Source organism: Salmo salar, chromosome ssa02, assembly GCF_905237065.1.
Source record: "Salmo salar chromosome ssa02, Ssal_v3.1, whole genome shotgun sequence".
In the NCBI taxonomy this organism is placed as follows: Eukaryota; Metazoa; Chordata; class Actinopteri; order Salmoniformes; family Salmonidae; genus Salmo; species Salmo salar.
Window position 1 is genome coordinate 35919589 of NC_059443.1, and position 206092 is coordinate 36125680.

The 206092-nt window shown below is 42.9% G+C and overlaps 7 protein-coding genes and 1 long non-coding RNA gene across 13 annotated transcripts in view; 3 read left to right on the forward strand and 5 right to left on the reverse strand.

Moving 5' to 3' along the window:
• LOC106581810 (synaptic vesicle glycoprotein 2A) overlaps positions 1-47226 on the reverse strand; it is a 60990-nt gene extending 13764 nt beyond the window's left edge. The window contains exons 1-2 of one of the 3 annotated variants that reach the window (XM_014164165.2): positions 47177-47226; positions 12322-13089 (exon numbers count right to left, since the gene is read on the reverse strand). In XM_014164165.2, the coding sequence (XP_014019640.1) occupies positions 12322-12928 (607 nt within the window). In that variant the 5' untranslated portion in view covers positions 12929-13089; positions 47177-47226. The other 2 variants (XM_014164155.2, XM_014164176.2) reach the window with 2 other exon arrangements.
• Positions 47227-51861: 4635 nt separating this feature from the next.
• Positions 51862-55789, forward strand: LOC106581815 (uncharacterized). The gene is made up of 2 exons (XM_014164190.2): positions 51862-52428; positions 54901-55789. The coding sequence occupies exons 1-2, from the start codon at positions 52343-52345 to the stop codon at positions 55256-55258; spliced, it is 444 nt and encodes a 147-aa protein (XP_014019665.1). The 5' UTR covers positions 51862-52342; the 3' UTR covers positions 55259-55789.
• A 9702-nt stretch (positions 55790-65491) lies between these two features.
• On the reverse strand, positions 65492-93119 carry LOC106581821 (myotubularin-related protein 11). Of its 3 annotated transcripts, none has more exons than XM_014164211.2 (18): positions 92642-93119; positions 88476-88573; positions 87254-87323; positions 81528-81664; positions 81218-81287; positions 80886-81025; positions 76097-76181; positions 74909-75056; positions 74594-74681; positions 74288-74376; positions 73803-73927; positions 72126-72204; positions 71572-71642; positions 69729-69901; positions 69393-69563; positions 68859-69077; positions 68178-68504; positions 65492-67836 (listed from the first exon to the last, which is right to left on the reverse strand). In XM_014164211.2, the coding sequence occupies exons 2-18, from the start codon at positions 88506-88508 to the stop codon at positions 67414-67416; spliced, it is 2448 nt and encodes an 815-aa protein (XP_014019686.1). In that variant the 5' UTR covers positions 88509-88573; positions 92642-93119; the 3' UTR covers positions 65492-67413. The 3 variants fall into 3 exon arrangements, with proteins under 3 accessions (XP_014019686.1, XP_045559092.1, XP_014019678.1); XM_045703136.1 differs by lacking the exon at positions 92642-93119 and adding an exon at positions 89413-89427; XM_014164203.2 differs by lacking the exon at positions 88476-88573.
• A 1801-nt stretch (positions 93120-94920) lies between these two features.
• Positions 94921-130744, reverse strand: LOC106581836 (OTU domain-containing protein 7B). Its single transcript, XM_014164243.2, has 12 exons — positions 130510-130744; positions 107610-107811; positions 107003-107185; positions 106527-106754; positions 106234-106335; positions 105689-105816; positions 105481-105587; positions 105137-105264; positions 104854-105003; positions 103888-104002; positions 100944-101022; positions 94921-100047 (listed from the first exon to the last, which is right to left on the reverse strand). The coding sequence occupies exons 2-12, from the start codon at positions 107692-107694 to the stop codon at positions 98602-98604; spliced, it is 2751 nt and encodes a 916-aa protein (XP_014019718.2). The 5' UTR covers positions 107695-107811; positions 130510-130744; the 3' UTR covers positions 94921-98601.
• A 7707-nt stretch (positions 130745-138451) lies between these two features.
• Positions 138452-142234, reverse strand: LOC106581844 (RNA-binding protein 8A-like). Of its 2 annotated transcripts, none has more exons than XM_014164255.2 (6): positions 142081-142234; positions 141199-141258; positions 140988-141065; positions 140635-140771; positions 139305-139441; positions 138452-139016 (listed from the first exon to the last, which is right to left on the reverse strand). In XM_014164255.2, the coding sequence occupies exons 1-6, from the start codon at positions 142145-142147 to the stop codon at positions 138968-138970; spliced, it is 528 nt and encodes a 175-aa protein (XP_014019730.2). In that variant the 5' UTR covers positions 142148-142234; the 3' UTR covers positions 138452-138967. The 2 variants fall into 2 exon arrangements, with proteins under 2 accessions (XP_014019730.2, XP_014019739.2); XM_014164264.2 differs by having other exon boundaries at positions 142087-142230.
• Positions 142235-144452: 2218 nt separating this feature from the next.
• On the forward strand, positions 144453-146218 carry LOC106581855 (type-4 ice-structuring protein LS-12). Its single transcript, XM_014164277.2, has 4 exons — positions 144453-144632; positions 144985-145053; positions 145366-145483; positions 145806-146218. Exons 2-4 carry the CDS (start codon positions 145008-145010, stop codon positions 146077-146079), a joined length of 438 nt encoding a protein of 145 aa, XP_014019752.1. The 5' UTR covers positions 144453-144632; positions 144985-145007; the 3' UTR covers positions 146080-146218.
• Positions 146219-146426: 208 nt separating this feature from the next.
• Positions 146427-151919, reverse strand: LOC106581861 (uncharacterized). The gene is made up of 4 exons (XR_001323179.2): positions 151368-151919; positions 149403-149455; positions 148350-148476; positions 146427-147483 (listed from the first exon to the last, which is right to left on the reverse strand). It is a non-coding gene; the product is annotated as an uncharacterized lncRNA (long non-coding RNA).
• A 21395-nt stretch (positions 151920-173314) lies between these two features.
• Positions 173315-204570, forward strand: LOC106581868 (high affinity nerve growth factor receptor-like). Its single transcript, XM_014164305.2, has 17 exons — positions 173315-173760; positions 177438-177512; positions 178070-178141; positions 183744-183812; positions 184178-184332; positions 184566-184708; positions 185025-185163; positions 190899-191231; positions 191428-191448; positions 191703-191761; positions 191890-191992; positions 192899-193051; positions 198518-198648; positions 198764-198936; positions 200406-200655; positions 200901-201059; positions 203411-204570. The coding sequence occupies exons 1-17, from the start codon at positions 173561-173563 to the stop codon at positions 203594-203596; spliced, it is 2421 nt and encodes an 806-aa protein (XP_014019780.1). The 5' UTR covers positions 173315-173560; the 3' UTR covers positions 203597-204570.
• The last annotated feature ends 1522 nt before the right edge of the window (positions 204571-206092 follow it).

Consider the following 206092-nt stretch of genomic DNA (forward strand, 5'->3'; position numbering starts at 1 on the left):
CCTGTTGTAGGAGAACTTTGCAGGGGGAAAAAACTCGTAGATTAGAATTTCATTTTCCACTTTAAAAGACTTTCAGACTTGATTTTCCCTTCCTTAAAATGTATCAACCCCTACAAAAATGTGCATTCATTATAATCCACATAATAATTCACTTTTCCTATTGCTGCAGGATGCCACAGAAAACTGGTTCAAATTAAGATCCTACACCTGAATGGGTGTTTCATCTATATAGAGTTTTCATCTATATTCTTTGTAGCTGTTTACATACCACCACAGTCCGAGGCTGGCACTAAGATAGAATTGAATGAGTTGTATTCCGCCATAAGCAAACAAGAAAACGCTCACCCAGAGGCGGCGCTCCTAGTAGCCGGGGACTTTAATGCAGGGAAACTTAAATCAGTTTTACCAAATTTCTATCAGCATGTTAAATGTGCAACCAGAGGGGAAAGAACTCTGGACCACCTATACTCCACACGCAGAGATGCATACAAAGCTCTCCCTCGCCCTCCATTTGGCAAATCTGACCATAATTCCATCCTCCTGATTCCTGCTTACAAGCAAAAATTAAAGCAGGAAGCACCAATGACTAGATGAATAAAAAAGTGGTCAGATGAAGCAGAAGCTAAGCTACAGGACTATTTTGCTAGCACAGACTGGAATATGCTCCAGGATTCCTCCGATGGCATTGAGTCAGTAGTACACCACATCAGTCATTGGCTTGACACAACAGTGGTAGGCCTGATCACCGACAACAACGAGGCAGCCTATAGCGAGGAGGTCAGAGACCTGGCCGTGTGGTGCCAGGACACCAACCTCTCCCTCAACGTGATCAAGACAAAGGAGATGATTGTGGACTACAGGAAAAAGAGGACTGAGCACTCCCCCATTATCATCGACAGGGCTGCAGTGGAGCAGGTTGAGAGCTTCAAGTTCCTTGGTGTCCACATCACCAACAAAATAACATGGTCCAAGCACCCCATGACAGTCGTGAAGCGCGCACGACAAAACCTATTCCCCCGAAGGAGACTGAAAAGATTTGGCATGGGTCCTCAGATCCTCAAAAGGTTCTACAGCTGCACCATCGAGAGCATCCTGACTGGTTGCATCACTGCCTGGTATGGCAACTGCTCTGCTCCGACCGCAAGGCACTACAGAGGGTAGTGCTAATGGCCCAGTACATTACTGGGCCAAGCTTCCTAGCATCCAGGACCTCTCTACCAGGCGGTGTCAGAGGAAGGCCCTAAAAATTGTCAAAGACTCCAGCCACGCTAGTCATAGACTGTTCTCTCTACTACCGCACGGCCAGCAGTACCGGAGCGCCAAGTCTAGGTCCAAGAAGCTTCTAAACAGCTTCTACCCCCAAGACATAAGACTCCTGAACATCTAGTCAAATGGCAACCCAGACTACTTGCAGTGCCCCCCCCTTTACACCACTGCTACTCTCTGTTGACATCTATGCATAGTCACTTTAATAAATCTAACTACATTTATATACTACCTCAAATAACCAGTGCCCCTGCACATTGACTCTGTTTCGGTACCCCCCCTGTATAGTCGTGGCCAAAAGTTTTGAGAATGACACAAATATTAATTTCCACAAAGTTTGCTGCTTCAGTGTCTTTAGATATTTTTGTCAGATGTTACTATGGAATACTGAAGGAATAATTACACGCATTTCATAAGGCTTTTATTGACAATTTCACGAAGTTGATGCAAAGAGTCAATATTTGCAGTGATGACCCTTCTTTTTCAAGACCTCTGCAATCTGCCCTGACATGCTGTCAATTAACTTCTGGGCCACATCCTGACTGATGGCAGCCCATTCTTGCATAATCAATGGTTGGAGTTGGTCAGAATTTGTGGGTTTTTGTTTGTCCACCCGCCTCTTGAGGATTGACCACAAGTTCTCAATGGGATTAAGGTCTGGGAAGTTTCCTGGCCATGGACCCAAAATATCGATGTTTTGTTCCCCGAGCCACTTAGTTATCAATTTTTCCCTTATGGCAAGGTGCTCCATCATGCTGGAAAAGGCATTCTTCATCACCAAACTGTTCCTGGATGGTTGAGAGAAGTTGCTCTCGGAGGATGTGTTGGTACCATTCTTTATTCATGGCTGGTCTTAGGCAACATTTTGAGTGAGCCTACTCCCTTGGCTGAGAAGCAACCCCGCACATGAATGGTCTCAGGATGCTTTACTGTTGGCATGACACAGGACTGATGGTAGCGCTCACCTTGTCTTCTCCGGACAAACTTTTTCCGGATGCCCCAAACAATCGGAAAAAGGGGATTCATCAGAGAAAATGACTTTACCCCAGTCCTCAGCAGTCCAATCCCTGTACCTTTTGCAGAATATCAGTCTGTCCCTGATGTTTTTCCTGGAGAGAAGTGGCTTCTTTGCTGCCCTTCTTGACACCAGGCCATCCTCCAAAAGTCTTCACCTCACTGTGCGTGCAGATGCACTCACACCTGCCTGCTGCCATTCCTGAGCAAGCTCTGTACTGGTGGTGCCCCGATCCTGCAGCTGAATCAACTTTAGGAGACGGTCCTGGTGCTTGCTGGACTTTCTTGGGCGCCCTGAAGCCTTATTCACACCAATTGAACCGCTCTCCTTAAGTTCTTGATGATCCGATAAATGGTTGATTTAGGTGCAATCTTACTGGCAGTAATATCCTTGCCTGTGAAGCCCTTTTTGTGCAAAGCAATTATGACGGCACATGTTTCCTTGCAGGTAACCATGGTTGACAGAGGAAGAACAATGATTCCAAGCACCACCCTCCTTTTGAAGCGTCCAGTCTGTTATTCGAACTCAATCAGCATGACAGAGTGATCTCCAGCCTTGTCCTCGTCAACACTCACACCTGTGTTAACGAGAGAATCACTGACATGATGTCAGCTGGTCCTTTTGTGGCAGGGCCGAAATGCAGTGGAAATGTTTTTTGGGGATTCAGTTCATTTGCATGGCAAATAGGGACTTTGCAATTAATCGCAATTCATCTGATCACTCTTCATAACATTCTGGAGTATATGCAAATTGCCATCATACAAACTGAGGCAGCAGACTTTGTGAAAATTAATATTTATGTCATTCTCAAAACGTTTGGCCACGACTGCACAGTACCAGTCAAAAGTTTGGACACACCTACTCATTCCAGGGTTTTTCTTTATTTTTACTATTTTCTACATTGTAGAGTAATAGTGAAGACATCAAAACTATGAAATAACACATATGGAATAATTTAGAAACCAAAAAAGTGTTAAACAAATCAAAATATATGTAACCACCCTTTCACTTGATGACAGCGTTGCACACTCTTGGCATTCTCTCAACCAGCTTTTTATAAAAAATGTATTTAACCTTTATTTAACTAGGCAAGTCAGTTAAGAACAAATTCTTATTTACAATGATGGCCTACCAAAAGGCAAAAGGCCTCCTGCGGGGACTGGGGTCTGGGATTAAAAATAAAAAATAAATACAATATAAATAAGAGACATCACGACAATAGAGACAACACAACACTACATAAAGAGAGACCTACAACATAGTAAGGCAGCAACACATGACAACACAGCATGGTAGCAACACAACATGACAACAACATGGTAGAAACACAATATGGTAGCAGCACAAAGCATGGTACAAACATTATTGGGCGCAGACAACAGCACAAAGGGCAAGAAGGTAGAGACAACAATACATCACGCAAAGCAGCCACAACTGTCAGTAAGAGTGTCCATGATTTAGTCTTTGAATGAAGATATTGAGATAAAACTGTCGAATTTGAGTGTTTGTTGCAGATCGTTCCAGTCACTAGCTGCAGCGAACTGAAAAGAGGAGCGACCCAGGGATTTGTGTGCTTTGGGGACCTTTAACAGAATGTGACTGGCAGAACGGGTGTTGTATGTGGAGGATGAGGGCTGCAGTAGATATCTCAGATAGGGGGGAGTGAGGTCAAAGAGGGTTTTATAAATAAGCATCAACCAGTGGGTCTTGCGACAGGTATACAGAGATGACCAGTTTACAGAGGAGTATAGAGTGCAGTGATGTGTCCTATAAGGAGCATTGGTGGCAAATCTGATGGCCGAATGGTAAAGAACATCTAGCCGCTCGAGAGCACCCTTACCTGCTTATCTATAAATGATGTCTCCGTAATCTAGCATGAGTAGGATGGTCAGCTGAATCAGGGTTAGTTTCAGCTTCATGTGGTAGTCACCTGGAATGCATTTCAATTAACACGTGTACCTTGATAAAAGTTCATTTGTTGAATTTCTTTCCTTCCAAATAAATGCTTCACAGAGTTCAAGTAACAGACACATCTCACATCTGTTCAGAGGAGACTGCGTGAATCAGTCCTTCATGGTTGAATTGCTGCAAAGAAACCACCACTAAAGGAAACTAATAATTAGAAGAGACTTGTTTGGGCCAAGAAACACGAGCAATGGACATTAGACCGGTAGAAATCTGTCCTTTGGTCTGATGAATCCAAATCTGAGATTGTTGATTCCAACCTCCGTGTCTTTGTGAAATACAGAATAGGTGAATGGATGATCTCCGCATGTGTGGTTCCCACCGTGAAGCATAGAGGAGGAGGTGTGATGGTGTGTGGGTGCTTTGTTGGTGACACTGTCTGTAATTTATTTAGAATTCAATGCACAATTTTACAGCATGGCTACCACAGCAATGTGCAGCGATACGCCATCCCATCTGGTTTGCACTTAGTGGGACTATCATTTGTTTTTCAACAGGACAATGACCCAACACACCTCCAGGCTGTGTAAGGGCTATTTGACCAAGAAGGAGAGTGATGGAGTGCTGCATCAGATGACCTGCCCTCCACAATCACCTGACCTCAACCCAACTGAGATGGTTTGGGATGAGTTAGACCGCAGAGTGAAGGAAAAGCAGCCAACAAGTGCTCAACATATGTGGGAATGCCTTCAAGACTGTTGGAAAAGCATTCCTCATGAAGCTGGTTGAGAGAATGCCAAGAGTGTGCAAAGCTGTCATCAAGGCAAAAGGTGGCTACTTTGAAGAATCTAAAATCTAAAATATATTTTAACTTGTTTAACACTTTTTTGGTTACTACATGATTCCATATGTGTTATTTCATAATTGTAATGTCTTCACTAATATCCTATAATGTAGAAAATAGTAAATGAAATCCCTTGAATGAGTAGGTGTGTCCAAACTTTTGATTGGTACTGTATATAAAAATTATATTTGAAGACATCCACACACACTCCTACATAACATAAGCAAATCCAATGTAAGTCACTGGTGAGTGAGATCTGCTAAAGGATTCTCCTTCTTTTTACATTTTAGTCATTTAGCAGATGCTCTTATCCAGAGCGACTTACAGGAGCAATTAGGGCTAAGTGCCTTGCTCAAGGGCACCTGGACAGATTTTTCACCTAGTCATCTAGGGGACTCAAACCAGCGACCTTTTCAGTAACTGGCCCAACACTCTTAATCGCTTTCTCACAAGCACAAGTGTGAACACACATACCACAGACATCAATGCAGACCCGCTTGTGTGTACTGTATGTCTGTAGTATGTGTGTACTGTATGTCTGTAGTATGTGTGTACTGTATGTCTGTAGTATGTGTGTATACCACAGACATACAGTCTCAAGTTCTTTTTATACCTCAGTGGTGTAAATACACCAACACGATGACTCACACACACCAGCCTGTTGGCGAGAACAAAGCTAGTCTGTCTCTGTCTCTCTCTCTCATGATCATGTTTTAATGGTTATTGGACTTACCATGTCACTGAGAATGAATTTAAGACATATAGCATTCTCACTATGTCTCAAAGTGCTTTAGCTGTACATTGTATGAGGATGACGGATGGCAGCCATTTTGAACTCACCAAATCACAATAGAACAGTAACACAGCCCTAATGTTGCTAAGTAGCACAGCCAGTGTTGGCCTGGCAGATAATAACACACTATGGGCCCAATGCAGGGTCAGTGCTGGCTAATGTTGAAATAGCGCTTTCATGGTACCAAGGCTAACAGTACAGAAGCACTGTGTTGTTGGTGAGAAAGAGACCTGTGTGATGTTGTGTGTCCCACCGCCTTCCCCTTCAGCTGTGTGTGTGTGTGTGTGTGTGTGTGTGTGTGTGTGTGTGTGTGTGTGTGTGTGTGTGTGTGTGTGTGTGTGTGTGTGTGTGTGTGTGTGTGTGTGTGTGTGTGTGAAGGTGACTTTCTTCCTCTTGCTAGGAGGTGTGTACGAGACCTCTCTATCTCTGTGTGTGCAGCGACGGTGTAGAGAGCCAGCTGTCAACGCCGTTGTGTGTCCCCCGCCTTAACAATAGGCCTGAGCGGCAGGAGGGAGCTGGTGATGATGACTGAGCTTGAAAGCCATCGCCGCAATGCAGTAGCAGTGGCAGCCAGTGGCCTGGGTGTCTGTGCCTCGCTCCCTCTCTTCCCTGGCCTATAGGGGGAGCAGAGCTCTGCTGGGGGAGCTGTCTGTTGTGCTGATCCTCAATCTACCCTAGCGCTCTCTGTATCGCTCAGTGCTTCCCAAATGGTATCCTACTTCCTGTATAGTGCACTTATTTTGACCAGGGCCATTAGGGCTTTGGTCATAGGGCCCTGGTCAAAAGTAGCCTCAATCTCTGTATCTGTATTTCTGTCGTCAAGTTAGCCACCAAGGCTATCGCAGCCACAGTCAGCAGCACATCCCAGGGACTGGCCGGAATGCAATAGCCCATCCACAGAGGAAATCACATAGGGTGTGATAAATGCTTTATCTTTTAATGTTGTGAGAGATTGTTCCTGGTGAATTGAGTCAGTCTGACACAGCCTGAAAAATACATCTACAGGCCTTTTATTACTAATACAGCGGGAGAATATTAAAAATGCCAACAGGTCTAAAATAGAAGACCTGACAAAATAAATGATTTGCAATTTTAAAATAATGGTTGCCAATGGCAACTGTATAAAATATCCACACTCACCAAAACAAATGCTATAGTTGAGGAGATATTCACAGATGGCTTGTGAATTCTGCCATGATACCCCTTCCATACTTCATATTAGGCATTTTACAAATTGTGGCATATTGGCTACGGATCCCATGATGAAACATACAGTAGCCTAAAGTAGCACTCATAAACATCGCTAATGTTTATTTTTCATTCATGCATAATTGAGTGAGTTTGTTACAATATTCATTCTGTAGTTCCGGCTTGCATCCAATGGTGGTCTGTTATCATTCTGCCAACTCTGAGTGCTGTTGTTAACCAAAGTTGAATCTGTTTACTGTACCCAAGGATCACGGAAACAGTAGGGGAGACTCCCATGGGAGGCAGTTAGAGAGAGAGAGAGAAAGATGGGAGAGAGAGAGAGGTAGGGAGGAGCCTTCCAGACAGCTGAGCTCCACATGATTCAAAAGAGAAAATAGGATGTGGGGAGGGGAGAGGAGGAGAAGAGAGAGAGTGATGAGAGGAGGGAGTCCACAATCTGTGAGCTGCAGCGCGGTGACAGAGCTCACTGAGGCTGCAGGGCTATGGAGGAGTGTGTGTGTGTGTGTGTGTGTGTGTGTGTGTGTGTGTGTGTGTGTGTGTGTGTGTGTGTGTGTGTGTGTGTGTGTGTGTGTGTGTGTGTGTGAGAGAGAGAGAGATTCACCTATTTACTGATGATGAAAAGCAGCTTTAATGTACATAGATTGTTATTGATTCCATGTGATTCTGATGATAGCAAAGTGCATACCATATAACATGAATGTAATAGCATTTGTAAGAATGAGACGATTGCATTTCTGTTCCAATCACCGGTAATAGACCCAAATTATGGCATTACAATGCAGTCATACACAGTTTACTTTCTCACAGTTGAAGGGGACCTGAATATCTGGTAGGATACTCATTGTGGGTGCTATTAATAGCCATTTTCCCCTTTCTGCGAGAGCGCACAGGGCTTTTTTGAGTGAGCCTGGGGCAGAGGATCCTTCATAGAGTAGAGAGCATTGTGCCAGTTGATTTAGTTGACCATCACCATTACAGTCAAAATGCTACTGCTCTCACAAATTCTGTCCCCTCATGTAAAAAAGCAGTATAAATCTACCATGGTGTTACTGTTTCTATGCCAAAGCTAAAATGCTTCCTACTTTGCTGTACATTGTTAAAATGCTGATGTTGCACACTGAACATAGGACATTCTGTTCCCTAAAATATCCCAAATGCTAATATAATACTACCAATGCTAAGATCGTTTTCTAATACACTACTACATCCATCACGCATCACTAAATGCTAACATGACTCTACCCTTGCTAAAAAGCTCTACATCTTCCATTGCTAATATGCTAACACACTGCCATCACAGTTCCTTAAATGCTAACCATGTTCCTCCTTGCTTTGCTGAGTAAAACAGACACACACCTCTGCTCTGCTGTCACGGTCTAGCCCTTTTTTAATCATCCCTCTCTCCCTCCTTCCATCTCTGCCATGTTTATCTAAAGGCCAAGGAGACACCGGGAGAGAAAGGTTCTCTTTACCCTCAGGGCTACCAGCCGAGCTATCTGAAAACAAGAGACAAGCACACAACGAAAAGACCAAAGGGGACAATGTGAATTTTCCCAAGGTTATGGCTAAGTTTACATCCACCTTGAAAACATCACCACGGTAAAGAGAAAAGGCACCATGACTAGCGGTTTGAATATAACCACACTGTCAACAAGACACAATGGTATCATTTTAGAAAATGGAGTCTTGATATTGCTTGTCAGTAGAAATGAAGTGCATCTGCTCAACTGTGTTAAATCTGTCTGACAGTGACATCGTACAGCTACATCTCCAGCAGTTCCCCAGAAATCTCTTGTTGAGCGGCAGACAGTACTATTGCAAAATGGCAACCAAAGATTCTCCATTTGCGTTCTACAAAGAGAAATGTAACAATGCATCTGTAGCTATGTACCTTTCTGTCTTTCGTGAAAAAATGGATGTTCCAAGCACAGTGTCACGATTTCCAAATTCACCTCTATTGTGGATGCTTACTGCTGCTGGACGGGTGCACCAGGGATGGATATATTATGGTCATTATCGCACACACACACACACACACACACACACACACACACACACACACACACACACACACACACACACACACACACACACACACACACACACACACACACACACACTGTGTGGTTCCGCCAGGGTGCGTCAGGTTAAAGAGACTGGCTCCTTGACAACACTAACAGCGGTCTATTCTGACTACTAATACAATGGCAGGCAGGGTAACACAATGGCAGGCAGGGAGGAGGGAACAGCGAGGACACTAGGACCCATGGGCGGCACAGCGGCATACATGAGTGAAGCACTCCAGCATGAGTCAGGCATGTTGTGTAACAGGGGAGAGACCAAGGGCCTTGTTTCCATACTGGCTCCCCCAACACAGCACGTACAGAGACCCAGTGAGGGACACAGAGAGAGAGAGAGAGCGAGAGAGGGCGAGAGAGATACACATGCAAGCCAGTCTTCAGCCAGAGACCACACATACAGTTCACACAGACACAAACACAAACATATTCGTCTGCCAGAGCACATGCGGGGGAGTGTCGCTGCTGGGTCCATACCTACACATCCATTACATACGAAAGCATGCACACATGCCATATGTCGACTAGAAAACAACCCACACATGCATGACTGGATGTCAAATGAGTCATCTCTATGTCAGTGTTATGTGGAGTGTATGTGATCATTCACTGAATCAATCTAAATATGAGCAAAAACTGCCATTGGCAAAATAATCAATATGGATCAGTATGACTTTTGGCCGAACAACAATAGAGGAGAACGTAATGGTGATGGAGAGAGGTTGTTTGAATCCATTCTCAATTCTGCTATGCTATAAAAACATGACCCTTCGAACACGCCATTCAATACGCTTACCTCACTCCCCACATCAAACAAAAAGCAACAAGACAAACAAAACGAATCGATAAAAAACAACATGCACAACACAGCCTGCCAGTACAAATGGAGAATGAGTTGAATGTGTTAGGACCATAGCCCTCGTTCATTGTGTCCTTGCTGAATGGCCAAAGACAGATGGTGTGTTAGGCATGGAATGGACATTGTCCCCCAGGAAGGGAAATGGTCACATGAGTAGCTTCACACTGCACACACCATTCTCTTAATGGGCCTATGCTATGGTCTCCAGTGTGCAGTATATTCTGCTATAAAACACCTGAACCAAAGCATGTATAGGATTTGGCTTGGATTTGGCTTGGATTTCAGAGATGGTTTGAGAATTAAAGGGGGCGTTCAGTAGTTACATGGGCAGTGAATCCTAAAGGCCTTTAGATACTGTAAACCCATATAAAGTGTGTTAAAATAATAAGAGTATGGGGAAAATGTGGCATGGGGAACATTTTATATTAAAGTGATACTTCAGGATTTTGGCAATGCGGCCCTTTATCTACTTCCCCAGCATCAGATTAATTTCTGGATACTATTTTTATGTCTCGTTTGCCGAATACATCTTCTGAAATTGTTTTTCTTGAGAGTGCTATATATTTTATTATAGGTGAGGATATAAGAAGGTTATAAGAAGTTAAGAACAAATTCTTATTTACAATGACGGCCTGCCCCGGCCAAACCCGGACAACTGTGCACCGCTCTATGGGAATCCCAATCACGGCCGGATGTGATACAGCCTGGAATCAAACCAGGGACTGTAGCGATGCCTCTTGCACTGAGATGCAATGCCCTAGACCACTGCGCCACTCGGGAGCCCGGTATGAAGGACATTAGAGATAGTTTCTCGAGCCAATGCTAACTAGTGTTAGCGCAATGACTGGAAGTCTATGGGTATCTACTAGCATGCATGCCTCATTGCCAAAATCCCGAAGAATCCCTTGATTAAGCTACCTCTTTGAACTCAAGCTTGCTTTTGTAGGGAATAAAGACATGCAGACAAAAACTGATAAAGACCGTGAGAGGACTAAATAGAGTGAGAGGACTAAATAGAGTGAGAGGACTAAATAGAGTGAGAGGACTAAATAGAGTGAGAGGGCTAAATAGAGTGAGAGGACTAAATAGAGTGAGAGGGCTAAATAGAGTGAGAGGACTAAATAGAGTGAGGGGGATAAATAGAGTGAGAGGAGTAAATAGAGTGAGAGGACTAAATAGAGTGAGAAGGATAAATAAAGTGAGAGGGCTAAAGAGAGTGAGAGGGCTAAAGAGAGTGAGAGGCCTAAGAGAGTGAGTGGGCTAAATAGAGTGAGAGGGATAAAGAGAGTGAGAGGACTAAGAGAGTGAGAGGGCTAAAGAGAGTGAGAGGACTAAAGAGAGTGAGAGGACTAAATAGAGTGAGAGGACTAAATAGAGTGAGAGGGCTAAATAGAGTGAGAGGGCTAAAGATAGTGAGAGGGCTAAAGATAGTGAGAGGGATAAAGAGAGTGAGAGGACGAAATAGAGCGAGAGGGCTAAAGAGAGTGAGAGGGGTAAAGAGAGTGAGAGGACTAAATAGAGTGAGAGGACTAAAGAGAGTGAGAGGTCTAAATAGAGTGAGAGGGAAAAAGAGAGTGAGCATGCTAAATAGAGTGAGAGGACTAAATAGAGTGAGAGGGCTAAAGAGAGTGAGAGGGCTAAAGAGAGTGAGAGGGCTAAATAGAGTGAGAGGGCTAAAGAGAGTGAGAGGACTAAATAGAGTGAGAGGACTAAAGAGAGTGAGAGGGCTAAAGAGAGTGAGAGGACTAAATAGAGTGAGAGGACTAAAGATAGTGACAGGGATAAAGAGAGTGAGAGGACGAAATAGACTGAGAGGACTAAAGAGAGTGAGAGGTCTAAATAGAGTGAGAGGGATAAAGAGAGTGAGAGGAATAAAGAGAGTGAGCGTGCTAAAGAGAGTGAGAGGACTAAATAGAGTGAGAGCACTAAATAGAGTGAGAGGGATAAATAGAGTGAGAGAGATAAAGAGAGTGAGAGGGCTAAAGAGAGTGAGAGGGAAAAAGAGAGTTAGAGGACTAAAGAGAGTGAGAGGACTAAAGAGAGTGAGAGGTCTAAATAGAGTGAGAGGGATAAAGAGAGTGACGTGCTAAAGAGAGTGAGCGTGCTAAAGAGAGTGAGAGCACTAAATAGAGTGAGAGCACTAAATAGAGTGAGAGGGATAAATAGAGTGAGAGAGCTAAAGAGAGTTAGAGGACTAAAGAGTGTGAGAGGGAAAAAGAGAGTGAGAGGGAAAAAGAGAGTGAGGGCTAAAGAGCGAATAAACAAGGTGGGAAAGAGGAATAAGGGAACCAGAATAGAGATAGAGTAATACAGTTAGAATAATCAATATTAGGCTGGCCATTAGCATCTTACCCAACATGCCCTTGCTTTCCTCTGACAGACACATGTCCTTCTCTGCGCTGGGCAGCACAAAGCCCACCACGAAGATCTCCACACCGTCTGCCATGAGGGCCAGCCCCAGCACAAAGTACAGCGTCCACTGGAACTTCCCATGGCCACACTCCTGCAGGATGGTCTCGTACTGCTGGGCCAGCTCCTCCTGATCCTTCCTCCTCTCCGCCTCGAACTGGGCCAGGTCCCTGATCTGAGCTTGGGGGGCCATCCCGTCCACCGGACCCGTTTTGCCGGAATCCGCCCGGGGGATCCCCTGGTACTCGCCCTCGTAGATCTCATCGTCTTCGTCGTGACCTTCCGTGGAGTCGCTGTGGCCACCCTCGTCGTCGTTGGCCCGGCTGTCGTTGCGGTAGTAGCCGTCGCCATCTTGGCTCTGCTGAACGGGGTAGTCGTCATCATCGTCCTCTTCCTCGAAGCGCTTGTATGAGCGCTTGGTGTACTCGTCGGCCATTTTGTCCACACTGCGGCCCACCTTCTTGCCCGCCTGCTTCTTCACCACCTTAGCGATGTCTTTGGCGCCGCGGATGAAGTCCTGCCGTCCGTCTCGTCCGTAGCCGTCATCCATCTTGGCTCTGGCGGTGAGGTTGGTTGCTGCTAGGAACGGGAGATATCAGGAGTGGCACAAGGGCATGGGTGTGCACTGGGGATATCTGTGGATCTGGAATTCAGCGCCACGGACAGCTCCTTTATCAGCTACAGACAGAATATTTTCCTCCAAATTGAGAGCTGGAATGAAAGAGAGGACTGTGTCAGAACGGCACCTCCAACACTGTGGAAAGAAACTACGCAGCATCAACTGTCCATCACAATTCTCACTCATTCTCACTCCAACTTTCAATCAAGAAAAACAAACTATGGTGTTTCCATACTGTTGTAATTTTCATAAGAGTATACACCTGCGTCTGTACTTGACAGATGGCCGGTGGCACCTTAATTGGGAGGACGGGCTCATAGTAATGGCTTGAACGGAATAAATGGAACGGTATCGAACACATCAAACACGTGTTTGACACCATTCCATTTCCTCCATTCCAGCCATTATTATGATCCGTCCTGCCTCCTGTGCTGCACATGCCACAGAAAGCCAAACTCAAGTGAAGCCAGTAACCGCATGGAGGTTCTCAATACCTGTATTCATGATTCTCAACAAATGGCCTTATTCCTATGGCTGAGCCCAGTCAGCCCACCTTATCTGACCCAATGTAATGTCCTTAATAAGTGGAAATGACAGCTTTAAGTAGAAAATGACAGAAGAGCTCCTGTTCTACCTCAGTGGCCTGCATTGATTGAGCACCAGTTATCTCATAGCTCTCTCCCAGCCCATCCACAAGTCACAGCATGGCATTTCCAATGGCTCTCGGCTTGAATCAAACCTTCAAGGGAACATACCGCGACACTGACGGCCCAGTTAGGAGCACTGCAATTACATTTGTTCCCAGGAAGTCTACAAAGATACATTAGTATTTCCTGTCTGACAATCTGGAGAATGGGGTGATGTAAGCCTACATGTCTAGCAGACAAATGCATTAATCTGATGAGCAACTGTAGGCAATTAGGTAACACTACCAGTTTCTGTTGGGAGATAGCTTAGTCCTTCAGCTATATCAAATTAAAAATCATCTTGTGGTATTCAGTGAACTGATGTGGAAATAATGTTTTCTAAGTTTCCCTAGTGTGTGTCTAGTGAGTGTCTAGTGTGGTCTAGTGTGGTCTAGTGTGTGTCTAGTGAGTGTCTAGTGTGTGTCTAGTGTGGTCTAGTGAGTGTCTAGTATGGTCTAGTGTGTGTCTAGTGAGTGTCTAGTGTGGTCTAGTGTGTGTCTAGTGAGTGTCTAGTTTGGTCTAGTGTGGTCTAGTGTGTGTCTAGTGTGGTCTAGTGTGTGTCTAGTGTGGTCTAGTGAGTGTCTAGTGTGGTCTAGTGTGGGTCTAGTGAGTGTCTAGTGTGGTCTAGTGAGTGTCTAGTGTGGTCTAGTAAGTGTCTAGTGTGGTCTAGTGAGTGTCTAGTGTGGTCTAGTGTGGTCTAGTGTGGTCTAGTGTGGTCTAGTGAGTGTCTAGTGTGGTCTAGTGTGGGTCTAGTGCGTGTCTAGTGTGGTCTAGTGTGTGTCTAGTGTGGTCTAGTGTGGTCTAGTAAGTGTCTAGTGTGGTCTAGTGTAGTCTAGTGTGGTCTAGTGTGGTCTAGTGTGGTCTAGTGAGTGTCTAGTGTGGTCTAGTGAGTGTCTATTGTGGTATAGTAAGTGTCTAGTGTGGTCTAGTGTAGTCTAGTGAGTGACTAGTGTGGACTAGTGTGGTCTAGTGTGGTCTAGTGTGGTCTAGTGTGGTCTAGTGTAGTCTAGTGAGTGTCTAGTGTGGTCTAGTGAGTGTCTAGTGTGGGTCTAGTGAGTGTCTAGTGTGGTCTAGTGTAGTCTAGTGAGTGTCTAGTGTGGTCTAGTGAGTGTCTAGTGTGGTCTAGAGAGTGTCTAGTGTGGTCTAGTGTGGTCTAGTGTGGTCTAGTAAGTGTGTAGTGTGGTCTAGTGTGGTCTAGTAAGTGTCTAGTGTGGTCTAGTGAGTGTCTAGTGTGGTCTAGTGTGGTCTAGTAAGTGTGTAGTGTGGTCTAGTGTGGTCTAGTAAGTGTCTAGTGTGGTCTAGTGTAGTCTAGTGAGTGTCTAGTGTGGTCTAGTGTGGTCTAGTAAGTGTCTAGTGTGGTCTAGTGTGGTCTAGTGTGGTCTAGTGAGTGTCTAGTGAGTATCTAGTGTGGTCTAGTGAGTGTCTAGTGTGGTCTAGTGTGGTCTAGTAAGTGTCTAGTGAGGTCTAGTGAGTGTCTAGTGTGGTCTAGTGTAGTCTAGTAAGTATCTAGTGTGGTCTAGTGAGTGTCTAGTGTGGTCTAGTGTGGTCTAGTAAGTGTCTAGTGAGTGTCTAGTGTGGTCTAGTGAGTATCTAGTGTGGTCTAGTGTAGTCTAGTGAGTGTCTGGTGTGGTCTAATGTGTGTCTAGTGTGGTCTAGTGTGTGTCTGGTGTGGTCTAATGTGTGTCTAGTGTGGTCTAGTGTGGTCTAGTTTGGTCTAGTGTGGGTCTAGTGAGTGTCTAGTGTGGTCTAGTGAGTATCTAGTGTGGTCTAGTGTGTGTCTGGTGTGGTCTAGTGTGGTCTAGTGTTAGTCTAGTGTGGTCTAGTGTGGTCTAGTGTGGTCTAGTGTGGTCTAATGTGTGTCTAGTGTGGTCTAGTGAGTGTCTAGTGTGGTCTAGTGTGTGTCTAGTGTGGTCTAGTGTTGTCTAGTGTGTGTCTAGTGAGTGTCTAATGTGGTCTAGTGTGTGTCTAGTGAGTGTCTAGTGTGGTCTAGTGAGTGTCTAGTGTGGTCTAGTGTGGTCTAGTGTGGTCTAGTGTGAGTCTAGTGTGGTCTAGTGTGGTCTAGTGTGGTCTAGTGAGTGTCTAGTGTGGTCTAGTGTGGTCTAGTGAGTGTCTAGTGTGGTCTAGTGTGGGTCTAGTGAGTGTCTAGTGTGGTCTAGTGTGGTCTAGTGTGGTCTAGTGTGGGTCTAGTGAGTGTCTAGTGTGGTCTAGTGTGGTCTAGTGTGTGTCTAGTGTGTTCTAGTGTCTGTCTAGTGTGGTCTAGTGTGAGTCTAGTGTGGTCTAGTGTGTGTCTAGTGTGGTCTAGTGTGAGTCTAGTGTGGTCTAGTGTGTGCCTAGTGTGGTCTAGTGTGGTCTAGTGTGAGTCTAGTATGGTCTAGTGTGTGTCTAGTGTGGTCTAGTGATTGTCTAGTGTGGTCTAGTGAGTGTCTAGTGTGGTCTAGTGTGGTCTAGTGTGGTCTAGTGAGTGTCTAGTGTGTGTCTAGTGAGTGTCTAGTGTGGTCTAGTGATTGTCTAGTGTGGTCTAGTGAGTATCTAGTGTGGTCTAGTGTGTGTCTGGTGTGGTCTAGTGTGGTCTAGTGTTAGTCTAGTGTGGTCTAGTGTTGTCTAGTGTGGTCTAGTGTGGTCTAATGTGTGTCTAGTGTGGTCTAGTGAGTGTCTAGTGTGGTCTAGTGTGTGTCTAGTGTGGTCTAGTGTTGTCTAGTGTGTGTCTAGTGAGTGTCTAGTGTGGTCTAGTGTGTGTTTAGTGTGTGTCTAGTGAGTGTCTAGTGTGGTCTAGTGAGTGTCTAGTGAGTGTCTAGTGTGGTCTAGTGTGGGTCTAGTGAGTGTCTAGTGTGGTCTAGTGTGGTCTAGTGGGTATCTAGTGTGGTCTAGTGTGGTCTAGTGAGTGTCTAGTGTGGTCTAGTGTGTGTCTAGTGTGGTCTAGTGTCTGTCTAGTGAGTGTCTAATGTGGTCTAGTGCGTGTCTAGTGAGTGTCTAGTGTGTGTCTAGTGAGTGTCTAGTGAGTGTCTAGTGTGGTCTAGTGTGTGTCTAGTGAGTGTCTAGTGTGTGTCTAGCGAGTGTCTAGTGTTGTCTAGTGTGTGTCTAGTGTGTGTCTAGTGAGTGTCTAGTGAGTGTCTAGTGTGGTCTAGTGTGGGTCTAGTGAGTGTCTAGTGTGGTCTAGTGAGTGTCTAGTGTGGTCAGGTGTGGTCTAGTGTGGTCTAGTGTGAGTCTAGTGTGGTCTAGTGTGTGTCTAGTGTGGTCTAGTGAGTGTCTAGTGTGGTCTAGTGAGTGTCTAGTGTGGTCTAGTGTGGTCTAGTGTGGGTCTAGTGTGGTCTAGTGTGGTCTAGTGTGAGTCTAGTGTGTTCTAGTGTATGTCTAGTGAGTGTCTAGTGTGGTCTAGTGTGGTCTAGTGAGTGTCTAGTGTGGTCTAGTGCGGTCTAGTGTGGGTCTAGTGAGTGTCTAGTGTGGTCTAGTGTGGGTCTAGTGAGTGTCTAGTGTGGTCTAGTGTGTGTCTAGTGTGTTCTAGTGTCTGTCTAGTGTGGTCTATTGTGAGTCTAGTGTGGTCTAGTGTGTGTCTAGTGTGGTCTAGTGTGAGTCTAGTGTGGTCTAGTGTTTGTCTAGTGTGGTCTAGTGTGGTCTAGTGTGAGTCTAGTATGGTCTAGTGTGTGTCTAGCGTGGTCTAGTGATTGTCTAGCGTGGTCTAGTGAGTGTCTAGTGTGGTCTAGTGTGGTCTAGTGAGTGTCTAGTGTGGTCTAGTGTGTGTCTAGTGAGTGTCTAGTGTGGTCTAGTGATTGTCTAGTGTGGTCTAGTGAGTATCTAGTGTGGTCTAGTGTGTGTCTGGTGTGGTCTAGTGTTAGTCTAGTGTGGTCTAGTGTGGTCTAATGTGTGTCTAGTGTGGTCTAGTGAGTGTCTAGTGTGGTCTAGTGTGTGTCTAGTGTGGTCTAGTGAGTGTCTAATGTGATCTAGTGTGTGTCTAGTGAGTGTCTAGTGTGGTCCAGTGAGTGTCTAGTGTGGTCTAGTGAGTGTCTAGTGTGGTCTAGTGAGTGTCTAGTGGGTGTCTAGTGAGTGTCTAGTGTGGTCTAGTGTGGTCTAGTGTGTGTCTAGTGAGTGTCTATTGTCGTCTAGTGTGGTCTAGTGAGTGTCTAGTGTGGTCTAGTGTGGGTCTAGTGTGGTCAGGTGTGGTCTAGTGTGGTCTAGTGTGAGTCTAGTGTGTTCTAGTGAGTGTCTAGTGTGGTCTAGTGTGGTCTAGTGAGTGTCTAGTGTGGTCTAGTGTGGTCTAGTGTGGGTCTAGTGAGTGTCTAGTGTGGTCTAGTGTGGTCTAGTGTGGTCTAGTGTGGATCTAGTGAGTGTCTAGTGTGGTCTAGTGTGTGTCTAGTGTGTTCTAGTGTCTGTCTAGTGTGGTCTATTGTGAGTCTAGTGTGGTCTAGTGTGTGTCTAGTGTGGTCTAGTGTTAGTCTAGTGTGCTCTAGTGTTTGTCTAGTGTGGTCTCGTGTGGTCTAGTGTGTGTCTAGTGAGTGTCTAGTGTGTGTCTAGCGAGTGTCTAGTGTGGTCTAGTGTGTGTCTAGTGTGTGTCTAGTGTGTGTCTAGTGAGTGTCTAGTGAGTGTCTAGTGTGGTCTAGTGTGGGTCTAGTGTGGTCTAGTGTGATCTAGTGTGGGTCTAGTGAGTCTCTAGTGTGGTCAGGTGTGGTCTAGTGTGGTCTAGTGTGAGTCTAGTGTGGTCTAGTGTGTGTCTAGTGTGGTCTAGTGAGTGTCTAGTGTGGTCTAGTGAGTGTCTAGTGTGGTCTAGTGTGGTCTAGTGTGGGTCTAGTGAGTGTCTAGTGTGGTCAGGTGTGGTCTAGTGTGGTCTAGTGTGAGTCTAGTGTGTTCTAGTGTATGTCTAGTGAGTGTCTAGTGTGGTCTAGTGTGGTCTAGTGAGTGTCTAGTGTGGTCTAGTGTGGTCTAGTGTGGGTCTAGTGAGTGTCTAGTGTGGTCTAGTGTGGTCTAGTGTGGGTCTAGTGAGTGTCTAGTGTGGTCTAGTGTGGTCTAGTGTGTGTCTAGTGTGTTCTAGTGTCTGTCTAGTGTGGTCTAGTGTGTGTCTAGTGTGGTCTAGTGTGAGTCTAGTGTGGTCTAGTGTGTGTCTAGTGTGATCTAGTGTGGTCTAGTGTGAGTCTAGTATGGTCTAGTGTGTGTCTAGTGTGGTCTAGTGATTGTCTAGTGTGGTCTAGTGAGTGTCTAGTGTGGTCTAGTGTGGTCTAGTGTGGTCTAGTGAGTGTCTAGTGTGTGTCTAGTGAGTGTCTAGTGTGGTCTAGTGATTGTCTAGTGTGGTCTAGTGAGTATCTAGTGTGGTCTAGTGTGTGTCTGGTGTGGTCTAGTGTTAGTCTAGTGTGGTCTAGTGTGGTCTAGTGTGGTCTAATGTGTGTCTAGTGTGGTCTAGTGAGTGTCTAGTTTGGTCTAGTGTGTGTCTAGTGTGGTCTAGTGTTGTCTAGTGTGTGTCTAGTGAGTGTCTAGTGTGGTCTAGTGTGTGTTTAGTGTGTGTCTAGTGAGTGTCTAGTGTGGTCTAGTGAGTGTCTAGTGAGTGTCTAGTGTGGTCTAGTGTGGGTCTAGTGAGTGTCTAGTGTGGTCTAGTGTTAGTCTACTGTGGTCTAGTGAGTGTCTAGTGTGTGTCTAGTGAGTGTCTAGTGTGGTCTAGTGAGTGTCTAGTGTGGTCTAGTGAGTGTCTACTGTGGTCTAGTGTGTGTCTAGTGTGGTCTAGTGTGTGTCTAGTGAGTGTCTAGTGTGGTCTAGTGTGTGTCTAGTGAGTGTCTATTGTGTGTCTAGCGAGTGTCTAGTGTGGTCTAGTGTGTGTCGAGTGTGTGTCTAGTGAGTGTCTAGTGAGTGTCTAGTGTGGTCTAGTGTGGGTCTAGTGAGTGTCTAGTGTGGTCTAGTGTGATCTAGTGAGTGCCTAGTGTGGTCAGGTGTGGTCTAGTGTGGTCTAGTGTGAGTCTAGTGTGGTCTAGTGTGTGTCTAGTGAGTGTCTAGTGTGGTCTAGTGTGGTCTAGTGTGATCTAGTGTGGGTCTAGTGAGTGTCTAGTGTGGTCAGGTGTGGTCTAGTGTGGTCTAGTGTGAGTCTAGTGTGGTATAGTGTGTGTCTAGTGAGTGTCTAGTGAGTGTCTAGTGTGGTCTAGTGTGGGTCTAGTGTGGTCTAGTGTGATCTAGTGTGGGTCTAGTGAGTCTCTAGTGTGGTCAGGTGTGGTCTAGTGTGGTCTAGTGTGAGTCTAGTGTGGTCTAGTGTGTGTCTAGTGTGGTCTAGTGAGTGTCTAGTGTGGTCTAGTGTGGTCTAGTGTGGGTCTAGTGAGTGTCTAGTGTGGTCTAGTGTGGTCTAGTGTGTGTCTAGTGTGTTCTAGTGTCTGTCTAGTGTGGTCTAGTGAGTGTCTAGTGTGGTCTAGTGAGTGTCTAGTGTGGTCTAGTGTGTGTCTAGTGTGGTCTAGTGTTGTCTAGTGTGTGTCTAGTGAGTGTCTAATGTGGTCTAGTGTGTGTCTAGTGAGTGTCTAGTGTGGTCCAGTGAGTGTCTAGTGTGGTCTAGTGAGTGTCTAGTGTGGTCTAGTGAGTGTCTAGTGGGTGTCTAGTGAGTGTCTAGTGTGGTCTAGTGTGGTCTAGTGTGTGTCTAGTGAGTGTCTAGTGTGGTCTAGTGTGGTCTAGTGAGTGTCTAGTGTGGTCTAGTGTGGTCTAGTGTGGGTCTAGTGTGGTCAGGTTTGGTCTAGTGTGAGTCTAGTGTGTTCTAGTGTATGTCTAGTGAGTGTCTAGTGTGGTCTAGTGTGGTCTAGTGAGTGTCTAGTGTGGTCTAGTGTGGTCTAGTGTGGGTCTAGTGAGTGTCTAGTGTGGTCTAGTGTGGTCTAGTGTGGGTCTAGTGAGTGTCTAGTGTGGTCTAGTGTGTGTCTAGTGTGTTCTAGTGTCTGTCTAGTGTGGTCTATTGTGAGTCTAGTGTGGTCTAGTGTGTGTCTAGTGTGGTCTAGTGTGAGTCTAGTGTGGTCTAGTGTTTGTCTAGTGTGGTCTAGTGTGGTCTAGTGTGAGTCTAGTATGGTCTAGTGTGTGTCTAGTGTGGTCTAGTGATTGTCTAGTGTGGTCTAGTGAGTGTCTAGTGTGGTCTAGTGTGGTCTAGTGTGGTCTAGTGAGTGTCTAGTGTGGTCTAGTGTGTGTCTAGTGAGTGTCTAGTGTGGTCTAGTGATTGTCTAGTGTGGTCTAGTGAGTATCTAGTGTGGTCTAGTGTGTGTCTGGTGTGGTCTAGTGTGGTCTAGTGTTAGTCTAGTGTGGTCTAGTGTGGTCTAGTGTGGTCTAATGTGTGTCTAGTGCGGTCTAGTGAGTGTCTAGTGTGGTCTAGTGTGTGTCTAGTGTGGTCTAGTGTTGTCTAGTGAGTGTCTAATGTGGTCTAGTGTGTGTCTAGTGAGTGCCTAGTGTGGTCCAGTGAGTGTCTAGTGTGGTCTAGTGAGTGTCTAGTGTGGTCTAGTGAGTGTCTAGTGGGTGTCTAGTGAGTGTCTAGTGTGGTCTAGTGTGGTCTAGTGTGTGTCTAGTGAGTGTCTAGTGTGGTCTAGTGTGTGTTTAGTGTGTGTCTAGTGTGGTCTAGTGAGTGTCTAGTGTGGTCTAGTGTGGGTCTAGTGAGTGTCTAGTGTGGTCTAGTGTTAGTCTACTGTGGTCTAGTGAGTGTCTAGTGTGGGTCTAGTGAGTGTCTAGTGTGGTCTAGTGTGGGTCTAGTGAGTGTCTAGTGTGGTCTAGTGTGGTCTAGTGAGTATCTAGTGTGGTCTAGTGTGGTCTAGTGAGTGTCTAGTGTGGTCTAGTGTGTGTCTAGTGTGGTCTAGTGTCTGTCTAGTGAGTGTCTAATGTGGTCTAGTGTGTGTCTAGTGTGTGTCTAGTGAGTGTCTAGTGTGGTCTAGTGTGGGTCTAGTGAGTGTCTAGTGTGGTCTAGTGTTAGTCTACTGTGGTCTAGTGAGTGTCTAGTGTGTGTCTAGTGAGTGTCTAGTGTGGTCTAGTGTGGGTCTAGTGAGTGTCTAGTGTGGTCTAGTGAGTGTCTAGTGTGGTCAAGTGTGTGTCTAGTGTGGTCTAGTGTCTGTCTAGTGAGTGTCTAATGTGGTCTAGTGTGTGTCTAGTGAGTGTCTAGTGTGTGTCTAGTGTGGTCTAGTGTGTGTCTAGTGTGGTCTAGTGTGTGTCTAGTGAGTGTCTAGTGTGGTCTAGTGTGTGTCTAGTGAGTGTCTAGTGTGTGTCTAGCGAGTGTCTAGTGTGGTCTAGTGTGTGTCTAGTGTGTGTCTAGTGTGTGTCTAGTGAGTGTCTAGTGAGTGTCTAGTGTGGTCTAGTGTGGGTCTAGTGAGTGTCTAGTGTGGTCTAGTGTGATCTAGTGTGGGTCTAGTGAGTGTCTAGTGTGGTCAGGTGTGGTCTAGTGTTGTCTAGTGTGAGTCTAGTGTGGTCTAGCGTGTGTCTAGTGTGGTCTAGTGAGTGTCTAGTGTGGTCTAGTGTGGTCTAGTGAGTGTCTAGTGTGGTCTAGTGTGGTCTAGTGTGGGTCTAGTGAGTGTCTAGTGTGGTCAGGTGTGGTCTAGTGTGGTCTACTGTGAGTCTAGTGTGGTCTAGTGTGTGTCTAGTGTGGTCTAGTGAGTGTCTAGTGTGGTCTAGTGTGGTCTAGTGTGGTCTAGTGAGTGTCTAGTGTGGTCTAGTGTGGTCTAGTGATTGTCTAGTGTGGTCTAGTGAGTGTCTAGTGTGGTCTAGTGTGGTCTAGTGAGTGTCTAGTGTGGTCTAGTGTGTGTCTAGTGAGTGTCTAGTGTGGTCTCGTGATTGTCTAGTGTGGTCTAGTGAGTGTCTAGTGTGGTCTAGTGAGTGTCTAGTGTGGTCTAGTGTGTGTCTAGTGTGGTCTAGTGTGTGTCTAGTGTGGTCTAGTGAGTGTCTAGTGTGGTCTAGTGTGGGTCTAGTGAGTGTCTAGTGTGGTCAGGTGTCGTCTAGTGTGGTCTAGTGTGTGTCTAGTGTGGTCTAGTGTGGTCTAGTGAGTGTCTAGTGTGGTCTAGTGTGGTCTAGTGAGTATCTAGTGTGGTCTAGTGAGTGTCTAGTGTGGTCTAGTGAGTGTCTAGTGAGTGTCTAGTGTGGTCTAGTGTGAGTCTAGTGTGTGTCTAGTGTGGTCTAGTGAGTGTCTAGTGTGGTCTAGTGAGTGTCTAGTGTGGTCTAGTGTGGTCTAGTGTGTGTCTAGTGTTGTCTAGTGTGGTCTAGTGAGTGTCTAGTGTGGTCTAGTGTGGTCTAGTGAGTGTCTAGTGTGGTCTAGTGTTAGTCTAGTGTGGTCTAGTGTGTGTCTAGTGTGGTCTAGTGAGTGTCTAGTGTGTGTCTAGTGTGAGTCTAGTGTGGTCTAGTGTGTGTCTAGTGTGGTCTAGTTAGTGTCTAGTGTATGTCTAGTGTGGTCTAGTGTGAGTCTAGTGTGGTCTAGTGTGAGTCTAGTGTGGTCTAGTGTGAGTCTAGTGTGGTCTAGTGTGAGTCTAGTGTGGTCTAGTGTGGTCTAGTGTGTGTCTAGTGTGGTCTAGTGTTGTCTAGTGTGTGTCTAGTGAGTGTCTAATGTGGTCTAGTGTGTGTCTAGTGAGTGTCTAGTGTGGTCCAGTGAGTGTCTAGTGTGGTCTAGTGAGTGTCTAGTGTGGTCTAGTGAGTGTCTAGTGGGTGTCTAGTGAGTGTCTAGTGTGGTCTAGTGTGGTCTAGTGTGTGTCTAGTGAGTGTCTAGTGTGGTCTAGTGTGGTCTAGTGAGTGTCTAGTGTGGTCTAGTGTGGTCTAGTGTGGGTCTAGTGTGGTCAGGTTTGGTCTAGTGTGAGTCTAGTGTGTTCTAGTGTATGTCTAGTGAGTGTCTAGTGTGGTCTAGTGTGGTCTAGTGAGTGTCTAGTGTGGTCTAGTGTGGTCTAGTGTGGGTCTAGTGAGTGTCTAGTGTGGTCTAGTGTGGTCTAGTGTGGGTCTAGTGAGTGTCTAGTGTGGTCTAGTGTGTGTCTAGTGTGTTCTAGTGTCTGTCTAGTGTGGTCTATTGTGAGTCTAGTGTGGTCTAGTGTGTGTCTAGTGTGGTCTAGTGTGAGTCTAGTGTGGTCTAGTGTTTGTCTAGTGTGGTCTAGTGTGGTCTAGTGTGAGTCTAGTATGGTCTAGTGTGTGTCTAGTGTGGTCTAGTGATTGTCTAGTGTGGTCTAGTGAGTGTCTAGTGTGGTCTAGTGTGGTCTAGTGTGGTCTAGTGAGTGTCTAGTGTGGTCTAGTGTGTGTCTAGTGAGTGTCTAGTGTGGTCTAGTGATTGTCTAGTGTGGTCTAGTGAGTATCTAGTGTGGTCTAGTGTGTGTCTGGTGTGGTCTAGTGTGGTCTAGTGTTAGTCTAGTGTGGTCTAGTGTGGTCTAGTGTGGTCTAATGTGTGTCTAGTGCGGTCTAGTGAGTGTCTAGTGTGGTCTAGTGTGTGTCTAGTGTGGTCTAGTGTTGTCTAGTGAGTGTCTAATGTGGTCTAGTGTGTGTCTAGTGAGTGCCTAGTGTGGTCCAGTGAGTGTCTAGTGTGGTCTAGTGAGTGTCTAGTGTGGTCTAGTGAGTGTCTAGTGGGTGTCTAGTGAGTGTCTAGTGTGGTCTAGTGTGGTCTAGTGTGTGTCTAGTGAGTGTCTAGTGTGGTCTAGTGTGTGTTTAGTGTGTGTCTAGTGTGGTCTAGTGAGTGTCTAGTGTGGTCTAGTGTGGGTCTAGTGAGTGTCTAGTGTGGTCTAGTGTTAGTCTACTGTGGTCTAGTGAGTGTCTAGTGTGGGTCTAGTGAGTGTCTAGTGTGGTCTAGTGTGGGTCTAGTGAGTGTCTAGTGTGGTCTAGTGTGGTCTAGTGAGTATCTAGTGTGGTCTAGTGTGGTCTAGTGAGTGTCTAGTGTGGTCTAGTGTGTGTCTAGTGTGGTCTAGTGTCTGTCTAGTGAGTGTCTAATGTGGTCTAGTGTGTGTCTAGTGTGTGTCTAGTGAGTGTCTAGTGTGGTCTAGTGTGGGTCTAGTGAGTGTCTAGTGTGGTCTAGTGTTAGTCTACTGTGGTCTAGTGAGTGTCTAGTGTGTGTCTAGTGAGTGTCTAGTGTGGTCTAGTGTGGGTCTAGTGAGTGTCTAGTGTGGTCTAGTGAGTGTCTAGTGTGGTCAAGTGTGTGTCTAGTGTGGTCTAGTGTCTGTCTAGTGAGTGTCTAATGTGGTCTAGTGTGTGTCTAGTGAGTGTCTAGTGTGTGTCTAGTGTGGTCTAGTGTGTGTCTAGTGTGGTCTAGTGTGTGTCTAGTGAGTGTCTAGTGTGGTCTAGTGTGTGTCTAGTGAGTGTCTAGTGTGTGTCTAGCGAGTGTCTAGTGTGGTCTAGTGTGTGTCTAGTGTGTGTCTAGTGTGTGTCTAGTGAGTGTCTAGTGAGTGTCTAGTGTGGTCTAGTGTGGGTCTAGTGAGTGTCTAGTGTGGTCTAGTGTGATCTAGTGTGGGTCTAGTGAGTGTCTAGTGTGGTCAGGTGTGGTCTAGTGTTGTCTAGTGTGAGTCTAGTGTGGTCTAGCGTGTGTCTAGTGTGGTCTAGTGAGTGTCTAGTGTGGTCTAGTGTGGTCTAGTGAGTGTCTAGTGTGGTCTAGTGTGGTCTAGTGTGGGTCTAGTGAGTGTCTAGTGTGGTCAGGTGTGGTCTAGTGTGGTCTACTGTGAGTCTAGTGTGGTCTAGTGTGTGTCTAGTGTGGTCTAGTGAGTGTCTAGTGTGGTCTAGTGTGGTCTAGTGTGGTCTAGTGAGTGTCTAGTGTGGTCTAGTGTGGTCTAGTGATTGTCTAGTGTGGTCTAGTGAGTGTCTAGTGTGGTCTAGTGTGGTCTAGTGAGTGTCTAGTGTGGTCTAGTGTGTGTCTAGTGAGTGTCTAGTGATTGTCTAGTGTGGTCTAGTGAGTGTCTAGTGTGGTCTAGTGAGTGTCTAGTGTGGTCTAGTGTGTGTCTAGTGTGGTCTAGTGTGTGTCTAGTGTGGTCTAGTGAGTGTCTAGTGTGGTCTAGTGTGGGTCTAGTGAGTGTCTAGTGTGGTCAGGTGTCGTCTAGTGTGGTCTAGTGTGTGTCTAGTGTGGTCTAGTGTGGTCTAGTGAGTGTCTAGTGTGGTCTAGTGTGGTCTAGTGAGTATCTAGTGTGGTCTAGTGAGTGTCTAGTGTGGTCTAGTGAGTGTCTAGTGAGTGTCTAGTGTGGTCTAGTGTGAGTCTAGTGTGTGTCTAGTGTGGTCTAGTGAGTGTCTAGTGTGGTCTAGTGAGTGTCTAGTGTGGTCTAGTGTGGTCTAGTGTGTGTCTAGTGTTGTCTAGTGTGGTCTAGTGAGTGTCTAGTGTGGTCTAGTGTGGTCTAGTGAGTGTCTAGTGTGGTCTAGTGTTAGTCTAGTGTGGTCTAGTGTGTGTCTAGTGTGGTCTAGTGAGTGTCTAGTGTGTGTCTAGTGTGAGTCTAGTGTGGTCTAGTGTGTGTCTAGTGTGGTCTAGTTAGTGTCTAGTGTATGTCTAGTGTGGTCTAGTGTGAGTCTAGTGTGGTCTAGTGTGAGTCTAGTGTGGTCTAGTGTGAGTCTAGTGTGGTCTAGTGTGAGTCTAGTGAGTGTCTAGTGTGAGTCTAGTGAGTGTCTAGTGAGTGTCTAGTGTGGTCTAGTGTGGTCTAGTGAGTGTCTAGTGTGGTCTCTCCCTCTCCTCTTGCTCATTCTCTGTCCCTCCTTCCCTATCTCTGTTTCTCTCTCTTCCTCCGCTGGCTCTCTCTCTCTATCTCTGTTATTTGTGGGTAAGGATAATTGGTTCTCAGCTTCACTCTGTTCTTTCTGTTGTGTATTCCTCTCCTCGTGGCCCTATCCGCAACGCTAACCTGCCTGGGCTGTGCTGTTTAACCTCCCAGAGTCTCTCTCTCCTGCTAGAGTCTCCAGAGATAGCAGGCAGGTTAAACATTGACCCGGAGAACAAGGCCGACAGAAAAATGGGCAGCCGAGTGGCCTGCACCTCTGTCACCATAACACACACAGGCCCGTCTAATTTGTCTCACAGAGGAATACAGCAATACAGCAAAGGGAAACAGATGCAGTCAGATTGTCAGATTAATATACAGTATCTTTAGAGAGAAAGTGGGCACACTGTTCATTGAAATCCATGCACAATATATAGCCTAGCCTACTATACAACCTTAAAATATGATGTTTCTTTCGTGAATATTAATTTGATTATGTCAGAAATGTGACTGTATGCTGTTAGTTTGAGAATAACACCAATCCCAAATGGTGGTGTGTAGGAGACAGTGTGAAGCTGATCCCTTGATGGAGTGGTGTTGGTGCCCACTGTGGCTGCCTAATGCTATTGGATTCTCTGGCCCTTTGAAGAGGAGGAGACACAGCAGGAGAAGAGAACAGGCCTCAGGGAGGATCCATAGACCATAGCTGAACCCAATGACCATGCACACACTCTGAAATACTGTAACAGTCCCCACCCTTCTTTGGTTAGTGGCCCCCCTTTTATCTGTTAACACTTTATTTTACAGTCCTATTTCAGTTAGTACCTGTTGGACAAGGGATACTCTCTGGTGCTGTGATTCAGTACCTGGTACCTAAAAGGCACATACGCAATTACCAAGTCAACTGTGTAACAGGCGGCTACTATTACAGCCTTACCAAACTGACTACTTCCTGTACTGTGTTAGGAGTGTCCTGGCACAGTAGCATGAGATCAGATGGGATAGAAACTGGAGGAGAGGAGAGGGGAGGAGAGGAGAGGAGATGAGAGTGGAGGAGAGGAGAGGAGAGGAGAGGAGAGGAGAGGAGAGGAGAGGAGAGGAGAGGAGAGGAGAGGAGAGGAGAGGAGAGGAGAGGAGAGGAGAGGAGAGGAGAGGAGAGGAGAGGAGAGAAGGACAGAAACTGGAGAAGAGGATGGAGGGCTGGGGAGCTGCTCAGACAACAGACTGGCAGAGATCACTGAACCCAAAGGTCTTCTGGGAAGACTGTGTTTCCAAGAAACACTCACTTAGACTGAAAATGAACCCCGGAAACAACAGCAGCTATATCAGTCATCTCTGACCTCTGTCTTTTCTACCAAGGTAAGGAGCGCTAATGTGCCACACATATAAAGGTGACATTGGTGATGTCTATGCGTTGAGAATAATATGAATACAATGGATGAATAGAATGGATGGAAATGATTAAATTCATATGAATATGACATATTATCCCAGCTTTGTGTCCTATGTATGACCAATTCCTCCAAACATGCACTGTATTAGCAGATACTGTGACACTGAAACATGATTGCATGTCAATGTAAATTAATTAGATTGCATTGAATTGCATGTTAAAATTCTCTACATATCATGTCCTCTCCTTGTTCGCTGCTGGGCTAATATAGGCTAGTATACTGTATGTGGATTTGCTTCATCCACTTCACACGGTAAAGTGCACATTAGGTGCCACCAGAGTGGTACATAGAAGCCTGATTTCCATATAAATGGCAGTGAGTGAGATGGCCCCTACTAGCCCTTGAAATCCCTGCCTCTGAGTCAGACCCCATCTGCTAGCTACAGATGTAGGATCTTAATCTGATCACTTTTTTGTTGCTGAGAATTTTCATGCACAGCAGGAAATGCAAACTTTTAGTGTATTTGAGTTTTAAAAAGGCTTCTAAAGTTTGTAATTTTCACTTTGAAATTTCAGACTTGATTTGCCCTAACGAAAAATGTATCAACCCCTACAAAAATGTCCATGAATTATTATCCACATAATAATTCACATTGCCTGTTGCTGTAAAGTTATTTTCCTGTTGTAGAAAACTGGCGCAAATTAAGATCCTACATCTGTATTGCTCGAGAATCCTGAAGCCATTGCATTTAAACCTGGCTCCATTGTACCACAAGTATCTTTCAGGGAAGAGAAATCACAAGAGAGACAATCTTCCATTCCTACTGTACAGAGCTTGTTGTGCAGGTGGGAATATGAATTATATTAAAGCCAAAAGGCTGAAATACTTGAAAAACATATGGAGGTAAATATGAAATTGAAATCCTCCTGCAGGACCTTTGGCAGGTGAACAAGAGCAGACATATAGTATGTATTAAACATGAGGCTTGCAGTAACAAGCAGGTTTCCCAGGAAGGGAACAACCTTGTGGTTGCATTATACATGGAGTTAGTGCATAAAGAGGCGGAAGCGCAAGAATAGTTCTATATGCTGATTTGTATGCCAGCAGCCTCTCTAAGAAAACAACATTGAATAATTGAATACTTTGACAACAGTATTTTAATTGGAAATGAGATTGGAAATGTGGGCTGAGAGCGAATCCAAAGAATCCATGTTGATATAAATTCCATTCAAAGAAGAGAAAATTATATAATTTGAAACAGACAGATAATGTATCAGAATATGTCACTATGCAAAAAACCTTTTGTCCTTGTGCCTACTTGTATTGGTGCAGGAGTTTCCATTCCTCCTGACAGAGCTGGTGTAACTGAGTCAGGTTTGTAGGCCTCCTTGCTCGCACACACTTTTTCAGTTCTGCCCACAATTTCTATAGGATTGAGGTCAGGGCTTTGTGACGGCCACTCCAATACCTTGACTTTGATGTCCTTAAGCCATTTTGCAACAACTTTGGAAGTATGCTTGGGGTCATTGTCCATTTGGATGACCCATTTGTGACCAAGCTTTAATTTCCTGACATATGTTTTGAGATGTTGCTTCAATATATCCACATAATTTTCCTCCCTTATGATGCCATCTATTTTGTGATGTGCACCAGTCCCTCCTGCAGCAAAGCACCCCTACTGTCACGCTCTGACCTATGAGAGCTGTTTTTTTCTCTGTGTAGTTAGGTCAGGGTGTGATATGGGTGGGCAGTCTATGTTTGTTTCTATGTTTAGTTCTTGTTTTTCTATTTCTATGTTGAGTTTTGGGATGATCTCCAATTAGAGGCAGCTGGTTCGTGTTGTCTCTAATTGGAGATCATATTTAAGTTGGGGTTTTCCTATGGGGTTTTGTGGGTAGTTGTTTTCCGTTTTGTGGTTGTTGCCTGATGGAACTGTTTGCTGTCGTTTTTGTTCCTTTGTAAAGTGTTTAATTTTTTTATTAAATAATAATCATGAGCACTCAACACGCCGCGCCTTGGTCCCCTCTATACGACTGCCATTACACCCACAACATGATGCTGCCACCCCCGTGCTTCACGGTTGGCATGGTGTTCTTCGGCTTGCAAGCCTTCCCCTTTTCCTCCAAACATAACGATGGTCATTATGGCCAAACAATTCTATTTTTGTTTCATCAGACCAAAATACATTTCTCCAAAAAGTACAATCTTTGTCCCCATGTGCAGTTGCAAACCATAGTCTGGCTTTTTTGTGGCGGTTTTGGAGCAGTGGCTTCTTTCTTGCTGAGCGGCCTTTCAGGTTATTTCGATATAGGACTGGTTTTACTGTGGATATAGATACTTTCAAACCTGTTTCCTCCAGCATCTTCACAAGGTCCTTTGCTGTTGTTCTGGGATTGATTTGCACTTTTCGCACCAAAGTACGTTCATCTCTAGGAGACAGAATCCGTCTCCTTCCTGAGTGGTATGACGGCTGCGTGGTCCCATGGTGTTAATACTTGCATACTATTGTTTGTACAGATGAACGAGGTGCCTTCAGGCATTTGGAAATTGCTCCCAAGGATGAACCAGACTTGTGGAGGTCTACAATTTTTTTCTGAGGTCTTGGCTGATTTCTTTAGATTTTCCTATGATGTCAAGCAAAGACGCACTGAGTTTGAAGATAGGCCTTGAAATACATCCACAGGTACACCTCCAATTGACTCAAATTATGTCAATTATCCTATCAGAAGCTCCTAAAGCCATGACATAATTTTCCAAGCTGTTTAAGGACACAGTCAACTTAGTGTATGTAAACTTCTGACGCACTGGAATTGTGATACAGTGAATTATAAGTGAAATAATCTGTCTGTAAACAATTGTTGGAAAAATTACTTGTGTCATGCACAAAGTAGATGTCCTAACCAACTCGCCAAAACTATAGTTTGTTAACAAGAATTTGTTGAGTGGTTGAAAAACGAGTTTTAATGACTCCAACGTAAGTGTATGTAAACTTCCGACTTCAACTGTATTTCATGTGTAGTCAGAGAAGATGAATGAGGCCCTCCCATAGGACATATTTAGTTATATGTTTGGATAAGAAAATGTGACAATAAAACAGAAGAGTAAAAGCTGTATTAAACCACCCCACCTACTGAAATATAGTTACTCCTTACTCCCTAAAAGGTCTAACCTCCTGATCTTTAATAGTTTAAGAGGGCTCACCTACTCCATTCTAGAGACCCTGGTGTACCTTACTTTAATGGCCCACTGAGTTAAGCTATTCTGTAAAATAGCTGCTCCAAAACCAAAGCATATTGTATCATCTCTTAGCAATCCAAGATCTTCAGGGCACATAAAACCGCCCACCTTGGCTCTTGGTCTGGAAATCTTGATCTTCGCTCAGCGCCTCAATCAATCTTCAATCCCTCTCGGAGGCGCCAGCCAATTGGCTTGCCATTCTTTGTCTCCATGGACACGACCTTCACACCAGTAGACACTCACTACTCCATCTAAATGCAATGAGCTAGCCATCACCATCAGATTACCCTTTTACCATCCCCACTACTGATAGATATGAGTAGGTACAGATAGGCTCTTTAGCCTGGAATAATAAACCATTCTCTACTTAAGAGTTATGCTGCTGAAAGTACGCGGTTGTTAGCACAAAAAAATATAGCTGAGAATATTTAATTTCCCTTAACTAATCTGTGAGTCATGATATGGACATTTGGCCGCAACAAGACAGCAAATCCTTCTAGAAATATGCAACAACAAAAGGCTTAATATATGGGATAAGCGTCAGGAAAGTCGATAAGATAACAACATAATGAGTTATTCCAAAGTAAATCACATCTCCTATTAGGCCTGGCATCTTTAATGAAGTGTAAATTGATAATAAATTAAGTGTCCGAGAGGAGCCGGACCAAAACCCTAGCTGTCGTTTGCCAGTGATGAAAGACTTAATTATGTAAACCTATTTCCTTCTAGTGAGCTGAGAGGATGCCAGGGGGTCAGTGGAGCTCCTCTCTACACCACACACAATACTGGAACAGAGCAGCAAAGAGAAACAGGAAATAAGATAACGCTAGCTAGCACGTTAAAACTGAGGCAGTGCACTACAGTCTTTTGCTCTGGCTGAAGCTACTTTATTTGCTTATCTTAACAGGCCCTACCACAGCTAAAGTACAGCTAGTAAATTTAGACTCAAGCACTGGGCTAGGCAACTGTCAACAGCTGAAATTGTGTGGGTCAATTTCCAATCAAAATCATTGTTAATGCTAACAGGAGCAACCATTTGCTAAATGTTATACAACACTGTCAATTTCCACCCTAAAACCATTGTGCTAATAGTAATGGAGGAATATATGCTGAGGTTAAAGACAACAACAAGTTCAGACAGTTCTGTGACAGAAGGGTACATCACCGTGGCTTAAAACAACTCTAGCATGTTTCAGACTTAGCTTAGTGCTAATGCTACCAAGGCTATTAATCCAGCCAAGAAAGTTTATGAGAGTGGAAAAACTATATGTATGTTTAAAGAGAATTGTAGAGACACAGGCCCAACTTTATGTAATGCGGTATAAGGTGTGAGACAATCAATAAAAGTCACAAATCAATGAAAACAGATACAGTGGAGTAGGCCCTATAACTCAATAGAAGGTTTGTTTGCACAGTACAGTTGTCTGGCCGGCTGTCCAAAAGCCTTGTTTGTTTAATCACAGCACATGAGACCCTACATACCTTTCAGTGTATAAATTCGTACCGTAAGCAGTATTGACTTTGTGCACAGTGTCTCCCTCTGTTCAAACGGTGGAGTAAGGAGAAAATATGATGTCATATCCCCTACCAGCAAGAAAACCCTTCCACAGAAAACCACAAAGATCCACAACTGTGCTGAATAGGGACACTTCAATTTAGCCTTTGGCTACACTTGGATAAGCTAGGTGAATGTGCATATAAATCGGTCATTTAAATCCACTTCAAACAGATCTCCATTTGACAAAGTGGGGTATATACCCACCAAAGAGAGAAATGCACATGATAAAGGAGTGACATTTTATTCAGCGGAGGCTTTATAAACGTTTAGCAGGAGACAGGGTTGCCGGGGAGAAGTCAGCCAGTAATGGAGTAAGAAGATGGATGACAGTAGGACTAAAAACACCAAACAGATAGATAGTGCACTGTGTAGACAGGAGGTCTACTCTCCCACTCAAATCATATCCTCTCGACTAAACTGTGGTTTGATGAAATCCTACAGATACTGTATGGGGATGGACAACTAAATGTACTTCCACGAGAGCACAGTTTGCCTCAACAATATAGTATTGTTTGGCTGTCCAATACAGTAGTCTGGCGAGTGCTTACGTGAACTAGCTAATCAGGAAGATTATCCATAATGCTCAAGATGGAGTTTACAGTAAAGTATTATTTGAGGACAGAAGAGTGAATGAGATAGGCTCTTTATGGATGTGTTCATCTATGGGGTTTTGGTGACAGGGTACAAACAGTAGGGCTTTAGCATTGTGTTAAGGTTAAATCTCTCTAGGGATGCATATACCTCCACTTCTAATCACACACACACATCTCTCCCCAACACCTCCATGTTGGCCCTCTGCCACCTCATCCAACTGCAGATGTCTGTAATAACTCCCCCGTGTAAGTATGTGCTCCACTGTCATCACTCTAAATCCCATTTCTTTTAAATGTATTTTTATTTCAACTTTATTTAACCAGGTAGGCCAGTTGAGAACAAGTTCTCATTTACAACTGCGACCTGGCCAAGTTAAAGCAAAGCAGTGTGACACAAACAACAACACAGAGTTACACATGGAACAAACAAGCGTACAGTCAATAACACAATAGAAAAAAAGGGAAGTCTATATACAGTGTGTGCAAATGGCATGAGGAGGTAAGGCAATCAATAGGCCATAGTAGCGGAGTAATTACAATTTAGCAAATTAACACTGGAGTGATAGATGAGCAGATGATGATGTGCAAGTAGAAATACTGGTGTGCAAGAGCAGAAAAGTAAATAAAAACAATATGGGGATGAGGTCAGTAGATTGGGTGGGCTATGACCAGTGAGATATACCTGTTGGAGCGCGTGCTATGGGTGGGTGTTGTTATCGTGACCAGTGAGCTGAGATAAGGCAGAGCTTTACCTAGCATAGACTTATAGATGACCTGGAGCCAGTGGGTCTGGCGACGAATATGTAGCGAGGGCCAGCCGACTAGAGCATTCAGGTCGCAGTGGTGGGTGGTATAAGTGGCTTTGGTGACAAAACGGATGGCACTGTGATAGACTGCATCCAGTTAGCTGAGTAGAGCATTGGAAGTTATTTTGTAAATGACATCGCTGAAGTCGAGGATCGGTAGGATAGTCAGTTTTACGAAGGTATGTTTGGCAGCGTGAGTGAAGGGGACTTTGTTGCAAAATAGGATGCCGATTCTAGATTTAATTTTGGATTGGAGATGTTTAATATGAGTCTTGAAAGAGAGTTTACAGTCTAGCCAGACACCTAGGTATTTGTAGTTGTCCACATATTCTAAGTCAGAACCGTCCAGAGTAGTGACGCTAGTCGGGTGGGTGCAGGCAGCGAACGGTTGAAAAGCATGCATTTGGTTTTACTAGCGTTTAAGAGCAGTTGGAGGCCACGGAAGGACTGTTGTATGGCATTGAAGCTCGTTTGGAGGTTAGTTAACACAGTGTCCAAAGAAGGGCCAGATGTATACAGAATGGTATCGTCTGCATAGAGGTGGATCAGGGACTCACCAGCAGCAAGAGCGACATCATTGATATATAAAGAGAAAAGTCGACCCGAGAATTGAACCCTGTGGTACCCAATAGAGGCTGCCAGAGGTCCAGACAACAGGCCCTCCGATTTGACACACTGAACTCTGTCTGAGATGTAGTTGGTGAACCAGGCGAGGCAGTCATTTGAGAAACCAAGGCTGTTGAGTCTGCCGATAAGAATACGGTGATTGGCAGAGTCGAAATCCTTGTCCAGGTCGATGAAGACGGCTGCACAGTACTGTCTTTTATCAATGGCAGTTATGATATCGGTTAGCACCTTGAGCATGGCTGAGGTACACCCGTGACCAGCGCGGAAACCGGATTGTACAGCGGAGAAGGTATGGTGGGATTCGAAATGGTCAGTGATCTGTATATTAACTTGGATTTCGAAGACTTTAGAAAGGCAGGGCAGGATGGATATAGGTCTATAACAGTTTGGGTCTAGAGTGTCACCCCTTTTGAAGAGGGGGATGACCGCGGCAGCTTTCCAATCTTTAGGGATCTCTGTCGATACGAAAGAGAGGTTGAACAGACTGGTAATAGGGGTTGCAACAATGGCGGCAGATAATTTTAGAAAGAGGGTCCAGATTGTCTAGCCCAGCTTATTTGTACGGGTCCAGGTTTTGCAGCTCTTTCAGAACATCTGCTATCTGGATTTGGGTGAAGGAGAAGCGGGGGAGGCTTGGGCAAGTAGCTGCGGGGGGTGCGGAGCTATTGGCCGGGGTTGGGGTAGCCAGGAGGAACGCATGGCCAGCCGTAGAGAAATGCTTATTGAAATTCTCGATTATCGTGGATTTATTGGTGGTTACAGTGTTACCTAGCCTCAGTGCAGTGGGCAGCTGGGAGGAGGTGCTCTTATTTTCCATGGACTTTAGAGCTACAGGATGCACATTTCTGTTTGAAAAAGCTAGTCTTTGCTTTCCTGACTGATTGCGTGTATTGGTTTCTGACTTCCTGAAAAGTTGCATATCGCTGGGACTATATGATGCTAGTGCAGTCCGCCACAGGATGTTTTTGTGCTGGTCGAGGGCAGTCAGGTCTGGAGTGAACCAAGGGCAATATCTGTTGTTAGTTCAAAAAAAATTGAAAGGGGCATGCTTATTTAAGATGGTGAGGAAATTACTTTTAAAGAACGACCAGGCATCCTCGACTGACGGGATGAGGTCAATATCCTTCCAGGATACCCGGGCCAGGTCGATTAGAAAGGCCTGCTCGAAGAAGTGTTTTAGGGAACGTTTGACAGTGATGACAAGGCAATGAGGCAGTGATCGCTGAGATCCTGATTGAAAACAGCATAGGTGTATTTGGAGGGCAAGTTGGTCAGGATAATATCTATGAGGGTGCCCATGTTTACGGATTTAGGGTTGTACCTGGTGGGTTCCTTGATCATTTGTGTGAGATTGAGGGCATCTATCTTAGATTGTAGGACTGCCAGGGTGTTAAGCATATCCCAGTTTAGGTCACCTAACAGAACAAACTCTAAAGATAGATGGGGGGAAATCAATTCACATATGGTGTCCAGGGCACAGCTGGGAGCTGAGGGGGTCTATAACAGTGAGAGACTTATTTCTGGAGAGATTCATTTTTTTAATTAGAAGCTCGAACTATTTGGGCATAGACCTGGAAAGTATGACAGAACTTTGCAGGCTATCTCTGGAGTAGATTGCAACTCCTCCCCCTTTGGCAGTTCTATCTTGAAGGAAAATGTTGTAGTTGGATATGGAAATCTCCAAATTTTTGGTGGCCTTCCTAAGCCAGGATTCAGACACGGCAAGGACATCAGGGTTGGCGGAGTGTGCTAAAGCAGTGAGTAAAACAAACTTAGGGAGGAGGCTTCTGATGTTAACATGCATGAAACCAAGGCTTTTTCAGTTACAGAAGTCAACAAATGAGAGTGCTTGGGGACATTTAGAAGCTGACCGCCTTCATAAAAGGACATGTTTGTCTCATTGATTATATACTAGACCTATAGGCTGTTCCTTCCCAAGCATAAATCCTCAGTGCGAATACTGTGCAAACAGTACCATCTGCCCATTATAGAACAGGTATTTTCCGATGATGAGGTTTCAGATGATAGATGCCTTTATTAATAAGATAAGAAGTGTCTTTAGTTACAACCCAAAACAGATCAGGTCACCACCGATTACAAAGCCACAATCAACTCTCATTGGCTGTGTTTACACAGGCAGCCCAATTCTGATATTTTTTTAATAATATTTCGTCTTTTGAGCAATCACATCTGATGTTTTCACATCAGATCTTTTTCAGAGCCCAATATAACAATAATGTGCAATTGAAAAGCCACTTATTCTTACATTGGTTCAAAATACTGCTTTCAACAAGGCAAAAGGAAGTGTCCTCTCCAGCTGTGGATTAAGAAGGACAGCTGTCGGTTGGTATGATCACATATCTTCCCTTAAACTATGCTATTCTGGTGAGAAGACATGCTAAACCAGTGTTACAATGTTACAGCATATTAACTAGAGCTTCCGAAAGGATTGAATGAAATTAGCAGAACAACATAATAAAAAACAGATCAGAATTGGCCTGCCTGTGTAAATGCAGACATTGAAGCTGACTAAGAGGTAACATAATAGAACCTTTAATGGAAAACCTCATCAGCACCAAGTTACAATACAATACTGCAGAGAGAGAGTGTCTTGGAGTCATCAGCAGCCTTGCGATATTCATCAGAAGTGTAGCTAAAGCAGCTCTTCTAAACTGCAGCTCCAGTGCATTATGACTCATGCCTGATAAACCCAACTGAAATACAGTGGAACATGCCAGTAATTGCCTGCTGATGTCCAAAATAGTTTTCTTACTATTAATAAACACACAGTCAAATGTGAATTAAGTTGCTGGGAATTTCCACATATATGATTTGATGTGTTATAGTCCAAATTAATATAAATTGGCTTCAGATTTACATGGTGAGGAGATAAGACGCATGGCCATGATTAGTTATGGGGAAAACCATCAATATCTTTATAGGTAACTGCAGTAATCTTCATCCCTGTTTCTTCACTACCTGGGTAGGCCTACAGTATATGTAATTATAAACTGGGTGGTTCGAGCCCTGAATGCTGATTGGCTGACAGCCATGGTATATCAGATTGTATACCATGGGTATGACAAACATTTATTTTTACTGCTCTAATAGCAATAAGGCACCTCAGGGGTTTGTGGGTTATGGCCAACATACTACGGCTAAGGGCTGTTTCCAGGCACTCCGCGTTGCGTCGTTCTTAAGAACAGCCTTTAGCCGTTGTATATTGGCCATATACCAAACCCTCTCGTGCCTTATTGCTTAAATATACCTCAAACAGTATCTAATGTATCACATTTCTGGTTGAGCCATATTTTCACACCATACTCCCACTTGTGGTTTTGCTAACAAAACCTTGGCTTGACTCAATGTCATGTGTGCAGAGCATTGCATGCTGGGCCGTGTCAGTGCGGCCCACTCACTGCGGGCACACGTCCGGTCTGTTTAAAGTGATCCCCATAGGGTCCAGTCAACAAACACCTATGCTGGTACCATTCTGTCCACCATGGTGAAACACATACACACTGAGGAGGATGTGTATCTAGTCAAGTCTATTTGATTGGGAGTATGTTTCTGTTCAACAGGGAGCAAATAACACTTTGATAGATATTACTCATTTCCAGTGTACACATCGAGCGAGAAACCAAATTCACACAAAAATTGGTTCCCCTTGGAGCGGATGAGGTGCCACTTTGAAAGACCAGAGGTTAAACCAATACCATTTCACTTCAACTAACTTGAAGCGAAAGTTGCATGAGTTGCAGTTAGGAGAATACTCAACAACATGATAGACTAGATAGAGTCTGTCTAGTCTATCAGCCGGGCTAGATAATCAGGACCCTTTCTTTCTAAAATTATCTGCCGAAATTGTAGCAACCCCTATTACTAGCCTGTTCAACCTCTCTTTCGTGTCGTCTGAGATTCCCAAAGATTAGAAAGCAGCTGCGGTCATCCCCCTCTTCAAAGGGGGGGACTCTCTTGACCCAAACTGCTACAGACCTATATCTATCCTACCCTGCCTTTCTAAGGTCTTCGAAAGCCAAGTCAACAAACAGATTACCGACCATTTCGAATCCCACCGCACCTTCTCCGCTATGCAATCTGGTTTCAGAGCTGGTCATGGGTGCACCTCAGCCACGCTCAAGGTCCTAAACGATATCTTAAACGCCATCGATAAGAAGCAATACTGTGCAGCCGTATTCATTGACCTGGCCAAGGCTTTCGACTCTGTCAATCACCACATCCTCATCGGCAGACTCAATAGCCTTGGTTTCTCAAATGACTGCCTCGCCTGGTTCACCAACTACTTCTCTGATAGAGTTCAGTGTGTCAAATCGGAGGGCCTGTTGTCTGGACCTCTGGCAGTCTCTATGGGGGTGCCACAGGGTTCAGTTCTTGGGCCGACTCTCTTCTCTGCATACATCAATGATGTCGCTCTTGCTGCTGGTGAGTCTCTGATTCACCTCTACGCAGACAACACCCTTCTGTATACATCTGGCCCTTCTTTGGACACTGTGTTAACAATCCTCCAGACAAGCTTCAATGACATACAACTCTCCTTCCGTGGCCTCCAACTGCTCTTAAATACAAGTAAAACTAAATGCATGCTCTTCAACCGATCGCTGCCTGCACCTGGCCGCCCGTCCAGCATCACTACTCTGGACGGTTCTGACTTAGAATATGTGGACAACTACAAATACCTAGGTGTCTGGTTAGACTGTAAACTCTCCTTCCAGACTCACATCAAGCATCTCCAATCCAAAGTTAAATCTAGAATTGGCTTCCTATTTTGCAACAAAGCATCCTTCACTCATGCTGCCAAACATACCCTTGTAAAACTGACCATCCTACTGATCCTCAACTTCGGCGATGTCATTTACAAAATAGCCTCCAACACTCTACTCAATAAATTGGATGCAGTCTATCACAGTGCCATCCGCTTTGTCACCAAAGCCCCATATACTACCCACCACTGCGACCTGTACGCTCTTGTTGGCTGGCCCTCGCTTCATACTCGTCGCCAAACCCACTGGCTCCAGGTCATCGACAAGACCCTGTTAGGTAAAGTCCCCCCTTATCTCAGCTCGCTGGTCACCATAGCAGCACCCACCTGTAGCACGAGCTCCAGTATGTATATCTCTCTGGTCACCCCCAAAGCCAATTCCTCCTTCGGCCGCCTCTCCTTCCAGTTCTCTGCTGCCAATGACTGGAACGAACTACAAAAATCTCTGAAACTAGAAACACTTATCTCCCTCACAAGCTTTAAGCACCAGCTGTCAGAGCAGCTCACAGATTACTGCACCTGTACATAGCCCATCTATAATTTAGCCCAAACAACTACCTCTTCCCCTACTGTATTTATTTATTTTGCTCCTTTGCACCCCATTATTTATATTTCTACTTTGCACTTTATCCACTGCAAATCTACCATTCCAGTGTTTTACTTGCTATATTGTATGTCCTTGCCACCAGGGCCTTTTTTTGCCTTTACCTCCCTTATCTCACCTCATTTGCTCACATTGTATATAGACTTATTTTTCTACTGTATTATTGACTGTATGTTTGTTTTACTCCATGTGTAACTCTGTGTTGTTGTATGTCGAACTGCTTTGCTTTATCTTGGCCAGGTTGCAATTGTAAATGAGAACTTGTTCTCAACTTGCCTACCTGGTTAAATAAAGGTGAAATAAAAAATGTAATAAAAGGTAATAAAGTCATTGAATTGCCCTCAAGAAATAAGTCTAGGTAGACATTTTAGTGCTCTGTTGAGGTAAGGCAGACAGATAGAGAGCCTTGGGACTCCCCTGAGGACATGCATACAAGCTTGCACGCACGCACGCACTCACACACAAACACACTATTTTATTTCATGTCAATCTGCCCCAAACTGCAAAGAAAGGAGAGAAAAGAGTATCATTTGAAAAAGAAAGTTGTGGAAAATAGGAAAGGGTGAGGTGAGGTTATTACAGTAACAGCTAAGTTATGACTCAGTTCCTTTTTCTCTCTCCCATTATTCAGATATCTGCTGCTCTGGTTTAACCATCCAGGGGTGGCCTGGGCTGGTCGAAACATCCATCAGTTATTGACAGCTCTGGTCTGAGCGTCCAGGGGGGGCCTGGACCGATCGAAACATCCTTCCATTATTCATGCCTGGTTTTCTGGGCACAAGGACAGAGGTGCAGCGGCCAAGTCATCCCTAAGTGGTGATGTATGGGTGCGTGAGGTGATAAACTCCCACCAACAGGATATTGGTCAAATGTATTCAGCTTACAGTAGTCTACAACGATGTGGGCAATATACAATACCCGTCAAACATTTGGACACACCTACTCATTCAAGGGTTTTCTTTATTTTTTCTATTTTCTACATTGTAGAATAATAGTGAAGACATCAAAACTATGAAATAACACATATGGAATCATGTAGTAACCAAAAAAGTGTTAAACAAATCCAAATATATTTGAGATTTGAGATTCTTCAAAGTAGCCACCCATTGCCTTGATGACAGCTTTGCACACGCTTGTCATTCTCTCAACCAGGTTCATGAGGTAGTCACCTGGAATGCATTTCAATTAATAGGTGTGCCTTGTTAAAAGTTAATTTGTGGAATTTCTTTCCTTCCTAATGCATTTGAGCCAATCAATTGTGTTGTGACAAGGTAGGGGTGGTATACAGAAGATAGCCCTATTTCGTAAAAGACCAAGTCCATATTATGGTAAGCACAGCTCAAATAATCAAAGAGAAGTGACAGTTCATCATTACTTTAACCTCTACAGGATCGGTGTTCCCACCCGCGGGACGGTTGAGCTAACATAGGCTAATGTGATTAGCGTGAGGTTGTAAGTAACAAGAACATTTCCCAGGACAAAGACATATCTGATATGGGCAGAAAGCTTAAATTCTTGTTAATCTAACTGCACTGTCCAATTTACAGTAGCTGTTACAGTGAAAGAATACCATGCTATTGTTTGAGGAGAGTGCACAGTTATGAACTTGAAAATGTATTACTAAACCAATTAGGCACATTTGGGCAGCCTTGATACAACATTTTGAACAGATATGCAAAGGTTCATTGAATCAGTCTAAAACTTTGCACATACACTGCTGCCATCAAGTGGCCAAAATCTAAATTGCGCCTAACCTGGAATATTACATTTAGGCCTTTCTCTTGCATTTCAAAGATGATAAAATAAAAAATGTAAAACATGTTTTTTTATTTGTATTATCTTTTACCAGATCAAAGGTGTTATATTCTCCTACATTAATTTTGCATTTCCACCAACTTCAAAGTGTTTCCTTTCAAATGGAATCAAGAATGTGCATATCCTTGCTTCAGGTCCTGAGCTACAGCAGTTAGATTTGGGTATGTAATTTTAGGCGAAAATTGAAAAAAAGGGTCCGATACTTTAAGACATGAAGGTCAGTCAATCCGGAACATTTCAAGTTTATTCAAGTGTAGTCGCAAAAACCATCAAGCGCTATGATGAAACCGGCCCTCGTGAGGACCGCCACAGGAAAGGAAGACCCATACCTCCGCTGCAGAGGATATGTTCACTAGAGTTAACTGCACCTCAGATTGCAGCCCAAATAAATGCTTCACAGAATTCAAGTAACAGACACATCTCAACATCAACTGTTCAGAGGAGACTGCGTGAATCAGGCCTTCATGGTCAAATTGCTGCAAAGAAACCACTACTAAAGGACACCAATAATAAGAAGAGACTTGCTTGGGCCAAAAAACACGAGCAATGGACATTAGACCAGTGGAAATCTGTCCTTTGGTCTGATGAGTCCAAATTTGAGATTTTTGCATCCAATCGCCTTATCCACTTATCCATTCACCTACGCAGAGTAGGTGAATGGATGATCTCTGCATGTGTGATTCCCACCGTGAAGCATGTAGGAGGAGGTGTGGGGGTGCTTATTTAGAATTCAAGGCACACTTAACCAGCATGGCTACCACAGCATTATGCAGCAATACACCATCCCATCTGGTTTGTGCTTAGTGGGATTATCGTTTGTTTTTTAACAATGACCTAAAATACACATCCAGGCTGTGTAAGGGCTACCTGGCCTCCACAATCACCCAACCTCAACCCAATTGAGATGGTTTGGGATGAGTTGTACCACAGACAGAACCTAGACAGTATGCATGGTTCTGCAGAGAAAGAGAGAGAGAGGTCCCCTCTGGAAAGGGCACAGCCCAACATGAGTCACGTCATCATTGTCATCATTCCCTGGGTGGAACCTCTCAGTGTGCGTAGTCAACCTGGGCTCACTACAGCAGTTAGCAACACCACGTCAAACAGCATGTCATCCCAGCATCCATTTTAGTTCCCTTCACTGCTATATGGATATTCAAAGAAAAAAAACTGCTGTGGATGCATTCGCAGTACCTATAATGAAAACGTTAATTGTAAGCATCTGTGGCAGTTGCCCTTGCTACAGAAAAGTTGAATATACAAAATATTGTACTATTTGAGAGGGCTTCTTCATGTCAGTTTTGAGAGGTAACAAGGGAATGAAATGGGTGGTATATGCAGAGGGAGACAACTCAATGAGCTTGTTATACCCTTCAATGATGTAACGGTCCATAGGTTTTAACAGTCCAGTACTTGAATTTGATGTTGGTGGTATCCATGTCAAGGGGAACTACTTTGTACCACTCCTGTCCACCTTTAAACGGAGGCTCTGATTCTCTAATAGAAGCTATTGGCATTTGATTATACCTACTGTAATGCCTGAGTTGTAATGCCTACGTATGAAATAATAGATATGTAGAGGGTTTTTACAATTTTCATGGTCGTTTCATGACTCATAACAACAATGTTGCAGTTAATCTACTGTTTCAAATGTAGCAGTCGGTGTAGATGCTAACACAATAATGCCAGGCTTTGAACTGAAATACGAGAAGACAGTGACTATGTGTGCTGTATTGTGAAAACTTGGAGAGGAAAGTATAAAGCGTCCTTGCTGGAGAAAAGGAATATTACCAACAGGAAATTGTACACTGCAGTGAAATACCAGAGAGGAGAAGGTAATTTCTCTAACAGAACCCAAGAATATACTGCAGGGATTATGGGAGGAGAAGATGATGATGCTGGGGACTGGGGTACTCTCTATGCAGATATCCTCACCACTGCATTATGTAGAAACTATGGCAAGCTCTCCATGCTCAGTGTTATGCATTGGATTAATACCATTTGTTGTTGTTGGACTCTTACGAATTTAGCCAATGTGAAGCGTTTGAAATGGCTGCTATACAGCTACAATGCTTGCTCTTGTTTTCCTACTGCGTGCACTGAGGCTTTTTGTTTTGCTATTGTGCAGCTACACTGTGTTGTTTACTACCGCTTTACCGTTTGGTTTACAACATCACGTTCCTCTGAGGTAGATACCCCATATGGCAGATTAAAAGCAAATGTGCTGTCAGTGGAAGACTGATGGTAATGTGCTTTGAGAACTCCGTCGAGAGAGAGAAAAAAGGCATTGATTATCTCTCAGCTGTACGGTAAATCTATAAGAGAGTAGAAATGTAAAACACGTAAGTATGTAATTGACCGATGGCCTGTGTTTCTGGGTTGCTAGGTGGTGATGGAAGTGGACTGTCTAAATTTAGCAGCACCTGCACTGATCAAGTGAGCTCAACGATATGTATTGGATACTGGTGGATGGGAATGAGAATGAGTTGAATGTCTGTGTTGCTGGTCCACAGGCTATTTCAGCCTGTTTTAGGATGTGTTATGGTAATGCAGTGCTCACAGTGCGCAGAGTCAAGTTGTAACTTGTGACAAGGCTAACCTTTGAGGACAGCCCAGAGCACACCCTAATCAGCAGAGGTAGCAGGCAGAAAACAAAAGCACCAAACAGCCCAGCTCCCTTCTCTGACGTCTGGCTAACTGTGGAGGCTGGAGCTGCTGTCTCATATCCACGATACTCTCTCTCTTCAATGGATAACCTCCATTATATTGTTATTGTATCGATTAGATCAACTCTCCCTTAGTATAACCACCCAGAGCTTGATGTCGCAATACTTCCCCAGTTTGCTGGTACTTGATGTACTTGATTGTACTTCTGTGCCACATCACAGCTCAAGGAGACCAAATAGCCACTGTATTTAATGAATACTGCCTTTAACACCACTTTGGCAACGGCTCATCTGGCTTCAAAGGGTTGTTGAACAAGCACAAACAACAGAGGGAGTAATATCAAAACTCCAATGAAGATTATGCATTGAAGAGGAGTGTATCATCATGGGCATGACTGTAGCTCTCACCAACCTGAGCTGCCACGCCATTCTCAATGTGTTCTGTTTTACCCTGTACTCTACAGTACACACACCTTTCAGAACTAATCTCTTAAGGTTACACTACAATGAGTATTGCAGCATCAAAAGAGTAGTGAATCAGCCAAGAGACTGACGGAGGAATCACTGCAAGGTTAGAGAAAAACAGACATTTTTATATCTGAGTCACCAACAGGCTTTGCAAGTAGCTACAGCAGGACTTGAATGACAACAAGCATAACAAATGAAAGGGAGGGTAGTAAATACTGTGTCACTATTTGGCAAGCACTGTAATCCAATCCATAGGCTTAGTCAATTAGATTATGAACTGATGTAAATCACAAAGCATCTTCCAATCACATTTTGATCTTAATAAATAGTGTGTTAACCAAATAAAATGAACATTTATAGGCTATCATTCTATTGGTAAAGGCCATATTGTAGTTGATCCCTTCCAAGGTGAAAACACATGGACATTGTAACAACATTCTACGGCTATAGCCTAGTAAACAAAATGTAACAGTGATTGGGAATAAAGGATTGTAAAAGAGATAGGTGTCAATTGTTGTCAAATTATTTTACAATCGGATCGAATATTTTTCCCTGAAGGCCCTTTCTATCAGGCCAACATGTCAATCAGTAACCGTAGCCTATCCATTCTAGACGCTGGGACAAAGTTGTCTTCAGAAATCGACTGTATAGGCCTATGTGTCATGTTTTTTAATGGCGAGGTCATTGTAGCAGAACTAACGCGACACTGCACTGACAAAGAAAAAAAGTTCTAAGCAAGATTCGTTCATCTTCAGGTTCACAGATCGCAAGGTCATTTATCGTGTTCTACGCGTAATGAATAGGACGCAGGCGTTTAGCCGCTTATCTTAAAAATAAAAATAAACAGTCTACATATAGCCTATGGTAAATACATTCACTGATGCTCAACAGTGTGTGTAGCCTATACCGTATGGTTCAGGGTGAATATATCCAATCATCAAATCAAATGAAAGCAGTCCAGACTGGTGAAGGGGCGAGGCGATAAGGTGAGTCATTATTTAAATCAACGAAATTTAACCATAAACTAAACTATGGAAGAGTCTTCACCACTATACGTACACGTACTGGAGCCTATATTTAACCAGGTTATGTCATGCTTGAGAAGAACTCAGCTTTCAATAGTAATAATGGCTAAAATATGATGGCACAGGGATCACTAGCGGTTTTGGGGAGGAGGGGGGGGGGCAGTGCCCCTGTGACAACAATTTTGGACCCCCTTGTGGCCCCCCTAAATGTGGAGTATGAAATAATTTTTACATAACTAATTTTTTCTATCGTTCTTGTTTTACATCCGTTATTAGACAGTGGCAACGCGGAACACTAATGATTATGAACATGGTCTTTTGCCTGCTAATGCCTGCAATGCAGTGAAGAAAACGATATGACAACAATAACGTGTAATGTAACTGGCCCCTCTAACAGTACAACTGGCCCCAGCTTGGCCCCCCCAGTTGAAATGGTCTAGAACCGCCACTGACAGGGATGGAGCAGGGATGCAGGTTTACATTATTACGCACGAGACCACCGGGCCAAATTTGGTGGCTTTAGAAATGCTATTCGTTCTTTGGAGATATGTTGTTTTTGTTGTAGAAACATATGTATATCACTTGTATTTTACACACAGACGTTGACTTCTCCTCTGGCTCTTTCACTAACAGGCTATTTAGGGAAGGGGTGGGGGGTCATTTTCTATCGGTTGTGCGTTCTTGCTATCGCTCAAAATAACCTCGGCAGCTCGGCGTGGACAGCGGTGGAAAACTATTGACTAGGCTATTTAACACAATTATTGCAATACTACCCTAAATGCTCTCGATAAACATCGAGTATGACGAAATATACGGCAAATAAATGTAACCGAGACTTATACTCTTCCTTACCTTTGGTAGAGAAGGTTGGCGTTTTCCCAGTTGACCTCAACTGTATTTATTTGTTAATAAGGTTGTGACCGTGTTAAAAAAAAAAAGAATCAAAAGGTGTTAAATCCGGTCTATGAAAATTGTTCTGTGGTCACCTACCCAGTTTAGAATACAACCTAACCCTGTTATGTGCACAAGGCTAACGTGGTACGACAGCGCTACCCTACCACACAGCATCCTTCTTGGAGCATCCCCCTCCTATCGAGCATCCCCCTCCTCTCGAGCATCCATCCCTCTAGTCTCGCGTACACCATTCTCTTCGGAGAGGGTGTTCTTTTGGAGCCGTACACTGTTTGTGATGTGGCATTCATTCATTCTTCAAACCACGGGAGCATTTGAAGACATATTTGGCAATATTATAGACGCTGTAGATTTCTGCCCAAACTGATATGGATTCGACCGTCTTTCTCACCATACTCACCAAATTGTTGGTGCATTGAGCTGTGCACGAGATGCCTCTGCCGACACGTGCTGCAGCTCGTGGCTATAATTGGACATGAGAAATTATACTGTTTGATACTGTGTTTGTAAAAGACTGATAAATCTTTTGGGAGAAGTAAAAGGTGTAAAATCTTTCGGAAAGGTATTGCTGTAAATTCATCTGGTATTCACAGTCTGCGCAAACCATGTTGTAACACCAAAATATACTAACATACACTACCAAACTGTACACTGCACCATACATCTAACCCTAATAAGCCTACATATTGCCATGCCAACTGCAAACCCTCTCCATCATGATCTCATCAGACCAGATGAGTTCCTGGCCTTTAGCTTCAAGCCTTACTATAGTCGCCAGCCACAGTCTATTTCAGAGATGGATAGCTGCCATTTGGACAGGTCCTACAGGCTGGTATCTATTGACCACAGCAGTTATACTCCTATCTTTTCCCCAATTTCTGCGCTGATTCCACATTAGATAAGTCTATACCCATTCATTCACAAAAAGTGAGAAGAGTGATTGATTGAAGCTGTCAAAGTAACAGGTCACATGACCGTGATGATGATGGGAACAGGACGGACATCAGGACACCCCATAGTACTCCTGACCTCTGATGCTCTGCACTCAGTCCCAGTGGGATGCTTAGTGCATGCCTAGCATTATGTTACAATAGCTATATGGCTTCTCTTACACTCTTCCCCCCACCCTGGCTGACATATGGGAGTAGTACAGTGCAACTTCGGCACTGTTCCAATAATTTCCAGCAACGCGTCACTGTCTTCCAATCATTTCCAGCACGGTTTGTTGGTGAGAGATCTGATTGGTTGGGGTCAAAAGTCGACAGATTAAAGCTGCCTTGTTATTTAATCAGCATTGATGTGAGAGATCTGCATTAGAGTTCCAAGTGACTTCTCACTCGTAGCACGATCCAACTTGGAAAGCGTACAATTAAGATCAGAACAGAAGTCAGGAAATGGAACTCTCATGGTGCTGTGATACCATCTCAGAATTCATTAGGGAGGCCATGCTGGTTTTAATGATAAACATTAAAAGATATTTGGGGAAGTTGTGTTGCCTATTGCTACAGTAAACAAAACATGTTTCTATATGATTTTCATGTTATGAAATTACATGATAACAATACTGTTATGAACAGAGACCAACATCTTATTTCCGTTAATCTATAATACTTAAACTAAATTCATATTAATATAATACTATACTCCCTATAATCACTGTGTCACTGCAACCACACACAACCCTGAGTAAAATGATAATCCCGTATTGCAGTAGGTGCTTATAATGCTGTACTGTATCTCAACTAGACATCATTCCCACAGGTGGTCCAGACTCCAGTGGAGGGAGGAGCAACAGCTATCCATGCATCACCCTCAGAGGAACCTGTTAGAAAACTGACAGACCTGATCAACACTCCCACACAGCTGCACAAATTGCCCCCAAACCAGTCAGCAGATGGGCTGGCTGGTGTGAGACCCACATAACTGACAGAAAAGATTACAATCTTAACAAACAAATGTGTCTGAAAGTAAACACTGCCCAGACTAGCTAGCATCTCATGTGGCCTACAATAGAATGGTCTATTTGACTATTATTTGCCTGTTATTACATTTCATTTAGAAAAATATAGGACTGTGTCATATCTTTGTACTATAACAAAAGTGAGCCTAGCCAGTGCTGGTTTACCAAGAACACCTAATTTAATTACAAAGAGATCCAATTTCCTGAGCACAATAGTGACATCATGAGCTAATCTTACGGTGCATTTCCTTCCCTGCCTTATAATTTCATACTTTATGATAACAATATAAGACAAATAATAGAACACTTGCATTGGAACAACAATATTTTTCAAACGTAAAGTTAAAACCATTGACTGACTATATAATTAAAAACGTATTGATTGTAGCCCATAGCTGACATTACAGTTATTCTCAATTGCTAAAACACAATCTCTGAAACCTTGCTCCATTTCCTGAAAACATTAAACACAAAACCTCATCTTCAAGCACTATTTACATAACCTCTGACTCCTCTCGCAAAATGAAACAGTCGCCTCAAAACAGTTTTACCTGTGTTCAAAATCAAACACTGCTCTCAAATCATAAACAAAGTGATCAAAATGATATACACTCTCAAGCAGTCAGTAAACAATACACCGAAAAATAGAAAACACATTGTTCAAAACATACAATTCTCAGGGAGAAGTACATTTTTAATCTAAAAAAAATATTCATATTTTTCCGTCATTGTATTTTGATGAACGAAAACATGTTCTATCATAGTAGCTCAAAATTGATCAGAAATTACTACTCTGCTTTGCCCTTTGCAATTTTGTTTTTTGTTCTTCCTCCTGCTTGTACCCCTATTTTTACAGTACTGTACCCTGCATCTCACAAACTTGTCCTTTGTCTCTGTGATACTGTAATTCTTGTTCTTTGTTGATATGACCCTGCAACCAGTCAAAATCTATTGAGCAGTCAGTACTGTTAGTAAATGGAAAGCACAATGTTCAGGGCCATACAATTTGTCCATTGTACAGTATACAGCTTACAATGCACTGTACTACAGTATACAATACTAAAAGGGACAAAAATCAAAGGAGTAAACATGTGATCAATGTGCTTCTTCTTGTCTTTGGGCTGGGTCAGGCCAGAGCACTTCGTCGACATCACAAGCAATATTGTCCCTCCTGAGGCTAAATCCATGGCTTGCAGCAGATTTACTCTGGTGTAGGGTTGTCTGTCATACACTTTCCATCTCCAAGAGGAGAAAAACTCCTCAATTGGATTCAGGAAAGGCAAGTATGGAGGGAGGTACAAGTTCATAAACTGCCCATTGATGTTAAACCATTCCCTTACCTGAGCAGCTCGGTGGAAACTGACATTGTCCCACACTATCACATAAGTGGGAATGGGATTCTCATTTAGCTCTTGACCCTGCTGCTCTTGAACCTGCTGCTCAAATAAAATATATCTTAGATTGGCAATAAATGTTAGAAGGTGCTGGGTGTTATATGGCCCGAGTGTAACATGGTGATGTAGAACACCATGGTTGCTGATAGCAGCACAGATTGTGACATTGCCACCTCGTTGACCAGGGACTTCAACAATGGCCCGCTGTCCAATCATGTTTCGGCCTCTCCTTCTCCACTTTGTTAGATTGAAGCCTGCTTCATCGACAAAGATGAAGTCATGGGGTCTGTCCAAGGATTCCAAGTCAAATATTGTCTGTGTAGAAATACAATATACTGTATGTAGGATTTTGTAAGTCTTACAGAGACAGTGCTATACTGTAGAGTACAATTAGGCCTACTGTATGCACTTCTGATTCACATACATTGTATGTACTGAAGAGTAATGTCATTCACGTAGTATGTGTTAGTACTGTAGACAATCTGGATTACAGTAAATGTTTCTGAATGTACACTTACTTGCACATACTGAGCTTGCAGTTCTTTCACCCTTGGTGAGTTGCGCTCAAAAGGTACTTTGTATACTTGTTTCATTCGCATCCTATTACGATGGAGGACACGGTCAATTGTGGAAATGCTCACACTGTCGATCCCCCGGAAGTGTGTGTTGTCTTGTATCACTCGTTCCTGGATTTCTCTGAGTCGTATTGCATTATCTTGCAGGACCATGCCAACTATAACGGCCTCTTGCTCCCGAGTGAATATAGCTGTCCTTCCACCTGCATGTGGCAGCCTTGCAATTCTACAAAAAGTAGTTGTGCAGTTACAAAACATATTCATGCAGTACAATACATATAGTGATTAACTTTACAAATGTCTATTGAAACAGCTGCATATAGTGTAGTACAGTAAATTTGCAATTACAAAAATACAGTAGTATACTGTACCTGTTCTCTTCTCTGAATGTCCTTACTATGGTGGACACAGAAAATCGTCTCAAATTGGGTTGCACTCTAAATCCTGCTTCCCTCATTGTCAGTCCATGGACAAGAACATGGTCTATAACTGTTGCTCGAATTTCATCAGATATTTCCACTCTTTGTCTTCCTCTTCCTTTTCGTCCTCCTCTTCCTCTTTCTCGCCCTCCTCCTCCTCTTCCTCCTCCTCCTCGTATACGCACTCGTCCTCTCACATTGTTTCTTCTATCCATTCTCAGACTTTCTCCTTCCCACCTTCAACAACCTGTTTGCTCTCTGAACTGGCTTATATTGGTTGTGTCGCATCATTTGAAACAGGTTAAATCAATTTTGAGTGGTTGTGTTCAATCAATGACATGTGTTCTCTATTTGTATTTGATTGTTGCCAGTTGTGTTTACCAGTATGGATGACGTGCATTAGAGTGCAGAATGTGTTTTGAGAATGAGAATGTGTTTAGAGTTTTGCTGAAAAGTCTAAGTGAGATCTGCAAATTGTGTTTTACCATGTGAAATGGTTTAAGGTATTGACAACAGACTGCATAATTAGCTAAATGAGACCAGGCAACTGAGATCTTTGTTCAGCCAATGGGTTTTAGTGTTTTAGCAATTGAGAAAAACTGTAAAACTCGGTGGGCCAGTAAGTTTAGTCAAAGAATGCTCAGGTATGTATCGCCACCATGTGGCTACCTTGTGAAGTTATGCCTTCATGTAGCGATCGCCGCATCCTAATGACCCCGATATACCACAAGAACACATGAACATGGCCCATAAAGAGAAAAACCCTATGCGTGTTTGGAGTCACACCATTTCATTCATTTGTTGCTATATGCCGAAACGCCAAGTGTAGCCTATAGACTTTCCATGTATGTTAATAAATAACGTAAAGGTCAATCTCAACTGTCCCGTTTTCATCGCATTGGTCAAATCTAGTCTACGTCGTGTGCGCTTTTAGTCTGTCCTGATTACTTCAGCTGCTCCACTTCGTATTCGGTTTCTGTTCGCGTGCCGTGTATACTTGGTGTCAATGTAACCTACTGTATGTAGAGGAAACATCGCCATTGTAACGTTATTCATTTTCTCTCGACTGGAACAACGATACTGCTTTGTTATGCTTTTTGGATTTGCCTAATTTTCATAGGGTGGTTTTAAGGACTACAGAGATTGTAACATATGAAATAAGACCGACGCAAAGAGGATGTGGCCCAGAAACCAGGTCGATGAAGTATTGGCGCTATCATGAAAGGAAATGGTATGGACCTTTTATGGAGAATCTTAGCGGCTCTGAGCTTCGATTGTTTTAAGGATTCGGCGTCTTCACAGAGGTGAGTGTGAGAAAATTCCATCAAATTTCCCCAATGACCATAATTGTTTGTTTAATATTGTACGATATCCCACAGTTTTTATGCCATTATATATTACACTGAACAAAAATGTAAAGGCAACATGCAACAATTTCAAAGATTTTACTGATTTATAGTTCATATAAGGATATAATTCAATTTAAATAAATTATTTAGGCCCAAATCTATGGATTTCATGACTGGGAATACAGATATGCATCTGTTGTGCACAGATGTTTTAAAAAAAAAGGTAGGGGCATGGATCAGAACCAGTCAGTATCTAGTGTGACCATCCATTTTCAAGTGCCTCAGGCAGCACAACACATCTCCTTCGCATAAAGGGGATCAGGCTGTTGATTGTGGTCTGTGGAATGTTGTCCCACTTCTCTTCAATGGCTGGGTGAAGTTGCTAGATATTGGTGGGAACTGGAACACTCTGTCATACACGTTGATCCAGAGCATCCCACACATGCTCAATGGGTGTCATGTTAGGTGAGTATGCTGGCCATGGAAGAACTGGGACATCTTCAGCTTCCAAGAATTGTGTACAGATCCTTGCGACATGTGGCCATGCATTATCATGGTGAAACATGAGGGGATGGTGGCAGATTAATGGTACGACAATGGGCCTCAGGATCTAGTCACGGTATCTTTGTGTATTCAAATTGCCATCGATCAAATGCAATTGCATGCGTTGTCCGTAGCTTATGCCTGCCAATACCATAACCCTACCGCCACCATGGGGCACTCTGTTCACAACATTGACATCAGCAAACCGCTCACCCACACAACGCCATACACGCTGTCTGCCATCTGCCCGGTACACTTGAAACCAGGATTAATCCGTGAAGAACACACTTCTCCAGCGTGCCAGTGGCCATCGAAAGTGAGCATTCGCCCACTAAAGTCGCTTACGACGTCGAACTGCAGTTAGATCAAGACCCTGGTGAGCACGACGAGCATGTAGATGAGCTTCCCTGAGAAGGTTTCTGACAATTTGTGGATAAATTCTTCGGTTGTGCAAACCCATAGTTTTATCAGCTTTCTGATGGCTTGTCTCAAACGATCCTGCAGGTGAATAAGCCGGATGTGGAGGTCCTGGACTGGCGTGGTTGCATGTGGTCTGCGGTTGTGAGGCCAGTTGGACATAATGCTAAATTCTCTAAAATGACATTGGAGGCGGTTTATGGTAGAGAAATGAACATTCAGTTCTCTGGAAACAGCTCTGGTGGACATTCCTGCAGTCAGCATGCCAATTGCACGCTCCCTCAACTTGAGACATCTGTGGCATTGAGTTGTGACAACTGCACATTTTAGTGGCCTTTTGTCCCCAGCACAAGGTGCACCTGTGTAATGATCATGCTGTTTAATCCGCTCCTTGATATGCCACACCTGTCAGGTGGATGGATTATCTTGGCAAAGGATAAATGCTCACTAACAGGGATCTAAACAAATTTGTGCACAGAATTGGAGAGAAATAAGCTTTTTGTGAGTATGGAATATTTCTGGAATCTTTTATTTCAGCTCATGAAACATGGGACCAACACTTTACATGTTGCGTTTTTATATTTTTGTTCGGTATATTATGGAGTCAGAGCCGAAGTGTCAATATCCTAGTAAGTAATGTTTCATTTCAGTTTTAAGACTAGATTAATAGCATATGGATAATCTATTTGATCCCCCCTCTATAAGAGTTTGTGAAATGTAACAATATATTAGCAATGAAGAAAAAATCCATCCTTTAGTTGTTATGACAAAAGGTTTGTGAAGCAAAAAGTTTTGCCTCCATTCTCCAGCATTGTCTTCATGAGACAAATTATGAAAGGGATGAAATAATGTGTTACATGACCACAAATGTAGCCAGAAATGCATCTGACTTTTTTGGATATCCTTTGTTAAACCAAAACATATCATACAGTGTATATCTTGCAGATGTCATTGCATTTTCAGTATGTATTATATATGTTTTCTATTCAGGATTGATGAATGATAGGATCATCTAAGTATAGAAACTATTACATACCATTTTGCCCCACAGCATTTGTTTGGGATAAATTAATTTTAAAAGATTGACAGAGTACTACACTGTATAGTCTATACCATTGCACTTCAGCAAACACCTTGTCACGCCTACTCCTGCTCCCTCCCTCGGGCGCTCAACGTCAACGGTCTACTAACTACCAGTCCTGGCAACCCACATTGCGTAAACCTGGCAACCATCATGGCGCACACCTGGACTTCATCACCACCCTGATTACTTTCCCTTCATATAGCCCTCAGTAATCCTCAGTCATCAGGCAGTATTGGGTTTTGGTCACTTTCAGTACGCGTATCCTGTTTTGTATTTTCTTAATGTTTATTATTATTAAACTCACCTTCTGCATCTGCTCCCTGTGTATACATTACATACCTCTTACCAAGAGTCCAACCCCTAACTTCTCATCCCCTCTGTAGGTCTCCAGGCAAGCTGAGCTCCAGCCAGGCAGGTAGTCTGGAAAGCAGCTCCCTGACTGGCTCTCTCTCCCTGGGGCCAGACCTGCCTCACTGCCAGTGCTGCATCTCCTACGAAGCCCGCCTGAAACGCCTGTCCTGCGGCCACCTTTACTGTGACCCCTGCACAGACCAGATCGTTAACCTGGCCTTCGAGGACATCGAGGGCCTCTCTGATTACCCCTGCCCCATGTGCAAGTCCCTCCGCCAGCTAGGGGACCTGGGCCCCCCTTCTTATGGGTACCTGGGGACCCCTTCTTTTGGGCCATGTGGGACCCTGCAGCAGCAGGTGGCTAAAGAGCATGGGAGCAGGTGGGGGTAAAACTGAGGCAGTTTATACTGTACATCAAGGGGTGTGGTTAAAAAAATGCATGTTGTCCCCTCTCAAGATGAAATACTGTAGGAACCATTTTGTCTTTTCAGTTATGTCTTTAGTGTTTTGATTTTAATATTTTAATGCACTGCCTTACACTGAGATTGTGATCTGGTAACGTGTGATGGATAGTGGCTCTGTGTTTCTTCTTTGTGTAATATGGAGGTGGAAGTGCATAACATTACAGATAATGTCCATTGGTGTGCCATAACTTACTGTAAGTGGATATTGCAGGGTGATTAAGCCAGAGCTAAGATAAGTATTAGATGTTTGTGTCAGACAGTTCTTTACATTTATGTGTACTGATTATTATTAGTAGACATTTGCACCTTATTTTAAAAATATTTATATTTTGAGTGTACTTACTGCTTATGCATTTTAATTTAACTTAATTGTACAGTGCCATGCTACTTTTAAAGTGTTCAATATCATATTGTAAATATTTATTTTGCTAAAAAATAAAGTTTGTGAATTGTATTACTCTGTTGGAAGACTTGAATGATTGCAGCACATCATTATCTGGTCGTCTGGGGTCCATGGCATGCCCTCCATTGTGATCTCTGGCCTGACTCTTCTGCAGACTGGAATATGTTCTGGGATTCATCCGATGGCATTGAGAAGTGTACTACCACATCCGTCACCGCCTTCATTAACTTCATCGATGATGTCGTTCCCCACAGTGACCGTACATACATATCCCAACCAGATGCCATGGATTACAGTCAACATCCACACTGAGCTAAAGGCTAGAGCTGCTGCTTTCAAGGAGCAGGAGACTAATCCGGTCACTTAAGAAATCCCGCTACATCCTCCAATGAACCATCAAACAGGGAAAGCGTTAATACAGGACTAAGATCAAATTTTACTACACCGGCTCTGACGCTCGTCGGATGTGGCAGGGCTTGCAAACTATTACGGATTACAAAGGGAACTCCATCCGCGACCTGCCCTGTGATGTGAGCATACCAGACGAGCTAAATGCCTTCTGTGCTCGCTTCGAGGCAAGCAACACTGAACCATGCATGAGCGCACCAGCTGTTCCGGACGACTGTGTGATCATAGATGATGTGAGTAAGACCTCTTTTAAACAGGTTATCATTCAGATTACCAGGAAAAAATACTCAGAGCATGCGCTGACCAGCAGGCAAGTGTTTTCACTGACATTTTCAATCTCTCCCTGACTCAGTCTGTAATACATGTTTCAAGCAGACCACCATAGTCCCTGTGCTCAAGAACGCAAAGGTAACCTGCCTAAATGACTACTGCCCTGTAGCACTCACATCTGTAGCCATGAAATGTTTTGAAAGGCTAGACATGGCTAACATCATCATCCCAGAAACCCTGGACCGGCTCCGATTCGCATACTGCCCAACAGATCCACAGATGATGCAATCTCTATTGCACTCCACACTGCCCTTGACAAAAGGATCACCTAAGTGAGAATGCTGTTCATTGACTACAGCTCAGCGTTCAACACCATAGTGCCCTCCAAGCTCATCACTAAGCTAAGGATCCTGGGACTGAACACTTCCCTCTGCAATTGGATCCTGGACTTCCTGATAGGCCGCCTCCAGGTGGTGAGGTGTTACGAGAATTATGTTCTCAATGTTCTTAAACTGAACTACAATTAAACTACTCAGTCCCAGAGTTTGTAAGATTCTGGTTGAATGAAACAGAGTCCCAGCTTACAATAGTCAAAATGTTTATTCACGAACGCTCTAAATATCATACAATGCACATAACCAAACGTGTGAGGTATAAAAGGCTATGATATACACTTTATGAATGCCCCTCCCCTCCTCTCATCTGACTCTGTCACAATGTTCAACTTCGATAGCTCCTTCGATCTACCCGGGTTCCTCAATCTTTATGTCTGCAACTGACAAGTCAAGCTCAGAAACAGGAAACCTCTGTGGTTTCCCAGCGCCTGACTTACTTCTCCTCTCGGAACACAGTCTAGTCTATAAGGTCAGAGTAATATAACACAATTGTTTCCTGCAAATCCTCACAGACATGTTCCATCCTAGAATTGTTAGTATTTCTGTAACCTATTGTAACACACACACGTTAAATGTCTTCTATTATTTGGCATTAACTCAATAAATGAATACTATAAGTCTTCTCCAAACGGTCATTGCTTATCCTATTCTGCAACATGTTTCCTAATCTACTGCAAGTCTAACGGTTTTCTCCCCTCCCTGGGTTGGGAGACCTTCCTGTTATCAGTTTCACAGTTGTCACAATACATTGAGTGCTTGTTTTAACTTTTAGCCTTTAACTTATATAATTTCTATATCATGAGGGTAGGCAACAACACATCCACCACGCTGACCCTCAACACGGAGGCCCCTCCGGTGCATGCTTAGTCCCCTCCTGTACTCCCTGTTCACCCATGACTGCGTGGCCACGCACGACTCCAACACCATCATTAAGTTTGCAGACGACACAACGGTGTTAGGCCTGATCACCGACAACGATGAGACAGCCTATAGGGAGAAGGTAATGGATGTTATGTTACATTACGGTTGTCCATCGTATCTGATGATGACTTCTAAGTTAACAGTGAGTACTTTGGTGACTGTAGAATCCAATTCGAGATCCACAAACTGTATTGCAGGTGGGGCATATGCAGTCTGTGTTGGCGGGGCATGGTTGTATGTCTCCTGAGCTATTTTTGCAGTTTTGTTGTGCTCCTCTCCTCCCAACTATGGACACCGCTATGGCAGAGCTGCCGCCAGGTGGAACGGTCGGCAGCAGCATCCTCCAGGTCTGTGGGTTTGATGCTGCACTTCTTCAGCAACGTTTGCAGCATATCGCCGGACAAGATGTAGCTGGCCATACGGCATCTTCCGCGTCAAGAGCTTCTGAGACATTCTAATGACATGCTCAAGCCAGCGCAGTTGGTGTTGTGTGACCATGGCATCCATACTCTTGCAGTTGGTCTTAGCAAATATTTCTGTATGGGGCACACGGTCGCACCAGGTGATTCCCAGGATGCGCTTCAGGCATCTTATGTGACCCATGCTTCACAGCTGTAAAGAAGTGTGGTGATACAGACTGCTTGATAGACGGCAACTTTGGTGTGGATGTGGAGATCCCTGTTTTGGAAGACCCTGCGTCTTGAGTTTCCCGAAGGCAATTGATGCTTGCTTGATCCTATATTTAATTTAGAGGTCGATGCTGCAGTCCTCCGAGAGGATGCTGTCCAGGTATTTGAAGGATGGGACTATTGCCAGTGATTTGTGTTCAATGGTGAAGACAGGCATGGTGGGTGGAGGGCTGGATCTCCATTAGTAGACCACCTCTGTCTTGGTGGTGTTGATATGCGGTCTCATCCTGCTATAGACACTCACAGCCGCTACAAGGACGGACAGAAGGTCTTCCAGAGTCATCAGCATACTGCAGCTCAAGAACCCGCGCCGTCAAAACCTTGGTGGTTGCTTGGAGCCTCCTGATGTTGAATAGGTTTCCATCCAGCCTGAAGTCCACTGCAAACCCGCTGCTGTCCTCAAGCTTCTTATGGAGAGGCTGGGTGACACATAGGAGGAAGATGTTAGAGTACAGATGCCAGCACACGCCCCTGCCTCTCAGCGATGATTACTCCAAAGGGCACTGACTCCTGCCCTCCTATGGCCACCCAAGACATCATCCCATCATGGAACTGGCAAAGGATGTTGACAAATTTGTCTGGACAGCCAAATTTGAGTAGAATGCCCCATAGTAGTTCCCTGTTCAGTGTTGAAGGCCTTGGAGAGGTTGACAAAGGCAATGAAAAGGTCCTGATGTTGTTCACAGCACTTCTCCTGGAGATGCCATGCGGTGAATATCGTGTCGACTGTACTCCTGTTCTTTCTGAAGCTGCATTGAACTGCTGCCAGAGTCACCTCTGTTGTTTACCAGCCAGTGTAGCATCACCTAGGCCAGGACCTTGCTGGCAACAACCAGAAGGGATATTCCCCAGCTGTTGCCGCAGATGGACTTGTCACCCTTGTTCTTATAGATGGTGCAATGTTTGCATCCCACCACTGTTTGGGGACGATCTCCCAGTCCCAAACCTCAGTGATGTACTGGTGGAGTGTTCTGGTGCAGAAGTAACCCCCCCTTAAGTAGCTCTGCCAGGATGTTGTCAGCACCAGGAGCTGTGTTGTTCTTGAGGGAATGGATAGCTGATAACACCTCTTGGAAGGTTGGCGAATGGTTGATGTCTTGAATTGTGTGGACGGATTGGCAGTTCTTCCAGGATGGAGTGGTCAGTAGGAGAGCGCTGATTGAGTAGTGCTTCAAAGTGGTCAGCCCACCTCATCAGGATCTGGTTTTGGTCCTTCAAGAGATCAGACCATCAGTTGTTTTCAGGGGGGTGATGGAGCGACTTCTAGGGCCATAGATAAAAATTGTGCATGTTGTTTTTGTCAGCATAAATTTTGATTTCCTGAGCCTTATTCATCCACCATTCATTCTGCAGTGCACACAATGTTTGCACTTCCTTGTGTGATGCATTTTAACCTTTATTTAACTAGGCAAGTCAGTTAAGAACAAATTCTTATTTACAATGACGGCCTACTCCGGCCAAACCCTCCCCTAACCCGGGCCATGCTGGGCCAATTGTGCGCCGCCTTATGGGACTCCCGATCACGGCTGGTTGTGATACAGCCCGGATCGAACCAGGGTCTGTAGTGACGCCTCTAGCATGCCATTGATGGTGGAGGGTAGCAGATGTGTGGCTGTTGAAAATAGCCCTGTGTGCTTTGTGCATATTGTCTAGTATGGTTGTGATGGTGTCAGAGTTCTCATCGAACCAGTCCTGATGTTTCCTACCTCTGTAGCCAATTAAGTGGGCCACTTCCTGATAGAGCACTGAGCTAATAGATGTCCACTTCTGGTCCATGGGGTCCTCTGCGCTCAGAAGAGGCTAAATCTCCCTCAGCCTTTTAGTGAGAGGGCGACGGAACTCGTACCTTACTGCAGCTTTCTCAAGCCGGGTACAGTGCAGAGGCTTCTTACTGGACTTCTGCAGGTGTTGGGGGGACGTATTCTCACCTGGAGTTTAGCCAGTATCATACAGTGATCTGTCCAGCATTCAGCACCCTTCATGGCATGTGTCAGCAGGACGTCATTTGTGTCAGAACGTCTCACTATGGCGTAGTCAATCAGGTGCCAGTGTTTGGAATGTGGGTGCATCCATGATGTTTTATATTTGTTCTTCTGCTGGAACAAGGTGTTAGTGAAAAATGAGATCGTGCTCGGCACATAGTTGGCAGTCTCATGCCGTTCTCATTGACCTGGCCAACACCATGCCTACCCAGTACTCCACTCTATATCCTGTTGTTCTGTCCCACCCTAGCATTGAAGTCACCCAGCAGAAAGATCTTGTCATTCCTGGGGATGCGGTGAAAGGCCTCATGTAGTGACTGGTAGAAGCAGTCCTTTGCCTCATTTTCAGATGGTAAAGTTGGTGCGTATGCACTGAGAGGAGTAGCATAACACATCTTGGCTAGGGGGATATGGAGATACATGAGTCTTTCACTTATGCCGACAGGTAATTGCCAGTCCTACACCGTGCTGATGTTGTCCACCCGGAGGGTAACCTTTCCAGAAGAAGGTGTAGCCTTCTTCCTCCTCTTTCAGGGAACCTTCATCCAGGAACCTGGTCTCACTCAGGGCAGCAATGTCAATGTTGTAGCGCCTTAGTTCTGCAGCAATCAAAGCTCTTCTCCGATGGGGTCTATCACCATTATCAACAGTGTCCAAAAGAGTTCTGATGTTCCATGTCGCCAGTTTCGGGGGAATTATTATCATTAGCATTTTTCGACCTCTGAGTGGAACTCCGATAGGAGCGGTAGCCAATCCAGGATAGAGTGAGTGGGTAATTTTTTGGCCACCTTTTCTAGGCCTCTCCTCAGCTGGGGTGAGCAGTGTGGCTCCTAAATAGGGCTGCTCAGTCACACAAGGGTCTGCCAAGAGCAGCCTCCACTCAAGTCCCAACTGCTGGCGACCATAATAGTCCTGTGCCGCTGGCGTGCAGTGGTCTGATTTTAAGGGTGCATTCACTCCTGCCCCCGTCACCAGACACCCCAACACCGCCAGACTTTAGTCCGCTTTCCGGTCGATGGCTTCACTGAGGTCAGAAGTGGATACCTGCGCAAAGGAAGTTACTTAAAGTGCCACAGCGGGTGTGCAATCCCCAACAGAACTACTTCACTGTAGGACGGTGAATTCCTGTGGCAAGGAGGGAAACCCAGGATGACCGGTATCTTCCACAGCTGCAGGAGGCTGCTGGATCCCCAGACTGTCGGCGTCCGCCTTCCGCCAGCACCATACTTTTCTCTCAGGGTGTGCTCCCCTTGCCTTTGTCGTACCAGACTAACACACAAGGCAGCAGGGCAGTGGTTGATGGCTGCCAGGATGTGTCCATCTGTACAGTGGGCCTGTACAGATGCATCTCTGGGGCCCACTGCTGCTCTGAGATCCCCTGCCGGTTAGCCTGGAGTTTCAAGACAACCAGTTAACTGGGAGGAGGTCAAGAGACCTGGCAGTGTGGTGCCGGGACAAAAACCTCTCCCTCAATGTCAGCAAGACAAAGCACCTGATCGTAGACTACAGGAAAAGGAAGGCAAAGCATGCCCCCATTCACATCGACAGGGCTGTAGTGGAGTGGATTGAGTGCTTCACATTCCTTGGTGTCAACATCACCAACAAACGAACATGGTCCAAACACACCAACACAGTCATGAAGAGGGCACGACAATGTCTATTCCCCCGCAGGAGACTGAAAAGATTTGGTATGGGACCTCAGATTCTCAAAATGTTCTACAGCTGCACCATCAAGTGCATCCTGACTGGTTGAATCACCACTTGGAATGGCAACTGCATGGCATCCGACCGCAAGACGCTACAGAGGGTAGTGCGTATGGCCCAGTACATCACTCAGGCCGAGCTTGCTGCCATCCAGGACCTCTATACCAGGCGGTGTCATAGGAAGGCCCTAAAAATTGTCAAAGACTCCAGCCACCCAAGTCATAGACTGTTCTCTTTGCTACCGCATGGCAAGCGATACTGGAGCGCCAAGTCTGGGACCAAAAAGCTCGTTAACAGCTTCTATCCCCAAGCCATATGACTGCTGAACAGTTAGTCTGCGTAGCCATTTGATTATTTGCATTGACCCCCTTGTTTTATTCTTATTTATTAGAATATTTTGCACTCAATCTTGCACAGGCTCGTTGTACACTCACTGGACTCTAACTACACACACACACACATACTACACTGACATTCCAACACAGACGCACAAGGACACACATGCATATTGACGCCACACACATACATTCACACTCTTCACATACGCTGCTGCTACTCTGTTTATTATTTATGCATAGTCACTACCCCTACCTGCATGTACATATTACCTTGACTAGCCCGTACCCCTGCACATTGACTTGGTAACTGTACACCTTGTGTATATATCCTAATTATTGTTATTTTGTGTTACTATTTTTCTTTTAGTTTATTTAGCACAACTCTGCATTGTTGGTTAAGGGTTCGTAAGTAAGCATTTCACGGTAATGTCTACACCTGTTGTATAATTTGGTTGCCAGAGGATCAGTTCACTAGCAGGGGTGTCCTTCTGCCTGTAGACATGGCCGACACAAACAGATGACACAGCAAAAGCAAGACTGCTTCCCCAATCAAAAGCCCTGGATTAACACAGAGGTATGCGCTAAAATAAAGGACAGAGCTACAGCAGTCAACCCAGAGGCGATGACTAAGGACACAAACGTGTACAAGAAGTCCCACTACGACCTCTGCAGAGTCATCAAACAGGCAAAAGGACAATATAGGAACAAGGTGGAATCCTATAACACCGGCTCCGACGCATGTGGCAGGGGCTACAGTCCATTACAGATTACAAAGGGAGACCTAGCCGTGATCTATCCAATGGTGCCTTTCTACCAGACGGGTGTTCTCAGAGCATGCGCAGACCAGCTGGCAGGCATGTTCATGTTCAACCTCTCCAGTCTGTAATCCCCACGTCTCAAGCTGAACAACATCATTCCTGTTTCCAAGAACTCGGAGGTTAACTTCCACAATGACTGCTGCTCTGTAGCACTAACATCTGTAATCATGTGAAGTGCTTTGGAAGGCTGGTCATGGCGCACATCACCTCCATCATCCCAGACACCCTAGACCCACTCCAATTTGCATACCGCCCAGACAGATCTACAGACAATGCAATCTCAATTGCACTTGTAGGTGAAAAATTCATGACCATGCTTGATTTTCCAGTATCCAGACTGACCACCTTGAAGCATTGAGACAGAAAACATAGGGCTAACGAATAAGACATGTGTAAACAGAATATAGGCTGAGCTCAGTTAAATGGAAAGAGCTGGATAAACAGAGTTAAACATTGGACTGCAGTAAAAACACAATGTAGGCAGAATCCATAAGAATGTACAGACTGGGTCAACATGAAGTTAATCACCAGACATGTAAAAACAGAACGTAAGCAGAAAATGTAACAAGGAACCCATGGTTGTACTAATCAAGGATCATTAGAAAAGCACTTATACTGGGAACATATATATGCAATAAATGTATTATTTGTTGTGTTACAACTAGGGCCCCGCCACCATTATAATCTAAACCGATGTGGGTGTTAACAAGCAAGAACTGAGACTGGAAGATAATGGTGGTGCAAGGCCAAGGGAAGTTATTAATCTACATAGAGGGGAGTGACTCTGTGTGTTATGAAAAGAAGGAAAACTATAAAGCCTGAGCTCTGTGGCAAGAAAGGCAGTTGTTCCATGGAATTGCTCGACTCTGTTACTTTGTAACAAAGTCTAATTGAATTTACAAGTTCCGGTATCCGTGAAATAATTGATTCAATATTTCCACAACACACTCCAAACAGCCCTCTCCCACCTGGACAAGAGGAATACTTGTGAGAATGCTGTTCATAGACTACAGCTCAGCGTTCAACACCATAGTGCCCTCTAAGCTCGGGATCCTGGGAATGAACACCTCACTCTTCAACTGGATCCTGGACTTCCTGATGCGCTGACCCCAGGTGGTGCGAGTAGGCAAAAATACCATCTGCCCCGCTGACCCTTAACACGTGGGCCCCCCACGTGTGTGCTTAGCCCCCTTCCTGTACTCCCTGTTTACCCACGAATGTGTGGCCACGCACAACCAAGTCCAAGTTTGCTGACGACACGAAGATGGTAGGCCTGATCACCAACGGCGATGAGACAACCTACAGGGTCAGAGAACTGGCAGTGTGGTGCCAAGGCAACAACCTCAACAAGACCAAGGAGCTGATTGTGGACTACAGGAAACAGGAGGGTGCACACACCCATACACATCAACGTGGCCACAGTAGAGAGGGTCAAGAGCTTAAATTTCCTCTGTATCCAAATCACTGAGGACTTAACATGGTCAGCAACGCCTTTTCTCCCTCAGGAGGCTGAAATGATTTGGCATGGCCCCTCAAACTTTTACAGCTGCACCATTTGAGAGCATCCTGACTATCACCGTCTGGTATGGCAATTGCACTGCCCGCGACTGGAAGGCACTACAGAGGGTGGTGCGGATAGCCCAGCGCATCACTGGGGGCGAGCTCCCATCCATCCATCCAGGACGCACATGCCAAGTGGTATCTGAGAAAGGCCTGAAAAATTGCCAAAGTCTCCAGCCACCCGAGACATGGACTGTTCTCCATGCTCCTGTCTGGCAGGCGGTACAGGTGCATCAAGGCTCAGACAGCTTCTATCCCCTGGCCATAAGGCTTAATGGCTAACTAACTGCTCTCCCTCTCCCACAGGTCTCTACTCTACCCAGACACAACCTATGCTAAAATGAGAATTGATATGATTTATTACTCCATTACGCTGCTGTCCATTGACTAGTGATTGCTTTTACCATTAGTATTTATATATTTATCCTACTACCAGTCACTTTTCATGTTTAAATCCACCTCAACCACTCCAGCACATTGAATAAGGTAAATACTTGCATTCTCGTGTTCTTCAGTTCTCGTCATAGTTTGAGGTTTTTATTCCATTATCTACTGTATATTACTTTCATTGCATTGTTGGAAAGAGCTCTCAAGGTAAGAATTTATCTGTACTGTTTTACACCTTTTGTATCCTGTGCACGTGGCGAATAAACTTTGAAACTTGAAAGCAATGATTTTATGAACTTATAATAGTTTATTAATCAGGATCCTAACATGCTGATACAAAAAATATGTACATCTGGCAAATCATTGTCATTCGTACCAAAACATTTAAATATATAATGGTGTATAGAAATAGGAAGTGGGGTTGCATGCTGAAAGGGACCTTTCATTTTCTCTTTGTATAGCCAATGCCATTAGGGAATGTGATGACCTTGTTTTTTCCATGGAAGACGAGAGCAAAAGTACTGGCATCAAATCCAAAAACTCAAACAACCTGATATTCAGTAACTGATATCAAACAGTGTGCTGTGATATTCAACAATGAATATTTACAGCCATTGAATAATTCAAAATGCTTTCGTACTGAGGCATAGGAATGACTGTAGGTAATACAGACCAATGTAAGTCACATACATTACCACCTTCTGCCTTTATATTTCATAATAAACATAATGAGACATTTCAGTGAGAAATACATTGTATGCCAGCCAGAAACCCTTTCATCCTATGTTACACAATACAAATACTTCTCTGCATGGAAATGCTAGTTTTGTATAAACATACAGTACATCCCTGTAGTCTTGAGTGTTACAGTATATGGAAATCATGCCAATGTATTTGCTGCTTAATATCCACATCATGCAAACAACGATCTGGCTGGACTGAGTGGCCCAGTCCCAATACCTCACTGGGCTTTGAATGAAATGACGCATTTAGAAGTCCTTGACCTGAATGCTAGCTGCATACGAATCTAGCAGTCAGGACAAGTAATGAAGAAATACACTATTGAAAAAAAAGAGTTGCTTACCTTAAAGCTACATCTAGAAGTACCAAATAAAAGTAAATTATAAATATGAACCATCAGAACTTATGGTTTGCACAATGACAACATAAGGGGGGAAAAGGGTAATACTCATCTTGGTCACAATCACTTAAAAATGTACCGTTACAATTTCTGAAATTCATACGCAACCAAAGTTGGTCAATAATACTTAGAACTCTCAATAGAGATGCACAGACCATAGAAATAATAGCACTTTTACCTCAATCATGCAATATTAACTGACCATGGCCATATTCTGAAAAACAGGGTTATGATACAGAGTTCACTACTAGCATGCATGCAAGTATAAAGATATGGGAACAGCACCAAAATAGCTCCAGTGCCCTAAATTCCAGGTCGAATTTGCTGGACAAAATGCCTGGAGTTCAAACTGCATGTTTTTTGTCTCTCCCTAGTGTTTACTTGGTGAACAGCTCTCTGTATTTTTCCTCTCAAGGCTGAGTTGGTTTTGGAATTGGAGGTTATAGTCACTCAAAAGGACTAAGAGACCGAGTCTGGACAACAGTCCTGTTATAGCCGTCTGGTCAAGAATGAAGGTTGTCACTCCGTTGAAATCATGATTCTAAAAACAGCTGAAGTCTTATCAATAGAAGTATTTGAGTCCATATTTCAGCCAACAGCTCATTATTTGTGCTCTTATGTCATTAGCTTATCAATCATCATCAGCCCTTATTCATTTTGGGTATTAGCTTGCTGCTTTTAGAAACACCAATACGTTCTCAGGGAATGCTGACCATAACCTTCAGTTTGAGTGGCATATTCGGTAAAACAGACAATTTGTTACAAGTTAAACAATCTTTCAGAAACATTTCAAATACTATTTGTGCTTTGCACCGCTCAATGCATTATTACTGCAGTTTAGACTCTCCTCCCTGCTCAGTACAGGACTCTCCTCGTCTTGTTATGGCCTCAAAGCCACTCAAACAGGCCTTGACAGGAAAATCACATCTGGTTCCACCCAGAGATCAGGTGTCAGGGAAGGAAATAGAGTCTTGGAGGGTGTGTATAGGTGATCTCATTCTAGAGTTCAGAGCCAGGGGGAACAGTTTGTACCATTTGTGCTGACTGACAGGGGACACCCAGAGCTCAGGAACCCAGTGAAGGACCGTTGCTCTTGGGCAGCTTGGCATTATTATTGGGCGTAGGCAAGTAACGCTGGTCTGGACGGGACTCTGAAGAGGATGGGTGGCCAAATAGGAATGTGTGCTTGCTGCTGTCTCTGTGGCCAGGTCTAGAACGAGCTGGAGGAACCCTGGGTTGGAGGTTCGAGATAGGGGGCGTGGTTCTGGAGGCAACCGGCCCAGGGGGTCTGGAGGCTGGGAAGAGGAAGGTGCTATTGTTGGTGTTCTGGTTGAGGTTGGAGTCTGCCCGATGGGGCTCCTGTGTCTTTGCTGGGACTGTGTTAGTGGGGCTGGAGGCCAACGTCAGCTTGTCTCTGAGCTGCTGGACCTCCCAGGCTAGCTGTTCCACTGGGTGCTGGGTAGACAGGGAGATGGGGTGGGAGAAAGCCTGAGGACACAACATGACCAGGGTTTCTGTTAGTTTATAACACCATCATGACTACAGCCATCCATGAGCAACTAATTGTAGTTTCTGATGTGACCAGCAAAAATTAGAAGCTTGTCCTGTACAACGTTGCACTATTCAGTTGAATAAAAATATGAATTTCAACTTCTTACTACATTTTTTATGCAATACCTCTAGTTGAAATCCTTTTTCAGTTACCGAGTTCAAAGTTCATTTTGATCACCCACCCACATACCAGTAGAGTAGACTATTATAAACATCCCCATGGCAACAGTGTTTTAGGCTCTGTATAGTAGTGAGAATGATAATCCTTCCCTATATACCTGCGCATGAAGAGCCCCGCGGAGGTAGCAGTCCCTCCACACACCTACGCAGGGCCCCAGGAGCAGGGGCAGCAGAGGCTCGTAGGGGTCCAGGGGCCCCTGGAGACCGGCTGTGGTGGTGGTGTGGCCCTGAGGGAGCTCTGTGAGGGCCCAGGCCTTCAGAAGCCTCTCCAGGCCCGGCAGGTTCTCTGAAGAGGACCCCCCTCTCCGGTGGCTCTTCCGGTAGACGCCTGAGCCCCCTCCGCTGCGCCAGGGCAGGAGGTTAGCAGAGCAGGAGAAGGAGCCCCTGGAGAGCAGGAACACAGAGCCTGGTGCGCTGTCACTCAGCTGAGAGAGGGATGGAGAGAAGAGAGGAAGAGAGAGATTAATACGTTTGAATATCCCTTTTGTGCCTTAAGCATGTTGCAATTCTGAGACCTACCACACGGAGGTGCAGTGGGCCTGTGTTCATCCCTCATCATGGTCGTTAATATTTAGTAAATGTATTTATGTGTGTGTGTGTGTGTGTGTGTGTGTGTGTGAGCGGGGTGGCATTTGTAAGACAAGAGCTCATTGAAATAGTATTTGAATTACTAAGTACCCTAACATGAATGATCAAATGCACGATTTGAATTTATATATTGCTTTTCACACTCCTTGCGCCTGACTGTATCCCCCATAATATTATCCTCTCACTCCTACCCTGTGTGCCTCGGGGTTGGTGTTGAGGTTGCCATTGAGTAGAGGCTGTGGCAGGGTGGGCGGCGGCACTGGCTGGGTGAAATGTTCCCGTCTCTGGCTGCTGTACTGCAGAGCCCAGTCCCACACAGGGGGCAGAGGGGGGTCTGAGGGGCCCGGGAAGGAGCCCCTGGGTACCAGGTCTCTCCAGCCGTTCACTGGTGTGTAACTCTGGGATAGGTTCTGGGAGAGACAGGAAGGGATGGAGGAAGAAGAGGTGAGAGAACAGTGATTCGTCTGATTTAATCTGAGCTCATTCAAGAGTTATCGTTGAAGACAATATGAGCTGATGCATGTGTGGGATTAAAAATGACGTGGACTCGCCTCGCAAATCAACCCGCTTTAATCTAAGATGGTTTACAGAATTTACGACTTTCAAACTTTGATACAGGTATTTCCAACATTTTCCATGTTAGCCTACAGTAGCATACCTACAGTGTATCTTATCTAGTACTACAGCTTCAGCATTAGTGGTGGTGTTGCTGAACAGTGGCCTACCTGTGAACGTTTGCACCTCTCCCTGTGGCAGTTGGCCAGGAAGCTGCTGAAGAGGGGCAGGTGGAAACTGTCATGGAGGGCCAGCAGGAAGTCCCCTGTCAGCTGGAAGCGGCACGGGTACTGGACCCACAGCTGCCACACACAGTCCAGGAAGAGCAGGAACACTGGCGCCTAGTGGGGAGAAAAACACAGGGTTAAGAAAGATGGGAGAAAGATCCCCAAAGACTTATGACTGGCATTAAACACCCTGTCCTAACACAAATAGTTTCCTTTCCTTTTCCCCCCCATGACCACTGATAGGTGAGTTTACTGATAGGTGGCAGCTTATCATCTCACCTCTTCCTTATCGCTGTCCCTGTGGTAGTTGATGCGGCTGAGGAAGCGGTGTCCAGCCATCACCCACTCCTTCTGCACCAGACCCTGGAAGCCCACCCTGGTCCTGCAGTGGGGGTCACACATCACCTGGACTAGACTGGACACCACACAGGTCATGTCCCGGTCCTCTGCCTCTGCACACAACAGGAGGAAATAGACCATCAATAATCAATTGTAATTGAATACAGTAACAGTATGCATATTCAAGGCTCAGAGGATAAGAGACGTGTCCTTGAGTTTATCATCTACCCCAAACACACATAAAATAAAAGATTTGAGAAGGGTAACGCCTTGTATAAAAAAACAACGCAACATGACAATCCAAATGCCACAGTCTCACATCAGCCCTTTCATTCTCTCAAAATGTGCCCCTCTCTGTGGACTTGAATAGAACTTCTCCCGAATCCCCACATCTGGTTGGCAGGTTTTTTCTAACCATAGGCAGTAGGGAGTGTTGGCTGGGCCTGTCTGAAAATGCCATTGGGTCATTTCTCCAGTCATTTACTTATGTTTAGGACACAGTCAGCTCTGTGGTTTTAGGGGGGGGTGATATACAACCCTCTTCTCCAAAAAGCCCACTTGAGGCTGGCCTGGCAACACAACTCATACGGGGGAAGGGAAAAGCACAGGGCAGTAGCAGCCATTGTTCATGTGACACAGATTTCTGTTGACTTTTCAGTCTGTGGTAGCTACCATAGTATCAACAGACTAGGACTGACTCTCACAGCCCAATTATGTGTCAGTACATGGAGTCATGTAATAATAATGTATGAACATAGTTGTATTTAGTCAAGAACATCTGTAGCTTTGCCATAAGACTGTTCTCTCTCATAATAGACTGTAATATTACACTTATCTCTCCAAGGCCGTGGTCTCCAGCCTGGGTGCCAGACTATTTATGTTCAACATCGCTAGTTCGCTACGTTCTTGCCTTGTGTGGCAAGACAACCACAAGCTGGCTAAAACAGAAACAGACAGACTGGCACCCACCTTGAACTTCCAACACACTACTGTAAACTTCCACAACTAAGTGAGCCAGTCATCATAACACGATCTCAACAGACACAATAGACTACCACCTGCTGTATTAGCTGTGGTGTAAAGTACTTAAGTAAAAATAATTTTAAGTACTACTTAAGTAGTTTTTTGGGGTATCTGTACTCTACTATTTATATTTTTGACAACTTTTACTTTTACTCCACTACATTCTTAAAGAAAATATTGTACTTTCTACTCCTTACATTTTCCCTGACACCCAAAAGTACTCATTACATTTTGAATGCTTAGCAGGACAGGAAAATTGCCTAATTCTTGCACTTAACAAGAGAACATCCCTGGTCATCTCTACTGCCTCTGATCTGGCAGACTCACTAAACCCAAATGCTTCATTTGTAAATTATGTTTGAGTGTTGAACTGTGACCCTGGCTATCTGTAAATTTAAAAAACAAGAATATCGTGTTGTCTGGTTTGCTTAATATAAGACATTTTAAATAATTTATACTTTTACTTTTGATACTTAAGTACATTTAAAACCAAATACTTAAAAACTTTTACTCAAGTAATATTTTACTGGGTGACTTTTACTTGAGTCATTTCCTTTTAAGGTGTCTTTACTTTTACTCAAGTTGGAAAATTGGGTATTTTTTCCACCACTGTGTATTGGTGTCCTAGTAGAGTAGTGCTTCTACAGTAGGAGTCTCCTTCAGGGTAAGCCCTAATGCCGCTTTAATGAGGGACGCAGCGTGAATAATAAATGAACGGATTGAATTTTCTGTGCTTCTTGGCCCTCGTCATGTGACTCACCTTGCAGCACCACGGTCAGGTGACCTCCGCTGAGCAGGCAGGCCACCTCTGCAGCTTTCCTCAGACAGCACCTGGAGAGGGAGCAGAGCAGCATGCGAATCAGGCTAATGCTATGCTACTATCACAGTTCTAGCTCGTTTCAGCACATAGATGCTTCAACATCCATGTGTGTAAGCCTGTAAAAAAGCTATGCACTAGGTCTTGGTCTACTGTGTAGATATAACAAGCTCCCACACGTGTTGAATATATGAGAGCTACAATCAACATCCATGTGTGTAGAACTATTATAGCCTCATGCTAAAGGTATGTTCTGTAACAGTATGTTAGAGCATTCTAAATCTGCTTACAGCTAATGTAACACAATAAAGCCACATATTCAACCAGGGATAGGCTAATGTGCTATAATGTGTATAATGTGCTAATGTGCTATAACTACATCAACATTGCGCTACAGGCAATACACTATCACTACTAGGTAGACATTAAAAAAAGGCCTGGCACATTTATTACAGAGGATTTATTGCTTTGATGAGAAGCCAATCAGGACCTCTAACCTGGTGTAGTCCAGCCAATGGGTGCTCTCCAGCGTAGACAGCCATTTGTCATCTGGCACTGACACAGATGTGGAAATGTCTGTGGACCAACACAGAAGACAAAGAAACCTTGTTCATGTTTTTGTCGAAGGAGCCTTATTGTACATAAATTAGAGTGGGGATTTGACAAGTTTTAAGATATACTATTGCACCTGAAATCTTTAAATAAGATCCATAGCTCTACATATCAAATGAGTTTGGTTTTAAATAAATATCTTCTGAAAACATATTGTTTTAGTCTTAAAAAAATATGTCACAATTGTTAAGGTAGTTCAGGCATGACATGATGAGTGAGGCCCATAGATTTGTGTGGTTGTTGTCTATCTAAATCCCTCGGCCTTGTGTAGAGGTATCACACAATAAACCAAACATTGTGAGCATTGTGTTGGCAATGTGTGAGCCATGGGAGTCAGTGGCCTGTGGTGTGCCCTGCCCTGTCCCTGTGAACTTCACATCAGCACAACAGAGACAGTGTTGTCTAGGAAACTAGTTGTCTCTCAAAGCTTTTTTGACTTCTCACAGCATTAGAGGAAGAAGCGTCAGGAAAAACACACCACATGGTGCTCACATATCGTACAATATGAGTAGTGTACGCCAGTGGTGGAAAAAGGACCCAATTTTCATACTTGTAAAGATACCGTAAAAGTGAAAATCCCCCAGTAAAATACTACTTGAGTAAAGTCTAAAAGCATTTGGTTTGAAATGTACTTAAGTATCAAAGGTAAAAGTATAAATCATTAAACATTTCTTATATTAAGCAAACCAGACGACATAATTACATTTTTTATTTACGGATAGCCAGGGTCACAGTTCAACACTCAAACATAATTTACAAATGAAGCATTTGGGTTTAGTGAGTCTGCCAGATCAAAGGCAGTAGAGATGACCAGGGATGTTCTCTTGATAAGTGCAAGAATTAGGCAATTTTCCTGTCCTGCTAAGCGTTCAAAATGTAATGAGTACTTTTGGGTGTCAGAGAAAATATAAGGAGGAAAAAGTAAATTATTCTATTTAGGAATGTAGTGGAGTAAAAGTAAAAGTTGTCAAAAATATAAATAGTAACTACTTAAGTAGTCCTTTAAAGTATTTTTACTTTAAAGTGTACATTTGTACACTTATATGAGGGGGTATACATTGATTAATTGGGGATTTTGTCTTCAATCCAAATCCGTAATTTCAGGAGGTAAATTGGTGTCTGGGGTCTTGTCATCTGGATGTGATCTCTACTAACCTACCATCTCTGTCCCAGTAGCATTGTAATGGGAAGCACATGGAAATAGATTAACACCACTTTATGTCCTCTATAAAATCTGCATGCCCACTGTCCCTCAGGGCTAGAGTGCTCCTCCAGAGATGCGGTGTAAAACCTGTGCTAAAGCGAATTCATTTGTCAACAAATAAAAAAGACGGCACGGGAGAGGCAAGGGGAGGGCTTTTTCCAATGAAACTGGCAACCCCTCCCAAATGTCACTGGTTACAGGCTGTCATTTGAAACGGAAACGGAATACACTCCTATGTTTAAATGCACTGTAGCAACATTTTGACCAACATTTTATCCAATGTGGGTCTTTATCAGATACATTAAAACACAGACTAATACACTTGACTTTCCAAAAGGTGCAGAAGGTTTGTACTGACCTCCCAGACACAGAGCCCGTAGGCGGGTGTGTGCCAGCTGTATGTCTGTAGGTGAAGGCATCTCGTCTCCCAGCTCCACCACCACACATAAAGACTGGCCCCCAAACAGGATCAACTCCAGGTTCCTACAGTAACACCCCCACAGGACAGACAGACAGGGAGCCCTTAGCATTATTCTCTGTGATTAAACATGGCACATTCCATTACTTTGTAACCATAGCCCAGGGCTAGTAAACTGTCTTTGCCCCAGGCTAAGCGCTGTCTCAGACATGCACTAGGAATAGCATTTCACAAAAGCCTGCTAACCTGTCCCATCTCAAGACTGGCCGGGTAACATGTACATGATTACAGCTTGGTTTTGATTTAAACATTCTGCTGTGAAGCAATAGCCTTTGCCATAAAAGCAATCAACAACAGTATGACTATGTTCATCTCTCTCTATCTTCCTCTGTCTCTCACACACACACACAAACACACACACACACCTGATGTCATCCTTCTCATGGTAGATGTTGTTCTGGAAGCTGGCCATCCGTAGCAGGTCACTGCCCCGAGGATGTCGCCAACACCAGCGCTGGAGGACAACAGTCACACAGATTTAGACACAACGTGGTCTCAATAGTAATGGTTTTTGGATATGTTCTGAAATCCCTGTATGACTTCTTAGTGACCAGGGCATGAGATTTTAACTGAGTTTTCTGACCTGACTGATATTGAGGGGTCATATGATGAGTGGTAAAGTTCTATTTACAGGAATGACTGATATTGATGAGTGGTAAAGTTCTACTTACAGGAATGCGTCCCTCGTTGAAGTGGGCAAAGGTCTTCTTCAGCTCAGTGTCTAGAACTTTCTGAGGGACCACGTTGAACTTGGGCAGACTGACATGAAATAGGATAAAATTACATTAACCATTGCAAATTGAATGGGCATTTGGCCAAGGACACTGACTTTACACTAGGAGCACAGTGTGCACAGGCTTCTGTTCCAGCCCAACACTAACAGGACCAGAGTTGGCAACTATATAATATATTTTATATTTTCCACTAATAAAGTTCCAAACAGGTTAACCACCAAGAAAGTTTCAGATGGTGGGTGTAGAGGCTACCTGGTGGACATCTCAAAGCGGTCATTGACAGAGCTGACCCTCCAGCCGCAGGCCCCGGTCCTCTCCAGCTCCTGCTCCCAGTCCGAAGAGCTATCAAACCAGTTCATGTGGGAGTCACGCCTACGGTTGCTTAGGAACTGCTTCATCTCTGAGGGGGAAGAGAGAGAGGGGGTGGTGGAGACATTTAACTTTCCTTGAGAAAAGCCACACTGAAACATTGGTTATGCTGATTTGATGTGTATCACCATTATTACATTTTTATATCACACTTAAAGCTGCATTATGTAACTTTTTAGGCAACCTGACCAAATTCACATAGAAATGTGTGTTATAGATCTGTCATTCTCATTAAAAGCAAGTCTAACAAACAGTATATCTGTTTTATGTGTGCTATTTCTATGGTTCCCGTTCTTAAGTTTAGTTTTTGGGTCTTTTACTTTTGGTTTTGTGCATCAGCTTCCAACAGCTGAAAATACTATATTTTTGCTTATGTAAAATATATTTCACAGCGGTTTACATGGTACAATATTTTCTACACTATACTTGCTTGTTTTGTCAGTACTGGCAGGTTCATTAAATACTACCCGCAAAACACCAGTCTCAACGTCAACAGTGAAGAGGCAACTCAGGGGTGCTGGCCTTCTAGGCCGAGTTCCTCTGTCCAGTGTCTGTGTTATTTTGCCCATCTTAATCTTTTCTTTTTATTGGCCAGTCTGAGATATGGCTTTTTCTTTGCAACTCGGCCTAGAAGGCCAGCATCCCGGAGTCACCTCTTCACTGTTGAAAAGGTCCAACCTTTTTACCATTTATTACCAAAAAAATACAGTAATTCAGTTTCTAACTTGTCTGTCTAACAAACCCCTCTAATGCTTTCAATATGTGAAGAGCTTCAGTGCACTGTATTAAAAACAGTATGTTCTTTATTTGGGGGGGGGGGGGAGAATACCTGTAAGCTTGAGATCTTATCAAGGGCCTGCATGCAATAGCAATTATTTCTAGCCCCATAACCCTTCAGACAAAAACAGATGTGTGTGTGTATTTGTTTGTGTGTGGATGTATGAATGACTCATAATGAAACGATTCCAAGTCTCCGTATGACCTTTAAAATACTTTAGTTCTTTGTACTCAGAATGTAATCTCGTCAATGTGACTTTTTTAATAAAGTATTCCAGCGTGTGTGTGACTCACCAACACTCCCCAGGGCTGCATTCTGGAAGGAGAGGACAGTCCCTGGCTTCAGAGGCTGGTAGGTCTTGGCAATGGTGTACGTTATCTGAGGAGGAGGAACAAGACTCAGTCTGCTGATCAGCATGACAAAGTGCATCGGCTTTCAAAATGGAGGGAGACCCTGTATGCATGATCACAATGACCTACAAGACACATCAGGTTCTCTACTCACAGGATACATGCTGCATAATAGCCATTTGAAACTCAAATCACAACCGTCTGAAGTCAACCTTCAAATAAGAAGACGCTGGGCATGCTACATGGTAACTATTATAAAGGTGCTAAATATGCTTTCAAGGTCCTTTTGTATTTAATCACAAGGACTCAGTATACTAAAATATACACACACTTGCTGACAGAGTACAGTGAATTTGGAAAGTATTCAGATCCCTTGACTTTTTCCATATTTTCTTACGTTACAGCTTTATTCTAAAATTGATTAAATTAAATGTTTTCCTCATCAATCTACACACACTACCCCATAATAACAAAGGGAAATCAATCTATCTATCTATATCTATATAAATAAATAAAAACTTATTTACATAAGTATTCAGACCCATTGCTATGAGACTCGAAGTTGAGCTCAAGTGCATCCTGTTTCTATTGATCATCCTTGAGATGTTTCTACCACTTGATTGGAGTCCACCTGTGGTAAATTCAATTGATTGGACATGATTTGGAAAGGCATACACCTGTCTATATATGGTCCCACAGTTGACAGTGCATGTCAGAGCAAAAACCAAGCCATGAGGTCGAAGGAATTGCCTGAGGAGCTCCGAGACAGGATTGTGTCGAGGCACAGATCTGGGGAAGGGTACCAAAATATTTCTGCAGCATTGAAGGTCCCCAAGAACACAGTGGCCTCCATCATTCTTAAATGGAAAAAGTTTGGAACCACCAAGACTCTTCATAGAGCTGGCCTCTCAGCCAAACTGAGCAATCGGGAGAGAAGGGCCTTGGTCAGGGATGTGACCAAGAAGCCGATTGATCACTCTGACAGAGCTCCAGAGTTCCTCTGTGGAGATGGGAGAACCTTCCAGAAGGAAAACCATCTCTGCAGCACTCAACCAATCAGGCCTTTATGGTAGAGTGGCCAGACGGAAGCCACTCCTCAGTAAAAGGCACATGACAGTCCCTTGGAGTTTGCCAAAAGGCACCTAAAGGGCTCTCAGACCATGAGACAGAAGTTACTCTGTTCTGATTAAACTAAGATTGAACTCTTTGGTCTAAATGCCAAGCGTCACATCTGGAGGAAACCTGGCACCATCCCTACGGTGAATCATGGTGGTGGCAGCATCATGCTGTGGAGATCTTTTTCAGCGGCAGGGACTGGAAGACTTGTCAGGATTGAGGGAAAGGTGAATGGAGCAAAATATAGAGAGTTGGGAATTGGGTTTCTCCAAGCGCTGATGCACCCAAACTTGCTAACTGCCTGGTACTCAGCACTCGATTGTCCCTCTAATTACTCTGACATCAATGTAAATGTAATCGAAAATCTAATCAAACACTTCATGAGAGCCCATGAGCTTATGTTTATGCAATTGCATGAGAAAACAAGGTGATGGCATCTATTAAAAAGAGGAGGATCACATCAGCTTTCTATAGGTTAGGCCTACTATATTTATTTCTCAACTTTCCTAATATGAAGCACATTGCTTCTCTTTACAACAGGAGTATAGCCTACCTAACTGGCATGAAAACGAACTGTGGGAAAAGCGGCTCCCTTCGCTATTTAAGTGCATAGATTACATGTATTTTTTCCCCCTGCCACTGTTTCAAGACAGGTGCAGGATAATGTTCCATTCTAAATCAAAACAAATTTCACACATATATGTAAAGACAAGATTCAAATCAAGAACAGTCTGATGGGTGACAATATTAGCCAATAATATCACTTGTGAATTATATATTATCACTTGTGAATGATGCCCAGCTTAAGGCAAGTGTAACGTGTGCACTGAGAGTTGGGAAGCAAGTTCAGGGAATTCGTTTTTTAATAAATAAACAAACATACTCCAAAACACGAACAATGCACAGACATGAAACTGAAACAGAAACAATGACGCCTATGGAAGGTAATCAGGGAAGTGATGGAGTCCAGGTGAGTGTGACGACACGCAGGTGTGCGCCATAATGAGCAGCCTAGTGACCTAGAGGTCGGAGAGGGAGCACGTGACAGTACCCCCTCCGTAACGTGCGGCTCCAGCCGCAGGACGCTGACCTAAATGACGATCCCGGGGATCAGGAGCGGACCAGTCACCTCTGCTGAGGTACGGGAAACCTGGCGCATGGCGACCTAGAGCGCCGGAGAGGGGGCATACGTGACGGTACCCCTCCCCGGCGCGTTCGGCTCCAGCCGCAGGACGCCAACCAAAGGGACAATCCCGGTGATCAGGAGCAGACCGGTCACCCCTGCGTGGGAACTTGTCGCCGGCTGGGACGCAGGAACCTGACAGACTGGTGATCCGGCTGAGGCATGAGAGCCTGTCGAGCCAGTTGAAGCAGGGCAGCCTGAGTCCAGGTGAGTCTGATGACACACAGGTGCACGTAATGATGGTGACAGGTGTGCGCCATAATGAGCAGCCTGGTGACCTAGAGGCCGGAGAGGGAGCAGGTGACAGCAAGAGACAAAGCCTTTTCTTTCAACTTTTTCAAATCATAGTCCCACATGTAGCTTAGCCCATAGGCCTATATGTTCTGAAAAGGTTTGTGCCAAATAACATCTTAAAATTAAGCATATTAATCCGCTTTACAAAGGGTGTAGAGCCTAACTGGCATACATAAGCAGCGTGTGAGTTTCAAGTTTGGGGAAGATAATTTTCACCATAAAAATGCACCTTTATAATAAAAGCATTACATGCATAATCACATTTGCGGTCTCTTTGGATAATGGTGTTTTCCCACTAATGGAACATTCGCGCTTATAGCCTACTGCCATGTGCACATTTCTGTGCTCATAAATAATAGTTTATCAACATTTTTAAACTAAAAGTTCTGATCTGTTGCATCAGCCTCATTGCATAAAAAAGCTTTTTTTGATACTAGTGGTTGTATTAATTTGGGATCTATCGCATCCCACAACTGTCCAAGACTATGTTTGGAATATTTATTTCTCTCACAGAATAGGTCAACTTTTGTACTATGGGGGATAGTAGATTGACATAGCCTAATGCTTTTGCTGTTCGTTAGGCCTACTCATCTTGTAGGCTGACGAAACGTAAATGTGGACAGTTCTTCCAATATCTTCAATATGGAACTCGGAATTGGATAAGAACGCCCGCAGTTGCGTCTGTCTTCACTTGTAGCCTGTGAGGAAGACCCAATCATGTGATGAGAGAAATGTGAGTGAGAGGTGCTACGAAGCTCGCAGCACTCAGGGAGAAGGGGATTAGAATGATTATATTTAGCCCAAGAGCACAACGGCCACTGGCTGTAAAAGGCATGGATTTCTTTAGGGGGCATTACGGCCACACAAAGGGGATGCCGCTGGGAAATTCTAGGCATTATCAAGTGCTTGTCAAATTGAATGAGAGACTGATGAAGTGTGTACAGCCTGAGCAAAAAACAAAGCAGAGCTCATGCCTTTCAAGCAACTTTTTAAAAATCATCATTAGAGTCGAGTCAGGTAGCCTTACAATTAATACAATTTCTAAATATATAGCCCAACATTTGTAGAACAACTGAAGTTAAATTAATAACTCTAAATTAGGCATATAGGAGTACCAATTTCTTTGTTAACCGCTCAACACAGAATAGCCGCATGTGCGCACTTCCTCAAATAGTTTGGAGAAAATATCCTTTCTATTTTATTCAGCTTTGTTCAATTGTATTCTTCATACTATAAATGAATATAAAATAATGGCACGGAATTCTAAGCAAATCTTGTCTGCTAAATGATTTACTGTAGCCCACAGCCATATGGCATAGCCAGATCAGAACCTAACATAAGGACATTCATGGATTTATTGTGAAGGTGTAGGCTATATTACATGGATTTATTAGACTTTATAAAATGTAGATGTTCCAAAAGTCTGCATCAGTAGCTTGTAGGCTGTGTGTGGAAGCCAGGAGTTGCTAAATGTGTTTATGTTAATTAACAGTAAATTACCGTGAAACCGGCAGTTATTTGCTTGACAATCACCGGATGACTAAATTCCGTGACCTCCACAGTGCAGAGCGCTCAGGACTTCAGACTGGGGTGAAGGTTCACCTTCCAACAGGACAACGACCCTAAGCACACAGCCAAGACAACACAGGAGTAGCTTCGGGACAGTCTCTGAATGTCCTTGAGTGGCCCTGCCAGAGCCCGGACTTGAACCCGATCAAACATCTCTTGAAAGACCTGAAAATAGCTGTGCAACGATGCTCCCCATCCAACCTGACAGAGCTTGAGAGGATCTGCAGAGAAGAATGGGAGAAACTCCCTAAATACAGGTGCCAAGCTTGTAGCGTCATACCCAAGAAGACCCGAAGCTGTAATCACTGCCAAAGGTGCTTCAACAAAGTACTGAGTAAAGGGTCTGAATACTTATGTAAATGTGATATTTACATTTTAAAAACCTGGTTTTGCTTCGTCAATTCAGGGTATTGTGTGTAGATTGATGAGGAGTTTTAGAATAAGGCTGTAACGTAACAAAATGTGGAAAAAGTCAAGGGGTCTGAATACTTTCTGAATGAACTGTATACACGCCAGCACTCACACACACATGCATGCACACACACACACACACGCAGACACACACACTACCTCCACAGCCTGTGTGTCGGGGGTGAGGCGGTCGAAGAGGAAGCAGAGAACACGCAGATCCCGGCAGTACAACACCAGCTCCTCAGGAGTGAACTTCAGAGAGGAGCTAGCCGTCACCAGCTTGGTCCGGGATGGGCCCACTGCAGCACAGATGTTACACAACCATCTTACAGTCAAAACCAGGTACACAGAACACACTACACCACTGATGGTTCACAGCTTCCTGTGTCAAGCCCAGACTTGAATTGGGTTTAGGATATTACGATTGTTTCTCATAGAACAAAGGACTTTGGGACCACTACAGCCTAGTAGAGTTGTAGAAGAAGCCTTACCAGCTACAACCTTCTCAATGGAGGCCAGGGCCACGTCATGATCCCCCAGGAGCACAGGGTCTGCGTTGTCCTACATACGGAGGGTTAGAGGTATGGTTCAAATATAGGTCAGTTTGTCTGATCAGGATTTTTGTACACCAATGAATGGATGGTCTGAAAACATTCTATATGATGTTGTTGATTGTGATGATGATGATTATGCCCACAAGCCTTCTTCTAGCAATAATAGGGCATCATTACTATTTTCCTACTACAATACCAGGTGAGCGGTCCTTCAACAGTCCATACTCAGAGCTAGTCCAGCACTCACGTCAGGTTTGGGGCTGTCCTGAGGCACAAAGGCCACTCTGAAGTGGGTACAGAAGAGAGTGCCAGACAGCCATCCGCCCCCCTCCTTGGCAGTTAGCTTCTTCCTCACCAACACAGCACTCTGCAGCACACATTCTCCTGGGGAACAGACAGGGCGTTTAGGCTGGAGCTTACTGAATAGAATACAAACAACTTTATTGTCCACAGAGTGTTTTAAATGTGCTTGATATTGAAAACAATAAAAAAGTAGACAATTTTAGAACATCATGAGAGTTTCATCGTCAAGACTGAGCATTCCAAGGTAAAGTGATAAATTGTGCAAAATACCAGAATGATTGTGTGTTTGAGGGAAGGGAGATGGTAACGTTGAGTGTTATGTATAACAGAAATGTGAATGAAAGTAAACTTCAGCATGGAGTTTATCAAGGGTCTGGGAGGTGCAATTTTCTCAGCTATGTCAGCCACTGAACGATTGAGTCAAACAGATGTAGTTGTCTGGCATCCGGGTCCAGCTTGGCATTCGCCTCATATTTCCGATCACATTGACATTTCACATACACATAATGAAATACGGTGTGTGCAACGAATGTGATGACAGTTCTACTGTACATAACATTTAGCTATGTTGTAAATAACAGCCCTTACATATAAGACCTCTCTCGTGTACTTTGATCCGCAATCACAATTCATCAGCTTGTGATAAACTCAAAATGACTGAAAGAGGGTTTCAGAAAAAGGAACTCGGACACTCATTCTCTCTCCAAGACGACACGCAACATTCAACTCTCTTTTGTCCTTCCAGACTCTGAATTAGTATCTATTTCTTTACCTTCATACAAATATTTTAGCTCAGTCTGTCTACGTATCAAAATGGCAGCTGCTAATGTCTCAGTAGAGAAGGACCAGTTCTCCTGTCCGATCAGGTCTGGATCTACTGAAAGATCCAGTGACAACTGCCTGGGGACACAGCTACTGCAAGGACTGTATTGAGAGCTACTGTTGATCAGGATGATGAGAAGGGGGTCTACAGCAGCCCCCAGTGCAGACAGACCTTTATCCCCAAGGCATTTTCTAAACAGAAATACCATCCTGGCTGATATGGTGGAGAAACTGAACGGAGAATTCCAAAGTGTTTTCTTTTATGCTAGACCCGGAGATATGCAGAGTGACGTCTGCTCGGGGAGAAACCGCAAAGCGCATACTTCCTGTCTGGTGTGTATGGTCAGCTACTGTAGGACTGCCCTCCAGCATCACTATGAATCTTCTGCATCTAAGATGTACACGCTAGTCAAAGCCTTGCCAAAACTGCAGGAGAAGGTCTGCTATCGTCATAACAAACTGCTGGACGAGTACTGCGAAGAACAGCAATGTTTCTGTTATCTGCGTAGATGAACATAAAGGCCATGATACAGTCTCAGCTGCAGCAGAAAGGAGTGTGAAAGAGATTCGGGTGAAAATGCGGTGGAAACATTCCAACTGAAGAGAAAAGACATGGGAGATAGAACAGCTCAGAGAAGCTATGGCGTCACTCAAGAGCTCTGCACAGGCAGCAGCAGAGGACAGTGAGAGGATGTTTACTGAGCCGATCCACTCCATTGAGAGAAGGTGCTCTGAGGTGAAGGAGTCGATCAGAGCCCAGGAGAAGCCTGAAGTGAGTCGGGCTGAACTGCTCCTGAAGCGACTGGAGCAGGAGGTGGGTAAGCTCTGGATGAGAGAAGCTGAGCTGGAACAGCTCTCACAAAATATCAAATCTATGGTTTTGGGGCGGTGAGGAAATCAGTCACTGAACTCAAGAAAAAGTTGAAGAGCTACTAGAAGGGAAGGGTGGTAATAATACCATGGCAGTGAAAGCTGTCCAAACGCTAGTGCTACACAAACATATTTAAAGCAAGTGAGGAATCATTCCGTCATCGCAATTGTTGATATCAGTGCAAACATTGTTGCAAATACAAAAAGCAGCATGATAACAGAGGCATGTCTGTGTCAATGAATGAATTGTCCTATTTAGATTAACGAACAGTCCCCTGCCTTTTCTCACTGTGGTGTTTTGGCCTTAAATGAAGCCGCTTGTATCAACGCCAGTCATATACTATGCCATCTCATTCTCCAACTTTTTCTCATCAATATACTGTAGTTATGTATCCTCATTACACTTCAAGATGCATTTTCCAATCCAAAAGCATGACTTCCCTTCTGGGCAGGATGTATTGGTGCATATTTACAGCGCCTTTTTTATGTCAATAAAACGTGCAACTTAACCTGCTCTTGTCTAGTCCCATGGGATACAGGGCCAATATATTGTCCAGATTGATACAGCTTGGGCTCAACAGCTATCAATTAGTCTATTACCATGTTATTTTGCCATAAATATGTTTAAATGCTTTGTTGGGAATAATGAATTTATGCAACATATTTTGAAATGTTTGTAATATTTTATTCATGCTTGAAAATAAAAATTGGATTCCAGAACTCTAGAACAAAGCTTCCAAAAACAAGCCCATTCACCATACAGCTCTCTCACATCTAAACACACTGAGCACACAGACACACCTTCTTTCACACAGCAGTGAGACAGCACATTTGTAATGCTCTCTCCCAGCAAAACAAAGCCTTTGCCAGCTAGACTTGGGTTTCCATGGCAACAGAGTCCAGGAGAGAGTAGAGGGGGAAAATGGCCTTTTTGTCTCTTGCAAGGGAAGTGTTAGGCCAGACACCATCATGGTGGAGAGAATGTTTTAATTTTCAGTTTTTAGAACAACAAAAAGGATTTGGTGGGTTGTTAACAGGGCCGAATTCCTTCAAAACTAATTTTAAGGAACAACTGAATTCCTTCAAAATAACGTTTAAGGAAAACAAAAAAGAAAGTCAAAAACATAACTGCACAAAGCATGCCATTTCTGGTACAGCTCAACCTCCTCAGATTAGACCTCAAACTCGGTTAAGAGAAGATTTTCAGGGATACCGAATTGCATAAAAAGAGAATAACAGGAAATCTTCATTTAACACATCAAATGCTTGTTTATCCTATAAGAAAGGGAAGTGTGGTTGTAATCACGGTCATCACAGCTAACACTCCAATACTTTGCCCATTGCGCAAGATTAACACAAAAGCCTGGCAAAAGCTACAAAGAAATCTTCAAAAGGGTCCCTCAGCGAAGCCACAAGATCTTTGGGGTGTGTGAGCTGAAGACTGGAATCAAGCAAGGCACTGTGATTAGGCTATGTTTACGCCGACTTCGGTCTCACGACGCCGGATCAAAGTCACAAACCCTCAGCACAAGTATTCCCTTTCTAAAGTCCCGGACATATAGCTACGAATTCAATTCTTGAACCAGGCTCCCTATGGACAATTTAGGTTTTAAACACAACTGGGCCCTTGTTTCTAGGATTGCCTGTTACTCTGTGGCCAATCGGGCTCAGCGGGATTTGCGTGCTCCTTTTAACGGCTCCCCGGGTGCAACAGTGCTGAAGACATTTCTCAGGCATTGTGGCTCACAGATGTGTGAGAGGGGACAGGAAGTGTCTGTTTCTGGTTTGAGTTCTGGACTGGAGAGTCTGCAGGTAGTTTACATTCCCACAACATGGGAAGCTGAGGCTTGAGTCACTCAATACTCTGTATACAGTGAAGCTGTTTATGAGACGACACTGGTAATTTAACAGTTTAAACAGTTTTACTTTCGTCCTACAGAGTGCAGGCCCCACCCCCACCCCACACACAACGCTCAAGTGCCTTTGTCTCCCTCTCTAACCCTCTCTCGCACACAACAATACATGTACACACAGACTCACATATGCACTCAGACAAACACATACACATGCACAGACACTCATGCAAACACACATAAACACTGGAAAATCCCCACTGTGGCGATCTTTCTCTTTGTCCATTGGTGTTCTGCCAGTGGATTGAACAACCTGAGAAATCGGCCAGAGAGAACACAGCTGAATGTGATATGAACCAAATGCTCCATTTTCAATTTCATTTGTGTCCAACTATTTGTTCTCCATTTTGTTCCGATGTGTGTGCAGAGGAGACGTTTCTGGCCCTCTGCTAACCGATGGGAGAGAATTATACAAAAAGGTTGTACCAGAGCAGTGTCATGAGACGTCTGATGAAACAACACACAGCTTTGTTTTCGTGAATTTACAGGACGTTTTGGGGAATAGAAATGTATTCCCATTCAAAATCCTATTTTCCCTAACCCCCGAAACCTAAATATAACCCTAACTTCAACCCCAAACCTAACACTTAAGCCTAAAATAGCATTTTAACAAAATTCAGGACATGAAAGTCCTGACTTTTCAAAATGTTTCTTGTTTTCCTACCTTGTCAGGTCGTTCTGGTGACTTGTCAAGACATTGTGGTCGTGATAATGTAGGAAAACATGTATACACATGCACACAGAATGCAGAGCTCTTTGCTACTTCTTTAGGTAGTTAGTGTGCTATCCAAATTGAGCTCATAAAGCATACAGTTGTATATTCTTCAGAGATGTTGACCTGCTCTTCTCTTGTCACTCAGCAAGGCCAGCAGTGACAGTCCAATGATTGACACCAACCCAAATCTGTGGATCTATAGTAGGCCCCTCACATTCAAAAGGTACACGATCTATCCACCCACCCATAGCTGTTTGCGCTGCCCTGACCCATTCACCCCCTGGAACCCGTTCTGGTTTCCCCTGTCCTGTGTCTGAGTGTTATCTGAGAATGTGATGAATGTCACGCAGGGTTGTATAGTATACAGTACACTGAGGCCTGGGACTGTTCCGACTGGCTGTGTGTCTGTGGGATGCTGCAACGTCAGCCCTTTCACCCAGTTTGCTTCCACAGATTCCCCATTCCCTTGCCTGGTGCCTCTGTGAAAGTGTGTGTAGCACATGTTTCAGAGTTGAAAGTCTGTTTCCAACATGAGAGAACTCCTTCGCAGAAACTATGACGGTGTTTCCCATTCGGATGAATCCTTTCTGCCTTAATGTGAGGCAGGTTTCCATGACCAGCTGTGTTTCAAATCTGCCATGACATAGAAAATTGGTCAGAGAAAGGGAAGAAGAGGAATGTGAGAGCCGGAGAGAGAGAAAGAAAGACAGACGGACAGCATGTCACAGTCACACGCTAAAAAATAAAAACAACTCAGAATGGGACCACAGTGATCCTCAGACAGACTGGGAGAGTCTGGAACGAATGAGATAAAAACAGGTTCTGAATCAGACAGAAAAAGTGAATGAAGTGGAAAGTGAGAGAGGAGGGACGGGGAGGGCTGTGTCTAGGTCAGCGGTACAAGGTGGAAGTGAGAGCTGAAAGTGAAAGGGACAAGGAAACACACACACACACACACACACACACACACACACACACACACAGAGGTGCTGTGAATAACTGCTGATATGAAACGGTTGAGATTAGCGTGGCTCTGGAGGGGCCCTGGCCTGCCAACATTCCTGTTGGAAAGCTCATGCCGCGCGGCGTGCTGCTGAAACTGAGATTATGACCAGGGGCATAGGCCTACAGCACTGCTCTCCACGGCACACAGACACACCGTTCTCACAGAGGCTACATTACAGTAGGTTAGCACTAGGATTTAGTAAGAAAACAGAGATACAGATGGGTGCAGTTTCAAAAGATGGACTTGTGTTTTCAGACCCAGATGTTATGATACGCGTATAGCTACTGTATTTCTCACATGGAAATAGCATCATATTCATTAGCGCTCTGCAGTCTGGGTCTTACCTGGTAAGCAGCGTAGTCCAAACATATCTCTCCCCCGTGCGTTGACACCACTGTGACTCAGCATCCTCTCCTGCGGGGGGGGGGGGGGGAACAGAAAACAGACCTGGTGTTATTACTGCACCCTTTCAAAAAGAATTAGAGAACAAACACTCATGTGATTTTGCTTCAACTCAAGATCTTCTTATTGACCACATTCCCCAAAACCATAGCCAATCCCACAATGCTCCACGATGACTCTCAGTTTCCATGTTTTATTAGTTGATTTGCTCTGTACTGTATGATTTGATGCGGTCTCGAAGTACTCCAGGCTGTTCTGCTAGCGGCATAATCCAATCCCATAGAACCACAGGTTGCTATTACCGGACTACTGGCTAGCTGCTAGCACATATGGACCCATTTAGCCTGAGCTCCCACCCCCCACAGAAGACCATTTACATAGGGTAGAAATCACACAATGCACAAGACATAGGCCTAGGCATTGAAAAAGGAACTGTTTGTTCTGGTAATGACCACTCAGGCGGTCCAGTATAGAAACATGGAAATTGCTTTGGACTGAGGTTAAAGTATACAATGAATCTTTATGGTACTGACGACTCACTCAGCAATTCTTCACTGCCTACAAGGCCGCTATTCACAATCATGTTACATTTTTGCGCTAGTTTAGTCACATATTTCTTGGTAGAGCGAACTAAAAACAACTTACTATAATGTGTGACAAATACTCTTAGGCTACTATAACTCTTGTGACACACACACAATGTAGGGGTGAAGTGAACTGCGTGCTAACATGCTAATGGAAAACATATGGCACTCTTCTGGTTAACTTTAGATTGACAGTGGCTATAACCTCACGAGAGCGTTAAAACAAAGACAACCTTTGCTCCTTAAACAGGTTGTAAGTTCCACTGATTCATAGCGTAGCCGTTTGCCTTGTCTGTGAAACGCATATGCCCAACCGACCATATCAACAGAGGCCTAAACTCAAGAGCACTCCGCTAACATTAGCATGATGCTAGCATCATTTGGTTTTCAGCTTCTTTCCCATCATCAAATCACACAGCTTTTAAATTCTTGCCTCAGAAAGCAAGTGCCAATTCTCAAGTGAAGTCATGCGGCTAATCAATTTTCCAAATTCATTGGCTGCAGTTAGTGAGAGAAACCCCAACCCCAAACTGCCAACCCCCCCTAACATAAACCTCAGAAATGGGCTAACAGTCCTTACTTTCTCAAAACAGAAGATGAAGTCCTGGGTCATACCAAGACATCCTGGACAGGGTTATTGTTCCACCAATTTTATTGACTCAATCCTCCACCCAAGACCTGAGTTAGCAGAAGGGAATGGTGGAAAAACAAGCCTGTTTTTAAATTACAAGGGAGAACAGTAAAACTTTACAAGGTTCTTGGTTTCTGCTCACCAGCAGACCATTGTTAATTTTTGTTTTCATCTGGCTTTTCAACTCATATGTTTATCCATTGGTTTCACCACCAATTCCCCATTTATAACTAAAACATTCTGCATTCCTTGCTCTTTTTCAGAACGTATCTTAGATATTTAGATCCCGTTTAATTTTTTAATCTGAAACTCAGTTCCTTGTATCAACAACATTAACAAACTCTGTGTCTGTGCCTTGGGGTTGTGTTACATTCCGAAAGTTCAGTAAACATATTTGGATTCCAACAGTAGAAATTCTCCAAACTGCTCCACCAGCTAAAACTACATTGGAGGCTAAGGAAGAATTGAGTGAAAGCCCATCAAATAAACTACAACAAAATGTGTCATAACAGGAAGAGGAATTGCACTAGACAACGGTATAGAACAAGTCAGCAGGTAGACTAGATAGGAGAGAAGGGCGAGGTGAAGTTGTCTAGACGAAAATGACTGGAACTCTAAAAAAAATCCCAAATTAGAGTCCTAAATCCAATTCACTCCCCAAAATGAATAACCACATGTCCAGGCTCTCTTTCTGCTGATGTTTCACTCCTTGACTTCTGCGTGTGTACTACTCGATCAACTCTTTCCCTCCCTCCCTTTCTCCTCAGGGAGTGCAGCCAAGGCCCATTGCAGTTTCCATTGCTCATGGCTTCCCCTTGCTACTGCGACCAGACTTCTTCTGCAGAGGAGAACATACCTCCTCTGCCCTGAAATAGACCAAACTTACCGGAGGGAGGAAAGTGGCCGTCCAACAACACATAAACCTCACACTGTAGGGTTGAACAACGTCCCTCGCCAACAAGCACAACAAGGGGCCTGTGTGTAGCTCAGGTAGTTACATTTTTACTAGTTAGATCATTAAAACACAGTTTTAACATGTGGTGCTGCTGTAGAGGGAGGTAAGCCTGTTGGTTTATGTGGTATTGTCCATTTCCGTACATCAATAAGCAGGTTTGTGGCATTGTCGTAGGGGCTCTTAAAAATATAAACAAGGATGTGGGGTCTTTTCTCTAAACATGGACTCACTTTGATGTGTTTTACCTCTTGCCCTATTTGGAGCAACTCCTGAAACATAAACCAGATGAAAGTCGTCCTGAAACCCAAAACCGTTTCTGTCTAGCAGTGAGTCGTGGCTTTGCTTTAATGCCGCCTTTCTTTTGCTTTCAAGGAGCGTCTACGACAGTGTAATACATTTCCCACAACAGAAATAGTCACATCAAACACTTTATTATACAGAGCGAACAAAACCCCAAAGACAAAACAACGAAAGAGAACCCACAATAGAATAGACTACTGAGAATTCCACCTCGGAATGTGCAAAAAACAAGGAAGGAAAGTGATTTAAACATATAGGAGAAAATATGAATGTTTTTAACGAATCGTGAATTCATATGCCATTATCCACTTGCCCTGCTTAAAATGCAGCTTTGAACCACTAGCTTACTCCACAGCCTGCAGAAGCAGTACTATAACTCTCCCTATGGAATCTAATGTGCCCACTACTCTCCATATAAATGAAGGTAGAGGGACTATTTATAGTAGTGCCTATGGTGTCTTGGCCTTATATCATTATAACGACCTCAGTATAGACTTGGTCTGCAACAAACACTCATTAACTACCCTTAACGATAGTCAAAATGCGTCATCTAGTCCGAAGGAAACTCTTTGTATACTCAGTGATGCACTCGCTGTGAAAGTAAGGTTCAAAGTTAAATCAGAGGGTGTGTGTGTGGCACGTGTGTCAGAGGGTGTATCTGCTGGTACGTAGTTCAAGCTTCTATTTGTCACTGTGCATGTGCATGTGTCAGTACGTAGCTTAAGTATGCCTATTTGTAGACTGTAAAAACAGGACAAGCTTCAATAACTCATGTTTTAAATGTGCTTCTTGTTTAACAAAAATGTGTGACTCTAGCAACTCATAAACATACCACTCCCACATTGGGTGTTGCCAAAAACAATCTAGACACTTGAAATGGACAGAAATAAATTTGATTTGATTTGAAATAGGCTACTAGCCTTATTTCACGCTTTCCCTAGGGGACAGCAGTATCGGTTAATAATCACCCAATGTACGATCAATAAACCTTTGAAAACATGCCTACATCTTGTTTACTAATGAGAGACGGCATTGTTTTGTTCAGTTTCCGCATGGGAAGCACTGCCAGTTCCATAGCTTATTTCAGGATCTAAGTTCTTGGCCCTATGGGACTGGGTGTGTGAATACCATTTTGGCTCTCTTTTATGAGCCCTCCTGGATCTCCAGCCACTCTGAATAGAGCTGAGCCCGCCTCTTACATTTTCACTACTGTGGCACTTGCATTGTGTTGTGTGGCTGACTGACTGCTTCCAGATTCCACCCCATAGACTTATGTTCTAGCTAGCTGAGGAGCCAGCATGTGAACAATTCAGGGGAGGGGAAAGTCACAGTGTGGGAAAACAACAAGCCTGGACTGTAATTATGAAAAGTAACATGCAAACCTTCTTATAACCCAATCAGTCTGCATGTGATGTGAAATGTATGGCAGGATTTCTCTTAACCTTAAGTAATTTCTCAATGGTAAGTAATTTCTCAATGGTAACTAATTTGGTATCACTGTAAATAGCCTACATACACAAGAGTTACAACACTATTCCACAAATGTAATTTAGTTCAGTATTGGGACCAACTGTAGCCTACTTATTAAATACAAAATGAGAGCGCCAAAGGTTTCAGATCCATAGTCAACTCATTCATCATTTCTATTCAGTGCGTTTCTAAACCTCAACACGTTAGTGGAACCAGTGTGTGTAGGTGTATAATATTCAGGACATCACCATATGTTTCTCTACAGCCACATTGCAAACTTTTATGGCTAAAATAAACTGCCGTCTCTGTTAGCCACTTATATTCAGAAATCAAATTAAAAACCTCCTGCTCCTCAGGCTGCCGTTTCCATGGCAACAGTCAGATGTTGCACTAATCACCCCAACTCCACATGTGAGCAGAAATGCCTGAGGGTGGAGTTGAGGCATCTGTTATCGTTTCCCCCTGCGGGTTCTCAGAATAACCGTGGAGGAAGAGCTAAGCAGCACAGAGCGCACCAGCATAAAATTGAAAATTCGAAAGAAATATCTAGGCTATGACATAAACCATCACTGTAATAATCAGTCCACCAATTTTCCCCAAGGTTCTTCGATTTAGATGGTTATTAATTGTATTGGGTTTATAGACATGTCCCTCACCCCGAATGTGGTGTGGTGTAACAGAGTTGAAGGCATCAACAGTGTAGACCTGTGCAGACAGACCCATCCAGAGCTACACCACAATGTGGTGCGCAACAACAAAAAAATTCAAGGCCACAACACATGATGAAAGATCTCAGAGATAAACCGGAATGTTAAGAAACCACAGGTCTCTCTGCGGTTATATATATATATATATATATATATGATGTCTTTAGTGATAAACTGTGTGATGGTAGCAGCTTCCTGGATGATTGCTTCCTGGCCACCCAAGCTTAGAATCACATGAGGTGCTGCTGAAGAATAGTCTTTACCATATAGAAACATTGTACATAAAACAAAGAATGCTACGATGAACAGCTTGTATTTGTTGCTATATTAAAAAGGAAAACAACCCCCTCAGTCCCAGACAGTAAGAATAAAAGGCCTTCAGTCTTGTCTGTGGAATGTAGGTTATCGAACCATTAAACTGTTTCCACAAGTAATACCTCTTACACTGTTTCATAGAATTCGATACATTGTGGAATTAGTTGGACACATTGTAACTAACCATTCTGTACACAGCAAGATATCTCGGTGGAATCTAAATCTGTGTATATAGTCCACCAATGATGGAACAAAGTATTTCAGTTTATTATTCTCATTGGTACCTAAAAGGTTCAGCCAGGGCAAGCTACCTTCCAGAATATGAAGAAAATAAAACAGAATATTAAAACATTGCGTCGAAAGCCTACCTTTATATCTGGGACCATTTGTCTCACTTTGAACGTGGTTTTGGATCCCGTTAACATTTTGACGTCCAATATCCAACTCTCTCGGCACGAAATACAGAAAGTAAGCTATCAGACTTGAGTTAATTTACGTTTTTTCCGATGGCGAGAAGAAAAAATGCCTTTAATCGCTCCATGTCTTTATCAGGAAAACATAAGAAACGGTCCACTTTCTTCGAATGTCAGCGATACCATGCATCACCGGTTTCGAGAACAGAGGTGGTCTCTGAATTAGAAACTCATTTCGTTTCTTTCACGTTTATCATTGCCGAAAGCATCCATGTGTGTATGCTACTGTGTAGAGCACGCCCCGCATAAATTTACCGCCTGTCAGGAATATATGCTTATACTTGTTAGTCACTGGTAAGGGGAAGAAATGTATACCTCTGCTTGTCCCTTTTGCGTTCCATTTGTTGATTCCCTCGCCAGAGTTAAAATGACACACCAGTGAAAAAAAGCAAGCGCAGTAGAGCCTCTTAAAGGGCCAGCAGTGTAAAAAGCATCTAATAGGAATCCAATTTTTTTTTAACCAGTCGTTTGTTTTTCACTAATGGTCCTACAAATTAAGCCACAAGGTGTTCATGTTCAGTTCCTTCCTGCACTACCACAACTTATTCAGGTAATTAAGGTCTTGGTTAGTTGAATGAGGTGTCAAGAGCCCTGGGTCTAAAGCAGTTCAGTTCTTCAGGACTATGAAGAACGCTGTGGTGACATTTTGAATTTGGGGTTTAGGAAAGGTGACAGTATGCAGAGCTTTTGAAGTAAGCCGAGTTTTATGGAAATGGTGACGGTTCAAATGGGCCATTTAATAGGTTGTTGAATACAGGCCTATACACAGATGCACATATTTCTAAATACAAGTGTTTTGCCTCCAGTGCTACACTGTCATTAGTAATTGACAAACTGATTCGCTGAAATTAGAACTTTCGAAGAAACCGCCTGAAGCTCAGAAATAAAAACGTGATATCTTGGGACTAGACTGATAGTCTATCATTAACTCATATATACTTAACATCATTTTACAGGATCTTACATGCTTATAAAATAGTTGTAAATCATTATACCCATGTTACTAATGCAGAATGAGTTGGATGCTGCATTTGTAGTATTCTGTAAATGGCATTGTCACTAAGTGTTCATCTTCTCGTCTACCTTGAGAATTTCAAACAAGAATGGAAGCAATGATGTAAACATAAGAAAATGCCATGAGGATGACTAAGCTTAAAGAGCACAGAAGCAATAAAAAAACATTATTTCAAAATCTACATAAATTACCAGTAGTTTCAACCAGCATACTACATACAAAATAAAAGCCCCCCCCCCCCAAAAAAAAGGTACACATTTGTAGGCGTTGGTCTTATTAGTCTTACCAAAGGCAAGTGATGGATGAGTGATACAGTACCTGCAGTTGATCCTTTGATAAATGATGAGCGTCTGAGGAATGGCTGCTCTGTCATCGGAACTGACCATGTAGAAAGGTAGTTCTGCAGTAATGCAGACAGATGCTATTGGAAGAATATTCCAGTGGGAATGTACTGCATCAATTCTTTTTGATGAGCAAATAGAAATTCTAAATGGATGAAGTACAGTCTGTCCCTCCTAACAGCCAGGTTGGGAGACCGTGTCCTTGTGAACAAGCTATAAATCCAAACCTCTTTCTACCACATGGGACCCTATTCAATATTACATAAGGGTCTCCAATTTCTCTAATACATAGAACAGCTTCAGACACTGCCAGCTGCATCATCTGGGTGAAAGTTACTTCTAATGTGTAACGCTTTAATAAGTTGTTTCTAATATATAAAAACAGCTTTTGCTGTTAAGTCTCTCTCTTGCTTGGTTGATTTGAGTGTTTCAACACAATTGATAATTGGACAATATAATACAATAGTTTTTAACATTTATATCCACTGGCTGGCATCAAATTGTTAAGAGTCGATGTAATCTCAGTTAACCCAGAACTAAAATCTGGTGCCATTTGGTCAGATGATCAATAAATGTACTGGACTACAGTACCATTTACATTTACCTAGTCTGGCCACGAATGATTAGAAATCATACATCATCCTTAGACCAAGATAATACCAATTCTCTCCTTTCATCCAACATTATTGTACATCCAATGTGCACATTGAAAAACAGACAAGACCTTTTCTGTACATCTCTGGAATACCTACCATACATTTGTAACCCCCCACCAAAAAACAGTCAGAAACGGAGTAAAACTTTTGGGACTGCCACCATGTTGTTGAAATACAATGAGAATTTATTCAAACAGAGAAAAAAAACAAAAAAACAGATGTTCTTTCCATCCAGATTGCACTGTCACAGCCCATCCTCTCCAAACATGAAAATATATTTTTCTTTTTTTAAGTCAGAAAACCAGGACCGCCCAAATCAGCTCAAAATAATGCACAAATTTGGTAAAATGGAGTCAATTATATGCAACAATTCCAGTCCCATGCAACTAAAGTATCCCATGTTCATGTTGCTGATGACTATTCTGTCCCATAGAAATGAGAGAAAATGTACAATATAAAAATAATGGGTCAGTTACTTCGTAAAACAAATTCAAAGCCATCTTATTCCGAGAGAGGGATTGCAGCAAGAGCATAGGTTGAAAACACCAACAATCAAGTATTGAATCATTGCCGTAATGTGTTAGCATTGCATGGATTGGTGGTGAGAAAAATAAAAAAAAAAAAAATGAACACTTAAAATTCAAATTAAAAACAAACAAATAAAAGCTTGACACGTAAGAAAGAACATACTAAAAGTTTCTCAACTAAACATTCCAAAAGGAAACTTCTGAAAAAAAGAAAATCTCACTATAAATATATATTCTCAAATCATATCATCAGGTCAGCAAAGAGGAAACTAGTTTGCTAATGAGAAACCTTTGAGTTTAGGAGGCTCTTTTGTGATCAACCATTCTGGTGAATACTGACTCCTCCAGAAACCTAGGCTATTACAAGCTTATCTTCCACACATTTTAGCATCCGTCAATATAGATTATCTTTAAAAACATTGTAAAACTTTGGGTTTACAAAAATAACTTGAACATATACAACCTCAATGTCATTTGTTTTTTATACAAAAATGTTTGCAGCCTCAAATGTCAAATGTTCAAGATGTCTGTAAGCCATCCAATTCTTTTTAAAAAATGGAGTTGTTGATGTAAGCAAATATTATTACATTGGAAGGAGAGGAGAAAGCACACATACACCCATTTCTTAGTTAGCCATCATCCGTCCATTAAAGATGACCTGTTTGTGCCTTATGAGCTGCAAGTTTTTGTTGCAAAATGGTTTCATACAGCGTAAGCGCACAAACACACACACACCCCACGTCTCACAGAAATATTGTTTGGGATATAGCTTAATGGTATTGTGGGGAATGGTTGGTTCCAATTCAAGATGCACATGCCACCTTGAAGTCATGGAGCATCCCTTGAAGGGTGACTATTTTGAGCCGCATGTTTGAACTACCTCTCAAAAGACAAATGTTACTTAAAAAGAGAGCGAAGAGTCCCTCATACCCATGGCAACTTTTTTTATATTTTTTAAATAAGCTAAAATCTTAGTACCCTTAAAATTGTTCTCTTTTGTATTTTTGGTTAAGTAGGGCATGGCAACTTCCAGGAACATTGAATACAAATACAAGAGCGCCATCCATTGGGCAAGGCAGTGAATTGCATACAGATATTCTCTCGCCATTGTGCTTCAAGTGAAAAGATGTTTATAGAGTCAGGAAGATTGGTCTTCCTCATAAGTCTACATGGCTCATTGGTAATAACACGGCTTGGATGAGAAAGTGTTAATAAATTGGTGATGAGAAAAACAAATTAATTCCTAATCTGCAAATCATTGAGTGTAACACGAGACCAAAACGGTATCTAAAAGATGTGATATGTTCCTAACTCCAGAATTATTATTTAGATATATATTTTTTTACATTTGATCTCTAAATCGCTTTGTTATGATCTTTGAACAATGACTCCATGTCTGGGTGCAAAATGAAAATAATTAAAAACAGGGGCTTTACACTGAGTAGGGTACAAAAATACCAGAAGAGAAACTGCAGCAAAAACGAGTATTGTACACCTGATGCACATTTTGTAAAACATACAAATAAGATTGTAATGCCACAAGGACAAGAGACTGAAAAAGGCAACTAGGAAATAGAGTTAAACCACAACACTGGCACCAAAAAGCTGTTCCCATGGTAACTGAATCCTTAGAGAAGGGGTTCTAGCCCATGCATCTGCCCTACCGCAAGTAGAGGTGGCAGTGTCTACAGTTCTGACATGACCTAAGGACAACATAACAGTCAGATACCTTCAAAACGGTAACAAAATGTCTACGGACATTAGGAAAGTGCTTGAATTTGTGCAGAAAGAGGTTAAGCGACGGGGGTCAGTCACTTGTTTGGAATCAACACAATGCCCTCAATTAGGACTTGAAGGGGAGTTGGGTTAAACAATCCAACTTGTTTTTAATCGTATCAATGGGGTGTCCATGTCAGGAATTTGGAGTTTGCCATAAGTAGGTATTCACGAAACGTTACAAATATTTAGACTAAAGTAACACAGCCCTACGGACAAGATTCCATAAAATACCTGTTACCTTTCTCAGCCACAAGAGAAGCAGAGACTAATTGACAGTTACAATGTAAGTGGACAATGTTACAATGGACAGTGTCTTTTTCAACCAAAATGTGAACGTTCATCAGTTTAGCGTGTACTGATCACCTTGAGGTCTTGAGCTGAAAATGCGAGGGGAGTTGGTTTTGAATGCCGGTTTAGTAGTGTTGGACGACCCTAAATGTACCAGCGTATTATTGAAACGCCTCATTTTCATGATAGATATAAAATGACAAAAACAAGCCAGGAACAGTAAGATTCTAGCAACCTTATTAAAAACGGTATATTAGCCATTCGGGAATATCTACCACAGAATTCCGCCATGTATGTTCTATAACTGATACTGGGAGACATCTACAAATAGTAGAAGTTTAAAAAATGTACTTGACTGACATCTGGACACAATGGTGAATTTAGATTGGATGGCTACTTTGCCAAAAAAGGCATCTTAAGGGTGGATAGGGCTATCTGTCTTGCATGTTATATTTGAGATGAACTTGTATAGAGGGGGTCTGTTGCATTCTGGAACGTTAGCAGCACCATAGAAGCCCACAGAACAGCAACTACTGTAACATAATACTGTAGTTTCAATTTGCATTACAAGAGCGAGGACCAACGCAAAAGAAACCCAACTACTCATCAGGAAAGAGTACTGTTCATTCCCAAGTCATACATGAGCACCCGGTAACAGTAACGCCCGAGGCTAATCCGTCTGCATACATCTCTAACCCTCTGGTTGAATAGACAACAAGACATCGAAGGGCTGATTCATATGTTAAAATAACACCAATTTACAGGGCCAAATATAGGTCGTCTCCACATACGGAGAAGAGTGATAATCAAGAAGTTTATGGTTGTGCTTGTGCAGTGCTAGTTTGTGTGTGTGTAATGTGGATGTAAGTGTGCGTGTATTGCCTGCAGTATACATTCTCTCCACCAGGAGGAGACAGTTGCAAGGCGACAAGGGGACAAAGTGGAGGAGAGCCTGCAGTTCTCTCACACACACACACACTGCATAAGAGCCACAGCAAATGTAAGATGTGCACAGTCCTATTGTCTAACGCTCGGCGCAGCGGCCGCCAGCCACAGCCCCCTTCTCTCCAGTCTCTGAAGTCACTGTACTGATCCTGTCCAGGACGCTCTCCACACACAGTGTTGCCTTTAGAGAAGGAAGTGATGCGATGAGAGGGCCAGGCTCTGTATCGTCCTATAGCAGGAAACCTCATCCATCAGTTTCCTTGTGGTTGGTGGCCACAAATCCAGTTCTGGTCAGTCCGTCTGTTCAGAACCTGTGGATGGCTGGCTCCGTCTCCCTCCTCTTCAGCTCCTCTCGGTAGCAGCAGGAGCAGTAGTTGCCCGTCTCGGGGTGTCCGTAGTAGTTGCAGCTGGGCGTCCGGCAGCGGCTGGACAGGCCTCCGGCGCTGCCCAGGGAGTAGTGTCTGACCGGGAGAGGCCCGCTGCGAGGAACATCCAGGCCGGAGCGCATGTCCCGGAATCCGTTAGTGTAGCCCCCGCCTACAGGCTCTGAGGTGGGGTAGTCTGGAGGGTCGTGCTCGGGGAGGTATGAGGGTGTGAAAGAGGAGGGGATGAGGCGAAAGGGGCTGAGGGGTACTGGTGCCTGCGGGGGGTGGTACTGGGGGTGAGGGGGGCCCTGCGCCATGGGGCAGTGCCGGGGGAGGGTGGCGTAGGAGGGCAGACCGGGATAAGACGAGGCTGGAGAGCCACCTGCAAGCTGGCGCCGCGTTTCCATGTAGCCGTGCATGTGTGGGTGCTGAGTGAGCGTGGCCGGGGAGGGCGGCCGGGGGATGGGCACCACGCCGGAGTAGAGCGAGGGGTTGAATGAGGACGACTTGAGGTGGCTGAAGGTGGGCGGTGAGCTCTCAGCCGGCTCCTCTTTCGGTTCATAGGTGCGGTAGCCCACCTCTGTGCCTGCCGTTCCCTCCTTCTTGGGCTGCTGGATGCCGTTGGTGCTTCCTTTCCGCTCAGCCTCTCTCCGCTGCTGCTCCTGCTCTACCCGGAAGCGCTCCCCAGCGTCAGACAGGTAGCGCTGGATCATCTCCTCCTGGAAGGGCTGGCGGTTGCTGGTGGTGAGCAGGCCAGCGAAGATGAACTTCCTCTCGCCCTGCATGGCCGCCCGCAGGATGCCTAGGCTCGCCTTCACGTCGGCACTGTACTTATACGGGTCATTCTCGCTGCTTCTGCTGCTGCTGCCGCCGCCCGTGCCATTCTGACACTCGCTGCCCGACGACGGCGAGCCCTTCCCAGAGTCCTCAGAGGCGTGGGCCGAAGGCGAGCTGTCCTTGCTGCTCTTCCGCCCCCTCAGCGAACTTTTCTTCTTCTCTGTGCCCTCCTGCTTGGCCCCGCCTCCTCCTGCATTCTTCCCCGTCATCAGCCCGCCCACGTTCTTTTTAAGCTTGCTGCCCAGGCTCTTGCCGAAGCTGCCCAGCTTGTTGGCCACAGAGTCAGCCCTCTTCTTGTCTTTGTCCTTCTCTGTCTTTTCCTTTCCCCCCGTACCCGTCGTCAATGTTGCCGAGCTGTTACTGGACGAGCTGGAGGAGGAGGAGCTGTTCTTAGTCGACACAGCGCTGGCCGCCCCTGGTGCCGTCATTGCATCACCGTTGGAGTTGCTGCTGACCGACTCCTTGTCGGATTCTCCTGAGTCGGGAGGAGTGCGGACGTCCTCTCCTGCAGAGGCGGTGGGGGACTCGGGCTGGGCCAAAGGTGCCTGCTGAAAGAAAAAAAGACACCGATGATGAATTATAGAGAAATAAAAAAGAAACAGGGAGCAGGTGTGAGTGATGCAGAGAGCAACAGAGAGATTAAGAGCAGGAGTGAGAGGTGCAGATGACTTGGTTCAGAAAGCTTTTTTGCCATTTCTATAGATTCTATTGGAAAATATACATGCTATAATTGGAGAGGGTGGGACCTACAATGAAGATAATGATGACACGCTAGTTCACACATTGGACAGTTATAAAAACAGTCCTCTCTGCCAAGCCCCATAACCATGACAACCGAAGAGCTAAAGGAAACACCAACGTCCTCGTTTTTATTGGAAAGTCAGAGAAAACCTCAGCTCTTCAACAGCGATCCTTCTATTGCTACTTCTCACTAGAGGTTAACGGTGAAATTGCCATGAGGTTGATATCCTTTCTAACTCCCAGCATTAGATTGGAATGCACAAAAAGGCCATTCAAACCATTTAGTGTGATGTCATTTTATGTGTGGTTTGTTTTCAACATGGGGTTTGTGAAGCAGAGGGAATGGCTACAGACTAGAACAACCCACATAATAACAGAAACCCACACAGTTATGTAACACAGTAAATAGCTTATCTAGATTTTATATCTCTCAAATAATCTGTTTCCATTTCAATTTAAACATCCATTACAACATGCTAAAAACATAACCAGGTAGGTAACATATGATCTAAGCTTCACATTCGCAAACAATTTGGAGGGGGTGTTCAGGTATGCTATTGTTACAAAATGATCTGCAACCAGGGCTGAATCCAAACCGACAACTCAAATGGTCACTTAGTCTCCCATTGACATCAATGCATGACTGAGGGAAGTGTGTTAGGAGTTAGGATTTCCCCTTAGTGAATGAGAACACGAAAGATACCTCACAGGGCAGGGGCAGCCAGGTGACAGTCATGTAGCTGTGTAGCAGCTGGAGCTTTGCCTCCAGGGACAGGGTCACACTGAGGGAGGAAGACAGACAGGTCAAAGTTCAAAACGGAGGGTGAAATCGCCTCGTCGTGCCCCTAACAGTAACACCATGTTGGGTGAAACATTTAGAGAAAAGGCTGCTTCCCAGAATATTACATGCATCATTTAGAGAAAGGGAAATAAGAACTAGGCTACATAAGTGATGTCTGGTAACATGACAGTTATTCAAAATAGGCTAATGGCGTGGCATCTGTTCAAGTCTTGAGGCCCAAACGGCTCACTTAAAACTATGTAACCTTTGATAATGGATAAATACTGTGTCAGAAATGTAGCCAACATGAATGCATAATTGTGTAGAGCTGAAATTCTAATTCCCCCATACAAATGTTTCTATAATCCATTTTCAGACAAACTATTTACAGTGCCTTCAGAAAGTATTCATACCCCTTGACTTATTCCACATTTTGTTGTGTTTCAGCCTGAATTCAAAATGGACTAAATAATCTCACCCATCCACACACAATACCTCAATGGTATACCCCACGTTTTTAGAAATGTTTGCTAATTTATTGAAAACGAAATACAGAAATATCCAATTTACGTCAAGTATTCACACCCGAGTCAATACATGTTAGAATCACCTTTGGCTGTGAGTCTTTCTGGGTATGTCTCTAAGAGCTTTGCACACCTGGATTGTACAATATTTGCACATTTTATTTTTTTATTATTCAAGCTCTGTCAAGTTGGTTGTTGATCATTGATAGACAGCCTTTTTTAACTCTTGCCATAGATAGTCAAGCTGATTTAAGTTAAAACTGTAACTAGGCCACTCAGGAACATTCAATGTCATCTTGGTAACCAGCACCAGTGTATATTTGGCCTTGTGTTTTAGGTTATTGTCCTGCTAAAAGGTGAATTTGTCTCCCAGTGTCTGCTGGAAAGCAAACTGAAGCAGGTTTTCCTGTAGGATTTTGCCTGTGCTTAGCTCTATTCTGTTTCTTTTTATCCTAAAAAACTCAATAGTCCTTACTGAATACAAGCATACCCATAACAGGATGCAGCCACCACCATGCTTGAAAATATGAAGAGCGGTACTCAGTGATATGTTTGGGGCAAATCCAACAACACAACGCTTCGAATTCAGGACATAAAGTTCATTTCTTTGCAGTTTTACTTTAGTGCCTTATTGCAAACAGGATGCATGTTTTGGAATATTTGTATTCTATATAGGCATCCTTCTTTTCACTCTGCCATTTAGTTTAGGGAGTAGTGCTGAGAAATTAAATGCAAGTTATTTTTAGTTTTTTAAAAGAACTAATCGTGTTGTTGGTTCAATATTTGAAATCCATTTTTCCCCGTGAGCTCAATGCGTACATTGCAGTTTCTCTAGAAATAAATCCGATCCAGCCTGAACTGTGCGATGTAGTAGTGAGTTGTAGTTTCCAGCAGACAAATATTTTACATATTTTGGCACTTAAAATGTGGTAATTAACTACAATGACCATAATCCATTGGACATCTACTTTCCGGTCTGTTTCTTTTACACCTGCTACAGAAGAGACACGAATGTTTGATTGTGATGGGACATAGAAAGCAGCTGTTGCTTCGCTAGTCATCTCTACCTGAAAATACAGCAGTCATAAAAGTATGGCTTTGAAGAAATAAAACAAATTGGGATTTTGTCAAACAGCAGCACTACCGAGATGAGGACTTGTAATAAAATAAAGCCATAAAACGTGTAATATACACAACTGAAATATTATTAAAGTAATGTGAATAAATGATAAGCAGTAATGGACAGTCCACTACCATCATGGGACTTTAATTCAATGTTTTATTCTGTGTTACAGCATTCAACCCAAATAATCAAAATGTGATTCTTTTTTATAATCAAACCAAAATGACCTAAAAAGCACCAATCGCTCAGCACTATTGAGGAGTAAGTACAATGTTGTTGATCCATCCTCAGTTCTATCACAGCCATTAAACTTGAACTGTTTTAAGGTCACCATTGGCCTCCTAGTGAAATCCCTGAGCGGTTTCCTTCTTCTCTGGCAACAGAGTTAGGAAGGCTGCATGTATCTTAGTCACTGGGTGTATTGACACACCATCCGAAATGTAATTAATAACTTCACCATGCTCAAAAGGGGTATTCAATGTCTGCTTATTTTTTAATAAAATAATGTATCTACCATTAGGTGCTCTTCTTTGCGAGGCATTGGAAAACCTCCCTGGTCTTTGTGGTTGAATCTGTGTTTGAAATTCACCGCTTGACTAAGAGACCTTAAAGATAATTGTATGTGTGGGGTACAGAGATGAGGTGGTCATTCAAAAATCACGTTAAACACTATTAGTGCAACTTATCATGTGACTTCAGCACATTTTCCTCCTGAACTTATTTAGGCTTGCCATAACAAAGGGGTTGAATACTTACTGGCCGAAGACATTTCAGCTTTTCAAAAACATAATTCCACTTTGACATTATGGGGGTATTGTGTGTAGGCCAGAGACAAAATCTCAATTTAATCCATTTTAAATTCAGGCTGTAACTACAAAATGTGGAAAAAGTCAAGGAGTGTGAATGCTTTCTGAAGGCACTGTATTAATTCAATTGAAGTTATTTTTGTACACCATTCCAGTTGAAACACAACAGCAAATCTTAATCCTGTGGAATAAATATCCAGTTATTTTTTGATTTCAGGCTATTTCTGTATTCCCCCTTGTTCCAATCATAGAAGGCATTTAGAGCTAATCTCACTCTCACTGACGAGCATTTCTCTAATCTGGAGCAGGGGTCAATACAGGATATTAGGTCCTACGAGGACATAGTGACTGCGTGTGTGTTTTTGGAGGGGGTAATGCAGACCCAATTTGAAGTGCAATGAGTAGGATCATACCTTGCCAACATGACATTGTCCGTGTCATCCTTGCCCCATTCCCAGTCCTTCCCAGGGTCCACTGCAAAGTGTACAGGCAGCATTTTGTGTTCTGAGTCAGTGAGAGGGATCACAACTGTGGGGGAGAGGGAGCAAAAATGTTCAAAGTAAAATTAAAAGCATTCTTTCATCCAGCAATTGTCATTCAACTGATGCAAAGTAGTAATTAAAGAGGGACCGTAATGGCCAATTTCTCCTCAGTCTTCCTATGCCTCATTAAGAATGCAACTGTAAAGACTAGATCCGCGTCTTGGAGGCGCACTTTGATGTTGGTCATGGGGTGAGTTCGTAAACACTGGCAATCTACTCCGATTAGTACTCTGGTTTGAGAGACCCAGAGTGCAGAATAATTGATGAATTTACAAATGACATACACTCAGTTGACATGTTTCAGTAAAGACTGGCTAAAAATGTTTTGTTTTTATTGTTACAGTCATTAACCTTTCTAGATAAGAGAACAGTCTAACCAGCTCTTCTAGGGGGAGTAAAATGTTCAGAGGGAGGTGTTCTCTCATTTGTGTCTGGAAGTAGCTAACAAGCTAGCCAACTTCTGCGTCAGTGTTTGACTGATGTTGTGAGATCAGAATGCTCTTCAGTCGGAGCGTCAAGTGAGTGATACTTTACAAACAAACACACACCGTGTCAGTCAAGGGAATTACTTGAAACCAAAACCGAACCTTCAAATATTACAAAGAAATCAGATGTCACAGGTACCCCTAATCTCAGACTTTTTCATTTGAGAAAAACACAGAAGTCCAAAATAATTGTTTTTACACGTTAGTCAATTTTGGGACTATGATTGATGTGCAGTTCCTCTAATTTCCACTTTGGTGAGGTGTAGTCTATTCAAGTGGTCCACTTCACTATGGAGACGTGTTGGTTGTGTTGTAATAGGTAGTTAAGAGGATGATGGGCACGTAACATTACCTTGCTCTTTCGAGCCGTCCTTCTGCTCCATGGAGACGAGGGCAGAGAAGTGGGCCTGGTCGTACGCCAGCACTAAGGGCGAGCGATGGCACTTGGCAGCTGGCACCTCTAGGGGCAGATAGATCCCTCCGAATGGGATGGGGGCAAAAGCTGGTGAGGGAAGGAAGGAGGAAGAGAACGTTCAACATAAAACATCACAATCAGTTACAACACTAAAGTTCATAAAACACAGCTTATGGATGTAAGGCAGCCAAATTGGTAAAATCAAAATGTGTCACCTTACCCTCTCCTCCAGAGTCCCTGAGCATGGTGTCTGCCACCACTACTATGGGCCTCCTCAGGACATGGGCCAGGACAAACACGTGGAACTCCTCCAGACTCTCGTACACAGGCTCCTCTGATGACTCCGTCCTGCACATAGGAAACAAACGGGTCAGATCAGGAAACACGCAGGAAGTGACATAGGTAGCCACTATCTAACATTTTCCTCTTACTATCTTAGTCTTTGTTCCAAAACAGAGGCTCGTGATGGGCCGTAACTCCATGTGGCATGCCTCAAACTTAATATAATAGTATACATACTTAACATAAATAATGCGTGTGAGAGGTGCCCGAGACAGGTCTTACCCATTGCTGCCATTGGTGCTGTAGTGTATCCTAGGTTCACTGGAGGCCAGTTTTAGCAGCTCATTCCACTCCTTCTGCCACTCCTCCTCCGTGTACACCAGGCCAGACTGTGGACACACACACTTCAATTCACTGAAATGGAAGTTGTGACTGTAAACAATCCCTTGGGACTAAGTTTCACATGGATCCATCCTAGTGAATCCCCCACCTCTTTGTTCTGCAGGGTCTGCTGCCACCTCCACCTGCGTCTCAGTGACTCCCTCTCCTGGCCGTGGTCCATCAGTGCATACAGAGACTTCCGCAGCATCAGGTCGCGGTCATGAAAGCCCCACATACCTGCAACGCCATACAGGCACATAGTATAAACAACACCATCCCAAAGAAAGGAAAACCAGTGGTTACATCCAAACCTTACTCCAGGCAAAAGGGCAAGTTGTTTGATGTGTTGTGATGTGTTGTGTTCTTAATTAGCCTAGTGTGCCATTATGGGCTGTAGCTTCAGGAATATCACAAATAAAGCCCAATTTCTAAGGATGGATTACAAGGCATTTTAGCTACAATGCTTACACCTCAATTGGGTCCTAATTAATTGCTCTGGGCTAAGCCTCTCCAGTAGGACACTGCCGCTTAGCTATAATGTGTACCACAATTATTCAAGGGCTTACTTCAGCCAACAGTGAAGCTCTCATCATTGATTGACATAGCAGAGTATGACCTTACACGTTAGATTTGGATCTTGGCTATGACACTCACCCAATGACGCTGCATGTAACAGGCAGTTTCCGTCCCCACTCGTCGCCAATGGCAATAGACTCTGACAGTTAGGTCCCACCCGTGTCCACCAATTGAGTCGGCCTTAATGTAAACAGAACAGGCACTCGCGGTTTCATTCACACTAAAAACAATTCAGCACACACTTCTAGTACTGGGAAACTATGGTGTAGACGGTCATCTACACGACACAATTAACAAGATTGCCTCAGAAGTGAATAAAGTCATTTATTTGTAATTGGTGGCAGCATTGGGACCCGTGCAGTTAAACTCACCGGCGTGCTCTAGGGCCACCATCATAGATTGCTCGATGAGGTCCCTCTCGATGAAGCCGCGAAAGTCGTCCCGGTACACAGTGAGGTCGGGCAGCTGGAATGTGCACAGAGGCGTGTCCAGAAGGGGCTCACTACTACAGTTGCCCGTACTGGAGACGTGTGACCGCGCCAGGGACACGATGGTAGAGCTGGCATGGGAGATGCCTCTCGATAGACGCTTCTCTGTGGCTGCGGAGGGAGGTATCACAAAAGAGAAAGAGGAGTTTAGGTTAGTTGTGGGAAGGGGTGGGAAAGAGAAATTGGACAAGGGGAGAGTGGACAACGAAGGCTGACTTGAGAGAATTGACAAAAAATGTAAAGTGAACTAACAAAACAAAAGGAGAGGGTTCTAGTTTATCACAATGAGGAGAACAAGAGGACAACAGATAAGTGGTTGTAAGTGACATTATGCCCAAAATATCTATTTTTTTACTTACCATTGTTCTCACCTTGCAGCACCTCCTCTTGACGGTGCAGAAGGGGCCGCCCGACCCTGGCCATCTCCTTCTCCGGGGCTGGGTACGTCCTCTCCTCAGCAAAAGAGTACGACAGGTTCCCAGCATGCACTTGTCGCAGCTGTTCAAAGTCACTGAGGGCAGCGGTGAGATCCCAGTTCTTCCCTGCAAATGGAAAGGACAAGTCAAACCTAACCGAAAAAGCCAACGCATTCTATGAAAGTCAGATCCGCTCAACAGTCATTAGTATAAATATTTACCGTATGTCAACACAACCATAGCAACTTATGTAAAAGGCCACTGACACATTCCGTTGCTTGAGTAAATATTTGAATTTTGAGCACGTCTTGTCTCTCACCACCATATAGCTACTGCAGCGCATTACATTTTGAACCCATATTCTTACCTGCAACTTGTGCTGCTGCTAGGCAACAAGAGTTGAGTCTCTTCTGGATTTAACTTCCTCCTTTTACATGATAGCTTACTTAACCAACAGCTCTAACTGGGAGGTGCACTGCTCAATTTAGACCCCTCACTAGCAGTTTACCATAAAATCATCTATTTTACCCCAGAATGCCTTGCAACTCACCCTCTAGCAGGTCTCTGGCTAGACCTGGTTCGGCTCCAGTGGAACGGACAAAGTCGGACAGGACTGCGTCCATATCCAAGGTCATGTGATCATGAATTTACGGGGCGGCATCAGGGAAGGAAAAAAACAGGGGATCCGCCCTCCCCGACAAGACCACTGGACCAGGGGAACTCTTCAACTGGCCTTACACGTCCAGCCAAACCTAAATAGAAGCAAAAAGAAGCAAAACGGATGAAAATGTAAACCTGAATTGGCATCAAACTATGATCCATTTGTACAGCATGCAGGTACTGTGGAATGTAACGTTATTGGGCCAGGAAAAATGATTCAAGTGTGTTAAATGTAATCTTAACAGCTAACACACACAAAAAAAGATGGAACATAACCCCACTGACCCTTTCATAGTGCCCATGTGTAAGCCTGTTTTGGTAAAGGGCAACATCTCTGTGGAAAATCATTTTCCAGTTGACCCCTCTGCCTGGCCACGTCTCACTCACCCATGACCACTGTTGTGGTAGGCTGCTCACAGAGCCGTTGAGCAAATTAAACAAAAGGTGTTCACATTTGCATTGAATCATGGTAACAAGATAACATGTTGGGATGAGCAGATGGCCCTGTTTTCTACCTACACAGCACACTCCTAATAGCAAATCTTTACTTGTGCTGATTCAGTTAACTGGCCATCACTCCTATCACGATGGGCAAAAAAGTACGCTTTACAAAAAGCATCACAGAAAAATGCTCATTGCAAAAAGTACTAGCATTGAATTAGGGAACCTTGACAACTCAATTATAAAGTTGGCAAACATTTAAGGCCAGACATAAGACAGAAAAGCTCTACACAAGGACATTATTGAACTCCCCTTCAGTTGGAGGCGAGCCTTCCCTTTAAGAAACCATTCTATTCTGACATTAAACATGACTCAGTCAGTGCACTCCCAAACTACAGGGCACAAAGAAATCTCAAACAATGACCAGGGTTTAGAAAACGTCCAAAACTACAGCAATCCATGGGCAATAGAAATCACATTACTGAAAAGAGGCATAGCTGGATCAGGCAAAATGTGATGTTACTATGGTAACAGTGATAGGTTTTCAGTGTAGCAAATAGCAATGATGACCCCCAATCGAGACTGGGGAACAATACAATTTCTACAGATGGGCTATTGAAAGGAGAGATGCAGAGGGCAATCGATACATTTGCAAGGATGACTGGAAATGTCCCTGACAGAAATAAGATAGGCTTCTAGTGTCAACATCTCAGTCCATAAGGTAGCCTAGTGTTTGGCTGTAGCACTGTGCCAATATGTGACCTATAATACATTTAGCAATTATATAAACACAACATGCAAACTGTTGATCCCATGTTTCATGGGCTGAAATAAAAATCCCAGAAAGGTTCCATACAAAAACCTTATTTCTCTTAAGATTTGATGCACAAATTTGTTTACTTCGCTGTTTGTGAGCATTTCCCCTTAGCCAAGATAACCCATCCACCCGACAGGTGTAGCATATGAAGAACATAATGACACACACTCAAGTTGAGGGAGCGTGCAATTAGCATGCTGACTGAAGGAATGTCCACAAGAGCTGTTGCCTGAGATTTGAATGTTAATTTCTCTACCATAAGCTGCCTCCAATGTCATTTTATAAAATTTGGCAGTATGTCCAGCCAGCTTAACAGCAGCAGGACCTCCACATTTGGCTTCTTCACCTACGGGATCACCTGAGGGGGGTGCTGAAGAGTATTTCTGGCTGTAATAAAGCCATTTTGTGGGGAGAAACACATTTTGATTGACTGGGCCTGGCTTCCCCCATGGCTGCACCCCTGCCCAGTCATGTGAAATCCATAGATTAGGGCCAAATGTACTTATTTTCAATTGACTGATTTCCTTATATGAACTGTAACTCTGTAAAACCGTTGACATTTTTGCATGTTGCGTTTATATTTTTGTTCAGTATAGATATCTGAATTGAGATTAAGCTCTTTGAGCATACACTGCATAAAGCAGTAATTCAAATTCCTTTGGTACCCTAGTGTACATCTTAGAGTCTAAAACCACATTTCCCTTCCATCCTCCTAAATGATTAAATGTTCCACCTCTCATGTTATGACTTTGAGATACTGAAGTTCAAGCTTCAAGCTGTGACTGGACTACTATCCTTGTTACCTGCATTCATCTAGCCCCACCCATGCCTCAGTGAACTCTTCACCACCGCACCTGATGAATCATGAGCTCTCTTCTATTTTTTTTTACACCCATCCCTCTCTCGCTCTCTTGACCCACCCTCACAACAAAAGGCACACCGGCAGGCAAGATAAGGCAACAGGACAAAAGGTCTTTCTAAACCAGAGAATTTCCAGTGCCCTTGTTCCAAAGTTGGCAACAAAAATTTTTAATAAAAAGACTTCCCTCTGCAGGGTCTCCAACACACTTGCTGTGTAGCAATTCACTGATGTTCACATACACACATCACGGCTATGTTCACATCTCTTGTAATAGTCTTCTCCCAAAGCCGCTGTAACACACAGCTACATTACAGCCTTACTCTAAAATCGATTAAACTTTTATTTTACTCAATCTACACACAATACCCAATAATGACAAACCAAAACCAGGTTTTTAGAAATGTTTGCTAATTTATAAAAAAATATGTTAATGTGATATTTCAGTTTAATAAGTATTCAGACCCTTTACTCAGTACTTTGTTGAAGAACCTTTGGCAGCGATTCCAGCATTGAGTCTTCTTGGGTATGATGCTACAAGCTTGGCACACAAGTATTTTGGGAGTTCCTACCATTCTTCTCTGCAGATCCTCTCAAGCTCTATCAGATTGAATGGGGAGAGTTGCTGCACAGTTATTTTCAGCTCTCTCCAGAGATGTTCGATCGGGTTCAAGTCTAGGCTCTGGCTACTCAAGCCACTTCTGCATTGTCTTGGCTGTGTGCTTAGGGTCGTTGCCCTGTTGGAAGGTGGTCAGAGGTCCTGAGCGCTCTGGAGCAGGTTTTCATCAAGGATCTCTGTACTTTGCTCGGTTCATCTTTGCCTTGATCCTGACTCGATCTCCCAGTCCGTGCCACTAAAAAATATCCCCACAGCATGATGCTGCCACCACCATGGTGCACTGTAGGGATGGTGCCATGTTTCCTCCAGACGTGACGCTTGGCATTCAGGACAAAGAGTTCAATCTTGACTTCATCAAACCAGAGAATGTTGTTTCTCATGGTCTGAGAGTCTTTAGGTGCCTTTTGGCAAACTCGAAGCGGGTTTTCATGTGCCTTTTAGAGCAGGGTGGCTTCCATCTGGCCACCACCATAAAGGCCCGATTTGTGGAAGGCTACAGAGATGGTTGTTCTTCTGGAAGGTTCTCCCATCTTCACCGAGGAACTCTGGAGCTCTGTCAGAATGACCATCGGATTCTTGGTCACCTCTCTGACCAAGGCCCTTCTCCCCTGACTGCTCAGTTTGGCCGGGCGCCCCGCTCTAAGAAGAGTCTTGGTAGTTCCAAACTTTTTCCATTTAAGAATGATGGAGGCCACTGTGTTCTTGTGGACCTTCAATGCTGCAGACATTTTTTGGTACGCTTCCCCAGATCTGTGCCTCGACACAATCCTGGCTCAGCGCTCTATGGACAATTTCTTCAGCATCATGGCTTGGTTTTTGCTCTGACATGCACTGTCAACTTTGGGACCTTATATAAAGACAGGTGTGTGCCTTTCCAAATCAATAGAATGTATCACAGGTGGACTCCGTTGTAGAAACATCTCAAGGATGATCAATGGAAACAGGATGCACCTGAGCTCAATTTTGAGTCTCATAGCAAAGGGGCTGAATACTTATGTATATAAAGTATTCTAAAAACCTGTCTTCACTTTGTCATCATGGGGTATTTTGAGTAGATTGCTGAGGATTTGGTTTTATTTGATCAATTTTAGAATAAGGCTTTAACGTAACAAAATGTGGAAAAAGGGGTCTGAATACTTTCCGAAGGCAGTGTTGACAAGAGGCTGTGTGAGTATACTCAGCATTCAAAACAGACAGGTGTTGAGTTGAGTGGACAAGAACTTCTGGCCCTGGAGGTAGGTGTGTTTACACTATTGAGAGAAGCAGAAGCCAGCAACACAATATCTTCCTAGGGTCTGGCCTCCATACAAAGCCTCTTGTTGTGTTGACTTTACTGCATCTCATAAAGATCATTTTAGGACCTGATTGGTGTGAGACACTATTACACATACTGCTGGGAGTTGAGCAAACTAAGTCCTACACATAATGATGTATCAACGGACAAGCTAGTGCCAATGCCTGCTGGTAATGTGCTGCTCTGTGGACAGAATGTACACTAACAGACCAGTGAAAGGACTTTGTTATTCCCAGCCTCTAACATCAGCCATTCCTGTGGACGCACTCAGCTTCTGACGCATCAACCAGCAGGAGTTCCTGACAATGGGGTGAGGTGAGGGCCACAAAACTAGGGAAGGGTCCCACTAAATTATTAGTTGACGGCTGCTAGGGGTGATAAATCGACAAAAACAACAAATTAATGTCAATGTTGTGTCTGCAAATATTGACAGCAACGTAAGCAATCCGGGGTTGAAACTGTCAGATTTTCCCGAAAATAGTTTCCATCAAGTTTAGGTTTTGTGAGAGACACACCTAAGCGATGGCCTGACTAGCATAATGTCCCTGTTGCCAGCACAGAGCAGTCAGTTATGCGTGTGCAGGCCGGCCAGGCTTTTGTGTGAGAGGTTACATAAAGGGAGCTGCTGCTAGCACGTGGGTGCTGAGCCTGGGAGAGGCCTGGATCACTGAAGCAGACATGGAGGTCACCACGGCCTGCTGCAGCCATTGTGTGGGCCCGTGGAAGATTCATGGAGGTAAACGAGAGATGGAGAGACAACCTCCATTACAGTATAGGCTTCCAGCAGTGAAACAACTGCAGGCTAACCAAAACAGAGACTTCCACGAGACTGAGAGAAGTGTAATTTAAGCATGTGAAGAACAGGCCTACTGCAAGTGATTTAGGAGAAAAGAGAGTTGAGTGTAAGCACAGTCAATGCGGTGCTAATCTGACTTGGGCTAACAGGTCAGTACAAAGTTAATGTCAGCAACCCAGAACCTCTGGCCAGCTACTCCATTAGGTTCCGAAATTCTAAATAATGTATGGTCTTGGTGTAGGTGAACCCCCTCAGAAATCGTGATTCTCCCAAATAAACCGTTTCACAAAACAAGCTCAACAGAATAATTGTTCCACACTATCCGTCATATCCCAGTTTCCTGACAGACATTTTAATGTTTTCTGTTGTCACAAGAGACTAGTAGAAACCTAAAAATCAAACACTGAATCAATTGAACATAGAAAAAAAGGATAGTGCTGCCTGCCACAATTTGAATGATAAATTGGACCCAAAAGGGGCATGGCCTGAAATCATGACACTAACATATTAGTCACTGAAACAGCGGAGACCTCCTTGGCATGTAGTTTGGGGCCATGTTGGTCTAACACATAGCTACAGAACCTGGGGTGGTGAGCCAGCTAAAACCAGAGAGCTGCTACCACAGCAGCTGAGAGAGCCACAGAAGAATACTAGTGATATCATTCTGAACAGGAATAGGTATATAGAAGCACTGCTTTAAACTGAGCCAGATATGATAGGAAGTAATCTAGCCTAAGATAAATGTTTAGCACAACAAGACCGAGAGACTAGGCTATAGCCTACTTATTAAGGGCGGGACTGCTCCAAATGCTTTGTCATGTCACATTGTGCATTCATGTAAGGTCAGTCAGTATGACCTACATTACTTAAGTAGGCTTACACCAAGCCCTAGATGTGTTTTTTTGCACTTGCTCCACTATAGGCCCAGCACTTAGAAAACCTTGCCTATCGAGGCCTACAAGGCATCCTGCTCAAACTTCCATCAAGCCTGGACAATAAATAAGGTCCAGCTGTACCAGGCACTCTTTCATGATAAATCTGCATAGCCTGTGGTAGTGCACAGGGGGAGTATCAAGTCCACAAGGCAGTCAAACTGCCAACCCTTTACATAGCCATAGTCAGAACCTCATTAAGCAAAAAGACCCCATTTTGAGGCTACTATTAAAGGGAGTTCAACTTCCTGATTTGGCTTTGTTTAGCGACTTGGTCATTACATGCAATGGCCACGACTGAAGCCAAAGTAGAGTTGTCTTGGGGGGTGGTTTAATGTGGGTGTTTTCTCACGTGGCAAGCGTTTGTACATAATTTGAAACAGTTTAACCAGGTCGTGTCTTGAAGTTGCCTAGGCTAGTTAGTGCTAGCCAACTTCTTTAGCCAATTAGCAGGATGGTGTGAATTGTGGCAATGTTGGTTTGACATTGGATAGCCCATCTCTGGGGCTAGTTAGGCACCGTCAATAGATTACACAATGTAAATGGGACAATATTTTCATGTTGCACATCTTTTAGTTGTCTCATTAAATGCCTCAATATTTGTATATGCATTTTTATACAAAGTTCATTTGAGGTTAAGTCATTGAAATTGGTAGCTACTGACATTTTTTTAAATAATTGTCCCATGTAGGCCTAAGTTGTATAATTTACTGATATCCCTATGGTGCTAGTTGGGGACTATCGAATGTCAAACCAAATTGACCATGGGCATTACGAAGGGGGCTCGTGCAGCTACACGTTCCTAACTGATGATTGCTTGGGTGCTGCCAGCTGTGTACAGGATTGAAATAAACTCAACCCAAGGAAAACTGTTACAGTACCCTTTATTCCATGACATACCATTTTTTCCTTTAAAATCTCAGTTTTCGACCAGACTGACTTTATAACCAAATGAAAAATGTGCTTTTTAGGGGCAGTCACTTTTTAAAGTGAGCCCTCTATGCATCCTTACAAAATGAGAGTGATCTGCACTTCCAGTGAAGGGGGAGCAGGGTTGTTGGCTGTCACTAGTACACAGCAGAAGGACTTGCCATTTCATGTTTAGCCCACTAAGTCATTCATCATGTGAAACATGAACCTCACTTTCCAGTCGAGAGGAAGAGCAGCTAGAGCCTGAGGCCCAATATGAAAACGGTAAGGCTAGCCACTGTACCTGAAGATACTCAACAGGCTTTACAATTATATCGTTCCATTGTCATCAACATATAGCCTAAAGTCAGCATTTTCCAAAGATGGACAATTGGGTTGTTCTATTCCCATTTCATGCTCAGTCAGGACAAGATGGATGACCATCTCTCTAAATGAATCAGTTCTATTTTAGTTTAATCAAAGTTTCCCTGTGATCTCAGTGAGTGTGTAACACCCTCGCACCACTGCTAAAATCATATGAGTGATGATATAGAAGGGCTGATAAGACAACCGAGGCTGTGTGAGTTGCGTCAGCGATGATAAATGTTGCCCAGTGGTAGGCCCATACCCCTGGGCTGGAGGAAAGGTGGAGAGGGGTTAGGAAGTAGCACAGTAGTCCGAGGCACAGCAGCTCAGAGATGGCCATAAACGCTGGAACAACAGCTTAAGCTATTTGGTTTGACTGATTTATGAACTTTATGATATTGCATACTAGACCGTCGACTATAATCAGATAAGCTACTACCGTACATGGAAAACTTTTAGCGCATTTAAGGCTAGCCTAATCATTGAAATAATTCTGATTAACCACAGCTTTAAAAAAAATGAACAAAATCCTATGAGAGTGCAATAGCCCCAAGCCTTCCTTGTTTTGTACTAATAGTCCCTCAATCTGAGCAAGTCAAATGTACCGGGGATCAGTCAGAAATAGGATCAAGAGATCATAAAGTGACTAAACAGAGTACAGACACTTCACAACTAGAGGAAGTCAAACAATGTGGTGATTACTGACTGAAGCTGAGCCCACTAGCTCATTACATAACTGCACCGCTACGTCTGAGGAGGCCGAGCTTGTCTGGCGGAGGAATTAAGAAAAATCAAGCACATTTACCCAGTTCCTCCTGAACTTCAGAACCCTGCAACTACAGCTAAGCATACGGCACAGCAGCAACGGTCTTGCTGTACAAGTCAGCATAACGCAGCTCAACTGAAGTAGCCTACTTCTTGCTTTGCACAGCTGCAGAAACGTAAAAAGCAAGAGCCCTGGACAAAGAAGCACAGTCAAAGATTACAGGCAAAGATTACACTGCAAGGCAACGAATCGCAGGACATCATAAGAGACAGAGCTGCCCAACATGATGCTACGCAACGTAACACCATGGTAGTCAACACAATGCAAATCATTGAGTGCCCATTCAACAGTGGCGCAGGAACACAGCAATGTCTGTGACCAGTCAGGAGCCGAGAAGACACGACTGCACATACTGTTGCTCCTGTTCCACATCTCGCCTTTACAGGGGGGAGGGGGGAGAAAGAAAGATTTTTTTAAATACTCCTGTTCTGCTAGCAAATTGGTGTGTTGCTAATTGTACCGTCGATGTTTCGGCCGTTTGGTTGAGTAAATGTGCTTAGTTCAGGTGGCGAGACTAATGTCTCCAGTTTTCAATGCCTTCCAGCTCTTAGCCAAATCAATATATTTAATTGGACCATTTTCCCTGGTCAAATAACATTTGTTTAACCTCTATGGGCTAGGTGGGACGCAAGCGTCCCACCCGTGGTGCACTCCATCAACAGCACGTGCATTTCAAGAGCGGCAAATTTGAATCCAAATAAATGTCCAAATTCAAATTTTTCAAACATACAACTATTTTACACCCTTTGAAAGATAAACATCTCCTTAATCTAACCACGTTTTACAATTTCAAAAAGGTTTTACGGCGAAAGCATAAATTTAGAGTATGTTAGGACAGTACATTTACAAGAGTTGTGTGTAATGTTTTGTCAATTCAAAGACAGGGTCACCAAAACCATAAAACCAGCTAAAATGATGCACTAACCTTTTACAATCTCCATCAGATGACACTCCTAGGACATTATGTTAGACAATGCATGCATTTTTAGTTCTATCAAGTTCATATTTATATCCAAAAACAGCGTTTTACTATGGCATTGATGTTGAGGAAATCGTTTCCCTCCAATAACCGGCAGTCAAGTCAGCACCACAAATTAAATAATTAAAATTAGAAAACATTGGTAAAATATTATATTGTCATTTAAAGAATTATAGATTTACATCTCTTGAACGCAATCAACTTGCCAGATTTAAAAATAACCTTACTGGGAAATCACACTTTGCAATAATCTGAGCACTGCGCCCAGAAAAATACACGTTGCGATACAGACTAGCCGTCATGTTGGGGAGATCTAAAATCGAAAATACTATGTAAATAATCCATTACCTTTGATTCTCTTCATCAGATGTCACTTCCAGGTATCACAGGTCCATAACGAATGTAGTTTTGTTCAAAAAAGCTCATCATTTATGTCCAAAAATCTCCGTCTTGTTAGCACATGATCTAAGCCCGCCGGACTTCACTTCATGAACGAGGGGGAAAAAAATATATTTACGTTCGTTCAAACATGTCAAACGTTGTATAGCATAAATCATTAGGGCCTTTTTAACCAGAACATGAATAATATTCAAGGTGGACGAATGCATTCTCTTTTATAACGTATTGGAACGAGGGTACCCAACATGAACTCGCGCGCCAGGTGTCTAATGGGCCATCATCGTTCCATGGCTCTTGTTCGGTCAGATCTCCCTCCAGAAGACTCAAAACACTTTGTAAAGGCTGGTGACATCTAGTGGAAGCAATAGGAAGTGCCAAAATATTCCTCAGCCCCTGTGTTTTTCAATGGCATAGGTTTAAAGGTAATACAACACATCAGGTATCCACTTCCTGTCAGAAAATGTCTCAGGGTTTTGCCTGCCAAATGAGTTCTGTTATACTCACAGACACCATTCAAACAGTTTTAGAAACTTTAGAGTGTTTTCTATCCATATATAATAAGTATATGCATATTGAAGTTACTGGGTAGGATTAGTAACCAGATTAAATCGGGTAAATTGTTTTATCCAGCCGTGCAAATACTGCCCCTAGCCCTAACAGGCTAAGCTGGTCATTGGAAGAAAAAAAAAAATCTATGAAATGCACAACTTCAGCCTGGAACATTTTCTGAGATGTCAGCCAATTGAACCATGAAAACCACTGACTTGAGTTTATTAGTGAAAAATTGGTTTTCCATAGCAAAACAAGCTTTAGTTCGGTGTCAATGACACAAACAGCCGTTCTGTTACCAAACTTTTCATCTTCTCTGTTCTCCCTTCTACAAATATGGTAACGCAACAGAGGCGCAAGAGTTTGGGGAAACAAAGGATTGTTACTCGTTTCCCCTTCGAATTAGGCCTGGTCTTTTGGTCATCTTCTATTCATTCATGAACTCAGAGATTCCAGTCTTGATCAAGGCTTGGACACCAGCTGAGGTAAGCAGTGTCACCGAATACAAAGAGAAAGGGGGAGAAAGAAAGAGCTGATGTCAGAGATTCCATGGGATGACCACCCTCCGAGAGGGCATGTTGCTGGAGCCAGGGCTTAGAGATGTCCAGTCATCACCCAAAAATCTGCCCCTTTCCCCCTTCCCAGGAACTTTTTCATGGGAAGTTAAGGCCAGGAATTTTACTTAAATTCATCAAAAAAGTTACCTTATAACAGTGAACCTTTTATGTGGGATACACATAGGGCAATTCTAGGTCTTGTGGCATATTTTGGTTAAACTATCTCCAATTCAATGGAATTGCGATCCTCTGCATGCACAGTGCACTCTTCCATCACATGTGCAGTGCATGCTACCATCACATGTGCAGTGCACGCTTCCATCACATGTACAGCTGATTCTCAAGATCTTGCACACTAATGAGATGCTATTGAGCCCACACTACTACACTGAGTCAAGGACTACATGCTTTCTGGTAAATTTTGATTACAATACTGGGTGGTGTGAATATATTTTATATGACATGATTTTTTGTTAACTAGTAAATAATAGCTTACAGCAAAGTGTGTTTAAATAATTTCTAACTCGTTAACAATTTCTGCTAATTAGTTTTTGCTACCATGTGGGTTTTAGCTTCCCTGAGCTTGCTAACTGAGGAGTGTTAATGCACCTGTTTTCATACACGTTTCATTTTAAAACATTTCTTACAAAGGTGGTGTTTAATCTAACTGCTTAACTATTTATCTGTACATGAAATTGTATTTGGGGGTTTTTGTCATTTCTTTTCCTAATATTTACATGAAAATGCCATGGCACTCTCTGATGTGTGGAAGCATTTCATTGCAGCTAATGTAGAAGGAATAGCTGTGTACATTTGCAAATACTGTGCCAAATCATATGTGAAGAATGCAACAAAAGATGCAGAATCCTCTGGCCAAGTGCATAAAGTTCCCTCAGCGCTCACAACAAGCAACCTCTGACCAAAGTCCCTCTACTTCTATTCGAGGTGAAAATGATGAATCAGACACCTTATCGATAGCAACAGCTCATTGTCCTCCTGGAATCAGATGGGGTTTTTTACTCAATGGAGGAATGTAGAGAAATGCTGATGAATGTCTTGCTCGAGCTGTGTATGCAACTGGTTCATCTCTGATGCTCACAGGCAATGTGTATTGGAAGAGATTTCTGAATGGAGGGGTGTATGCTCGGCGAAGAACAAGCAGACATACTTTATCTACTAATTTGCTGGATGCAGAGTTCAACAGCTCAAGTGAAGGTCTAGCAAATCATAGAGAACGCAGTCTATAATGCAATCATCTCTGGTGGGTGGTCGAATGTTCTTGGGCAAGGAATAATTAACTACATCATCTCCACCCCTCAACCAGTATTCTACAAGAGCACAGACACAAGGGACAACAGACACACCTGTCTCTACATGGCAGATGAGCTGAAGGCAGTCATCAATGACCTTGGACCACAGAAGGTATTTGCACTGGTGACAGACAATGCAGCGAACATGAAAGCTGCTTGGTCTAAAGTGGAGGAGTCCTAACCTCACATCACACCCATTTGTTGTCGTCAAGTTTGACAGTCTCCTGGAGGGGAAGGAGTCTCTCCAGGAAATGGCCATATCAGTCTGCCGATATGGACAGCCCCATCAAGAGGATCCTCCTGGATGATGTATTTTGGGAGAGAGTGGTAAGCAGCCTGAAACCTATAGCAGTAACCATTGCATGGCTTGAGGCAGACAATGCCATCCTGTCTGATGTTCAGACTCCGCATGCAGATGTAAGAAGAAATCCGTACTGCCCTGCCCACTTCACTGTTGCTCCAAGCAGAGGAAACTGCAGTTCTGAAATACATCAAAAAGCGTTAAGACTTCTGCTTGAAGCCCATACACGCCCCAGCGTACATGTTGGACCCCAAGTATGCTGGCAAGAGCATCCTGTCTGGTGCAAAGATCAACAAGGCCTATGGTGTCATCACTACCGTGTCTCACCACCTTGGCCTGGATGAAGGCAAGGTTCTTGGCAGTCTGGCAAAGTACACTTCCAAGCAAGGGCTTTGGGATGGAAATGCAATATGGCAGTCGTGCCAACATATCTCATCAGCCACCTGGTTGGAAGGGACTTTGTGGATCTGAGGCTCTTTCCCCTGTTGCCTCCATCATCCTCCAAATCCCAACAACATCAGCCGCCTCAGAGCACAACTGGTCCTTGTTTGGGAACACACACCAAAGCAAGCAACATGCTGACCAATACATGGGTTGAAAAATTGTGGCCAAAAATTGTGGCAAATGTGAGGCTTTTTGAGCCAGACAACGAGCCATCCCCAACAAGGTTGGAAAGTGAAGAGAGGATGAGGCCTCAGAGTCTGATGTTCAAGAGATGGACATTGAGGAGGTTTAGGGAGAAGACATGGAAACCTGAGAGTAAGACAACCAAAGCTTTAGTTTCTACACTATCATTTTACAGATGTATGTTGAAAATGTTTTTGGGAGATGTGATGCATCATTCAATATTCCCTTTTGTTGTTCAGTGAAATCATCCCATGTGAAGAGTCAAGTCATTTAATTAGAGTTCAATTTGTAACTCAATTATTTTTTTTATTGCTATTGGAAGGATTTAATCATTTGAAATTATGTCTACTTATGATAAGGTAAAACGTTCATGTTTCTGTTTCCATACGACATGGTAAATATATCCAATGCAAAAAAACATTACATTTAAATGGTATTAACATTAATTTGCATACATTTCCATATATTCCCATTAATTCCCACAGAAAGTTTCCACCTCTGAATATTCCCCAAAATGTGCAACCCTAACAACATCCCATCCGAAGGAGGCTATAAAACAAAGTGGCATCAAACATTGAATGGCCTAAGGGGATCCCACGTGTTGTCTAAGCCTGCTGTAAGCATTCAGTGACGCTTGCTCCCAGTCTTCCCTCACTCCTTAAATACTCAAGCTTCTCATTCCATGTGATAGCTAATGGTCAACCCTGTAAGTTGTACTGTGAAAAAAAGAAGACTTTACATTTGTACAGTTTGTTACCATAGCTAGAAATGCATACAGAATGCCAGCCCCTTATCTGCAAGGTGTCAAAATTACAACAGACTTTTCACAGCCTAAAAATACCACTCCATAATCATGAACCAAATATAGCACCTCCCCTCAGTGCAAAGTTTTTAAACAGCAGACAACTGAAAGAAAACAGGCGGGAAACAGACAAAAAGTTCTGGCGAGCAAAGAAGACAGCTAAGCTATGTCTGCAAGTGTCATGGCTCGGGAAGCTTGTCTACAAGAAAAACAAAACATCCCTGATAGGCTACTGCTCTTTCTCTCTGGTGTATCTGCTGAACTTCAATGGGTAAATGGGTTATGCCACTAGTAAGGTGTGCAGTGTTCTCTGACAGTGTAGGACTAGCTACTGCAGGCTTTTCAGTAGCAACTGACAGTGTAGGCTAACTCCAGTAGGGTACAGAAGTTAGGGGACCTGGTAGTCAGTCACTCTTTTTGGCAGACAGAGGCCCGATTTCCTCTTGTTGACATGCACGGCGGCGTGGTAGTAACTGCCAAGTTCAAGCAGTTAAAATGGGCAGAGTAATGGTTTTCCAGAGAAACTGTTTATCAAGTGTCGGAGAGCTGATGTCATGGCTAGCCAAGCATTTTGTGGCCAAGGTCTCAACGAAGTTTCACTTACCCACAAACTGTCTTTCGCAAGTGAGGAAAAGGATGTCTCAAACACCCCCCCCCGTTCCACAATTGGTGGTGTGGGTCATGTGCAAGGAGTATTTCAGAACAGCCTGTTCTCTCCTCTCCTGCCACCATGCTCCATTGGGCACTTTATTAGAGCTGCCCAGTACCTGGCTTCAGAGGTAACCCTGCCCTGTGCCCAGGGTCTGTCGTTGTAGTCACACCCAGTCATCAACAGTCAAGCAGTGCTAATTAACAGCCACTCATAGCAGACGGCTTCAGATGGGGATGTGGGGTGCCGAGGCAGCAGCCAACATCACTGACGCCCCTGACATATCCTCTGACCAGTGCTGTGTGCCATGCAGTGCCGTGCTGTGTCATGCCACACCGTGAACGGTGGTGCTGACCCATGCCACACCGTGAACGGTGGTGCTGACCCATGCCACACCGTGAACGGTGGTGCTGACCCATGCCACACCGTGAACGGTGGTGCTGACCCATGCCATATTGTGCCTTGCTGAGGACACACGGGAGGTTCACAGAGAATGGTCGCAGAAAGGGAGTAACAGGACAATTTACGAGGGCATGTTTGATTTGTGTGTGTTTTGTAATGAGACTAGGCCTACACTTTGTTCCCATCTGCTTACATGTCAATGCTCTTCAATGCTGTGGCTAATCAAAATAATAGAGCTTGATTCTGTCAGCTGCAGAGTGCGAGCAGAGCGCTGCTATGCCAATGAAGGACTGCAGCACAGAGATATGCAGCAGAAGTGTTTTCGTTGGACTCAGGGAACAATCTGCCCTGGTTTCAGTATTCCCGGAGCACTGCCAACCTAAACTCAGCACACCGTGGGCGGGAACTCCTCATACGGCACTAGCTGCTTTTTGTTGATGTCTTGTCTTTGTGCAGAAATGCCAGCTTCTGCATCGTCTGCACTGCTAGCCTATTTGGATGAAATTTGCAATCAATATGAAATTGTGAAATTAAGCAATAACACAAGAGAGGGTGTGGTACATGCCCAATATACACAGCTACGGGCTGTTCTCAGGCACGACGCATCACAGAGTGCCTGGACACAGCCCTTAGCCGTGGTATATTGGCCATATACCACAAACCCCCAAGGTGCCTTATTGCTATTATAAACTGGTTATGAACGCAATTAGAGCAGTACAACTAAATGCTGTCATCGCCGTGGTATACGGTCTGATATACCCCAGCTATCAGCATTCAGGCCTCTAACCACCCAGTTTATAAAAGCAACTAAAACCCTATGGACAGTAAAACCTGAGGGCAGTAAGAGGAATGAGACTGAATTCAAACATTTGTACCAACATTTGCTTTCCCCAGTAGCTCAATATTCAAAGGCCATCAATGTCTTGTGGATGCCAATGAGACTTCACAAAACAATGAGCTAGGGCTTACATAACTCACATTTAAAAGGGTGGGAGTTAGCTTTTGCAGTAATTTATGCATTACTCCTTCACGCATATCAGACATTTCTTAGAAGCAAACCTGCATCTTTGGCTGCACTGCTCTGTGGAAACAACCACAAGACTAAGCAATAACAGTACACATCTGACCATATTACAAAACCTGTAAATTAAGTCTTAAAGTAAAAATCACATATATATATATACACATACATACATACATACATACATACATACATATATATATATATATATATGAGATTTTTATTTTTTATTTTTTAAGGAGGCAACAATAGCCTTCTTGTAGAAAAACACTGAAAACAAAAAAAGGTCTATATTTGCAATTGTTTAAAGTCCTACCATTATGATCAGAATGGGCAATATTGAACTTGATATCTTGAATGTTAAGTCACCCATTGAAATTAGCCTAAACGAATTATGATTAATGCAGAGTTGCGCCTGTGGATCTCAAGTCAGAATACCGTCAGCCCAAAATGAATTGTAAATGATCTGTTATAGAATTAGCCTTGCTCTCTGAAAACACACAGAAAATAACTCATTTTCAACATAAGGTAGACCATCCTATGTATGTGCAAGGCCTACCGAACCTGTATGCAGTCCGCGGCTAGGCTAACGGCAGAGGTTAAACAAGCATTAGCAGCAACAGGCCTGGGCACTAATGCTCATGCGAATCCCCACGTGATGCTGGCTTGGCAGTCAACGCAGTGAGGTGGCTTTACTCGCCCAGGGCGAGAGGCTCCTCTCCTGCAGGGATAGGATTACTGCGGTCCTGGATCTAGAGTGGAGAGAGTGGGAAGGACTGCTGTTGTGTAGTAATGGCAGGGTGAGGAGCCAGCAGCCATGTGATCTTACCATGGCTTTCTTCCGGGTAGAGGGCCCAGTCAAGGGGGATTGTGGATTTTTTTTTTATGTGAGAGGGCAAAAGTATAGCCTGGGTCTCCATTCACCCCACTATTAGGCTATACCCATAAACCGGTTTGACCCGGTTGGCCCATCTGTAGAGCGATGCTGAGATAATATTGGGGATGCTTCAGAAAAGCAAATCTGGGAGCATGTGTCCCATTGTTTTATATCAGTGGAACTCAATGTATTCAACATCCTACAATCATACCACAGTGATGCCTTTGTGAAAAAGAGTTGGCATAGCAAAGTTGAGTACAAAGACGGCACATAAAATGGTAAAATAACCAGTCAGAGTATCCCAAAGCATAGGGCACACACACCCAGTCTCTGGTTGAACACAAAGGAAGTAGGTACTAGGTAGGGCCGGGGTGCAATTGCTGATGCTTGGTTTTGAAGGCCTCGCCACCCTGACACAAACAGCCCTGGGCCCTGGCTGCTGTGTCAAAGGGCTGGCAGGCATCCAGGGGAGGGTGGGGCTGAACAGGGTTTTATGAGTCGCTGTCTGGGTGCACAGGCTCTCAGAGACAAGCTTCCTATTGATCGCCCCCCTGCTGAGGAATCATGGGGATGTTTTTTCTTCCAAAACACATCTGGTACTGTCTTGTTTGGACCATGCTGTGTGCTGGCAAACAAGGATGCAGGGGTGCATTGTGGTGGAATTCTAGATGTCATGGTCATATAGTCTTATGAAAATGTATGGAGTAGACTATATGTGCTGTGTAAAGCAGTAAATTGTGACCACCAGAGAGAATCTGAAGAATAAATCTTTGCCTAGTTAGAGAATTTCATCAGAGGCTAGCAGGATGTGTCCATTCATATTAACATTACATTTTAGTAATTTAGCAGACACTTATCCAGAGCGACTTAAAGTTAGTGCATTCATCTTAAGGTAGCTAGTTGAGAACCACATACAGTATCACAGTCATAGTGAGCAACAAGGCCCAAGTAATCTCGGTTAACCCAGAACTAAAGTCTTCCGGAATTGGTCAGCTGCTCAATTAAGTTCTCCCAACATGATGAAATGCCCATGTAGGCCACCTCTGCCCTGTTATTTTCTGGAGTCCGGGTTAACTTTGGTAACCCAAGGTCTGACCTTCCTGATGAAAGCAATGAAATGCCTCTGTTGGCTGGAATATTAAGCTGGCAACAACTAGGGTTGAAGGGGCGATTCCTGCATGCATGGGCCTACTAAAAGCCTAGATATGCATTGCATTCCCTTCCCTGTAGCATTTGGTCGTGGTAGGACAAATTACAATCCTTGAACACAGACTAGATAGAGGCAATAAGAGACGCATGGTCATGCAGTTGTCCCACTAACCTGGAGAAGCACTCAGCTATTTACTTATTAATCTGACCTTGTTTGTGGGGGTAGAGGGATCCTATGGGGATAGTTTTAATCTACATGGGCCTGGCACTGAAGCTGACACTGGATCCTTGAAACACACTCTTACTGAACAGCTGTTTGGGGGAGCCCAGCGAGAGACCACTAAAATTGTATCTCTAGTCTAGGTGTTGCTGCGGCAGCAGGGTTCCACATTGAAATATAATATTCAGTCTCTACTACCACACAGAGACAGTCAAGATGGCTAAAGCCAACCAACACAATGGAAGGCTAAATGGCTCTGTGAGAGAGGGTTTAGGCTTAACTCATAACTTCACATAGGTAGGGCTTGAGCATTTATAAACTGTACAGTGACAAACCATTTAGACTAGAGCTTGGAGAGTGCTAGCTAAAGAGAGTGGAAAGAGGGAAAGGATCCTGAAGGACAAATGGATGGACTCCAGGGTTTTTTCTCCACAGAACTGTCCGAATAAGACATGAGTGCTCACAAGGGAACTGCACACAGATCAGTCATGTGTGGATGACTTCACTGTGTGTCACACATAAGCTAAAGGACACCAATAAATTAACCAAGCACACCCTGAAAACTTCCACAATGCTCAACTGGTGATAAAACCGAAGCGAATTATGACGTCACCAGGTCAATAGGATAATCCTTTGCCTTGATGGATTATGGCGATAATGCTCTCTGTCAGTGTCATGTTTCTCCCACCTGTGATTCAGCCAGCCATCCAGTTTGACATAGTGTAGTGTTTATACATCACAGGGCAATTTCGAGGCAAAAAACAAACCATTTGAATGTTGGTGGAGAAGCATGAAAAGTTGCAAATTAAGCTATGAACCACAGATTTGCCATGTTTCATTGTCAAGAGTCAAAGGGCTCTACGCAAAACAATTAGTGATCACTGTCAAACAAATGCCATTCGAACACCATTTTGTTCCATGTGATGCTGTCATTTTTAATTGTTTTTTTTTGTGTAATGTTGGGGGTTACCCTGGGGGTCAGGTGTGGGGCTACACCAATGCCATGATTACTGTATGTATGTATGTATGTATGTATGTATGTATGTATGTATGCATGCATGTACAGTGGGGGGAAAAAGTCTAGTCAGCCACCAATTGTGCAAGTTCTCCCACTTAAAAAGATGAGAGGCCTGTAATTTTCATCATAGGTACACTTCAACTATGACAGACAAAATGCGAGAAAACAAATCCAGAAAATCACATTGTAGGATTTTTAATGAATTTATTTGCAAATTATGGTGGAAAATAAGTATTTGGTCAATAACAAAAGTTTCTCAATACTTTGTTATATACCCTTTGTTGGCAATGACACAGGTCAAACGTTTTCTGTAAGTCTTCAAAGTTTTCACACACTGTTGCTGGTATTTTGGCCCATTCCTCCATGCAGATCTCCTCTAGAGCAGTGATGTTTTGGGGCTGTCGCTGGGCAACACGGACTTTCAACTCCCTCCAAAGATTTTCTATGGGGTTGAGATCTGGAGACTGGCTAGGCCACTCCAGGACCTTGAAATGCTTCTTACGAAGCCACTCCTTCGTTGCCCGGGCGGTGTGTTTGGGATCATTGTCATGTTGAAAGACCCAGCCACGTTTCATCTTCAATGCCCTTGCTGATGGAAGGAGGTTTTCACTCAAAATCTCACGATACATGGCCCCATTCATTCTTTCCTTTACACGGATCAGTCGTCCTGGTCCCTTTGCAGAAAAACAGCCCCAAAGCATGATGTTTCCACCCCCATGCTTCACAGTAGGTATGGTGTTCTTTGGATGCAACTCAGCATTCTTTGTCCTCCAAACACGACGAGTTGAGTTTTTACCAAAAAGTTATATTTTGGTTTCATCTGACCATATGACATTCACCCAATCCTCTTCTGGATCATCCAAATGCTCTCTAGCAAACTTCAGACGGGCCTGGACATGTACTGGCTTAAGCAGGGGGACACGTCTGGTACTGCAGGATTTGAGTCCCTGGCGGCGTAGTGTGTTACTGATGGTAGGCTTTGTTACTTTGGTCCCAGCTCTCTGCAGGTCATTCACTAGGTCCCCCCGTGTGGTTCTGGGATTTTTGCTCACCGTTCTTGTGATCATTTTGACCCCACGGGGTGAGATCTTGCGTGGAGCCCCAGATCGAGGGAGATTATCAGTGGTCTTGTATGTCTTCCATTTCCTAATAATTGCTCCCACAGTTGATTTCTTCAAACCAAGCTGCTTACCTATTGCAGATTCAGTCTTCCCAGCCTGGTGCAGGTCTACAATTTTGTTTCTGGTGTCCTTTGACAGCTCTTTGGTCTTGGCCATAGTGGAGTTTGGAGTGTGACTGTTTGAGGTTGTGGACAGGTGTCTTTTATACTGATAACAAGTTCAAACAGGTGCCATTAATACAGGTAATGAGTGGAGGACAGAGGAGCCTCTTAAAGAAGAAGTTACAGGTCTGTGAGAGCCAGAAATCTTGCTTGTTTGTAGGTGACCAAATACTTATTTTCCACCATAATTAGCAAATAAATTCATTAAAAATCCTACAATGTGATTTTCTGTATTTTCTTTCTCATTTTGTCTGTCATAGTTGACATGTACCTATGATGAAAATTACAGGCCTCTCTCATCTTTTTAAGTGGGAGAACTTGCACAATTGGTGGCTGACTAAATACTTTCCCCCCCCCCCCACTGTATGTATGTATGTATGTATGTATGTATGTATGTATGTATGTATGTATGTATGTATGCATATATATATATATGATAACCTTTGTATGCTTGCAATGCGCAATGATGGAAAATTACTGGGTAAATGGAGATGTACTGCTTTAGTTCTCAGGCTGAGAATTGTCTGCACCTGCTGATAGTCACCCAGCCTCAAGGCCGAGATAGTAAAGTGAGAAACCACAGTCAAGACATGTTTTCTCATCTTAGATACTTTGTATTCAATCCAATGCAACAATGTTAAGATATGATTGACGGTAGGGTCTGTGTTCTCCTGTTTCGCCACACAGATCTTTACTATAGACTACTGAGGTACTCTGTATGTGAATCTCTGTCTGCAATTGCATTTTATTACTAAAGAGTTTTATACCAAGGTTCCTGTGTCTGTGTCAGCTATCTGGAAGAGTGATTGTTAAAGGAGACTGACATCACCTCATGCAAAGCACCACCCAACAGTAACATATTTGACATTCACAGTGTCTTAGTTGTACTTGAGAATCTCAATATCACAGAGGGACACTATACAGTCTCCCCAAAAGATGGCCTCAGGTGTTCTGTGTGACGCTGTATGGATCAATGCGTTCCTTGAAAAAGGGAAGACTTGCGTAACGATGCAAACTTGCACTCACACCCTAGCAGTCTGCTCACTGAGGAACACTCCTCTTGCCAGTTAGCCCTTCCATTTTTCCTTTCCAGCATCCCCCTGCATTGCCATTGAAATGAGTAGAGGTGGGAGGGCTAGATGCATTTCTTCCTCCCACTGCAAAAAATAGATCCCTCAGAATTCCACTGTGCTTGTGCGCTCCCTCTGAATTCTACTTGTACTAATATAAAAGGCATTTGCTGCATCTGTCCCTTTTGTTTTCTCTCCCTCTCCTCAAGTGGTAGCTCGATCGACTAGTGTTTTAATGCAAATGGTCACAACTTGAATGACACCACAATCACACAGTCTTGAGCGTAAATTTCCTGCCAAAGCACAGATATCAGAACAAATCCCCAAATTATGCTTCATCTGGCAATGATGTTATAATGCATAGTGTACTTGTAGTGGGAGGAAGACAAGCATGGGTTCTGGTTCAAGTGCATACAAACAGCAGTCAGAAAGCTGCAGGGAAGGTAGAGTTGATAAGGGTTAGTCTTCCTCATCTTCTAACAATGTGCCTTCTTTACATAATGAAACAGAGAGAAGGCCCTGTAGGCCTAAGCAGTGAAGAGCCTGTCTCTCTGTCCTACTTTTATGTTGCAGGTTGTCTGCCGACACTAGACAACAAGCAAACAAAATAAATTGTAAATAAAGAGCTGAATAATTCAAGTCTAAGTGTAATGATACCCTTTCATTGTAGTGGTGTTGGCAATGGCGCAACGCATAGTTTACATAATGACGAGAGGTCTTTAAATAAACACACTGTGGAGCTGTCAAAGCCTATGTCCCTGGCTTCAAACATCCAGGGAAGAATATTAGTGACCTAAGAGTGTCATTGAAATGTATTATCAATGTTTCACAGTTAACTAAGCAATAGCCTAAATACAGGCAAATATTAAACTTTCTGGGGTAAATAACTATAAAGCAGGAGTCCCTTGCATTGATATAGCGTTTGATACTCTGCATGTCTATGGCTTTACTTTAAACTTTAATTACAGCAAGCAACAGGGCTACGACATCCTGAATATTTCACCAACAATTGACTGACAGAGGCCTCCCGTTTGAAGTTGCTCATTCCTCAAATGGATTCATAGGCGTAACGTTAGATGGGGAGAGGATGATACAAGGAGAGAGTTGTAGGAGGATACAAGGAGAGAGTAGAATGGCTAACTAGTCAGCTAACGTTAGCCCAATAATGTAACGTTACTAAAGGAGCCGACTGGTGTGTGTATATCGTCTATGAATGGGCTAAGCGTTCGTTAGCTAACAAAGCATAGTACATTTTCGTCCTATCCTTTTCTGGTTAACTAGGCAGATGGGCAAGAGAGAGAACTAGCCAGCTAGCTAATGTTAGCAAAGTTATCCTGGACGTAGTTAACGTTAGCTAGCAAGGCACAGTAACCGAAGCGACATTGTTAACGTGACTTGAATTAAATTGGAAGCTAACGTTATAGCTAGCTATCCCGTTAATAAGTTACGGTAACAAGTCTAGCTAGTTAGATTGTAGCTAAATTAGTTAGCTAACTGGGCTGACTAGCTAACATCAGCTATGTTAACTAGTTGGTAAATCGAACCCGCTATGTTTCATGTTTAGCCGTCTAGGAGTCTCCAACTTAAAACGTACCATTCCAACTCATTAAAAAGGTTCATACAAAGCCAGCTACGGGTCGTCCTGTCCAAAATGTTTCCAGCTAGCTATAATGTTACAAGCTAAAGTCGCTAGCAGTTGAGTGTCCCTTGTCTGCTTACCTTGAGCGGCCTCGCAGACATTTCTTTCATCGTCCCATAACGGTCCTCCCTCTTGACAAATACTGTGAAAACCTCCACCTTTATTAGACCAGTTGTTCCTGACTTTCAGCTAATCCAGAGGTTGCAGTCTACTGTAAATCCAAAACAGGACTCAACGACAAAGTAGTTTCTTACAACAACAACAATGTCAACCAAGGCGCTTCTGAGTCGAGCCAGCTGAGGTAGCCAAATTATGTCGCCTGCCAATCGCAAAACAGACTGATGTTGACTGCCAATCCAAAACACCAATGACCACACGATAGTTTTTGACTGAAATGTCCCATTGTAGCTAACGTCAAATGGAAACGGGAGAGGAGGGAACCTTCATACGCCGATTGGCTGCAGAGAAAGGAGAGGTAGGCAATCGTTTCAAGGCTTAGGGATGGGGCGGGAACTGTTCCTTCGATGAGGTCATCTGGGTGATGTAGCTAATGTGCAAACTTGTGCCTTCAGTATTCATACCCCTTGACCTATTACACATTTTGTTGTGTTACAGCATGAACTCAAAACGGATGACATTTTTATTTTTCTCACCCATCTACACACAATACCCAATAATGACAAAGTGAAAAACTGTTTTTAGAAATGTTTGCAAATGTATTGAAAATGAAATACATTCATATCTAATTTATATAAGCATTCACACCCCTTTTCTATGACACTCCAAATTGAGCTCAGGTGCATCTAATTTCCTTTGATTGTCCTTGAGATATCACTACAACTTGATTGGAGTCTACCTGTAGCCAATTCAATTGTTCGGACATGATTTAGAAAGAAACATCCCGTCTATATAAGGTCTCACAGTTGACAGTGAATGTCAGAAGATTTTGAGACAAGACAAGGGTTTCCACCGGGCGCCAAGTCGAGATGACCTGTAAGATGGTGGACAGGAAAGAAAGGAGGAAAGTGGAACATATTATGCGTAAATATGGAGTTGGGGGATTTCACAAGCCTTCTGGAAGATATGATGAAGGAGAAGATGGCAGGTGGAGAAGAAAAAAAGGAGAAAAGTGTAACATGTTTTGAGTGAATATGGAATAGAGGATCACACAGAACTTTTGGAAGAGCTACAGAAGGAAATTGAACGTGACAAGAGTGAGGATTAATTCAATGTGGTGGCAGGTGCAGTGGTAACCGCCGAAAAGGAACTGAGTGTAGAGGGAAGCGATGTTGTGAGAAAGGTTGCCATCAAGTGGAAAAAGAGGGTTATGTGCTCCGGTAGCTCAGAGATGGAACCTGACAAGAGTGAGGGTGAAACACGTGCGGTGAGGACCGCCAAGTTCGTTCCTCGTCCCGATGATGACAGGGATGGTTCTGTCCCAGTGGGAGTGAGATTTGTGGAGAGAATGGATCCTTGCATTCTAGCTGATCCATATGTGGTGTCAGGTTGGGTGGAGAAGAGGTTGGTGAAAGTAACTCGAAGTGGACTTTATTATGTTTCCTCTGTCCAGAAGGAGCGGGCGCCCTGGACTACGGTACTAGGGACAATAACTGTGACTTGCTTTGCTCTTCAGAGCAGGGCACCGTTGAAAGGAGTGATAACGTGGGTAGCATTAAGTGTTGAGGAAGATCAGCTTTAATGGAAGATTCCTAGTGTCTGTGACACCCGTCGTTTGGTGCGACGCAGACCCGGTGGAGAGCATGGTGAAACAGAAGACATTGTCTGACCTGCTGAGTTTTGAGGCAGAGTCTTTGCCTGACAAGGTCAAGTTAGGATGTGTTAGTTATCTCGAGAGAACCAAAAATAGTACAGTGTTTTAGGTGACAAGCTTATGGTCATGTTGCAGTAGTGTATAGGAGGGAGATTGCTAGATGTAAGAAGTGTGCAGTAGGTAATGAGATAAAGGAATGTGAAGTATCGGTGGAGAAAGTAATGTGTGGAAGCTGTGGGGGTGCCCATGGGGCTGGTGATCGGAGGTGTCCGGTGAAAGAAAGATAGGTTGCCAGGGTCAGAGTAGTACTGTGTGTGTGTGTCCGTGTGTGTGTGTCCGTGTGTGTGTGTACGCTGAAGCAGTGAAAACAGTGGTAGAGGAAGATGGGTACAGGGTGAGGGATCCTGAAAGGATTCCTGGAGTATGCAGAGACCAATCGAGAGGGCTGGGAATAATATGTGCTTCAGTAAGGTGGGTTTCTTAGCATTCATAGCCATGGTTGTCAACTGTACTGCATAAATGGAACGTAAGTCACAGAAAATAGAGGTTGTGTGGTGACAGCTGCAGAGAAGTACTTGGGATAACAACCTCTCCCTCAACGTGATCAAGACTAAGGAGATGATTGTGGACTACTGGAAAAGGAGGACCAAGCACGCCCCCATTCTCATCGAGGGGGCTGCAGTGGAGCAGGTTGAGAGCTTCAAGTTCCTTGCTGTCCACATCACCAACGAACTAGAATGGTCCAAACACACCAAGACCGTTGTGAAGAGGGCACAACAAAGCCAATTCCCCCCTCAGGAAACTAAAACGATTTGTCATGGGTCCTCAGATCCTCAAAAGGTTCTACAGCTTCAACATCGAGGTGCATCCTGACTGGTTGCATCACTGCCTGGTACGACAACTGCTCAGCCTCCGACTGCAAGGCACTACAGAGGGTAGTGCGTACGGCCTAGTACATCACTGGGGCTATGATGCCTGGCAACCAGGACCTCTACACCAGGCTGTGTCAGAGGAAGGCCCTAGAAATTGTCAAAGACCCCAGCCACCCCAGTCATACACTGTTCTCTCTGCTACCGCATGGCAAGCGGTACTGGAGTCCCAAGTCTAGGACCAAAAGGCTTCTCAACAGCTTTTACACCCAAGTCATAAGACTCCTGAACAGCTAATCAAATGGCTACCTGGACTATTCATTGTGTCCTGCCACCACCCCACATTTCTTTACTTATCTATTGTTTACCCCTTGGTTGCTGCCATAGAGTTACATTAGAAGTGCCCATCCAAGAAGGCTCAAGGTCATTGGCCACAGATAAAATGACGTCAAATCAAGTTATATCTACCGTAGCTTTGACTGGACTGATCATGTCAACATCATACTTTCAAAATCTTAGCTAGCAGTCATCATCATGAATCAAGTCAACAATCTACTAGCAAATCCTTTTCAATCCTTGTCATATGAAAATAAATAATGAAGAGAAATTATAGAGAAAACGTATCGGTGCTCATCGGCCATTGGACATAAACATTACACAACAAGTTGGAAATTGCAAATTCAACAATGAGTGGTTTGGAAGGAATCAGTGGCTAACTGCAAGCATTGCAAAGCAATCACTAGCCTGCTATTCATGGGAGTGGGTGTGTGGTCCAAGTCTGGGTTTAAGGGTCTCTTTTCTAAGCTTAAAATGATAAACATTCAACATTGGCCATGCTGTCAATCCAGCAAAACAACTGGAAACTCGGAAGAAAATGAGTACAGACTGGAAAATACGTTTTGAACGGTCATCCAACTCGTAATTGCAAGTCGGGAACTCAGGCCTCTTTCTAGAGCTCTGACCTGAAGATCACTGACATCATCATGTTTCGACCTTGTTTTTTTCAGAGTTCCCAGTTGTCTTGAAAGCACCATAAATCCAGAGAATGCCAGATATTGATGACAAAATTTGATGACAAAATTTGCCCACGAAGGACTGCCGCGCCACCTTCTTGTTCAAGTGAGCACAGCACAACAAGGTGAGTCCAAAAATGTATTGTATGCTGCTGCTTAAGTGATGTAATATGCCAGGGAGATATGTATACTGTAGCTAAGAAAGTAATACTAAGTGTATTTTGTGTAGTAAGCTGTTAATAGCCCATGTGCCTCACCCTAATAATTTGGTCCCTTTTCCCCTCATAACTTAGCCTAGTGTTCAGACTTGTTGGTGAACATTTATTCTATAGCCTGTTTTATAGATATGTCATCGAATAGTGTAAGAGCTTTCATTGTCTGCTTATATGCCCCCTTTATTTATCCTACGGTTCTGGCTTGGTGTTCAGGGAGAATAGGGTCCATGTGCTGAATTCGGTCACTGTACATTTAAAAGTGCTGAACAAATAGTTATATCGACTACGTCCGTCCTAGCTCGCTCATTAATGTCTTAATCGAAATGACGGATTGCTTCTTATCCTCTCGTCGTCCCCTTATGCCATAGTTTGTACTTCTCAATTGTCAGTAGAAACCACATTTTATTTAAGCAAGTCAGCCATATCAGCTGTTTTTTTAAAGGTAATAAATGAGGCTGAATGAACAGTTTCACTGCCAGACAAGGCTCCACTGATAGCCAGGTGTAGCAGTGGTAAGGTGTTTGGACCCTGCTGCTGGGACTCTGCTGTTGGGACAGCTTTATGTAGGCCCTAACAGTTTGAGGGCACCGTTTGTTACCATTACAGTGCAATTAATGTATTGTTTAGTGTTGTGTAGTGGCTTTGCTGGCATACATCTAAAACAAAATGTGGTTTGCCCCACAAAGATTTACATGCTAAAATTGCCACTGGATAAGGCATATAACTGGGGATGGGTATAAAACAACAGTGATCTCCATCATTGGAAATTGAACAAATATGGAACTACCCAGACTCTGCCTATAGCAGGCCGTCCGACCGAACTGAGCAACCAGGCAAGACGGGCCTTAGTGAGGGAGGTGACCAAGAACCCAATGTCCACTCTGACAGAACTACAGAGTTCATTGTCTGAGATGGGAGAACCTGCCAGAAGAACAACCGTCTCTGCAGTACTTCACCAATCTGGGCTTTATGGGAGAGTGGCCAGATGGAAAGCACTCCTGAGAAGACACATGACAGCACGCCAGGGGCCTCATTAATATACCGCGCATACTGTATGTACAAAATATACCCCAAAATGTGCCTGCGCCAGTTTTCAGCGCAAAAGGTCACATTTATACACGCAAACCTCCATGCAAACTTTAGACCATGCATATGCTGGAAAGTAAGTATTTTGTGCAAATGTGGGATATGATGAAAAGCTTTTTTTAAAAAAGGGGTTTAACAGATTAACAAGAAAGCAACCATTCTTGTTTTAGATTTTATTTTTTGAATCTAAAATGATTATACAGCAATATTTTCCTTATTTATTTTATTTTCATAACCATTGAAAAGATATTCCTCACTTTTTCTGGCCATGATGGGTTCATATTCCTGAAGGAGCCATATAACAAATTACCATGTGCATCTCTGATTTAATTTGACCTGGTAGCCTAGTAAATATATAGGCTATATGTATTTCAGGTTTTGTAATATCATAGGCAGTGCGGTTTATAATGCCGGTATACAGTTGAATTTAATATTTTACATTGAAGTAGGCCTATGTATCAAGTTTATATTGTCATGTGCAGAAGTACAGTGAAAGGCTTTTCTTGCTTGCTCTTTCCCAATGATGCAGTAATGAATATCAATAGTAGGCCTACTATAAAATATAAATAAAAAAGTAAACTAGAACAAAAACACACGAGTTTGTCCTATTTTATTTAGGTTTGGTGGAAAAGTCGATGCAAAACATTGTTGAAATCAAACGATCTGCTGACAGGTCCACGACAATTTGCCATGGTTTTCACTAACGCATACATTCCTTTTCCAGATACAGCATAAATGACAGATAAAGATTAAAACATTCTGCCAACACAGTAAATAGGCAGGTAGTTTATGTAACATATTTGACAGTATGGGCTGCTGTGCCACAGTATGTGCTATAGGAGTGCGACATCATTTCCTATTTAATCTCAGAGACTATAAAAATATAAACACAATCTATTGATAAACGAAATATTAAACAACAATTCATCTTTTGCATGTGTTGGCCTAATGCTAATAGTTGCAAATTATACAGCAAATAAAGAGCGTTATTACAACCATAAAAGATGAAAGGAGGCGTTTCATCTAACTAATGCTAGTTCACGCAAGCACAGTTTTACTACAGGTCTGATTTATAAAGGAAACATGTTTATAAATGTCAATATTTGTATCTGCACTGACTTTTCAAAAATGGCGCAAGCACATATTTATTGTGAAATTTACATAACTGTTATGAGGCCCCTGGAGTTTGCAAAAAGGCACTCGAAAGACTGAGATCTTTAAGACAAATGTAACTCTTTGGCCTGAATGCAAAGCACTATGTCTGGAGAAAACCAGGCACAGCTCATCACCTGTCTAACACCGTCCCTACCGTGAAGCATAGCTGTGGGGATGTTTTTCAGTGGCAGGGACTAGGGGACTGGTTAGGGTAGAGGGAACAATGAATGAAGTCAAATACAGGCAATTCCTTGATGAGAACCTGCTTCAGAGTGCAAATGACCTTAGACTGGGGCAAAGATTTGCATTCCAACAGGACAATGATCCTAACCATACAGCCAAAGCAATGCTGGATTGGCTAAAGAACAAGAATGTGAGTTCTTGAGTGGCCCAGCCAAAACCTAAACTTGGAACCCATTAAAAGTCTTGAAGACTGCTGTTCACCGCCACTCCCCATCTAACTTAACAGAGCTGGAGAAAATCCATTCTAGATGTGCAAATCTGATAGACATACCCAAGACAACTCAAAGCTGTAAACGCCACCAAAGGTGCTTCAACAAACTATTGACTCAGGGGTGTGAATACTTAAATTAGCAAAGATTTCTAAAACATGTCTCCACTTTGTCATTATGGGTATTGTGTATAGATGGGTGAGGGAAAAAAGTATTGTTTTGAATTCAGGCTGTAACAAAGGGGTATGAATACTTTCTGAAGGCACTGTACCTGTACATTTCATTATCTTGCATAAAGGTTGATAGATTTATATACATATACTGTACATACATACATCGCAGGAGGCTGCTGGGGGGAGAATGGCTCATAATAATGGCCGGAACAGAGCAAATGTATTGACATTAAACACCTGGAAACCATGTGTTTGATACCATTCCACTAATTCTGCTCCAGTAATTACCACAAGTGCCACCAACCTCCTGTGATATACTTAAGCAATAACGCACGAGGGGGTGTGTTATATGGCCAATATACCACACCCCCCGAGGTGCCTTATTGCTATTATAAACTGGTTACCAATGTAATTAGAGCAGTTAAAAATAGTTTTGTCATACCCGTGGTATACCACGACTGTCAGCCAATCAGAATTCAGGGCTCGAACCACCCGGTTTATAAATATACATATAAACTGAACAAAAATATAAACGCAACATGCAATGACTTACAGTTCATATAAGGAAATCAGTCAAAATAAATAAATTAAACCCAAATCTATGAATTTCACATGGGAATACAGATTAGATTTTTTATTTAACCTTTAACTAGGCAAGTCAGTTTAAGAACAAATTCTTATTTACAATGACTGTCTACCCTGGGCCAATTGTGCACCACCCTATGAAACTCCCAATCACAGCCAGATGTGATACAGCCTGGATTCGAACCAGGGACTGTAGTGACACCTATGCATATGTTGGTCACAGATATGTTTTTAAAAAATAGGTTGGACACACTGCCAAATTCTATAAAACAACATTTGAGCAGCTTATGGTAGAGAAATGAACAAATTCTCTGGCAACATTCCTGCAGTCAGCATGACAATTGCACACTACCTCAACTTGAGACATCTGTGGCATTGTGTTGTGTGACAAAACTGCATATTTTAGAGTGACCTTCTGCCCCCAGCACAAGGTGCATCTGTGTAATGATCATGCTGTTTAATCAGCTTCTACACCACACCTGTCAGGTGGATTATCTTGGCAAGAAAAATACTCACCGACAGGGATGTAAACAAATTTGTGCATAACATTTGAGAGAAATACTGGGATCTTTAAATTCAGATCATGGAACCAACACTTTACATGTTGCGTTTATACTTTTGTTCATTCAGTGTACACACAAATATATAGAAATAAAAACATTTGTAACATCCTAACAAAACATAATGACCATGGCACACATGATTCACTTAAAAATGCTTTATTCCCATGTAATACATTAAAGGCCACACAAATGCTCAGATTCCCAAAAGCATCTTAAGGCTAAGTTCATCATGAAAACCAAGGATCCAATGGTTCTAACAATGAACTTAGCCTTAATATGCTTTTGGGAAACATGGCCCAGAACATAACCAAATTAAACCTTGAAACAGAATAGATGGATCCATAAGAAAAAACATACCACTACTTTAAAACAGTTTGTTGTTGATGCAAACAAAGTTTCACTGATCAGTGTATTTGGTGTTTTTTGTTTCAGTAAAAAAAAAAAAAAGGCAACCCTACCATTTTGTTGGAACAACTCATAATTTTGGCTCTAAAGCACACTTGTCAGGGCCATTTGCAATTAAACAGTTGATTACCATAGAGACATCAGTAAAGTTAACGCTATTACAGAACGCAAATGTAATTAAAAAAAATAACCCTTTCAAGAGCAGATGACAACAGTCCTTGCTCAGAACTGGGGCTACGCTAGGTGGGGAATCAACGTCGTCTCCTGTCTGGACTCCTGCTGCGTCTACGTCCACCACCCCTGTGGGGAACAGAGGGACGGTTAACTCAACAAAATCATTTACAACACTTCAAATTTACACTTAATCAGTCATTTCTCTTCCCCCCCCATTCAAGTCATGCCTCTGCACCCATTCTGTTCCCCTCTTCATATTAGACCCAAACAAGTCTCATCTAATACTTAAAATGTGAAATGGAGATATTCCAAGTTAAGCTCTGGGTTTTGCCCACTTGTTTCAAGTGTTCTCACAGCTCCAAACCCCTACAGTTACCCTCCACAGCAGACTACCGCTCACTCTACGACACTCACCTCCTCTTGCTCTTGGGTGGTCCTCTGACAAAGCCCCAGTCCACACTGATAGGCTGGCCCATCATGTCCTGGCCATTCAACCCTTCCATGGCTGCCTGGGCTTCTTTGTACGTCTCATACTCCACCAGCGCATAACCCTGTGATAATAATTGATGAGCAAATCCATGAGAAAGTCAAATTCTAGTCTTAATATTGCAATGAGAAGGGCTTACCCTTCTTGTCATAACAGTCGCAGGTCAACACGAGTACCTCTGTCAACCCAGACTAAAAGGGACAGGAAAACATACCGCAATACAGAAATGGCAGGTGTTGCTGTATTCCTAATTATCCCACAACGTAAAACGGCAGATCGAGGTGTTCGAAATGCAGCTAGTTCTTAATTAAACAGGCTTTTGCGTCGCCATGCTAGGTAGCTAATGCAGCCCATTGGATTCCCTGAACGTGTGATGCCTAAGGTTGAGATGTGCAGCTGCAGGAAGTGTTGTGGAATTCAATGCCCTGCTATAGTCCAACCACATCGTACTTAGTAACCAGTTAATGACTGTACAGACATTGGAATGGCAAAAATGGGTGAGGAGAATGCTTGTCAAATCCTAAATTAAACAGTGCTTCAATTGATTAACGACAATAACAGAATTTCAGTGATGGAAAAAGTACTAAATTGTCATACTTAGGTAAAAGTAAAGATATCTTAATAGAAAATGACTCAAGTAAAAGTCACCCAGTAAAATACTACTTCAGTAAGTCTAAACGTCTCTTGTTTTAAATGTACACTGGTGGAAAAAGCACATAATTATCATACTTCAGTAAAAGTAAATGCTATACATCAAGACTGCACTTTTTTTTCTCGAAGCAAACAAGACTTAATTTACAAATGCAGTGTGTGTTTAGTGAGTTCGCCATATGAGAGGCAGTAGTGGTGACGCGTTATTATTGATAGCTGCGTGAATTGGACCATAATTTTGTCCAGCTTGAGCATTCGAAATGTAGCAAATACTTGTGTCAAGGAAAATGTACATATTTTCTTTAAGAATGTAGTGAAGTAAAAGTTGTCAAAAATATAAAGACACCGCCCAAAAAACAACATTACACCACCCTATAATTTTATGTCTGCTTTGCCATAAAGGAACTATTTCAACAAAAAAGCACATTGCCATTTGTCCATGTTCAGTGTAATGCTGCCACCTTGTGGCTTAAAATAGCAGTGCGCAACAAATTACACAATTATGAAACTCTCAATATTAGCCAGGTAAATTAACCCTGGCAAAACTGGCCAAGCAACAAACACCAAATTAAAATGTGCTGTGTAGACATGGGGATTCGGCCTAACCTTGAGGTAACCCGTTCTTCGGTCCAGGTTCAGATGTAGGTTTTTGATCTCTCCAAACTCCGCAAACTTGTCGTGGATGTCCTCCTCAGTGGCCTCTTCATGTACCCCAGTCACGAAAAGGATCCAACCCTCCACCGCTGAGAGAATCAAAAAACATGTCTGTGTTAATTAAATAACTGCCTGTATGGTTAACTAGGGCTACCACCTGCTATAACACAATATTTAAATTAAACTCGTATTGTTATGAGCATTTTAAAACTTGGAACGATGTACAAAACCACCGTTTCAAATCAACCCCCCATTCAGAAGTGACTGAAAAAGAATGTCCACCCTAAATTCATCATGGCACTTACATCTCTGAGGACCTGGCTCGTCTCCATCCTGCTCCACTGTATCATAGTCCTCTCTCACTCTGGACCTCGCTCCCTCCTCTAGCACAGCAGAGAACAAAGGGAATCATGCATCCCACCCCAAACACACAATTGTACACTGTCATACACTATTGAAAAATTGGAGAAGTAGAATACAGCCAGGTTAGGAGTCAGAACTGCAGTGGTAACTCACCTGAACCAAAACCTCGTCCCTTTCTCCTCTTTGCCTTCTCTTTTAACTTGTGGATGCTGTCTGGGGAATGAAGACATTACAGACACACATTAGTGAACAGAAAGTTAACTAATGACTTAGCTAGAGTATACCTAACTAATGAATAGCCCTTTTTAAAACAGCTAGCTGCAGTAGCTAACTCGACAGAAAAAAAGATCTAATAACTACGTTAGTTGACAAGTTATTACCTTGACCTCACAGTTTACAAACAAATGAATTAGCTAGTTTGGTGTAGTAGTTAAGTTAGCTAGATTGGTCACATACAAGTTGAAAGGGTGTTAGCTAACATTAACGTTAGTCATACGTTAATTTTAGATTGGTCTAACGTTAGCTATACTAGGTTAGCTAATTTACTAGCTAACGTTCAGTAGCTCACACGCTAATCGCCATCGGTTTACAATAGTCGACAGAAGAAATGCTGATTATGTAGTTGGTGAGTTATTAACACTGATCTCGCAGTTTCCAAACAAATTAACTGCCTACCTAGCTACCACTTGTGTTAGCCAGATAGCTTGCTAATGCGTTAGCACAACCTACTCGCCATCTTTTAACAATGCCAAACAAACATTTATTGCAGTAACTGGAAGAGTGGCAACTGTACACATTCGCTAGCTAACACCTATTGTTCAAACGAAATAGGCACAATTCAAAAAGGTATTACCAACACTACATTAGCCAAACAGCATGTTTGAATGGTTGCAACTAGGCCCAACAGTCAACACGCATCCACGATTTACGGATACTATTCACTCAGTTAGTCTAAAACTCCCCAAATACGCTCTGTTAGTGAGTCCATAAGCAAGCACAAAAAACCCCACAGAACTACTGTTTAATAAATTTTACCATCACCATCCTCATCCATAGCAAAATCCTCTCCTCCCGCTTCGTGAAGATCCAGTACGTCCGCCATGTTGTTAGCTACTGTTTTTGCGCTGATGCGCGTGAACGTTGATGATATCCGGGAAGTATCGCTGCCTGGGGAGTCTTCATTAGTCGGATTCCGAGTTCAAAATGTTTCGTCTGTTGCTAAACGTTTTGCAACGGAAATTAAAGTTTCTATATGACAAATGCAGGTTGGTCCCGTTCTGTTTGTTATGTTCGTTTCCCTTTGGTTTCTAGAGTAAACAGTAAACGGGTTCTGTTAACGGAATCCGACTAATGAATACACCCCTGTTATCAGAGACGCTATAGAAAGCATATAAATATAATCCAATATATTATAACTAGAAATGTGAAATAAATTAATACATGGGTATGGGCGTGTATTGTTCCCATCGAATTATTTGTGTCAGTTAGTTTCAATGTATTAGTTGAATTTCACAGATTTAAATGGCAGGTAGCCTAGCGGTTAAGAGCATTGGGCCAGTAAACGAGCTGACTAGCTGAAAAAATGTCGATGTGCTCTTGAGCAAGGCACTTAACCCTAATTGCTCCTGTAAGTCGCACTGTGTAAGAGCATCTGCTGAATGACTTAAATGTAAATTCTTTGAGCAGGGACAGCACAGCACACAGCACAGCACCTTGGGAAAATGTCATCATAAAAATTAATACATCACATAACCTTGAGATGTTTGGTTACATGGCTAGAGGTGAGTTAAGCTGACTGCGTCCAGGATCCACCAAGCTGCCAGATGCCTAGAGAGAGAGAGATCTTCCTCGACAAAATAGGCTATGCCTTTCTGTAGGAGAGTTGCTGAAAGTACCAATCTCAGCACAATATTTTCCCATTCCCTGTAGTGAATCATAGACCCCATACAAAGAAAGATGCAGAGATGGAAAAATAATGAAAGAACTTGGAAATACAAAAAGTACTTTATCCACTAGTCGGAGGAGGGTGATATTTATGAGAAATTGCTAAATCAACATCTAGGGCACATGTCACATTGGGATCTCTGGTCCATCCAATCTAATTTGCTGAGATAATTACATTCCTAGGAGAGATACAAAATAATGAATGAAGAAATATTACATATTTTCTCTCTTAATGATGTGTCTTTCTATATTCATTCATGCAATGTGCAATTTATTTACAGTATGTCAGAGGATCATTCTTGCTGTATGTATGAATGATAATATATATCATCATTACTTTAGATTACCCAGTAGAGAAAAAAAATCCAACAGTACAGAAAAAACTGGACATTGACCACATTAAACTATATAGCATGCGACTATGGGAGCACATGCCAGTATCTATGTCCTCAATCTACAAACTGAATAGGAAATGTCTGCTCTTTTGCTGACTCTAACTGATCTAAACCAAACCATAAAACAATGAAATTACCATTAGTTTCACATTTTTACTGAAATAGATGTCCTCAGCAATAACAAGTTCATATACAAGCAATGTATCTACCATTCCCCTGATGTGATGGGTTTATCTGAGGCCCTCTGTGTTTCTGCCTGGTACTGTAACAGTAGTAATGTGCAGTGAGGCAATGGCTGATGGAACGTCCGACCTGGAAGGTAGAAAAGGTGTTGTCAGTCGTGTCTTTTTGTTGTTGTCAATCAGTCTTTTTCTAATGTGTGTTTAATGGCTGAGTAATAAAGACTAGCTCTTTAGAAGGGGTCAATTCAAATTGAAGTCAGTCAATTCAGGAAGTTATTTGAATTTAAAATCCCCAAAACTTTTGACATAAACAGCATCCCCTTTTCAGTTTATTGAGAACTCATTGACAACAGATGCCCTTTTTCAATTGTTGTTTACTGGTATCAGCCAGACTAGAACTTATTGCCTTCGATTCAAATGGACCCCAACCCTACACTACCAAGCTTTTCTCATTTGTGTTGCTGGGAGTTACTTCCCCAAAATCAATGTTATTTTTCTATAAAAATGCTAGCTCTGCCAATCATTTAGAAAATGAGTTAATAAAACCCCAAAACATTGGAAACAAATGAATGAAGGGAAAACAAAATAATGCAACTTCCTACTGCCATATATTTTAACCCAAATGAAAAGAGGAGGTTAACCTAAAATGCATACCCAAATAGTAAAACAAATTGGCATTGAATTTTTTTGGGACAAAACATTGTTCAAGAAAGAGTGAATCTATTAGTGATTGCATTAAGCCTACACAATGAAGGGATGATGGGATAGGTTGGCTTGAATGGCACTTTTTGATTCAACCAGTAATACGTGTTTTAACTGTGGTGCAAGCACCTTATCTCGAACCCAATCAATACACACACTTGGACTTTGTGTCATTATTAGGACAGGCAACACATCAAGGTTCATCAGCCAACGCTACACATTTGCACATTCCACCTCAGGTCACTCCCTTACATGTTGTAGCCAATAAGATTTGGGCCAGGCCCCTTTTGTCCAGCAGGAGCTATAAAACCCCTTGGCCCCAGACACAAGGTACTGTTAGGTCCAAGAACCACCAGAAGTAAAGGTAAGTCTTCCATGGTTTTCTCTGTCTGATCCCAATGTCTCAGTATATTGGTTTAGCACTTAAAGTTTAGCCTCATATTTATTGTGTGTCTTTTTGTTAGTGTAGTAGCCTCAAGAGAGATACATCAAAGTACTGTAAAGTTTTCATTATGACTACATGGTTAAATATGATGCCAATTTCTACTGCGATCTTAATGTGGTCAGAGTTTCATCACATTTACCTGGTTTCACCTAGGATAAGTGCAACTTCTGAAAGTGAACAGAATATCATTGAGTGTCAATCGTCATGTAGTGTACGATGTTGCATCTGAAACTCCCTGTTGTCGTCCTAATCCTCGTCTCCTCTCCTATAGATCCACCTTGCCCATCAGCAATCATGAAATTCTCTCTCGTCGCCGCCCTTGTTGTTGTGCTGGCCATTGGTAAGAATTCATTACATAAATTGTTCTGCAACAAAGAAAAATCTTTATGACTTTCTATCTTATCTGCATATATACTTAATACTACTCATGAATAGCAATTGAGTAACGCATAACTGATAAACAAGGTAATTCAGAGGATAAATATTTATTTGAAAATCAAGCCCTTTACTCCTCTGCTAATCTATAACCTCTTTAATCATAACTACATCCATCCTTGTTTTCAGACTGAATTAATACTGTGCGTTATAAACACAATACTCTGTGTGTAGTGAATGTGTGTAACTAAGTGTGTTTTCTGTGTGTGTATGACAGGCTGTGAGTCCAGTTCCCTAGTGAAGCGTGACATCCCTGCTGAGATCGAGACTCTCACAAAGTACTTCCAGGACGCCATTGAGACAGTGAAGTCTCATGAGCTGATCAGCCAGGCTCAGTATGTTACTGACCACAACATTCTTCCAATATAATAGAATACTTATCTTGAGGGGAGATTTTATTGCAGATCAACAAAATAAGTACCATCAACTCTGTATGGAGTTGAATCTCTTCACGTTTAAGATATCAAGTCATTCTAAATAGAACACTCATTCAAATTGTTACTATTCATTTTATTTATTCGTAACATTGTACTTGACAGGGATATTACATCTTAAACATCTCTGTTTTCACATCAGTACCATACAGTAAAGCTAGCTTGCTCCCTAAGCCTACAGCTGTTGGAAAACGTCTCTCTAAGTGTGTCTCTCTACCCATAGGGGTTACCTGGAGGAGGGTAAGACTCAGATCACGCCTCTGACCGACAAGATCCAGGAGCATGCTGAGAAGATCCAGGAGCAGATGAAGCCCTTCGTCAGTGACATCGAGAAGCAGGTGCGTCCCATCGCTGATAACCTGCAGGCCCAGTTCATGCCTCTGGTCGACAAGATGCAGGCCCAGTTCAAGCCTCTGGCTGATGACTTGCAGGCCCAGATGGAGCAGCTCTTCCAGACTGTGGTTGACCAAACCAAGGCTCTCCTCCCCCCCCAGTAAAGCTAACATTACATCCCCATAGAAAGGAAAAAACATCTCCACCTTGTCTGTTTCACCTGTGTCAAGTCCAGCTCGCTCCTTCTCTTGACATCATCTTGAAATGATGCTGAAATTTCACCAATAAAAGGCTTGAAAGGTGGCCATTTTGTCTGTGATTATTTTCTCTATAATTCACATGGGCACATTGCAGATTAAATGAATACACTGTGTACTGCTGTGTAATTTATTGAAGGTTAAAAGTCAAATTATGGGGTTGAAATTAGATACATTTTTGGCCGGAATTTGAAGGGAAGTGCTTATTGAAGTGCAAGTCAATATTTGTTTTGATATACTGACCTTTGGGCCACTCTATCATATAAGCAGAGTTGGGTAGCTTACTTACTAAATATAATCCGTTACAGTTACTAGTTACCTGTCAAAAATTGTAATCAGTAATTTTGGATTACCCATACCCAGTAATGTAATATTATTAATTTCAGTTACTTTTAGATTACTTTCCCCTTAAGAGGCATTAGAAGACAAAAAGGATCCATCAAACGCATTTGGTGTGCCATCATAGTGGTCTCTAATTTGTGGTCAGACTCGCTCAGGTGGAACAAACTAAATTTGCCCTTTTTTTCAAGGCTGAAATGAAAGTCATTGAGAAAAGGAAAAGTGTTATAATGTATTTTGTCGCAAGCAAGCAATCCAAGGAGTAATCATCTAGTTTTTCAAAGTATCTGTAACCTGATTACACAATTTTAGCTGGGACTACCTTTTTGTAATCAGATTACATGTACATGATTACATGCAATCAGTTTCTCCCCAACCTTGCCTAGGAGCCTGAGTTGTTAATATTCATAAATAGTCGTTTGTATTGGATGGAGTTTAGCATCAGCTACATTTAGATAGTTATATTAAGATATATTCATGTCATTTACTGTAACCTTGTCCTACTACACACACTAATTAATGCATAGAATAGAATGTCCAAAAGATGACAATGAAAATCTGCTCTGACTGACTAGATAAGTGGTGAAGTAGTATTGCTTGTCCTTTGTCTTGATGATACCATAGTTCTGTTGAATTGCCTGGGCAATAGGGACATGCAGGGACTACAAAGTGCAATGAAAAAGAAAAGGTTACACAAACTCAGAAAAAGGCACTAACATACAGTCACGGTTACACATTTAATAGGCTACAACTGATTTACACTGTGGACAGGGACTTGAGCCAAGCCCCTCGATGTCGCGGAAACCATCATCTATGATCTGATCCATGCACTCACGGCAGAAGTGGTGTCCGCAGGGATGGCGCCAAAGTCTCCAGTGTTGAATGAGACCGCAACGCTGACAGCCGCGCAGCACAGTTGTGCATCGGAGAAGCCTGACATGAGTGACTTCCGAGGAATAGCCTGCCACGTAACTGAAGGGGGTCAAAATAATAATATATATATTTGTATAGTGCAATTCATAGGCCTAATCATCATCATGACATCACCATTACATTCTTAAACGAATCCTACAGAGCTCGACAGTTTGTAGTCCTAAAAAACAGAAATGATTTACCTCTGGTTCGTTCAGCCATTACTATGGGCAAAATTAATGGGGAAGGAATAGGGTTTTGGAATAAATGCCGAAAATAAGGTCTGTGGTTAAAACAGGCTTATGAGATTTTATACGTTTTGTTCTACGAGGTATCAGTAAGTTATCATGAACTTTATGAATTCCAAATCCTTTATGTGCGTTATGTTTTTTGAAGTTACATGAATACTTAAAAATTCACAAAAAGTGATGTTAGCTGATTAAGATGACCTCATAGAACAAAACTGTATAAGATCTCCTCAGCCTGTGTTTACCACAGACCTTATTTTCGGTGTTTATCCAAAAACCATATAAAAACTCAATTCATTTCCTCATAGGCTTTGTTGAACGAACCATGGCAGAGTTAATGTCTACACAAAGACGTCATCCCTATTGCTCTCTATATCACTACCACCACTACCACCTTCTTCTTCATCATCATAGTCGTCGTCGTAAAAAAAAATGCTGTTCCTTTCAACCAATCAGCGTGCCGGAATGGACATTTGGGACGCTGATCCCTCCCACATCAGGTAGACTAGACACTAGACTAGAGTGTTGTCCGTGCATCCGCAATGTACGTTTATGGTTTCATATTCATCATCATTGATATAATAGCCTATATAAAAATGCATTGCAGTTTTAGAAGGAAAGTTTATTGAAGTTTTGACAGACCTAAGTTTACCTAATATAAATTTGGTGTAGGCCTACCTGTCTTTCGAATTTTGTCCTCTCAACTGGCAGCACGGGAAGATGGAAAACATCACTCTCAAAAATCTCTGCAGTCCCTTCCATACCCTCATTGCTTTGGAAAGTCAATGGAAAAGGATGAACGGGTCTGAAAATGAACGAGACAAAGAGTTAAGGAATGAGGCAGTGGTGTTTGTTCAGCCCAGGCTACAGCTTCCCAGATATTGTAACTGGAATTTAGACCTGCCTACGTACCGATATCTCAATTTTAAATAGCAAAAAAAAATACATCATAATGGAGAGATGGTTGCAATCTGGAGAAAGTTGTACATCCTTTAAAAATAAGTATTAAATAAGTGTTGATATGGGACCTGCATATTCGTTTTTTTTGTCTCAAAGCAATGAGGTAGACCATGACTTGTTGTCAATTTTGACACATAACAACAAAATCACTAGTCTTCCACACAGCTATGGACTCTTAAGATGAAAGGCTGCATGCTTTATTGGTTTTAGAACATGAAACTCACATAGAGGCACATCTTGTGTGCTGTAGCAACCCAAAGAATCAAATAATCATTCATCAAGTCAATGTTGAGTCTGATTTGGGAAAGAATAATGTGTGTTCTTCATCTCCTTATCGTCTCATTATTAGCATGATGGCAGTGCATCTAAGTGTAAACAATAAGTAGGCCTATGCCCCCCTTGAATACACTATGCTCAGTAATTTGATTAGCACTATCTCATCTAGCATCACTTTACTGTACCCTTGCCTATTCAGTTGCCAGGCTACAAGATGTACTCAAGGTGGCCTCCTTTAGGTAATGTTTATAGGACTGAAGGATATTTTCAGGGAACCTCAGTCTCCTTCCAGCTGAACTAATCTCTATACATCACAACAACCTTCAGACCTTCAGGCTGAAGGCTAAAGGCATTTGAAAGAGGTAATGCCAGTTTTAGGTGACCTTCTCCTTGTAATAGAATATTTCATGAAGACAACTTATCAAGTGCCCTTACTTGCAATCAAAGAAACACATGACAGAAAGTAAAAATAAAAATCACATTTAAGTTGTATACCTCTGCTCATTTTGATACGGCCAGATGTCTTGTCAGTTCTGCAACGTTGCCTCCTTGAAGTGAACATAAAATTAAATATATGAACCATTTAAACCTAATTCAAATCTTGACTATGGGGTAACCAGGGATTGCCTCTAAGCTGTTTGTATAACATATTTCCACCATATGTCTGTCTGACTTCTGTACTCATAACAAACGTATCAGTCAACATCAGATATCAAATGATCTAGCGACCACTGTTACGAAGCAGCAGCAGCAGTACAGATGTTTATCAGACCATTAACTAATGACTACATGTCTCATCGTGGTGCATCACATCATTTTTCATAAACTCACCAAACATTTTATAACTGCTTAATACATTTGGTAACACAGGCTTCATACCAGAGGGTTATGAAGGCGTATGAGAGACATGATGCTTAATAGATGTTATTTCCATAGTGTTAAAGAGACAGTTGGTGGGGGTGCCTTGTTCTACGGCCTCTCAGACCCTGGGGTGGTAGTGGAAGGACAAGGCCAGGGTGATGTAGATGGGCACACCAGCTGGATGGAGAGCCAGTGATAAGCCCCAGCGATAACTGGCTATCAGGGCACACTGTGTGCCACAAAGGTTGGCACATGCAGTTACTGCATAGAGAGGTTAGGCATAGAGAGAACCCCTAAAGATAAGCTGTGTCTTTGAGGTTCCCTTTGAATTTATCTGTTTCAATAACATGTGCATAAAGTTGGATTTGATTTGTATTTATGAGCTCCAATTAACTTTTTTATACTGGAAATATAGACATGAATAGCATAACAAAAGCAAATAATCATGTTTGTGCATGATGTGATGATTAATCCATTTATTTGACTATGTTCTGTCAATTATTAATAACTATTAGAATCACAACAACATGTATTTTCTTCCCTTAACTCTTGTTGTTGCCTACTGAATATTTGGAACATCAAGGTAGTGTGTAGTATGTACATATTGTATTATTCCAAAGGTTTTTTCTCTGTTACTGTAGGCTGGTGAGTGATTTGGAAAAAGACTCCTTGCGGTGCAAAATTAATTTCCAGAATGTCGAGGGTATTTGTAATCACGCAGCTGACCAAATTACACAATATTTACGTTCTGGATTAACCAAGATAAATGTTTTTGGCATCTGAAGTCAGTTTGTGAGGTATGAAATATTGTGTGACATTTGTAGCTGGCATGTGGCCGTTATGCTACTGTTTGGACTCCAATAACACATGTATTGATATTTACACATTAAACACATGTAGTTAATGCCTAAAAACTATTTCAGCTATTTCAAAGTTATTGTCTATTCTATACTGGCATAGGCTGTAATCTAATGCATATTCTCCTCTGCATGTTAAAGGCTATACTGCATGTGCATTATATTTATAGGGGTTTCCATCATATGTACAGGTCCTGCATGGTTAGTTGAGTAACTCGATTGTCACGGACATGACAGGAAACACATTTACAGTCAATGTTGTGCAGTTTGAGCCTGTATAACAAATAAATAGATTGATATAATTTCACTACACAAGGAGTGTTGTGTGTGTGTGTGTGTTTGTGTGTGTGTGTGTGTGCCTTTGATAACATGCTCTGTGTGTCAATAGTCTTTAGGAAAAGATTACATCTTTTTAATTTTATGCCCATGATGTCCATGCACTCTTCCTTAATCAAAGGAGAGCTAGTTAGACATGCAGATTTTTATCTAACAAATCCAATGAGTATGAGCTGAAGGATACTAGATAACCCAGGAGCATAGAGTGTATAGAGGTATAATGCACTGGCTCAGAGACAAACCATAATTGACTTTGATTATGCAGATAAAAAAGAGCAGGTTAACATGATCAAATGTACCATTTAAAATCATGACATGTCAAGATCATAAATCATACATACATCCGTATGCACCCACATAATGACAGGACTACATTCTGCCCATTAGCAAAATGGAAGGGACTCACCATGTTTCAATTTAGGCACCTAGAAGGGTCATCCAGATGGGCTTGATCTGCGCGTGGAAAACGGCGAACCCTGACAGAAAGAAACGGTGGCCTATTATGGGAACCTGAAAAGCACTTAAGAATTGGACAAAAATTTGAGAAAAGAGAGGAAAATAAGAAAGCACTACATGGAAGCCACACTTCAAGATGGTTTTGGGCTGTAAAAAGTGGGTGCCAATCCAATATCTACACTTCCAAACGCCTTGTCTTTAAGAAGAGTGCTGTATGCTTTGGTCTCCAAGGAGTAAGGACACAGACTGTCTCAATGGGCAGTCGGGAATACTGATGGATATGTTTTTGCTGGCATGGGTTATGTTTTTTACTCAAAGCTGACAGACAGACAACCCCCATGCACACAGGTGCTAGCCTATTCAAGGGAATTGTGTAAAAATGACATCACTGAAAATCTGCTCTGAAAGCCTTGCAACATAAAAGTCCTTCATTCCACTTTGAGTTTCTCTACAGTACATTATTTAATTTCTTTCTTTCTTTCTTTCTTTCTTTCTTTCTTTCTTTCTTTCTTTCTTTCTTTCTTTCTTTCTTTCTTTCTTTCTTTCTTTCTTTCTTTCTTTCTTTCTTTCTTTCTTTCTTTCTTTCTTTCTTTCTTTCTTTCTTGTTTCCTTACATAATAATGTAATGCAATACTATACAGTACACATGTAGCAGCATTATATATTTTCACACATATATAGTCACCGTGCAAAAAAACAGAATATTTGTTTTCACAATAGTTGCCATTTTCTGTGAATTTCTTCAGAAACAAATGACCAAATGAAACATTTTTCCCAATTGTCTGATCCTCCTGGTTTTTTTCTATCTCTCCAATGCTGAAATACCACTTTGTGAAATTACAGTACAATTTTGAAAAGTAGACGCAGGCAGTCAGCAATATAGAAATAGAATGAATGGGTTGGAAGCTCAAAACCTGGTAAACTCAAGGGTACACTCGCAATGGCTGCCTGGTATTGTGATGCAATAATTTCCATGGTAATTTGTAATGTTCAATGAACTGATGCTGGATTGCCATAGTAATAATAGAATGATCATTTAAATTATGCTAACTGATGAGGCCCATGCAATGGAATGTATTTGTTGTAATGTCAGTTGAGTTGACTCAACAAATAACAGCATAGAATGAAAGGTACACTTCCTGTTTTTACTTCCTGGCATGGGTCTAGGTTGAAGATGACAAAAGTCAAGACAAGAGGGTTCTAATATCTATTTGCAACAATGGGGCCAGCTACTGTATGCTAGTAAACAACGGCTCTGGTAGCCTAGCGGTTAGAGCGTTTGGGCCAGTAACAGAAAGGTCGCTGGTTTGCATTTCTTAGCCGACATGGTGAAAAATCTGTTAATGTGCCCTTGAGCAAGGCATTTAACACAAGTTTGGTCCAGGTGTGCCATACTACTATGGCTAAAATGGTAAAAAATTAAAATAAAATAAAATCATAACTTGTCCTAACCTTTTATCTTCAACCTAGGCATGGGTATACTCAAAAGGGCTCCCAGTCCACCCGTTATTCCATCATTGACTTGAATAGGGGACGTGCGTTCTGTTCATTCTATTTCTATGGTTGGCAATGCATGTGCATAGCCTCAGCAACAATGGAGTGCTGGCCTTGGTGGTGGTTGCTAGGCAATGGAGGAAATACAATGGCCTCCTTGGAAACCAAAGGCCCTTAAGTGGACTAAAAGGAATGAAATCACACAAAAAAAAATTATTGATGAGGAAAACAGTGATGCTGTGCACCTTAGAGAAGACATAGAACAACATATTGCTGTGTTGTAGCACATGGGGAGACAGGAAATAGTAGGTACCCCTGAAACGTACGTTGGACTTGAATTCTAGTTCCACGCAGAGCCTTATGGCTTTGGTTCCATGTTGGCTAGACTTATCAATAAATCAATCAAACATACTAATCAATCTAATAATCATTAAATGTCTGGCATGTTCTTGTGTTCTGTTTGTCTGTGATTCATGTAAGATGTCTCTTGTTTGACTAACATTTCTTAGTCTAGATGTGGTTACTGTAATAACAACAATCACAGTGCAAATAGGGGCTACCAGTGTAAGTTTACACAAAATATGGAGTTTGTTGTCACTGTTGTGTAATCGGTTACTTCCTCTATCAGATCACATCAGACCTTTACATGATCAGGACATTCTGTGTAAGATGAGGACTGGATGAACCAATTGATCCACATACAAAACATTTAATGATCCTTGTGTATTTTAGACAGGCATTGACGGTGTGTACATGCGAAGGGGCTGAGGCTAGAGTGTAGCAGGCTTTATACATATGGATGTTGGGTTTGGCTACAAAACGGAAGCAAATTAGAGAGCGGTCTTAAAAACAGCAGCAGTCCACTTGGGCTTGACAATAGTGCTTCTGCTGTACAATATTGTTCTTTTGTGTGGCTAGATGAAACAGGTGCACTTTGCAAGTGGTTGACAGCGGGAAAAGAGTATTCCTAGCATGTATTTTTAGGAGCTAGTTTGTTAGGCGCTAGTCCGACTAATGAAAATATGAAGAGTTCTCTCGTTTAATGAAGGTGTATGCAACTGCAGTATAACCGCATTATATGTCCATTGTCATGAATATATCGAATTGCCTCAATTGCAATCAAACATCAATTATTATCACACAACAAAGCCGACAGGGTTTTTCTTTGATCAAAAAGGAGCTTAGGTGGTGAGCTAGGCAGGAGGCGTGGCAATGGGTGTGGTCGCAGTTTTAAAGCTAATTTCCTGTGATTTAAGATATCCTGCCTTGGTGCTTAAAGTATTTTTCTGTTTTAAATCAAATTTCCTGCATTTCTATGCATTTTGCCATGGTTAATGCTGTGTTCTTATGCTCAAACATAATAACAAAATCTATACTCCTGAATTCATAGTTTTGGTAATTTTCGATTCTCCCTGACTGTCTAGCTTTCATTTCGATGAGTTAGCTCTCAAAGACTATATTATGCAAATATATATAGGTCCATTATCTTTTCTATATACTTTATATCTGGTTTTAGTCGCTTAAGTTTAGACTGAAAGCGTTTTTCCATCTAGATGTTTTTCTTCTAAAAGCAGTGTTTGGACTTAGATGGTGTCACACCCTGACCATAGAGAGCCTTTTCATTCTCTATTTTGGTTAGGTCGGGGTGTGACTAGGGGTGGTGTTCTAGTCTAGGTTTTTTATTTATATTTATATTTTTTTGTGTGAGTTTCATTGATTAAACATGTGGAACTCTACATACACTGCGCCTTGGTCCAGTTATTACGACGATCGTGACAGAAGATCCCACCACAACAGGACCAAGCAGCATGTCCAGGAGGAGAAGGTATCCTGGACTTGGGAGGAGATCTTGGAGGGGAAGGGATCATGGACTTGGGAGGAAATCCTAGCAGGACAGGATCGCCTTCCTTGGCAGCAGACGCGCCAGGCACGGCGGCTAGTCCAGCTCCAAGGCCGGAGCCTTCCTCTGCGCCGGTGCCCAGTCCAGGCACGGCGGCCAACTCAGCTCCATGGCCGGAGCCTTCCTCTGCGCCGGTGCCCAGTCCAGGCACGGCGGCCAACTCAGCTCCATGGCCGGAGCCTTCCTCGGCGTCGGTGCCCAGTCCGGGTACGGCGTTCTACCCGGCTCCATGGCCGGACCCGTGGTCTGGGCGGGGGCTAAGACCTGCACCGGAGCCGCCACTGACACTAGTCATCCCCCCTACCCTCCCCAGTTGGTTTCAGGTTTTCTGGCCGGAGTCCTCACCTTTGGGGGGGGGGGGGGGGTACTGTCACGCCCTGACCATAGAGAGCCTTTTTATTCTCTATTTTGGTTAGGTCGGGGTGTGACTAGGGGGGTGTTCTAGTCTAGGTTATTTATTTCTATGTTGGCCTGGTATGGTTCGCAATCAGAGGCAGCTGTTTATCATTGTCTCTGATTGGGGATCATATTTAGGCAGCCATTTCCCCACTGTGTTTTGTGGGATCTTGTTTTTGTGTAGTTGCCTGTGAGCACTTCAGACGTCACGTTTCGTTCATTCTTTATTGTTTTTTGGTGTGAGTTTCATTGAATAAACATGTGGAACTCTACGTACGCTGTGCCTTGGTCCAGTTATTATGACGATCGTGACAGACGGCTCGAAAAAAACACTTAGGTGGCTCGCCCAATCATTTTCTATGCAGAAAAATCCCTGTCCAGTGTGAAAAAAGTAAAACAATTAAAATTAGATTTCAAGTCCCGATGACTAAATTGTTTTTCAGTCCACAACCAGACTGCATTATATGCACTGCACATTTGACATCTGACACCTAACATGATAAATTGTAGACGTCTGTAGGCATTAACAAGGGTTAAACACACTAAAATGATGGAACACACTGACCTTCTAAGACCAAACCATAAACTCAACTCAAAGATTCTAAGAGCCATGATGTCCTATTTTTCTGAAAATGCTCCTCCTCCTCTCAAATGAAATGTCATCTCTCTCCCGTCTCTGTGCAGTCTGTTGTGGAGAAACTGAAGCACCCACTCCAAAACAACACTATTATTTTCTCCTCCTGGGGCCGACCCCTGAAGTGTTCTACTCAGTTAGAGCTCCTAATGCAGATTCCATTTCAGTAGCTATTAGGCATCCTCCCTATCTACCAGACCTGTCTATTGGATATACATTCTGCCCCATACCCCCCCCCCCCCCCCCTCCCATCCCTCCATCCCACCCCTGGGAAGCCCTGCAAACTGCTTATTCAAAAATCGCAAACCATAAATATATGTAATGACATTTCGGAGGCAAAGAGGCCTGTGTGGTTTTTAATTCATATTTAATGGCTGTCAAGCTAAATAGCTGGCCCACTATCCTAAATGGGAGCTGCTCTGCCACTCCCCTCCACTTAGGACTGATAGCTGTCTGCTTTGCTGCTCCTCGTGGCGCTCTCTCTTCCATCCTTGTTCTCTAGTTGAAACAGAGTAGTACACTCTTAGAAAAAAGGATTACAAAAGGGTTCTTCGGCTGTCCCCAAAGGAGAACCCATTTTGGTTCCAAGTAAAACCCTTTCCGGTTCCAGGTAGAACTCTTTTGGGTTCCATGTAGAACCAAAATGGTTCTACCTGGAACCAAAAAGGGTTCTTCATTGGGTTCTCCTGTGGGGACAGCCGAAGAACCCTTTAAGGTTCAAGATATAACCTTTTTTTCTGTAGCATGTTCCCTTACTTAGGTTGTTAAAAACAGCCATCTGAGTAGATCAGCCTGAGAAGTGAGGATGGCAAAAATGACCATTGTAACAGTTGAAAGGAGTAGGACTGATTCTATAGTACTGATAGGACAGTTGAATAAACATGACCATCCTCAGACAATGTAAGAGTGTACTTTATAACATCATAGAAAATATGCACAAATAATTCAATGTGCAGACAGTCTGTGGACAGAAAAACATCTCCCCAAAATAGTTTTTCTTTATTTAACTAGGCAAGTCAGTTAAGAACAAATTCCTATTTACAATGACGGCCTACTCCGGGCCAATTCTGCGCCGCCCTATGGTACTCCCAATCACGGGCAGTTGTGATACAGCCTGGAATCAAACCAGGGTATGTAGTGATGCCTCTAGCACTGAGATGCAGTGTCTTAGACCGCTGTGCCACTTGCTGGAGACAAATACAAGGAGACAGCAGGAAATAATCGGTAGCACATTTTTAGATGTCCAGATATTGTATCTAATCTGACGACATTGACAAATAGAAGTAGGCCTACATTACTTTGCTCAGGCCTCTGAGGACAGCCAATGACTGATCAGTGCAACAATACACACTGTGAAATAAAACGGTATCCTAAAGCCAAGAAGAGCATTAAGCCATCACAAACAAAGAGTAGGGGTGGGTTTAAAAAAAATGATCATAATCACTACTACAAATATTGATGCCCTCCCAGCTTCTTTTTTTGTTTCAGAGTTGGGCCCAGGCGCTGAAAAGTAAATACATCTATCAGGGCAAGGAGCTGGAGGCTCGTGTTACCACTACTAACAGTCAAGAGCCTTTTCATGCTGCCCAGGAGGGCCATTCCTGTAACGCTAGCACACTAGAGAGGCCCACAAATCATCTCTCACTCTCTCCTTTTCTCTCGTCTTTCTCTCACTCTACCCTCTGTCTCTTGCTTTCTCACTTTCTATTTCCCTCGCTCTCCTCTTTTGTCCCTTTTCTTTTTTGTTTCTATTCAGTTCTTTTTTGTATTAATCTTCACCCCACCCCCTGCCCATGCCCCTTCTACTATCTTATTCTCCTCCTCTTCTTCACTCTCTCTTTGAACTCTCCACTCTTACACAGTTGCTTACATGCCTGAGAATAACACATTGGACCAAAGACAACTATAAGACATGTAGTATTGTGTAGTACACATGCATGTAGAAAGAAGGGGTCGGGGTTGTGCTCTGTCCCTCATCATACACTATCCTCTTGTCATCTTATCCCTTATCTCAACATAAAGGTTGAAGCTGATCATTGATGAGTGATGATACTATCTCTGTCCCTGATCAATGCTGGGCTCAGCCTCTATCGATCTGTCTGCATGACGGGATAGAGCTTTTCTAGTTCTGACCCACACAGGCCAAGGGGGTCACATGGGTCGCGACCACTGTTTGGACAGATCCTAGGAGAGGTTAATAACCATGGCAGAACAACAAACACACAATAGGGAAGGGTCATGTCAATGTTCATTCAATATGCTTCTTCATTATTTCTTCAGCAGATGGTGAGATATAATTTTCTTTTACATCAACCTACAAACTGAAGAGCTTTGAGAAAACATCAAAACTGTGTGATAATACTTCACATTTTATAAGAAATTGGGAAAAATACAACTTTATTTGATTTCATTTATGTGGAGCAGTCAGTCCTCAGCTTTACACAGTAGCAGTGTCCTAAGTACTCATAGATGACGGGTAGCGCTTCCCTTTTTTGGCCCAATTCCAAACCACACCCTAGCCTCTATCCCAGACCCTTGATAATTCCCTCCTGTCAGATCCATGACAGGGAATCAACATGGGGCCCTAAGGGTATGGGGCTGGAGATTGGTTTGGTTTTGGGCCTTTATCTCTGACATCTCCTGTCTCAGGATCAGTTGGTAGCACACTCAACAGTCATACACTCGCTGTTCTCATTACCGAGTCCAGGTGCCTTTTTTCTGTATCGCTTTTTTTCTATGATTGTCTTTGTTTTTCACTGTGGCAGATCTCCATCTGATGTTTGGAGTTGACTTAGCTCCTGCATCAGAGCATCAATCAACGGTAATTACTGTCAGGCTTCCGGTAGGCCAACCCTCACACCCATATGGACCCAGCCCATCCATCCAGGCCAATTGGCAGCTTTATAGGCTGGGGCCTGTGGGAAAGTGGGACTCTAACAATGAAACACATTTGACATGTGATTGAGGCATTGAGCCCCAGGGTTTGGCACTCTATTCAACGCCTCACTGCCAGAGCCAATTTACAGTATTCACAGTCTGCCACTCATTTTGTCTACTGTGGATTATCTGCTGTCTGCTTCTTTCTCTATTATAGTGTCATCACTATCAGACTGTATGAGTGATCCCATAGATAGAACCATTCATAATGAATCAATGATAATGCAAAAGAGAGTTTGAACAGGTGCTTTACAATATACATCATGCTGAATGATTCATCAATATTCTCCATTCTTATGTTGATCAGAAGTCTCATTGTATCGTGATAGGGTTAATGGAACTACACGAGTGCATGGGATGTGTGTGTTTGTCAAGACCAGGAGAAAGCAATGTGAAGCCTCAGTGGGCGTCCATCCCAGGTGACTCCAGTCTGTTCCTGCTAGTTCCATAAGGATGCTTGGTGCGTGACTTGGAATGAGCTGCATGTGCATTCATGAGTGCTGTAGGTCTCTCCTTGTGTCTAATTCAGTTATAGAGTGTGCTGCTGCTCACCCCAGGGCACGACTCTCCAGCTAAAATACATTAGTAATGATGCTCCCAAAGATAGATCTGGAGATCTGGGCCAAGGAATCAATAGAATGAGGGGAAAATGTATAACAAACTGTAAGGAGAGCACTTATATCTTATTGAACATATACAGTAACTATCAGAGGGGTCCAGTGGGTTGGGATTTTTCTAGGTAAAAAAATATTAGGGAATAGGTTAAAAGTATATATAGCAGGACAAAAACACAATATTGGATTGAGATGGAAATACTTTAGATGGTAAGATTAGAAGTGTTTGATTACTTCGTTCTTGGGACGTAACAGGTCTGTCTTGTAAAATAGATTTTCAATGTGAAACGGAACATCTGTATGAATAAATGATAAATGATTTGGTTCTTAGCAAAATGTATTTTCAGAATAGATTAGAATGGGTTGAAAACATCTCTGTTGATTTAAAAGCAGCACCGAGGTTCATCAGTGAGAGAACATATTGTCTGTCGATGGGAGGCAATTGGCCTTGGACCTAAAAATGTGAGTTTACATCAAATAAAATAAAATGGTATTTGTCACATGCTTCGTAAACAACAGGTGTAGACTAACAATGAAATGCTTACTTACAGGTCCTTTACCAACAATCCACAGAGACTGAAAACAGAGAAATAATTGAAAAGTAAAACATGTAATAATAAATGTTATAATAAATACACAATGAGTAATGACAACTTAGCTATATACACGGGGTACCAGTACCGAGTCGATATGTAGGGGTACGAGGTAACTGAGGTAGATATGTACATATAACTAGGATTATTACCTAATCATCTACCTACACTCAAAGCCCATCCAAATCTGTTATCTGCCATTTATTTAATTTGGTGTCAGCTTTTGTGTCAATAAACAATACATTTTTTCACTGCAAATTCACTTTACTATTGGTTGAGGTTATTTTCTATTCACATTGGTTGCTATTGCCTATTCAACTATAACTGAATAGTGTTTCCTCATATGATTCAAATCAAATCAAATCAAATGTTATTTGTCACGTGCGCCGAATACAACAGGTGTAGACCTTACAGTGAAATGCTTACTTACAGGCTCTAACAAATAGTGCAAAAAAAGGTATTAGGTGAGCAATAGGTAAGTAAAGAAATAAAAACAACAGTAAAAAGACAGTGAAAACAGTAGCGAGGCTATATACAGTAGCGAGGCTATAAAAGTAGTAAGGCTACATACAGACACCGGTTAGTCAGGCTAATTGAGGTAGTATGTATATGTAGATATGGTTAAAGTGACTATGCATATATGATGAACAGAGAGTAGCAGTAGCGTAAAGAGGGGTTGGCGTGTGGTGGCTGGCGGGACACAATGCAGATAGCCCGGTTAGCCAATGTGCGGGAGCACTGGTTGGTCGGGCCAATTGAGATAGTATGTACATATGTACATGAATGTATAGTTAAAGTGACTATGCATATATTATAAACAGAGAGTAGCAGCAGCGTAAAAGAGGGGTTGGGTGGGGGGGACACACACACAATGCAAATAGTCCGGGCAGCCATTTGATTACCTGTTCAGGAGTCTTATGGCTTGGGGGTAAAAACTGTTGAGAAGCCTTTTTGTCCTAGACTTGGCACTCCGGTACCGCTTGCCATGTGGTAGCACAGAGAACAGTCTATGACTGGGGTGGCTGGGGTCTTTGACAATTTTTAGGGCCTTCCTCTGACATCGCCTGGTGTAGAGGTCCTGGATGGCAGGCAGCTTGGCCCCAGTGATGTACTAGGCCGTACGCACTAACCTCTGTAGTGCCTTGCAGTCGGAGGCCGAGCAATTGCCGTATCAGGCGGTGATGCAACCAGTCAGGATGCGCTCGATGTTGCAGCTGTAGAACCTTTTCAGGATCTTAGGACCCATTATTTTTTGTTTCCTGAGGGGGAATAGGCTTTGTTGTGCCCTTTTCACGACTGTCTTGGTGTGTTTGGACCATGTTAGTTTGTTGGTGATGTGGACACCAAGGAACTTGAAGCTCTCAACCTGCTCCACTGCAGCCCTGTCGATGAGAATGGGGGCGTGCTCGGTCCTCCTTTTCCTGTAGTCCACAATCATCTCCTTAGTCTTGGTTACGTTGAGGGATAGGTTGTTATTCTGGCACTACCCGACCAGCTCTCTGACCTCCTCCCTATAGGCTGTCTCATCATTGTCGGTGATCAGGCCTAACACTGTTGTGTCATCTGCAAACTTAATGATGTTGTTGGAGTTGTGCCTGGCCATGCAGTCATGGGTGAACAGGGAGTACAGGAGGGGACTGAGCACGCACCCCTGGGGGGCACCAGTGTTGAGGATCAGCATGGCAGATGTGTTGCTACCTATCCTCACCACCTGGGGGCGGCCCGTCAGGAAGTCCAGGATCCAGTTGCAGAGGGAGGTGTTTAGTCCCAGGATCCTTAGCATAGTGATGAGCTTTGAGGGTACTATGGTGTTGAACTCTGAGGTGTAGTCAATGAATAGCATTCTCAGATCCCTTATCCCTTATCTTATCTTACCTCTCTTATCCTACCTCATTTGCACATGCTGTATATAGATTTTTCTACTGTATTATTGATTGTATGTTTGTTTGTTTATTCCATGTGTTACTCTGTGTTGTTGTATGTGTCGAACTGCTTTGCTTTATTTTGGCAAGGTCGCAGTTGCAAATGAGAACTTGTTCTCAACTAGCCTACCTGGTTAAATAAAGGTGAAATAAAAAATTAAAATAAATAAATCTCGCTTGGTCCTTGTACTGATGTATATGAAATGAATAAGAGGGGTCAAAGCAACAACTTGTACAGACAATGGCCGTTTATTCTAATTTTTCAATCTGCTAATGGAGTTATAACTTTTTATTTATCCCTGTAAACATTTGAAAATTAGCTGTGAATAACATCATAGGTAAGAGATAGAGAAAGAGGAGGTGGAGAGGGGGCTGGAGAGAGTGAAAGTGAGAAAGAAAACATTAAGGGATTTTTTTTCAAAGTTTTGATAAATTGTATATTCCATCTATTGTACCTTAGTCCAAACATTAAACCTGGGTCTGTGCTGTATGTCCAAGAGGTGCCAGAGACAAAGACTGAATGATACAGAGGAACAAATGTGTGAAGCAGAGAGAGAGAGAAAATGGAATGAGAGAGAAAACTAGAACGAGCGACAAATAGAGGGAAGAAAAAGAGAATAGCAAGACGTGTGTTCATTAGTCCTGGAGCTAACTGCTGCTCTCTCATATAGCTCCTTGAGTTTCAGCTCATCTGCATGAGACAGCCAGGGCCTCTGCTGTCCCTGGTCGGCCAGAGCCCTGGTCCTAATGAGAGGGAGAGGGGGATTTTGGTTACACTCCCCCTTACCCTGCCCTGCTCCAGCCTGGGTATCGATCCTGGGTTTACCCATGTGAGTTTCACTCATACACACACTGGCGAGGGCAGGGCACTACTGTCTGGCTGGGTGGGTGTTGATGCTGGGCCGCTACCATGGAGAGATGCAAATAGAAAATAAGATAATACGGCTAGAATTTGAGACGGCTACACCCATCGATCGGAGGAGAGACTTTGTCCAACCAGAGCAGTGATGTCGATGGTGTTGTTCCCGCTACCCTCAGATCTGGAGATAAAGATATAACCATGTTTTCCGAGTCCATGTCTCAGGCCGTGCATTCTGATCTAACAGTAAGATACTGGCAATGAGGCTTCACATAACAACCGGTTGAGCTGGGAAAAACAATCAATAACAATAATTTCTTAAGAGGAATGAAATGAAAATTGAAATTGGATTCTTGGAGGAGCAAGGACAGGACATACAGTATCTGGGTAGGATGTCCCTGAAGGAAGTTTTAGAATAGAACAATCCCTCCCCCTGTTGATCAAACCAAGGACGCATTTCTCAAGCTTCACAGGGGAGACAGATTGTGGGCATTCTATAAAACCTAGTCAGAGGAGGAGAGAGGAGAATACAAGTGGAATTGAGAGTGGGTGGTCTAGTACTGAAGGTAATGAAGTACTGTCTAGGGCACTTTCACGACCACCTGAGTGCAGTTATACTGCCTTTCTCTGGGTTTTCTCTGTTCCACTCAACCTGTAGCATTAAGCAATTTAAAATCCTACCCTATATGCTGCTTCAGTGTAATTACTCATTAGTGCCAATCAAAAATCCATATGCTCCATTTTCCTTTTCAGAATCCTGCATTTCAAGCTCCACGTATCAAGGATAGGGTTGGAAAACGACCAGTAATTTACCAAAGTTACCAGAATTGTCTGTAAATCTGTTAATGAACATACTTTTGGCAATCTATGGAAATGTTGGTAATTTAAACTTTAATAACTTTTTAAAAAATCATAAAAATTTAAAATGTCTAAATCTTGTGTCCATATTGTCCATGAGTTTCTAGTCTATATGGTTCAAGAGAAAATAGCGTAATTAATGAAAAAAGCATCTAATCAACAATGACAACAGTTTGGCCCCAAAAGATTTACAACGAAGACATATAGACATAAATAAATCAAAGTGTGTTAAAATATAAAGGATATCCCACGCTGAAATCCTCATATTGAACACAAACGGTATTCATTAAGTTGATGGGTTGGATTTAGGATACTATTTTACAGCATATTTATTTATCTTATTTTATTATTTTATATCTTTTACATGTTATTTACATGTTGTTTACATGTAGTTGCTTAAAATCCTTAAAAGTTTCCCAAAATTCTGTACTTCACTGGTATATTTCTAAAGTTACCAGTAACATTCCCTCCCTTTGCAACCCTAATTGAGGAGGAAAAAGGGAACGTGTGGACAATTTACTGTCAATGTCTTGGCTGGAAGGCTTTTTCCTAAGCTACGCCTCTCAGGTTTCTTTGCCTGACATCTGTGCGATGTTACACTGTTATTGGCCATTTTGTTGGTGGACTGTATGTGAGTGGGTCAATGTACAGCAACCGTAGTGTAGCAATGCAGGCTGGACATGGGCACTGTGTGCATTAACCACTCTCTGTGTAAAAGCCTTTCCTTGTACCTGGTCCAAAATAGCTTTTACTCACTCTCTCTTTACTCTGCCCTCACACTCTAGCTCCCTTACTCACGCGCTCCGGCTATAGGACATTAAAATGAAGTGGATTGACTAATGTTTGACAGGTATAGCCTCTCTTAGCCTACTCTCTATCTTTCTCCCTCTCTTTCTCTGTTTCTCCCTTTCTCTCTCTCTTTGTTTCTCTGTCGCTCTCCCTTTATCTCTCTCTGCCCTCCATTTCAACAGCCGTTAATTCATCTGTGCTTCGGTAAAGTTTCAGAGGATGTATGGGATTACTTTAATAACCCTGGAGCGATCAAGATATAATGGATTACATCTGCATATTAATAGTTAATATACTGTATATTGACATACCTTTCATTGCTTTTAATTATTGTTGCTTATGGTTATGTCTTGGATCGTGGCTATTCATTTGAGTTTCAAGACAACGAACATGTCATTCCACTCAATTAGCTAATGCTTCCCGAAGAATATGCAAAAGCTTTGGTAAAAATCTAATTTACATGAGAGCACTTAATTAGCAGGTGTGAGCCTGTGAGGCTTTCAAGAAGCAAGCATTTCATAATGTAATTTAATCTAATGGAACAGTAATTTGTAGAATAATGGTAAAAAGCTACAGGGAGAAAGAGTGTGTGAGAGAGAGACTGAGTGGGGCTGTTCAGGGATGGTCTAGCTACACATGGTTTCGTGGACAAGGTGATGGTTGGTCTAGACCTGGGGCCAAACCTACAGTATGCACCACAGTGACCAAGTCCATTTTGAATGAGTGATGTCCAAACCACTGTGGTTATGTTAGACATGATAGGAGGAAGATGGATTCATGGGAGTGAAGGCAGCCATTAATTCATATTTGACCATCGATCTTCATGATGCATGAACATAGTAATTTAATCTAATAGTACATTATAAAAAAATATGTAGGTTATTATTAAAAAAAATATGTAGGTTATTAATAACCTTTTCTTACCTAAAAGTGACCACCTATTTCTAATTGATAAGAAAATGAGGAAGAAACCTCTTCCGCTTTTTATAAATGGAAATGAATATACACTACTGAGATGAATAAAACGAGTTCAACTAAACAGGTCACTCAAACAGGTCAATGACAAACCCAGGAACAAAAATGTGTTGTTATGACGTCCCCAGAACGTTCTGAAATGGTCGCCAAAAGTCGTCAGGATGTTGTGTCATGGACCACGGTATTTCCCTCATTCCCGGCATGTCTCGGGGACGTCCCCGGGATGCTTTTTTTAGATGTTCGCAGGACCTTGTGTCATGGTCGCCTGGAGGTCTTTCCTTCATTTACTACAGTATGAAGGGACCAATCAGAGAGCACGGTTATGATGATGTCATTATGAAGTGACCAAATGGGGACAAGGTCAACCTTCTGTTGCGACCAAGCCGGGACCTGTATTAAAAGTCCCCTTATGGTCCTGAGGTAAACACCATGTTTTATAGACACTTAGTGGCCAGTTTATTAGGTACACCACCCCGTTCACAAAAGTTGCTATATAAAGCAGGCAGACAGGCATCGAGGCATTCAGTTACTATCCGATTGAACGTTAGAATGGGTAAAACGAGTGACCTAAGAGACTTTGAGTGTGGTATGATCGTCGGTGCCAGGCGTGCCGGTTCTAGTATCTCAGAAACGGCCGGGCTCCTGGGCTTTTCAGGCTCGACAAACAAAACACATCCAGTCAGCGGCAGTCCTGTGGGCGAAAACAGCTAGTTGATGAGAGATCGAAGGAGAATGGCAAGAATCCTGCAAGCTAAAGGGCGGGTCACAAACATGCAAATAACGGCACACTACAGCAGTGGTGTGCAGAACGGCATCTCGGAACGCACAACTCATCGATCCTTGTCACGGATGGGCTATAGTCCAGCACAGTGGACTCGTTATAATACCCATAAAACCTAGATGTAAAACCGGATAATGGTCCCAATTGTTTTTCCGCCATTCATTTTTGCATCTGGAATTTTAGAGCTACTTCATATAAGGTCTGTGTTTCGTGTAGGCTTACCCTGGTGTGACATTTTGATAGCCATGTAATTCTCTCTTGGACAAGGTGAGTTCTCTCAATATATTCCCCTCAATTTACTCTCAAAAATTCGAAATGCTAATTAGAAACAGAGAAGACCTCAGCAAGACTACAGATTCCTGAAGGAAGCTCCTGCACATCATCTCTAGCCGACACTGTCAGCTACCGTTCAACAGCGAAATCAGAGACCTTTTTGCCCAAAGACCTTATGTGCCCAATCCATGAACTGAAGTCCCCTTTTCTCTGTGTTAGCTAGCCACTGACTACACTTTAGCTAGCTAGTTAGCAGAGCAGTAGATCAAATACATTCTACTTTGCCTAGATTATTGTTTGCACAGTATGTCGACTTCTGTGTCTATTTCAGAACTTAGGGCATTTTTCAAGGATGAGCATAAGAGCATTAAAAGGAGGGAAGACCACTATAAGTCTGGCCATGTGGAGAAGTGCAGCTATTGTGAGAGACAACTTACCGGTTTGGTCAGGGCCAGCATGAGGGATCAATTTTATCCCGTGTCGGTGAGTGTAGCTATTAAGTTAAGTTTGAGCATCTTAGCAATACAATGTGTTCTATACAGCTGTCAACGTTCTACAAGGAAAGAGCCACCTAATCAGTGATAAAATCATTAAGCAGATTACCCCGGATACCAGACTTCGATGAGTGGTAACTCAGTTCTAGAATGTTGTCATTGATGAAAAAAAGCTATTGACATTCAAAATTGAATTTGTCTAGACATCTAGTCTGTATTGTAGTTTCATAACCAGAGACAAATCGTCAAAGGCACAGTATGTACAGTTGGAGTCTGAAGTTTACATACACTCAGGTTGGAGTCATTAAAACTCGTTTTTCAGCCACTCCACAAATTTCTTGTTAACAAACTATAGTTTTGGCAAGTCGGTTAGGACATCTACTTTGTGCATGACACAAGTCATTTTCCAACAATTGTTTACAGACAGATTATTTCACTTATAATTCACTGTATCACAATTCCAGTGGGTCAGAAGTTTACATACACTAAGTTGACTGTGCCTTTAAACAGCTTGGACAATTCGAGAAAACGATGTCATGGCTTTAGAAGCTTCTGACAGGCAAATTGACATAATTTGAGTCAATTGGAGGTGTACCTGTGGATGTATTACAAGGCCTACCTTCAAACTCAGTGCCTCTTTGCTTTACATCATGGGAAAATCTAAAGATATTAGCCAAGACCTCAGAAAACAAATTGTAGACCTCCACAAGTCTGGTTCATCCTTGGGAGAAATTTCCAAATGCCTGAAGGTACCACGTTCATCTGCACAAACAACAGCACGCAAGTATAAACACCATGGGACCACGCAGCCGTCATACCGCTCAGGAAGGAGACGCGTTCGGTCTCCTTGAGATGAACGTACTTTGGTGCGAAAAGTGCAAATCAATCCCAGAACAACAGCAAAGGACCTTGTGAAGATGCTGGAGGAAACAGGTACAAAAGTATCTATATCCACAGTAAAAAAAAAGGCCTATATCGACATAACCTGAAAGGCAGCTCAGCAAGGAAGAATCCACTACTCCAAAACCGGCATAAAAATGCCAGACTACGGTTTGCAACTGCACATGGGGACAAAGATCGTACTTTTTGGAGAAATGTCCTCTGGTCTGATGAAACAAAAATAGAACTGTTTGGCCATAATGACCATCATTATGTTTGGAGGAAAAAGGGGGAGGCTTGCAAGCCGAAGAACACCATCCCAACCGTGAAGCACGGGGGTGGCAGCATCATGTTGTGGGGGTGCTTTGATGCAGGAGGGACTGGTGCACTTCACAAAATAGATGGCATCATGACGGAGGAAAATTATGTGTATATATTGAAGCAACATCTCAAGACATCAGTCAGGAAGTTAAAGCTTGGTCGCAGATGGGTCTTCCAAATGGACAATGACCCCAAGCATACTTCCAAACTTGTGGCAAAATGGCTTAAGGAAAACAAAGTCAAGGTATTGGAGTGGCCATCAGAAAGCCCTGACCTCAATCCCATAGAAAATCTGTGGGCAGAACTGAAAAAGCGTGTGTGAGCAAGGAGGCCTACAAACCTGACTCAGTTACACCAGCTCTGTCAGGAGGAATGGGCCAAAATTCACCCAACGTATTGTGGGAAGCTTGTGGAAGGCTACCTGAAACGTTTGACCCAAGTTAAACAATTTAAAGGCAATGCTACCAAATACTAATTGAGTGTATGTAAACTTCTGATCCACTGGGAATGTGATGAAAGTAATAAAAGCTGAAATAAATAATTTTCTCTACTATTATTCTGACATTTCACATTCTTTAAATAAAGCAGTGATCCTAACTGACCTAAGACAGGTCATTTTTACTAGGATTAAATGTCAGGAATTGTGAAAAACTGAGTTTAAATGTATTTGGCTAAGGTGTATGTAAACTTCTGACTTCAACTGTATTAATTTGAGGGGTACATGCATTCACACAGTCTTGATTTATAGGATCCCACTATATGATTGATATGTCATGTGATAAAATCCCAAGTTATCAATTAAACGTTTATGGAAAAACTGCACAAAATTACAGTTTATTAAATATTCTACAGCTGTAATGTCATCAATCAAATCAAACTTTATTTATATAGCACATTTCTTACATCGAATGCATTTCAAGGTGTTCACAGTCATCAGATGAGGTGTTGTCTGCAAAGTGGGGCTCAGATAACAAAGAGGAGGACATCAAGGAATTCAAAATGGCTACAGGGATGTGCAGGAGTCAGGTCTTTATGTCACAGTGTCTGGGATCCTGGGTGCCTCAGTGGATGGTCTGGTGGGCATCACAGCAGTAGTGGAGGTCAAGTGCATGGTGCAAGGTGCAAGTGACCTTACCATTGAAGAGGCAGTGAAGTCAAGTAGGGAGGGTCTTACATCCTCCGTGAAGACCATCCTTACTGGCACCAGGTCCAAGGTCAACTCCACATCACTGGAAGGGACACCTGCTTCTTCGTTGCATGGACCACCAAGCCTCCATCAGTATCCCCATCGAGTGTGATGAGCTCTGACAGACTCGTAATGATCCTCCTGTCAGTACCTAGTTTTCAGGGAATATTCCACATAGTTCATACACACACACACTAGGCTCCCAGAATAGGTGAAATTACATACAGGTTTTGCTCAAAGCAGCCAACTAAAGTAATGTAGTTAACGTAAGTCTAATAAATAAGGCTGGTCTGTGTGCATTTTTAAACAGTCATTATGCTAGCCTATGCTGATTTTCTTTTTACTTGTAAGGAAGGTAACGTGCGTTGAACAACTACAGATGGTGGGTATCTAGCTAATTTTCATAAGAACCTAGCTAACTACAGATCTTTGTCCTAACCAAAATCGATTGTTAGCAGCTAACAAACAGGGCTTACCTTATCACACGGCTCCAGCGACACCTCTCGCTTACAGAGGATGGAAAACGCTAAAATGCACGTGTGCTTATCGGAGTAGTGGTTACAATCCGGTACATAGCACAGAACTATCCTTGCTTCCGATCGACAGAGAGACCTAAGGTTAGCTAGTTCGCTACAAAGGCCAGAGAATAATTAAAAGGTCATTTGAAAATGCTAAACAAGAATACACACAAGAAACACTATCAATTATTTACACAAGCAACTAAAAAGGCTATAATATCTACTTGCTAGGATACTTGCTACTTGTCGAAGAGTTTGCATTGAGAAATGTGCCTTGAGAGATGATGTCAAAGCTTGCGTCAAGATGTGTAGTTCTGTATGCTAGCCACATTGGCGGCTAATTAGCATTTCAATTTGTGGGGTAATTACAGGCAAATATATTGATAAAAGTTACCTGGACCAAGGGAGATTTGCTTGGTTATCAAAATGTCACGCCAGGGTAAGCCTACACGAAACACAGACCATATATGAAGTAGTTCTAAAATCACCAACGCAAAAATGCATGGTGAAAAAACGATTGGAACCATTTCTGGGTTTTACCACTAGGTTTTATGGGTATAGTGACTCATACTGTGGTACTCAATTGCAGCAGATGACCACACAGGGTCCCAATCCTATCAGCTAAAAACAAGAAGAAGCGACTCCAGCGGGCACGTGATCACCAACACTGGACAATTGAGGAGTGGAAAAAACATTGCCTGGTCTGACAAATCCTGGTTCCGGTTACATCATGCTGATGGCAGCCAGGATTTGGTGTAAGCAGCATATGTTCATGGCCCCATCATGCCTGGTGTCAATGGTACAGGCTGATGGCAGTGGTGTAGTGGTGTGGGGAATGTTTTCCTGGCACACATTAGGTCCCTTGATTTTAATTGAGCAATGTTTCCATGCCCCAAAGATTTTAGGCTGTTCTGAAGGCCAAGGTGGATCTGACCTAGTACTAGATGGGTGTACCTCATAAACGGGGCCACTGAGCGTATATTTCCACACTATGAGGTTGGAATAATACTGTGAAATTGTGAAAAGTATGATAATGCCCTTTAAGTGTAAGAGCTGTTTGAAAAGACCACCCTTACGTTTCTGCCTGTTTTGGTGGGATGGAGTTTTGGCTTTCCATGGGGACATCACCATGTGGTAAATTAGTTCATATATCAATGAGAAAGAGAGTTCCAAACCTCTCTGCCAATAACAGCTAGTTTTCAGTTTCCCCCTTCCCACTCAGACCACTCCCAGACCGTCCTAGCAAAATTCTTGATTGAGAAATTGTCATTTGCTAAGAGGCAATTTTTGCTTCTTTTTGACCATTTTAATTGAGAACAATCACAAAAGGTACTTAATTGTTACCCAGAAATGATTTCATATTGAGATTAAAATGGCTGCATTGGAGCTTTAATGTTCCTAGAACGTTTTCAGAACTTCAGTTAGACATCTCACTGAAACCTAAAAGGGATCCAACGGGAATGTTACCTAATATCCTTAGGACGTCCTCTGTGATGCTTTGAGGTTCTTGATGAGGTGTCGGGGTGGTGAATATTGGCTATTTGTCCTTAATTTGATTACCCATTGTTCTGATTGGCTGCTTTATTCAGTATACCCTGCACTGCCCTTGATTATTGGAGACTTCCTATCCCTAACTCCATCATAGATTTGGAGCATTAGCTCAAACAGAAATAAGAAATTATATGCATTCTCTATATTTTCTTATGTTCAGAGAATATGGAATAGGATGCGTAAGCATTCCTTTGCATAAGCATTCCTCATTTCAATGCAAACAGACATGTACACTGCCACACAAACTGCCCACTTAAAAGAAAATAAACCAAACGACTGTTAAAAAACATTAACTCATTTAATTCAATTTAATTTGAAGTCTTCTTCACTTTGGTATCAATCAATGCATTAATAATGGTTGGTACAAAGCATTCTGTATGCTCAATGTCACATTTCACACACCAAACACTATTCTACACATGTATCTACTCCACTAGAACACTTCTGTGAAGAAGCTTATTGCCTTCCCGTCCTACTTGCTGAGCTCAGTTGAAGTACGAAGAGTAGGGAGGAAGTACTGAGCCATCACTATCTCCCGACGAGTGCAGCAGAAATGGCAATTCAGCTTATAGCTGGTAATTGTGGTCAGAACACTATGACCTTATTCATGTGTATGGTGACTAAGAGGGATGGGGGCGGGGCATACTATTTGTCCCTGGGGGAAGAATTGACTCCATCTCATAGACGCCAAGAGATGGAGGGCCACAAGTAATGCTAATTCTATATGATGTCTCTGCGCTATTGCAGTGAGCTATTTAAGCCTTCCTTGAGTAACATTCTGACGAGAAGTATTTGAGCCATGATGTCATCTTTATAAATGATATTCCGACATGAGGTTTACAGCTAATCATGCTAACCCTGTCTTATGACTATGTCACAAGGTAGAAAAGTGACAGGTTCTGGGTCTGGGTTGAGCAGGCAGTGTTAAAGCAGAGGCAAACAACAAAAGGACAGTTAAACACATTTAGTTTAAGGATTGGTGTTTGCCAAGGTTTCAGCACACAGTTTTTCAATTCAATTCGATTTCATCATCTCCATATCTCATTTACATAAACATCATTTTCTCTTACATTTAGCTTAAAATCCATGTTAGTTAAAACCATCATACAACTATCAAACCAAACAAAAATGGACACAAGTAGCAACACAAGCCAGCAGGCAGGAGTCCATTATCACTTATTCATACAGCACAACATCCATTTGCCATGTGCTCTAATGAAACATTTCAGCCTTAAAGCTCTGTTGCAACATGGATCCCCCATGCCTCTGGACTGCATCCCTTTCTGTGGGAGTCCGCCTGGAACACAAAAACAAGAGGGTTTTAATACACAATTCAAAATCACATTATACATTAATTGTCCAATAGGAATGCTTGATTGTTACACATTGTTACACATAATAATGTAACAATTACCCCTTTGTAAATAAATTAAATAATTACATGCATAATAATAACCCTGTCAAAAAGTGATTGTTCGTCTCATAGCCTGTTGTGTTGACTAGGGTTTCCTAGTATTGTATCTTCCCCCGATTTGTCCACAACCACCACCAAATCCCTTATTAGCTCTGATCTCACAAACCTACAAGGGAAGTCACCTCATTCATAAACCCATGCAGATAGATGGATTCACCATTTGCAACCATCTTCACTGCATGAGACTGGTTGGTACCCAAGAGTCCTGACTTCTTAGTCGTCTCACACCTGGAACCACTGGTGGGAAAGGAGACATCTCACTCAGAGGCAGAAGATCATATCTCCATCATCCCATCTCATCTCTTTCTCCCCCCAATTCCCTCTCTCTCTCCGAGGTGTCTGGTGACAGTGGCTCTCCCACACAGTCAACTAATGGCCTGCCTTGCCCCTCCCTCCGAGAGAGAGTGAGTGAGAGAGAGAGGGAGAGAGACAGAGAGAGAGAGGGAGAAGGGAGTGAGGGTGGGGAGGCTGTAGCCTACCAGCATCCCCAGGGCCCCTTGCCTGCCTTGCTCCTGCTGCTCGCTGCTCCTGTGGCTCAGTACCAGAGTCTCCTGGCTGGGATCACAACCCTGTGAGTCAGCCCAGAGAAGATCTGCTGTGTGTGGAACCTCCCAGTTTATTCTCCTGTTTAGTCCTACTCTGTCTCAGTCTGCACTGACAGCTCTCTGAGCTGCCCTTCCACCATCTCCATCATCATGGCTGTGGTTGTGGGTTCCGCTCCATGGGCAGCCCCACTGGCCCTTGTACTACTGGCAATCACCCTGGCAGTGCCAGCCCTGGGAGGGTGCCCATCCGCCTGCCGGTGCTCCTTCGCCATGCTGCAGTGCCTGGAGCCCAATGGCATTGCCACTATACCCGCGTTGGCACTACAGGAGAGCGAAAACGTCACGGAAATGTGAGTGCAGTTGGTTGCTGGGATGGTTGGTTGGTTGGTTGGTTGGTTGGTTGTTTGGTTGGTTGGTTGGCTGGTTCTGCTGGGTTTGTTGTGTGTGTTTGTCAAGTGCTCATGTTTTGTTTATCTATCTGTTGGCTCAGTCTTGGATGGGATGTATGGTAGTGTGAATAATGAGTTGGGTTGGCATAATGGTTAATCCATTGCTTTGCTGATCTGATGATGGTTGCGTGATCGGCTTGAGCTGTTTGAAGCAATGCTGGGCGTGGAACAACAAATACGTCTTAGTAGGAGAAGGTGAATATAGTCCAGTATAGAGTTTAATCAAGGTGATTGGTTTCCATGAATTTTCATGGAGAGGGGAGTTATGTGACCCTATGGATTGAGTACGTTTTGTATGACCACCGGCCTTCAGTGTGTGTTAGTATGGTGATGAGCTGGTTAGATACCGAACTTCATTTGAAATGGTGTTCTTGCTTTGATGATTGCTTCTGCAAATTAGATTGGCCAAATACACTCTGTGCAGGCACTTCTTGTGAAGTTTCACAGGACTGTTATTACAATTATTAAAGATGAAAAGTCCATGAGATTCAAAGAGTATATATATATATATATCAAAGTATTCAGAGATTATCCGTCTTACATCTTATTAGAGACTTCTACTCCTAGTCCTCTTTCCATGATTTGTACAACTGGAGTTTCTCAATTTCCGTTCCCAGTGAACAAATTCCACTTCACGAACTCATCAAATTGAACTCCCCCGCTTTGAGTTGGGGTTACAGAGTCTGTTTGATCTTGTGTCTGGTGGTTTCGCACGGGCTGAACTGGGGCGCGATGCGCTGTAAGGGAACACTGTCGATAAGAGCAGAGTTGGTGGTAGTGGAGTGATCATTTCTGTGGGATTGTGCTGATATTGATACTGCTTCACTGATACTCTGCCTTGGTGACTGCAAACAGTCTCTTCCCCATCATGTATCATAAAGGCACTATAGCAGCAAGGTGTTCAGATACATACATCCTTGCCTGGTGAGGGTCATCCTCACAAACCCATTGAGAACATGTTGTTGTGCAGGAGGCTTGTGGTTCCCTGAAGAACTATTAACCAACAGAGTATACATACTTAAGCAAAACTGCATAGAAGAGACACATATAATATTTTAAAGGGTACACAGTACACTCCACTTAAAGATGTGCTACGGGAACCAGATTCATATGGCATGAATTGGATTTGTTACATATAACACGAATTGCAACATTCAGATGATATCCCACAAAATGGATGACATAGTACACAATTGGATGATGTAGTACACAAAAAACAGGGACCACTTTTAGCTCATGAGCACCACTTTCAAAACTGGCTGAAACTATACAAAAGTTGGAAAATTGATCTTTAAGTAATTATCTGTTACTTTACAGTACACAGCTCTGTCCACTCTTTTCAGAGAATTGGAAAATGGCTGTTATACTTAGGCTATACAGTACTGAAAATGGAACACAGAACTAAATGCTGTTTGCTGTAATCCCATGCTGTTCTGTCTTTGTTCCTCTCTACTGCTCTCAACAATTAACCCTCAATCTAGCTCGTTAAGGGAGAGACTGCATCTGCAGCATGTCCAGCTAGTACTTAACTTTCTCCCTCTATGCCACTACTTCTCTCTCTCTCTCTCTCTCTCTCTCTCTCTCTCTCTCTCTCTCTCTCTATATATATATATATATATATATATATATATATATATATATATATATATATTATCAGTACCTGTGGCTTAACTTGTTACTTAGAACTCCAGCAGAGTTGTAAGCAATTCAATCAATAAGCAAGAGCTGCTCTTTCGGCATGTGTTTCAGGGGAACAAACAAGAAACAATTACCTGTGGTACAGGGGACCAAATTCATCATGCACTAAGTTATAAATGAAGTTTTGCGAATTGTCAGCGGATGCCCGCCTGAGTACACTAGATTGTCTCAATCCAATAAGCATGGGGGCGATTGGTGATTCTCATTCCACCTGTCCTGCAATTACATTACTGCTCCGTGGGTCAAATAAATATCTGTGTTGCGTAGTGACAGACTGAAACAATAGTGCCTCTGTTAAAGAAGGAAATATTTGGTGATGGAGATGTTTGGGGCACTGCCCAGCGGGCAAAACTGGTTGCAATAATGTCTGGCTGATGTCTTTTGTGACGTCATGGTCAGGTTGTATACTGACTGTAAAAGGACATTTTTAGTGATCAGAAAGAGAAGTCTTCACCTGGTTGTAATATGGTTATCGGTCGTCATGTCAACCAGATACCAATGAAAATATATGACAAATTTCCCAGGTGTTGTCATGAAAAAGGGTTGGGTGCTGCTTTTTTAAGCTATCATATTTGGCTATACTGTATGTGAAAAAGCTTGGAATTTTTCTTGATAAAGTTGTTCAAATGGAGGAAAATGTTTCCCCCTTGACCTTTTATGCTGCTTTACTTTTGGTTATTGATACAGTAATATCATAAATATCATATATAACAGTCCATATAAAATGTACTTTTCTGGCCACGTCGTGTACAAATGTAGGATCTTAACCTGTTGCAGGATAACTTTTCTGCAATGCAGGAGGTTTAAAAAGGCTTCTGACGTTTGTAATTACATTTAGACATTTCAGACTTGATTTCCACTTATGGAAAATGTATCAACCCCTACAAAAATGTCCAATAATTATAATCTGCATAATAATTCACATTTCCTGTTGCTGCAAGATTATTTTCCTGCTGTAGCAAACTGACTCAAATTATGATCCTACATCTGTACAGTACACTCTTAGAAAAAAGGATTCCAAAGGGATTCTTCGGCTGTTCCATAGGAGAACCCTTTTGGTTTTCATGTAGAACCCTTTGTGTAGGGGTTCTACATGGAACCCCAAAAAGGGTTTTACCTGGAACCAAAAGGGTTCTTCAAAGGGTTATACTATGGGGACAGAAAAATAACCCTTTTAGGTTCTAGATAGCACATTTTTGTTCTAAGATTGAATATACAAAGAGGTTCAAGATACTGTAGTTCAAGAGTAGGGCAAAGTGACCTTGTGTTAAATGAGTGTTGAGTTGACATACTGTCCCCTCGTGAAATAATAGGTGCGTCTGGAAAAGTGGAAAATGACTCATTGAAGAGAATTTACCATCAGCGATGTCAAATGAGTGTCTCGCAAGAAGACAAATGGTTTTTCCAAGTCTTCTCTACAGTAGATTTAGTTTTGATATTAGCTTAGTGGTTTGTTTTCTTTGCATCGGCGTTGGTCTGGTTATGCTATCAGTTGTCAGGCTCTAGCCTACAAAGGCCCATGGTTTGGACAATGCACAATTTCACTATAAAATATAACACTCAGTGCTGTACTGTGTCAATTCAGTACCTTTTTAGGGCTTTCATCACATTTAATACATGTACAACCTTTTGTATTGGTCATTATATTAACTGTCCTGCTTTGCCTGGATTGCTGTGGATAAAAATTATTGATAACAATAAAGATAATTTTCCATTCAAGCATTTTTTTTGTTGCTTTTAATAAGCCTATGAAGCTCATTGTTCCTAGACAGTATTTTAGTATTTTAATTTTCAATAGATTTTTTGTTGTTGCTTTAAAAACAAATGTACTCAAATCAACTCTGAATGTCATTGTATTTCTTTTTTGTTTCTTTACCCAGTTACATCGAAAATCAAGCCGACCTGGAGAACATTACAGAAGTAGACCTTGCCAACTATAGAGAGTTGAAGAATCTGTGAGTAACCTTGCATAATATGTAATATGTACAGTATTTTTCTAATGTTGTATGATAATATGTTTGTAGATGTCCGTTTGTAATACTGCATGAAATACAAAATGTGCTACAATACACCTAGCAGTTGATTTGATTGACTTGGCTTTAAATATTTGGTTGGTCCTGTCATTGATTGAGTGGTCTTCTCTACACTCCACCCTCCCTATTCACCCTCTCCAATATACCCTCTACCTTGTTATAGCAATCTGCAGTACTAAACTTTACAACTCAACATTTCATTTCCTTTATGGCTCTTTCAATCAAGGGGGTAAACCTCCTGTGTTGCACATTAGCTATTATTCTGAGCAGAAATCTGCAGTCCTGTACAGTAATTTAATTTAAATCGTTCATCTGAGTACCTTACAACTTCCGTATTCAAAGAAAGGAAATGGTCTGGAGCTAGCTAACACAGCTAATACAGACTGGTTAATATACACACTATGGTTAACTATTAGCATAATCAGTGATTCGCACTTCCTGTTCTGTCTTTTGTTTGTCTGTCGTGTTTCTCCCTCCAGCACGGTCACGTTCTGCAGGCTGGCGTACATCTCGGCTAATGCTTTCCAACACAACCTCAAGCTCCAATATGTGTAAGTGTCCTTGGCTTTACAAAGGGATTGTCTTTCCTTGTCATGTCTCGACCCATGCTTGGGTCAGGCTCTTTGTTGCTGTCAATTAAGGGGAAGTTCCCGAGCCTTGAGATCTTGAGTTTATTATTCAAAAAATATAAAAACTGCATAACAATAGATTTAGGCTGGATTACAGATTCAAATTACTGAAATGTAATCATAATTCATTTGATACCATTTTATTCAACAGTAATACTGTGTAAGTTATTTAGGCACAGAATGCATTGGTATAGTATCAGAGGCTCAACAGTAGTGGGTCATGTGGGACAGATTCTGACCTCTGATCTAACAGCGTGTTAAATTTGTTTTACAAGAAACATGCCATTTCAATTTAAAGTCAAAAGGATTGGGTTGACACAATGTAGACCAACCTGTTTTTACAAGTGTAGTCACAGTCAACGTACAACATATTGGACCACGTTTAGCATATTGAAATGAATTGGATTTCACTTGTTAGAAAGTTTGAATCAACTATATTAGAAAAACAAACACTGATGGATGAATCGTAGATTACTTTTCTGATGTTTGTGTTTCTAACACTGTGATCCAAACTTTCTCACAAATGGAATCCTTCAACTACCTTCTAAAGACATACTGTACAGCACACTAGAAACTAGCAAACTAGCATTAGTGTTGCACGTATGTTGTGTTGGGGAGTAGTGAACTACATGTTGTACAACTAGTAATTTAACTACATTTTGCACTTGGTTGTAGATGAACTACAGTTGAAGTTGGAAGTTTACATACACCTTAGCCAAATACATTTCAACTCAGTTTTTCACAATTCCTAACATTTAATCCTAATAAAAATTCCCTGTCTTAGGTCAGTTAGGATCACCTCTTTATTTAAAGAATGTGAAATGTCAGAATAATAGCAGAGAGAATTATTTATTTCAGCTTTTATTTCTTTCATCACATTCCCAGTGGGTCAGAGGTTTACATACACTCAATTAGTATTTGGTAGCATTGCCTTTAAATTGTTTAACTTGGGTCAAACGTTTCAGGTAGCCTTCCACAAGCTTCCCACAGTAAGTCGGGTGAATTTTGGCCCACTCCTCCTGACAGAGCTGGTGTAACTGAGTCAGGTTTGTAGGCCTCCTTGCTCACACACACTTTTTCAGTTCTGCCCACAAATGTTCTATAGGATTGAGGTCAGGGCTTTCTGATGGCCACTCCAATACCTTGACTCTGTTGTCCTTAAGCCATTTTGCCACAACTTTGTAAGTATGCTTGGGGTCATTGTCCATTTGGAAGACCTATTTGCGACCAAGCTTCAACTGATGTCTTGAGATGTTGCTTCAATATATCCACATAATTTTCCATCCTCATGATGCCATCTATTTTGTGAAGTGCACCAGTCCCCACTGCAGCAAAGCACCCCCACAACATGATGCTGCCACCCCCGTGCTTCACGGTTGGAATGGTGTTCTTCGGCTTGCAAGCCTCCCCCTTTTTCCTCCAAAAATAACGTGGTCATTATGGCCAAACAGTTCTATTTTTGTTTCATCAGACCAGAGGACATTTCTCCAAAAGTATGATCTTTGTCCCCATGTGCAGTTGCAAACCGTAGTCTGGCTTTTTTTATGGTGGTTTTGGAGCAGTGGCTTCTTCCTTGTTCTGGGATTGATTTGCACTTTTCACACCAAAGTACATTTGTCTCTAGGAGACAGAACGCATCTCCTTCCTGAGCGGTATGACGGCTGTGTGGTCCCATGGCGTTTATACTTGCGTAGTATTGTTTGTACAGATGAACGTGGTACCTTCATGTGTTTGGAAATTGCTCCCAAGGATGAACTAGACTTCTGAAGGTCTACAATTGTTTTCTGAGGTCTTGGCTGATTTATTTGAATTTTCCCATGATGTCAAGCAAAGAGGCATTGAGTTTGAAGGTAGGCCTTGAAATACATCCACAGGTACATCTCCAATTGACTCAAATGATGTAAATCAGAAGCTTCTAAAGCCATGACATAATTTTCTGGAATATTCCAAGCTGTTTAAAGGCACAGTCAACTTAATGTATGTAAACTTCTGACCCACTGGAATTGTGATACAGTGAATTATAAGTGAAATAATATGTCTGTAAACAATTGTTGGAAAAATTACTTGTGTCATCCACATAGTAGATGTCCAAACCGATTTGCCAAAACTATAGTTTGTTAACAAGAAATTTGTGGAGTGGTTGAAAAACAAATTTTAATGACTCCAACCTCAGTTTTTTATCATGTAGCGGTGTAGCTAACTACTAGAAATACACACTACTTTTTTTATTAAAAAAATTAAATATGGTTGAAGTAGGCACGAATTTCCTTACTTTTTCGTCATCAGACCTGCCTAATTGTCACATAAAACATCATTTTTGTTTTTAATAGGATAAATTACATATTCTGTTAACATCTGACTCCAGATTGATCTGTTCTTGCAACTTGCAGTCTATGTGTCACGTCCTGACCAGTATAAGGGGTTATTTGTTATTGTAGTTTGGTCAGGACGTGGCAGGGGGTGTTTGTTTAGAGTGTTTCGGGGTTTGTTGGGCTATGTTCTTTGTTAGTCTATTTCTATGTTAGTTCTAGTATGTTTATTTCTATGTGATGTTTATTGGGTGGACCTTCAATTGGAAGCAGCTGCTCCTCCCTCCACTGCTTGGTCCGTTTGTGGTGGGTAGTTCTGTCACGGTTGTCGTATGGATTGGACCAAAACGCAGCAGGAATATGCATACTCATCAAATTTTTATTTTGAAGAAGGAGAAACAACTAAATACGTACACAAAAAAAAAAGAACAAACGAACCTAAACAGTCCCGTCAGGTGCAATAAACACTAAACAAGGAACAACTACCCACAAATCCCATAGAAAAACACCCCTCTTAAATAGGACCTTCAATTAGAAGCAACGAGGAGCAGCTGCTTCCAATTGAAGGTCCACCCAATAAACATCACATAGAAATAGACATACTAGAACTAACATAGAAATAGACTAACAAAGAACATAGCCCAACAAACCCCGAAACACTCTAAACAAACACCCCCTGCCACGTCCTGACCAAACTACAATAACAAATAACCCCTTATACTGGTCAGGACGTGACACTATGACATTTCAGATTTAGATATGTTAATTTTCACACAAAGTAGTTTGGATGAAGTGAACTACTTTTTCAAAGTAACTTTAGTTAAACAAACTATGTTTTTCTTGACGGTAGCTTTAGTGTAGCTTAACTTCTTACAGTGTGAGGTAATTGGTAGCTTGGTAAACTATATTTTCAGAGTAGCTTCCCCAATACTGCCAGTATCCATGCCAATCATCCCTCCATCAGTAGCTGACCCTTGTCTCCACCATCTTGTCCTCATCATCTTACTAAACATGTGTGACATGTCCGATGTTGTTTATCTGAAAGACTGGCGGTTTGGGAGGAGGAGGGGGTGTAGAGGGAAGGGTACTGAATGGGGTTCAGGGATGGTGGGGGGGTGGGGGGGTTCTGGTGAAATCGGAGAAGACTTCCACCAGTCACCATTTACTCGCTCACTTTGGTGGATTATCGACAACTGCTGCATAATAAATACACTCCACTAAGGGTCCATTATCGCTTAATCAATATTTCGAAGACGGGGGTTGTGGGGTGTAACAGATGTGTCTCTTAGATTGGGAGCACCACTCAAAATGGGTGAGAACATGGGAGGGGCTCTGATACTGTACTTGGGGGGCAATTTTTCAAGACATACCAGGACATTTTCTCCTCCACCCCTTCCTTGTTCCTTAAGATATTTAAGTGGTGTGGTATATGGCCAATATACCACGGCTAAGGGTTGTTCTTATGCACGACGCAACGCGGAGTGGTATATTGGCCATATATCACAAACCCCCGAGGTGCCTTATCGCTATTATAAACTGCTTACCAACGTAACTAGAGCAGTAAAAATACATGTTTTGTCATACCCATGGTATACGGTCTAATATACCACGGCTGTCAGCCAATCAGCATTCACAGCTCGAACCAACCAGTTTATAAATGAAGATGCTGTGCGTGAGCACAGCGAGGAGCAGCTGCCATTCCCGGCCATCCTCCCTTCCCCTGTGGCCCGGGAGGAATTGAGCTGGTAATAGATAAGCCCCAATGGCTAACCCATCTGACATGAACTTTTGGGAGCAAGGAAAACAAATAATTGAACCCCTGCTGGCCCCCATTGGCCCTGCCAGAGTGAATATGTATCGGTTGCATGAGGTGCCTCCCCAGTGTGGTCTGCTGTCATCTTCTGAGAGGTTTTATTTACACCCTCTGCCAGCACAGAAGCATTTCAGAGCAGTCATGGTGATCTGCAGTACGTTTAAAAAGATACACTAGGGATACATAGGGGATAACATATCTAAGCAGTGATATGCCTCAGAAATCCACATTTTCTTTTGATTTACAATAAAGTGCAGCACATCTGAATGTACAGTAGGTCTATGAAAGCTACATCTGCCAATCGCCCGCAATATTGAAGCTTTTTTATCAAATGAATTAACCTCATACTCCTAATACACAATATTTGATATAGTAAAATCTGTTCTCCTTTCTCCTAATACAAGTACAAGCAGCATCATCAGGCTAATATAACTCGAGCACTCTAGTAGTGTTCGATGGCCATGCATAATGACCACCGTCTCAGAGAAGTGTTTGGGCTAATCACCTAATGTACAGAACAGTGAGACAACAGCGAGAGGTGTGCCAATGATGTTTGAATGTAGCACTTGATGTAAAAGACTTGCCTGGGTAATTAAGCAGAGCACATTTGATGTAAAAGACTTGCCTGGGTAATTAAGCAGAGCACATTTGATGTAAAAGACTTGCCTGGGTAATTAAGCAGAGCACATTTGATGTAAAAGACTTGCCTGGGTAATTAAGCAGAGTACATTTGATGTAAAAGACTTGCCTGGGTAATTAAGCAGAGTACATTTGGAGGCACCAATGTGTCCACCCAGAGAGTAGTTCTAAGCAGGTCCGCATTGTTCTGCACTGAGTGATCATATCTTGGGATTCGTTCAGTATGATTTATTTCAACAACATAAAAACATATATTTTACAAAACCATCTCTCCAGATTAATGTTTATTTACTTCATCCCAAAAATGATTATAGATAACACAAAAGAGTATATTACAGACTCTGATTTTTGTCCTCATTATGGCAGCGTTTGAGAAAACAACAGGTGTCAGACACACGGTAGAACAGAAAAACTCATTTGAATAGATATAAAAAATACATGTGTAAACATAACAAACAGCAAGGCTGTAATGACTGCTGATTGTTTGTGCGTGAATGTGAGGACTCTTGACACGCTGGACACCTAAAGATGAGCATATGGAAACAGTGCATAAACAAAATGGTCCCTTTTTACTGGTAATTGTTTTAAATATTGAGCTGTTTGCCATGCACAGGCCATTCTTATGCAAAACTCAACACGGGTGAAAAGAGGGGGGGAATTATAGGCTCAACAATAAATTGTATAATACTGTATTTACATTTTTTGCTATTTATATGCTAAATGTCCTGTTGAATGGATGTTGTTGCCTTATTGTATCACACAGAAACCTGGCATCTAACTCCCTGGAGCATATCAGTTGGAAGGTGTTCCATTTTCTTCCCCTGCTCAACCTGTGAGTAAAAACCACTCAGAACATCACTTCTGTACTCTCTTCAACTAGTCAACCTGTGACTGAAATATCAACTCAAAGATGGTCGCTTTGTATGAGCAACATAGACCCCTTTCACTCTGTTTTGGAACTGATTGCAGAGAATTTTCAACACATATTTCACTGATAAATTATTTTCTATGTTGAGTTTTTACTCTCTATTCACTCCCCTCTTCCTTAAAATCTAGAATGTTCTATTTGCAGTGTGCGTCGTTGATAATAACGACCTTGAATACTTTGTATAGTCCTTTAGAAAGAAGAAGAAGGTTACACAATTGAGAGAAAACTTTCGGACTTAACAGACCGATTTTCTCTGTGTTCCCTTTCAGGGTTTTGAGGGACAACCCCCTTGAGTGCTCCTGTGATATCCATTGGCTGCAGCAATGGCAGCTTAATGACCACAGTGACCTTGACAAGCAACCGCTACACTGCCTCTCCAATGGCCATGCCCGACGGTTGGACTCCTTACTGATGGAGAATTGCAGTGAGTTGAATTGATAGATTTTTACTCAGTTCAGAGATAAAAAAATATGTTTTTACTTTATTATTACTAAGTAATATATGCATGAATAGTAGAAGTAGTCTGACAAGGCTTTATTAGACTTAATTGCATTAGTGGCATTGCTGATAGGATTACTACTAAACGCCATTATCAATATTAAATACCCCAGTCCAGACCATAGATTTTCCAACCCATTCTTGGTCATTGTTTTGCAGCTGTACCGAATGTCGCCATTGTCCATGCCAACACCAAGGTCCAGGAGGGGGGCAACCTGACATTTTTGTGTCAGGTGACAGGAGAGCCCATGCCTGTAGTGAGGTGGCGCACAAATAAACTGCTGTCTCGCTATACTGTACAGGTACTGAGTGATGATGTCATCTGGACATACTGATTGGGGAAAACCAGCTAGATCAGTACTTGTTTCTGAGATATTGCACAATGCACTTTTTGTTCCCTTTAATATGTCTAACATCTTTTAAAAGACAAACTCTAGTAACATGATCAGGGTCACATTTGAAGGAAATATTCAGAACTAAAAATAAAACAGTATTATGGTGTATTTCGGTTTTCTTATTGTGTACATTGTCATAATCCTTCAGACTCTCCTTGCATCTCAGATGTCTCCATGATTGTTGTAAACCCCTGTTGTCCTCTGCGTTTTGTTCCATCTGCAGGAGAGGTTCTGGGGCTCCACTTTGAAGCTGGAGCTGCAGCTGTGGAATATGTCCTCAGACGACAACCTGCACAACTTGACCTGTGAGGCAGAGAACCGGGCCGGGCCCGGGGAAGAGAAAGTGACGTTGGACATTGAATGTAAGTGCCAATGAACTATTAAAGCCGTCAGGGTGTTGAAAGCTGAAAGACTCAGTGAGAGCTGTCATACTGCAATGAAAGCAGGAGAGGTAGAGAAAAATGGTGTCAATTTTCCTCTCGCAGCAATGTGTATAGCCAGAGATTTTTCCCCCAGAATGAAATACTTAGTATTAATAATTGTGGCAAAAAATAAGCCCACCTTGTCACTTTGCTTTAACATGCCACAGGTCTTTCGTTTTGATTATTTTTATCAGCTGTCACTCAATAATACATTAGTACAGTGGCAATTTTAGTATGTAAATCTTGGTAGAGCAAATTTGTATTTTTGTATTTTTTTTAAGCATACCAGCAAAGCCACTACACAACACAAAAGTAAACAATACATTACATTCACTATAACGGTGACAAACGGTACCAACAAACTGTCTTCTGTCCAAACAGCAGAATTTTCTTTTCAGCACAATGGAGTGAATCCTTACCACCACTACACCTGGCTATCAGCAGAGCCTTGTCTGGCAGCAAAACAATTCATTCAGCCTCATTTACTGACTTTTAAAAACCATAACCATAACCATATGGCTGACTAACTTAAACGAATGTGGTTTCTACTGACAATTGAGATGTACAAACTATGGCATAAGGGAACGACGAGCGGATAAGAGGCAATCCGTCATTTCGATTAAGACATTAATTAACACGCCAGCTAAGACGGACGTTGTCAATATAACTATTTGTTCAGGACTTTTGAAATGTACAGCGACAGAATTCAGAACATGGGTAGTTCTTAGAGTATTCTCTCTGTACAACAGTTCAGAACAGTAGCATACATAAACGGGGCATATATATACATATACAGTGCATTCGGAAAGTATTCAGACACCTTTACTTTTTCCATATTTTGTTACGTTACAGCCTTAGTGTAAAACTCCTCATCAATCTACACACAATATTTTATTTATTTTATTTCACCTTTATTTAACTAGGCAAGTCAGTTAAGAACAAATTCTTATTTACAATGACGGCCTAGGAACAGTGGGTTAACTGCCTTGTTCAGGGGCAGAACGACAGATTCTTACCTTGTCAGCTCAGGGATTCAATCTAGCAACGTTTCGGTCACTAGTCCAACGCTCTACCCACTAGGCTACATGCCTCCCCATAATACCCCATAATGACAGAGCAAAAACGGTTTTACATTTTTGCACATTTATAAAACGAAAATAACTGAAATATCACATTTACAAGTATTCAGACCCTTTACTCAGTACATTGTTGAAGCACATTTGGCAGCGATTACAAATCAAATCAAATCAAATTTATTTATATAGCCCTTCTTACATCAGCTGATATCTCAAAGTGCTGTACAGTAACCCATCCTAAAACCCCAAACAGCAAGCAATGCAGGTGTAGAAGCACGGTGGCCAGGAAAAACTCCCTAGAAAGGCCAAAACCTAGGAAGAAACCTAGAGAGGAACCAGTCTATGAGGGGTGGCCAGTCCTCTTCTGGCTGTGCCGGGTGGAGATTATAACAGCACATGGCCAAGATGTTCAAATGTTCATAAATGACCAGCATGGTCAAATAATAATAATCATAGTAGTTTTCGAGGGTGCAACAAGTCAGCAACTCAAGAGTAAGTGTCAGTTGGCTTTTTCATAGCCGATCTTTGAGAGTATCTCTACCGCTCCTGCTGTCTCTAGAGAGTTGAAAACAGCAGGTCTGGGACAGGTAGCACATCCGGTGAACAGGTCAGGGTTCCAGCAGGTCTGGGACAGCAGGTCTGGGACAGGTAGATGTCCTAACTGAATTGCCAAGACTATAATTTGTTAACAAGAAATTTGTGGAGTGTGTGAAAAACGAGTTTTAATGGGATGGTGTTCTTCGGCTTGCAATTTACACCTATTTGTAGGTGTATATATATAAAACAAATAGGTGTAAAACAAGTTTTAATGACTCCAACATAAGTGTATGTAAACTTATATATATACAGATTTCTTGTTAACAAACTATAGTTTTGGCAAGTCGGTTAGGATATCTACTTTGTGCAAGACACCAGTAATTTTTCCAACAACTGTTGACAGACAGACTATTTCACTTATACTTCACTGTATCACAATTCCAGTGGGTCAGAATATTACATACACTAAGTTGACTATGCCTTTAAATAGCTTGGAAAATTCGAGAAAATTATGTCATGGCTTTAGAAGCTTCTGATAGGCTAATTGACATCATTTGAGTCAATTAGAGGTGTACCTGTGGATGTATTTCAAGGCCTACCTTCAAACTCAGTGCCTCTTTGCTTGACATCATGGGAAAATCAAAAGAAATCAGCCAAGACCTCCAAAAAACATTGTAGACCTCCACAAGTCTGGTTCATCCTTGGGAGCAATTTCCAAACACCTGAAGGTACCACCATCATCTGTACAAACAATAGTACGCAAATATAAACACCATGGGACCACGCAGCCATCATACCACTCAGGAAGGAGACGCGTTCTGTCTCCTTGAGACGAACGTACTTTGGTGCGAAAAGTGCAAATCAATCCCAGAATAATAGCCAAGGACCTTGTGAAGATGCTGGAGGAAACAAGTTAAAAAGTGTCTATATCCACAGTAAAATGAGTACTATCTTGACATAACCTGAAACACCGCTCAGAAAGGAAGAAGCCACTGCTCCAAAACCACCATAAAAATGCCAGACTACGGTTTGCAACTGCACATGGGGACAAAGATCGTACTTTTTGGAGAAATGTCCTCTGGTCTGATGAAACAAAAATAGAACTGTTTGGCCATAATGACCATCGTTATGTTTGGAGGAAAAAGGGGGAGGCTTGCAAGCCGAAGAACACCATCCCAATCGTGAAGCACGGGGGTGGCAGCATCATGTTGTGGGGGTGCTTTGCTGCAGGAGGGACTGGTGCACTTCACAAAATAGATGGCATCATGAGGGAGGAAAATTATGTGTATATATTGAAGCAAAATTTCAAGAACTTCAACCATCAAGCGCTATGGTGAAACTGGCTCTCATGAGGACCGCCACAGGAAAGGAAGACCCAGAGTTACCTCTGCTGCAGATGATAATTTCATTAGAGTTACCAACCTCAGAAATTGCAGCCCACATAAATGCTTCACAGAGCTCAAGTAACAGACACATCTCAACATCAACTGTTCAGAGGAGACTGTGTGAATCAGGCCTTCATGGTCGACTGCTGCAAAGCAACCGCTACTAAAGGACACCAATAAGAAGAAGAGACTTGCATTTGCCAAGAAACACGAGCAATGGACAATAGACTGGTGGAAATCTGTCCAAATTTGAGATTTTTGGTTCCAACCTCCGTGTCTTTGTGAGATGCAGAATACGGTGAACAGATGATCTCCTCATGTGTGGTTCCCACCATTAAGCATTGATGAGGAGGTGTAATGGTGTGGGGGTGCTTTGCTGGTGACACTGTCTTTGATTTACTTAGAATTCAAGGCATACTTTGGCTACCACACCATTCTGCAGTGATACACCTTCCCATCTGGTTTGCGCTTAGTGGGACTATTACTTGTTTTTCAACAGGACAATGATCCAAAACACCTCCAGGTTGTGTAAGGGCTATTTGACCAAGGAGAGGGATGGAGTTCTGCATCAGATGACCTGGCCTCCACAATCACCCGACCTCAACCCAATTGAGATGGTTTGGGATGAGTTGGGCAGCAGATTGAAGGAAAAGCAGCCAACAAGTGCTCAGCATATATGGGAATTCCTTCAAAACTGTTGGGAAAGCATTCCAGGTGAAGCTGGTTGAGAGAATGCCAAGAGTGTGCAAAGCTGTCATCCAAACAAAGGATGGCTACTTTGAAGAATCTCAAATCTAAAATATATTTTGTATATTTGTTGAACACTTTTTTGGTCATATCAGGATTCCATATGTGTTATTTCATAGTTTTGATGTCTTCACTATTATTCTACAATGTAGAAAATAGTAAAAATAAAGAAAAACCCTTGAATGAGTAGGTGTGTCCAAACTTTCGACTGGTACTGTATATGTATATATATTTTTGTTAAACAGGTGGGGCTCAAAACTGGTGGCTCTGCCCCACCTGCCCTGAATGACGGATAGCCACTGCATTAGTAATACATCACTGTAACGTTACATTAGTGATGCATTATTTTTAATGTCCCATTTTTCTCATTTATCAACCATACAAGGACAAAGACCTCAAACAGATGACAGAACAAAACAGACATCTGATTATAGAAGATACATTATACTGTCAGAGACTGTGGTTCTGCCTTAGCCCAGCATTTCTACTGAAACATTTCTGAATTGCAGCAAACTGTGGTCCCACAGAGAGAGTGCGTCAATGCATTAGCAATACATTACAGAAAATATTGTCCAAACAATATAATTTCACCAACTCAGTGACACTCATTGGAAAATAAAGCCCAAAAAGAGCTGCAGCCAAATGCATGAGCATCGAGGGACAGTTAATGAATGTAAGGAGGAAAATAGGCTGATAAGCGTGGTAAGATTCGATAAGAGCCCCGGCTAATGGACTTCCCCCTCCCACTCCGGAACACAGTATTCGTCCAGAGTGATTGGCAGCCTGTAAGTGCGTTAGCGCGGCTAATCTATCAACATCAGTCCCCCTAGTGGATGGACACTCATTAACCGCTAGCCTTTAATTACCCTTAATTAGCTCCCCGATCAGCAGGGTGTTTACAGCCAGGGCTCTGCTCTGCTGAGTGGCTGGTCTGACCACTTCCTGGGATCCAGGCGATTGGTGCTGCGGAGGCAGCATCCGTTCAGTAATATATATAAAATAAACTTGCTTGGGAAAAGGTTTTTCAAAATGAATATATAGACTACACCCTAGAAATCGATAGCAAGAATCAATCAAACAAATCTAATCTACGAAGAAAACGTTGAACGGTTAACTATAATTTAGTCTATGATTTCAGACAGAGTTCAACAAAACTTATATTGTGCTCATTTCTAACCCACTATAAAGAAATTGGGGACATTAAATCAAACCTGATGGGTTGTGCTAATTGTGCTAAATGTGCTAATTTTTGCTGTCCATGACTGTCTTTAGCATCCCTTTTCAGGGATAATCTATACAAAAGAGACAAATGCCTCGCTATCCCCTTAGCACAGCATTTTCTGCAGTAGGGTCATAGGTTAAAAGCAGTGGAATGGTCGGTGGAAATTGTCAGAGTGAGGGGTCTCTCTGCATCAGCATAGTCTTCGATCTAAAGAAGCCATTTCCTGTAGCCTCTTGTCAGCTCTGTGCTTCCAGGTAGCTCTTGTGGTTAGGGGCCCTAACAAAACCTGGATTCATTATTCATACCAGGTCAACAGGTTGACAGTGTAGATGGAGAACATTGATTCATGGAAACGCATAGGAGGAACCTATAGGTCACTTGGATGAGGCTGAACCTTCTATTGACCAACCAATGACTTTATGTCTGAAACAGGTTGGATGTGGTAAACTGAAAATTCAGCACAAATAAATAATTTATGTGTAGATAACTAGGGTTATGGCTTTGTGTATAATTATTTCAGCTAAGTGTGATCTCACTCTAATATCATGTTCAATAATTTACACACATTTATTGTAAAAGATTTTGAGGGTATTGCTCACTGTACGGTAGGTTGACCAATCTTCTGAATTCAGAAATAGCCTTTGTTTCACCTTGTCTCCTTACCCATTCACACATCCTAACGGACCACATCTCATGTCTTCCATCCAGTTCCAGCCAAAATCATATTCCTGCACAACGCCGAGCAACAGCACCACTGGTGTGTCCCCTTTAAGGTGGACGGGAACCCTGAGCCAACCATCCGCTGGCTTTTCAACGGCTCCAACCTGACCGAAGGCCTCTACACCTACACACAGTTCATTCCCGACTCGGACGACGGCTCTGTGAAGCACGGTTGTCTATTTCTCAACAAGCCCACCCACCTGAACAACGGCCTCTACACCATCATTGTGGAGAACAGACTGGGCATGGAACAAGCCACGGCCACGGGAAAGTTCATGGACAACCCCTTTGACCCCTTCGATCCTGAGGGCATCATCCCAGGTGATTGTCTGAAATTAAAGGTCAAAGAATTAGGAATTGTAATAATAATAGTAATTTAATAGGATCTCTATGATACCCACCCTCACTATTCACCAACTTGTGTTATATTAAATACAGTCTCATGTGCTTGCATATCCAGTATGTACTGTATACTTAGTCTAAATTTGTCATCCTCTCCTCTTTTTCTTCATGCCAGTCCTTGAAGAAAGGGATCCACGTAAGCCTCTTGAATGTTATTTTGACAGCGATTATTACCTGGTAGAAACAGATAACTTCCTAAACTGTACCTAACGAGAACAAAAAATAGTTATCACGAGAAGTAGAGTGTAAATTACCCGGGATTTATTTTTCATATACTCCACTTTCTTTTAATACACCGTGTGTCAGTGTCTTGCATACTTTATGTGTGGTTATCATGGTGATTTGTGAGTAACGATCCATCATTAATGATTCCTTTTCTGCTCCCTCCAGTTCCCACCAACAAATCTAATGAGGATGTCACTGAGAACCTGGAGAGCAGAGTGTTTGGGGTGAGACGCCATTCAATGGGTCTGAAACATAGTAATAATATAACATACACTATGGAAAGCTAATGTTTTAGCAAATGTTATGTTATGCTATGCTAGGCTATGTTGATGCTAATTATGTTTCTGTGCAGGTGTCGGTGGCAGTGGGTCTGGCTGTGTTAGCTTGCACCTTCCTCCTCATTATGGTACTGATCATCAACAAGTGTGGCCAGCAGTCCAAGTTTGGTATTCACCGTAAGTGACACACTCTACTATGCATTGTGTTTCAAATACCACAGTAGTGTCTGTTATTTTGCACAAAGTATAATCTCCTATACTCAGAGGGGTAATAGTAAGCAACACATTACCTGGGTTTTCATAGAAGACAGCTATGAAACAACCTGAGATGGGTTTGCTGTTCTCAAAACCCCTCAATTGTTAGAAAGTGAAGGCTTGAGACTAAATTCTGACATGTCCCTGTCTGGAGCATTCAATAAGACACAACCCCAGGAGAAAATGACACTTTGCCAATGGTAAAGACTTCTCGGAAAACGCATATCTATTCCAAACTGAAACAAGCAAAAGCCAGCGACAATGCCAACTCCTTTTTTTCTTTATCACTTTGGAATTGCCAATAGTTCCGCAGCAAGCATTGTATTCCTCTCTGAAAGTGATTCGCATGAGGCCAGGCAATATAGGGTTTCCGCCAGGCTGTAACTTTGCACACTGTCAGCCCAACAGCTCGGTTAGAGTCCCTTAATTACAGCAGTGAACGGCGTCAGGAGCCCCTAGCTGCAGCGTTGGCCATTAAAGAAGACTGATGGAGGCCAGCTAGGCATGATAGGTCCTCTCGGACCCCCCCAGAAAGTGCCTAAGTGGGCCTGATTGCCTAAGTGGGCACCCCTCCTGGCCAACTCGTTTCCCCTCGCTTGCTGCCCTCTACCATTTTCCATCAGGAGCTCTGGGGGTTCTGTGGTTTTCTCGTTGAGTGGGTTTTACAATTGTTAATACTGTCTACAGAAAATACAGGAGTTGCTTACTGCTCTGACGTCCATTTTCCAACATTTTCTTTGTTGCTGAACAATGCATCCATAAATTGCTGAAAAATAAATGGATGTATCACATTCACATCTCTCTCTCTCTCTCTCTCTCTCTCTCCAGGTTCATCTGTCTTGGGAACAGAGGATGATCTTGCTGTGTCACTGCGTTTCATGAACTTTGGGGCCAGCCCTCCTTCCTCTGATGACTCTGGGATGTCCAGCTTTGTGGAGAACCCCCAGTACTTCTGTGGCATTTTCAAAGACAAAGACATGTGTGAGTGGAATCGGAATGCAAAATCAAAATCAAAAATCAAATGTATTTATATAGCCTTTCGTACATCAGCTGATATCTCAAAGTGCTGTACAGAAACCCAGCCTAAAACCCCAAACAGCAAGCAATGCATGTGAAAGAAGCACGGTGGCTAGGAAAAACTCCCTAGGAAAAACTCCCTAGAAAGGCCAAAAACCTAGGAAGAAACCTAGAGAGGAACCAGGCTATGAGGGGTGGCCAGTCCTCTTCTGGCTGTGCCGGGTGGATATTATAACAGAACATGGTCAAGATGTTAAAATGTTCATAAATGACCAGCATGGTCAAATAATAATAATCATAGTAGTTGTCGAGGGTGCAACAAGCACGTCCAGTGAACAGGTCAGGGTTCCATAGCCGCAGGCAGAACAGTTGAAACTGGAGCAGCAGCACGGCCAGGTGGACTGGGGACAGCAAGGAGTCATCATGCCAGGTAGTCCTGAGGCATGGTCCTAGGGCTCAGGTCCTCCGAGAGAAAGAAAGAGAGAAAGAAAGAATTAGAGAGAGCATATTTAAATTCACACAGGACACCGGATAAGACAAGAGAAATACTCCAGATGTAACAGACTGACCCTAGCCCCCCGACACATAAACTACTGCAGCATAAATACTGGAGGCTGAGACAGGAGGGATCAGGAGACACTGTGGCCCCATCCGATGAAACCCCTGGACAGGGCCAAACAGGCAGGATATAACCCCACCCACTTTGCCAAAGCACAGCCCCCACACCACTAGAGGGATGTCTCCAACAACCAACTTACCGTCCTAAGACAAGGCCGAGTATAGCCCACAAAGATCTCCGCCACGGCACAACCCAAGGGGGGGGCGCCAACCCAGACAGGAAGACCACGTCAGTGACTCAGCCCACTCAAGTGACGCACCCCTCCCATGGACGGCATGGAAGAACACCAGTACACCAGTGACTCAGCCCCTGTAATAGGGTTAGAGGCAGAGAATCCCAGTGGAGAGAGGGGAACCGGCAAGGCAGAGACAGCAAGGGCGGTTCGTTGCTCCAGCCTTTCCGTTCACCTTCACACTCCTGGGCCAGACTATACTTAATCATAGGACCTACTGAAGAGATAAGTCTTCAGTAAAGACTTAAAGGTTGAGACTGAGTCTGCGTCTCTCACATGGGTAGGCAGACCATTCCATAAAAATGGAGCTCTATAGGAGAAAGCCCTACCTCCAGCCGTTTGCATAGAAATTCTAGGGACAATTAGGAGGCCTGCGTCTTGTGACCATAGCATACGTGTAGGTATGTACGGCAGGACCAAATCGGAAAGATAGGTAGGAGCAAGCCCATGTAATGCTTTGTAGGTTAGCAGTAAAACCTTGAAATCAGCCCTTGCCTTAACAGGAAGCCAGTGTAGGGAGGCTAGCACTGGAGTAATATGATCAAATTTTTTGGTTCTAGTCAGGATTCTAGCAGCCGTATTTAGCACTAACTGAAGATTATTTAGTGCTTTATCCGGGTAGCCGGAAAGTAGAGCATTGCAGTAGTCCAGCCTAGAAGTAACAAAAGCATGGATTAATTTTTCTGCGTCATTTTTGGACAGAAAGTTTCTGATTTTTGCAATGTTACGTAGATGGAAAAAAGCTGTCCTTGAAACAGTCTTGATATGTTCTTCAAAAGAGAGATCAGGGTCCAGAGTAACGCCGAGGTCCTTCACAGTTTTATTTGAGACGACTGTACAACCATCCAGATTAATTGTCAGATTCAACAGAAGATCTCTTTGTTTCTTGGGACCTAGAACAAGCATCTCTGTTTTGTCCGAGTTTAAAAGTAGAAAGTTTGCAGCCATCCACTTCTTTATGTCTGAAACACAGGCTTCTAGCGAGGGCAATTTTGGGGCTTCACCATGTTTCATTGAAATGTACAGCTGTGTGTCGTCCGCATAGCAGTGAAATTTAACATTATGTTTTCGAATGACATCCCCAAGAGGTAAAATATATAGTGAAAACAATAGTGGTCCTAAAACGGAACCTTGAGGAACACCGAAATTTACAATTGATTTGTCAGAGGACAAACCATTCACAGAGACAAACTGATATCTTTCTGACAGATAAGATCTAAACCAGGCCAGAACTTGTCCATGTAGACCAATTTGGGTTTCCAATCTCTCCAAAAGAATGTGGTGATCGATGGTATCAAAAGCGGCACTAAGATCTAGGAGCACGAGGACAGATGCAGAGCCTCGGTCTGACGTCATTAAAAGGTCATTTACCACCTTCACAAGTGCAGTCTCAGTGCTATGATGGGGTCTAAACCAGACTGAAGCGTTTCGTATACATTGTTTGTCTTCAGGAAGGCAGTGAGTTGCTGTGCAACAGCTTTTTCAATTTTTTTTGAGAGGAATGGAAGATTCGATATAGGCCAATAGTTTTTTATAATTTCTGGGTCAACGTTCGGCTTTTTCAAGAGAGGCTTTATTACTGCCACTTTTAGTGAGCTTGGTACACATCCGGTGGATAGAGAGCCGTTTATTATGTTCAACATAGGAGGGCCAAGCACAGGAAGCAGCTCTTTCAGTAGTTTAGTTGGAATAGGGTCCAGTATGCAGCTTGAGGGTTTGGAGGCCATGATTATTTTCATCATTGTGTCAAGAGATATAGTACTAAAACACTTTAGTTTCTCCCTTGATCCTAAGTCCTGGCAGAGTTGTGCAGACTCAGGACAATGGAGCTTTGGAGGAATACCCAGATTTAAAGAGGAGTCCGTAATTTGCTTTCTAATGATCATGATCTTTTCCTCAAAGAAGTTCATAAATGTATTACTGGTGAAGTGAAGCCATCCTCCATTTGCGAATGCTGCTTTTTAGTTAGCTTTGCGACAGTATCAAAAAGAAATTTCGGATTGTTCTTATTTTCCTCAATTAAATTGGAAAAATAGGATGATCGAGCAGCAGTGAGGGCTCTTCGATACTGCACGGTACTGTCTTTCCAAGCTAGTCGGAAGACTTCCAGTTTGGTGTGGCGCCATTTCCGTTCCAATTTTCTGGAAGCTTGCTTCAGAGCTCGTGTATTTTCTGTATACCAGGGAGCTAGTTTCTTATGAGAGATGTTTTTTATTTTTAGGGGTGCAACTGCATCTAGGGTATTGCGCAAGGTTAAATTGAGTTCCTCGGTTAGGCGGTTAACTGATTTTTGTCCTCTGACGTCCTTGGGTAGGCAGAGGGAGTCTGGAAGGGCATCAAGGAATCTTTGGGTTGTCTGAGAATTTATAGCACGACTTTTAATGCTCCTTGGTTGGGGTCTGAGCAGATTATTTGTTGCAATTGCAAACGCAATAAAATGGTGGTCCGATAATCCAGGATTATGAGGAAAAACATTAAGATCCACAACATTTATTCCATGGGACAAAACTAGGTCCAAAGTATGACTGTGGCAGTGAGTAGGTCCAGAGACATGTTGGACAAAACCCACTGAGTCGATGATGGCTCCGAAAGCCTTTTGGAGTGGGTCTGTGGACTTTTCCATGTGAATGTTAAAGTCACCAAAAATTAGAATATTATCTGCTATGACTACAAGATCCGATAGGAATTCAGGGAACTCAGTGAGGAACACTGCATATGGCCCAGGAGGCCTGTAAACAGTAGCTATAAAAAGTGAGTGAGTAGGCTGCATAGATTTCATGACTAGAAGCTCAAAAGACGAAAACGTCATTGTTTTTTTTTTTGTAAATTGAAATTTGCTATCGTAAATGTTAGCAACACCTCCGCCTTTGCCGTATGCACGGGGGTATGGTCACTAGTGTAACCAGGGGTGAGGCCTCATTTAACACAGTAAATTCATCAGGCTTAAGCCATGTTTCAGTCAGGCCAATCACATCAAGATTATGATCAGTGATTAGATCATTGACTATAACTGCCTTGGAAGTGAGGGATCTAACATTAAGTAACCCAATTTTGAGATGTGAGGTATCACAATCTCTTTCAATAATGGCAGGAATGGAGGAGGTCTTTATACTAGTGAGATTGCTAAAGCGAACACCGCCATTTTTAATTTTGCCCAACCTAGATCGAGGCACAGACACGGTCTCAATGGGGAAAGCTGAGCTGACTACGCTGACTGTGCTAGTAGCAGACTCCACTAAGCTGGCAGGCTGGCTAACAGCCTGCTGCCTGGCCTGCACCCTATTTCATTGTGGAGCTAGAGGAGTTAGAGCCCTGTCTATGTTCGTAGATAAGATGAGAGCACCCCTCCAGCTAGGATGGAGTCCGTCACTCCTCAACAGGCCAGGCTTGGTCCTGTTTGTGGGTGAGTCCCAGAAAGAGGGCCAATTATCTACAAATTCTATCTTTTGGGAGGGGCAGAACACAGTTTTCAACCAGCGATTGAGTTGTGAGACTCTGCTGTAGAGCTCATCACTCGCCCTAACTGGGAGGGGGCCAGAGACAATTAATCGATGCCGACATATCTTTCTAGCTGATTTACACGCTGAAGCTATGTTGCGCTTGGTGACCTCTGACTGGTTCATCCTAACATCGTTGGTGCCGACGTGGATAACAATATCTCTATACTCTCTACACTCGCCAGTTTTAGCTTTAGCCAGCACCGTCTTTAGATTAGCCTTAACGTCGGTAGCCCTGCCCCCTGGTAAACAGTGTATGATCGCTGGATGATTAGTTTTAAGTCTAATACTGCGGGTAATGGAGTCGCCAATGACTAGGGTTTTCAATTTGTCAGAGCTAATGGTGGGAGCCTTCGGCGTCTCAGACCCCACAACGGGAGGAGTAGAGACCAGAGAAGTCTCGGCCTCCGACTCCGACTCGCTTAATGGGGAGAACCGGTTGAAAGTTTCTGTCGGCTGAATAAGCGACACCGGTTGAGCATTCCTACAGCGTTTCCCTCCAGAAGCCATGAGAAAGTTGTCCGGCTGCGGGGACCGTGCGAGGGGGTTTATACTAACGTTACTATCTGTACTTACTGGTGGCACAGACGCTGTTTCATCCTTTCCTACACTGAAATTACCCTTGCCTAACGATTGCGTCTGAAGCTGGGCTTGCAGCACAGCTATCCTTGCCGTAAGGCGATCGTTCTCCTGTATATTATAAGTACAACGACTGCAATTAGAAGGCATCATGTTAATGTTACTTAGCTTCGGCTGTTTGAAGTCCTGACGAACCATGTCCAGATAAAACCTCCGGGGTAAAAAAAGTTGAATGAAAAAAGTTGAGTGAGGGAAAAAGTAAAAATATACGGTAATGAAAAAGTAAAAACCGTCAGGTAGCAAAGTAAGATCGGCAACAAAAACGCACAGCAGCGTAAACAAGTCTGCAATTTGTGAATGCAACTAGGGAGTGGATACGTGCTAACTTCATTATGATTGCATTTAATATACTGTATCTACCATGTTTTTCCATAGATAAAGTTGTTAATCCTACACTGTTTTATAAGGCCCAATGTTGAAAGCCTTTCTCTGTGTATGTACAGGTGTGCAGCACATCAAAAGACAGGACATCGTTCTGAAGTGGGAACTGGGTGAGGGGGCGTTTGGCAAAGTCTACCTGGCAGAGTGTGCCAACCTCAGTCCGGACAGTGACAAAATGCTGGTGGCCATCAAGGTATGCATGAGACTTCCATCCATGGACACACTTTCAGAGGTGCATTACATGAAGTTTAGACCTCCTAAACATGACAACGTCATATCCTCCCGTGACTGTGTTTCTCTGTGGTCAGACTCTGAAGGATGCCAACGAGTCGACCCGGCAGGACTTCCAGAGAGAGGCTGAGCTGCTCACAGTCCTCCAGCACCAGAACATCGTTCGCTTCTATGGAGTGTGTACAGACGGCGAGCCACTGGCGATGGTGTTTGAATACATGAGGCATGGAGACCTCAACCGCTTCCTCAGGTATGGAAAAGAAACAGAACCACATACTTAAACCCCACATGGATAACCTCCATGCCTACCTTCCCCTGTTAACCTTTATTCATTAGCTTCAGCATGGTAAGTATTTAGAAGCCGAGGGTTTGTTCTGACGTCACTGCGTAGTTGTGTCCACTGCTCTTCAGCAAAGCCACTTAATTGACCTTGATGATGCCACACAAATACAACTGTTTCTGTGCCAAGCCACACTTGTAGACACCATCGTCCTCACTGCTCTACCGTGCTGTGTTCCCAAGACAATAACCCACTTGGGGTGGATCACATGGACCAATAGTGTGTTGCAGTGGTTAAGGACACCTAGTTGTGGGAGTGCCAAATCATTTCTGTGATCTGGGATGACTGAATATGTGATCTTAGATGCAGTTCGGATATCATATCATTGAAGATATCCACGTCGACCGCAGAACTTCTCGTAGCCTGTCTACACTCTGAAGTTCTAAAGGCAAGTCTGCTCCAACATGGATGCAGGAGAGATGTTCACTGAGCACTCAGACAGAGCACCATGTTGATACTGTAGATGACCGCTCATGCTGCACCTAGGACATACTCTGAGACACCATTGAAACAGACATAGACAGTGTATGTCCACCACTGCCAGGTGTCCAGTGGGGCCAGACTGGGAATGGAGACTCGATGCGCACACAGGCACAGCCCACACTATCCATATTCATGGATAGATGGAAATCACATTTCCAAGCAGACAGAATGGATGTGTGTCTCTTGGCCTATGAGGCAGCTGCTTGTCTACCCTACCACCTGCCTGTTAAACTAATAGTGATAGAATAGATAACTTCCTGCATGTGACAAATTTCTATTAGGATTGATGGACACATCGAGGAGCTTATTGGGAGTGAGCTACAAGTCAGAGTGGGTGGGGTGGATGTGATATTGAGAGAAACTGTGGAACGTTTGAAGAATAAGGCTAGAATAAGGCTAATGAAATTATTTTTAATGAATGCAAGGCGTATAACAAGCCTTATGTTTCCTATTAACCATCTTGTTAAGTTGTTTTGTTATGGCTTGGTCTCTAGCTGACGGCCTCTATTACACTTAAAGGATCTCATATATGTCCAACATGTTCCATCTGCAGATTGCATGCAGTAATCATCCATCTGGTTACTGTATGTTGATATTGCATCACTAGGTTGGTGCAAAAGTTCATGTGTCGAAGGACCAATCAGAAGCCTAAATTCATCTGGGAGAACTGGGCCCATATCACAAAGTGTCTTAGAGTAGGAGTGCTGATCCAGGATCATGTCTCCCTGCCCATATATTCATTATGATCTAAAGGCTATATGATCCTATATAAACACTACTCTGAGACTCTGTGAATAAGGGTCCTTATTGACGTCAGCCAAAGTATGTCTCATGCCGTTCACCCAAAAGCCTGTAAAACTCTAAAGGTCGTGACCTCTCCTCCTCCTGTCCACCAGGGCGCACGGTCCAGACGCCCATATCCTGGAGGAGGTGAAGATGCCCCCGCTGGGCCAGCTCACTCTTCCCCAGATGCTGCACATCGCCGCCCAGATCGCCTCAGGCATGGTCTACCTGGCCTCCCTTCACTTCGTGCACCGGGACCTGGCCACTCGCAACTGCCTGGTGGGAGATATGGGAGAGAGTCTGATGGTCAAGATAGGAGACTTTGGCATGTCCCGGGACATCTACAGCACAGACTACTACAGGGTAAAGGTGGAAGTAGTGAAATACTTTTTTAGGGGGGGATTTGTCATCTAACATTTCATTGTCATGTAACATTTCACAAAATAGTATATCCAAATCTATGTACAAAAAATACATATTGATATTTTCAATGTATAGGCTTATCCCATATGAAGTAGCATGGTACATCTGATGATCATAATCATTGTCATATTAATTATAATTCTATAAATGTACAATTGAATGACCATTGACCTCACTCCTATCAGGTGGGTGGGCGTACGATGCTTCCTATTCGATGGATGCCCCCGGAAAGCATCATGTACAGGAAGTTCACCACGGAGAGTGATATCTGGAGCTTTGGAGTGGTCCTCTGGGAGATCTTCACCTATGGGAAACAGCCCTGGTACCAGCTCTCCAACAGCGAGGTAAGGAACTGGGCATTGGGTAGGAAGCAACATGGGGTGGCAGGTTCCCTAGTGCTTAGAGCATTGGGCCAGGTAGCCTAGCAGTTAGAGCATTGGGCCAGTAACCGAAAGGTTGTTGGATTAAATCCCTGAGCTGACAAGATACAAATCTGTGGTTCTGCCCCTGGGCAAGGCAGTTGACCCACAGTTCCCTGGGTGCTGTGGATGTCAATTATGGCAGCCCCTCGCACCTCTCTGATTCAGGGGGGTTGGGTTAAATGCAGAAGATGCATTCAGTTGTACAACTGACTAGGTATCCCCCTTTTCCTGAAAGAGTGCTGGTTTGAATCCCTGAGCTGACAAGGTGAAGAATCTGTTGATGTGCCATTGAGCAACGCTCATTTCTCCAGGTGCTGTTCATAATGGCAGACTCTGGCTGTGACCCTACTCTCTGATGTCTCAGGGAGAGTGGGATATGCAAAAACACATTTCCAATTCACATGTGAAATAGGACAAATATAAGCACCTACCTTTTTGTTTTTGTGAAAGTGGCATCTTTGTATTGGTGATCAAAACCTGCTAAATTCATAGTAATAATTAAGTAGATATAACTCTGATATCTAGTTGTGTTGAGTAATGGAACAGTGTCCAGGCAAAGTGTAAATACTGTACCACAGCATCATTCAGCCAGTGGATAGAGGGTGAAGTGTTTGATCATAGAGGGAGACTAGAGCACTAGGATTTCCCGTCTGCTATACAGCCAATCAATGACTTCATAGTAATCATGGTGGGCCCAGTCCAACCCTTTTAGGTTGCACCCCAAGAAGTGGACTCTATCCTGACCGCAACTGCACCATTATGGACTAGAACCCTCTTCCTTTCAAGTGGAGGGTAGATCACTTTTCCCTTCCACTCAATTCTAATCTCATTGGCTCTCATCTTTGCCCAGGGCCAATGACGTTTAACCTTGTTAACCTAATCCTTCCCGGCCAATGATGGACGTGTGTAATTATCATGTCGTCTAATTAGGGAAGGCAGGGATAAATCATCCCAAACACTCCATCTACTGTAGGTCTGCGATATGGAGACGGGCGGCCATCTTGGAAAGTCACTATACATTTTTGTTCACATCAGGTTCTGAGAACCTTATGTTTCTTAGAGCTTGGTGAGAGTGTGGTTGTCCTATGGTTATTATGCATACAACCTTCCCACAACTTTCTGGGAATGGTGCAGGATAGTTGCTTTGAAACATTCTCAGCACATATAAGAAACTTGACAAAAAACGTTATTTTCTTGGTGTTTCATTACTTTAACAGAACGTTTCCTAAAAGATAGACTAAAATGACAAAAAATAATAGCTTTGTATAAGTAAAAAAACATGGCATGCAAGCTCCATCCTGGTAGTGCAGTGGACTAATTCCATGGCTGAAGAACAGAAGATCATAGGTTTGAATCTCACTGATGCTGTGCCACAATAAAAAATAAATATGTTTACATGATTAATGCCTAAGCAAATTAATTTTCATGTGTCCTATCTGTGCATGGAGTTCAAACAATGATTCTACGCTAGCAATGTCATTGAAACTCGGAACGTTATTTAATTACCTTCAAATAACTTCCAGGGAACTATAGTATAATGTTCTCAGAAACTAAAAATATACGTTCCCAGAACAGGCAAAATTATCACTTCAAATCTCAGAACGTTTAAAAAACATTCCGCTTTACTGGTCAGGAAATGAATGGCTTCGTTCCCAGAACCAATGGGAAACCAAAAACGCACATTCCCACAACTTCCAAGGAACCAAATGTGCTAGTTGGGTATTATAGTATGATGAGGTTCCGTGCGGACAGGTCTCTTCAGTTCATTGGATTAGGTCAGGGATATTGAACTCTTTAAAAGGGTTAAGTCGCTGGCTCTTTATGTGATGTGGGGCCAAGGACAGTCCTTGAATGGGAATCGACATAGTGGAATTCAGTCCTTGACAGTAATAAATGCATCGAGCCATGCCAAGTGTAAGAATTTGTGAATTTGACCGTTTCTGATGAATACTGTTCCATTGTTTTGCAAAATCACCAGTTTATTAGAGGCAACATCTTTGGTTCTCACAGAATGTTCTCCAGAATTGTACAGAAGTTGTCGACTCATCTTGACAACTCCACTTATTGTTCTTACCCAAGTGTCTTCACCTTAAGCTCTCTAGGGTAGCTTGAGCTTGTCTGGTCAAGTTAATGAAAAGTGACGATCATGAAAACATTCAAACCCTGAGGTAATGGCCCCAGATAAAGAGGCATAGCAATAACCTAGAGTTACTGGAGCTAGCAGACCTTCTAATTCTAACCCCCTCCTTCTGCCTCTATTTGCACCCCCACAGGCTATCGAGTGCATTACACAGGGCCGGGAGCTGGAGAGACCACACACTTGCCCCAAGGAAGTACACGGCCTGATGCAGGGCTGCTGGCAGAGGGAGCCCCAGCAGAGACTGGTCATCAAGGACATCCACAGCCGCCTTCTGGCCCTGGTTAAGAGCCCCCCTATCTATCTGGACATCCTGGGGTAGAGGCTAGGGGTTCTGGGGCTGAGGCTGGGGCAGTAGGGTCAGGAATGACGGGTATTAGGAAGGGGTGGAAGTCAGGTAAAGGACTGTGCTATGGCAATCCTGAACCTAAGCATTGCTGTCATTTACCTCTATGGGTCTTAACCACATCGACACCCCCTCTGATTGGATATTTGGTCAGGTTGGACTTTGCTAGGATCTGTTCTGATAGGGACCATTGGGTTGGGAAGGGAGTAAGGTGAAGTTGCTCCTAGACGCTGATATTGGTTTTTTTTGGCCACTAATGAGGGGAAGCTGGAGGGGAAGGGAAGCTGATCCCAGATCTGTACCTCAGAGAAACTTTACCCTGGAGCGATGGGAAGACTATGGGGATGGGGGTTACTTCCTACTTCCTGGTCCATGCTGCTTCAGCTCGCCTCGTCTCATGATGACCCAGCCCCAACTCTGTGTGCCGCTGGCTGGGAGCGGGAGGAAGAAGATGAGCCAGCGAAGACCTGTCAAGTGTTTACTGTGAGTGTTTTATTGTGTAACTGAACGGGTGTCGTCCTGATGAACGGTTTTGCATGAGTGGAGAAATCCAGACTATCCAGTGCCTTTAGGAATGTATTCAGCCGCCTTGACTTTTTCCACATTTGTTACGTTACAGCCTTACTCTAAAATGTATTAAATTGTTTTTTTCCCCTCAATCTACACACAATACCCTATAATGACAAAGCAAAAATAGGTTTTCGGGAACTTTTTGCAAATTTACTACAAATCAAAAACGGAAATATTACGTTTACATAAGTATTCAGACTCTTTACTCAGTACTTTGTTGAAGAACCTTTGGCAGCGATTACAGCAATGAGTCTTCTTGCGTGTGATGCTACAAGCATGGCACACCTGTATTTGGGGAGTTTCTCCCATTCTTCTCTGCAGATCCTCTCAAGATCTGTCAGGTTGGATGGGGAGCATTGCTGCACAGCTATTTTCAGGTCTCTCCAGAGATGTTCGATTGGGTTCAAGTCCGGGCTCTCAAGGACATTCAGAGACTTGTCCCAAAGCCACTCCTGCATTGTCTTGGCTGTGTGCTTAGGGTCGTTGTCCTGTTGGAAGGTGAACCTTCGCCTCAGTCTGACGTCCTGAGCACTCTGGAGCAGGTTTTCATTAAGGATCCCATTGTCCTTTGCTCCATTCATCTTTGCCTCAATCCTGACAAGTCTCCCAGTCCCTGCCACTGAAAAACATCCCCACAGCATGATGCTGCCACCACCATGCTTCACCGTAGGGATGGTGCCAGGTTTCCTCCAGATGTGACGCTTGGAATTCAAGCCAAAGAGTTCAATCTTGGTAACATCAGAATCTTGTTTCTCATTGTCAGAGTCCTTTTGGTGCCTCTTGGCAAACTCCAAGCGGGCAGTCCTGCATTCTACTGAGGAGTGGCTTTCATCTGGCCACTCTACCATAAAGGCCTGATTGGTGGAGTGCTACAGAGATGGTTGTCCTTCTGGAAGTTTCTCCCATCTCCACAGAGGAACACTTGAGCTCTGTCAGAGTGACCATCGGGTTATTGGTCACCTCCCCGATGAAGGCCCTTCTCCCCTGACTGCTCAGTTTGGCTGGACGGCCAGTTCTAGGAAGAGCCTTGGTGGTTCTAAACTTCTTCCATTTAAGAATGATGGAGACCACTGTGTTCTTGGACCTTCAATGCTGTAGAAATGTTTTGGTACCCTTCCCCAGATCTGTGCCTCGACAAAATCCTGTCTCGGAGTTCTAAGGACAATTCCTTCGACCTCATGGCTTAGTTTTTGGTCAGACTTGCATTGTCAACTGTGACATGCATTGTCAACCTTATATAGACAGGTGTGTGCCTTTCCAAATTGTAGAATCCAATTAACTTGTAGAAACATCTCAAGAATGTTCCATGGAAACAGGATGCACCTGAGCTCAATTTCGAGTCTCATAGCAAAGGGTCTGAATACTTATGTAAAAAAGGTATTTCTGTTTTAAATTTTTAATACATTTGCTAAAAACAAAATATATATATATTTTCGCTTTGTCATTATGGGGTATTGTGTGTAGATTGTTGAGGATTTTTATTTATTTAATCAATTTTCGAACAAGGCTGTAATGTAACAAAATGTGGAAAAAGTCAAGGGATCTGAATACTTTCCGGGATTTACTGTTGCCTGAGAATATGGAAACGTTTAATTACTTTGGTGAAGTAATGATTTTCAAGCCCGAGCATACTTTTTGTAGGTGAAATTTCTTCTACAATTTTGATAAGAGCTTTACCATTATGACCATTATGTATTGTAACAGTAAGACGCCATCTTTCCATTTTCAAGCTGTGTGATATAGTCTGCAGGAGTGAAAGTGATTTCAAGAGAGGCCTATTGTGCCAAGTCAATTGCACTAATCAGAAAGCTTTCTATTCTTAGGCAGTTATGTCAGATCCATCATTTTTCATATGCATAGCCCAGACCATAGTAAAGAAACTGCATACAAAGTCTGTATTCT

Coding starts and splice junctions, on each gene's coding strand:
- LOC106581815 (XM_014164190.2), top strand. CDS start 52,343: ATGAAAGGAAATGGTATGGACCTTTTATGGAGAATCTTAGCGGCTCTG. Junction 52,429..54,900: donor GATTCGGCGTCTTCACAGAG/GTGAGTGTGAGA, acceptor TCCCCTCTGTAG/GTCTCCAGGCAAGCTGAGCT.
- LOC106581821 (XM_014164203.2), bottom strand. CDS start 92,698: ATGTTAACGGGATCCAAAACCACGTTCAAAGTGAGACAAATGGTCCCA. Junction 72,205..73,802: donor ACGGGCTCTGTGTCTGGGAG/GTCAGTACAAAC, acceptor GTTGGTCCACAG/ACATTTCCACATCTGTGTCA. Junction 68,505..68,858: donor CCAACCCCGAGGCACACAGG/GTAGGAGTGAGA, acceptor TCCCTCTCTCAG/CTGAGTGACAGCGCACCAGG.
- LOC106581836 (XM_014164243.2), bottom strand. CDS start 107,694: ATGACCTTGGATATGGACGCAGTCCTGTCCGACTTTGTCCGTTCCACT. Junction 107,186..107,609: donor AGCCAGAGACCTGCTAGAGG/GTGAGTTGCAAG, acceptor TTCCATTTGCAG/GGAAGAACTGGGATCTCACC. Junction 106,336..106,526: donor GGTGGCCCTAGAGCACGCCG/GTGAGTTTAACT, acceptor GTTTACATTAAG/GCCGACTCAATTGGTGGACA.
- LOC106581844 (XM_014164255.2), bottom strand. CDS start 142,147: ATGGCGGACGTACTGGATCTTCACGAAGCGGGAGGAGAGGATTTTGCT. Junction 141,259..142,080: donor TATGGATGAGGATGGTGATG/GTAAAATTTATT, acceptor TTCATTCCCCAG/ACAGCATCCACAAGTTAAAA. Junction 139,017..139,304: donor CCACCCAAGAGCAAGAGGAG/GTGAGTGTCGTA, acceptor TGTTCCCCACAG/GGGTGGTGGACGTAGACGCA.
- LOC106581855 (XM_014164277.2), top strand. CDS start 145,008: ATGAAATTCTCTCTCGTCGCCGCCCTTGTTGTTGTGCTGGCCATTG. Junction 145,054..145,365: donor TGTTGTTGTGCTGGCCATTG/GTAAGAATTCAT, acceptor TGTGTATGACAG/GCTGTGAGTCCAGTTCCCTA. Junction 145,484..145,805: donor GAGCTGATCAGCCAGGCTCA/GTATGTTACTGA, acceptor CTCTACCCATAG/GGGTTACCTGGAGGAGGGTA.
- LOC106581868 (XM_014164305.2), top strand. CDS start 173,561: ATGGCTGTGGTTGTGGGTTCCGCTCCATGGGCAGCCCCACTGGCCCTT. Junction 173,761..177,437: donor AGCGAAAACGTCACGGAAAT/GTGAGTGCAGTT, acceptor TTCTTTACCCAG/TTACATCGAAAATCAAGCCG. Junction 191,449..191,702: donor CCTTGAAGAAAGGGATCCAC/GTAAGCCTCTTG, acceptor TGCTCCCTCCAG/TTCCCACCAACAAATCTAAT.